Source organism: Pseudochaenichthys georgianus, chromosome 16, assembly GCF_902827115.2.
Source record: "Pseudochaenichthys georgianus chromosome 16, fPseGeo1.2, whole genome shotgun sequence".
Taxonomy (NCBI): domain Eukaryota; kingdom Metazoa; phylum Chordata; class Actinopteri; order Perciformes; family Channichthyidae; genus Pseudochaenichthys; species Pseudochaenichthys georgianus.
Window position 1 is genome coordinate 18,395,928 of NC_047518.2, and position 219,162 is coordinate 18,615,089.

Below are 219,162 nucleotides of genomic sequence, written 5' to 3' on the forward strand. Positions count from 1 at the left end.
CTGCCTGTCAGTCGACTGTCAGGCCCAAGGCCGCCCAGGACAAAGATGAAGTGGAGGTAGGAGACACTCTGGTGGGCAAATCGTGGCTCCAGCATGGGCTCTACCGTCCGCCACTGGTTGGTCTTGAGGGAAAGGGTGTAGACGGATGTACTGGCTTGACTGTACTTTGTTTCCGTGGTTAGACCACCGATAACATACAAGACACTGTGGAGGGCCACATAGGATGCTTTGTACAGACGAATGGGCAGCTTGGTGAGGAACTCCCATTTCTCGCTCTTCTCATCAAAGACGAGTGCCTCCCTCGAGGTTTGCTCACTGTTCTTCCTCCCTCCGACCACCACCATGATGTCATGGTAGGAATAGCGCCTCGGTGCCACCCAGAGAGGTTTGAAATCTGTGTCCCCAATGCATTTTGAACTGACAGAAAACATCAGGCGTCTCACAGATTCTATGAGCTCGGTGCAGAGGCTAGAGGACTGGATCAGGGGGTCGTTGGCTATGAATTGGAAGAGGTATGTGGGATGGATGTGGCGAAGGCGAACCTTCTTGAAAAGGTCACTGATGGCACCACGCCTGGATAAAGGATCATGATGGATCCAAGAAACAAGTGTCTCAAAGACCTGCTCTTCCTCTGCACAAAGGCCGTCATCCTCAAGGTATCCCATGAGCTCTGGTAAGGAGAGCTCACACAGATCCTCAGATACTGACACATCTGAGAAGCTTTTCATGGCCATCTCCTTTGCTTTGTCTCTCAAACTGTTACAATTCAAGATCTCAGACAGTCTTATCATGCTCAAACAGTTGTCAGGGCTCAGTTGCTCCTGAAGGAAGCTCGAGCAAGCCTCAAAAAGGCGGCCATATTGCAACATGGATGCCGCTTGCATCAGGGGCAGCACAATATCGATGCTGATACTAATGAGTCCTGTGTAAACATAGTCAACGATACTGCTCAGGATGGTTGATGTGACGCCCTTCAATTCAATCTTGGTCTGCTGTCTCTCTTTGAAGTTGTGGCAGAACATGGCCGTGAAGTAGGGGCTGCTGGAGGCCAGGACGTTACGATGACATGGGATCTCTACATGATCTGAACTCAGAGACACATCGGTCAGGATGTTGTCCTGCCTCAGTCTGTTGAGCTGCAGGAGCAGGTTGGACGACTGCTCCTTGTCTTTGTAGTGGAAGACCTTGACTGTTGGTCGGTCCATGCTGTGGAGAAAAAACATGTTGTTATTATCAAATCAGTTGATTTTCAGGCTTTTTATGTCACATTCGTTAACACAAATTCTAATTCTAGAATGTTAGTCAAATGTTTACTCGCTAAGAAGTAATTTGAGGGCTTGCTGTTGAAAGGATGAATATCAACCATCAGATAAATAAATTGGTGCGTGACTTTAATGTTGGGTAAAATGATAATCACTGGATTCGATTTTTATTTAGGATTACATTTTAATGCAGCAATACAAATATTTCCAGAAAAAGGTCACAACTTTGAAATACATTTTAGAATTGATTATTGCCTTCAATGATTGTAATCCCCCCTAAAAGACAGGTCGTTTAACAAACACATCACCACAGAGCAAGGCTAGTGGAATTGGATTGAATACAGTCCTGCGTCATAAACCAACGTTTAGCCTGCAAATATTCATGGGAAACTCTAAATACATAGTTATGTAATGCCTTTGGGTAGATGTGCAAAATGCAGTGCTGCTGCATTCAGAAAATAGTCTTTTTGCAAATAGGGCCTACAGGTCGCCAGTCTGATTCTATTGGAGACTAATTGTCAAAGTAGATTATGGCCGTAGCCCCCCCCCCCCCAAACTATTTCTGTTGCAGGAGTGTCATTAAACATCATGTGATGCTTCTAGGAAGCCTGGAAAATGATTTTTAAATGTTTTTATTTTGGCTTTGAAACTGGATGAATGTGAATCCAGGTGTTCCCTTTGTCACACGCGTTATAAATACAATGAATGCAAAATGTAAAAATGTGCATAAATGTAGGAGTAACCATTTATAAGCAACATAATCCAAAATATCATTTTGAACAGATGATTCTACACACATAAAATGGTACCTTCAACTGTGAATTAAGTTTAAATAAACCTTTTTTTGATGTACATAACATCTATTCAGAGAAATGCCAAAATCACATAACAAAGAAAACACATTCAAGCTCCTGGCAGGTAATGAAGCCTTACATCTCTTACCTGTTCTTCTTCTCTCTTTATTGTTTTCTGAGTGTCCCACTGTGCAAGATCTCAGCAGAATATCTGATGCCTTGACATTTTCCTGTATACTTCTTCCCCTTGCTCCCGTGTTGTTGCTGTGTGTCTGTGTGATCCAAAGGGGGCTGTCTCTTTGTAGGAGCGTACTGCGTAACGGTTGTTTGTTATGATCCTTTCCACGAGGCCACTGTGTACATTCCTCCCCTACAAATAGATCCGTTCTTTGGAAACACGGTTGCAGACTCACATGTTTTCTCAGTATATGTCTGACTCCCGCACTAATACTTCTGTCTATTTATCTCAGTTTCTTTCCCCCTATCTCTATTATCATATATCTCTAAAACATGTTTAACAGGATTAACTTACTGCAGAAGAAACATAAACACAGAGGTAGCTACCACATGACTTACTGCCCATGACCATTGGCATCACAACAAAGTCCCCATGAGCGCAGTGAATATGTCTAAGAAAACATTGTTGTTGTTGATCCGTTGAGCATAAAGAAATGTACTTTAAGCAGCAGCAACAACAACAACAACAACAACAACAACAACAACAACAACAACAACAGCAGCTGCTGGTGTGTCCTTTCTTTGTACTTTTCTGGGGGGTTTTTCATACGTCCTGCAACTGCATATTTATTTTTACTTAAACACATTTTCAAGTGCAAACCATTGCCAGTTCGTTTAAGCTGGAGAATACTCAAATACTCTGGATCGTTTCATAAAGGCACATTAAAATGATACACAAACACAGTGCATTTTCAATCATCACAAAGTGTGACATGTTTTTCTTGTACTCAGACTTGTTTACAGAGTTTCAAATCAGACATAAATAGCTCCCTTATATTCAACGATCACGAGACTTTAATGTCGATTGCACAACACAAAATCAGCAGCTTAGACCATAATGACTTGTGCTTCTATGTGGACAGCTCATCATGTTGTTGTTTGAGGGCTACACTGCAGCACACACATGCAATACAACCCAGAAATTACCAAATGGCATGCATGAGGATTACATTTAAGATAACTTTGTAAGTGCACCACAATAACTCCACATGTGACACGGTAACCAGAAGTCACAAGCAGTCAAAAACAAATAGCACCATCTAGTGTCTGTTCAGTCCACAAAAGGTCAGTTTGGCAAAATCTGGTTCCTTTTCTTTTGTACTCCCTGCCAGTTTAGTGTGTGGTCAGTGGTTTGTTTAAAGCAGGGATGTCAAACTCAAGCCCAGCGGGCCAAATCCGGCCCGGGACCTCATTTTTGTGGCCCAGAAAAGCTTGCAAAGAATATAATATGAGATACAATTGGTGTAATTGTTGAATATTTGCTATGAATTATTTGCCCTAGACTTCTGCTTTCAGACTTAGTTTTTTATGAAGTTATTACCAGAACTGATAATAATCCAATACAGAGCCAATCATTTTATATAATACATTATTTAAAGGTGGGGTAGGTAAGTTTGAGAAACCGGCTCGAGATACACGTTTGGTTATATTCCATGGAATGCTCTTAACATCCCGGCGATAGCAATGAATATCTTAAAGAGCCTGTGACACGGTTTTCCACCATCATCCAAACCCTTGCCATAAAGCTGTTGACTGTCTTATTATAGGCTACATCCATTGGTTGCTGTGCCAACTTGGGCAGCACACAGGCAAACCTGAGCGCACACAGGGTGGAGAGGTGGAGTAAGGTTGAGGGATGGAGAGAGAGAGAGATTGAGCGAGGCAGAGAGCATGTGCAGCGGTCTGCTTGCGCACAGAGCAGGAGTTTGTGAGAGAGCCGGCTTGGGTCAATTTCTACGGTGGCCCTGAAGTGCAAGACACCACAGCATTTCACAAAACACTACAGCATTTCACAAAACACCACAGCATTTCACATTGGACGGAAAGGGTATTCCTTTAGGGAGAACACTTCTTGTTTGTGATTGGACAGAGCCAGCCAGAGAAGCACTGCTGTGATTGGTTGTTTTTGCTGCCAGTCAAGAAATGACGCTTCGTGATTGGTCAACACCCGACAGCGAAATATGTCCCAACCATGGTCCCACAACGTATGAGCGTAATTACGCTCCCCTTGACAATGAAACGCCACGTATGAGGTTTAGATTATTTCCCTGTCTCAATCCAAATTGAACTGTATGAAATAAAAAGGCACATTTGTCTTGTAGTAAATAAAAAGGGCGACCTGGAGCCAATCCTGCAATTTCTCCACAGGTGAAATAGTTGACATGCTGAAAACCCAACCCCTGCTGTATCGATGTATATAGAGATGTGCTACAGCAAAAGTATTCTCCGTCGGGACTTCCTGCAACAACACCACATCGTTATCGTGATTCTGATTGGCCAGAAGACATTATCGAAGATGTTCTATTGAGAAGATGATCACTACGTGACAAAAGTTTTCAAACCGTTTCTAGTCTTCGGTATTTACTGCTGTCTGTGCAATTTACTCCGCGCGAGTTGGCGGACTTTATTTTGCTTACTTTAAAATCATTTTTCATGGTGGGGCTAAGCCATTTCTTGGTATGGCTGTACCCCAGTATACCCTGGCGCCGCCACTGAACATAATAATAAAACAATTAAAATGTTGTATTCAGCCCTGATTAAAACAGCGGGCCCAAATCCTGGATGGGCGGGCCCAAATCCTGGATGGGCGGGCCCGGCCCCATGGGGCCCGCCCATGACGCCGGGTCTGACCTGCCTGTCAGCCTTCCATCTGTGCACAAACTTATCTCGTGCCCTCGTTGGTCATGTGCGCGTTCGTGTGTGTTGGAAGAGGGGCTCTGTAAGGAAGTGGCAGATTTTCTCCGGTCGTGTATTTTCAAATTCTAGCGCACTCGAGCTGGTTTCTCCAAAATTACATACCCCACCTTTAATATATATTATATATTTATATATGTATATTTATATAGTCTTAAAGTTACAACCGGTCCTTTGAGTGCAATCATAATGCTAATGTGGCCCGCGATGAAATTGAGTTTGACAGTTTAAAGGTTAGATACACACTAAACAGGCTAAATTGTAAGGTAGTAAGTTGTTCTGTTTACTTAAAATGAGGACCTCCTGTTGTATAAACCCTTCATGTGTGATATTGACATTCAAACTATCTCATCGATCTGCATATTGGAGGGCAAACAGTTAACTTGTTTGCCCAGAGGACAGCAGTGTCATTTATTTTATAGCACACACTCTCATATTCAAAGCCTTGATTGCATCCTTTAAAGTTAAGCACATTGACTGCTATCTCTGTTCCCTCACCTTGGCAGGAAAGACTCATTAATGTCTGCCTTCAGGCAACAACTTATATTAAAAGTTAAGGCACTGGCACACAGTGTGCAGCAGAGCATTTATGCAGCAGCGTTACTGTCGCTACCCGCCTGTATCTTCATATCACCAAATGATTATCTTCTCAGAAGCACATGGTCTAATAGAGCCGATACCCAGGGGATTTAGATCCCACTGATTAGTATTGTGTGTGTGTGTGTGTGTGTGTGTGTGTGTGTGTGTGTGTGTGTGTGTGTGTGTGTGTGTGTGTGTGTGTGTGTGTGTGTGTGTGTGTGTGTGTCTGTGTGTGTGTGTGTGTGTGTGTGTGTGTGTGTGTGTGTGTGTGTGTGTGTGTGTGTGTGTGTGTGTGTGTGTGTGTGTGTGTGTGTGTGTGTGTGTGTGTGTGTGTGTGTGTGTGTGTGTGTAAGGACAGACTGCTCTCCATGGTCAAATCAAAGACAATTTGAAAGCAACATGGACAGTGAGTTCACATTGAGTTTACTTCCTGTTCTGTGCTTAACTTCATTTGAATTGTTCTCTTTTATATACTCAGACTTATTTTGTCTTGGATATGGAGCTCTTTATTTATTTTTACAATTTGTCGGTATTCATTTCACTGTTCTGTGATAGGCTAAAGACAACCTAGGGAAAAGGGGAGCACCCATCCCTATATTGGTAATGATTTCCTTTCATCTCTGTTTGTTCAATTAAGGCCTTTTGTATTGCCTCATTGTGGAAGTGAATGAAGCCCTTTGCATCATTGCTACTTGCTTTTCCACCAGGGAAGAGTTAAAAGCCAGCACAATAACCTGGCTTTTCTGTTTAAATGAGGATGGTACCTGTTTCTATTACTCAATTGTAAGTTTCCTCCTGACTGCCTTTCTTCTTGGTTTGGTCTGAACTTTAGTAGTTTGTCACTTTGTCTTGTCGGTTGAGATAACTCGCCTTGGCCCCCGGGGGCACCCACTGGACTAAGTTTGCTGAGACTTTCAGTCAAAACATGCCTCGCTTCCACAGCAGAGTCAAAAAGGACTATAGCCAGCACTTGGATCTGTGAAAAATAAATAAATAATGATTCTTACAGTGCCAATAGGAATAGTTGGTTATCTGAGCTATACAAGGTCATTATTAAGCTTTATAAAGCATTGAGCCATTAATGACCCCATCGGGTCTTGTATAGCCCTTAAAGTTTTGATCCTGAAGATTCTTGTTCTTGTATTTGGCTTTTAAGGGGACCCCTGTAGTATAGTAGTGTGGTTTGATAAGAACCTTAAAGATTATAACTTGATGGCATTTCCTTATACAGCTCATCTGTTTATGAATGTTGATTTTCTTTGACAATCATTTGTACGTTGTGTGATTTGACTTTTTTGAAAAAAGGGGGGATCAGAGGGTGTGTGCCAATTACAGAGGCATCACACTACTCAGCCTCCCCGGGAAAGTTTACTCCAAGGTACTCGAAAGGAGGGTCAGGCCGATTGTCGAACCTCAGATTGAGGAGGAACAATGCGGATTTCGTCCTGGTCGTGGAACGACGGATCAGCTTTTTACTCTCGCAAGGATCCTGGAGGGGGCCTGGGAGTACGCTTATCCGGTCTACATGTGTTTTGTAGACTTGGAGAAGGCGTATGACCGGGTTCCCAGGGAGTTACTGTGGGAGGTGCTGCGGGAGTATGGGGTGAGGGGGTCTCTACTCAGGGCCATCCAATCTCTGTACTCCCAAAGCGAGAGCTGTGTCCGGGTCCTCGGCAGTAAGTCGGACCCATTTCCGGTGAGGGTTGGCCTCCGCCAGGGCTGCGCTTTGTCACCAATCCTGTTTGTAATATACATGGATCGGATTTCGAGGCGTAGTCGTGGGGGGGGGGGTCTGCAGTTCGGTGGACTAAGGATTGCACCACTGCTTTTTGCAGATGATGTGGTTCTGATGGCTTCATCGGTCTGCGACCTTCAGCACTCACTGGATCGGTTCGCAACCGAGTGTGAAGCGGCTGGGATGAGGATCAGCACCTCCAAATCTGAGGCCATGGTTCTCAGCAGGAAACCGATGGACTGTCCACTCCAAGTAGGGAATGAGTCCTTACCCCAAGTGAAGGAGTTCAAGTATCTCGGGGTCTTGTTCTCGAGTGAGGGAACAATGGAGCGTGAGATGGGCCGGAGAATCGGAGCAGCGGGAGCGGTATTGCAGTCGCTTTACCGCACCGTTGTGACGAATAGGGAGCTGAGCCAGAAGGCAAAGCTCTCTGTCTACCGGGCCATTTTCGTTCCTACCCTCACCTATGGTCATGAAGGATGGGTCATGACCGAAAGAACGAGATCGCGGATACAAGCGGCCGAGATGGGTTTCCTCCTCCGGGTGGCTGGTGTCTCCCTTAGAGATAAGGTGAGAAGTTCGGTCATCAGGGAGGGACTCGGAGTTGAGCCGCTCCTCCTTCGCGTCGAAAGAAGCCAGTTGAGGTGGTTCGGGCACCTAGTTAGGATGCCACCTGGGCGCCTCCCTAGGGAGGTGTTCCAGGCACGTCCAGCTGGGAAGAGACCAAGGGGTAGACCTAGGACCAGGTGGAGGGATTATATCTCTTCGCTGGCCTGGGAGCGCCTTGGGATCCCCCAGTCAGAGCTGGTTGATGTCGCCAGGGAAAAGAAAGTTTGGGGCTCTCTGCTGGAACTGCTACCCCCGCGACCCGACCACGGATAAGCGGGAGAAGATGGATGGATGGATGGATGGATGGTGATTTGACTTCTTACTAATGAATAGAAATAGTGCACAGACACAACATTCTGGTATCATATGGCAGCTGAAACATGTGAGGTATTGTTGATTTTGAGAAATAAAAGATGGTTAATAGAGACCCAATCTAATTGTTCTGTTTTGCTGATTCCCCTTTCAGAACAACATTATTGTATCCACTAGGTGTCAGGCCAACGTTATGCAAATTTCAAGCATTAAATTGCTTTTGACTTTTTTCCCTGTGACTTCTAAGAAGCTCTCAAGGCTAAACTCGCAGTCAGTCTGTAAACAACAGACACGTACTCTGCTAAGATGAGAATTGGTTTCCTATTTTTTAAGCTATTTTTAGGTGAGCCCAAAAATGCTATTTTCTAAAAATACACAGAAAGAAAACAAAGCTATTTATCTGCTCATCTAAACATTGCACCTCTGATGTGAAATCTGAAATGGCTATTTACTCTGACACAGTATCAATTTAAACAGTGAGAATAATGTGATAACCTCTTGAATCAGTCTGCCGTTGGGTAATACTCCCAAGTGCAAGAGATCCATGCCAGGCAACGCTGAGATACATCTGGCTTTGATGGAGAGACGTCCACACGTAAATCAACAAAGAGCGGGGGGGGAGATGGAGGTTTGAGGAGAAGCCTATACAGAGACAAAGAGATAGTGAAACGTGTAGGGTGGTTTGTGTGTGTGTGTGTGTGTGTGTGTGTGTGTGTGTGTGTGTGTGTGTGTGTGTGTGTGTGTGTGTGTGTGTGTGTGTGTGTGTGTGTGTGTGTGTGTGTGTGTGTGTGTGTGTGTGTGTGTGTGTGTGTGTGTGTGTGTGTGTGTGTGTGTGTGTGTGTGTGCGCGCGCACGTGCGTGTGTACATTCACACAGGCCCAAGCATGGATGAGGTCTTAAAGGGCTTACAGTTAGCTGCTTAAAATTCTTCTGATGTAACCAACACACGCAGGACATGTTTTTTTGAGAAAGAAAAAAGGTGCTTTGTAGAAACAAAAAGTGTAGAGGTGGAAAGGGAAAAACATTGTACCCTCCACTGTAGCTCTCCCAATGTTCCTCTCTTGATGTTATGGTGGTCATTCAGCCTGCTGTGCCACACGGAAAATACAGCCTGCCATTATGTCTACTCTAATAGAGTCACCTACACTGTGGGGGTTAGTGCTGTGGGGATGGAGATATGTGTTTGCCCTTTGAGTTTGCTATATGTTGGTACATGTGAGGGGGTGAGCATGTGTGTGTGCAGCATATATTGATATTCCACTAGCAGCAGAAGCTAAAGCCAATGTCTTTAGAGAGTCAGCCTCTCCGCAGCCAGCCAGGTGTGCCAGAGGTTCAGAAGAGAGAGACAGAGCGATGACATGTAGTAAAGGGAGCAAAGGAGCAAGACATAAATATAGTGGAAAAGAGACAGATAGCAAAAATATACAAATGCAGAGAAGATGTAGAGACAAACACAGAGAGAGGAAAGCGCTGCAAACGGTACAGAGGGAAAGGGAATATATATTGAGAGGGGATGAGGAGAAGAACACTTTTGGGAATTGAAATTGCTCAGATGTCTTTGAAGGCCTCTATGATGGTCTTTGCCCTCTGTTTTCTGGCCGTGAGGCAGACGGACAGAGAAACAAATGGACACAGAGGGAGTGGTGGATGCAGGGACAGGCAGAGGTTTCAAAACAGAGCAAATTAGGGGTATTAAGGTTCACCCAGGGTCAGTGAGTCCATGATAACACAAAAGAATAATTCATGAAAAGGCATGGTGTGCCGCTAAACCGACCCCCAATCAAAACTGCTGCAACACTTCTATAGGGGCTTGCCTCCGACTTTATATGGAAAATATCATATATCTTACCTTATGGAATGTTCTATTTAATATTGTGCTGGCCTTGTGTTTCAAACCACAGATAAAATACTATTTTAAGCCAGTCTTTCTCAAGTATACTATTTGGAAAGCTAAATAAAATGTTTTTGTAGAGCAGCACGAACAAATGGCACCCCTCACTAAAAAGAAAGTAATACGTTTCTGATGGAAAAGAAGAATCCCCTTCCTTATCATCACTGAAGCTGCTCCATTCAATGTTTAAATGTAACAGTTGATCGAATAACAATATGTAATGCGAAACATTTTAGTATCATTGTTATCATTTCCAGGCTGCTCCAGATAATGTAATGTCAACAAAAAATGTAAAACCCAATGTGGACTACTTACCTTTTGTCAAATTATTATATTATATTATATGAAAACTTACCTTTTGTCAAATTATATTATTATATGAACATAGGGAAGCACTACAGAGTTATTTCCTTAGTAGCTGGTGGAGACCAACAACAGAGCAAAATTAAGATTTCGTATTGGACTTATATTTGCCAAGAGGCCAGAGATTTACATAGATTAACCAACGTAACTTTAATCAAGTCAGAATGTTGACTTTGATTTCACAAAGGACACAAATGTGTGTTTCTGATTGAAAATCCTGAGTTTGTTTGACCCATTGGTGAACCCCAACCTCTACCATTAACTCTTACCACTTCCTTCTTTGCCGACGTCATAATTACTCTGGCCACTAGAGGTTGCTACTTAAAATGTTCAACCTCCCTGTGACACAGCTTCCCAAAAGATGGTAATGGCATCCTGAGCAGGGTCATACCACCTAAAAAATATGCTCCCTAAGATGATAACTGATTTGAAGCTTGTTGGGAAGCTGCCAGCTGAGTAGTGTGGAGATTGAGGGGCCTTGCTCAGTGCCTTGCTCAAGGGCCCCTCAGTAAGGAGAAGCATTTATTTGAATTCGAACAACATTTTCGTTCAAACATAACCCTTAAAAGTTTTCAGCTCAAGCCTACCTGTTTTGATCTGACTGTTCTTCACTCATTATGCTGAACTCTACCTCACCCCCTCTTCATGTCATCCATCTTTTCCTCTAAGTTCTTCTTGGCTTCACCAAGTTACCATTTGTGTTGCATTCACAGCTCCCTCCTCTTCTTCTCTGCCTCCCCATGTCCTCCTGGAAACCTGTTACACTGCTCTCCCCTCACTCCTCCCGCACTCCCCACTCTTTCCTCATTCACCTCCCACACATCTCTAAACAGCATCCACATTAATGGAATGCACTTTAGTAGCAGATAATGCAGCTTTCTGATAACGACGGTTCTGACCTTGTCTAAGATGGCAGTGTTTTGTCAAACCAGACCCATTCGGTGCCTGTGTATGGATTTACGTAAAAGGACCATCAAGAGCTAATCATCCAAACACTGATACAGGACTATTTGGATTCAGCATTCCAATGAATGATGCCTCCTTCTTGTGAAAGCACTCTCGAGCCCTACATTTGTTTTGGACGCATGTATCTCTTTCCTGGAATGGCTGCATGTTGTTAAAGCTAATGTGCTGGCTCGATTTCAGCATCCAAATACCATTCTTTACATCTGATAACAGCAGAACTTGTGTTTATAAGCATAGACATTTTTTCAAAGAAAGACCCTCTTAACACTGTTAGGGATTTCGTATGCTCAGTGTGAGCATCCTTGACCTCAGGAGCTGCCTCTCAAGTTACTTTTCTGTTTATTGCCCACTGTATCATTGAACCTACATTTACAGTCTTTTTCCTCCTGACCTTAACTGTGAGTTAAGACTTGAACTAAGGGAAACATAACAGGTACAGGTTTGCACAAAATGTTGAGTGGCATTTTTTGCGCTCAGCTAAATGCTCATTTTCAATAACACTCACACATTGCTTTTATTTTCACATCAACATGTTCAGTTAGCCTCGACCTTGGGACCGTGGGATAGAGGCAGGGTTCTTACACCTTTTCCAAAGTCAAATTCAAGCACTTTTCAAGCATTTTCAAGGTGCATTTTCCAGCTTTTCAAGCATCTTACAGCTGTTGTAAATTACATATTTATATAAACATACTCAAATGATTATTTCCCTACCTCACATTAAATCAGATGTTCTTTATGCTATAAACAACCAAATGTGTGTTTCATGATAGCCTTCTACACGAGGATGAAAAATTAAAGAAAAGAAAACTAAGTTTAATATTTCAAAATTAGTGATCTGTATGTAGACTGGGCCTCCCATATAACCTGGCTGAGCCGATATACAACAATCAGCCAAATAACTTTTCAATACATTATTGATTAATTGTTGAGGTACTTTTAGGTTGGTAGTGAACGCAAGTCAGAGGTACATGGTGTACTTCTACTCCACTGCAGTTCAGAGGTACATGGTGTACTTCTACTCCACTACAGTTCAGAGGTACATGGTGTACTTCTACTTCTCTACAGTTCAGAGGTACATGGTGTACTTCTACTCCTCTACAGTTCAGAGGTACATGGTGTACTTCTACTCACTACAGTTCAGAGGTACATGGTGTACTTCTATTCCACTACAGTTCAGAGGTACATGGTGTACTTCTACTCCTCTACAGTTCAGAGGTACATGGTGTACTTCTACTGCACAACAGTTCAGAGGTACATGGTGTACTTCTATTCCACTACAGTTCAGAGGTACATGGTGTACTTCTACTGCACTACAGTTCAGAGGTACATGGTGTACTTCTATTCCACTACAGTTCAGAGGTACATGGTGTACTTCTACTGCACTACATGTATTTAACACCTTTAGTTACTCTACAGATGTGGATGAATGATGTGAAATATAATCAAGTGTTAAATCAGACTTTAGTTCCACCTGGAGTAAATCCACCAGCTACCCTGCAGTCTACAAAGTACTTCAGACTAGCTGCACCTTCACCAGCTTTGAGAACACTTTCATGATCAATCATTATAAAACATATCATATATATTATTCTGAAATGGACCAATCTGCACAACGACTACTTTTACTGTCGCTACTTTCACTATATTTAGATGAGAATACTTTTCTATTTTCACTTGAGGAACAAGTGTGCAGGACTTGTACTGTAACAGAGTATTCCTACACTCTGGTACTTCTACTTTTACTAAGTACAAGATCTGAGTACTTCTACTTTTACTCAAGAACAAGATCTGAGTACTTCTACTTTTACACAAGTACAAGATCTGAGTACTTCTACTTTTAATCAAGTACAAGATCTGAGTACTTCTACTTTTACTCAAGTACAAGACCTGAGTACTTCTACTTTTACTAAGTACAAGATCTGAGTACTTATAATTTCACTACAAGATCTGAGTACTTCTACTTGTACTCAAGTACAAGACCTGAGTACTTCTACTTTTACTCAAGTACAAGATCTGAGTACTTCTACTTTTACTAAGTACAAGATCTGAGTACTTTATTTCACTACAAGATCTGAGTACTTCTACTTTTACTCAAGTACAAGATCTGAGTACTTCTACTTTTACTCAAGTACAACATCTGAGTACTTATCCACTTCTGGTAGTGTATTAGCCTGAATTGTAGCTACAAAATCACGCAGAGCTGCATAGAAATCGACTCACAATGGTAACAAGTGGAAAATAATATTTACAAATGTGTACAATGATTTTAGGTAATTTTTTATTAATTTTTTATTAATTTTAGTAATTTTAGTAATTTTAATTTTAGGTGACTACTCAAGACACCTGACTTATATATCTTCAAAGGAAGACTGTGTTCATTCTACAATTACATGGGATTAAAACAAAATGTAGTTTTACTTGTATAATACTTCAATATTATATAAAAGACAGTTTGTTTTCATCTGTTTTCAAATAAACAAAGTATTGGCTTTCACAATATTAAACTTGTTTCGGCAAATTCAGATGATAAATACAACTTTGAAGCTTCGGCATAATTACAAGCAGAGAACGGACTAATGTAACGTCACAGCAGGCATAGCAACAGCCGGTGTTTCTTGTGAGTGTTTCCCCGGTAGCCTACACAAACGCAAAAATACACAAACACACTCGCGAGCTTCCCCGAGACCAGTAATACAAACGAAAATGTGTCTTCGGGTCAATGTGACTGATTTCGATAGAGCAAGTCACATTTGGTTTAGGCACGAAACATACTACCAGTAGAAATACATTGCTTTCAAAATCGCTCTATGTCGAATCAATAGATTATATTTCATGACTATAACACGAAATGCCGTGAGTGCTTCATCCTCTGAACACCACACGATGGCGACTGTAATGCACATACCATAGGTACGCTCCTCTGAAATGATTGTCCCCTGCAATTATTATTATCCCTCAATCGAGTTCGCTATTCAGCTCGCTAACGTTAGCTTAAACAAAAGTAACATGCAACGTTAGCCTAACCTAAAATGCTCTTCTACGGCGTACCTTTCATGTGGCTCGTCAGCGCCGACTCTCGCATCGTTATTTGTTTGCAAACTTTGCAGGAGGCTACTCGTGGGCTTGACCCTCGTCTTAGCCATGGCTTGTATTGGTCTTCTGCTAGCCAACGCTCGTTGAAACGGCAACCTCCTGGCACACAGTCATCTATCACTCTCATCAGAATGCCCAGGTCACACACGTAACACAAACACTTGCAGGTCGCGCGCATAGCGCGCAAAGGCCGCAGCGGAGCTGTTTTATGTAGAAGTGAAGCAATTCTTTTCTTTTAATTTAAAAAGCGAACTATTCAGTCAGACAGCAATTTTTTGTAAAAGTAAAGCATTTACATTTTCAAGCACTTTATCTCAATTTCAAGCACCATTCCCAAAATTCAAGCACTTTCCCAACCTTGAAAACACCACGTCAAATTTCAAGCATTTTCAAGGATTTCAAGCACCCGTACGAACCCTGTAGAGGCCTCTTCTTGATGGAGATCTGGTTACATAACTAACATTTTAGCAATGCTGTTCAATTCCTTTTAGTCGCTAAAGCTGAACCAGACTTTCCTAATGCACTTCTAACAGAAGAAACATTGTTCAAATGTGTTGTTCAGCATCACAGATAAGAGGTTTATGGGTTGAGACTCTTATACAATGTCACAGTTCTTTGCCTATGTGTTACTTGAGGCCACATAGAGAAAATACTTGTAGTCTTTTTTTCTTTTCTTCTAAAGAACAGCCTTTTCAAGACGTATCCAAAATAACAACCCTGGGTCCTATTAATTCATAGCAAATAAACTCATATTACTATTTTATATGTATATATCTGTTGACACCATTTTGAAATGAACACAGATTGGCAGAAACAAATCAAATAAATGTATCTTAAGGCACATTTTACAAGAAAAAACATATTGTCCAAATGGCTAAGATTATATTTTTTGGAGGAAGATCTTGGTGAGATGTGTTTAAAAGTGTAGCCTTCTTTTCTGGGATTGTGCCATGCACTGCATAGGAGGTCATTTAAATTAAAAAATATGTTCCAAAAAACACTCGAGCGTAATGGAGCTAAACGTTGACTGATGTGAGCAGAGCCTTTTCCTTAGGAGTCTGGCAGCAGAGTTATGACCAAGCATAAGGTGATTTATAGTTCACTGACGCACTGCATTTAAATGAATAATGCATTATAATAATATCACCAGTGAATTTTGTTGTCATCTCTTGACACAATGGATCCATTTTTAACAGTTGTTATGTCATTAAGGAATCACCACTGGGTCAATTGTGTGGTGATTGTGAGTTTGTTGTCTTGATCTCAACCCCTGAGACATCCTGAATAAAAAAATAAAACGGATAATTACAATAAAATGTATACTGAAAACAGATTTATTTTGCAAATAAAAATGTAGATACAGTTAACCTAGGCACATTTTTCAACCATAGCAGAGACTATGACTGTAATCTATTTGTTGTCATCATTCATCAAGTGAAAATGTTAGGCCTTCCAACCACTACAAGCTACAAACTCAGCTGAAATCAAACATATTTTTAGTGTAGCATTTAAAATTAACACTACCTGTTTTAAATGTTTTGAATGCATTGTTTTATTATAAGAAAGTAATATTTGTAAAGAGGAAATTGATGTGTCATTGTTGTGAAGCTGTTGGTCCATGTTTGGATTCTTTGCACAACCAGAGGACATATAGAGCTCAATAATCATATGCAGGATAAGGTCAATGCTTCCCTGAATAATGAGTTGGCACAACATCCAAGGGGCTAGAGGAGATTTTCATGTGGTTATCAATGTCAATATGACGTGGGAGACAGGCGGACGAGAGTAAGGTGTATTAATGTTTGAGTCAACAGTAGTTCATCTCTTTTTGTTTAATCCCTAGATCGTAAAAAGTCAAACTTCTTCACATTTCTTTGAGGAGGCAGACAGATCAGATTTCTATGCAAATATGTTAAATACTTTAAAAGCAGTAATGCACGTTTTGAGACATCCAGGGAGTTAAAACCATCAGAGGGCTCTTGACTCAGCAAAAAGTTTGTACCTTATCATCAAAGTTTAAGGTGCTTTGGCCCCATACTCTAGCCTCCAGACGAGTTAGTCTAAGCACAAATATTCAGCAAGCCTAAAGGCGTCAGTATGATTTGTCAAATGCTTGTCAAAAGGTCCAAATGCGTCTTAAACCCCCTTACCCCCAATCAAAACATCAGAAGTGATGGAGCCACCTCCAAAAATTATAAGACTTCAAGAAACAGTTAAGTTTACTAATATCTCTGTATTGTCCCTCTTCGTGCAACAACTTCTGTCATTTCTTCTTGTTTCCAAATGAGTGCAACACTATTAAAACCATAGAGGACAAACTGTTGTGTATTTGCAAGAATCTGGCGATAAGTATCATGATGCTGGGGTTACAATGCAATATGATGCCATACTGTAAGCAGAGCGATATATTGATGAAAAATGTCATAGTATAAAGAACACAGCCCAGGATGCATGCTTGCGTAGAGCCAACCGTTTTCTCTGCTCAAATATTAAACCTAGACATACCTGAGCAATGTAGGGTAATACATTTTCTAGAGACAGATTTTACTCAGGCATTCAGTACGTATTGTGCACTAACAATGCTGCACTCTGGTATGGTGGGGTTCTTGAGAGGTCATTTAGCCAGTGAAAGAGGAAGGCCTCCCCTTGTTGCCACAAATAATGACCAATGTCCTTCTTTCAGGTTAATAGAAAAACACAGCAACCCTGGTCCTCTCTAACATCTCCCCAGTTAAATATGAACCAATGTGAGCACAGGGGTGAGCATTATTAAAAACGATCAGTCAATCAGATTGCAGCTCACACTCTTACCGCCAGCCTAAAGCTCTACGTGTCTCTGTGGAGCCCCTGATATTGAATAAAGACTTGCCACATGCACTCAGAGAAAATAGCTATGCTTTAATATGCAGCAGCAGTAGAAACTTTTCTTTCCCATGAAGGCATTAGATTTGAGTGTGCCATATCCCGTTGTTCAATGGCCTGCAGTACATAGAAACAGAGTCCAACAGAGAGGAGAAGAGGCTTCTCACTGGATTTGAGAGGTTATGCAGAGGGAACCAGACAAGTATACTTTCACTCATTCTGCTGTCTTAATACATCAGTTTCCAGTGACAGCAACCAAACGATGTGTTTTCACTTAAAGGCAAACATTAAGTCATAGAGAAACAGAGGAGAATGTTGCCAAACACGAAATAGCCAGAGCCGTGAACCAGACTATTCGTCGTAAAGTAAATGTAGCCCAACTAGGAAGGAGCCTCTTGTTTCGTTTTTTCAGCTGATAATGATTGCAAGTAAAAACAATAAAGCTTTGGATCCTAGAATGCACTTCAAGTCTCATGTAATAAGCTATTCGTTATATCTGTTCACTTATATGAACAGATGTAAGCTATTCCAAGCCAATCCGCACAGAGCCATGACCACATAATATCTTAAATAGGAAAAAGGTTTAAATCTACTGATAATAATCAGAAATGACATTTGGTTTTGACAGTCATTGCTAGCTGAACTCATTGCTCTGTCAATCTCATTCATACAACTCAGAGGAGAGGAGAGGTAAGGAATACAGTCAAATGCTCATGTGGAGAGACCATCCAAACAGTAGCCCGATGTTTAACTGCAGTTAAATATTAAGAAGCTTGTCTCTGAGGAAAAACAGCCTAATCTGAAAAGAGGAACTACAGTGAACTCTTGATGCAATATGGTGTTTAGTAATATGTGTGTAAGACTGTATGACACCAACTGAAGCCACATGCCGCCATGTAAGAAATACTCTGATCTTTAACTACTACATTGTTAAAATGATCTGTTACGAGTCAAATTCCACCATTTAAAAATCAATATTGGCATAAAAAAATACCCAAAATATCAAAAGTAAAAGTACTGTATATGCATATTTTAGAATAATATATTTTTAAATGACCATATTATGACTATTGGGACATTAATGTTTTCATCACAGCTGGTATGTAAAGTAACTAAAACTGACAAATAAATGAAGTCTAGTAAGAAATGCAATATTGGCTTCCAAATGTAGTGGAGTAGAAGTATAAAGCAGCATGAAACTGAAATAATGCAAAAATGGTGTGCTTAAGATCAATACTTGAGTAAATGTACTTTGTAACAATCCACCACTGTACATGTGTTTAGTAAGAAAACATCCTAAATAAAAGCCTATACAAACCTATGGTTCCCATTTCCAGTGCTCCACAGAGCATTTGTTTCCTACCAGCCAGTTAATTACATTGTTGTGTCAAGGGCCTAAAGCAGTCCTTCATTTGCCGGCCAAAATGAGAAACCAGCGGGCCAGCATTGAAGACCAGTGATACAAACAAACTCCCTCTCTCCCTTCTCCAAGCTGTAATCCTGTGATCAGTTGTCCAGGCAACAGCGCAGGCTACCGTTCCGCCACGTGCACAGTGCTGCCGGGTCAAGATGAAAGTGCCTGGAGGGGGGGGGGGGGATGCTAATCACCCATCCCTCCCCACTGGAGATCTCCATTGAAATCCTGGGCAGAAGCCTGCCCCGAGGTTTTTCTCCCGGTGATGGTGCAACACCTCTGTGCGTTATTAAGGCTCTGGTGTGAAAGGTCTCTGTCTCTCACATAGATCGATGAAAGTCATTCCAGAGATGATATTTGTTGCTACACTTAAACCCAGATATTAGTGGCACTGTGTATTATGGATTTTTTTGGCTTATTTGCTGCTTTGTCAAATGTATATTTAATACAATAGACTATTTTACTCCAGGGCTCTATTTACATATCTGCAATTTACAAGACACATTGTAACTGCTCAAAGTAAACATATTCATTACTTTTTAGACTTGCAAAATGTTGCTATGTATCTGCTGAAGTGATATAGCTGTAGGAATGTGGAAAGTTGAGTCTGTGAAGACCAAATCCGTGTAAACGTATGTGGTACACCACTGTCATGTGCTGTGTACACAAATACAAACACAACTAGACTGCTCTCTTACGTGGCATCAATAACACTTATGGGGCTCACTGTTGTTGAGGAATTAGCTCATAACCTTGTGCACTGCAGCTTTCTGATTCCTCCGTAATCTCTGCGGCAAACTTGGTGTGAACTCTGCTCGTATAATACCATCATTCAGGAGTCAACAATGGCATGTGGAACAACAGAACAAAGCGGAGTTTCAGAAATGTTTTTGTAGCAAAATAAAGAAAGTAAAAGGGATGTTGTTGGTGGTAGGGGGAGTAGGCTCTTTGGGCGTGGACCTTCTTAAGAAAGGCATGTGTTACAAACGTAAATATAAATGGACAGCATCTACAAAAATGAAAGTAAAACATTGTCAATTTTAAAAATGTCCATACACATTGTTAACAGTGACAATACGTGTTATTGTTGTACTGACACATGTCTAGCCCTTTATAAATGTAGGTTCAAATTGGAATCTGTTCACTTTAGCAGACGCACCACATTGTTTATTGGACATTTGATGGGAAATGAAAGTGTTCTTTTCTTACAGGGACTCTACTTTCCTGTGTCAGTTATTGTCAATCCCCCGGTCATTTTCATTCCCATTGTCAGTCTATCTGCCTCCCCTCAGCCGTCTGTCTGTCTGCATCCTCCCTGACTGTGATCATAAGGACTGCTGCTTTTGGTTGTCAAACAAAAACAGATGCACGGCACCTGATAGAAATTACAAACTCTTGTCAACAAACAATGAGTGCGTTCCATTTTCCACTCGGGGGCGGTTAGAGTATATTTCCCTCCGACAAAGTGACAAGAAAGAAAACAAAGAAATCTGTCATAGAGTGGTGGCTGAAATTACAGTCTCGTGGTTTAATGAGAAGTAGAGGCATAATTTGGCAATTTACTCTTCAATGAGCTGGTTTCACAGACGCGGACCATGAGTGGTTTTATCTCTTTATGCACAGGAATACATTGTGGTGTGTATATAAGCAAAGCGTACATACAAATAAACAAAGGCTCTTCTCTATATGTGTGTCATTTAAATAGCTTGAACATTACCCGATTGTAAATGTACTTAATTACTCTGAAAGTAAGCTGATGAGTCCTTCTTTGTCTCCTATAGTTCTGGTCTTTTCAGCGTAATAGGATCAGACACCTGTGCCAGGGTTTCACTCTTTGCAAACTCCCCTCGAGCTTTTTTGATTTGTGTCGCTTTTTTTCTCCCCACTCCTTTGTCACTGCGTACCAGACCTGTAAATACTCGTCCTGACCTCGAATAGCTAGACAGCCCTCAGAGATAATCCCGCAGCCTCACTGAAGAGTGGAGAAACTGTGGAGAAAAATCCCCGGGGAGAGAGTGACTGTTGGAAAATTCTCCCTGACTTCTTTTTTCTTATTTCTCTTTGTGACACTGGGTCCAGAGACAGGGATGAGAGTTTTGGCTCGGCATGTTAGTGGGAGGCAGTGATCATGAGTGGCAGGAGAGAGACAACAGTTAAGGAAAGGGACGCCAGGGCCAGGGACAAGAGCTTGCGTTGGTAATGCATGTCACATCGATGAGTCCATGCCAAGAGGAGATGGTATAAGGAACAGCTCCACATCCCTGCTCCAAGTAGAATCTCTACTTGGAGCTCCAATTTCCCCTGCTATCATTTCTTTGATCTTTCTCTGTCTCTGTATTTCTTTTCCTCTGTTTCACTGTGAATGTTCTTCCTTCTACTCTGCCCTTTCTACAGCAACCCCTATTCATTTGTCACCCTGTCTTTGTCTTTCTGCTCTTTCAGTCTCTCCAAACGTCCCTTCAATTCACTACAATGTTCTGGACTCTAAACTTGTTCTCATATTTATTAAAAGCAAAGCCCCTAGAGGCCTGCTTGTGCGACACAAATAATTGGGATGTCACTTTTTATTCAAAATAAATATTAGATTTTCAATAACACGTTGTGTTAAAGCACAACAGCCTCTGACCTGTAGTCTATTTTACATTTTCTGTGTGCCTTACCCATTGCATGCCCCATTGTCCAACTAAGCTGTAGTTTTTCTCTTTGCTTTTGTAGAACGGACAAGACTAGCTTCTACACTTAACAGACACACGTTTTTTGAGAGGAAGCTTATGTGAAAAAGCATTTTGACTCCAAAACCAAAGATGGAAAAGATCTGAACAAAGGTATTGCTGTTTGCTGACTTTAAAAAATATCATACCCTCATTGAGAGATTCTTTCATTCAGTGTGTGAATTTTATATTCCTTTAGCAAAGTGGCACATTGCTCCGTATGAATGGGGTGTGAATGGGTGAATGATGGCTTGTGTTGGATAAAGCGCAATACGAATACAGTTCATTTACCATTTAACAGCGACCTTGTAACTATTGACAGCAGAGGCAATGCAAACAAAGGATGAGCAACAGTTCATGGTTCTCATGTTTAATGCTACAGCCCGAGTATGCTACACTAAATAAAAAAAGAGTACAATTGTGGTATTGCTACTTCATGTAACTTTATTCTTATACTCCACTACATTTCCAAATCAAATCAGTAGTAGTAGAACTATGAGTTGATTAACATTAATAATAAGCTTTATTTATATAACGCTTCTCTTTACATTCCACAAAGAGACTTTAAGAGTGTCACTGCTAAGTTCACCAGGCAGAGAGATCCATAGTGTGGGGCCTCTAATAGCAAGAGTGCGATAACCCTTTGTCACAAAGCATGACCTGGGAGTAACCATCAAGGCTCCATCCGTGGTTCTTTATTGTCAGGAAGACATATACCATGTCAATAATTCAGAGATGTGCTTAGGAGCAAGGCCATCTAATGCCTTAAAAGCGAGCAATACAATTTCAAAATCAATTGGACATTTTAACAGGGAGCCAGTGTAGGGAGAAAAACATAAGGGTGATGTGATCATGCCTCTTTGTCCCGGTAATGATTCGAGCAGCAGCTTTTTGTACCAACTGGACACGGTGGAAGGAGTCCTGGCTGTTACCTGAGAAAGATAATCAATCCAGGATAAAAGCATGTGCAACTATTACTTTGTGAGTCTGTGTGTGGACAGAATTGTGTGATATAGCCTGATTTGGTTACTCGTAATTTAGCCGGTGTGTCGTTGAGAACAAAATGAATAAATGTGGAATAGGAGTAGTCCGAGGGCGCTTGAGACAGGGGGGTAAAACGTTCCGGCGTCCCGGCTGGTTTAATTCCATCGCAAAATGACAAAATCTAAAGGTGTATCTTAAAGTTTGAAAAAAAACCTGACTGAACAATATTTTATATGAGGTAAAGAACATATGAACCCTAGAGTCCTAGCAGCCAGCCTAATATTACTTGACAGACCAACAATTTCAGTTTGGGGGACCTTACAGACTGACCTTAGACTCATTATAATTAAAAAGAATGTGTTGTCTTTTCTGCATTATGTTACTAAAACACTTTCCACACCACTGGTGATAATCTACATTTGCGTTGTTCCTCTGCATTTGCACTCTGTCATTCCCACAGAGTGCCAGGCGGGTGGCATTAGGCTGGGTGGGCGACAACAAGGAGTCCAAAATCTCTCTGCAGCCCAATTGAGCTGCACAGAGGAGCTTAGGAAGGAAGAAAACAGTGCTAATCATTACCCACACCCTCACCCTTCCTTTTCCTCTCTGCTCCTTCCCACCTCCTTCCTCTCATTAAAATAAGTCAGAGAGAGCAAGCCTGCATACTGATGCTTTGTTAAGCGCTCTTAATTGAACTTGAGGATTCGTAATGTGCCATCATTCAAACGCTTCGTCTGTGTGCTCTTGGCTGCTTAGTCCGAATTGCCCTCTGTGATGCATTTATTTCCACGTCCTCCGCTGCACGTCCATTCAGCTTTGGGTGGAAGGGAGGAAGGGCTCTGTGGCAGATTTGTAATGTGCGGGCATGGAGGGAAAGGACATTGACTTACAACAGAGGGAACAAGAGTGTTTGCTCGGTGCCAGCTGGGAGTTTCATCATCAGCTGGGAGAGAGAGAGGGCAGGGTGAGAAAGTAAAGTAGAAAGGAAGGAGTGGGAAAGAGAGTGGAAAAAAAGTTATTGGGTGCAGGTTGACATCAATAGCATCCCAAGCAGGGGCACAAATGAGCCGGGGCGAGAGGCAGCGCAGCATGGGAGCTGACAGCTGGGGCCCCGCGCCCAATGCCACCGGGGGATTAGCGGGGTTTCAGGATCTGACACAGAGGGGATGAGCGTCATGGGTAGAATAAAGAGCAACGCGGGGATTAGAGGGCTTCCCGACACTCCACCAACACTCATGAAGGGCTTAGAGGGCTATAGATATCATTAATGAATGGACATTGAGAGACAGAGGGGTTGTGGGGGGGGGCTTTTTCCTTTTATTCAGCCCCGACCCCCCTGCGATGCCACTGTGATTTCTAATGATCATACATTCCACGTACATACATTAAAAGTCAATGAGAGGCGGGCAACAGAGTAAAACTGCCCGTGTGTTGATCTTCCAACACCAGACAGACATGGCCGCCGTTGACTGCGGTACGTTTGGTTCACGCCACCCTCTGAATTATTCATCTGGAAGTCGTGTTGAAAATGCCAAACATGTTTTTGAATATTTGTACACCTTTTTGTGTGAGTCTACTGGAAAAAACAGATAGTACTCATTGTGCTATGCATGGGTGTGCTACCGGGATGCGTGTACTCAATTCTGCATTCAGATGCCGGGTGCGGGGTGATTTGAGCGGCCACACGGCTGTGTCTTGTTTTATAAAAAGGAAATTGCTGAATTTTCTCTCATAGGCAAAAGCGTGTCTTGGATAGGCTCAGCCCCACCGGCCTGTCTGCACAACATCTGCAGGGATTTGACACCAAGATAACCTCTGTATTTGCCAACACGCCAAATGATTTTGGGAAAATGTGTGACCACGGTAGGGCCTTGGCTTGCTCGCTTAGCGGTATCTATACTGTCAGTATACAGGATGGCTGTTTTGAGATAGAAGGTGCTGTAAGAAATTAAACGCAAGGCAGAGCTCTTTTTTTCGGCACATACTGTATGTGTCGATGCATCAGAAATAAAAGTACATGATAGTGGATTTGTCACGTCTGAGGATCAAACAGAGAGACCCAACATATTCTTATTTTTTCCTTACATATTGGACTCAGTAAACCCAAATTACGCACATCCAAATTGTTTTGGAAATTAAACCTTTGGCACACTGTCCTCCTGGCGTCGCGCTGCGTGCAAACACATAACCTATTCAAGTCCTGCTGTGCCAGAGAGCCACACCGTGTCCCTGTACAGTATCCCACCATTGTCCTTAGAGATCCCCTGAGATTATGAGGAAGGGTATGTGTTTGTGCAGTGTGTGTGTGTGTGTTCCTTCTATGCATTCTGAACAAACATAGTGTATAACCTGGTGTATTATGCCTGAGGAACAAATAATATAAAAGCTGTGTATGTGAAGTTGTTTTAATGTACTACACTTGTTGTATTCTGATTGATGTTACACAGAAGAGCCTTGTTGCAATTATCTTTGCTTCTGTTCTCTTGACAATAGAGGTGCATGGAAGAAAAAAAGAGACCCTGCTAGAACTTAATTTCCAAGAAGAAACTCTCATAAGTGAAACATTGCAAAACCAATAATATAGTTTTGTATAATTGCAATGATGATGATGATGGTGTGGGCGATTTTCTATAAAACTTTTGTATGGAAGCAAAAAAAAAGGCGTGGAAATTGAACAAAGCTTAATTGCTTCTTTGTTATCAACGCACTTTGTTAAAAACGGATTGTAGAGCTTTGTTGACAATAAATCTCAAACTCAGACCTTAAAGTGAAGCATTAGCTTTGCGGCAAACACTCTGCTCGGGAAGGCAGCGCTGCTGATCTCATTACCGCCTCCCGATTTCACATTGAGATTTTAATCATCGGCTACAGTATTTCTGATTGATGTGTGCGTTTGAATTTGCGTGTGCGCGAATTGTGTGTGCACACATATATCCGTGCACACACGGGGGGTTGTAATACATCTTCGTAATTAGTCTCATAATTATAAGGCAATAAACTGCAGTACACATGGGAGACTGATCCATCTCTGGGATACTGCAATTACCCTGCGAAGATGCGGTGCTGTGACAAATCTCCAGAAGAGGAGCCTTACTCTATTCTGCTTAAAACAACATGCAGAACACAGGCTTAGTTCAGTTTTGTGTTTACAAATGTGTGTGGAGTATGAATTTGTCGAAACAAAGGTGTTTATTTGAGTGGACATAGTTTTGGAACCGAATAATCCCCTTTAAAACATCAGTGTAACTCTGATTTCATTTGAAATTCCAGTCATGTTGATTGTGATTGATTGACTGTTGCCACTTCTTTCCCATCACATTATTTTTTTTCCAAAGGGCTGTCTAGACTGCAATCCCAAGTCTTTAAATGCTGATGCACAACAGCTCGTCTTCGAGTTCTCGTCAATCTGTTCGATGTAGTGATATCACACAGCCTCTGACTGAGTCTAAATTGGCTTTGCTTCCATTAGCTCCAACAGTGCCTCATTATCAGCAGCCAACATCTAGCCTGCAGGGCCAGACCTCTGCTACTCCGCCACCCACCATTTCAACATCTCTCTCTCACTCACACACACACAGAACACACACACACAGAACACACACACACACGCAGGTATGAACGAGCACACACAGACAGGGATCTTATTGCTGTCTCTCACACTCTAATACTTCAATTTTCATGTCGTTGATTAAGCCAGCAGGATGTTCACTGTTGCTGCTGCGCACACCTGCTTACATTGCAGACACCCACAAAGGATGATGGGAGGATCATCGACTGGGGACGGAACAGGAAATCAGAGTGATGTTTTGTGAAGAAATTAATTAAATATAACTTAACATTAACACACAACAACCCGCCCCCCCCAGATACAAACATAGAGTGTATAAAGACTACATCTTCGTGTGCACAGAACAAAGGTTTGCTTACATTTCATGGACACACAGAAAATGTCCCTTGGTGTAACCCATGGGTCGGCAAGAGGCGGCCCGCGGGCCATTGTTGGCCCGCCAGCAATAATATTTGGCCCGTAATCTTGAGAATCAAAAATAAAATATTATTTTGAGATTTTTTTTTTTACAACATAGGACCGAGAGTCGCACATCAGGGTTTCTGTTAGCCGGTAATTACCGGTTTTTATCTGGTAAAATTCATTAAAAACTGGTAAATTCAAAACCTGTTGGTCAAAATGTCTAATTAGGGATGCTCCGATCGGCCGCCGGTCATTATCGGCCGATATTCACTCTTAATAGTTTGATCGGTGCTCTCTATAAAGGCCGATCAGGAGAGCTGGATCTGATCGATATGGACATAAACGCGAGTGAAGTATAACCGGACCCGAGAGAGATCAGATCAGCTGCTGCATAATCACCTGAAGCCCCGCCGACTGTTGGGCGCGCTGCATGAGAAACTGACGGGCTGTCAGAGAGAGAGAGAGAGAGAGAGAGAGAGAGAGAGAGAGAATCCGTTTCTCCCGTGTTATTATTAATGTAAACTTTTGAATAATGTACTTCATCTACTACAAGTAGTTTGTTTGAATTTAATAATTATGTTGTTTGTGGAATCATTTATTGGAAAATGAATCTGAACTTTTCGATCTGTAACGATTATAAACTGAAGCAATATAAAAATTACTCCCATTAACTGAGTTTTAAACATCAGCATATCCTGTCATAGTCCGGTGATTACCTGCTAACGGAAACTTTGCTACACCATTCTTATTATTATTATTGAAACATGACCGGTAAGTTTCAATTTGTCCGGTAAAATAAATTCTGTCCCGACATATCCGCTTACATTCATAATGTCAGCGGAGGGAGGGGAAGCGGCGCTGTGGAAGAGCAGAGCGCGAGGGAGAGCTGTCATCTTCCCTTTACAAGCTTCAAACATGTATTTATCGTGTGATTTTGGAAATAAAAGTTCCATATTCTGAAAGCCAAGACTTTGTTTAAAAAAAAACTAGTTTTTTAGGCAAATCCACGTTTATTTTGAAATGAGCCGTTGCGTTACTGATTTCGATAGAGCGGGGTCACATGACAAATGTGTGGTTGTGGGGAACCAGGTCAATTAAAGTACTTATTTAACTATTAAATACATTGAGTTTGAGTAAAATACTTGGTTACTGATTAATTTAGGTTATAATATATTAAATTGCAAAGCAAAACATGCTGTAATTGATTTATTTTGTCCTTTAATATTTTTTAAAGGTTTTCAACCTGAAAGAATCCTAATGTGTCCTTGAAAAGTTGAAATAAAGAAAAGGAAAAAGGATTCCAGTTGTCCATGCGTCCTCTGTTGCCCCTCAAGCCTCTCAAATGTGGGAAAACACTCAAATAAATGCCCAAAACCCAGAGAACTTGACAATACTTATCAGAATAAAAGTGTTAAATAACACTGAGTTAATAACTCTACTTTACTCAGTGGAGGCTCGTCCATTGAGGAAAGGGAGGACCATCCACCCTACAATTTCAGAGAACAATTTACTTTGAAGAGAACAATAAATACACCTCAATTTAAAAGATAAGTCTGTTAAAATACAGATAATAGCCCTGGCTTTGGGACTGAAATGGGGCTAGAGAGGACGAGCCTCCCTTTGGGCGGGTCTAGCCAGAGGCTCTGGATTGGGCGCCTATATCATCAGTGAACCAATCAGCGGATCTGACTGCGCATCAGAGTGTTGATGGGGAGGGTTATCAGCGATATCAGAGTTTTTTCTGAACCGGGGAACAGGGGCGCTGCGCCCTCTTACCAAAATCAATTCCTTGAATTAGGCTTTGATTATGTTCTGGCCCGCCATCTTGTGGCTCAGCAAAAAATTGGCCCACGGCCAAACTTACTTGCCTACCCCTGGTGTAACCTTTTCCAAACAACGTGCAGACCTTTTTTCCATTCAGCATTAGCGATCACATTAGGAACAATATGGACATCATGACGGCAAGTCTTACTCCCACAAACTAATGGATCAGTGGTTGCTAACCTTTACTTTAAGATCAAAAGCACACGTTAGGATGAAAGACATTATATACAACCATGTTCAAGTATAACTTGTGTATTCCTCACCCTAAGTGACTAATGGGGACAACAATATTTGAAATTGGTCCAATATTGAGCGGCAGTGCAGCATCTGGCTCAGTTTTCCTACTGGGCCATTCTGCATCATCATTGTACAGCAACCTAAAGTGTTTATTCTGTCACTTACATGCTACATATTTATTAGAAAAGCGTGAAAACAATATAAAAAGGTGGTTACAGAGAAATGAGATGTTTATGTTTACTTTAGCTTGAAAAGGTTTGTTAATTGTATCACGTGACTAGTTGCAGGAAGTTGTATAAATGATGGAAATGAGAGTTAGTGAGAGGCGTGGCAGTGTCCGAGTTGACAGAGGGAAGCTTTGTGTTATCTGAAGGACTTTAAATATTTTGCTGATTCTGACAATGTGGATGCAGTAGACATTGGATTTCAGAAACAGACTTCTAGTGCAAAAATGGTTAACACAATAACAAACAGACTGGATCAAGTAAAAGGTCAAGGAAAAATTATTCGTAAGTTACCTTTAAATGTCTTGGTATCTGTAAGGGAAGCTTCTGTGTAGCAATGCAGTGGGAGTCACCGACTCAGGAAAGAGACACGGGAAGAGCAGGAGCTTTGATGTCAAACACTGATGGTTTATTTGGAGATTCAGCCGGAGAATTCACATCACAAGTCCAAGAGCCAGAGGTTCTGACTTCACAGGAGAGTTGACACGTCAATTCTGGAGCGCCTCTCTCTCGTTAGCCCATTGAACTGGTTTCGCAGAGAGTAATCAACATATTTGAGAAGATAGCCTAAACAGTTGGGAACACTGAGTTACTTGCGTCTGACACTTATGGCCTCGAAGATTTCACACCTTGGAGTCCACAAACACAGAGAAGGAAGTGTCCCTGTGTACCCACAACAATAAACCATCTGTGACCTAGGGTTGCCCGGTCATAGAATGGGAACAACAACATTATGGCTGAAGCAGCCTATCTCCTTAAAGGAGATAACAGACGTCAGGGTTGGTCATGCACATCATATCTAGGAGTCTAGGACAATTATTTCCCTAACAGTATCTGTCTTCTGGCTGTCTATTTACTGTACAGCTTTGACTGTCTTCTCATCACCATGTTTTCCAAAATATCAAACTATAACTTTAAGGCTTCTGGAAAAACCTATTAGACTCCTCCAGACACTTGATAATGATCCCTGACTCTGTAGTCGGTCAAGTGTTTTGTATCTCAAGCATTTACTGCTTATTTTTCTGTGTGTTGTGCAGGAGGGATAGCACTACTCCTAACCACCCGCAGTCATCTATAATCTGAAAATCATTAGAAAGCATGAGGCACAGTTACCATGAAAGCAGATGTGAGAAACTCTGAGTCATGGACGTGATTGTGAGTCGACTGAAACTCAAAATATGAAGAGCAAAATATAAGCAAGAAGCTAACAAGGAAAGAGAGCCATGAGGAAGAAAGGTATAAAATAATGAGTTGCCTGATTTCTTTATACAGAAAAAGGCCTGAAAAAACCCAGTCCTGTCCCCAACAATTCAACTGACACAAGGGCAGCAACATGGAATTTAAATAATAAAAAAAAAGAGTGCCGGGAGGAAGTTGTTAAAAGACAGCCGTGAGGGTATGGCTCTAATTGCCCAAAGAAAAGAGACTGAGACAGGGGATTAGTACTCTAGCTTCCAGATGAAGCCCACTCACAGAACACTGAGCAATGTGGAGCTAATGTGAAGCATTAGCCATTTGGGAATTATAAAAACGTATATGTTGGGATACAAGCATTGGTGAGAAGCAAAGTACATTTACTGAAGTTCTGTACTCAAGAATTTATACTTTTACTCAAAAACATATTATAGGAAAATATTGAAATTCTTACTCCACTACGAAACTTGTACTACTCTTGTGGGGCCCGTCTACACAGCGGCGTGCGTTGACGCTTCACCATTCGCAAAACTGAGGAAGAAAAATTAAGACTTGTATATATTTTAAAGAACTAAAACGGAATAATTGTCATATTTGTACTATAGCTTAAATTGCGAGACATGATTCTCAGCGATGTCCCAGGATAAGATGAATGCAGATCACTTTTGAATCAGCCTGCTATAAATAATTTAAGGGACAAACAGGTCGTAGTGCTTGAAGGCAACAATTCTCAGGCACGTCTCTGGTCAAGTATGAGTATGGTTTAACAACCACTCTGGAGCCTCCCATCCCTCTCTTCTTTTACTTTTAATGGCCCATTCATCCATCACCATCCACAGGAACAGGGTCAGTTTATGAAGCTCTCCTCGGGCCCTTCCTTGTTGTCTGGCTCTGCTTATGTAAACCAGACAGCCTTGGCTGAGCGGATACGACAGCTCAAACTAGAATAGAGCCTGATCCCATTCTGACGAGCCCCTCATCAGCTCCCGTTGTCTAAGAACTCACACTTTTTCCTCTATTCTGATCAAATCAAAGATACTCTTCTTACATCCTCTTACAAAGCTATCCTTACACGAGATGCCTTAGTTTTTCCTTATTCGTGTTTCCTTGTTATTTCCTTTGAACCGTCATGATGTCTTTAAAGTGATCTTTTCTAAACTCAGCAATTCCCCCGCTGTTTACAGAGGCTATACTTTCACAGCCTATTGCTCAGTCCTACGGAACCACATTTGTCAAGGATAGTGAAAGAAAGCACAAATGAAGGAAGGGAACATTGGTCACCCGCCTGTATTTGTGGTATAGCATGCAACCTAAACTTAATTGTTGTGCAGTTGAAAAAGTAGCAGGTGCAGCACAAACTGTGAAACTAGCTTATGGGAATGTTGCTTTAAAGAAGGAGAGAAACCCCAGCGCTCCATGGCACTGGGAGGGAATGAACTTTGTTATTGTGCGGCTGAAAAAACAAACGGTCATCCCACGCCGGGGCATGAAAGAATCACAGTGTGAATCTAACAGTGCATACAGGTCAGTCCAAGCCAAAGCAGTTGGAGTCCATTTCAATGATTAACCCAATGTTGGGGATGGTGCATGAAGTAAAGTTTACAGTGAAAAGGGGGGGGGGGGGGAGTTTTGTGAGATGCAGCTCTCTGGATCAATAACTGTTAATGAATGCAGTGTAGTTAATTTTGGAGATTCATTAGGCTATTCTCTCACTAATTCACAGGAAATGGAAGGGTCTCTCCAAAGACGAGCATGAACATGATTCAGGTGAGTGGGCAGTGAAAGTGGCCTTACAAACAAAAAGCCTGCAGCTCTCTGTTCATGCGATGATGTATGTAGGTGTATTTTGAGGAAACAATTGAATATTTTTAAAGGTGAACTGTTAAAGGGACAGTTCAGAACCAAATGAAAAATACATATCTTTCCTTCTTACTGTTATCCTTTATCATAAAGATTGTTATGGTCTGAGTTCCTAAGGGTTGGAGATATCTTCTGTAGAGATGTCTGCTTCCTAGGGGTGTAACGGTATCCGTATTCGTCCCGTACCGTCACGGTTCGGACGTCACGGTTCGGCACATGCAGTCACACGACGAATGCTCCTTTTTTTTACGAGAGGGAAAAAAAGTCTGTCATTCAGGGCAGTATCCATTACACTATTTATAATCCAGGGGGCGGTATTGCGCCTAAAAGCTGTTTGCCAGCCGCCCTTAAACAACAAATGAAGAACAAGAAGAAACACAACAACAACACGAACAAAATACAAGAAGAAGAAAAGTTAGTATGGCGATTTCAGATAACACACAGGAGCTAGAACCCACCTGCTTCTTTTAAATCAGCTGTGTGGGAACATTTCGGGTTCCCTGTGGATTACAATAATGATGGAGTGCGCGAGTGGTAGATCGGACGAGGACGGTGTGTCGGCGTTGTTCGATAGTGGTGCGGTATGCTAGTGGTAACCAGTGTTGGGACTAACGCGTTACTGTAACGCCGTTATTTTTGGCAGTAACTAGTACTCTAACGTAGGGGTGGGCGATATGACGATATATATCATCGTGACGATATTAGGTCTCCACGATATGCTTTTTCAGAGATATCGTCCTATCGTGATAAAAAAAAAAAAAAAAAAATAGCGGGAGGGGAAGAAGCTCTCCGTGCGCGGCGCAGGGGGCTATGACAGCGGACGGAGAGCCTCTTCCCCTCCCGCTCCCCCAGCCTCACCTACTGATTTTAATGTCACCATATATCAAGCCCGATCGATTTCACAATGTCAGCGCACCTCTGCTTTCGTTCAGTCCGAGTTGTTTGACACGCTCCCAAAGTCCCCGCCCCCTTTCTTTGCAGCGAGCAACCATAGGGCAGGCATTTCATAAAGGGGCTCCTTATGAAAAGACTAGCAAACGGTGGAAAGACATAACTGACGCGGTGGCGTTTTATATTTTTCCCTTCAGTTATGCTAAAGTCTTTTATTACACTTCAAGTCTACTCTAAAGTTTACATTTTAATTGTTTGGCACTGACTTTTCCTCATTGATGTTTTATGTTTTACTTAGTTATGTTTTACCCTCCTTTTCATGTTTATTGATGTTCACTGCTCACTTGTTCATTCAGGGATTCATTTCTGAAATAAAACCAGCTTGAAATGCTATTTTGGTCTGTTACTCCTTTTTGTTTTAGTTTCTGTTACCTTGTAGGTGCTTGTACTGTTAAGTAACTTGAAAAATAACCATAATAACCGACATGAAAAAATATCGTGATATATATCGTCTATCGTGATACTGCCTGACAATATCGTGATAACATATTTTTCAATATCGCCCACCCCTACTCTAACGCATTACTTTTTAAATTCAGTAACTCAGTTACCGTTACTACATGGTGCGTTACTCCGTTAGTTTTTTTATATAGTCAACAGCCAGGTGAACAGAGATGAGAACTGTACTTAAGTACAGTACTTGAGTAAATGTACACATGCGGAGACGGGCTGTGGGCGTGTTTGTGTTGTTTACTAACAAGACTATCATGGCGGCGGCGGAGCTCAAGTCTAGTTTCTCCACCTGGAGATATTCTCACTATTTCACTTTTGTCGAGCACAAAGAAAATAACGTTTTAGTTAAATGTAAGTTGTGTCCTGGCGGGTCAAAGAGCATATCTACTGCCCAACAGTGTTGGGCAAGTTACTTCCAAAATGTAATATATTACATATTACTTATTACTCTCTTTTGAAAGTAATAAATTACATTACAAAATTACTGTCTCTGAAATGTAATGAGTTATGAGTTACTTTTCTAGTTACTTTCACCAAAATAACCGCAAAAGAATGGCTAGGTATTTTAAATGCTAAAATGTAGTTTAGTGCAGCTCATTATACATCCAATGAAGGGCAATGTGGTATAGCATAACAACTGTGTAGGCCCTTAAGGCTACTAACAACTTGTATTACACGGGTTAGTTGAATACTCGATTCTGATTGTAAATTCTTAACATGTGACACGTTGTTAATACAGTACAGCCCACTGTCAAGGACTATAATGAAGGTTGCTAAGGAGGATCAAGAAAGAGAAAGGAAAAGAGGTTAAAAGACGGAGCGCTGGACGTCAGATAAATCACCAGAAGAAGGCAGAGAGGAAGTGAATAATAACAGGACACGGAATGGGCTCTGTAGTTTGTTTAGTATATGGCTGTGTGCAGGCCCGGTTCCAGAACAAAATGACTCAGGGTGAATCTGAGATTACAGGGGGCGCAGCAGTAGTAGGTTTACATGAGCAATAGTGGCCGGCAACAGCAATGAAAAATAGCATTGATGGTCCCGAACAGATGATGGCATTTGTTATGTTTTGAAACCAAGCAAGTGAGAACATTTCAAGTGAGTTAAAAGTGCAATCCTGAAATATTTCATATAGTCCAAAGTGGACTATGGCAAAGAAAAGCACGAAAGCTTCAAAACTGTACTGATAAAACAAATGAGAACATATTGTAAATCAAGGCAAATATTATTTGAACCAGCTCATGGTTTGAAATGGCAAACATTGAAAAGCAAAAGTATTATTAAAACCATGTAGCCTACTAAATCATCACTTTGGTCCCATCATATACTCTGGGAAGAGAATGTTTACTGTCCTTGAAAACTGGTATCACATCATCATGTGAGGTTGACTTTGTGACCTGGAGATCATTTCAGCTGCAACATTAGCTTGTTGATAAGCTTGGGATATGAGATCTTTTTGTAGCCATTCGTGGTGAAGGCATTTGTGCTATTGTATGCATTATTTTTGACCCAACAAGTCTACAGGCATGGCAGAATATGGCACTATTTTCACATATTCTAGCCCTCTATTTGTATACCACGAGCTGCAAAATGACCACCTAACCCCACTGTACAGGCGGGTACTTGTTTAGATATACTCTGTTTTGCTGTGGTATCCTGGCTGGCACCTGCGGGCCGCAGAGGGGCGGCGTAGTTTCGGGCAACGAAGAGTGCTGCTCTGGGGTTGAGGGCGGCGAGTCAGGCGGTAAGCTAGTGTCCACAGCGGAGGGTCACGTGATGTCCCCATCTGACCTGTTGCTACTGTCTGCAGTAGACGCAGTGTTGCTGGCGTTTAGTGATGGTTGCTTTAACCATTTTCATATAAATGATTATCCACAGATGTGTGTCACTGCTGTGGAAGCACTTTGGAAATGATGCACGCGCAGCGGAGCAGGTCACGCGCACCTGACACAATTTGTTGTTAGTATTTTTCGCTCCGTTCTCTTTTTTGAATAGAGGGTGCACTGCATACCATTCAACTGCCCGAAGATCCCGGCGCGAAGCCTGAAGAGTAAACACCAGGTTTACTAATCTACCCGCACAATTTGTCTGGTGTCGGAATGTCTCGCTATGTTAGTACATTGTTAAAAAACAAAACACCATTTAATTTCGGGTTAAAATGTGTTGTAACTGCGTTACTGAGCATTGTAACGGGTAATATATTACCCACATTTCATTAGTAATGCGTTACATTACTTCGTTACAGCAAAAAGTAATATATTACTGTAACTCCGTTACTTTTGTAACGCGTTACACCCAACACTGCTGCCCAAACCAGTCATTCAAATCTCTTAAAACATCTGCAAAAACAACATGCTGGGACGAAGCTAGTAGCTAAGACCACAGAGACTCAGCCGACGCCACTCCACCTCCACCTGCACTAAGCAACCGCGGCTGGATTTTAACCAAGGGACTGCTAGCCAGGGAAAAGTCGATAAAGCCATTACACGGTATGTTGTAGAACACATGCAGGCTATTGCTACAGTGGAGTCACCCGCTTTCAGGGAGCTAGTTAGCATGATAGCATGTCCGGGCGGCACACGGCATATGAAACGGAACACTTTTTCCAACTACCTGGAGAAAGAATATACAAAAATGTAAAGCCAGCTAATATCGATGCTATCCAGATTGCATATAATGCATGTCAAGTTGATCAACAGATTGTATTATTCTCCAATGCAATAACAGTACTGAAATGAAGGCTATAAGGGCATTAATATAATGGGAGCCCTTTTTTTAAGTAACTAAAACGTTACTTTTCACAGTAACGCATTACTTTTTGGTGTAAGTAATCAGTAAAGTAACTGAGTTACTTTTGAAATGAAGTAACTAGTAATGGTAACTAGTTACTGGTTTTCACAACCTGATCTCACCAGAATGCGTGACTCCACCACGACTCCTTAACACCACAATGCGTGGTGGAGTCACGAACTTTGTTACATTTGCGTGTCGGCACCACGCAAACAACCCCAATGTAAAGTGAATGAGGCTCCTTTGTCGTGGTGCACACACGCATTTCTACAACGTCCCGCAGTGAGCTTTTATTCTATACAACGTTTTTAAAATCTACTATATAGCTTGTAGTAACTCACGGGAGGCTTCTTTTATTTTATTTGTATTCATAATAATTTTTATTTTTCGTCAGAATGTAAAATTACATTAGTTACGAATTTGTGTTCTCAAAAAACAGTGCATTGTGTGTAATGCAACTGTGATTTTTATTAAATTAGTTAGTTTTTAAGGAAGGCCAGAGCTTCAGCTGTGTCAAATAGATTGTTCCCTTCAGTTAACGTTATTTAAAAGATAATGATCATGTCCTCTGTATTACGAGCGTCCATTCCCATTGGATAACGGAGAATTTTACACCCGGAAGTAAGTAGCCTATTCTCCTTACTGTCGATTGATTTTACAGTGATATCTGCACTACTCATCGACTAAAAAACACCAAATTGTCCTTGTTAATTACACAACATTGATTGGTTTGAATTGTGTGCAATGCTTTTGTATTTTCCCCCTTCGATTCGGAGAAACAAATATTTTTTCGGCGTTTTAGGATAGCCGAAGACACTACACTACCCAGAATCCTCAGCTATCGTTTGGAACTACACCATGTGCTTAGCTTGACAAACCCCGTGATCAGTCCTCAACCTCTGTGATTGGATGCGCGACGTTTACACACAGAGCGTCCAAAAGGACTTTGAAATGGAATGAAACCCATCGACGGCACACTATTCAAAACAGGAATCGAACGTGTCCTACCCCCCTCCCCCCCTTAGGTCACAGGCTCCTCCAACAGTGCTACGCAATAAAACAGATACACAGAAAAAAATAGTGAAATAGTGCAATAAGAGTCTATATACAAGTGATTGGAATATCTATGATATATTAGATAAATAATTTCTAAGTAGCAGCCAGATGAATGTTATTTCTAAATGCAGTTGTTTAATAGTCTTCTGGCCTGTGGGATGAAGCTGTCTCTGTGTCTGGTGGTTTTAGTCCGAATGCTGTGGTACCGCCTGCCAGACTGCAGCAGACAGAACCGTTTGTGGCTGGGGTGATGGTGGTCTTTTATAATCCTGAGGGCTTTCTTTAAGGTTAACCTGGTATTTTTACTCCACTACATTTATTTTAGTTACTTTACAGATTTGGATTAATGATGTGAAATATAAACAAGCCTTAAATCAGACTTTAGTTACACCTGAATGAAATTCAGTGAAGGTGATTGTCAAGTGCCAACAATCAGGCGAGATATTTGATAGTTGGTGCTTGAGAAGACTAAATATTTATCTGCAGATCCATTTAAAGCATATTCATTACTCGTTATTCTCTAATAGTTCATTAAAGACTGTATATAATTGCTATTTTGCACATCCCTTTCAAGATTTCAAGATTTTCTAAGGTTTATTGACATATCATATACACAATAGCGTAGTTATGCAATGAATGACAAACTTAGGTCACAGGTTCATCAACAGTGCATTACAAGACATCTATCAATGTGTGTACCTCCACCATTACACTGTCGTATTCTGCACATTTCTTTAAATAAAGCCTTATTAGTTAGCACATCCTCCTATCAGGCACTAAACTGTTTTACTCTAGATATCATTTGAGTATCTTCTTGATATTTTCTATTCTATATTTATATAATTGACCTTCTACTTTCCCACTATGTACTCTTAATATTTGAATGTTTTCATAAAATATAACACATTCAAAAGTGCGTTACAAAAATGAAAGACATTAAGAAAAAGGCATTTTAAACAGTCATTAAAAAGCAACACAATCTTCCTGCATTGAAATTACTCTAAACGTGTAATAACGTGCTTTAACCAGTAGGTGGTTTGGGTTAAAAGCATAGGTTAAATGGCTGTCAAGTTTACAGTGTTAACAAAATAAAATATACTGCTGTTTCCGGTTTAGTTTACGACGAATATTATTTTGTTATTGTTTTGATATTTGTAACACAAAAGCGATGGAAAAAATCCATAGAAACCAAAAAAAGATGGTCTTAACATGACCCAGTCGTCTAGTAGTTAATAAAAAACAATAATATCAAAACAAAATATTACTACTAACTTTATTGTGAAATTAAAACAGAACGGTAAAAGAATAGTTTCCGGTCTATGCTGATGCCCGATCTCTGTAGATAAATAAAGAACTAAGACAGATGTGTAATATTTAATGCAGCCAAACCATTTATTACAATGCATTCATGTGATGACTATCAAAGAGTAAAGCAAGCACTGCTGAATAAAGTATGATTTTCTCTTTTACGAAACGTTTTTTTTCATATGGAATGCAGTTGGAGGTCAACCAATCAAAGAGCTTGAGGGCTGATCACGGGGTTCATGGTGTAGTCCCAAACGATAGCTGAGGATTCTGGGTAGTGTAGTGTCTTCTGCCGTCCAAAAACTTCGAAAAAATATTTGTTTCTCCGAATCGAAGGGGGAAAATACAAAAGCATTGTACACAATTCAAACCCATCAGACAATTTGGTGTTTTTTAGTCGATGAGTAGTGCAGATATCACTGTAAAATCAATCGACAGTAAGGAGAATAGGCTACTTACTTCCGGGTGAAGGTTCCCAGCTGGAACCTCTCCACCTCCGCGTGCACCCGGCAAACACGGTTGTTTCTCGAGCCTTCCACTGTTGTCTAGCGGATGTAACTAAAATACAAGATGTCGTATTTGTATATATAAATAAATATATATCTATATAGATAATAAGTGTCAGTACGATTTTATTTTGTATTTGCGTGCATTTCCTGTTCGGAAAGTGGCGCTGCGGCTGTACTGATAGTAACAACAATACAAGGTGTCCGTATATATATATATATAATAAGTGTCACGATCCGTCAAGATCTGATTTTATTTTGTATTTGCGTGCATTTCCTGTTTGGAAAGGGGCACTGTACTGATAGTGGTGATTTTATTTTGGAATTCTTAGCGTGCACTTCCTGTCCTGAGAGTGGAGGTCATGCCCCCAGGAAGTGCGCCGGAGTCTGATGAGAATATTCGTGCTGGTCAAACGGCGGTACTACACTTCCTTTAGGTTGCTGGGCTCGGAAACACTTTTTCCCATTGACTTACATGGGGAAAGAGTGGTCTGTAACTCGTTGGATAATTTTTTTTAAACTAAATAAACTACCCAGTATGAACGTTTGTATAGCCTTTATTAAAAACATTCGTTCCTCAAGTTGTAAAAATTTGCTAATAACGTTATTCTGAGAGTTATTTCCCTCGGCATTATGAACGCGCATCTAACCCACGGAACCGCGCCGCCCGGCACGTTCATGTTACGTGTTCAGTACTACATGAGTTTCTCTTTACCCATGGATGCACAATAACAACGGACCATATCGCCTTACTGCCAGCCCACGGAGCTGTAATAATGAATATATATATTGCACATGTTTGCTGTAATTCATGCTGTCATGAACGCGCGGTGCTGTTCAGAGGCGGATTTAGGATTGTAGGAGATCCGGGGCTTAGCCCAGGAGTTGTTGGGGGGGGGGGGGGTGCAGGGGTAAAGTGCTATTTTTTTTACAAGTGGGGGGTGGACCAAACATCCTTTAGGGGGGTCGTCGCCTCCTCTAGGGGGGTCCGGGGGGAGCATATTGAAGTTAAAAGCATCAATCTGGTGCACTTTGAGAGCAACATTAACCCTACCTTAATAATACCTTAAAGGGGACATATCATGCTATATTTGAACAATATATTGTAGGGCCATACCTATATAAAGTATATAAATAGTTTTTCTTTCAAAATACCAAACAGATCCTGCATTTTGCCTTCTGATGTGATTTAGCATGTTTGGCGTGTGTTCCCATTAGCATACCGCACCGCTATCGAACAAAGCCGACACACCGTCCTCTTCCGATCCACTGCACATTGCTTATCGTTTTATAGATCTATTCTCATCCACCATCTTTGTTTGTGACGTAAAGAGTGTAAGAGTCACGTTTCTGAATCGGGCACTCTGAGTGGATGCAGTCACAGCCAATCGGATTCAGAGTGTTGCCTGTCAGTTCCGTTGCCTGTCAGTTCCGTTGCCTGTCAGTTCCGTTGCTATGGTTCCGTTGTTATGTGTACTGAAACGAGAGCCGGTATAATTCCACGCGGGAAAACAAAATAAAAATTGGAATACGTTATTTTAGTGTCTTAAAAGTAGACTGAGGTATGAAGGGTTAACGTTACATCTTAGAATAATTTGTAGTCATGTTCTGTATACATACTAACATATAATGGTATTGACTTAGTGTGGTTTATCTTTCTGTCGCTGCTTTTAATTTAAACTGAGCTGTTGTGTTCATCAGTAAAGTGGAACTTCTGTGTGAACTATTCGTATCTTAAACTGCACTGTAAATTTGTATTCATGTATTTTTTCTTTTAATGTTTCTTTTATTATCTTTTACTGTTTTTAAATGCCTTTGTCTGAATGTCTTTCATTTTTGTAAAGCACCTTGAATTGCCTTGTGTTGAAAGGTGCTATATAAATAAACTTGCCTTGCCTTGGTTACTCCATGTTTACTAGCTATAAGATTAACGTTACAGTACATCACTCTTTTTCACTTCTTACTCAGTCAGCCAGAGTGCAGATATCACCATTAGATTCACACACCTGAAACATCATCCATTTCTTCACTGCTGGTGATGACATTGTTGTCAGTTGCTGATACTGCTGCTGCTGCTGCTGCTGCTGCAGCTTGTGGCGCCTGCTTCGATGAAAATAACTTTCTAATATCCATAACTTAGGCTATTAGCTTAAAACTCGTCAGGCACTAGGAAGGATCACTTCTTCTTCAGGGCAGGGAAGGCTACGCAGTACGCAGGCTAATGTCCCGTAGCGGCTGCCTCTCTGGTGGACTCCGGTACTGCACATTACTCCCGAGACATTTAAAAAAAAAAAAAAAAAATCTAATTTTTTTTTTTTTTTAAGTGAAACATCCGGGGCTTTTCAGAAAACATCCGGGGCTTGAGCCCAAGTAGCCACCCCCTAGCGCCGCCTCTGGTGCTGTTACGTGTACGCAAATGCATGTGCTTAATGTGAACGAGCCTTTTGGGCGGCGTGGTTAAAGTTGCGCATGCTCTATGAGTACACATACGGGTACTTCTCAGGCATGCCGGGTAATCTGTGACGTTTCGCTCTCTCAAAAGTTGGGCCATTTTGTCATCATGCGCCATTGAGCAACAGGAATGAATGAGGCCCCGCCTCCCACGCTGTATTCAGTTCTTATTATACATCCATGGTGGAGGTGTCCTGAGAGTGGAGGTCTGCACCGGAAATGTCCTGAGAGTGGAGGTCTGCAGGCAGACCCCTCTCACTCACCGGAGCCCGGCAAAAGACAACAGCAGTTCAACAGCTAACGGCCCGTCCACACTACAGCTTCAAAAAAAGCTTGGAGATGGGCGTGTCTGAAGCTCGACCAACAACCAATCACATGAATCTCCCGCCCCTGACACACAAGCAGCGGTTTGATTGGCTAGAGCTTCCACCGAAAGCTTCAGAAGCTTCAAAAGTTGAACATTGCTCAACTTTTGCAGCCTAACGGTACGTCCACACAGCAGCTTTTCAAAAATCTTGAAAATCTTGGAGCTGGGCGTTTCTGAAAGCTTGGGGATTTTTTGCGAGCAACGCGACCAACAACCAATCACATGAATCTCCCGCCCCCGACATACAAAGCAAAAAACCCCGGGGATTTTATGCGAGCAATATATATATATATATATAAACTCCCCAAACAGGCGAAAACCTACCAGTTTCACCCACTGTCTCTGCCACCTCCCTCCATGCCTGGTTCCTCCGGTTTGTATCCCGTTAATAGTTCTGGTCGTAAAGAACCAGGTGATTTGCTACCGTAATTTCTCGTTTGGAATATGAGGAAATGAACTGCGGTCTGATTCTCCCTGCTTACACGCGGTTTGATTGGCTAGCGCTTCTACTGTCAGATTTGCATAAACGTGATTTGATTGGCTGACGCTTCCAGCTCGGCTTCCAAAGTTGAACATTGCTCAACTTTTGAATCCTGGAAATCCTGGCTTCGCTCCCCCACAATGCAGTTCGGCGAAAAGCGAGGCAAAGTGACGTCATCCCCATTCAAAGTCAATGGGCAGAGAAGCGTTGGAAGCAGTGGAATATTCGTCTAAAGCTGCTGTGTGGACGTACCGTGACGGCCCCTACACATGGCGGCGTGCGTTTCCGCTTGGCGGGGGGTGTCTTGAGCTTGGGGAGTCAACGCGAGCAACGCGACCAACAACCAATCACATGAATGTCCCGCCCCGGACATACAAAGCAAAGCATTCATTCTACATCCATGCTGGCTAGATATACTGTCTATGCTTGCTAGCTGTCCATTCAAACGAAGTACACTGGATATAAACTCCCCAAACAAGCGAAAACCTACCAGTTTCACCCACTGTCTCTGCCACCTCCCCCCATGCCTGGCTCCTCCGGTTTGTATCCCTGTATGTAAAGAGGGACTGGTCATAGAGTACCGGGTGATTCCCTACCGCCACGATAATTTTATGTATGTATGTATGCATGGGCGGCGCCAGGATTTTTTTGCTGCAGTAGCTTAGCAGTTGCTATATGACAGCACGGCGTTGCTAGTTAATTTTCAAAATAAACAAACAATAGGCCTACCAGTGGGCCAAGCACGAGCCTGTTCATATTGTAGCGTTCACCGCTATTCAAGATCACTCAAGCCTTCAATGTCGAAAACGTTCTCTTTATTTACAGAACCAATCAATAGTGTAACACTCATGACTTTCACGTAACAAACACCGGAAAACGCACACACCTACACACCTGGAAGGGACGGTCTCTCCCTAACTCCCACCAACAACATTGCCTAATAACGGACTTTTCCTCCTCTCTGGCCTCATTCTGTGACTCTCCTCCTCCTCCTCCTCCTCCTCCTCCTCCTCCTCCGTTCTCTTCTCCTCATTCACAATTCCCCGTGTTAGATCTCACTGTCAGCACGCCTCGAACAATGTGCCATGTCGGAAAATACAACACATTCTTGATTCATTTAAAATGACCATTTGTAACTGAGAGGAGTGACTGCTCATTTCTGCCGAGATGCTCAAAGGGTGAGACGCTGTGTCTGAGAATCACTGACTAGCAGAATTTGTATATTCTGGAGTGGAGCTCTGCAGAGAGCAGGGTGGAGGAAATGAGGGCAGTGGATCTTCACGTGCGGAGAGGAGCAGCGCTCGTTCCACTGCAGCTCGTGGTAGCAGCTAGCTGGTCCTGCTGCTGCGGGTGCAGCGGGTCAGTTGGCGGGGGCACCTGTTCTTCGTGGTCCCAATCCTCCCGGTTTTCATAGTGAACATCGGGATCCTTGTGGATAGCAGGGTTGTCCGGCTGGACCGGCTCCGTTGGAGAACGCGGTCGTTTACGCTGACTTGTGACTGTGAGAAATGTTTCCATTTTCGATCTACTGAGAATTAGCCAAGTAACAGTTCACGCAGTAAATTACAACGACCCGCCCCTGATAGATCCCGCGAAAATGTATCATTTATACACATTCTCGCGGGCTGCGAGAATGTGTATAAATATGATACATTTTCGCGGGATCTATCATATTTATACACATTCTCGCGGGCTGCGAGAATGTGTATAAATATGATACATTTTCATATAAAAACAATGGGGTTGCTAAGCCGTTGCTAGGCCAATTGTTGGAGTTGCTATAGCAACTCCTAGATACCCCCTGGCGCCGCCCCTGTATGTATGTATATTGCGTATGCAAATCTGACAGTACAAGCACTAGCCAATCAAACCGCGTGTATACCGCCAGATTTGCATACGCGGGATTTGATTGGCTGACGCCTCTGTCGAGGCGGCAAAAGTAGAACATTGCTCTACTTTTGCAGCGAGCACCGCGAGAGAAGCTAAGCTTTGCTCCCACAATACAGTTCGGCGAATCGTGACGTCACCCAATGGGCAACGCACGCCGCCGTGTGTAGGGGCCGTGAAACGCCAGGAAAGCTCCGCTCTGCTTCCCACAATGCAGTTCGGCGAAAAGTGACGTCACCCCATTCAAAGTGAATGGGCAGACGCGTTGGAAACCGTTTTTGAAGCTGTCGAAGCTGTAGTGTGGACGGGCCGTTATCCCCGCCGTGAGACCAAAATAAATAACGGAAGCTTTTGGCATATGTTTTTCAACGGCGATGCGCTCTTGAAACACTCTTATTTATGATGTAATATTTTCAAGACATTCTTTTTAGTTTTACAGCTTGATGAAACCTTTTTGTTTGACGTCAGCCATTATAGATAATATGGCCATCTGAGTGTGTGTGGTACTGTTTGTGGTTTGTTTTTAACTGTTTAATACAGTTAATTATTCAAAATGTCAGAGTTCCTTATTTTTAAACTGAAACTTGCACTACTGTTCAAAAATAAATAACAAACCTGGAATTATGCATTTGGGACTTTTTTTTGCTTTTTCTTGTTGTACCGAACCCGTACCGAACCGTGACCCCCAAACCGAGGTACGAACCCATGCAGAGCCCTAGAGAGATATCTTATTTTAGAGAGATAATTATCTCTCTAGGGCTCTGTACGAACCGAACCGTGACTTCTGTGAACCGTTACACCCCTACTGCTTCCCCTTCAATATAATTAAGATTATATGCTCAAAGCGCCATGGAAATACATCTGAAAAACTAAAAAGAGAGAAAATACTTACAAGAAACGGCTCACAACAAGGTCTGGATTATCTTGAGTAACCGGGTAGAGATTTCTCGCTGTGGAGAACCTCTCTATGGCCGGTATCTAGATTGATATAGTTCAGACTACTGGGAAGTGGCCTGGTTATCAGAGTATCATACTGTTAACATCATTGCTGGACAAATTTAGATTGAAACCTTCAACATGGCGCTGCTTATGAAGGGCTGATGTCATTTTAATAATCTGTTTTATTATCTTATAAACACACTCTCTCTCTCCCAGCAGGCATTCATAAATCCTGCTCTGTGCTGCTCAAAGAGGATATTGGCAAACAATTTAGCTGTTTGAGCAGCCAAAGTGGCAACACGAAACTTGAAATTGTCAAATGTCCTAAGACTATCTACTTTGAGCTCCTCTGTGTTTGTCCCACATGGATAACAATCGAGCAGTGGCTCGAGGCCACGTCTAAAATACACTCCCACTTCCTGTAGGCCTGTCAGATAGAATCTCCTCATGAGCACACTCCTCATAAATTCAGACATGTTTGTGTGTGGAAAGAAGTTTTTGTAGATAATGACATTATGTAAACATGGGGTGGGTTTGATTTGAGCACTGGCACGTCCCCAGCTTCTGTAATGATGCCAGTTTTGCCTGAAGGCTGTGGGCTTTCCTCCAATCCTCTGAAGGAAACATGACAGACTCACCGGCCAAAAGGCTGACGTGAATGAGCCAATATGTCAAAAACCCAAAGCTTCCCCTGGTTACACTCGTTTTGTGTCATAGTAAAGAGGGCTGCCTCACACTCTCACAAGTCCCATCTTATCTAGTTTGGTTACAGATCACACTGGTGGCCTTTTTTCCTGGAGTCATTACATGTTTAATCTGGGATGCACTGGCTCAGCTTTCTCTGGCAATAGGACTGAATGTGAGATTGTCAGTGTAAGCTAAATTAAACACACCCTGCAGAGATTTTACATCTAGGAATGTGATGTTGGTCTCTGTTTTGTTTGGTCAGTTCACACAATTCTGTTCATCCATAGTTAAGAAGATTAGAATTGCTACAATTAGATATTGTATGATACTCAAGCTGAAAGAAATACTTTGTGTTGGTGTGTATTACAACAACAAAACTCTTTCCAGATTTCGTAGGAAAAGAAACGGCACAATAAAGCCATATTTAGATTGATATTAACTCAGCTGACAGCTTGATGGCTTTTTCTTAGCTGAGTGTTCATTATGTACCAGCTTTTCATAGCTCAGAGAAAATCAAACCTAATATATGACGGAAGTATAATTCCATTTCAGCTTTGTCACACAAAATGAAAAATGAGAGTTAGTAATATTAAGCCACTCTACTGGCAGCTGCTTTAACATTGTGTGCTTAGCCCAACACTGCAGAGATTGTATTGGTGCTAAAAAGATATGACTGATTATCATAAATATGCATCAAACACACACACACACACACTTTAGATTCCATCACTGTGGCAAACCACAGAGGAATTGGTGAAATGCTAATCTTATGCAGCTTTCTTATTTGGTACCTGATGACGATCCTGCTTTAGGTCCAGTGACTCTACCTGCAGCAAAATAAGTACGGTATTATCTCCATGCAAATATCACCAGAGGAGAGCAAACCGGCAGAGAGAGTGATCGACAGGCTGGCTGAGGGAATCATCAGCTTCCTCTGAAACGCAGGGGGAAAAACAAGATGTCTCACAGTTCAAAACAACCTCAGAGCCAACTGTAATTTCCAGCGCAGCCTCTAAGTGTGAGCAGGCAGTTAGGTGTTTCACAGGCTTTTATTATTTGACATTACTTCAACTATATTTAACATAATAGATATCTCAATTGTGCATCTACTTCCGGTTGTTGATATACAATATATTTTCATGGACCATTTATTATTACAATCTTAAACTCATCAACTCACATTTTTATCCTACATGCGGTCTGTATCTTCATAAAAAAATAGATTTGGAAACATGAATATTGAGCCAATTTGTGGGTGTAACGATTTAAAACTGCACTTTTGACCTATAGTTAATTTATGGCTGTAATTCCAGCAGGAGGAGGGAAAGCCAAACATGGGTGAGCAACACTCTTAAGACTTCTCGTCAGTCAGCAGAGGTGTAAACAAAGCTAAATGTGCAGCAATGTTGGAACACAACCAAACAATGCTGGCATTTAAGAATCACGCTACTTTCCCGAGAAGCATGAAATGATTGATTTGCATTGTGCCAGCATTGCCATAAATCTTTTTTTTCCTCAAAAAAAAAGGTAAAATTTGCAATCCTTCACTAAAAAGAGAAAAATACTGTTCAAATATATATATATATATATTTATTTCCATATACCTTCATACAAACATATTCTTTTCAAAAAAATAAACTGTTGAAAGGGGTGAATCAAGTGCACAGTCATAGTGTCCACAGAGTATTCAAAGAGTGGGTAAAGCTGTGTCATGATTGGATAAAAAGCAACAGAAGGGATCCTCAAGGTTCACACAATAACAAAAATACATAGCTGTCTCTCATCTATTGATCTCCATCACCTGAGTTTCAAGTGCTTTCAGCCCTCACAGAGATTCCTTAGATTAGAAAGATAATTATGGGCAATTAAATTATTCAACCCCAAATGATTAGCCTGCAGGTGCAGCTCTGATAATATATCCATCACATTTTAAAGAGGGTTTATGAGTGTTTTCACTTGTTTTCGATGTGAATCAAATGTTGTTTTCACGCTTTGTATCTGCTTTGCTAATGCACTTAAGCATGAAACAAGGATCAACCCTGATTTAAGGGCTTTAAATTCTCATTTTAGGGGGAAATTATTAATTGTAACACCCTCTGAGGATGTGCTTGAGTGGCACATGCGCCCAAGCCCCCAGACATAGCTCTTATTGGACTGACTGCTTTGTTTTCCAGCGTGAAAAGTTTGCATTTTCCACTGTCAGTTGGCAAAATGGTCCTCTTTGATGTCATGTGTTGTGTTCAAGTGGTTGGCCAGCTCTTGCATCACAGCATCTTTGCCAATCTGATCGTTCCTCCTCTTTTCCATGATCACGTCCTCCAGGCTCTGAAACTCCAGGACGTGATTCTTCTTCTCCGAAAAGAGTAACTTTAACCTGTACGGCTGCTTTCCTATCCTTATCTCCCCTCCGATTTTAAACTCCCGTTTGCCAAAGCGGCACCAGGCGGCAAAGCACTCAGAGTTCCTCCAGTACAGCTCTCTGTCTCTGGACCCAACATGGTCCAGGGCGTTACGCACGATCACCTCCGGCGGGAGCGCACAGTACCTGTAGAGGCCGTTCACTATCCTGCCTTTTTTGCCTTGGCTCACATCGGTGAGAAAGTTGTTCTTGATCTCCGCCCGGTGCAGATGAACCACCTGGAAGTCCCCGACGTACACAGCCCATTGGGGATACTGTCCGGTGTTCACAAACTCCAGCAGGTCTCCGGGTCTGCACTTGTTCAGGAGACTTTCCGCGGAGTGGGTCTCGGCTCCGGTGTTTGTCTCGTACACGCACTCCTCCCGGTAGAAGATCGAGCACTCCAGCTGGTCTCCGGGGTCGAAGGGCTTCTCCTCGTGGTTCACCATGTTTTTCTCCGATGAAAAGCGGTCCAGATTCTCGTCCTGGTCGTCGTCATCGTTGGAGAAAATGTAAGAGACGCCGATCCGCGGTCCGTTGTCGTCCGGTTCGAACACATTTGGGTCCGATGTTGGCACCTCTGCATAATTTAAATGCGTTAGTTTCTCCACCTGGTTCCCCATGAAAGGTGACCGGTGGATGAGAGGAGGTAGAGCTGAACACAGAAACAGGATCCACCTGTTTTCACCGGGGAGGAGACACGGAGAGAAGCGCAGGGTTGTGCCGCGCGTGTTAACTAAATCCAATGTATCCAGTAATCCATATCCGGCTGTATATATCCTCCGAATGAACACCTACTGCGCCACCCTGTATAAATAAACAAGAGAGTAGCTCAAACAAGGAGTTCAAAGCACATCAAACCAACCTGCAAGTCAAACTATTATACAGATCTCTCCCAACAGGTGCGACCTGACACACCTGTTGCCTCGCCATTTTTACAGCTGGATACTTTTTACACAGTGCGATATCACTTGCACCACTTGTTGTCATGTTTAAGCTGTTGTACACTACATTTAGTCCGGTTGTTTTTCAGTAAACTCTCTAGAGTAGGCTCACCTGCAGTTCAGCTCCCTCCTGTTGTCACATCGGTAAAATGAACCGGATTGTATGTGCTGGCGGAGCTGCTTCCTGTGTGTGGCTGTGGTCTGTGCTGTCTGAAGTATGAACCACAGCGAGTGTTGCAGCGAAACTCACCCGGGGACTGCTGGGAGGTGTTGGCTTTTAAAGCGACAGTACGCCTTTTTACCTCATTTACATATCAGGTGGTACTTTCTCAAAATAAATTATACATTATCAGAAACAAAGGTGCGAATAATTCAAATATTTTTAATTGGAAACGTGGCTCTACTACAGTGTTGAAATACTCTGTTAAAAGAAGAAGTCATGTATCCATGTAAGTAGAAGTACAAAAGCATCAAAAATAAAAAGTAAATAGAGCGGCCCATTTCAGAATAATTTATGTATAATTGTTGTAGCCTATATGATATTTATTGATGCATTAATGTGTTTATCACTTCAATGTTGCACTTGGTAAAAGCATAGACTGTATATAAAAGGTGTCATTGTTTTGAATTACTTTATATACTGCTTGGTAGCTTCACCTGTACTCATGATGATTTATTAGTTGATTTATATTTTTGAAATGTTAATCTAATGTGCAAAATAGCGAACTAAAGCTGTGAATAAATGTAGTGGAGTACAATATTAATTACTGGCAAATTGTAGCGGATTAGAAGTTTAAATGAGCATTTCATGGAAGTTCTCAAGTACAAGTACCTGAAAATCATACTAGAATGCGGCCCACCACTGATAAAAACAATACAAAAACCTAACAACTAGCTGACTTTATAATATTATGTTAAGGCGTTTACTAAAGTAAAATAATGTAATTGGTTCAATATAGTTAGCACATTTTTTTATTGGATGAAAGTAATATAATAAAATGTGAATACATTTCGTTGGAGCCTATAATACTTTTAAAATAAAAAGTGTATTATTAGGATAAAAACAGTACCACACAAACGATCTGGAGTTTATAAATTGATGTGACCGATGCATTGCTTTTTCTTTAGGTGAAGGATAATCCTTAAACTCAAAAACATATAGCATTAAGCATGCAGTGTGTTTGGTTTATACTCTCACATCTTTAAATAAAAAGAGCAGTTTACATTGAATTCTAACAAAAAGTTGCAGCCCATGAAGAAAACTTAATTTGGGAGATTAAAAAAAACAAAAAATGTGAACTTTCATGAATAAAGAAGCATGTACATCCTGTATCAAGGAGAGAAAGACAATGAATGATTTAGTGCAGGGAAAAGTAATTAAGAACACTTTCTCATGACATTCTCCCCGTTGTTATCAACACCATAGACTGGGTAATACGTTTCAGCCAAACATTGTTCCAGTTAATTATTCTATTATTTCCATACTCTGGAAGCTGTCTGCTATGATGAAATGAGCTTTAAAATGAGAAATCTGCTTAACAAGTACAAGCTTTTTACATTGTAGAAGGATTTGTGATGTAATTGGAGGATTAGTATCTCAAAGAAAAAGAATGCTACTGATTGAAACTAAATTCTGTTCAAACCTAGACTTTTTTATTTGATTAATTGAATTACATTATTCCACGAGATTTGAGGTTAAGTCCTTTTAATAATATTCAAACTGACTTTAAAATTATAGTTTTATTCCATATCTGAACCTGATGCCAGCGGATAAATGTTAAGTATCTCGGAAATGCACTCTGACTATATCAAACTTTTCAGCAGACTTGTCATATAAAAGGCACAGGTGTTATTAATAACCAGAACTATTCTATTTAAGTGTCTCAGGAAGTGATGAGGCACACTAGCAGGACCCTGCGACCAAAGCAGCCACCTCAGCCATCATTCAGTCCATTTGACACCTGTGCTTTTATACTGTGACAAGTCAAAATCTGTGAAAAGGCATAATCCAAGTTCTAATCAAGACTTACATAACACTATTACATTACATGTTACTTGTTAGACGCTTTTATCCAAAGCGACTTACATAATCAATACTGTGGACAATCCACACAGGAGCAATTTGGGGTGAAGTGTCTTGCCCAGGGACACAACGACATGCTGACTGCAGTGGGTTTTGAACCTGTGCTCCCCTGCTCCGAACACCAACGCTCTATCCACTGCGCCACACACCTCTATTAGCAGTACTTTCTTTAAAGGTCTGGTATTAGGTGCAATTAACTGAAGTCTATAGGAGCTGGTTTTAATCCCTTTAAAAGAGGCAGGTCATTTTACCCATAACATAATAACCCAGACTTCTTCTTTTGATGGGTGTCATACTATTTGGATTCAGCCCATACAAAGCAGTGTGAGAAAAGCACATGAATCAAACAAGATTGTTTGGAGTACCAGCTTCATCTGAGACCCTGCTGTTCCCCCCTCCTCTCCATCCAGGACTCATGTGCCAACAAGTGAAGCTATGTTCTCTTCCTGCCAGAAGGTACAGTCTTCCTTGGACATGCCAGATCTGGAGGCTTGCAGTGTCTCAGGCAGCCATTGCACCTTCTTCTCTGAGCAGATGAATGTGAATTCCTGATCAAACATACAGAAGAAAGCAAGCCTCTATGGGGAATCGATTGGGAGGCTTTTCTTCTCCTCGGCATGGAATGTCTGTACAATGTTGAGATTGAATTTCTGAGGATATTTACAGCCCTGCCTCCCTCCAAAGAAACAGCTTAATGGCTCAGCCTGTGATGCGCTGAATGCAATGCTGATGCGTGCTTGCGTGCCCTTCCCATAAATTGAACCCTTGTTGTTAAATTACCTATGACTTCACATGTTGTTCATTAAACAAGATTAGCTTTGCAGAATGCCAAAGAGAAATCAAGTAGAGTGTGGAAATGAATGAGTCAACATTGTAGACAATTTGTTGCCAGTTAATATGTTCATTGGCGAAATGCTCCGAGTGCTGCGTGACGCACACTCCGGAGTGGAAGCGCAATTAAATACTTTTTATAATGCCTGATGCAAGGTTATTACAAGATTAGCTTCACCTAGTTCCATCTTAACACAGCCTTTGTTTGTTTTTATTTGGAACAAAGACCCTTCACAGGAATAGCATGCAGGAAAGGGAGGGATTTAATCTCATAAATACAAAGTGCAGTCCCACAAAGGCCGTAGAATGGTTTGTTTATGGCGCATTCACGAAACTGATTTGGAGGAAATTGATTTAGTAGATCTAGTATCCTACTTCAGTTATGTGTGAAAATAAACCGTTATTTATTAAATAGTGATAACTAGTCGAATTTAAACATGAATTAAATGTTCGTTCATAATTTAAATTCAATGTACATAGGCTCACTAACTTGAGGCTAAAATGAACCATGCCTGGATTTATAGTTAGTGGATACAAGTCTCCAAATATCCTTTCAGCATACCTGAAGCTGAGAATTAAAGAACCCCAGATAAGTGTCTTTCCAACAATAACCATGTGTCCTCATGCAGACACTGCTCTCTTGTGGTTCTGCCGACTTACTGCATCAGGTAAAGGTACCATCCTCCCAATTATAAATGCAAGTTCGGTATTAAATGTGTATGAAAAGATCTTCAACTTTATTTAAATTCAGAACACTGGAGTACAAAAAGATTCTTCCCTTGAAATAAAAACAAGTCCTCAGTTCTTAGATTCTAAACTAGTGGCAGAGTTGCTGACAGGTATAACATCTAAATGTACATTTTCCACAAGCATCAGCAGATCAGAACTGAGTAAAAGATTCAACAACATATTCCTTTCTTATAAATCTAATAATACAATGGCACAGGTATAATGATGAATGCCAAATCAAAAGAAAAGTACTACGTCCGGTTGCCGTTTGTCTTCTTGCTCTGGATCTTCCTCCTCAGGATCTGGTCAGGAATCAGATCTGACTGTTTCACATCTGTATTCCCACAGCCCACCACAGGACAACTATAGAACGGGAAAATATTATTCAAAGAGTATCTAAACACACAAATAGAATATGCAAATTAACACAAAGCGCAAAAATATCCGCATCGATACTGACAGACACTTCAGGGACAACAACACGTGACCAAGTACTGCAGCATTTCATCAGTTCTAAACTTAATCGCAATAATTGTGGATAAAGTGTGACCGCAGAGGGGACTCCAGAGAATAGGCAGGTGTCTAAGAAAACAACATAGACAGGCACAGGGAATTCATCAGCGTTTCTTTACGAGCCGCTACATTTAATTTATTTCTGACATCAAAGCAGTATCATAAAGAAAATATGAGTTAAGGCAGATTGCTTGTCCCTCGCCAGCACGCAGAGATGTATAGAACCTGACTCAACTTTCTAACAGTCCTCTAAGGGAGAGCGTCTTACCGGCACTTCTTTTTCTGGCTGTGTCTTGCTTTGATCATTGCCAGTATGGCCCCTTCATCGTAGTGGTGATTACACTCCTTGTTCTTCATCGGGTTCACCATATCCACCTTGAAAACACATTCACAGTGGATTGTTATATGATACATATACAAAGAAACACAACTTTAGCCACTAAAACGTCAAATCAATGTGGTCTGCTATGGCTGAAGATACTGAAACAAGTGTGTTATTGTAGGGAATTAGGAAGAGTTGTAATAATACAATTTTAAATGAGTAAAAATAAGACATTAGGAGGCTGGAAAAGTCTACCAGTGTGAGTGGGCAGGTGAAGATCACTTGGGTCTGTGTGACAGCGATGTCTTCATCCAGCTCCTCCATGTTCTCTGCAGTCTCTTCGTTGCCTGAAATATATTATCAATACAGTCAGTTTCCACATTTCTAGATAGATTATGACCTGGATCAATGACAATATGTCCCACATAGATAGTAATACATTCAGAGCTAATTTTGCATGCTATTTTAATGCCAAAACAAATATAATTTAGCTTCAAAAATATACCAGTGTCCACATGAAGGAGTTAATGTTTGCCCCATTTCACCATCTTTCATCAAATCTTCCTTTAAAGTAACACACATAGCCTTGAGACATTATACTAATAGATGCTGTTACACACACACACACACACACACACACACACACACACACACACACACACACGCACACCCTTTTTTAGCCCACGCAAAGATCACAATATCTACTGCTGTTGTCCCAGTGAAGCTACAACTATCCAAAAGGCTATTCTTTGCTTAGGGTATTAAAAAACATGATGCATCCTTAAATTCTTCCACGCAGTGATGCAATGGTCCAGCCAATAAGGGAACACTTCAGTCTTTAGGAGAGCAAAATGTAAGCTTTATTCATGTATTCCTCAATATGAACATGAAGTGATTTAGCAATCATTTAATTACCAATTATGATGATTGATGGATTAGAGCTTCACAGAATACAAAATAATATGTTGACTGAAAATGACATTATCTCATATAACCATTTCTGTTCACACCCTAAAATATGTTTGCCTTCCACAATGCATCTTTTGGGAATGGATCAGACTGGGAGATTAACATAGGTGAAGCAGCAACTTCCCTTATAGCGTCTACAGAAAACAATATGGCCGTGTCTAAGCGTGGCCATGTCTTTAATAAGGGGTCACATAGGGACACTTAAAGAGCAGAAAATAACTGCTACAGGGTGACAGGCAAACATAATTATTCAGCAGTAAACAAAGGGAGTTAAAATTAGGCTAATTATTATTAAATAAGAACCCAATATTTCTGTCTGTCCTTGGCTCAGATTCCCTCCTGCAAGCACAGCGATCATCAAAGTATTTTATAATTCCTAACTTTATTTCATTGAGAAGATCAATTCTGATTATTTCTCCTTTATTTCCAGGTCGTACCTTGGTTCAGAATGTTCTTGATGCCGTCCTTGAAGGCCACGACTTTCTGGTGTTTCTGCAGCTCAGCGTCAGAGAGTAGGGCTGTTCTCTCTGTGAAGCGCTCCTTCACTGTGGCAGACAGGCTGAACATGGCCTCTGGCTGCTGTGAGGTCACCTACAGAAATAAAGGTAGGTTAGTATGCTGAGCCAACTTCAGAGTTTCTCCCTGATATCCAGAAAGCCCCCATCACCTTGATATTTGGACTTGCCACTCCAAAAAATCTGGTTGTGCACAGCGTAGCACAAGCTAGCATGAGTAAGCTTCCAAAGAACTAATCATCTTTATGCACTTTCCTTACATCTAAGCCCTTATCCCAGTAATGCATATTGAGGATCACCGGATCATTTAGTATAAAGGGCTAAGGGTGTTTTCCTCTTATGTGATTAGACCAGGCCAGATTGCTCTCACCTCTCCTGTGACTTGTTGCACTATATCAACAAAGCAGTTAATCTCCCTGTCCAGTTTGGCACACTCCAGAATCATGGCTTCCATCTCTTTGATGCCAGGGTCCGTCTCTTCACCTGTAGTTTAGCAGCACACAACATGAGGGACAACATTTTCAGATGATCCACTTGAGTAAAAGTAACAACAACAACAACAACAACACACTAACCTGTTTACGGGTAACCTATAAGGTAACCAACTAGGTTACCCGTAACAGTCTTGCATATAAAATTGTGTTGACATTTTACAAACAAACACATGTATTAAAAGTACAAGCAGTAGGTTGTACACAGTATGCCTAATGCAGGCATAATATTATATTTGACTATGATCACCAATGCATTACATGTAAGTGGTATTAACTGTTCAACGTGGAGCTAATTTGAACTATTACGACTAATGCTAATTCAAAACAAGAAATCGCGGGTAAGGCCCAAATAGAGCTATTGAAGAAGGAGCAGCAAAGCTAGTGACAGCACAACACTACTGAGTGTACTTGTATTTGTTACCAAGAGACTCCGCCAGGTCTATAGCCACATCTGTCACTATGACCATCGTGTTCTCGATCTCCTCCCGACAGGACTGCAGACTCGACAGTGTTCCGCGTACGGTGCTCAGAGACATTACGAAGGATGACTGATATTCCCAACAACACAAAGTTTAGCTACGTTATCCTGGCTTGCTAACCGTACCTGCTTGCATACCCAATACGTTTAGGTTAAAAACACGGCTCTGGCTAAAACTAATCACCCGCGAAAACTACAACAGTAGTTATGGCTAAGCTAAGGTCCGACTTCCGGGTTTGTTTTTCAAATTAAAACCCTTGACGAAAAGATGAGAATCAACTGAAAAGAAAAACACTATATTTACAACAATCGTATTTATTACAGAATTTATTTTGGAAATGGCACAAAGTGAAAACACATAAAGTTGGCAATAGACTATGTAAACGTGTATCTATGTACATTCAATTATTAGTGCATTAAGACATTATCGGTCAATTACATCATGTACAATTTAAGTAAACAAGTCATCAGTTGTTTTTATAGTAGACATAAGTGTAAATAACAAAAATAATTAAGACTAAGTATGGCTTACTGGAACACTTAATTGAACAAAGCGATTGTTAATGTTATTAGTAACACACTTCTGTTTTTAACTAATATGTCAAGTCCAAATGTCAACAGTTTATGGCAACAAAAGCAGAATGGGATGATGAAAATGCTTCATCCGGATCTTCACAGTATTGTTCTGAACTCATCAAAAATGAAACTTGGCACATGGGCTTCTGCGACCTAAAGGACATAGGGAAAAAAAGAAGAGAAATATACATTTAATGTATTTTATCACATTTGACAATATTACTAGCAGCATTACTAGGGTCAAGGTTGTCCTACCTTGCGTGACAGTTTTGTGTACTTCACGTAGTCTTCAAGGAACATCAGAGCTCCCACCACATCAGAAGGCATGTCGGGGATCTTCTGACTGTTATAGGGGCAAATGGATAACATTCACCTGTTTGTAACTTACAAATGATGTATCACTTGTATATAGACTCTTATGGCACTACTTCGTTTCTATTTTATTCTATTTACTTGCACTATTTTATCTGTTTTATTGTGTTGCACTGTTGGAGGAGCCTGGGACCTAAGATCTTCATCGACATAACTACACTGCAGCTAATGTACGAATGACGATAAAAGCCTTGAATCTTGAATAAAGCCATTAGAGGATACATTTCAAAACAGTATTCAGAACAAGCTAAATAAAACATAATTTAACCTTGAACTTCACAAAAATAAGTGTTAAAATGTTTACTTTGTATTCCAAAGTACTCAAGTCTGGGTCTTCTTGTTACCTTGTGCACTGCTCCATGATAGAGCGGATGAACTGACCAATGAGAGCCAAGAACTGCTGTGTGTATCTGGAGTGAAACTGCTTGAGCAGGGTGAGCATGCCGAGCACCAGAGGAACCCAGTCCACTGGATCTGCAGCTTTCCTGCAGGTCATTCCTGGAAGAAAAAAAAAAAGACATGAGACATATGGCCATTAACATGTGGAAGCAGCACCAACTCTGGCATACTGACGGAATAATCCCCCATATCATTTTTCACTATTAGTCAAAACATATGGTGTGCACTCAATCCTTAAACTTACCGGTAGTGACTGCCTACATTTCCTAGAATAATTATGTGTGCAGTAAGTAAGTAGCATACCCATTTAATAACTACATTTAAACTATAAAATAATAATAATGGTTGCAACACAACACTGGTTGTATGAGTTGCACTCACATGTATACAACTTAATAATCATCAACCACAGTACATTAAAAGCTATAAATGCTTTTTAAAGTAACTGTAAAACAATTTGCCTTGGTTTTTGTTGTACTGCAGTTTAGGCAGCTGAGCGATAACAAACAGGAAGTTGATGATGTGAAAGTACGGTAAACGCTTTGTGGTGATGTAGATCTGAAAGAAACACAAACAGAAGAAAGACCGTCAGTGTCCTGCATAACCACAGAAAAGAGACAGAACATGGCGTGGGGGAGAAATGTGCTTCAGTTTGGGTGGTTTTTGAAAAATGCATTAATATTTGTCAAATTGATTATTTATCACATGGTGTGAAAAGAAACAGCAATAATCTGCAGACCTTGTTGAGTGGGTTGTGAATGCCGGCGGCCTCTAGGTGAGCAGCGATGTCGTACAGCAGAGTGTTGTCCTCTTTAGGATAGGGCAGGGATGGATCCTGGTAGTGAGCTTCAATATCTGCCAGCAGAGACCTGGCAATGGAAAAATAAAGTTTGACATATGGTAGATTAATAAAGGAGTAAGATTCTTAAATAACTCATAATTTATCAACTAGTACTTAAATGGTATTAATAAACATTAAATGCCTAGATATGACCATTACTGTGAAGCAATAACCCTCTTGATGGTCTGGGAACCAGGGTGGGATTTTCACGGCGGCCATGACGGCCATGGCCGTCGTAGCCGTATAACCGTATACGGTTGGCTACGACCATATAACCGTAGCCATATGGTCGTAGCCCCTCGGTCTGGCCGTTATGCCCCACAAAAAAGTGTACGTCCTACAGCCACCATGGCCTTTGGGCCCCTCACACTGTTAAAAGTTGCTTTAAAAGCGTCAGAACAGTGGTTTCTGAACTGCATTATGCTGCGTTCACAACGGACGCTATGCGAATATTCTCATCGCTCTAACCGCTGGAGTTTCACCGCCGCTGTCAGCTGTGTTTACTCCTGTCATTCAAACAGGACCCGCTGGAGAGGGGGCGGGGCTTATATCCATGTAAATACTGTGGTGGAAACCAACTACGACCAAATTAACCTATGTTACCGTGATTTAATTGTAATACACGTTTCAAAATGATGCCGAAGTAACTAAATACTGATAACGGTTAGTAAAAAAACATGCTTTAATGCTTTGACAAGTGTGCAGACAAGACGGCATGCAAAACCTTTTAAAATGCGCGTTTTGTGAATGGAGATTGGATCGATCAGGCTAAACTAACGTTGTAGCTGCTCCGTCCACACTCACAACAACGTCCTAAAGACAGAATTAAAGCAGCGACTGTATTCATCATGACAGAGACAGTCTGTGGTTTGTACTGGTTTAACTTTTGTCTAGTTTCTGAACAGATATGAGGAGCTGTGAGGAGCTGATTAAAGAGACACACACACACACACACACACACACACACACACACACACACACACACACACACACACACACACACACACACACACACACACTTTTGCATTTCAAAGTATGGCTTGTTCATACAGTTGAATGTTGGAGCTTCACTGTGCACTGCTGAATGATCATGTATGTGCAGAGTTTGACCCTTGAAGGCAGGGGCGGCGGGTGCTGTAGGCTAGGGAAGGCTAAGCCTTCCCAAATATTTGTGTCACTGCATCCTGGTAAAATACAAATATAATGTATAATGTCTGTGTCTTTGACATTAGCGCTGCTAGCCACCTGTGCCCTGTACTACGAAGCCAGTTCAACATACCCTGGATATGTTTGAGTAGCAAACAAACTAACAACAACAAACTAACAAACGAGATCTCGCTAAGCGGTCCTACGACGCTGGTTATCAACTCGGTAAATCAAGCCAGGGTTTCTCTCACCAGCTGAGAGCACGTTCACGTGAAAGGGGCGGGGTTAGCTACATTTGACCAATCACAAACAGGGACAAGTTTACTGACAGCGCAGCGTCATACTTCATTAATGAAAAGTGAACTAATATTAGACAAATATGAGCTTTAAACATCCATGACTTAAACATATAATCCAGGATACAAGCCACAGAGCTGCACCTGCAAGGTGAATACGGAACAACTGGTTAAAAAATAACTAGGCCTACCGAGTGTTTGAAAGAGTATAGTTTTATGATATCACTGCCCCGTCTAAGACACGAGTGGATCTGACTTTAATTACATTTGACTCGAGTGTTTCGTCAACATAATGTGTTGCTTAAAATAATACTTCTGCATACAGTATGTGACACTGTGAGTGTTGCACGGCCAGATGAGGCTGGAGAAGCTGACTCAGATAAGGAGATATATGATATATTATGATATTATATGATCGATGATCTGATTGATGATGTAATATGAATGATAAGTCTGACACGTCAGCGTCTTCTCTGCATACGGCAGTTTAAACTGTATTTCCTTTATCCTGTAATATGACTTGAGAGATTTAAACTCCGCACACTGAGTTGATCTCTTTTCTATAGACGCAGGAGGCGGGCAGCGTCAGGTAAAAAAAGTTATTTAGCCTTCCCAAACCTGAGCCTCACGCGCCGCCTATGCTTGAAGGCTGTTTATTCTGCTCTGAAATGGAATATATTTGTTACATATTAATAGAATTTTTGATTTTTAGATTTCATTTCGGATTTGTGAATGGGAGTAGTAGTAGAAGATGGAAAACATACCAAACAATAATTATTCAAAGTAAAGTATTTCATTTTATATACAGTAATACTAAGGAGGCATAGGCCTATATGATGATACGATTATTGATATTAAAAAAGTGATTTGTTTTTTGTCATTAGAAAGTGGAGTTATTTATTTGTAAGCTCCAAATCCTAATCTTTTCCTCAATGGCCATGTGTGACACCAAAGGCCAAATGGCCTTGCCCCTAAAATGACGAAAATCCAAGCCTGCTGGGAACAAAGCAATACTTTCCCTTCACCACTAATGATAATAATGATATAATAACACAATAACAGAGACATTAGAGAGGTGGTGCTTTAGGATTTGACTGACTTGTTGAGGTTTTCCAGGGCAGCAGCCAGGTGTTTGGAGTCAAACTTGCAGGAGAAGTTCAGCTCATTAGCAATCTGCTGCCGGAGAATCTGCATCTGACCAACCTACAACAAACACATTTATTTCACTTTATTGTAACAACATCATAGCTTTATTGGCAGTTGAAGTGGCATGACATGATGGAGGGGGTGATAGAAATGCATTTAAGAGCAAATTGAGCTTATGTTTCATCATCAAAGAAGGCACATTTTGTGATCATTAATTATCAATAATTATTTTCAATTATAACATTATTACATTTCTTGAACCAGTACCTTCATGATGGCCTCCAGGTATGCACCCCAGATCTTTTGGGTTTTGGCCACAGCACTAGCGTACACTTTACTGGCATTACCTGTTGCACAAAAAAACAAAACACACAAATTGATATTCTTCTCGAGGATTAGGAAATCATGGCAGTTAGTAGGATTTCCTGAATGAATACCTACCCACAATACCCTGGACTGGGTTGACAGCATACAGGATGGCTTTAAAGACATCTACCACAGCTTTGTCCTTCAGGATGGTCCTCTGAATCATCGTCAGGAAGTTCTGATGTGGAAACAGTGCAAATATATTCAGTTATGCATCCATTTGTGCATTAGAGTCGCACAGCCCGAGACGGTAGGCTAATTACCTGAAGTTCCTTGACAATCATGAAGCAGAGCAAGCGGTCTAGTCCATTGAGGCCGAATGTACCCAGAGTGTTCTGGATCTCAGAGAACAGCCGGTTGTTGGTCACCTCGTGGTGGCTCCTCAGGTCGTACCAGGTGTTCATCTGGTCAATGTAGCACGTTACCCTGTAGGAAAGTGTATTAGGTGGCTGCAATATTCAGCATCTACATAAATAACCAAAGCAGTGTCATTGTGATGTTTGAGGAGGCATACTTGGGATCAGTGATGCGGAGGATCTCTCTGCAGAGACGACCGATGAAGGTGGCAGACTCGTCCACAGAGGGAAACTTTGGGATGGGGATGTGGGTGGACTGGTGCACACTCTGCCAGTCCTGGATCTGATTGGAGGAAAGTAAAGGACCAATCACTCCGACAGATAGACAGAAAACAACCCAAGCATTTCTCATTCCTCACAAAGGGGTGACGCGATGTCGGTCCGGGGACATAATCAGAAACCGTAAAAAGCTACTACTGTGATGAGTCTCACCTTGGCTCTGAGGAAGCTGTTGCATTCCTGTTCCACATTGTAGTTGATGATGCGGGACACTTCTTCCTGCCAGATTTTAAGGCCGTAAATGCTGACGTAGTCCTGGATGTACTCAAACGACCTGTAGAACCCATCCATGGTGGCCGCCATGTCCTTCAACTTGGGCATCAGCTCACTAGACTGGGAGATTGAAAGTCTCTTAATTGAACTGTTATCCTTGATTCTCACTGGGCAAAAGGACATTGCCAATACATTACAATTCTCTGCAAAACTTGTATTTGCAAATTGTTTTGTCCTGGGGAATCTCCTCCAGTTTTATTACTACTTTGTATTGTTGTATTGTTTATGTCCAAGATATGACACAACCTTGATCATGCACTTTAAATCACAAAAGCATAGATATAATCATCGAACAACACATTGCAAATAGTATGTCTTACCTTAGCCTTGGGGTTAAAGATCAATCCTTTGTGCAGAGCATATGCTACCCTCTTCACCAGCTCCTTCCTGATGCCATCCTCCAGAAGCTGCTTAGGGTCCACCTTAAGCACAACAGTATGTTTGTAAAGTCACATCATGTAATCTTAGACTGCACTGTGGTCCTACCAAAAGTTCAAGAAGTGCATACAACTTTATCACATCATCTACCTTTATGATCCCAACTAGAGTTGTCTTCATCATCAGGATCCCCTCAGTGAAAATGGAGATGTCATGGGTGAGTTTAGCCACCTTTAATCACATGAAGACAAAATATGATTAGCCACTCAAATTAGGGATTAAATTAAATTAAATCAATACAATGTAAAAGTACTAGGATAAGCTATTTATATAAGCTGTTATATTATCCCTTTACCTGCATATTTAGAAATGTGCCTGCAGATGAGTTTTAAGGTCCTTACACACCAAGTCGATTTTCGGCGTCAATAGATGTCGGGACGTTGATGAGCGTCGTGTCGTGTGTCTTGGTGTGTACTGCACCGCCGTGCCGACACCATCCGCCGCCGATTCGACATGTTGAATCGGGAGGCTGTCGGCTAAAGGCATGGATCTATAAAAACCGTCGGCCAAAGAAATCACTCTGATTGGCTGTTCAGCTTAGCGAATCAGTGCATGAGAAGCGTAACGGAAGTGAGGGACCCAAACAAACTATAAAGAAAGCAAATCTGAGATTTCATTTAACTCCAGCTCTCGACACAGGTTCGGGAAAGCTCCATGTGCTTCTCGCTGTAGAGTGAAAATGGAACGCACATGCTATTTGTTGTTTGTTTATATCACGCAGTCTGTTCTTCTTCTCTCTGTTATCACGCAATCTGTCTTCCGGTTGTTGCCTCTTTGAAGGACGAATACACACTACCGCCGCCTGCTGGTAAGGAGAGTTATTGCCACTCACGCATGCGCAGTTCGTACGTGCTACTTGGCCGTCGGCTGAAGTCTTTGCGGTGTGTTCCAGTGCGAAACATGGCCAAAACGCAGGAGACGTGAGGCGACGTTCCGTCGGGACGTGTTCTTTGATGTCAGTTTGGTGTGTAAGGACCTTTAAAGTCACTTGGCACATTTCAATTCTAAATATCAGCCTTTCTTATCCAATTTATAATTTATGCATTTTCAAGTAAGTGCCAGAGCCTTCTTTTCTAATCAGATAAAATCAATTGTCAGCTAGAATGATTGCCTCAGACTCATATACAGTAGATGAGTAGACTTTGAGGCAGGATCGGGCCTTTTTTTCTATCTGTAATCTAAGGATATTGAACATGTTTTTTACTTCATAGCGAGCCCCGAGCTGGGAATAGTCCTTCAGCTTGTCCTTATCGAGCCGCGTGGGCACCTCCATGATGTCGTGGATCTGAAGCTTGATGATCTTGGCCAGAGACGTGAACATGCTTTCTGGGATGATCTGCAGCACCTGGAAACAAGGACAAAAAACCACAAACTGAGTAAGCACTAACATTGGTCTTACGTTATGCCTTTGAGGTTTTTTTGGTTAAGACAGAAGAGTATAGATTAGCCTTCAAAAGCAGATGGTGCTAGATGAAAAATCTTGTGTACAGCTAGTAGGAGCAAATCTTCTGGCATAGAGTAACATGGCATGTGGCTGATGAAACCAGAAGGCAATAAGGTACACATCCACTAGTTTTTGGGGTAAATTTGCCAAACAGATGGTTGTAGAGAAATCAATCGTGACTGCAGGTGTTGCTGCAGCTTCTGGAAAATGATTCAGAGCATGCAGAGCTCATTTGTCAAAGTGGTGAACCATGTTCATTTGTGAGTGCCAAACAAAATGTTAAAGACTGTGAAAGAAAAATGTTTATTTTTGTGAAAACGTGACTTCATGAGTTCACATTGTCTGACCTTTCTGACGTAAGCCACCAGCTCTCCAGAGTAGAACTGTGAGACACTCAGCAGGTCGGAGCTGTTGGCCTGGTTGATCCTCAGCAGAGGAAGGTCCAATGCAGACGCCAGCTGGCCACACAAACAAAAACAACTCTTTAAACACCACGGGTCGCAATGCTCTAGGGCAAAGTTAGGGGACAAATGTATTCATTGTTATTAATATTCCTGGTCCTTACCTTCAGAAATGTAGCTCTCAGTTTGGTGACCATGGACGGGCTGACTCTGATGCTCTCCTGCATTATTGATGTGAAGCTGCAGAATAAAACATAAGACAGAGAAAATGAATTATGCTGTACAGACAAAAAACTAAAAGGAACTCAAAATAACTGCAGCACAGTGGTCATTTTTATGGCTAAACAGAAAGGTAAGCAGACTGTCTTAACATCTTTTGACAATGAGAAAGACACCAAATAATGTATATTACAGTGATAAAACTAAATATAACAGAAAATAAGTGGCTAACATAGCTTTAGCAACTAAAGGATTCCTTCTCTTTTTATTCATGTTTTCCCTACCATTTTCTTCATAACCAGTCAGTCTTTTTTATGTTTCAAGTACCTGTCAATGATCTGCCATGCGTAGGACAGATCTCCAACTATCTGCATCGTAATGAGGACCTCTTCTTTGATGTTGATGGTACGGATCATTTGGTGCAGAAACCTCCTGGTGTCAGACAGGAACTGACACACCTGAAGGTTAGACTCCAGCTGGTGGAACTCCTGGACCTGAAGACCAAACCAAAAACAGCACACTCAAAAATCTGCATCCACTCGTTTTATTTTCTCAATGTTTGAAAGACATTATCCTTTATTGGCTTTCGTTCCATTTCTGAGGATCATTTGGTGCTGGCTCAGAAGACTGTACCCATTGACTCGCTTATTGTGTAAACAGTCTGCGGCAGAGCAGACAGGAGAAAATGAGGGTGTTAAAATCCACCGAGCCCACAAGACATTTCTATTATGTATTCTGATGTGCCTCTATTTATATATACATTTCATAGCAGTTCAATTTGTCATTTTGTTCTGCTATCATTGTTATTGCATTCACCTATTAGCTATATTCACAAGGCAGAGGCAATCAAAGGACCTCTGTGAGCTGTGAAATAGTGCACAATTATTCAAATAGGGGTATCAGTTTAATGTAAAAATGTAAAGCCAGGATAAAAACAATGTCCTTATCTTTCTCTCACCTCAACGAGAGCCTGTATGAGCTGAACTGTCTTCCTCCCAGCAGCTGTGGAGTCCTCATAGTTCAAAGACTCGATCTGCTTTGAGATTTCTCTGAACCAGGCCTGTAAATTCTCTGCGAGGAGTGAAAAATGGGTTTGGTACAATCGGAGAAAGAATGTTATTGAAGTATTTTTCACAAGTGTTGGTTAAGAAGAATGGGTCTCTCTGCGAGAGCTAGAGTCGCAGCTACAGAAATAAGTATGACTGATGTTATTTAATCCGCCTCTCTGTGCTTGTCCTTGATGCATTTATTTCTCCACTATGTTTCCCTGCCTCAACATTTTTCTCTGAGTTCCAACTTAAACTCATTATGTGAAAAATAATCCATGACATTGTAAGTGTGAAGCGCTGCACAGCTGAGGTTCCTTTAGTCAGCCACACGTCTTAGCCGTGTGTGTAATCCTTTCATCCTTACAAACAGTGTAACTCACCGTTTTTCTCCACCCTGGTAAGAGGTTTGACGCCAGAGAAGACTTCGGCCAGCTCCGTCATTCTCTCCGATCCCTCCTTCTTAAAGCTCTCCCATTTGATCTGCTTCTCCAACAGCATCTGCTTGAACATCTGGAAGAGGGACAGCACAGACACAGTGGCATGGTGGAGGGATTAGTCGGATGAGATGCGTAATGAGAACATTAGGTTTGCGTCCTCTCCTAATGATAGACTGGCTAGCCATATGCTGTGTATGCTAATAGGAGACGGAGCGGACGCACCTAACGAGAAACACAGTTGGCTGGATCACGTTGAATTATTCAGGCATATCACACTGTCATGAGAGGAGCTCAGAGCGTTTGACAGCAGGTTAACAAGCCCAGAGTCCCTCCTCCTTTGTTTAACATCTATAATAGTACTCAATTTGATCTTAATTCCTTGTATTTCCATGTTTGTATTCATACTATCTAGTGTTGAAGAGACGTACCTCTTTGAGTGTGAACTCATACTGAGCAGTGTCCAGCAGCAGCTGGAACAGGATCCTTGGGTTGTACTTGGAGTCGTTGAGTACTTGTTCTTTGATCTGACGCATTCGCTTGTTGTTCAAATCATAGGCTAGAATAAAATAACGTATTTCAATCAACTGTCAATGAAAAACAATGTATATTCGCACACTTTAGAGGTAGAATAACTCATTTGGAAGTCTGGAGCGAATGCGATACAAATATTACAGCTCATAAAAGTGAAATTCAGCCTGCGTAAATAAGAAGAAGTATACATTTCTCACCATTCCTTGAACTTTAAAGTTATTCTGAGCTTAATTAAAACATCACAACAGACTTATGTAATTTTCTGCATGCTACATTGTGGTCCTAAGTGAAAAATCTGCCTAATATTCCCACCTGACTCAGCGGAGTGCAGCATCAGCCAGCGGATGGCGACGTTGCAGTCCCTCAGGCAGTTGAGTAGTTTGGGAATGTTGTCCAGGATGATCTCCTGCCTGAGGAAACCCTCCTTCAGCAGCTGCTGCACCTGAGGCTTCAAGCTCTCCATGCTAGCTGCATACCGAGTGGCCTAAACACAAAGTGATGTGTGAGTGTTGGGTACGAGATATGGTTAAAAGTATGGACAATATATAACTAATTCACTTCTAAAAGTGGCCTTTAGGAAGCATGGTAATGTCTGCAGTTGACACTCTAAACAGGGGAAAACGTGGTTGGCTCCTCCTGCTTTGGCTGCAGAGTTCTTCATGACTATGACACTGCACATTTTTGTTAGTACCTGTACGTCACCATCGTTTACCAAAACTTTTCAAGACAAGTTTAAAAATGTCTTTCGAAGGTCACAGATTTTATGAATACCCTTGCGTTTCAATTGAAATGCTGCACAGTCGTATTGACTTGCAAATTCTGTAGACGGCAGCTATCAGGACCTGCATACTAACTGAAGGACTGTAAATTGGGGATGCTGAAGTCTGTGTGACATTGAAGCTAACCAGTAAAATGTTAATACCTGCTCTTTAATGTTAGCAGTCTCTAGAGTGTAATTGAGAGCAGTCTTGGCAGCTTTGTATGGTTCCCAGGCCTCCACCAGATTCACCGTGATCCCCATGTAGATGCTGATAACCTGCAGGTAGACGACATTAACCATTCAGCACAACATTCACAATACAAAAAATTGTTGTTTACATTCAGCTCTAATCTACTGGCATGATTATTGGTGCATATTGAGCTTGCAGGACGTCCAGTGAACAATCCTAGCGAACAACAAGTGTCTCACCCAGTTGTCAGGGAAGTACTTGTCCACTATCTCCCTCATCTTTGCCTGCTGGGTTTGCAGTATAGAGGGGCTGAAGTACAGGCACACATAGAGCATGGCTGCCTGGTTAGCCAGTGCTGTGCTACGATGCTCTGGCAGAGGGTACGCAGACACCTGGTGGACAGGAAGTGAAATGTGAACATTTGACATTTCTGTGAATCAAATGTTCAAAATGTATGTTCGAGCAAATGTCTCTCACTTGGTTGTATATGTCGTCCGAGCGCAGCCGCCCAATGACCATGCTGATTAAAGTGGAGCTGATGGGAACTCTTTGGAAGTAGCTCTCGGGGTAGTTGGCAGGACGTTTGGCTCCAGGCTGACTGGAGAAGCCTGTGCTACGCAGCAGCTTACAGATGTCATCCAGGTTGGAGTCGCCTGAGGAACGGGCGGCACTGAAATAGAGACAATTTAAAATCTGAGGTAACTGAGGACAAAAGCTCCTTTTTCTTCTGATGATTACTGGTAACACATCAATTGATTATTAAATAATGTTGCTGTAATGGTTTCAAATGTTCAATTTAGTTCAGTCCAGCATGATTCTGTAAATGTTATTGACGAAATGAGATATTTTCTGTCAATTACACATTAACATATTGGTATTATATTCATATAAGAACTAATCTTTTCTTGTAAACTTATGAGCGTTGAAAGTAAGACAAATTAAATGCATCGTAATCACATCACATTTCATTACATAAAGAGTTGATGCATCTGAGAGGCAGAAGGAGAGAGATAAAAAGAGATCAGGTACACCAGCTTTATTGTTCACTTTGTATAAAATGTCAAATGAATGCTCGTATGAGTCAGGTAAAATGACTCATCTTTGCTGTGAGCGAGCTCACTGGCTAACGAGTGGTTGAGGACATTGATGCAGTGAGTCAGCGAGCCAATGTTGTGTGTGTGTGTGTGTGTGTGTGTGTGTGTGTGTGTGTGTGTGTGTGTGTGTGTGTGTGTGTGTGTGTGTGTGTGTGTGTGTGTGTGTGTGTGTGTGTGTGTGTGTGTGTGTGTGTGTGTGTGTGTGTGTGTGTGTGTGTGTGTGTGTGTGTGCATGCGTGCGTGCGTGTGCGTGTGTGTGTGTTGGTGTGAGTCACAAGCACACCTGTATCTATAGTAGGATACAAGCATCCTCTCTCTGAGCTCCCCTTCTATCTTTTGGTCAATGACCAGCAGCATGACTCCATAAAGGTAGAGAGCCTCACACTGGAGGGAAAAGAAAACATACACAATCAACTCAGTAAACCTGGATCTAATGCGTAATGAATGTACATTAATCACACAATAAGTGACACAGAAAAGTCATTCTGACTCTTCGCAAACAGATATTTATTTTGTAATCTTGTTCCTGTAACAAAAAAAAATTGATTTGCATGTGTGTTACTTACTAAAAGCTGTTTCCCATCCTCATTTAGAAGCACCGTCTCCAGGGTCTGCTGAATATAAACACCCTCATGTAGGTCATCCAAATATCTGAAGAGAGGAGAACATAAAACAACAACAAATGGTTATATAGTCAACACTTTTAGTGGTTTAAAACATAGGGGGTGGGAGTGCAAATCAAGGTTGGGACACATGTTGTGTATTCTGAACTTTTACTGAACTGAATCTGAATTAAAAAACAAACCCTATATAGCTAGGTCCTTTCTCACCTGTTAAGATCCACTATGTATTTGTGGACACTCTCAAAAGCCAGATAGAACCTGGACAGAATCTCAATGTTGTTCTCTCGAAACTCCTCATCCAGGTCTTGAAGCTCAGGTTTGGCTTCCAGCTTTCCCTCGTAATACTCCGGACCCTGCGCAAGAATAAAACATTGAAACAAGTGCAATCAATAAAAGATACAGAAAGATCCTTCAAAGAGAGCACATTTGAAAGACTGGTTCAATAATAAAGCTTTCTTTTCCTTCATGAATCGTGCACAGAGCATGATCTTCCATGTTCTGAACTCTAGGGGAAACCTACAACCCCACAAACCCAATATTGAAATCGATAATTTTAACAGAAAAAAAAAATGACCTACCACAAAAAAAGATATTGGATTTAATATTTACTTCATCACAATAAGCTTGGATCATGTGCCCAGCATTCAAAGTCTAAAAAGTATATATGTAATGAAGTTGTCACTTTAGCTGTTGTATGTAAAGGTTAGGTTAAAGGGTGAGAATAACTAATTGTTTGAGGCCAACATGCCTTAGAAATCCAGCCCCCATCAAGTCCATACCTTAAAGTAGCTGAAGTCACATATAATATCTCCATATTTCTGTTGGTCGCTCTTGTCTTTGAGCCTGAAAACAGCAGGGATGAAGTCAGAGAGACGCAGGAGCTCGGCAATGATGGCATTTCCTCTGGAAACTACCCTGAGGATGGCCTGGCCGCACAGGTTGTTCTCCGCTAGGAAGTCCAGCATCGTGGCAGGAGGAAGAGGAAGACGGTGATGCACACAACAGCTACTCCTTCAGCCTGTGTTTCAGCATGAACTGGCTGCTTAAAATACTCCAGCTGAAAAAAAAAGAAAAACACGATATTTGAAAACAACTGGTGGGTCATTTCAAGACAGAGGCTAAGAGGCCATTCTCCCAAGGTAATAGCTTATAACATAAGTATTAACCTTATTTGGCACATGTATAATACTATCAGAGTGCTTTGCATTGTAATGGACGTTGATATACAGTTTGATAAGCATTAAGGACTTGACATGGCACAATATACTTATTCCTATTGTGTCTCTGTTTGTAACATTTTAACATCTCTAGGTTTTACAATTCCCAGGTCTCTTGAAGGCACTTGAATATAAATTCAAAATACTTGTTTAGCTTTTAATGGCCTTTTTGTTTGGTTGAAATATACTCATTTTGGTAGTAAAGAAATACACGTTATGTTCATGCTAACGTTAGCATGTAGCCTGCAAGCCACTTTGCCATACTGCTGCAGACGACAACACAAGAAAAGATGATAACATATCCTGGTAAACTGACTTTTTACGTCTTGGTGAATTCATAAAAAGAACTAATCATAAATCAAAGGGAAAAAGACTTGCCTCTGTGGATCTTCTCTCTCTTCCCTGTTTACTTCCTCATGACCAACCACATGACTCTGTCAGTGGGTGCGTTTGATTTGTTTCACGCTGCACGCCGGAGGAGAGCGGGCACAAGTACATCCATGGGTTCACTGACTTTAACAATTGGAATTACGTCGACATATTTGTTCTTTCTTTTTTTAAAGGATGTTATGGGTATAAAAGGTAGAATGGTGAGTAATTGTCGAACATTTACGAAACTCACAGTTAAGGGTAGATTCTGCACTCAGTTTGGTATTAGGCGCTATAGATCGTTTGTAATTGTAAAACTACTTGCTAATGTACATTTATTTTTATCAGCCTGAATTATATAATACACTCCATTAAACAAAGACACAAATCAGTCAGCTGAGTTAAGTGGGTTTATCTTTTCTTAAGTCCCAAACTCCAGCTTGGTGTACTTGTTTCACTAGATGGCGACAGAGATCCACTGAATCCTTTGTTTCTCTTTTTCTGCTTCTCCACAACACTGAGGTTCAGTGAGTGGAAATTCAGATTTCTGGCTCCAATAGGATGCAGTGATTTGCAGTGGATCGAGTAGGGGCAACAAGCCTGCACTGCAATTAAACCAAGCCACTGTGGAAAACTACATAAATACAAAATATACAGCTAAGAAATGTAACATCTTATACCCTTTAGTTGAAAATAAATCCTACTAAAATATACTTGTAGGCTTCTGAAGGGGACATTCTGTCTTTTGCCTGGAGAAATAGTGAACCTTGATGGTAGTTACTGGGGTCTATCACACACTATGTCACTGTGTTGACAAAAACTGACAGCCAAAATGTGTTCAACATGGGTGAATAAGCACAAGCCCTCATGTTTCCTTCAAATTCTGATTGAATTGGACTTTTATTGCCAATACGTCTAACACGCTGGCAGGCACTTCCTTTAAGCAGTGTGAGCCAGAGGCTAATAACAGTCATATGGAGGGAGCTGTTTGTTTAACCTGTCTGTGGCCAGATTTCATTTCAGTCCTGAAACAGTTGATGTGTGTGCCTCTTCATTCCGTGTTGAAACTATAGTGATACAACACTGCTGCAACGTTTTAATTGCATTTCATCTTTGGTATGCAAATTATGCTTAGCTTCAGGGCATTTCTACAGATGATCTTCCCTTTAACTTTATTCATTAGAAGGGAGCTGTGATTGACAGAAAAATAGGAGACAGAGGGTATGACATATGGCAAGGTGAGCTGCGATTAACGTCCCCAATAACGTGCTTCTTATCTCACCGAGCCACTGAAGCACCATTATTTCAATGCGTTTTTAGAGTAGGGTCAGGGGAGGAAGACAGACAGGTGCAATTTGGATTCATAGCTGGCCTCCTCATTGACCTGGCTGTCCACAAACTACACGCGGTGTCCCTGCGGCCGCCAGATTTATTACCCGTTTACCATCACACCAAGGTCACATTCTCAGTGGCACCTGGGTCAGCTATATGAGCTTCCTGGGAAGCATCATGAAAGGTTTTCACTAATGAGGTCTCCTACTACACTGCTTCTTTATTAACCTTCTGGTGCCTTAAGGGTTTTCACTTATTGTTATCCTTATTGGTCTTTGAAGACTCTCGTTTGAGAATTGCTTTAATTGTAAAATACTATTGTTGCACATGTGCAAGCACCATATATACACAGCAGCAGTGCAATGTTAACCTACTAAGTGATGCTCTAAACATTGAGTATTCGTTTAGACATCAACTCAAGAGTGCAAATTACCCTCACGTCTCTACCCATTAAGAGCATTGACGGATCTCAGTTCTTACTCCCTTAGTAGCCTGGCGGCCATTCACTGTTGGGTCAGGTAATTATCATTAGTCAGTGAAACCCTTGAATTGGCTGACGAATGATGATTGCCTCTTACCTCCGGGCTTCTTTATGTGCTAACAAACCCCCCCCATTTAAAGACTTCAGATAACGTTTTCAAGAAAGAGTGACTCTGAGCGTTATAAACTAAAAGTTCTCATCAGTATTCAGCAACCATATTAAAGTCCTGTGTGTGCATATAGTCTACAAATGGTGTGAATACACAAATACAAGGGCATCCATGTATATGAGTGTCTGCCTAGGTGCATTAGTAAACACACACACCTGCGTACACGCGTCCTCTCAGACCCTGTGTGCCCTTTATTAGCAGCATGTTGACTCTATTCAGCTCGGCTAGTGATTAAGCATTTTCATGGCAGGAACTTTCACACCGCTGTGAACTGTGTGAGGTGATTAAAGGCTGCTCAATTTGTAGTCCAGTCCCTCTGCTACTCTTCCTCATTGATCTTTTGCAGGCCCTTGAAGTGAGAGCCGCACACAGCAGGCTTCTCTCATCGGAATATCCGGATGCACACTCTACTCTTTCTGTCTCGCCGCTCTCATGTCGGAAAGTATTTCACTGACATGTTTCAAATCTAATTACACCACAAATTACCTGCCATGTATGGCATGTATTTCATTATGTTTATGTGATTAACTTTGTTGTGTTTCTTTTGATATGTAATTAAGCTCATTTATCTTGAACAGGATGCAGTTTGCTCTTTGCATATCAATCAAAATTATATTTATTAATCTAATCTTTAAGAACACTTTTTTTTTTAATGTTGATTTGAGTTACTACTGAATTTATAGTCTGTGAGGATACATTAAATGAAAATAAAATAAAACCCAGGAAGAGAGGCTGAGGAAAATGTAATACATTTTGAAGACATTTGTTTCATAACAGCAAATTTCAACTTCATGGAAAAGTAACCAAAGTAATTTGGACCGATCCACTATACACGTGATTGGAATTCATTCCATTGCTATTGGGATATACAGTATTTGTCTAGAATAAAGAGATGGACCAACCAACAAATTAACAGCCCGCTTTTAGTCGCCGGAAATCTTTTAATTCATCTGGAGTCTAAGATCTTGTTTCACTGCTACTTCTGTTTCCTCTGCTGCTCTTCTTGAAGTTCCTCCCTTTTGATTATCAACACTGATAGTTTGAGGATAAAGGGTGTTGTTCGGTATATTGTTCAGATTTGATAAAACCCTACATTTGTAATTATGCTGCATATAACTTAGACTGACTTGACTTGTCACCATTGAATAATGTGCCCACTTTCAACCTAGCCCGAGAGTACACAGCTAAAACACAACAACAACACTTTCACTGACTGAAAGACAAGAAAAGGCCACATGAGGGTTATTACATCAGCAGTGCTGATGTAATAACCCTTCCCACAAGATCCTCAAACCTAACACGTGGTTTCAGGACAAATAGCAAAGACTGATTGTGGTAATGTTCTTATATCAGATTTGATCAAAAAGCAGATGTATTTTTATTGCAAGTCATTGCTGCTGTCACACCTATTAGCATACAAATGGTTTTTAGGCCTTTGGAGACCTCAACGTTATTGCAAGCGTAATTGAATCTGATCTCTGTTCTGTGATTGAGAGGTTCCAACACACACGCGTTGTAGCACTCAGTGGGTGGTGAGCAATTTGTGCGAATGCAATCGCGCACCTACACACTTACGCACAAGGGGTTTTTCTCTGTTCTGCTCATTGTCTCATTCTCAAGTACAAAGCAAGAGGAAAAGACGTAAAAAAGGAAAGAGAATATAGGGAATATGATAATGTCCCCGATCAACACAACACATCAATCTCCTGTACACTGCTTCTAACACAGTTTGGATTCAAATTAAAACATAAACTATGAAAATGTACTTGCTATTAAGTGGTATATCGCTTTTTTATCTAATCCTAAAAAACATATTACACAGCGGAATCAGACGGAAAACATTTAAATAGTCAACATTTTAACCAAACTGCTGGATGCAAATAAAAAGGGAAATGAACAAAAAATATGAGGTACTGCTCACTGTTGCATTTGTATTCTGTTCATTACCAATAATGATATAACAGGGTCATAATAAGGTGGCAGCTTTATAGTTCTACCATTCAATTTTAAGTGACACGTCCTCATGACTTTAGTACATCAAATTAGAATTATCGCTGGAAATAGACTGACTTTCCAAATCCACATGGGGTTGCTATTTGGTAGAATCACATCTTTCTCTGCAGATATGTCACAATGAGTCTCCAAACTCAGATCTCTGACATGCTTTGGCTGTTGGTTCACCACTTACAGTCCAGTCTGTAGGTCAAGATACATTCTTCAGCAGTTGTGGATCCCCTTCTTGTATGTCAAATATGCTATTTCTAATACTTGTTTGTGACCATGTATCGTCAGACAAAGGGCATTAACATTGAACTCAGACAAACTTTTTGTTTAGTGCTAATAAGCAAATGTTTGCATGCTCATTTGCACCACTCTCATGTTGTCTGTTAAATGTAAAGCCATAGCCAGAAGCTGGTTAGCTTGGCACAACAGGTCGAAGGAAAGGAAGAAAACATGCATCCTGGTCTCAAACGTAACACAAATTAACACTACTTCTAGCTCTTTGAATCTGGGGGACTACATCTGAGTGTTGTAAAAATAAATGAGGGTCGTTACGTGCAGAACTAAACTATTCACTTAAGGTAAGTTCACAGAAGTTCATTTTTATTTTTTTATACAACCTAAATTGAGATGTTTCCCTTTTCCCCCCAAAAGGAAAATGTATAAGTACAAGAGATAGGTACCAACAGGATAATGCATGCAATGTATTATTCTCTTACACAAAGAAGCTGTGCTCTCAGCCTTTTTTATAGTATACCCAGACTTTGAGGGGGCTTATAGAGCAACACAGGCCCAGCGAACTCCTGATCCGAAAGAGGTGACCACCCCCAACAGCCCAAACAGAGACCTCACAGGGATGATCCCATGTCTCACAGATGCCCCCAGTCCCGGAAACAGCCGCATCCTCAAACAACCTGACGCTGCAGCTTCATGGTAAATGCACAAACATTGAGAAAAATGCATCGTCATCTCGCTTTCAGCGAGAAGAGGATAAGCACATTTTCCCAAATGTCATCTAATGAAATCATTTTTTGGGGCTACTGAACTGTCACTTGAGAAAATAGCTATCTACGTAGCTTTTCCGCTTTCGAGAAAAATGAAACAAGATATAAAGTAGAGTATATCAGGTAGACCTCCTCTTAAATCCTTGAGGGGGATCTTACCGGCCCTTTGCACATAAGGACACTTCAATATGTCACCCTAACCAGTTCACTGTTAGTCCTCATGCACTCAAATGTAAATTGTGCATTTCAGCATCAACACAGATGGATGAGGCTCCTCACCAAGGCTGTCAGTTTCAGTCAGGAGGGGGCATTCTATCACTACATCCAAGGCGGCACTCTACATGAAAGAGCCAGACACATACACAGCATTCCCACATCACTGCAGTCATGCATCTGTCTGCAAGGCTCTTGCAAGTTTCACACATTCCTATGTGAGTAAGTGAGTAAAGCAAGCAGCAAACAATAATCTATGCAGCATTAGAGTTATTAACAAAAATTAACGACCTCAAAATGTATTCAGAAGTATAGTAAATCTTCATTTGGACGCTTAGTAGCTAGGCCGTCGCTGGCTGGCTGGGGAAACTATGCTGACCTGGGTGCATCCAAATTAGATATTGGCATGGTTGCATGTATTACACAGTGGGAAGGCTGCTCTGGCTCAGTCACCCCGCTGCTAAATCTGGCCCGTGCTCAGCTAAGCAAACACAATGCAACAGCAGGGAAACAGCATCTCCACGGTCTCAATAAGCTGCAAATAATAGCAAGAAAAAATAAAAACCCACAGCTGTTTTTTTAAATGTTTTTTTCACTTGAATCCAAATGTTGTTTGTATCCTCACACTGTCATCGCATTGGTTTTGAAGTGAGTCACCCAAAAACTCTACTGAAAGTGCAAAAATAAATGTCTGACTGTAAAGTGGGGGACTGTCACACTTACACATGGATGGACCACTTTAAAGAGCTTGAATTAAAATCCAGTGACATAATAAACAAAGTGCATCTGAGCCTTTTTGTGGAAAAGCTGAGGAACAGCCATCTATTTACATCAGTCACCAGCGGCAACCCCTTGTAAATGAGGGATGAAAGGGAGAAGAGATGGAAAGAATGCCAGAGAGCAGCAGAGGGGGAGGGGGGGGGTAGAGAGTAAGGAGAGGTAGACGGGTGGATTGGGGTGGGTGAGACAGAAAGAGGAGAGACAAAGAGAGAGGGAGGAGGTGGCCATGATATCCCTGCCTGTCTTTGATCAGTGGTCCATGGGGAACGGAGACTGTGCAGATAGCTGGTCCACAACTCCTGAGGAACGCAGCTTCACATTCCTCCTTGCGCTTTCCGTGCTTTTGCAAAATCACTCCTAGTCTTTCAGACCACAGCACCTGTGAAAACACATCATGGCTTACTACATGCCAGAGGAGACCTGGCTAATGCACTGTAGTGCTATTGTCCAGCTGGTCCTCTTTCACTGGTGCTATTCATCTCAGGGCAAACTATAGTCTTACCTAGTGTTTTTTCTTATATTCTACTTATATTTAGACTACATATTTATATTAAGGTCAGAGGTCCTTCAGCAGAGCAGTACTGGTATGACTCAGTGATCCAGTTATTTGTGCATGCTGAAGAAGAACCAAGATTATCAAAAGACCGTATCAGAAGGCATCATAATTCAACAACCAATTATTGCATTAACACTGGTTTATGCATCAAAATATTTTTTTACTACATTTATCTGAAACCTAAATCTCTTCACAGCACAGTCTCAGTCCAACAGCCCTTTGCGTGGATAGTTTATTTACTGACAGTGCATCAAAGGACAGTGCTGAAACTGGTTAATGAGATGAACAACAAACAATAAAGAACATTGGAATACAGTAATGTGATTCGCTTATCAAAGGGGTTTCGTCCTGCATCATACAGCACTTTTGTCAGTGTCATGGCTGTTTTGATTGAGTTTATAGACATAGACCCTGATTTTCTTTTGTCTTTCTTTTTACTTTATACACCTGACTAATATCTGAAACTGTATAATTTCCTTAGAGCGGCAAGTCCTTCAAAAAACCTGACTTCTAACATTTTCACAACAACTGTCTTCTTCTTCTTCTTCTTCTTCTTCTTCTTCTTCTTCTTCTTCTTCTTCTTCTTCTTCGAGCGAAGAATGACTAACAAAGCACTTATATACTAATAAAGGACTGGCTTATCTAAAGCCAGTTGAATAGCACTTGAAATGTTTTTGCTCTATGAAACCTGATGTACTTATATGATTCTGTTTTCTTCAAGTTTGTATTTTGTTGGTCGAACGCACTTATTGTAAGTCGCTTTGGATAAAAGCGTCAGCTAAATGCAATGTAATGTAATGCAATGAGATCGTAAAAACCCTACTAAACAGCAATTCAATGGGATTTAAGGTTATATTATTGCTGCCTATGTGTTTTACTGTACTGTAGTAGTTTTTTATACTTTAAAAACGTAAAAAGCCTATGGATTGCCAAATAAATCTGCAATCCAGAATACTGAAGAATACGCCCTGATATAGTTAAATAGGCAAATCGCAGACCTCAGTATATCTCCCTAAAGTCAATGAGTGCAGGGACTGTTCCTCCTCGCTTCCCTCTGGATATGAATGGGTACACTGGATGCCCCTCCCTTCTCGGATGTGACGCTAGCCAATAGCAACGCACCCTGCGCGGTGAAGGAAGGAACGTCACATCATCAGCAGCAGTCGTTCGGCTGGGACTGCTGGGCTTGCAGTCTCCACAGCACTGCTTGTTTTTGTGTGTGTGAGCCACCACTTAAATACTACACACGACTGGAGAACGAATAGGTAAAGGAGCCCGTTGGCTTTGTAGGAAGAGCGAAGTTGTGGACGAATGAAGAGACATTGTTTTTGGACAAAGAAAACAGACTGCCTGGCTGCCTGTACTTCCAACCAGCGATAAAGCTACTTTGATGCAGCCGCTTAGCTAACAAGCTAACTGGGAATGTTTTCAGAGACTAGCCAGTCGGCTAGCCCGCTAGCTAGCTAATTCGGATGGAGAAAGTCGCTGTATAGTGTATACATTAAGCCAATAGTAACAATGATAATTTTATCTTTCGGTACATTTAGTGAAAGAACTGTGGCAACGTCTCATACTGAGTATGTTGAATATGTAGGGCTCCAGTGCTTTGTTGCCAATATCTAGTAGGGACAATAGTTTACTGACCCGGCAACAAGTCTGGCACACACTACTGCTTTAACGTTACTCTACTTTGTACCCATTTGGTGCAATGGTGTTATTAGTTACCTTGTTGTTATTAGTTAGCAAAGCATCATACGTATAGTGGGAATAAGCGTTTTGAGCAAAGTATAGGTAAAGATATACAAAGGAAAGTGGGGTGCTACTTTAACATTAGATCCCCATGTTTAGGGGGATCTGGTCACTGATAACTATTGGCGAGGAGGCGAGTTGGATGAACATTTTAAATCGCCCACATGCTTTGGATCAGTTCCTGGACTTGTGAAAGGCATCTGAAGCAGGAGGTGGGAGACTGGAGCACAAGAAGATGGCGGAGCGTTCCTGCAGAAGGTGGTGAAACCAACACTTGGGGGCTTCTTGGATTTATTGCCAGACATCTTATCCCAGATCGTAGGACACATGCAGGCCAAAAAACGGTACTTAACTCTGTTCTCCGCCGGTGCGTGTCTCATCCTGTTGTTTTGTTTTGGAGGGATACAACTCCCCCTCTCCAGACGGGGTCCCAGCCGGCGTGATGACCGCAGCCTCACCGGTTATCACCCCGGGGAGCGGTGGCGTCGCTTCCCGGGGTCCCTGCAGCCTTTCAGCCCCTGGGAGGAGGACCGGGGCGATAGTCACAATGAACACATATCTCCTAGGCAGAAGAGAGACGCTAACTCAGGCGTTGACTCTGGAAAACGCTGCAGAATGGAGTCCTGCTTTGATTTCTCTCTATGTGAGAGGAATGGATTTAAAGTGTACGTCTACCCCCAGCAGAAAGGGGAGAAGATGTCAGAGAGCTATCAGAACATTTTATCCTCTATTGAAGGATCTATGTACTATACACCTGACCCAGGACAGGCATGTCTGTTTGTCCTGAGTTTAGACACTCTGGACCGGGACCAGCTTTCACCCCAGTATGTGCACAACTTGAAAGTAAAAATCCAAAGCCTTCATCTGTGGAATGGAGGCAAAAACCACATCATCTTCAATTTATATTCTGGCACCTGGCCAGACTACACAGAAGACCTTGGCTTTGACATCGGCCTCGCCATGTTGGCTAAGGCCAGCATCAGCACCGAGAACTTTAGACCCAACTTTGACGTTTCTATCCCTCTTTTCTCCAAAGACCACCCTAGGACAGGAGGGGAAAGGGGCTACCTGAAACATAACACCATTCCCCCTTATAGGAAGTACATGCTTGTTTTTAAGGGGAAGAGGTACCTAACAGGAATAGGTTCAGACACTAGAAACGCTTTATATCATGTTCATAACTCTGAGGATGTGGTCCTCCTCACCACCTGTAAGCACGGGAAGGACTGGCAGAAGCATAAAGATGCACGCTGTGATAAAGACAATGCAGATTATGACAAGTAAGTACTTTCTTTTTAACTAACTTTAAGTGTATAATTACTTTTCTATTCACAACATTCGGGTTTTGTATGGGTTTGGTTTTTTACTTGCACTCTGCCTTTTATTGTGTTCAAGTGGTTTCTCTGTATTTTACATTATGTTTTACTGCTCTGGTTCACACTCTCCATCTCAGATAAGGTAAGTGTTGGTGTCATGAAAGTTTTGACAGAACATCATTTTCCTTGGTTTGAAGCTTAATTGACCACAGTGGGCTCTTTGACCATTTGATACTACAGATAACCCTCAGAGTAGTAGTATATTTAAATGGCTTTAGGTCTTTGTTCCCACAACATCACATTTATCAAAATGATTTATATTTTGTTATTGTTTCCATGGTGTTGATTTTTTACATTTTTCCTCTATTTGATAACTCAATGTAGATGTCTGAGTGGTCATTTACTACACTTAGATACACTTTTTGTTATATGCCATGGAATGCTCTCAACATCCCGATAGTCATGTTCGTGTGTGTTGGAGGAGGGGCTCTGTAAGGAAGTGGCAGAATTTTTCAGCTGTGTATTTTCAAATTCTAGCGCACTCGAGCTGGTTTCTCCAAAATGACCTACCCCACCTTTAATGTGTCATAATACTTTCATGGGATGAAGGCATTTAATTGTGATATTTCTAAATCCATCTTGGTCTAAATACTGTATTAAGTCCCAGTTTTCCCTGATTTAATTTAATAATGAATGAACTGATTCACTCAGTTAGTTATCACAATGCAGCAATCAAGAGGTTCTAGTGGACAATGGTGATTTGTCACTTCAAGTAGATTTCACATTGTCTTTATTTACCAAATATCACATCACGAGTTACAGAAAAGTAGATTTGCCTAAATGTCAGCCACAAGAGACAGTGTATTAATGTAATTCAATTGATATTGCCATCTGTTTAAACAGCCTGGTATTCAGCATTGGTTGAATCTGCTTCTCTGCATTTCCCCCTTTCTGCCTCTCAGTGTGTTATGAGTCCTGATCTTCTCTGACAGAAATGGTCAATGCAAAAAACGTACACACTCAGCTGTCAGTTATCGCGGTGCCTTATTACAAGCACATCGTTGTTTTAATAAGCAAGTAAATAAGTTAATTTGCTTAAACTCTATTGATCTCGAACGTTATATTTCTCAGTAATAATGTCCCAGAACTTCCTGCAGAAGGCAATATTGCACAGCTCCATGGCCCGAAAAAGTTGCTCAGTGATCATCACCACCCAGTCCTTCCACTAAGCCATGCTGTTCTCTGTGCCCAAATCCGATGAGCAAACTGGTGTCGGTCTCCCTGCTCTGGCCAGTGGGATTCATTTCGTGTCCCCCCAGACCGTGCTGTGTTGTTACTGGTGACTGTATGGCGCTGTGTATTTGACTGTGGCTCTTTGGAGTGGATTAGTTGGGACAAAGCACTGGTGCCAGTTAGGGGAAGCCACTCTGGCCCCTGTTTGCTCAGTCATTTCCCAGACTAACCCAACTGCATCAGCCAGGAATGCCCCGGCCCCAACCTGTGTCCTCCTGCGTGACCCCCACCCCGCCCCCATGTGGTTTGGGTCTGTTGTGACTAACCCAACTTAGTAGGTCAATTCTGCTTTGTGTGTTGACATGAAAAGTGAACGCACAGTGTGTGTCTCTGTTTATCTTTTTTCCTTTGAAATGCATAATCCAAGCGTGTATTAATTATTAATAAATGCTCTGTGGCGCTCAGTCAGTTATTGTCTTAGTTCTCAGTCCAAATTTCTAAATCTGTGTGAAAAACATGTTTAACAACATTCAAGCCGATATTTCTTGCCTCATTTTTGGCCACACATCAAAGGCGCTCAACTGTAGGCACAAAACAAAATGTTTTATTGGATTAGAATTGCAGACTTCACCTATTTTTTTAAATAAGCCTATGTGTTAATATTAAACATTTAAATGTTATTGACAGTTAATAACATATATACTTTTACAACCCTGTCTGTCAAAATGACAGACAACAAGATGGTGCACAACCACTGTTATGGTTTTGTTAGTTTTGGCAACTGACCATTCCAATGTGTGTTCAGGGGTCTGCTAAGAAACCTGGCTGCAGCATGGATTACAGTGGGAAGGAGGTGCTTTCTTTTTAATATTGTGATGTGATAAAGATGTGTTTGCTTAGCATTGATCCTCAGAGGATTCTCATCTCTGTGTCTGCCTATGCAGCTAGGTATCAGCTTAGAAGGTTCCTCTTTTGGCTCAGCAGAATAACATTCTCAATATCACTCTCAAGACATGAGCTAGCTGCTCTCTCTACTGCCAGGAGCTGCCAGGGAGTGATTTCACACAGTGAGATGGGTGGCATTGAAGCCATAACCCTGAGGAATAATGTATCCAGCTGTCATTAAGTAGCATTGGGAGAGAATTTGGCTCTTGAGTATCTCTGTAGGCCTTGCCGGCTTAACTTCATTGCATGTCTACAGTATGTTTAGTGGTTCTCAGTCAGTACATCCTGGGTAAGTCACACCACTATCAGTCAACAGGCTTTGGCTTCATCCCCAGTCCAGTGCTGAATTCCTGTTAAATTAATGTAATTTGTTGATCCTTACATTACCTGCTATGTGTACTGGTAGAGACCCCATATTCGACAAAGTCTCTTTATACAGGTAACGTGTTTAGTTGTGCTTTTCTGTGTGTGGGTCAGACAGTATAGTGTGTGGTCTAACTGGGGGGAAGTAATAGTTTCTGTGCCTGGCTGTGGCCCTTTGTGCAACAAATCCCTCTTATCCTCTCCCACTGACAACAAGGAAGTTTTGACAGACTGAATGCAGCCCCTCACTGTAATTACCATGTCATGGCCGTGTACTCTTTGTGTTATGGTTCAGACTATCCTCCAGATGTTCACGTGGAATGTATATGGGTTTTGGATGTGCTACGTAATGTTTGGCCTGTTGGAAGGAAAAAATCATTACATTTGGACACTGTATTTAATGCTGCGATGCACTGTGTGATTGTATTGATTTGGTTACCATTTCAGCTGGTGTATAATACAAATCTTCAATTTTGAGATTTGTGGTGGTATTTTAAGCACTTCAATTTTAGCTTGTTACTTATGTGTGCTTGTGGTTCATTTAGTTTCTCTTAGTGGTGCTTTAAATGTGCTTATTACCATTAGGTCTCTACAGTAAAGAAAACATGTTTAAGGATCGCTGTGCTCCTTCACGGCTGTGATATTACATACATGTCACAGACTCCCACACATAGCTGTACATATGAAGAGAAGAGAAAATGTGTATTGTTGTATCATGGTTTATAAAAAGATCACACGTTGGTAAAAGGTTGTATGAAGCATCAATGTCTACAAGCTACCTCCTTGTTCATAGCATATCGTACTGGAAATTGATTATAGAGGCATGTTGTTAGAGGGTTAAAAATGTCAGGTATAAAATTCACATATTTGGGTTTCAAGTAAACTCCAGCAGTCTCCCTTTTACCTGTCGTGTACCTGCTGCTTCCAGGCCGTGGCTACTAGTCAACCTTTGTCTTCCCTCTTCACTACGCGCTGTCCTTCAGACATCTGCACTCAGCCACTGTGTACAAGCCTGTAATACAGCCAAAGGAGAGAAGAAAATATGCAGCAGGAGGCAGGTCAGATGCAATTTTGAACTCGAACTGAAAGCCCTCGCACAGCTTGTTTCCAATTAAGAGACCCTGCCAAGCGAGAGAGTACGAGATGGATAGAATGGGAGATTGGGAGACAAACTGAGAGAGTGAGTTGGAGGGAAACATGGGAACACAAAGGGAGAGCAGTGAGAGTCTGAGAAAGTAAAAGCAAGAGAGGCTGAAAAAAAGGAAACCGCATGCCAGCCACCCAGCAGAGAGAGGTGAGTGCAATAGCTGGCTGGGAGCTAACATCGGGCTGGTAGGTGTATTTATAGACTTGCAGGGTTTTAATCCTCAGTATTGGCCAAAGCCCCTGGCAGAGGGCTGCTAGCCAACTTGATGCAGGCTTTTACAGAGCTTGGGGAAAAAGATAATCATGCAGGGAGAATCTAAGAGTTCCTGCACATGATCGCTCAATGCTTTTATTTTAGTTTATATTGTGTTTTTATATTCTCTTTTTTGTTCAGATTGCTTATTCCTAGACAAAAGTTGCACACACCACAAAGTTCTTCGCATGTTTGATAGAAAGTGGGATGAGTGATGTATTTCAGAAAATGTTTCGGAAATGAAAGCATCACAATAGCCCAGCATTTTGTAGCCGCCGCAAGTCTGTCTAAGTAGTTGCGTTGGAGTTTTTAGCCCATTGTCATTAACATAGTACAGAAGCCAGGAAAGTGAGGCCAAACTCAATCAAATGTCACAAATGGTGAAATTAAAATGTACTTGCTCGACACAACCTACTGCTTACAGTACATATTTCCTGAACTTGATGCAATGTTTGGCCACAGTCACATAACGTCAGCCCCTTTGGTGCCCAGCTGCCACAGGCAACCGTTAGCTTGCTGTGTCACTGCTTTATAGCTGCCAAACGGCAAGATCTGAAGTCTTATGGGAGATATACGTGAATGCCTAAGTTGTGGTATTTAAATAATTGCTTAGGTTTATTGTTTATATATTCAGTTTTCCTGATTATTTCCATCTGTTTGGTTTACAATACATTATCTATATTTGTCTGCGAGTAAACCAGAGCGGAGCATTTGTGTCATGAAGGTAGGCCAGAGATGCAGTATTCCCATGGTGATAGTGTGTTTTCTTGGGACTGAAATGGAAATGTAATTTGGAAAAACTGGGACATCATTAGTCTTATGCTGTTGCCATCTGTTATAACATTGTTTACAGTTTGTTTTGCACTGCAGTCTGTGTTTCTATCGTGCAATGGGTTTGGTTGACTTCAGTTTATGAAAAATCCCCTCCTCGGGAAGGCTCCTCCAGTTGCTTTCCTTTCTAACTCCGCTCTGCCGGTAAACCATCGGCTGTTGGCCCTGCCGGAGAGAGCAGAATGATACAGCAGGCTGGTAAACCACAAAACCACTCCGCACAGATGATATGTTTGCTCTCTATCAACGCAGTCCCAGACATTACACTTACATGACCACCCAATCATTTGAGTGGTCAGTGTTGAACGTACTGTTTTAGATGTGTTGTGTAGGACCAGTTCTGTAAGAAGTGAAAGCAATGCAGCAAGTTGGATGTCAACTCAGTGTTTTGCTTTTACATACTTGATGATGGTTGGATGTTTCAAAGATTCTGTCATTATAGTAAACTACATAAATTGTCGACAATAAAATGATATGCACAGTGCAGCTTCTGACTGATTTGTTTATGCTGTTGCTCTTATGGTCCATAGCTTTGTGTTGAAAGGCTGAACTAGATGGATGATGCAGTGTTCTACAAAGCCTGGAGATTACAAACTGCTTGTATTTAGAGGGCGCATGGAAAATGAAAGGTACAGAAACAAGGCAGATAACTGAGTTAGAGCAGTCAGGCTATCACATTGTTGTTCTTCATAGCGTCATGTCATGGGAAAATGACAAATTCTGAGTAAAGACAGGCACCGTGGGCCGACCTGATGATTTAGATCTAATTCTGTTAACATTAGTTTAAATCAAGCTGATCACATTTGCAGGCCATTTCTTTCTGTTACTGTACTTCTACAAATGAGGAAATGCTATGGATAAATATAGTTGTCATCTGAACTGCAAATATTTTTCTTTGGCACGCTGTATAAATATGCTAATGTACACATTGGCTTTATTTGTTTGATCATTTACAATGAAATATTCTTAATTGTCTTTTAAAACAGTGTATTTACATGTTGGTGTACATGCATATTTAAGTGTCTGCTTGATTCCTGGAACTCCCAAAAGTGGACTGTTTCCCAGAAGCATGATGTGTACTCGCCTCTCAATTTGATTGCCTTCTCATTTTTCACTGCCAGGATTTATAGAGAGGGAGGTTAAGGGGGAACAGAAGGTAATACCATCAATGTCCACATCTTGTCACTCATTAATTACGACCAGGGCCTGTGAAGGAGCTGGCTCGACATTTTCTTGACTTAGCCGAATTGAGTCGAATTCTGGCAATTTATCATTTCTGATAGTCATTTTTTTTGTTTAAATAACGGTTAAATCTTTCACTTTCTGGTTTTATCAGTAAAAAACTAAAATGTTTTTTTCTTGAGAGAAATGTAGTTTAAAACAAAGAGAAGCATGCAAATTAACTTTGAAGATACATTGATTTAAAAAAGGTTTGAAGTGACTTCTCTGTTGATTGGCTAGTCTGTGAAATTGATACAGGCCTTGTCCGTGGCCATACTTTCTTTCACAATTTTCTGATTCAAATTCTTCATTTGCTTGAATGGGTTTTTGCTGCACTCTCACTTTCTTTGGAGGCTACTTGCTTGTGACAGAGGGCAGCTGGATTTGTTTGCTATGTTCCCTCTCTAGCTCATGTCCTGACAGGATGATATATGTCTCGTCCTTGGCAGACATGTGCAGGTGATGTATTCCCGTTGGAATGCCGGAAGAGTGGAATAAGGGAAAGGATGTCCGCGTCAGAGTGTGGTCCATTCTAGGAAACACTTTTCCTGTCACCATGTGGAGGAACACATCAGCATTTCTTTGCTCCTTGACAAATGTTATATAGTTGGTCTCTGGAAAGACAGAAAGAAAGGGTTGCTGCCAAACTAACCTGCATCAAAGAGAGTTAGGGTGTGGAGACAAACAAACAAATGTTAATGAAACACAAGCAGCAGTTTATGGTGATGGGAATGACCAAGGTGATCTTTGAAGGGTAGTTACAGAGAAGTGATTCAAAATCAATGTTTATGGTGTCTTCACACTTTGCTCGGATTGGAAATTGCTTTGCCTGACTCCACATATTTTTTTTGGGTATGTTTGCCTAAGAGTTTGAGTGCTCTTTTATCCACCTCAAAGCATTGGACTATCGCCTGTTGTCTTAAAGCTCTAGCGCTGATATGAATAATGTGATAGTTGTTTAAAAAGGGACCACATCCGGGCGTTACATTATATATATATATATATATATATATATATATATATAAATAACTTAAGTACATTTAATATTGGATTGGTTTCTCTACCAAAGCCATCTTAAGTGCCCCTGATTGAGCATCGAGGGACAAAGATGTAACTTTAAGGAAGTGACTCATCATTCAGCAAGCCAGGGTTTGCGTGACGCATGAGGCCCATTTACAGCCCTTTTTTAAACTACCAGTTAAGTTGCTTGCTGCGCTTGATGGGGATTTTCCCAATTATCCCTCATCTACAATTAAATGTGTTGTGAGAGCTACATGCAGAATTAAGCGGCACCCTTAAATCGAGGCCATCCAAATCCTATGGGTTCTTCTTAATCCTTCTGTCAATGCGGAGAAAACACTTGCCAAGCCTACACACATTTAACCTCTCAATGTCTGTGACTCTTGACTCGGGCAAAACTATATATATCTTTTTAATTTATGTATAATTTTTGGAATGGAGGAGGGTATTAAGGTACAATAATACATTCTACCTTAACCTTAGTATTTTTGATTTGAAGACGGGAATGATTTTTGAGACTTGAGGTTGATTGTATCTTCTCAAAGGCAATGCATCATCATCTAGGTTGACACCATGGTGCACTGAGTTATTGGTAACCACACTTTGCAACATAGAGACATTACCAGCCACCATGTTGCTTGGCTTGGTAGTGGCTTGGATCATCAGATAAAACACACGCACACACAGAGAGAGAGAGAGAGAGAGAGAGATAAGCTATCTCGCTGTCCTCTTTGGACTCCACTTTGTCAGATAAGGGCGTCAACCTGCAGTGTGAGAGGAAGGGAAGCTCTAGTGCACTTGATGATAACCCTCAGTATGTGATAGTCTTTACTCTTCCGTGAAATGGTGGACTTATTCAACCTGTTTGTTGTTGCAGTCTTTAACAGATAAATTAGCCATTAAGTCTCAATCCTTACCATTTAGGCTCACATTAAGTCACCTAATTATGCCAAGAAGAAAAAGAAACGGAGTAGCTAGATAAGGTAAAATGTGTTAAATGTTTCTTTATTCCACTTTTTGTGTTTATCAAATCACCAAATTGCTGTGATTAAATCTGAGTTTGGCTTTGATTTTTCTTCTGTTGGCTAAGCTTCATACCGTTTCCTTCCTTCTCTCACCCGGTTAAATCTGTGACTTCCCCTTTGTGAGGTCACAACCACAGGGCAAGACAGGAAGTATTGTCTTTGATCTTTCCCGCTGTTCAAGCTAATTACCTGCCCGCAGCAGCAAGCACTGCTGGCCGTGGAATTCATTAACAGATGCTCAAGCTTTGTTCTGGGCAAGGATGCAAGAATCCAGCTGCCTCGGAGGGTACTGTGGGGCACATTCCTCTCTGAGATCAGGTTAACTTGTCCTTGGTTTGAACATTGGGAGGTTTGTGATGGTGTGCACCAGCATTTTCCCATCCAAGACTAATAATTGTATTGCTCCCAGTAGCTACGTTTTTCAGATTGTTTAAAAACGCCTTCAAATGTTGTTTGCCGCTTGGTAAAAATGGCCCAGGTGGAAAGAATAGACTGGTATGTTAAGGAGTGGAGAATATAAATAATGAAATAGTTTACTATGACGGATGTTTGCTGCCTCCTTTAAACATTTATGGCATGATAAGGAACTTAACATTGTTTGCATGGTGCTAATATGTGATGACTGTAACAGGATATGACCTTAAGTGACTTAGTCATTAAAACCTGTCAACACTTCTTATCCTCCCGCTGCCCTCTCTTTGACTTCAAATGTATTTTAGACGCAGTGTCACCCGTTTGACTTCCTGTGTTGGACTACAGTTTTGATAACGATAACTAATTGCAATTATTCTGACTCATATTGCATTACAATATGATTCATGATAATGCAGTGTGCGAAAAAGTACACGTCCCACCGTCCGGGACGTGTTATTTACAATATCGGACAAGTAGATCTTTCAATTGACTTGTCCGGCGGACAAGTGACGTTTTTCGCCCCGATGTATTGACAAATTATTGATACATTCAGTTTACAAAAGGCAGAACTCATTCGCAAATTGTCCGTGTCCGCCATTGTTCGTTTAGAAATGTTAGTTTCGGTTCTGCATGTCGATTCCTAAGGAAATGCATCTCGCCGCTTTCTGTACAGTTAGACGGGGGCTGGGCGGGGCGGAGCGGGAAGTGTAGCACAGTGGCCGGGTTGGGAAGCAACACTCGGTTCCGAGTAGGAACAAATAACAATTGTCCGGTCCCGGGATTAATAAGAGTTGTGAGGAGGGGAGGCGAGGCCGAGCCCCGCGGACCGCAGCTCTCTCTATGCTCCGTATCAGCTGATCGCTGCACGGTGCAGCTCAGCGCCTCTCTCTCTTTCTACACACAGCGGATCCGCTGCCTGTTTAACAGCCTCAACTTTGTCAAACTTTCTATGTTCTTTCTCTAACACGTAATGAAGGTTATTAAGCGTTTTAGCTCCTATGCTGTTAATATTGACCGCCATTTCCTTTATGAAGTGAAGCAGCCTCCCTGTCTGTCCTCGCGCTGTCCTCACATCCCCGGACCCCCAGACTCGGAGGAGCAGGATGTCAGTATTGTTTATGAAGCAGGGTATAGAAAGTACATTATTGAAATGCTATTTATACTATTTATTAACTTTTACAAACAGTGAGGGACTGGGCAGCTACAGCAGGTGTATTGCAGGACATGTGTAAGCGTGCAAGCGTCTTTGAGTTGTAGAAAAGCGCTAGGCCTATAGGCTATAAATATAATAATAATAATAATAACTTTATTTGTATAGCACCTTTCATACAGGGGATTGCAGTTCAAAGTGCTTTACATCAGTACAAAATAAGACATAACATCAGTGTAAAACAAGCAGCAAGAGCATAAAGTGGGATAAAATAATTAAAAATAAAAACATGGGGAATAAAACATAGAGAAATAGTGCAATGTCAATCACAGAGAATAGTGTAGTATAATAGTGTAAGATCAGTAAAATGCTTTGGTAAAGAGATTAAGCCTTCCCTAATATTGTTGGGTAACGTGTTCCACAGTTTGGGGCGTAGTTTACAAAGGCTGCATCACCGATCTTCTTAGGACTCTTTCTGGTGACCTCTAGTAGATCTGCAGCTGATGATCGCAGAGTTCTGGCGGGTGTGTAGTTCATTAGAGAGTCAGCCATGTAGCTGGGTCCTTGTCCATTCAGAGCTTTGTATGTGAGGAGAAGCACCTTCAAATCAATTCTGAAGGTTACAGGAAGCCAGTGGAGAGTAGCCCTCCTTCCTTTTGGTATTCGTTAGTAGTCTAGCTGCAGAGTTTTGAATGAGCTGGAGTCTTTGTACATTCTCAAACTGCACCACTTAGAACTAACTAAACAATGCAGAGATTATTTTTATATAATTGTATTCAATAACCGTAAGAAATTAAACAGTATGAAGTGATTTGTAAATAGGAATACAGATTTGACTTAATGTTTTCAGAAATATATTTTTCTCCCAGTTTGTCATGGGACTTATTTTCACCCTCTCAAAGAACCGGAACCGAAAATAACCGGAATCGAAAAGCAGAACCGGAATCGTTAAAATCCAAACGATACCCATCCCTTTGTGTGATGCAGTAAAATGTTACCGCTCACTTACGTTAGCGGTGTCGTAAAAACCGTGGGAAAATGTAAAAAAATACGATGACGAAGAAGAAGATTCCAGTGGCCCCAATTTTTGTCAATTCTGGACAAGTGAAAAATGTATTCGGACAAGTACATTGCCAAACTCACTTGTCCATGGACAAGTACTCTCTAAAAACTTTTTCTCACACTGTAATGAAATAATAACTTTTTCTTAAAGAGGATCTGTACCCACATTTTATGGTGTATTTATTTGTGATTCTTTTTCAAATTGATGAATGTCTGGAAATGGCTTCTCGCCTAACTTTAATTCCCTTTAACTTTCCGTAATTGGTGTATAAAAAGATCTTAAGATTTTAGCTTCTGCTCAAATGTGTTGTCCGAATAGCCAGTATATAGATGTGTAGTTGTGTGTGGTGTATCATGGTACCAGCATAGGATTAGCCCAACCCCCCCCCCCCCATGGTCATCACATTAAGTGAGTGGGAATGTATTAGATGGGTTAAAACCCAAGGGGCGGTAGGCTGTGGCAAAGCCGGCTCTCAATTCAATGTAAGCCGATGGTACCGATGCATCAGTCAGGTTGTAATATGCCACATCATTAATGTGACACACAAATCAAAAGTGTTTATATTTACCCAATTTGAGTGGTTACCATGTTTGTTGCTTAATCAACGTGTTCATAATTAAATTATTTGACAGGCCTACTAGAAATGTCCTGCATTTTAAGAAAATAAAGAGCTGCCATGTGTAACGTAATGCTGCTTTACTGAAATGGAAAGATGTTGAGTGCCAGGCTCTGCATGTTAATAAGTTAGTGCTTTGAGAAAATTGTTTAATTTAGCAGCAGGCACCAAATGAGGCATTCCCTCTTCATCTTTCACTTTGAAGTGCATTGCCAATGCTTTAGCCAAGTGCCACAGACTTCTGCTAGTTGCTGCAATTTTGTGTATCCTCTGGGATGAACTGCTGTATTTTTTCCCTTCCCCATCATCATTAGAACTGCCGCCACCATGTAATCTCTCTTTCCGTCACCGAGGCAATGGGGCTTCTCTCTCCTCTGTGGTCTCGTAATTGTGAGGTAATCATCTTTTTCCTCTTGAGAGCTAAAAGACTGTGTTTACACCTTGTTTTCGGCGGTTTGACTTGGCGAGACACTCATTTACTCTCTCAGTAGCAGAATCAAACTGCTCCTTTCATTACTTCACACTTTTGCACTTTCAGCCCTTCACAGTACATTTGAGGCTCTTTGTCATCACAAGGTTCTATCAACTCTGTTTTTTCTTTTTTTCATGTGGCACTTTTATCCAAGTTATAAAATGGTTTTCTTACTTGCCCCTTGTGGCATCTATTCACTCAAAATGGTTACATTTGAGAATTATCTGTCTGAGATTCCTGCCTCCTTTGCAATGTAGTACAGGTCAATTACAATTTACTTTTAAAATATTTGGCAGCAATATTTCTTTCTGGAAGTGATGTCTAGGTTTCTTTGAGGTAACTGCTTTTTCTTTCTGAAGAAAGGCTGCTCTTTTAGATGGTTTCAGTCGGTTCATCAGCAGCTCTCTTTTTCTTTTTTGCAGGATTTTATGACATTTAGTGGGGACAGTTTATATAATTCATGCTGGATTTGCAGTGATAATATCTCCACTGACCTCAGTTGATCGCTTTTAAGATATTCAGCTTTTGCATTAAACTGATGTCCATTGTCACATGGACACACTCTAATGTCCCTGAACTGCAAAGACCTGGTGAAATGCAAACCTCCAAAACATATATAAACTTGCTCCTTTTTGCCTTTTCCCAATAACACACTCTCTATCTGAAATACTTGCATAAGGCTTCCCCGGGTGTGTCCTAAAAACAACCCATATGTCTGTACACATTAACACATGCATCATGTACATGGTCCTCCAGTTTGGCTGACGCACTTCCCCTCCGATATTGTCCCAAATCACACCCACACACAAGCAAACATGAAATGGTTAAAAACTCTCAGTGCAAGCAGATGCTACCCGCAGCCACCAGGCTTTATCTAAATCCCCCTCTCTGCGTGATGGATTGGATCAGATCAGACACGGCCCACAAGTCCATTTTATGTCGCATTGATAGCACATTCACTTGATAACATCCCATATTCTGAGACATTACAAAGCCTCCTTCTCCCTGTCATTGCTATCTTCACGCTTGCTTTGCCACTGAAACGAGGAAGCTGTCTGAGCTGACACCCTGCTAAAAAACTAATTGTTTTTCAGAAAAGCTCTCCCCATGCTGATACATTTACAGAACTCACACAGGTAAATAGATACTTGCACAGATGGATATCACCACTCAGTTTATTTCATTGTTTTGTTCCTCATTTTGCTGATTACATTTCCCTCTGCATTCTCTCTTTTGCTCCAACTTCTTTGCCTCCAGTTTCCCTTCCTCCGACCCTGCTTTCCCTTTCACCCCCCTCATTTCTCTTCACTCCTTTCCTGTTTCACTTCATCCTCCACCTTTGTCATTTAATCCCACTCTCCCGTTCATCACTATCTGCCTTCGCACACCCTTCTCAGAGGTCGTGTAAACAGAGTATTTTTCGACGGATGTTTTTTAACAATGACGGGAAAATCTGAAAGCAGTCCGTCATTTTGACAGATTAGAACAAACTCAGAACGGCGCCAAAGTATCCCCGCAGCAAGGCTCTGGTGTTATGCCATGTTATGCATGCCTGTCAAAAAGGAAATGATACCGTTTCCAAACCTAACTTTGCCGTACAAATCATTGAAATGACTGAGTTTTGGCTTTACACTGGGCGCTCTCCCGCGAGGTGCAGTTCACGAGCGTGCTCTTCCCCCCCCGGTTGACAGTTCACTCTCTCCCCCCCTCGTCAGAGTTGGGTAAAGGCCGACAGGTAATACTGGATTTTGATGGAAATGTTACGATCCTGTCCGTCAAAATGATGGGCAGCGAAAAAGTCTAGCGCAACCTCTGATCCTTCTATCTCTTCCTCCATCCATCCGTCCTTGCTTGGCTCTGGATCAGAGACATTCCTCACCTGGGCTTCTCTCTCGAGCCGAACAGCATCAGCAGTTCGCCACCATCTCCAACATAAGTCGGTTACATTCCTTCAAGCTCGGGGAGCTCTCAGATCAATCTGCACCACTTCCATCTTGGCTGTAAAAAAATACACTTGGAATTTGTGTAATGTCCTTATTCATAAGTTATTTACCAGAGCCTCGTTGTTGGTAGTTGATGGCTCGACCAAGAGATCGGTAAGTGTAACCACCCGGAAAGTGAGTTTGTCGCCTTTGATCCAGAATGATACACCAGGTGAGGTATCATTGAGTAAAAGTGGTTGAGACAATTGTTCTTTTTTTCTCCATAAGGGCAGGCTATAAAAGCATTAAGTAATCCACCAAATAACTTGGGCCTTAAGTGCTAGTAAATATATAATCCTTCACAGCAATTTCCAAAAGAGGGCAACTCTTTTCGCGCTCACTACAGTAAAGTAAATTGACCCGAACTGTCTGGTCTGACATCTTTATGTTTGCTGTATTTACCAGTCATTATCCTTGACATTCCAGCACTAATGGCTGTTCCATTAACAACAGTCATTTCATTATCTCCGACACTCCCTTGTTCTGGGTTTCGGTATCCAGAGAGCTCTTCAAAGCATCCCTCTCATCAAGCTGATGTATGGCTGATTAGAGATGTGGGCAGCTTCCTCCAAACTCCTTAAGGAATCGGTGGAATTAAGCAGCTCTTTAATGGCACACACATTTTCTGGAGGGATGTTGATGAATTGGTTTTGGTCAGTATTTGTGGTGCTACTGGAACTAACCTAAAGACATGTAAAGACTCCATTTTGAGAATGGTTGTAGAAATGAAAGGGTATTTTTGTTCTACTGGTAAGAAAAGGCTTTTGAAAAAAGCAGGATTAAAGATTCAAAGCATAATAAGTAGGTTAATTATCCTGGGGTCGTGTACAACTGTGGAGGTACTAGAGACCCCCCTCTGTGAGACTGTAAATGTTTTATAAAACTGTCTTTGAACTCATTAACCAACGGAAGATGAGAGAACCAAAGGTGCCTTGAGGAAATAAGTAAAGGCTTTGTTTTTCATAAAGTCATTCTGGTATTACTATCATCTCTGCTCCATTGACTCCGGGTGGAGCAGGTACATAGTACTCCCTAAGCCCCATTAGGCAACAATGCTTGTTTTTACACCATGAGAAAAATGCCCCCTTTTCCTATAAAGGGTAACTCAACCATTCACTTCCATCTGTTTATACGTACAAAGACAGAGTCAGTGGTTAAAATGCAACTTTTCCCCTTTTTTTGAAGAGAAATCAAACAATTATCCCTATGTTCTCCTGCCTCTAATTTGTCTTTGCCTTGTGTTTGTTGAAACAACTTATTCCATCTTCTCAACATTTATTACTCATCAATAACCATTATATAGCCTATTGAGCCTCAATCTTTACCATGAAGCAAAGAAATAACTTACTAGCACTTTTCAGATGACCTCAGAAATAAAGACTGGATGTCTTTGGAACTGGATATTCTACCCCAGAGACCATTTTCTTACCATTTGAAGGTAAAAGAGGAAGCAGAGTGATAATTATACACATTCACCCTTAAGGTAGCATTCCACAGCCAAACTCGGTGTACATTTTCTTTTTTTTCAATTACATTTTCATTTCCCCCAAAGCTCTGCTGCCATCCACTTTTTTATTCCAGTGTTATGTCCCTATTCCTGCTGGAGGGGCAACGTTAGCCAGCTCCATCGCTTAAAAGATTCGGCTCATCTATCTATCTAGGCTGCAGGTAAAACAGCCTAGATTAACTACACCATTAAGTACAAGATAGTGCGGTGAAGCTCATTCATTATAGCGTTGGTCGTCGATCTCTATTGCTCTCTTCCTGAGGCTAGTGGAGTATTTTGAGCTCCATAACTTCAGGCATGTTGGTGTCACACTGTTCATAGTCATTTAGCCACTGAAATGTACGTTCTTAGGTAGTTAATACCTATTTTTTCAGGGATTCTCTTTCTACAAAGGACTGTACACTCTTTCTATACCAGAGGTGTGCCTTTTCATTTTCATCTCAATGTCTAATTAACACCACGGAAGATGATTATGAGGGGTGCTTATTAACCCCAACAAAATGAGCAGCCGTTTGATCCCCTCGTGAAGATCAAAACCATTATCTAATTATTCCTCTCATGCCTGAAAACAGTGGATTTGTGTGGATTTTTGTAATGCAAGTCTTTCCGAGAGAAAGTACTTGTTTTATTTGAATTCAGTGTTTTGTGCACTATATTAGTTTCCCTCCCTTTGCATGTCACTATTTATTTATTGTACATGTCTACCTCTTGGTGCACAGTCTTTTCAGGGGAAAGAAAGCAGTTGGGTCTAAAGCGGGTCTGGCAGTTTCAATCAATCAATCAATCAATCAATGTGTATTTATATAGCCCAATATCACAAATGTTACATTTGTCTCAGTGGTCTTCAGTGTGTACAGAATATCAGTATGACAATACGACACCCTCTGTCCTTAGACCCTCACATCACTTCTGGAGAAAACCCACAGTTTAACGGGGAAAATGGGAGAAACCTCAGGGAGAGCAACAGAGGAGGGATCCCTCTCCCAGGACGGACAGACGTGCAATAGATGCTGTGTGTAAATCGAAAAGTTAATACATTTAAAACATAGGTAGTCCAAATGTTTGGAAATGCATGTGTCTATAATAAGAAGATGAATCCACGAGGACGTCAGCAATCTTGTGGGAGCCATCAGTGAAGTAGTATGGTGAGAGTCAGGCAGGACCGCAGAGACAGGTTCAGCCACGACTCGAAGTCCAGGACTCAGATCCAGTGCTCAGGATAGAGGATCCAGGACACACGACCACAGCAACATGATTAGCCTCGACTCAGGATCCCGGCGTATATATGGACACAAAAAAGAGATTTGGGGGAAACTGGGTTAATCGGAACATGAGAGTACACAGGTACAAACAGCCAGAAAGACGGAGTAAGGTGCCCCCGTCAACAGTCCAAGCCTATAGCAGCTAAACTAACGCGTCTACATACATGCACTCCCTTAGGATAGGTTGGGGGAAAAGGGTAGCAAGTAAGAAGTAGGAAGCAGAGGTGGAGAGGCACACAGGGAAAAAGGTCCCCATTGGAACCTGAATTTGTCAAAGGTAGGAGTGGGTCAGTGACTACGTTCCACACTCCCCGGCCGGGCTAGGCGTTCCCTGCAACCTGTTGCCCTCTAATAAACCTCAAGAGGTCAGAGAGGGGAAAGGTTTTGGATAATGTTTTAAATATAAGATCTAAGTTTTTAGGATTTAAGTGGAAGAGTAAGAACTTAAATGTATAGGTGAAGAGGCACAACGTATCTACGTCAATGCACTCTTATTAGATTATTTTATTTTATCACTATAAGCTTTATCAAAAAGGAAGGTCTTAAGCGCACTCTTAAAAACGGATAGGGTGTCTGCCCCCCGAACACAAACTGGAAGCTGATTCCACAAATGTGGAGCTTGATAAGAAAAGGCTCTGGCTCCCATTGTACTTTTAGAGATTCTAGGAACAACCAACAACCCTGCATTCTTGGAATGCAATGCCCTAATAGGACAGTAGGGTATAATGAGTTCTTTAAAGGTGACATGTCATGCTGTTCCGGTTATTACCCGTCCCCTTGTGTGTTATGAAGGTTTTTATGCATGTAAACGGTCTGCAGAGTCAAAACCCTCAAAGTACACCATGTAGGGAGTAAAACTCTAAAACAGAAAATACCTCCCCAAAACGCCTCGTTGGAGATACGTCACTGTCCATTTGATTCTTCCGGGTACATCATGATGTCATGTCGTCCCCGGAACGAAATGGACCAATCCGCGGAGACGTTACGTTAAGCCCCCGCTGATTGGTCCAAATTGACCAATTCACGGACTTCCCCACACACACACGCATCTCTGCTGATCTCTCCTCCCTGGCTGCAGGCTGATAACAGACAGTTGGGATCGCGGCGAAATTCTCTCTGCAGACCCATTCTCACAGCGTTTATCAACCTTTTTCTTACTCAATATCAAGCCACACTTATTGTTTTTACTTCGGCTGTGACTTTGTGTGTGCTCAGGGTGAGTTTGGCTGTGTATCGCTAAACAAGGAAATCACACCTCCACGGAGCTTAGCGCGATTCACAACGTCCCGACTGGTCCCGACCAATCGGAGCACACTGGGCTCACAGGGAGGGGGGGGGGCAAGAGCTGCAACGAGCCGTTTAGTGGAGAGAGTGAATACACGTACTTTACAGAGATGCTGTATGCGAAACCAATGTGAGTTTGGAAAATTGCACAGTATAAATCTATTCTAGTAGACCTCAACAATGGAATTATGATCAGTGGAAATGGACATGACATGTGACCTTTAAGGTAAGATGGCGCCTGCCCATTAAGGGCTTTGTAGGCGAGAAGAAGAATTTTAAATTCTACCCTGTGTTCTATAGGGAGCCAGTGTAAGGCAGCCAGATCAGGAGTAATGTGGTCCCTTTTCCTAACTCTAGTTAGTACACGTGCTGCAGCATTTTGAATCGGCTGAAGCGACTTGACTGACTTCTTGGTACACCCTGATAATAAAGAGTTGCAATAATCCAGCCTAGAAGTAACAAATGCATGGACTAGTTTCTCTGCATCGTTTTGAGGCAAGATATGCCTAATTTTGGCAATGTTGCGTAGATGGAAGTAGGCGGTCCTTGAGATTGATTTTATGTTGGCGTTAAAGGATAAATCCTGATCAAATATAACACCAAGATTCCTTACAGTCTCATTGGAGGCCAAATTAATGCCATCCATAACTAGTATATCTTTAGATAGTTTGTTTCGTAGATTCTTTGGGCCGAGTACAATAACTTGGTTTTGGTCGTGTTTAACATCAAAAAATGTAAGGTCATCCACGTTTTTAAATCCTTGAGGCAGTCTTGAATTTTATTTAGGTGATTGGTTTCATCAGGCTTGATGGATAAATATAGTTGAGTATCATCCGCATAACAGTGGACATTTACAGAATGATTCCTTATAATATTGTCTAGCGGAAGCATATATAGTGTGAACAAAAGTTTCTTGATCTTTCAAAGTCGATCTGATGTGTGTCAAGATCAAAACTAGGCTTTGTGTGTTTTCCTTATGTGTGACATTCTTGCCATGGGTGGCTCTGGCTGTGTGGGGCTTGGATTCAGAATGCGGTTGTCAACTGCTGTTTTTTCATCCTTCCCTTTCTCATCCGATGACAGTCACTTTCACTCGGTGCCTTTCAGGCTGAAATTCCTCTGGCTTGAACTCATAGTCTTGGCAACAGACAACTGCCCATCAACTCGGATCAACAGAGAAGAGGAAGCAGAAAATGAGATATGAAGTCCGTATGGGATGAGAGAAGTGTAAGAGAGTGAGATAGTGCTGGAGCTGCCATCACTTTCCCCTCTGAAGTTTATCTCTGAGAATTCCCCGTTATTGAGTATTCGCCCTAGGACCAAGATGAGTGACGGCTACACAATGAACTGGAGGCAGAATATTTTAAAGAGTCCAGGTGACAATCAGGGCCGTTTCTTCCTATAGGCGGACTATGCGGACTATTTTTTTTTTTTTTAAACAAAAAACGTTTAATTCATACACACAAAGATGAACAAAATTAGTAGAAGCGGGAGGGCTGAAGCATAGCTTGTGTAAAGTAGCCCTCCCGTGCACCATCCTAACTAGATATAGGGTCATTTTCAGCACATGTCAATAGCAGTTTCAACTATCTTTTTTTGGAAATTAAAATACTAGATATACATATATACATAGGTACACATGTACTTGGCAAATGAATAATAATAATAAAATATGCATAATTGCATATAAACATTGTGAACACTTATTTTCAAGTGACTTTTTTTACATTCATATGTTCACGCTGTGGTTTGGAACTGCTTTTGAATGTTATTAGGCATTTTGTTATGGAAAATGTTGTGCATAATCAGTACTGTTTTAAGCTGTACTATCTCAACACATTTTAATAGATTGAGTTTTTTTAAATATGGGAGTTGTGTGTTCATATTTACCAACACCACAGACTATTCGTAATACTTTTTTTTGGGATGTTATTATTTTTTGTAGATTTGTTGAGTACGTGTTTCCCCATATTTCGGAGCAGTAGTAAGGGAGAAATGGACTGTTATAAAGAGTATCTTTTCTTCAAGAATGTTCTTAGTACGATACAAAATACCTGTTGTTTTTGACAGTTTAGTACATAATTTATATGGTGCTTCCTATTTAGTTTTTCGTCAACAAGCAGTCCTAAAAATGTACATGCACCAACTTTTTCTATCTCTGTATTGCAAATCCGTATAATGCAGTCATTTCTACTCTCAGACTTTGTATTGAATAATGTAATTTGTTTTGGCCACATTAAGGGATAATTTATTAACTGCAAACCAGTTACATAGTATTTCTAATTCTGCATTCACAATTTTAACAAGATAACTGATGGGAGCAGAGAATTCAAAGTTCAGGTTCAGCCTCAATATATTTGGGGAGAATTAAAATGAGCAGCCAAGCCCCCTCCTGTGTTCGCAGTGGCGTTTTTATATGTACAAAAGTGGTGGGGCACAAAAAACGTATTTCTATAAGCTTCTGCAGTGAGGTTCATGGCTGGTGAGGCACTGGCACTGACTGAATATTATATTTGGACCTAAATCAAAATATAATATTATTTTCAAAAGCTTTTTTGTCTGATGCTTCGATTAATTTTAAACAGACAGTTCAACAAAAGGATATCCAAACATTTTTATTTTATCATTTAAATATTGAATTGTTCTCTCTTAGTAAGATCCCATTTTCAATAAAATTGTGGTCTTACCTTGACTTGAAGATGAAGTCCATTTGCCTATCCTTCTGGACAAACATCTCTATTACTTTTTTGTATTATCTTCTTGTAGTTTCAAAAGTCTATCATAAATCGAATCGATAGATTTATGATTAGAAAATTATAAAAGTAGGGTAGACATGTGGATATTATCCGGCTGAACAAAACGTGCATTTATCTAACAGGTACGTTTCCCACAGATCTTATTTTGAGCTATTTTCTAAAATCCTATGGAGAAATCTCATTGCTTTTTTGTGGAGGGAAGCCATGCGCAGCTTACTTCCTGGTTTTAGGACGCGTCTCTCTCCTCCTCTTCACACACCACACTTTTCGCGGCACACGTACTTACAGCCAATCAGCTCTGAATTATGTGAGATGACGTATGGTGGGGATGGCAGCTCATGCCCCTATGGTCATTATTCTTTTGCCACACACATTAAATAGGACAATACTCTGAGCATGCGCAGTGTAGTTTTTACAGTCACCGTTCACTTAGACAGTGAGAGGGAGGGGCATGATCGGGTTTTGTCCCACATGGCTCTAAACAGCTCAATAGGCACACACTGTAGACACTAATTAGAAGAACACAGACTAAAACAGCAATGTACAGACGAATCAGATGATTAACCATGATCTTAAAATATATTTTATTTATTTTTTGCATTTTTTTGTAGTCATTATTTGTAATACTTTCTGGGGCTGTGCCACTAATGACCAGTCACCGCTGTGTGTTCGGTGAAGCATTATATGCAAATCCAATGTAGGATATAAACACGACTAAACTGCAATGATAGCAAAGCTGTGGCTTGGGTTTTTGTGGTAATAAAGTCCAAATCATGGGCTGACAGCCCAACGATCAGCCCAACGATCACAATCACTCATTGGCTGACAGCAAAAAAAAACTGTCAAAACTAGGGCCCCCAAACAGCATCTTGCATAGGGCCCCCAAAAAGCTAGAAACGGCCCTGGTGACAATTTAACTAATTTAAACTACTTGGACCCTTCTGTGGCCTTTTTGCCCTGTACAGATGAATTATGCCTCAGCTGAGCTTTCCAAGAGGTTAATCTTTTGACCATAATCGAGGGCAAGTTGTCCGTTTACTTCTTTTTCTAGATGTCCAATTCATTTATCCAACTTCTTATGATGTGAGTTTTGTTGAATTGCAAGAACTTCCAAGCTAATATTTCAAAATAGTTTTCTTAATTTATTTTGCATGTCATTTTGCAGCATCATATTGGGTCGCCTGACATGATGTTGCAAAATTATGACAAAAAGCAGATGAAAGGACAAGGATTGCAAAATTAGGAGCAAAGAAACCATGTTGCTCTAAACAACTGTATTGCTTAAGCAGCAAAAATACCAACATATTTTATTCCGAGCACTTAACTGGGCTTGTCAATTGAGAAAATGCTATGGAACAGCTATGAAATGCACCTCAAGAATTCATGAAAATGAAATGTGCGATATAGAATGAAGTGGTGGAAAAAGTAATAGTTGGATGAATTAAGAGAGGATAGATGAGCATGTTGTCCATCACAGAACACAGTTTGGGGGAGTCTACATGAGCACTGTGACTTGTCATGTAACAGATTAAGCAGAGCCTCCTTGAATTCTGTCCTTTCTATGAGTTGTTGTGTTGTAAATGTGTGTGGTCTGCATGGATTATGAGAGACAAACGCGTTGGCTGTTCTTCTGAATCTCCTTGGGCACTTGACAGAGTGAGCCATGCATTTCTTTTTTATACCATCCATTTCTTGTTGCTAGGAGACTGGTTGATCTTTTTTACTTTTTGACCCGTCTAGCTTCCTGTTATCCTTTTCTCTTTCTGTGACTCATGCTGTGTTTCTTTCCTGCAGTATTAATACATGACCTTACATTAAAACAGAAGATCTCCCAGAGCAATACACCAAAAGGTGATGGGTCACTGTGTTGCTGTCTTGTCCTTTCTCGTTCTCCCAACTAAAAGATTGAGGCATGTACCAGAAAATACTTTTTCATTATTGATCTATCTCTATACCTCCATGTCTATATTGACCATCTCTTAAAATATGAAAGTTAGCGAAGCCATTGTATCGATATGCCAAAAAATAACTGGAGTTCTCTGAGCGCCTAGCCCTCTGATGGACTGTGCTAATAGACATCAAATGTACATAATGTGTCTCCTCATTTAATATGTTACCACTGATAGTGCTATGAAACTCTATGTAGTCCCCTGATTGGTAGAGAGTAAATCAGAGAGTTTCCCCTGCTTCTATAGAGATGTTCAGGACTAGTCTGTGAGCAGTAGCATGATCTAATCTCTGGAATGCATCTTGTGTCATGTCTTTCCTTTATTAAACCTATTAAGGGTTTCTAATCAACAAGAGAAGGAATCTTAAAACCCCTAGAAATTCACTTACAAGCTGCTTCCCCCCTAAAGAACACCATAGACTCTAAAGGTATTTTTTGCTGCTATACACATCTTTCAGTGTTCACATAACGTGGTCATATAAAATAACTGGCATTTCTAAAAGATGGTGGTTTTCTGACCAAAAGCAACTGCACGGTCAGGAAATGTCAACAGTACAGTGTGGTCAGTCTGATGGAACAGTTGGTCGAGGTTAAATCCTCAGTGGGTCTGTCAGTCTCTCAGGCTGAAGCTCTACAGTAGAATACATTGTTTTTGTAGTTTGGTTTGTCTATTCTCATGATATCAGTGTCTTATCTGAAAGGTAACACTTATTTAAACAAATCCTCTGGTATTAGTTTATTATATGTCAGTAAAACCAATAATATGGGACTAGGCAGGATTTACGTCATATCATGTAGAGTTAATTGCTGCAAGATGCAAGGTATGACTCACTGACATGACATCTATCCTGACTTTTTTTCTCCAATCAAATCAATCTGTTGAACGCATATAGTGCTTAAAATCGGACAGAAAAGGGTTTATGTAGAAGATATTTTTTGAACACTCATCCTTAACATCTCCGCTGACATGCGGTGGCATACTGTGAGACTGCTCCTCCCCACAGGCAGCCATCTGGAAGAGTAGGGAAGAATGAAGGTATGCAGGGAGAGGAACATCTGGTCTTTTGCACTGATTGCACTGACAGGATATGGATGGATAGGAGATTTACACGCAGCCAGGCCCTGCTATGGACCTATACTTTTGTTTTTATAGGCCTGAAAAAAAGGTCAGTTAATATGTGCCTCTGGCTGGATTATTTGTATGTCATGCTTAATGATGGCCTGTCATATCGGCGATGGAGTCAGACTTTTGAATCAGATTGTTGTCCTAATGGATGAACAGCCTGCAGTGTTCTCTGCTTTGCCAACATGTGCTTTATGCATAATGGATTTCTGCGTACATTACAGTGTATTACTATACATCAAGCATCAAGCTTAACTGTAGCTTTTATGTTTTTTATGGCTATTAATCTTCTCTAAACTCACTGTAGTGGCTGTTAATTGTAAATGGTGTGTACTCTAAAGGGGGATTATCCAGATAGATATTGCATAATCAGCAGAGACGATTCAACATTGCAGTTGATATTTTCCCTTGCACTTATTTGTGACCCCAGTGTACTGTAGAACAACAAGAGATTTGTGCGTAACGGGTATTGTAGTGGCTGACAGAATTGCATCTTATGCACTTTATGCCATGCTTGTACACCAGGGGGTCCTTCAAATGTCACACAACCATGACCTCCACAAGTAAACAGTTTGTGTAGCCTCTCAAAGGTCAGCCGAGTCTTTTGAACTCAGTTTTCCCTCAAAAACATCAGTCAGGAAATAGTCCATTAAGCTGGAAGCCAGAACAATCTGCATACTGGGAGGATAAGGGCCCAGTGTTTTATTTGGCCCACAATGGCTTCTGATTGGTTTAAACCACATCCTTCTGCTTACATTGTACATATTTTGATGCTTACACCTCTAAGTCAACGAAATGCAAGTGAAAGAAATGCAGTGTGTCAATGTTTGATTTAGAAAATGTTGCCTGGCTCTTATTTTCAAAACAATGACACCAAATAAATGTGGTAACAATTTTAAGGAACTCTCTCCATTCAAATCAAACATAAGGTTTTAAGGGGGGGTTCAGCTATATCTCTGTGTAGCGCCAGACTAGCAACAGTGCACTTGGAGACACAGCCAAAGGCATTATAAATCAATACAATATAGAAAAGTAGCCCCATTCTTCACTCACATTTACATCCGTATTTGCTTTCCTATGCAGTGTGGTCGCATGTTGTTTTAAATGCAAATACACATTTGCATGCATGCTTGTTAATCTGTAATACCCTGAGGAATCAAATGTGCACACTTTGAGTCCCATAAAAATGAAACGACGTTCAGTCAACACATAAAACGCACGTGCAGAGGTATAATATTGACACTGAAGGAATTCCATGCAGCTCCTTAATCCCAGCAAGTGCTGACTGAGGCTTAGATTGGATGGGGGAGAGATGTTGAGATGTGCATGTGAGAGGGCAGGGGAATTAAGGATGGGTGTGGAGAAGGTAAGAGAGAGGAGTCAAGATCAAAGTTTTGAATTTTTCCTGGAAGAACTTGTGCTTTCTAGGCATTTCATTGAGCTGCCTTCTCTGTTCTTTCCCCATCTGCTGCATTGAGACTGTTTCAGGAAGCTTGGCCTTGGTATTGGCTGTGATCCTACATTCAGACTTCTATGTTTTGATATCAGTTTAGCTGTTAGCTTTAGAGTTAAAAAACATAAACTAATGCACTGTATAATGTTCAGTTCTGGGACTTACTTTGTGATCTTCTCTTGTATACTTTACATATGAATACACATTCTTAGTTGCTTATGTTTTTCCCTTTGTATCGCCCTACAGGTATGACTACAGAGAGATGCTGTACAACTCCACGTTCTGTCTGGTTCCTCGAGGAAGACGGCTGGGTTCTTTTCGCTTCTTAGAGGCTTTGCAGGTCAGTGACACATGCAGATGTTGCTCATTATAGCTAGGCTTTAGCTGTAAATAAACCACCATCACTTATGGTAGATGCATCACTGTGATTCAGAACACATGCACACATACTGCAGCAGTAAATATCACAAAGAACAGATGTTTCTTTGAACACTGAAAGTGCTACTAAATTGTAATTAGAATTGTTTAAGTTTGACCAGATTAAAAACCAAATCAAAGGCGGACCCCACTTAGATCCTTGTGTTCTTAGGAGTTCATATCAATAAGGTACATTTTGAAAATTGCGTTGGCCGCTGAACATAATGACCAAACACAAGTCTAACAGGTTTATAGAAATCTTCTATGGCGTCAGTCCTGAATCTGCGGTGACGAAACAATGGAGCCATTAACCAGGGAGAATGGAAAAAGTGATGCTTTCGCTCTCTAACCCACATTTAGACATGTTGCTAATGTGCTGCCAGTGTTGATACAGCTGCCTCTGACTCAGTGTCTTCACTGCTAACCCTGACATATTTCACTTTCCATTTATTTGAGCGTCTTCACCCAACTCTTTAAGTCATCCTACTCTTTCTCTAACTTTGCACTTATATTCCTCTTCTTATTTTGGTACAGACTTCCCCAAGTGTCTTGAATTCCCTATGGCAATTCCCACTTACTGCCTCATTCTCACACTCTGCCTACTCACTTAAGAGATGTCCAAGCTTCTTTTGGGACTCAGCTATACTTAGAGAGGGCTCATTCAGTACAAAAGTTTCATTTGTATTCAGTTGTTCTTTGCTATAGTTCCTTCTTGTGAGAATAGTGCTTATTGAATTACCATTTGCTTTGTTTTTGGTAAATACATAGCGTAGCAGGGAAGTCAATGTGTTCAATTAGATTCAACATTTGAGCTGTTTTTGCTTCTCCAGTAACATGTAACATGACACAGTGGTAAATAAGTCAATATTATTCTCATAATTAATGAAAAGCAACCACATTCTTGGTGATATTTTCCTGCTTGTGGGTTATTTTTTTGTCAGCTAATGTAAGCACGACTCCTGGGAAAAACAGTTGTGGAATAGTTAGGTAAGCAAGGGTTGTTTTTTGAGAAAGTAGAATAGAATGATGACTTCTGAGCTCACTATAGAATTTGGGCAGCAACTCTTTATTGACTGGAAAGGGCGGATAATTGCACCACTCGGAAACCAGGAGTTAGGCGATGTCAGAGAGCAGACTGAAGACCAGGTGGACAGAAAGTGGAAGTCCAACAGCAGTAGAGCTGCCTCATGGCCTGGAGGTAGGGCTGCTCAATTAATCGTATTTTAATCGCGATTACAATTTTGGCCCTTTTTAAGTCAATTACGAAAACAACTTAATCGAAATAAAACGAGAATTTTTTTATTATTATTATAAAATTACTTCTTCTTTTTTTATAATTTTTTTATTTTTTTTAGTTGAATTATACTTAAAGTTCAGGGTAATCAACTGTTAAAAACATACTCTTAAAAAAAAACCTCAAATAAATGGATGTTTTCAAAGTCAATGAATTATCGCATTTAATAATCGCAATTACAATTATTGACCCAAATAATCGAGATTATGATTTTTGCCATAATCGAGCAGCCCTACCTGGAGGTATCGGTTTATTCACAGCCTTATGCAGGAGCTAAGGAAAACAGGCAGACGCTGCTGTATTAGTTACCTTGGCTCATCTGAGTATTCAAACAGGCCAGAAGAGAGGAACTGATTTGGCAGATAATGAAGAGTGCAATCTGGCAGGAGGAGGTTGTGCAATGCAGGTGCCATGAGAGGCACAGAGTCACATTGATGAACTCTGTTATGCACGTGTTTGCAACATGTAGGAAGTTCATGGCAGTGAGTTTTATTAATGAATGTTTGTGTGTAATGTGATGAGTTGGGGAGAGGATTGAGCCGCAGGAGTCTAGTTCATTAGTGAGAGCAGATAGGTAGGGAAAGCATGGCACATTTGAGCAGATTGCTGCCTTTGCTAATGACACCGAGGAGATTAGACGAGCACTGCCGCAGCACGCTGATGCAAGAGCGTTTGAGCTTGGACGTGCGTGAGCATGTGTAGTGACCGAGGCCAATCAGGGAATGGTACCCCTCTTAACAGATTACAGGGCCGGTCACTGCCGTCTGGATGCTGTACTTTTCAACTCAACAATCACAGACTTTAACTTCCAGCACAAACACGCACATGCGTTTGCACACACGCACGGAAAATGGTTGATTCATTTCACAAACATGGATATACACAATGCAGTTTCATAAATCTCTCATACACTAGGGTAGGGATTATTAATAATAATAATACATTTGATTTATATAGCGCTTTTCCTGCTGCTCAAAGCGCTTAATCTCTAGTATATTTTGTTCTTCCTTTCCACTGAACATAATGATTGTTTTTATGAAGCTGCACTGCCTATTCACTTTGAGAGTTAGTCATCAAGGTATACTCATCAATGTGTTGGAAGATATGTTTCCTCTATTTGTTCAATTGCCGGTTTTATTGCTTGGGAAATAGACCCTGCACACTGATGACATGGGTTTGTGCAGCATAAGCCAATTGCTAATATTTAGTTCAGTTTGATCCTCTCTATCCAGTCTGTCTTTGTAATATTGCCTTTAGAAATACAAACTATACCACAAGCATTGTCAGGTTGTTCCGTTGAATATAAATATTTGAAGAGTAACGTCACATGGGACAAGAGCTGTTTTCTAGCATCATTCACCTCCATGGTATCAATCGTCCTGTCATTCATCAGCACCTCAAAGCGTGCATTGATCTCGGATAAGTTAAATGCAGAGTTTCATTGTGTGTGCTCTGCAGAGTGCATTACTTGCAACAACAGGCCAATCAAATGACTCAATTTGACGTGCCAACAAATGGCTCGATATCACTGGCCAATCAAGTTACTCAATTAGCCTTGTCACTCAAATGACTTGACTTAAAGGGCCAATCAAATGACAAAGGGAAAATCATCAATCAAATAACTAAATAGACCTCACATTGAAATTACTGGATACAACCTGCCAATTAAATGAATCGATACAGTGGGATATAAAATGACTGGGTACAATTGGGCAATCAAAATGCATAAATGAATGGCAACCTGGTTAGAGCCATCTAAAGCCCCCATCTCAACCTTTGGTTTGGGGAGTCCTTTTAGTCTTCTGTGGCTCCTGAGACTGGTGTCTTCCCCAGCAGGAGAACCAATCAAAGCCTCCGATGGGACCAACAATGGTGACATTACATATTAGAGTACCCTACTTACATTATGCAATGTCTCTACACCCTTGATTTAATACATTTATTTATTCATTAATCATTTCTTGTTGATGTACGTTTGCATGTTTACCATGTGACAATGAATAAACAGTCTATTGTTTGCGTGTTGTTACTCTTGCAGGCAGCATGCGTGCCAGTTATGTTAAGTAACGGCTGGGAGCTGCCGTTCTCAGAAATTATCGACTGGAATACGGCAGCTGTGATTGGGGATGAAAGGCTGCTATTACAGGTAGGTTCAGCTGCTACTACAGTTGAAACTTTGAGGATTTAGTCCACACTGCTAGAACTAAGCAACAGAAAGAAGAATATGTGTGCTGCTCTACTGAATCATTCACAACGCATCCTTTTTTTCTTGAGGATAACAATGTTCGTGAATACAAAAGCTTATTCATACAGACAGCTGCCTCCTTAAACTACTGCAAGCTGTGAGACAGATGTATTGTACCTGACGGCGGAGGCAGTCATTGAGGCAGATCTGGTACTTGTTCTGCAGTCAATGCATTTTGTGGGGGAAATGACAAGAATCATTGTAATTCAACAAGGCTAGACTTCTTCTCTGATTTAGATATGCTAACATTGATTTCTTATATTCCCAGATCCCCTCTACAGTGCGCTCCATCCACCAGGATAAGATCTTGTCCCTTAGACACCAGACCCAGTTCTTATGGGAGGCGTATTTCAACTCTGTGGAGAAAATAGTACTGACCACACTGGAGGTACCGACCCATGTTTATTTATATATATATATATATATATATATATATCTAATTTAAATTGAATATGAATTGCTGTACATTATTTTCTTATTATAAACCGACTGAAAAGAGGCTAATACCCACAACGTGCCTGCTTGTTTATAATGATACTCATTTGTGTGTCAGTATTTTGCACTTTTTTTTTACCTGTTGTTTTTGAATCCAGACATTACAAATGTAATAACTGTAATTCTGCTTTTTTTCAGCTTGAATTGCAATGTTTTCAACGCTGTTTATCCCGCTGACTGACTTTGTACTGACATCTTACAATCACAGACTGTGTAGTTGCAGACAAACAGTAATACCCAAACTGATTGAAAACCAAGAGGGATGATGTATATAGTTAAATACTGCGGTCATGTTTTCATGCAGCCTTTGCTATCAATCATGTCAGTAGTTTTGTTCCTGTCAGACTCCATTTATCTTTATTCTTTCTAGTGAGTAGCAGGCTATCTTACAGCTCTTGGGCTAGAATTACAAACAAGCAAAGATGAGAGCACGGAGGGGAGAAAAAGGATAAGGGAGCAAAGCAGAGAAACCGATTGTGTAAGGCAGGATTTCTCACTGTAGTCATACTTCAAATTCACCATTGCCACTATCAGCAGTTGACTTCTCAATTATAACTGGTAGTCGAACAGAATGAAGAAAATATGCATGTTTCAGGATTTGCCTTGTATCTTAAGATTATTTTATTGAAAGTATTTTTGAATCACTATTTGAACAAAAAGGAAAAGCACTGCTGCCTGCCTGCAGTTGACACCAGTAGCTGCTGTCCTCAGCTAGTGTTACAGGGCCTCGTCCCAGGAGGAAGAAGTCAGGCCACTCCAAGGCAGGGCTGGATATTTCTCTGTCAGCAGGGTACAGTTTCACCCCCAAGAAGCTGATCTTCGATCTGTTTACACTCAGTATCTTAACCTCGTTCCAACACATGCCATAGTACGAGGCTGGTAACATGGCAGTGTTTTGGCTTCAGGTTTAACCAATTAGTGGGGATTTCTAGATATTTGACTGTAAACAAGGTGAACATTAATACTCTGTTTATTTCACACTATCCTACAGGGTGCACTTTCCTCTGTATCTTACCAATAGCTCCTCAGAATGCTTAATATTTTATTAAGGTGTCTTCTCTCTCTTTGTAAGTGGAGTGGGAAAATGCTGTGGGCCTGTAAAGCCTGCAGACACATTGCATGTGATACGGGCCAAACAAACACATGAACTTGCAAATTCTGTTATAAGATTATGGAACAGCTTATGCCAAACTCCTTTTAAATACTGAATTGATGTTACTGTGTAATTATATTCTTTAATTTATATTTTGTCTTTTAAAAGACATGACGGCATAATGAAAACAAGTCATTTTCAGTTTGCGGGATTTTGGTTGATTTGAACTGACTTGTTTTTGTTGTTAGTTTACCACAGGATATGTGTCAGACCTCAGATTCTAAACAACATAAGACTGACATTATTAAGGTTTGATTTAAAACGAATACACATGGGAGACCTTTAAACATAGTTAATTTAATGTTGATGTCTTACTTCTGTTACAGTTGTTGTACAAATGACTGTGATATCCAATTTCTCACACAACAAGAATAATTTTGATTTGATTGATATTTACCAATAGCAATCCTTCTTAATGTACACAAAACTTAAATTTGGATCCATTTCACTCTTCCTTTCAATCCAGATCATCCAGGACCGGGTAATGCTGCACACATCAAGGAGTAACCTCATGTGGAACAGTCTGCCTGGAGGACTTTTCACCCTTCCTCAGTACTCCACGTACCTGGGAGACTTCCCCTTCTACTACGCCAAGCTGGGTCAGTTAATTAGCCGTCTATGCAGAAAACAACCATCACTCAGGTTCCCTGAGGTTTGATAGATTGATTTTAATTTACGGCAAAACACAGGAACAGCTGCTGCATGGCAGCTGTTGGGTACTCGTAAAAAATAACATGCGAATCAGTGACATTGTCACAAGTGAAGCAGTATATCTTTATTTATTCACGATTTGTCAGAGAGGCTCACCAATTAGACCTGCCATGTTGTATTTGTGCTTAGTTAATTGGCCAGATATGGTGCTCGGTGCTGATGTTGGGATTTGGATAACTGGCACCTTTTCCTTTACAAGCCTAATTAGACCTCTTCAGCTGCACTGTGTGCCAATTAAACACAGATTGAAGTAAACATGCATAAACTTGAGACCCTCAAAGCTGTCAAAGAGATAACACAAAACTTGTTTGTGCACTTAGGGTTTAGAAGTGTTGATATTATAAAGCTACAGCAGCTTACTCATAGAAAATAAAACCATAGCTAAAGGGGACCTATCATGCAAAATGCACTTTTTGATGTCTTTTATACATATATATGTGGCCCCGGTGTCAGAAAATAAAACCCTCTCTCTTTCCCTCCGTACCAAATCTCTAAAAACGGAGCTGATCCAGATGTGCGTCCGATATGACGTAATATCGGAAATGTAGGCTGGCTTTACACCCACGGCCCTATCAGAAACGTTGCTATCAGAAACAATGCCCGACTGTTTTGGACGTAATATGGTCGGTGTTTACATTAGCATCGCTAACACTCAGAGCTAGCCTGTACTGCACAGAGCATGTGTGAAGAAGCAGGAAATAAAAAAGAACTCACCTTGTGGTATAACCGGCAAGAGAGAAAGCCTTTGAGCTCCATACTGTTTCAGAAATAATCCTTGATAATCCATGATATGGCGTTTCATCACCGCAGTATTTAGCTTAGACAGCTCTGCCGGGTCCCGCATGAACTCAGCCCCCTCCTTTTTTATTTTGTATCAATTTTTTTTTTTTAAAGCTTTATACCCAAAATTAGCACTTTTGAATCAGGAAGTTAAATAGAGGGATATGAGGCATGGATGGAACCGGTGATCTGTTTGGTATTTTGAGCAAAACACTTCATAGACATGTTTTTATATATATTTTTATATATCTGAGACATATGCTATTGCCTAAAAATTGCATGATAGGGGCACTTTAAGCTTAGTGCAGTTCCGAGTGATACTACTAAGCAATTTACACAATTATTCTGATGCCAGTAAGAATGATTTATTTTCTTGCTTTTGGTGTTTCCTGGCTGTTTTCAGGTGTTAAACCATACACCAAGTTTACAGCGATCGTTCACGTGGTGAGTCCACTGGTCTCCCAGTCCCAGCCAGTGATGAAGCTGCTCCTGTCTGTGTCCAAATCCCAGTACTGTGCTCAGGTAAGCTAAACCCAACACAAAACAATACATTACTCATCCCCCCCAGTTGGGATTACATTGGCCAAATCTATAGGATTTGAGTAGGGCTCCACAGTTTGGGAAAAATAACTGGAATCTGGATTATTTTGAGTAAAATTGAATTTGTTATATGACTCAATGTCAGAGGGAATTATGATTTTTTTTAAACCTTGGTCACATTATCAATCCAAAAATATATTGAAAAGATCATGGTTTAATTTTGTTAAGAGAATCTCTACCAAACAATGCCTTTTTTGTACGTAGAAGACCATTTGTAGGCCAGGACTTGACTGTAGCCCCACAATACTTAAAACATGATATTTTACATATTTTGCCTCTTTTTCTAAATATTGTGCTTACGGTGATTTGGATATTGCACCAGTCCATGTTAATATGTAACATGATAAATCGTGCAGCATTAGATGTGAGAAGAGACTATAATTGAGCCAAAAAAGCTTTCAAAAACCATGATTATGCACAGCTGTCAAACATCAAATCTATATAGAACACAACTTTAAACGATCAGTGAATTTACACACATGGTTGTAATCATTTGAACTGCTAGGTCTCTTTAATGTTATGGAGCAATGGCTTTCATGTGTACAGTATATTCTGTACGTAACTGGCATTTTCTAAACTCATCAAAAATATGGATTCAGGTTTTTTTTGTATTGAAAACTGCAAAGCTAGCATAAAAGTGTCACATTTTTACATCTACAGTAATACAGTTTGTCACTGCCTTATAACTGTAGCTAGTGTGACAGTTCTGAAAATAGATCTGCAGTAGAATAAACAAACGCTGGTCTTCCACATAAAAAGGGAGTTAATAGAAATAGAGCTTTTTAATACACACATTGTTCTGTACATAAAGCCAGACATGTATTATCAAACATTTATAGTCTGCTCTTTGAACATATTTCTAATTAGGTGTTCTTACATGGGTGTGCAGACGTTGTGTTCTGGGTGATGGCTAACTTGTATTTCCCCTTGGTGCAGGTGATCGTTTTGTGGAACTGTGACAAGCCTCTTCCTGCCAAGCACCGCTGGCCTGTCACCTCAATCCCTGTCATCGTTATAGAAGGCGAAAGCAAGGTAAAAAAACCTAGGCAGCCATTTCACATTCAGCACTAGAAGCTTTCAGTTTCGTTTTAATTCAAGATAACTGCAGGCTCCTAAAAGTTTTACCAAGTGTTACAATGTGAAACTGTGTGATGTACCCTGCTGCTTAAATTCTGAAAAAAACAGGACTTTTCCTTTTTAGAATTGGAATAAGGGCATCAATCTGTCATGTCCAACCAATTTCTGTTGGAGTACAATATAGCTTTTTAATTACTATTCATACCAATTTGATTTTTCTTGGCTTGCATTTAGAAATAGTTGATGTGATTTCTTTATTTAAACCCACACCCTTCATGCCTTAATACGGAGAAAGGTGGCAAACAAATGTGTCCGTTAGCTAATACTACTTTAGATTGACTGACTTGCATATTAAAGGACCATTTGCCAATGAGGTCTCAAACATAATAAGCTAGACAATGTAGAACTGAAAAACAATAGACAAAAATATGTGCATTTTCAGCAGTTCTAAAATCAACATTCTCATACAGTGCATGATATTTTAAAACAGGATATTTCATATGTATGGACTGTGACTGACAGGCTGTGTATAGAGGCTTGACAGGGATTGCAAACCTGATTTGCTTACATTGAAGCTAACAAGATTTCTCATCAAGTCTTTCTCATTTCACCTAAAGGTTGAATAGTGATATGGCTAACAAGGATGTTGCTGTCAGGGATAAAAACCTTTCAATATATTTTGAAACATATCATCAATGTGCACATATTTCATTAATCGGAAAGAACTTTGTAAGCAGTTGTTACAGAGTTATTCCTCTCTAGACACATGTCAGAAAGCAGGAGCTGCTGGACGAGATTTGTGTCTGAAAATGCTGTATTTCTGCGGTCATTGGTCTTTTGTCAGCATGTATTTTTGAATCTGCTGTTCACGCAGCAAGATGAAACAGCTCTGTAGCACAACCAGACATTAAGAGACTGGTAGAGCTCCATGTCAGGCCCTGTTTATAACATGACTGTTGTTGTTGAGCTGCACGGTAAAGCTCTTTATTATCTTTAGGCAACCACTTACATTGTTTTTCTGTGTTTTTACGTATCATACCAGGTGATTAGCAGCCGTTTTCTGCCCTATGACACCATACCCACTGATGCTGTGCTCAGTCTGGATGAGGACACGGTGCTCTCCACCACAGAGGTCAGATCACCAGGACATTTACATTTTCAATCATTTCAAATCAAAATCACATGCTGCAGACGTCATTTTTACCAATGAAGTGGTGCGGGGATCATGTGTTTTTGTAGGCTGCTCCCCAATTTGGCATCTCAAGGGCTCCCTCCACAAAAAGCAATGGAGTTTGTCCTTATTGAAGGAAATAAGATCTGATGCAAACAAGTATATGATCCTTACATGTTTTGTTCAGCAGGATAATCTCCACATATTAACATCACTTTTTAATTAAGGGAAGCGCAAATACAATTTACAAAAGTTAAGAGCTAATGTTAGGCTATAAACAAACGTCCTCACAGTCACAAGACTTCATGTCAACACAGCTAAGATAAAGGCAGGCTGTGTTTTTCTTGATGACGTTTAGTCTTCTCATTAAGCCACTTGTTCACTAGTGGGGTATTTGCTGACATAGAATATGTTGTAGAACAAAACGTGAGAATATTTCAGGCCTCTAACAGAAACTCAATCAAAAAAACGTTTACTTGAAGGACGAGGAACCCAGAAATGGTAAAATGCCAACTCATTCCTGTGTTTAGCACTCATTCCTGCACCACTCTATAGTATACTATAGTACTATGGATGTAGTTTCCTGGCCTCATGTCTTCCCTCCCTCTTCTGTCTGGCTCCAGGTGGACTTTGCCTTCACGGTGTGGCAGAGTTTCCCGGACCGCATCGTCGGCTACCCGGCCCGCAGCCACTTCTGGGACGGCAACAAGGAGCGGTGGGGCTACACCTCCAAATGGACCAACGACTACTCCATGGTGCTGACCGGGGCTGCCATCTATCACAAGTACTGACACACCTCCTCTGCTTCTGTATTGTATTATAGTCTGTATCAGTTACATTTAGTTCAGTACTAACTCAATGCCACTCTCTTATGTTCTCCCTTAGATACTACCACTATCTGTACACCACCTACCTTCCAGCCAGTCTGAGGAACATGGTTGACCAGATGTCAAACTGCGAGGACATTCTGATGAATTTTTTGGTGTCCTCTGTGTCTAAGCTACCACCCATCAAGGTCACCCAGAAGAAACAATACAAGGAGACCATGATGGGACAGGTGAGGCAGAATATTTATCTTGGAAAAATGTAACACTTTCATAGTAAGACTGAAGGTAGAACAGGCACTTGGGGGGAAATGACTGGAAGTACACTGTTGAATTGATCTGGAAACTGCTAACAGATAGAAAATACATTGGTAATATAACACCTATACTTGGAAAAAATGCAGGAATTATATTCTCTTAGGAGAAAACTCTTTTAGCAATATCCAGAAACGTTTTTCTCAGAGACCCTTGCTTTTCCTCAGTACTTCAAAGGCTAATGGCTTTTGACATTGCACCACTTAAACCCTAAAGTGTTAATTGTTAGACAGATCATTGATCATTTGCACATTTGTATTCAAATGAGTTTATTTTGCAATATGGCCTTAAAGAAACATTTGGGAATAATTACAATAGGTTCCGGAAGGTCAGAATAATTTGTGATGCATTATTCATTTTCCTCTCATTTCCCCCCCCCCCCCCCAGAGCTCCCGGGCGTCTCGCTGGGCCGACCCGGACCATTTCGCCCAGCGTCAGACCTGCATGAACAAGTTTGCCAGCTGGTTTGGCAGCATGCCCCTGGTCCACTCCCAGATGAGGCTGGACCCGGTCCTGTTCAAAGATCAGGTGTCCATACTGCGGAAGAAGTACAGGGACATCGAGAGGCTATAACCCTCCAAAGCCCCGCCCCCCGGACACTAAAAAGGCGGGGGCGAGGGGGGCGGACACGTCGAGAAGCCTTTCCATGATCGCATGGCTGCATCAATGGAGACGCAAATGGGACTGAGAGGAGGAAATTGGAACTGGAAGACATAATGGTCTCCTCGGTGGTGTCCTTTTCTACCCTTCCTCGTGTGTATTGGGGGATAGCTGAGCACACATGTCCCACTGAAGGACACCTGAGGACTTTTTAAAAAGGCTCGACTTGGCCAAAGTCACGGGGTTGGAAATCATAGGTTGCTGCTTCCTTGTTGAAGCAGTGGCAAACCCCTCTGTACACTCTGCACAGGTCGCCGAACGTTTCTTCCGAGAGAATATGATTGATAATTATAACTATGAAGATGATTACTCTATTTTGGATTGTGTTTAGCTATTTTTTTTATACAGTGAATGAATGGCCAGCAATACTCTCTGTATTGTCTTAATTGAAACCGATAGCAGGGTGGGTGAAGAGAGGATAGACAGCCCACTCACACAGACCTGAGTTATGATCTGATATTCACAGTGCCTAAAGTTTATCTAACGGCGTTGGGATCTGGAAGAAAAAGACACGGCGCAGAATGAGCACCTTGGTCTTGCTGCTTTCCATTTAGTTTTTCGTGATTTGCTTTTAAATTGATGGAATAATGGATCTCGCAGTCAAGTACAGCATTCATATTTCTGAAGTAAAAAGACATTTAATTTGTATTTAGTTGACGTACAAAATCATGTGCCATTCTGAACATTTATAATCAGCATCACACAACTAGCTATACTCACTGAATATGCTATGTGGGAATTGATATCCACATGACGGAAATAAAAATGCAGAAATTGAATTGAGTTCTGTATATTAATTTTTAGCAAGAATTCTTCCTCATGTCTCTTCTTCAATTTTGAAAGGCTTATATGAAAAGCTTGAATTAGTACATGAGTATGTGCTGGCCTGGAGAATAATAGAAGATCACAAGAGTTGTCTTGGTTAAAAGAGGATGAGCTTGCTAAATTCAGCCAACCAATCGTCTGTTTTAAATAAAAAAACAATAACAACAAGGCAATGAATCTATGGGCTTAGATAGCGAGGGATATTTATACACAGTGATTGTTTATATGCCATAAACCCAATTTCATTTAGTCCAGTGGCCCAGGCTGACAAGTGACGTGAGCTAACTCTGCTTTCATCTAGAAGCATCAAACAATGCTTCAGTCAGAGCTGGCATCAGAACAAAGACGACTCAATTTGAACAATATGACCAGACTGACAAGAAATCTGAACAAGCATTTGTGGAACATTTAAAAAAGCATAGGAAATGTTAGGAAATGTTATGAGTTATGCATACCATTTTTTTATTTGTGGTATTTCTTTAACATAAATACATGAAATAAGAAGCCTTCCAATCTACACAGTATTAGCAGAATGCAGAATTGTGTCCTTGATAATCACAAATGTAAACACCAATTCATCTCAGTTGGGTTCTGATTGGTATTGTGCTTTAACACATTCAAGAGGCAAAGTGTGAAACCAGGATGTTCCAAGTATATTTAATAATTCTGTCGTTGTCATATATCTTGATTTGAGACTAATTAACTGCAAATTGGTCAATTGAATAGCAGTGGAACTTCACAGGGCTAATTCATTCAATTAACTTAAAAACAAATTGTTCTTCATTTTGATTCCGCCTTGATACGTCATATCAGCTTATCCAAACTAGTTACACAATTTGATGGATTTAAAATGTGCCCATGTATTTTTAAATCACAGATCTGTCCATGAAGTATCGCTCTAAAGCCAGCAACATTTCTCTAGAACAATCTAACCACACCTGCCCCGACGCCTCCTGTGGTAGCTTTCATTTTGTGAGGTAAACTTCACCATAATATGTGCCAATAGATCATAAATAAATAAATGTTAACACATTTTCATCTTACAAGGATATTCATACTAGAGATGCCATGCATTCCCATTTTTGTTTGGTTCATTAAAAGTATTCCTTGTCTACATTAGAAAGTAAAATGTGTGAGACAGAGGGGAAAGGAAGGGTGTAGGTGTGAGAGATTTGTGCTGCATGGTATATTTACACGTCTTGGAATGTGACATCAGCTTCACAGCAGATAAACAATCCCGGCATTACTAATCACAGTGCTATCAAGACAACTGAATATGGTCGTAAAGAGAATCACATTTCAGAAATGAACTTGGTGCAATATTTAAGATGATATTTACTCTATCTTTCGCTCCTTCCTAACGTTCTGTTTCAGAGGGCAGGGGGTTATATATTGATGTGCCTTCAGAAGAAAAAAATGTCTCATCTGGCTTGTGCGAAAAACAGGTCCTAGTTTTCATTTCATTGTCTTTTTTTCTTTATCAATATCCAGTAACACATAAAGGCTCCCTAAATGATATTGTTTAACACTGGAATGCTACCAAGACTTCTCACTACATCTGATGCTGACATTCCTGCCTTTTCTGTTGTAGGAACTTGTACATGTACCACATGCATAATTCTCTCTTACACAGTATTTGTGAGGCAGGATGTCATCCCCACTGAATCTCTGCCTGCTTCCTTCCCTCTCTTCCGTAACTGCAGACCTAATTTTATAGAGATTAAACTGGAAAGATAGGGGAAAATTCACCATTTTGTAAAATAATTTTATAAAATAAAAACTCAAATAAAATGTTTGATTAAGAAATGAATTTGTGTCTGTTTTTGTCTGACGAGTGACCATGTGTGTTCGTCTTTGAATATAATTTAAGATATTACATTACACTTGAAATTCGACACTGACCTAGTTGTCATCCCTCTCTGACCTGCTAGTAACACAGTTTCAGGGATCCTAAAACACATTTCCCATGTTGGGTTTATGCACTGCGCCCTCTGAGGGAGAGCCAAACGAAATAATACCTTTAGCCTCCTTGTGCGTGTGTGAACCTCTTCCTATGCCAAGAAACTGCTGTGTTTACATAAATCTGTGTCAGGATGATCGGTTTAGACACGCTGCATAAATAACAGCATCTATCCAGGATGATCCCATGGTGCATGAGCGCTGCCAACTCAGCTGTAGCAACGGCTACACGAGAGATTGCTACCCCCAAACCACACACACACACATGGACAGAAAAAATGGGCATAACTCTTGGAGGAAAAAGCTGTGCAGTATATAAAACTGGGCAGGAAAACATTTGGACAATTCTGAATGGTCTGTGGAAGAAAATCAGGAATACATCTCAGAGATCCAGATGTGCAGATGCTTTGTTGCACAGAGTGGAAGGAAATAAGTGATTTTTGGTAAACCATGAAGTGAAAATGCTGTGCTGGGGAGGTAAATCCACTACCAAAGGTCTGCTTGTGTGAGTTAACAGAATGCTAATCAGTTTAAAGTCTCACGATCCTACTGAGGAGATGTGTATCTGCAGAGGAGATCGAGCTCCGCATGCATGCAGTCAGTTCCCCAATGGAAGATGTAATACTGTGACTCCAGACAAGTTTGAGAAATGTCCTTCCTTTTCTAACAGCTTTACATCACACATTAATGGAGCACGTTTCAAATACACTCAGGGAAAAAAAATAGAAGGAAACCCATCCCTTAATGTATCTAATCAAACATACCACTATATTATATATTTAATGAGCTAGAAGGTGAAAACAAATTAAGATTGTTGCTGTGACAGTACTACAGCATGTCATACAGCGCCTAATCAAAAAGCAGTTACAGATAAATAGAAGGGGATCCCTGTGGAGATATAATTAAATAAATTAAGATTAGGCAAATTATGGCACCATTAGCCAGAAACAATTCATTTTGAATAAAGCAATCTAAATCTCAACTCATCAGTTGCCTAGATACAAATCAGTCGTTCTTTTCAGCCCACATCTCTCCTGAGTACAGTTTGTGCATACATACAAGACTACTTCGGCAAATACAAAGCACAGCATTTCATACAGCTGTGCACATAATAATATACTTCTGTTCTGGTATGTAGAGATAATCAGATGTTCAGCCTTTGTGACTCACACATTGTACGTCAACACAGTAGCTCGTCTAAAAGCAGGAAATAGAAGTGGTTGCTTTCTCTGAGGCTGTTTAGACGTCTCCGCCACATGACAACAACAACAACCAGCATTCAGCTATCTGGATAAAATGATCCTGTCTAGCAGATGGCAGACCAAAAGTGTGTCACCGTCCAGACATGTGCATCTTTGTGTTAAAACGTGTCCTACATTAATTTATTTGCATGATTCAAAAGACACTATAGATTTTGATTTAAAATGATCATATTGCTAATACATTAAAAGCTCCCTCCATCAGGTTTTATATTATACCTTTTTTCAATTCATTTTTCTCTCTCCTGCATCTGTCTGCTTTCAATTTGGGAATGGTGTAGTAGTTTGGCCTAGATCAATATTAAATTAATCTCCCAATGAGCCTGTGAGTTTGTGCAGCGGTGTTTCTGATTGATTCTGAGCATATTTGCACACATTGCATTACTTCCTCTAAAAGTAATGAATGCTTACCGCCAATGTTATTGTCCTGGGATAATGATGCATTATGTGACTTTACCTTGTTTTCAATTTGTGATGTCACTGCAGATATCCAGCTACACATTGGTTTGCAGGGCATGTGACTTGAACTGATTCGCTAAATCAATTCTCAATCTATGCTGATAATAACAACCTAATGTAACTTTAATCTAATGATGTGGAGCCCTGCTGCTTGTAAATCATAAACATGCTCAACTGGCAGACGTTCTACAGCAGCAGATGCTGTAGCCTATGAGACAAATCCGCTTTACTGCATACCAATTTTGCAATTTGATTGTAGATGAGTTGGCCTCTCTGCCAGGCATGCTCCTCATCTCTCCATCTAATATTGGACATTGTTTTTTGTAATCTGCATGGATAGCTAGTTCCCTAGTTGGTATTCAACTCAAAGGACTGCATATGTTAAGCAGGCATTGTTCATTTCAGTCTTTCATCCTTATGTACACAATGTGTCACCTTATTAAAGTTCTCGTGATGAATTTGCCCAAATAACCTTAATTACATTACATGTCACTTGGTAGATGCTTTTATCCAAAGCGACTTACATACTCAATACTGTGGACAATCCCCACAGGAGCAATTTGGGGTGAAGTGTCTTGCCCAGGGACACAACGACATGCTGACTGCAGTGGGGTTTGAACTACGCCACACGCCTCCCTAATTAATTGAATTAATCATTAGGCTACTTACTTTCTTTTTTTTTATAGCAGGATATTTGGTTCATGTGTATCAAGATAACGTTGATTATGGCTCTGCTTGCCTACCAGAGTGTACAGAAACAGAGCCCTGCAACTGAGACTCCTGAATTTAACAATCAGGCCTACTGGGAAAAATGTGCATTACCTAAAAGATGCCGGTTTGGTTGGGGCCACTCTGTTGATAGTGAGTCGTAATGGGCCTGGGTAGAACCATAATCTGTATAAAAGTAGGTTAAGTGTCTATCTGCCTTCAGCAGCCATGATTAGATTCATACAGAGGTAATACTTATTATGACCACTACACTTTATTGGACAATGGGTAACAGTGAGAAGTGAACCCCTTAACAAAGTTAGGAATATTATGAAACAACAACAATTTAGTACTAATCTGATAATAGGATATGCATGGAATGAGTCTACTATGTAAAACACGATGCACTGTATTTCGATAACCATATTTTGTCAATGGATTGGCCAGCAGGCTCTCTGGTAAGCATTGTGACACAGCGCCCCCTGTCTCCGCTTTCTGCTCACTGTGCGCCGTCTGTCAGCGTCGGCCTCAGCAACAGACTCCTCCTCCGCCATTTTTGACTGTAAACATCCTGCCGATTTTAAAAGGACAGCGGTGAGCGGGAGGAAGGCGACTGGCGCCATCTTGGCTGTTTTAATGAGTACAACAGGGGAGAATTCGCTGGGAGAAATAACATAATCATTGGGATTTCATCGTAAAGGGGGTGCTCCCGGTAAGTGTGCTTGCAGCTGAAATATTTTCGGGTTGTTTTGTGTGTTTTACGAGGTGAAATAAGCATGCACGTTTGTGTGGATTTATTGCGGCCTTCACTATACAGGGAGCCGTTAGCCACCAGCTAACGATACAGTTGTGCTACTAGAGGGGGGGAAAGTACGATTAGGTTGTGATAGACGCCTCTTTCCGGTTTCTTTACTGTTGTTTCATTGGCAAATTGTGGTTTGTCCACCGTTTTTAAATCTATAACTCTATTTCAATTAACCTTAATCTGTAGGAATCGGCTTCAGTGCTCATTTTGTAGTTAGCTGGCGGCTAATTTAGTTCATCCCACTTGATGGCGCCGACTATTTACTGGCGCTGACCAACCCCTTGGCGCCCTAAACTCATCGCATCGCATTTATTGCACACAAACCACGCAGAGTTCTTTTAATCAACTGGAAACAGTAAAAGTGTCGGTTACCGTAGGCAGACATGTGCATTTCTAATGTTTGATTCTCTGGTAGGGAAATAGGCGGAACTTGAGTGAAGTCGGCGCTTGTTTTGTTTAAAATCTCATTTTCAGAATCTCATTCCGTGCTTTATATTTTTTTACATTCAATGAGTAATGTGACAAACTGTTTAAGTTAACATTTCGTCAAATTAAGCAGCAAGAGACACAACGAGTGCATTTTATCGATGTTAGTGCTCGTTATCCCATGAGGCGAGATAAGATTAGCAAATGTTGTAATGAAATACATTCATTTGGAATATAGTAGGCCCAAATTCTTTTTAAATGAGTTGCCGGTTATAATGAATTAAGAACCATCTATGTCTAACATTACGTTTGCCAAAATCATTCAACGTTGAAGGGGGGTTTGGGCTTAACGTTTCTCCTCTTTGCTGAAGAGGGAAAATATCCCCGTGTTTCAATTCATATTGCTCAATCTCTAAATGTGTTTTGGCGGTCTTTATTTATTTGGATTTCTTTCTTATGCCAATATAAACAACACTTTTCTTTAAAGATTAGTTCGATGTTTGATAGCCTGCTTATTCTGATAAGTGCAGTTCCAGCTGTTTTCTTCTTCAGGTTTGCTTTTAACTTCCCCCAACATTATTGAGCACGATTTTCTGAAAAGCTTGATGTCAGTGAAATATTCAAACTGTTCATAATAACAAGCATATATTCTATTAAGAAATCATGTTCTCTAATCATGAACTGTGATAATTAGCTAAAGTTATGTTAAAACGAGATGGTTTCGCAAATGCGTCTAAGGAATAATATTGTTTTTTAAGTTTGGCCTTTCTAGAATCACTTTTCTCTGTGCATAAACTAATCAATATTCTCTTCCAGGTGAATCATACCTCTGTGTGAGCCAGGGGAACCAGGGCGATGTTTTACGCCCACTTTGTGCTCAGCAAACGTGGGCCGCTGGCCAAGATCTGGCTAGCGGCCCATTGGGACAAAAAGCTGACCAAGGCTCATGTCTTCGAATGCAACCTCGAGAGCAGTGTGGAGAGCATCATCTGTCCAAAGGTAAAAAGACAAAAGTGCTCTCTCTGCATCCTGATGTTCCTGCTTCAGTGCTTCAGCTCACAGTGCACGCTTCAGTGTTGCTTTAGCCCAGGGTTGTTGAATGGCTTTTATTCTACTGTTGATGATAAAGAGCTAAATAACACATTTTTCTACCAAATAAGGATAAATGAAAACACATATGAGCGAAATGTTTTTTGCCGATCCTTTTTAAAAGATTTCAATTAATCCAATGATCTAAAAATAAGGCTTATTTGTTATTTAAAAGTATTTAATCCATCTTTCAAAAGTCCTAAGATGTGAACACCTTGAAGTTTATGAATAATTTATTTCTGGTGTTGCTCGGTTTTTAAATGTCTCAAATCTAACTTGCCTTAAGCTTAGCCTCTGCAAATCAGCAAATTGTTGAGCCTTTGTAAAATGTTTTATTTTCACTGTTTTTTTTTTTTAAATCACCTCATTTCTGTTCAATGTTGTACTCTCATGACACAGTACAGTCTTGTTTTTAGATGAAGGTACCCTACTAACGCGACATATCATTGTTCCATTCCACACCTTTTTTACTCTTCTTAGGTCAAGATGGCGTTGCGTACGTCAGGCCACCTGCTGCTCGGGGTGGTGAGAATCTACCACAGGAAGGCCAAGTACCTGCTTGCCGACTGTAATGAAGCCTTCATCAAGATCAAAATGGCTTTTAGACCAGGTAAGCAAAAATGACAAGTCAAAATAGTCCTTGAGCACAGTGCTTTCTGTAATGTTCTTTTTAAATGAGTCACATGGCTGATATACAAAAATATGCAGATTCGTCTTTGACTTTGTGAAGCAAAGGGTCATGGGAGAACAGTTGCATGGTATAACAACATTACTTGCATGTACCTTAAGGTGTGGTGGATCTACCTGAGGAAAATAGAGAGGCAGCCTACAATGCCATCACCCTCCCAGAAGAGTTCCATGACTTTGACCAGCCATTACCTGATCTGGAGTAAGTTGACAACATTTACTGATCTGTTTTCCACCCATCATCATTTGTAAATTGATGTTTTATGCGCACCGGCTGCTTCCTCATCCTCAATGCTTTTTCCAACAGTGACATAGATGTGGCCCAGCAGTTCACCCTGAACCAGAGCCGAGTGGAAGAGATCACAATGAGGGAAGATGTTGGCAACCTCAGCCTCCTGCAGGACAATGACTTTGGTACAACACTATACATCCATTGTATATATTTGATGTCAACTCCTACCATACACTGCATATGTATGTGTAGATGGTAGTATATTTCAACATGATAAAAAGGAAAACATTTTTAACACAGCATTTACTGATCAACATTTTAAATCTGTGACTCATCTCTAAAAAATAACTTTCTCTACACTTCAGCTGACTTTGGTATGGATGACCGTGAGATGATGCGTGATCCCAGCACGTTTGAGGAGGATATCATGCACGGTGCCTCAGCCTCCAACCTTTTGCTGGAGGCTGAGCCAGGCCCAGCTGCTCTCCCTGAAAAGTCCAACCACATGGAGTACGACGACTTCGGGGACGCCTCCTTGGGCAACACTGATGGGGGAATGCTTGGTGAGATTTTCTATGGTTCATTTATATACTTAAAAAAAAAAATCTGAACATTGGCTATATTAAACTACAATTGAAGTTGTTTATTACAGGCATGAGAATCACTCACCTTTCGGCCAAATTCGGCGTTTTGAATCCAAAATAGGTCGTTTGTGTGATTCATGTAGATCTGCAATAAAAATATTTTTGGGGTATGGCGGGGGGCCTGGGACCCGGAGTAATCTGCGGCCGCGAGCTGTTATGTGCCATCATGACACGCATGGTGTTCTTTTTTTATATATTATAATGCAGCGCGAGCTGTGTGCTCGAGTCTTCCTGCCTGTCGGCTCTGCTGCTCCGCGATGATGGTCTAGCTTCAGCAGCCACATTAGCTACGGGTGCGTTCGTTAATATTAACTGTGCGGTCCGGAGTCACTGTGGTACAGACTGGACCGCTGGTGAACAGCTGTTAGAACGGGCCGGGCAGGTGTTCAGAGCAGAGCTCCCTGTCGGAGCGCAGAGCGTGATGTGCACTGAAAAGTGTTTCTGTCACAATATTATCGTTTAGCTAGCTAGCATACATTGTCACTATCTGCTAACGTTAGCTTTAGCCTTCGTTTTCTAATAGTTTTTTTTTCATAGGCGATAAACGGAGGTGGTATAAGTATAGATCTTGTACTTGAGTAAAAGTAGAAGCACTCAGATATTGTACTAGAGTAAAAGCAGAAATACTCAGATCTTGTACTTGAGTAAAAGTAGAAGTACTCAGATCTTGTACTTGATTAAAAGCAGAAATACTCAGATCTTGTACTTGAGTAAAAGTAGAAGTACTCAGATCTTGTACTTGAGTAAAAGTAGAAGTACTCAGGTCTTGTACTTGAGTAAAAGTAGAAGTACCAGAGTGTAGGAATAGGAATACTGTGTTAGTAAAAGTACTGCATTCAAAATGTTCCTCAAGTAAAAGTAGAAAAGTATTCTCATCAAAATATAGTGAAAGTAGCGACAGTAAAAGTAGTCGTTGTGCAGATTGGTCCATTTCAGAATAATATATATGATATGTTTTATAATGATTGATCATGAAAGTGTTCTCAAAGCTGGTAAAGGTGCAGCTAGTTTGAATGACTTTGTATACTGCAGGTGGAACTAAAGTCTGATTCAACACTTGATTAGATTTCACATCATTCATCCAGATCTGTGAAGTAACTAAAGGTATTAAATACATGTAGTGGAGTAAAAGTACACTATTTACCTATGAACTCTAGAGGAGAAGAAGAACAAAGTAGCAAAACATTGAAATACTTAAATAAAGTACAAGTGTCTCAAAATTGTACCCAAGTATAGTACTTGAGTTTATGAATTTAGTTACTTTACACCAGATGCCATAAAGATCGAAAGACTCAGCCTTGCACAGAGGCATGACAATAGATTTTCAAAATGCTCAACAGTGCTGCCAAAATTATAAACTGACTGCTACACAAATAAAATAAATGCTTTTATATATTTCTATTAGATGTGACTCTTTACCATTTCTGTTATTATTATCACTGCTGCTTTAGTTGTTCTGACTGCTAAAATCCTCTGTTATTCCTCATTTTAAAGCCGATATGTCGGGGGGCTCGGGTCCTTGTCACCTTTTCCATACCTGATGAGTTTGCATCCCTGATAATACTTAGTAAGGAGGTCATAATATTTTTGACTCATGGCTGAAGTTAAGTTTCTCCAGCTCTCTCCAGGTTGGCAAAATGCATCAGATTGATGCTTTAAAATATGGAATATTCAAAATGTTCTTCCGGGGGAGCATGCCCCCGGACCCCCCTAGAGGGATAATATCCTTCTCACCTTTTTCACCCCTGACCTGTTTTCATGCCCGTTATTAAGACTTTTACGATTTAAGTAATAGAGTTAATCCTGATATATATTTTTTTTCTTTCTTTCTTTTTCTCCAGTTGATAAGCTACTGAGCTCTGAAGATGGGGGAGGTATCTTTGATGACCCTCCAGTCCTCACAGAAAGCGTCATGATACCTCCAGATCACGGAGACGACGAGGACGACTTCGACAACCTACAGTCACGTAAGTAAAGTTGACTTTGTCTTATTGCACAGCGTATGAAAAAGTTAATGCTGCACTTTCTTCTCAATCGTATTGCTGTAGTTGGTGCACACTATAAAACTGCACATCGTATAATTCAGCTGAAAACCATGCTTAGTTGTGTGTTATTAGTTATATGCACACTGTGGCATAACTTGCATGTTGATGGAGAACTTCCATTTTGTTTGTGTGTGCAGCGGGTCCAGAGAGCCCAGACTCCGGCCCAGCAGAGCCCCTGCCAGCCATGGCTGACCAGACAGAGCAGACCACTCTGGTTCACAATGAGGAGGAGGCCTTTGCCCTGGAGCCCATTGACATCACTGGTAAGACCCTCCCATAACCTTCCTATAGAGATGTCTGCATCTAAACTTCTTATTTTTTCTATTTTTGTATACAATTCAGAGTTAATTCTTCTTCTCAAAAGCAATTCTGCAGAAAGTCTCATCTTCAAGGTTCCCATTTTTTTCAATCTTCCACAATTTCAACAATATAGCAAACGCAGGAAGATAAAATAAAAGTGCATGAAGATTATCAATATACCTTAGTTAACCATCAGAGATGTTGCTGTACCTTTTCTAACCTATTAAACACTACTGGTTGTATTGTGCAGTTGCAGGCAACGTTGCAAATATGCACAGGACTGTTTTTTAAAAAAACGTGCAGCATTGACATTCAATTGAAAATGAATCCTTTATGTTGTGGTAGTGCTTTATTTACAACAGTTTCCGAAATGATATATTTTTAATGATGGAGTAACAAAAGCAAAGCAGTCATATAGTATTCATTTGTTCCTTCACTCCACAGTGAAAGAGACCAAGGCAAAGCGTAAGAGGAAGCTTATTGTAGACAGTGTAAAGGAGCTGGACAGTAAGACCATCAGGGCCCAGCTGTCGGACTACTCGGACATTGTCACCACTCTGGACCTCGCCCCTCCCACCAAGAAGCTAATGATGTGGAAGGAGACCGGAGGGGTGGAGAAGCTTTTCTCTCTGCCTGCTCAGCCCCTGTGGAACCCCAGGCTGCTCAAGGTAACAATCGCTTGGCATAAATATGCATTTGTGGATACAAAAGTACACGTAACTATTTGAATCGTACCAGATCTGTAAATCACTGACAAGCAGTATTACCACTCTGGGAACAGTAATGAGCAAGCCACACAGCGGAGGTCTGATTCTCCCAAGTAGGTCAGACTCATGCACTGTTTAATAGAGGAGGAGAAGGAAGATTTATTATTTTATTGTATCATTCATTGACATTCAGTTCAGGCTGTGCGATTTTAAAAGGAGAACATTGAAGGAGGTGGAGAAAGGGATTGGTTTCTGTCTTTTTTCCCCTATCCTCCCACACCCACAAGTTACCCTTCCAGAATACTGAATAAGAAACGTGTTGATGCATAATTGAGCAGAGTAGACTTTTCTTTTTGTCTAGCATCCGTCCTCCCTAACACTCCCTAAACTTTATTATACAACCGACTTTGCATAAAGTGTTCTGTTTTAAAATAAAACTCTTGTAGAAGTTTAACTTTTAAAGTGTTTGGTGTCAGATGTTCACCCGCTGCTTGACGCCTCTGGTGCCGGACGAGCTGAGGAAGAGGAGAAAGGGCGGCGAAGCAGACAGTCTGGATGAGTTCCTCAAAGAGCTGGAGAACCCAGAGGTGCCCAGAGAAGAGGTCCTGAATCCGCACAGAGATGTTATCGGTAAGACACGCTCGAAGAGACGAGGGGAGGTCATATCCCAGTGCAGACATGTCATGAGTTCTGTGAGGGGGGAAAGGGACCAGTGGCAGAAGACGCCATCAGTTATTAAGGCTGTGTTCACATCCACATTTGACTTTTCATTAACAATCTCCCTTATTCTTCCCTCAGACCAAACTATCATGGAGGATCCCAGCATGATGTCAGCCTCTGTGATGGAGGGCAGCAGGACCACCCTGGACGAGACCGTCATGCCTCCTCCCTCCACCCCTCGCGGGGTCAAACGCAAGACCATGGACAAAGAGGTCTCTCTACCTGTGAGTACTTGTCACCTTCATTCTTCTGTCTCAAAACACTGCAATTGAGTTTGCAAAATGTTTCCATAGCACTTCCATAGAGAAAAAAAAAGATGTTTAACAGCCTCTAATGGTTTGATTATTCCACTTAAATCAGGCCACATTGATCTAATCTATTAATGAACGGAGCTATTACGCCATATGGTGGCTTTCTTTTTTTCTTAAATGATGTTTTACTTATTTGAATTCTGACGCAGCACACTCGGAAATGCTCACAAATCAAGTAAAGACTGCTTTCCTCTCTTTCAGATGGCTCCCTTGGAGCCGCAGCAGGTGGCCGACCGCTCGGTGCTCACTCAGGGGTTAGACGCAGTGGACCTCCCCCCAGAGGAGAGCAGCCTCAGCCTCACACAGCTCGTCCCAGAGCTCGACCTTCTGGAAGAAAAGGATAAAGACAAGAAGGATGATAGCGACGAAGAGGAGGTGAGGGGCAAAACTTTCTCTGGTTAACTGTATTCTGAATGAATGATTTGATAGTGATCAGGGTTCCCGCAGGGTCTTAAAAAGTCTTAATGTCTTACATTTGATAATCTGATTTTAAGGCTTTAAAAAGGTCTTAAATATGACCAAAACAAATAAGAAAGGTCTTAAATATGATTTAGTAGGTCTTAAGAATGATCGTATTTGAAAGGTACTTCTGTGTTGCGATCGCGTCTAAATGTGTTTTGGGGGAAATGTCCGCGCTGCAAAGTAACCAGTACGGTAAGAGCCTTTCAGTTCCCCCCAACAATTTGTATTGAATTAAATCAACATGGAACCAGTAATCACTAACTTTTGTTTCCCCCGGCCCCTTATTGGAGAACACCCAGCTAGTAACCAAGCAACCAAACCTCAGCTAGCGGCAGTCAGAAACTCATGTATCTTCAAATCTACTTACAAATAAATATGGGGAGGTGTAAGTTCAACCGTATTTGGTTGGAAAACATCAAATGTAGTGCTTGATTGAAACCAGTGGAGGGAACGTGTTTGAAGCCCGCTGCACCTTTTGCAAAATAAATTAGCGTTTGTTTTGCTAATGTAGCGTTAGCTAGTGCAGCGTTGGCTAGTGTAGCAGCTCCCGCAACAACACCGGGGGACCGCCGGACGACGTTTGGCTCTACGTCAACCAGTGTTTCCGCCAGACTAGGGCTGAGAGGGCGTCCACCCCGAGAGCGGGGTGAAATTAGTTAATATTAATATTATATTAATATAAAATATTAATATTTTTGTATGCCCTCGGCTTGCGTTCAGGGCAAATATGATTAATTGCACAGCCCTAACACACACACACACACACACTTTTTGTCTAACACGCTAACACAGGTCTGTGCTGTTATGTTCAGTCATTGTTATGTTGAACATGAATACATTTACTTTGCAAGTAATTATGGGACGTATTTCTTCTTTCATAGCAATTTTCCTTCATACTTTCTTGCTGTGAAATAGGTCTTAAATTCTATTCAAAGTGGTCTTTAAAAGGTCTTAAATTTGAGTTGGCGAAACCTGCAGGAACCCTGAGTGATGCATTCTGGTAGTTAGTTTTTTAAGAAAATGTGCTAGAAGAGAGCAAGTAAAACAAAACGAGTAATTATTGCAATTGTTATAGTAGAGACTACACAAAGGCAAGAGTGTTGGGTTCTGAGTATGGGCCATTTGATGCTAATGATGGTGTGTTTGATCCACAGGAAGAGGAAGGTCAGGCTGGAGATCAGGATCAGGAGGAGAAGAGGTGGAACAAGCGAACCCAGCAAATGCTGCACGGACTCCAGGTACAGAAACAGTTATTTACGACATTTATCTGCATTTTTATAAAGTAGACTGAAACTGTTGTCATAGACTTTCTTTGTAAAACCCTGTGATTGCATTTTGGTTTCAGAGATTTAACCAGGATTTAACTTTTTATCTGCCATGTGCAAAAGAGTTTCTCTTTATATATTTGAATAAAATAACACAATTTGGAAAGCTTTATTCCTGGTTTTATGGAAACATTTTGTGCTTTTTACCCCATAGCGCGTCATGGCCAAGACTGGTGCAGACTCAGTCAGCCTGATCGAGTTGTGCCGGAACAACAACAAGAAGCAGGCTGCTGCTAAGTTTTACAGTTTCCTCGTTCTCAAGAAGCAGCAAGCCATCGAGATCACCCAGACTGAGCCCTACAGCGACATCGTTGCCGCCGCTGGACCAAGATTCAACCTTATTTAGACATTGGAAGAACAGACGCACTCTGCTTGCAACAGACATACTTTTTTAATTACTCAACTATTTGCCTGTCAGCCCATTTTTTTCTGGCGGAGGGTGTAGTGGGAAACGGGTTTGAAGCTTTTCAAATAAAGGATTTTACTGTACTACAGGTGGAATCATGCAGTATTCATTTGGTTCAAACAAAGTGAGAAGAATGTTTAACAAGTATATTTATAAAGCATCTTTTTTCAGTCACCAATTTGTAAGCTTCTGTTTTGTAAGTAAAACTTCCATTGTCTTCTTATTTCACAAGTTTCATACCCCTCGCACCTGAATCATTGCAGATTTTAGATAAAGAGCCCTGTATTTTCACATGGAATCCTGTATTGACTCTGTACATGTTATGGAAAGGTACTGTTTTGTTGCTCAGAGGTGTAACCTGTCCCATCTTCTCCTTGTTGCACTTGTTCTTTCATGATAAACAAAACAATTAATCTGTCAAAAATAATTGTGAATCTTAGCTGGCATTAAATATCATGTTTCAGATGTTGATAATTCAGGCAGTTTATCACTTAAGTTTTATGTAATATTTGTTTTGTACCTTTTTACGTTTATGCTTATTCACCTTTTTTGCATTATGTAACTAGGTAATGTTCTTGTTACAGTTGAGTTCAGTATCCCACCTTTTTAGTCTTTGGGTAACCTAGTTGTGATACATCTGTAAAGATTTGAAATAAAGTGTTTTAAGTACTTGGTTAATGGTCATTATTCACTTTTAGGGTCATTTTCTAATAATGGGCTTCATAAAGCTAGACATGAAGAAAGAATCAACACATATCAATATAGAAACCATGTTTATTTTTAAGTGTATATGTGTGGTCTGATTGCTCACAGTAGAAAAGACAATGGCGTCTAATTTCCCATTCTATAGTCGTACACCGAATTGCAGTGGTACTAAACCTACCGGAAACAGGATGGATAAATACTTAATTTATCCCAAGTTGTGATATCGTTTTGTCACAGTAGCATTTTTGACAGTTGTACAAGAACGACAATTTTCTTAAAAATAAAATACAGCAATTAATAAAATACAATATATACATATTTACAGTAGAAAATACATATATTCAGCAGAGTATCTAAGAATACACACTATAACATACAGAATACTCTCCAAAAGACCAAGCTACCCAGGGGTGCCCAACCTTTTTTGAACAGAGAGCTACTTTTAAAGTTGCCAGTCTGCCGAGATCTACCAGTCCAAATAGAGAGACGTAGCCATTACTGACAGCCTACTACCAGGTAAATACACACTTCTACTTGTATAAAACTGACCTTTGTACGATTAATACCTCATAAAATACTGCAGATCCTTTATCTTACCTCGGCTCTTTCTAATCTACACACATACAAGTATTTAACTGAAGTTACACAACAGTGTTGTTGATACAGAGTTGGAGTTTATTCACACGTCACATACTACAGTGGGTAATGTTTTCAAGAAATATTGAACAGTGCTGCCACATGACACAGGGAAAAAAGAAAAGACACTGAACCCTTTCTTTGCCATTATATACAAATAGTGTTGCTTCAAAAGTATAAATTAGGCTTACTAATAAAACTCAGATCTGAAGCTACACAGGAATCTGCTGCAACAGTGCAATAAAAAAGACAAAATGAATAGAATCAAACCCTTTTTTGTTGCATTTTAGTAGAGTATAAAAATAAATGCCTTTAATAGGATGCAAGCAACACTAGTTTCTTAACCTGAATTGATGATAGACTATAATCAATTTAAGTTTGCATTCTTATACCATTTTGTACAATAATTATAATGACTAAGTTCAAACAAACTAAAACTCACAGCTGATTAATAACGGTATCTAACTTGAGTTTTTATTATATCAAAAACCTGTTGAAATGCTACTGTTGTTGTTTACTGTCCCCAAAAGCGCGTCGGCAGCCTCCAGGAATGCTTCTTTCACAACTTCGCCATCTTTGAAAGACTTCATATGTTTCGCAAGAACGTGACTGACACGATAAGATGCTATGGACTGCTGTGCATTTAGCTGTCCTTTCAGGTCCCTCCCCTTTTGGGAGCGTAGGTCAGAATTAGGAGGGAATTTCGTCTCGTAGCGTTTGTGCACTGTTTTGAAATGCCGCTCCTAAATTACCCTTCTTCGATAAAGCCACGCTCGCATTGCAGATGAGACAGATGTACTTTGAATTGGAATAGATACAAATAATCATCCTCCCATTCGGAGTGAAAATTATATATTTTGGGCTCTTTTGCTTCTGCCATAATTACGGTCTTGTGTGTGTGTGCGGACTGTCACTCCTGTTGACACGGACAACGTCAGCGAAATAGTGCCCACTGCCCACCAGCCACGCCCCGACACATGGGGTCACGCCGGCCAATCACAAAGCTTTGATGCGTTCAAGTGCATTATTCTGGCACAGGAAGATTATGTTATAGGACATTAACGATAAAACAGAATATTGTTGTTCTATTTTTAGACACATCTCGACTGGTTGGGCACCCCTGGGACAGACGCATATAAACCATAGACTGATATAAACATGTGTCTCATATATATTTAAAAGTGTGCACCGCACAGTAGCTATTAAAATGTATCCTGTTACAACACGAGCCCGTCTGACTTCCAGTCGAATAGATCAGATCAACCGTTGATTAATGTTATTAATGTTTTGATAAGTTTCCATTTGTATGATTAAAAAACGGTCTTAATTCGCTGCTACATCAGAAATAATTGATTTATCCCCCAGGGTAAAGTATATATGGTGTTATTGCATTGTTCGAGATGTATCATATCTCTCATCTATTGGCCAATTAAAGGTGGGGTAGGTAAGTTTGAGAAACCGGCTCGAGATCGCTAGAATTTGAAAATACACAACCGGAGAAAATCTGCCACTTCCTTACAGAGCCACAACACACACGAACGCGCACATGACCAATGAGGGCACGAGATAAGTTTGTGCCCCGATGGAAGGCTGACAGGCAGGTAGGCCATGTAGGTTGTACTTTTTACAGTATTACGGCTTCTATAGATGACATTTTTTATGGATTTTTTGCCAAAGCACTTAAGATATTCATTGCTATCGGGATGTTAAGAGCATTCCATGGAATATAACAAAAAGTGTATCTCGAGCCGGTTTCTGAAACGTACCTACCCCACCTTTAATATACTAAAATACATAATTTCCCTATCCACGTACAAGCTATGTAATTCTTGCGCGCTACTATTTTCAACCAAAGGGGAATCTGCAGAGCCCCTTTGTTTCTATACGGACAGGAACACAAGCGCATCTTTACCGGAAACGTCCGTCCCCGAACAATTTCCTCCCTTTTTCCGCGTGTTGCTGCTTCAATATGGCTTCACGTAAAGAATCTGCTACAGCTTCTACCGCCGTTATGGCTATTCCAGCCGGCACGTTGGACTCTCCTGTCAACCAGATCCAGATTGAGGGTTTGGTAAGTGTTAACTATGGTGCTGTGTAACTGCGTATTGAGTTTTGGTTAAGGACGGCAGATAAACCGCTTCCCAAGTGTTGCCAGTGATGGCCGGATGCTAGCTAAAGTGTGAGCATCGTCATGGCGGACAGATAACGTGTACAGTGCTCTCTTGAGCTGTTTCATACTTAATGCGTACTGCGTTATTCAAACCATTACATTACTGACTTACGTAAATAATAATTCCTCTTACAGCCTCCCAACCGGCTAAAAGGTAATAATAAGCTAACAGTATTGTATGTGAACGTTAGCTTTTGGGGAGCTAAGGAGGCGTTTGATTTTCAAACCAGGACCTCCCTGAATGTGTTCCCTCCCTCAAAAGTGTTGTTTAGATTAAGAAGCATTCCTTTTCTAGACTTAATGAGACACATACAGTGACTTAATTGTTGTAACCATACTTAATAATTATTTTAGTATACCAATGCCATAGGGTTTTTCTACCTTATTTGATGCACGAGTTTGATTTACCATGGCCTTTTTAAATCGTTCTTGATTTGTAAAAACATGTACGGTTCCTTTATTGGTCCCACGTATGAAACAACCCCTCTATTAGCACCTACAACATATGAATAAAACAACTGTGTACATTGATTTAAACAAATCTCCCCCCAATAACAAGCTGACATGTCTGTGCCCCCTCTGATCTGTCCCTACAGCACAAAGAAACTCATCCATGTTTGTTCATGGTCTCTAGTATGTGGTGCTTTCAGCAGAAAGGTTATTGAATACTTTGTTTCTACTTCTGTCTGATGTTCCCCATCTTCCAGTTGTTGGTCAGCTGTTTGATAATTGAATATGATATGGAAACATATTTGGACAAAATGATATATCACGATACACAATTACATCGTCTAAATTGACCTCAACAAGCACAATCTGATCAAACTATTGTCTTGATAACTCTGTAAACATAGTCGATTCATAGCTGAATAATGTATTTATTCTTCATAATATCACGTGGAACTATTATGTTCAATTTACACAGGATTATACAATAATACATTTAGTATTTTTTAGATATATTGTAATTCAATGTTAATTGATTATCAGGATAGAAGATTGTGGCCTTATTACTACACACATTGTGATTTGATGGTAATTTTCTGCACCTATTTTCTTGTTTTTTTTTAGCTGACATGTTTTACTTTGAAATTATTTATTGCTTCTTTGTTTTTATTAATCTCTTAATGGATGTTTAACAATTTTGTGACCCATTTTAAAATGTAACTTCCCACAAACTATACATTGCAGTATTTTTATTCTGTAGTACCTCTGTGTAAACGGTAGAGGACAAACTTGCTTCACAGCCATGCACTGATGTTCTCCCTCTTCCTGGCGTACACCGTACTGGACACAAAGCAGCTCATTTACCGTGTGTTCCCTGAGCACAGTATCAGGGCCTAAAGTTACCAGCTGCTGCTTCCTTCCTTTTATCTTGCACATTAAAGCTGCCCTAGAGTCAAAGGCCCTAATTTCAAATCTAAATAGTCACCTCAATGTGTATTATTTAGACCACTAATGAGATTTTCCTAATTTATTTCCCCAGACTTATCAACCATTTTTTATCGCGACACTTGAACTAACCACAGTGGCTATCCGTTTTCATTTGTGGCCTCATTTGGATTCAGACGGTTTAAGAAAAGGTCTCTATTTCAGGCAGAGTTATGAAATGCGGTTCACCTAAATGCATTGATATGCAGGCAGTTGCCGCTGTGTTGCGTCATGACCTGTCTGTCAGAGGTTTAGTTGGAGGGTTGCCCACAGACAGCATCATCACTGTGTGTTAGAATTTGTTTCCTTGCTTTGAAGAGGATTCAGTGGTTGCTTTTGCCACAGGAGTAGAGTGCTGCACGGTAGAGGGTTCCAATTAAACACCTACTGAGATCACACATGTGCCTGTATGTTTAAAAAAAGTCTTTAATAATTTATTCTGACGTATGATGGACGTCAGAATAAAGTTTTTTTTCATCACTGCCAGAACAGTCCCTTTTCCCTGTTGAGGCCTTACTATTGCTCTGACCCTGGTCATCAGGGAGGTGTTCACATACTACATAATATGACACAGATTGGCTGTAAAACACGGACAAAAGAGATAGGTTACTACCCAGAGTACATATGTCCCCATCTGTTCAGTAGAGTTACTCACTGCCGTGTTTGTCTACCATCACTGCTTTGGTAGACAGAATCTAAAGTTTATGTTTTCTAGGTACTTCTTTTTTAGACCTAAGCCTACTGAAGTAAGTTATGACACTTTATTAGACACACTGACTCTAAGTAGCTACTTTGTCACAACATACAACAGAAGAGCAACTGAAGGTCTCCAGCCAAACACATTTTGTTTTATAAAAAAGTCAGTCGGATTTCATTGCAGCTGCAACAGGGTTTCATGCTAGGCATTACTCCGCACTATAAGGTAAAGTTGACGATCTTGCGTTTCCTTCTTGTTCAATTACTCCCTTGAAGACATTACAAAATGTTGTCCTCACGAGAAAAATACTGAAAATGTATGCTTTCATGTTTCCTGTGGCCACTTCACAGTCAAGCAGAAGCCAACGGAAAAAGCCATTAACAGATTAAGTTTAAGGCTGCGGCCCCACCAGGACGAAAACGGCTAAACGCATAGGATTAACGCAATCGCAAACGGCTTCCGTCCACATGCAATAATTATCTGGATAGTGTCTGCCCACACGAGACCGCTCCGTTTAGCTCCAACCGCTGGAGAAGCTGCAGTACATATGCCGAGCCTGTACGTGGCGCTGTAACTTCCTCCACAAAAGCAGCGAAGAAGCATGGTTGTCATGGTTGCCCTTCTGTTTATTCTCCGCGGTGGGGGCCGAGGGAACCGGGCAGAGTTTTTCGCCAGTCAGCGTGTATTAAAGTTGAAATCTTCCGGACACAATTATAGTGCCGGTCAAAGGTCAAAGGTCTTCTTTGTTATTTATTGAGCTTTAAAACAAATGAATAACGACTCTATATAATATAATGATAAAATACACGGAGCCTCTCTTTTTCCTCCCTCTCTTCAGACAGCGTCAGTGTCTGTCTCATGCAGCAGCTCATCCAGTAATCAGTGACCCGGCCGACAGTAAAAATAAACATATTTATAACTAGTTTAGGGAGTTTGAGAGGTAATTAAAATAGCTAAGGGTGATGATCTGACTTGAAGTGTGTGTTTTGCTGCAGCGGGAGGAGCTGCAGGGGAGCAGAGCTGCGTGTCTCCGTCCTGTCAGATTAGACTTCACTCGCGAGAGAAAGATAAATAATCTGAATTCAGGGTCCAGTTTACTTTGACGCGGGGGTGAGCAGCAGAGGTGGGGAGAGGCGGGGCTATTGCCTCATCATTATTGCTGTAGATGTTGCACAAACAACTGTAGCATGGTCAATAGCGTCCGGAGCACGATAGCAACTCTGCGATCCGCCATTGTTGTTGTTGTTGGTGGCAAAACACTTCAGCACTGGCGCGGGGTAAGCGGAGGTGAGCAGAAGAGGTGGGGAGAGGCGGGGCTATTGCGCAATCACTATCAGTGATCTGAAAATGTCCGTATAGGGCGCACACACGGAGCCGTTTGACCCCCCAGAGAGCTGCGTATGCCTTTCTATCCACCTTGGGACCCGTTGTCGTTTCCTCAGTCGTTTAGTGCCGTATTCGGTCATCCTCGTGGGGCCGAACGGTCTATATGACACTAAACAGTAACGCAAACGACCGAATTCGTCCTCGTGGGGCCGCAGCCTAAGTCTAGCAGCAAACCCTGCCTCTGCAGAATTAGCCTAATGCAGTGCCAACAACTGCAGTTCCTTCAATGGCCACTTAAGGTTGTTCAACAAAGTGGTGCTAAAACAACTTGAATTTACAAAAAACATTTTGTCCTGTATTAGCTATATTCCAGAGTCAAGGCAACTGGGGGTAATTTTTATATTTTAAAACTCACAGATTGCATTATAGCAAGGATTATAATTATGCATAAATATTGGATTTAGATTTGTTTAAAAGTATATTTTTAATATAGTCTAATTTCACCAACGATATTGCATTCTGATATTGTCAGTCAGTGTTTAAAACAGTCAATACCAGCTCACCATCTTCTGTAATAGACTTAGTAACACTTTATTTGAAAGGGTTTTGATAAGACTGATATATCGCTTGTTACATGAACTAATCCTTAGGATTCCTTACTGTTGTCAATAAATGTCGTTCAGTCAAGCTACTCCAACACAATAACACAAATGCAATAGTTGATGTCATGTTCATGGCAGTGACATATGGGTCTTATGCAAATCCCTAATAAAGTAGAACTGCAGAAACGGGTACACGCGGTACGTCGTTGGAAGATGGAACAATAACCTGGTACACTGTTATCAGTGAGATGAAGTTAAAAACTATTCCACTGATTACAGATAACATGCAGAATTGTTTTCTTTGAATCCCTCAAGATCTTAAAGCAATTTCCTGCCATCGTGCAAATGGTAGACCCTTCAACCAACAGTATAAACTACAGGGTTTCCCACACATAGGCTTTACTGGGGCGGGCCGGGCCATTTAGGTTTAATTGTTCTTTTCCGTCTGCGAGCACGACGCGATCTGCGATCGATTAACTAGTGTACCACGATCCCTCGCTCTACCCCTGGCTCTGCTATCGCGTGAAGGGTCTGCTTTATGCGCTCTGCAGTAACCCCGCTGCGAGGCTCCGACGAACAGTTCGCGAGCGAGCTCCACTACACTACACTTATCGATACTTTTCAATAATTTGGTGAGACATGATTACAAGATGTGAAGATTAAACAACAGTAATTTTATTGAAATGTATTTTTATTTAATATTTAATGTAACTTTTTCAATGTCATACCAAGCGTGTATGAGTGTGTTTGACAGTGTGGGTGTTTCTCAATCGCGAGGATGCTGGCTTGGTAGTCGCGTACTTCCAAGTCACTTCCTTCAGAAACGAAGCAAGTATGCTTCCAAGCCACGGCTTCGGAAAACGAAGAAGAATGGTACAGGCTAACAAGTGTGCCACTCTAACGATTTCAACATAAACTGTACCGAAAATAAATACCTTACGATGTCTATCTAATTATGAACTTGCTTTACTTTCACGGAACACATTTTTAGTGATAACAAACAAATGTAACAAAGTAACATATTTACCAACACATGTTCTACGCCGCTACATACTTACATTTCAATGTGTGCTGCGTCGGTTCAGCAATTCTCCGTAAGGGTTTTTGAAATTGGTCCTAGCGCAAAGCATTGTGGGGATTTTAAGGACACGAAGTCTACCAATGTCCAGCCTCGAAATTTCCCCCAAACCAAGGACGCGGCCTCGGTGGAATTCCAAGTATGCTGGAGATTGGAACAGTCCTTCGGCGGCACTCGATGACGTAGCATCCTTGAAATATTGGCTTGGAAGCCAGAATCCTCGAGATTGAGAAACGGCCCCTGTCTCTGGAAGGGGGGAGGTAATTTGGGAAGTTCATACATCCATGTAAACACGACCATTGGTCAGTTAAAAACGAGATGCTGCGTGCGCACCTCTCCGGTCGGCTAACCATTATAATTAGTGGTGCACGATAATTATCGGTCCGATATTAGGAATTATGAGGTCAACCCGATAACAGTATTAATAGCCCCGATAATATACAATATATTTTTTGGGTAAAAAAAAAGAAAAAAATACTGCGGTGTGGGTGGATTGGGATGAGGGGCGCTTGCTAATGCGCTGCTAAACTAGCGGCGAATCCAAAGCCAGCTGCAAAGGCACCGGGGCTTTTACCTATCGACGAGGCTTTTGAAAAAGGCAATAACTTTATTTGGGAAAATAAATATGGTCACTTTGAACAGTCAAAACTGTTCTTGGCTTTGTTTTGTTCGTAGTAGTAATGCTCATGTCATTTGCTCACTACTAGTCTTTTTATTACCACCAGGTGTGCAAAAACTACAGGTACATTTAATATATATATATATATATATATATATTGTTATCGGTCTTGAGAAGCAGGAAGTTATCGGCATCGGTTTCAAAAAACCAATATCGTGCATCCCTAATTATCAGTAATCATTTTAAAGTTACACAGAGACATTGGATTAACCGTTTTTATGCCCTTGAACCAGGGCTCTCGAATAACTTTTTTCACCATCCTCCTGGAACAGTCCCGAAATACATGTGGACCTTCCCGAATTTAAAATATTAGTAATTAATTTAAAAAAAACCACACAAACGAGAAAGTTACTCTAATATTGAATCCAATCAAGTCCCATCCAATTAACAAAAAATCCAACACACTGTCCTGAAGATATAATGTTTATGTAGCAGTAATACATAAGACGTATATTTTTTAAATGTCTCCAGTTCCATAACGTCGGAGCATAGCGGTACCACGGTCTTTAATAATTTCGGCCCGGGGCCCGTTTAATACCGGGGCTCGGTGCCCATCCCTACATGGGGAGAGGCGCAGCATATTGCTAAGGACTGAATGCGATGGAGAGTTCTCATTATTCGCGGGCCAGGAATTTGCGTCGGTATACGTACTGTGTGTGTATTTCGTGGGTTGCTAAATGTTTTGTGTGTGCGTTTATGTTGACAAGGACGTTTTAATAACTGTGCTACACAAAACGTGCAGTCAGTTTCATTTTCATCGCCGTTCGTAGAGAGTTAGCAGGGTATTTTTATTTTAACTCTCGTCCCAAATTCGTCCCAACTTTTTTTGTATCCTCCTCGGCCCCGGGACAACGGGACGCCCTTAAGCTCGAGCCCTGCCTTGAACACAACTTTTGATCACAAAACAGCAAAGGTAAGTCATAATTATCATCATGGCTACGTAAAGTAAAGTTGTTTGCTTGCTCTTTCCTGGCTGATAGTTCAGTGAGTATTGGTTGTACAGTGATGAGACTTATACCAATGGAATCTGTGGAATCTCAGCTTTTATGTGATATGTCGTTTGTTTCGCTAAGTGTTGATTTAGAGTCTTGGTGTTGGACTTCTGTTCCGTGTAGGTAAAATGGTTAATATAGTCTGTTAGCTGAGTTTCTTCCCGTTAAGTGGGTATGCATCATTAATAGGTTGTTAAATGTTAAGAAGCCTTGAGACCGTGTTTCTTGCAAGATGTTGCGTCTTCCCCGGGAGTCTCACAATAATAAGAGCGCTGTTAGGAGAGATGACGAGTGGCATTCACAGTGGCCAATCAGAGTGGTACTCAAACCGGATACGTCACACGGGATGAGGGTTCCCAACCAACCAGAAGTGTTTAAACTAAGGAAGTAGTATAATTCATATACCGATAGCAGCACCGTTTGTCCAGCGGCTTAACGGTATACCGATACCGTCCAATCGGGTACCGGTACTGACATAGTACCGGTTCTCGATACCCATCCCTAACCACAGGTATATTTCAGTTCTGTGGGAAACACTGAACTAATATAAAGTAATATAAACGGAGGTAATCAAAAATAAGAATACTGAATGCTTAATGCAGACCATGAATAATCAAAAAATAGTTTATTTCATTAATATCCTATGAATTATAATGACATCCTCACTAGAATAACATTCATGTTATAAACTGGTTAACACTCAATTTGGAATTGCATACTTATGTGAAATGATCCAACCTAGGTGTCATTTTGTAATGGTACATTTGAGAATTATTGCTACAAATGAAATTGAGTTAGCAGCTAATGAAGAGCGGAGCAGAGTTGTACATCTTACCAATATAATATGAATCTATGAGCAGGTGCTAGATTATATACTTATTTTCATTGCAATAACACCTCCCATTGGTTATTGCCAGGGTCACTGTGTAGTCTTGAAAAACGTGGCTCGACACGTCCAAATTGGCTTATCAAACAGGCAGGTCTCTGCAGTGTGAGCAATTAGTTTGCGAATATTAGAAATTATTTTGGCGCACTAATATGAGCTAGTGCTAGTGTTCTCTCAGTCGGGTATATCACAGCCAACATTGAGTAGAGTTTGTCTGCACATCTGTGGCGCTAAAAAAAAACTCATTACCGGATCATCCTTCTTGCTGTACTTTCTCATAACTTGAGCCCGGTTGCGGTGGGGATATGAGCCCTTTTGTGTGAGTGAGAGAGAAGATTTATGATAAGAATTAAAGGAAGCCAATGGGGGATTTGGACTGCATTTGATTTTGCACAATTCAATTTTAAGCTTGTTGATTTATAACACGCTGTCCACATATCAATCCTGGGCCCTCTCCACTCGTTCTCGCTGGGCTAGCTGCTGGTGAGCTAGATCAATAAAAATGTATGCAAGTCGTGTGTGAGAGGGTATCATGAAAGGCGGTGCAGGAGATAATTAGTCTATATGTTTGTGGGCTTGCATAAATCAAAAGCTCCTCGAGGATTTGCTTACAATACCTGATGGCATTTACTGGGCACCAGGAAGCTAACGCAACACATCCAGTGAACCCCCCCCCCCCCTTTCTTACTTCCCTTTCTTCTAGGGCAGGTGCCTCTTCACGTCCCCTCCTTTCTGTAGATTTGGGAGTTTTCTTCAAGCTTGCTCACATTTACTTTTATTTATTTGACCTTCCTGGAGTTGTTTTTTGCCAATTGTCCATCTCTCGCCCCCTCCTTTTCCAGACGGACACTATTTAAGTGTGTGATGAACAGATTGCCAAGAGTTAGATAGCTCAAGCTTTGTGTATCTGTGCTATCCACTCTCTCGCTGATGGAGGAAGACTAGAAAAGCTATTTGCTGGCAGAATAAGGAGCCAATGCTCAAAGGGGTGGAGGTTTGAGGGGTCGTATGAGGCTTTCTAAAAGCAGCCAGTGCTGCCGATTCTAAGGTATTTTCGTTGTGACGGTATGGATTCTTCTTACTGTTGTAAAAAAAGCAACGTCATCCCACAGTTTGGTGGTTTCCCCGCCCACTGTAGCAAGGTGGTCTCGATCAATCAATATCCATATGCTAATAATTCAACCACATACACAGAATAAATAAAATGCACTAAATGCCGATTCTAAAGTTATTTTTTCTTCTCCATTCATTTGACTGAGCCATGACAGAGCAGATGGTAGGCGGGGCTAAAAGACAATGCAAGTGCACACACTCTATGGTCCCAATAGATGTGGAGATTTTCCCCTAGATCCAGCGAAGATCAGATATTTTTTTGTTCTTAAGAGTTGGGCCTTTTTGGCTTAATGTGCCACTTAGCAACTTTCATAGGAATGAACATGGCCCCCGCCTCCAATGCTATATCCAGTTCTCCTTATACATCCATGACCTGGCCCGTCCTGCTCTTTTTGGTCTTTATTTCCCTGTCCTGCTGGTTTCTCTGTCACATTTCCATGGCTGCATTTCCTCCCTACTTTCGCCCACCACTTTCCCCAACAAGATCTCACTCTTACATTTTCTCCCTCTCCCTCTCCCCCATCCATCCCCCCAGCGCCTATTGTTCAGACCTTTTTTCCCTCTCAGTCAGAAAAGCCAAGCAGGCAGGCAGAGAATGAGATTTGTTTTCCTACCCACTCCACCCTGTATCACCTCTCCCTCCCCTAGCTCTTTTACTTGTTCCATGACAGGTCCAGCACTCGATTGAAATAAATCATCTCCCAAGACAGATTCATATGTGTGTGCGATAGCTAGTGAGACGGGTAAGGGCTCCCTCATGGTGATGATGTGTGTTTTGTTGTGAGCATGGCCCAAGAACTACCACCCTGCTCCTGCCTGCATGCGTGTGTGTTATTAATGCCTCTGGTTGTGACCTGCCCACACTGTTATCAGCGTGATTTATGCTCTCCCCCTCCACACTTCACTTTCATGTCCTCTTCCTGTTCATTTAGACGCTTTGCCTTATTCTCCACTCTTTGCCGTGGCTCTTTTTTGCTGGTTGATGTTTCTCATGATTGGTAGGCGTATGTGTGTGTTTTTCTGTGCGAGTGTGTAGAACTAAGCCATAGGCTTTCCCTGCTGTCCTTGGTATAGGTGATGCAGCATTAGTGCTTAAACCAACTCTTCAATCATGTGGATGCTTGTCCTATTGGCCCTTATTTATCTGGCATTAAATATTAAAAGCGTACGATGATGCATGACACCCTGTCCGGATGCGGCAGGGCCATGTGGGTTTATCAGACTAAAAGTCCAAATATACCCTCCCACTGTACGAGGGTAGCATTCTTTTCAAGATTCCATCAGATGCAGGTTCTTATTTTTCGTGTGCCACCTCTTCTCTCTCCAGTGTAAATTGCTTGGCTGAGTTGAATACTAACTGGCCTTTTGTATGCAATCAGAGATGAACAGGTGTTGAGGACTGCAGGTGGTGGAAACAACTCAACCTGCAACCAAATCCAGCCAGTGATAGATACCTGTCCCAGAATGTCCACTTAACAAGGGCTTTTGGGTGGTTTCCTGGTTTTATACAAGAGCTTAGTAACCAGAGAAGCCTAAGATTTATCATGCAATTAAAACAAATTTAGGGAGTGTAGATCATGATTTAAATATACAACCATTGTGCGTAATTTCCCACTTTTCAAGGAGATAAAAGCTTTTTTGACATATTAGTGGACACAGTCTCTAGGCTTCAGGCCTCAGTGGGCGGTTGACTGACATCTGGGGCCGGTGTTGCTAGGAGACACTGTCAATCCTGACGGGCTACTGACAGGAGCACATCATATCTCAGTAGCCTGTGACCGTATTTAACAAAATGCATTGGAACTATAGTGATTTAGGAGGTCTGTCCTATACAGCATACTACAGATGTAGCACTCCAGATCAGACTCACATGGGTGTGTCCCAGTCAAAAGCCCAGCGGATGCCAGTGGCTGGGGGTGTTGCCAAATTGCTAGAGGGCGTTGCCCAATTTCCCCATTTGTTCAATTACAGGATTTAACCATGAGATGGCGCTTCATTCACAAAAAGACAACTGGGTGTTGTAGAATAGGGCTGCAACAAACGATTAATTTCATAATCGATTAATCTATCGATTAATGAAACGATTAATCGACTATTCGGACTATTATGCCTTGCACAATTTCTCAAACTCTCTTATTTAGCCATCAACTTTTAGATTTAGCTTGAGGTTGTTTTAGGCATGTGGAATCTAACAACGAAGACAATAAAGATGAATACTTGATTCAAAAATACATATATTATGACATTAACTAAACACATTTTGAACAAAATTAACATTGCTTTTTATTTAAATTAATTTCACATCAAAAGAAACAACAATGTTTTAACAAATCGTATTAAATAATGTGATGACAGAACTGTAAACATAATAGCTGAAACGTTAACAAAATAAATAACTCAGTTACCTCTAATCACTAACCCATGTTTGTATAATTGAGTTAACTCCGTGTGTTGCTGCTAGTGCTAGCATACATAATACCTGACGTGGAAACGTTACTCGTGGAGGGGCTACAGAGCTACTAGAAAGGCAGTGGAACCCGGTGCATTCCTCCGTCTGAATGTGGAGCACTTTTGCAAGATGTTTAGACAAATTGCTCGTGTTACCGCCCTTACATGCTAAACTCTTATTGCACTTTTGGCAACGAGCATTGTCCACCTGGAGACGGGTAAAGTTTAACCACACCTCGGAGAGAAAACAGAATCATATAAGTACATCAGGCTTCATAGAGGAAAAACATTTCAAGTGCTACTCAACTGGCTTTAGATAAGCCAGCCCTTTATTAGTATATAAGTGCTTTGTTAATAGTTCTATCGCTCGAAGTGGAGTCGAAAGAGATGAGTTTTCAGTCTGCGCCGGAAGGTGTGTAAGCTATCTGCTGTCCTGATGTCAATGGGGAGCTCATTCCACCATTTTGGAGCCAGGATAGCAAATCCACGTGTTTTTGCTGATGGGAACTTGGGTCCCCTTCGCAGCGAGGGTGCAGCGAGCCGTTTGGTTGATGCGGAGTGCACGTGCTGGGGTGTACGGTTTAACCATGTCCTGGATGTAGGAAGGGCCAGATCCATTCGCAGCATGGTACGCAAGTACCATTGTCTTGTAGCATTTAATCACTTATTTGTTACTGTATGGTTTTCACAAGCTACTATAATGAAAAAACATCAATATGGGGGGGGGGAAGAGCTGTGGAATGTGACCCTTCCTCCACACATTCCGATGGCCAATTCGTTTTAAACAAAGTGTTCGCAACACAGGACAGCATAGGCAACATGGGGGGTGGGGGCTGGTGAACGGTCTGGTCAATGTTTGTAAACACAAATCCCCAGGATGTGTTCTAATCAAACCAAAAGAGAAAATACAGATATCATTCTCTCTCGACTCGCTGGTATCTCCAGCTGAGCGCTCATTGGTGTTCATACTGCTCACAGGCTGGGCTGCTGTGTCTATCTAGTGTATTTATACTGTACCCCTCCTCACTGTTTATTCATCATTCAACCATTTACACCTTCCTTTTTTCCCGTCAAGAGGTTGATTAGATTAAGACCTATGTTTCCAATTGGTTCCCAAATCTGAACATTGACCAGTGGCATAAGATCAGGTGCCGGGTAAATGAGAGACTGAGGAGCCCCCGAAAAACAGATCCCGAAATAGCTCGTCCTGGTTTCCGCAGCAGATAGGCCTACAGTATGGTGTCTGTTATGTCAGTTATTTTAAATAAAACGTTGAAAACTGAACTTGAAAATTGTTTCCTCCTTTTTATTTTATTTATCATTTTCGGGACGGGGAGACGTGGGGAGACGTGTGATTAAAAATTAATTTGCAGAAATGTAAAGTGATCTAACTAAGTTCTATTCATATTCTTGACGGGAAGAGCCGTGTAAATGGGTGGCCATATATGCATTTGAAAAGCAATATAAATCACAGTTATTATACAATAGGCTATAAAAGCACCATCGATAACCATTACCTTTATCCAATTCAAACTTTGGAAGGGAAAAAAGGAAGGTGTACATGGTTGGGCTGTACTGTAGGCCTACTGTATACATACAAAGGACATTCAAGCTAGAGTTCTTCTGGAAATGTTCACATCAGGCCAGAGTCCTGCATCGGTTGACCCGCAAAAAAGGTGATTCGCGGGTGGTATTTTTTCAAACGCTTTTTTCCGGGTTCGGTTCTGGGTAAAACCAAGATGATGCGGGTCGGGACGCGGCTATTGCATAATAAATATATTATAATAATAATTTAGTTTAATGTTTAAATCCTCAGACTTCTCCCCCGCGGGACCGCGCATAATCATAACCTCTGCAGCGCATCAATCTGCTGCTGTGCGCGCCACATTCGAAATGGCTGAGGTGAAGCTCTCTAGTGTAGAAAAGCCATGTTAGGGAAACTAAAGCCATGTTAGGGAAACTTCCATCTTATATCTGCTCCCTGATCTCACGGAGAATTGTAAGTGGCTACTGCCTGAGATCGAATGCTGTGGTTTTATTAAATGTGCCAACTGCTAGGACTGTCTTAGGGAAGACAGCTTTTAGATGCGCAGCTCCTCTGTCTTGGAAGAGTCTGCAAATTAAATGGAAACTGAACAATCTGGTGCCACTAAATGTTTTTAAAGCTCGGTTGGATGCTACTCAATCGGAAGCTATTGGTACCTGTTTATGTGGATAATTTTGTAAATGATGCTGTATGATTTATGTTTCATGTGGAACTACTTGAGCAGGTCTCCCTTGGAAAAGAGATCAATGATCTCAATGGGATTTTATCTGTATAAATAAAGGTTTGAAATGAAGAATACAGCATTTTCAATAACACTTCCTCAAGAGCGAAATCCAACGTCTGGGAGGCTTTTGGTGTCATCCTAGAATAACCAACATCCCACGCTTTTTGAGACAAATACAAAGCCCTACATAACCTGGCCCCCCCCCCCCTATCTGGCTGACCTTCTTCAGGAGTACACCCCCTCTCGCTCCCTCCGCTCCTCCTCTGTAGGGCTGTGGCGATACACTAATCTCACGATACGATACGATACGATACACGATATTCAGCCAACGATACGATATATATCACGATATTCAGCCAACGATACGATTCGATACGATTCGATATAATTCGATACACTTATATCATTTTCTGAAAGATTTTAAAGGGACAGTGTGATTTTGGTGACATCTTGTGAGTGTTCCAGTGACTTGGATTGAATTAATTCAACTGAAAACTGAAAGCATCAATTATACAATATATGGCTCTGACAGAGAGTCTCCAGCTTGCAAATGCTAGACAAAATGAATCAAAAGATGTGGTGAGAAAATTAGTTTCATTTATTGAAACAGTGCAAACTGTAGCTGTAAAGTGCATCATCACAATGGAGAATTAAAAGGTGCAGTAGGTGGCGGAACACGGGGGATTTGAATGGGACTTGTTAGAAATTAAAATGTTTTGATGGCATAAAGTACCATAAACATACCGTCAGTTTAAATGTTGTTTTATACTGAAAAACCAGAAGTTGTTGTGCACAACTAGTTGTTGAGCTTTTATTCTGAAAATCCTTCATCTCCGGTTAGCATTTAGCATGTGGCTAATATACAATTTCCTATAGAGGTGAATTTAGTAGCGATATGACACGGAGTGTTGCACACCGAAACCTACTGATTTCAACACTACAACTATAGACGTCGAGATATTATTATTGCTGAATATTAAATGAAGGTACAGTTTATTTGAATACGTTTGTTTACAGACGTGGGTAGCATGAGACAACATTCGGAACTACCGGAAATGATACCAGCCGTGAGGTATTTTTGGAGTATTGATTACAGCGTTTAAAATGTATTAAATGAAAAGTCATGAAAGAGATAAGGAGGAGAAAAGGCGTGTTTAGTTATATATTTAATGTGCAATGTCTGAATCCTCTGTAATGCGCATCAACGAACATTGGAGACGTGCAGGGCCGATCCCCAGCAGCGCCAACCGGCCCACAGGGAGGATTCAGCAGAGGATATTTAACAGCTGGAAAGTTGGAGCTCGCTCTCTTCCCTTCGCTCACGAGAGCCAGAACACAGCTGTTTTTCTGACTGAACCATCTTCTGCTTGTAACATTACCGCGCTTTTTATTAATTAAAGTATACATTTGAACATTCTCAGAGACTCAATTAGTCTCCTTTTTAAAGCTTCTCTCCTGGACGCGAGTATAACGAACACAGTTATCAGACTTAATGTATCGATACCCGCGGCTGAAATATCGATACTTTCTCGGAAAAATAAATATCGATATATATCGCAAGATCGATTAAATTGCACAGCCCTACTCCTCTGCTGGTCTGCTGACCGTCCCCACCCCACGCCTCGTCACCATGGGTGCTCGGGCTTTTAGCTGCACTGCTCCCAGACTCTGGAACTCCCTCCCCCCGCACATCCGACAGTCAGACACAATCACCTTATTCAAATCCCAATTAAAAACCCACCTGTTCAAATCTGCTTACACACTGTAGTGCTCCCCATTATATGTTTCATTTGTGTCCTCTTGACTGTCTCCTCCATGATTTCCTGTTTGTGTTTTTATCTTGTTCTGTTGCCTCTTAGCTTTTATTTTATTTATTTATTTATTTATTATTTTTTTTAGATTGTACGGTGTCCTTGGGTGGCAGATCTTGTGCCGACGGGTCGGGTTGCGGAACTAATTGGCAATATGTGCGGGTAGCGGGGCGGGTTCGGTATTGCACTTCGCGGGGCGGGAGCGGGTCTTGAAAATCAGACCCGTGCAGGACTCTGCATCGGGCACCTTCAAGTTAAACAATACTACAGTAAACAATTAACACAGTAGGCCTAAATTATGTGGATTAAACCACATTTATTTCGTTAAAAATAAACGAAATATGATTTTGTTTGAATGATTAAATGTCATCAGGCACCTTCAAGTTAAACAATCGGGTGCACACTTTAATGTGCCGCCACCTCCGGACTCGGCTTGACTCGGTTTAAAGAATGCACAAATGTGTTTAATCGTTTATCTCAGATATGTACTAAGTAGCCTAAATACATTTGTTCCTGCTCAAGATTAGATTCAACTTTATTGTTATTGCACATATTGCAGGTACTGAGACAACAAAATGCAGTTTAGCTTCTAACCAGGTGCAACAAGCAGCGAAAAGTAATGTGCACAATACTACAGTAAACAATTAACACAGTAAATGATGTGGATTAAACCACATTTATTTCGTTAAAAAGAAACGAAATATGATTTTGTTTGAATGATTAAATGTAGGGTGAATTGCCCTAATGTGGGAAATTTTTGCATTTCAGACTTCGGGAATATATTGCGATATGAAGCCGATACAATAAATTAAAATCCAGTACTCCTTTTCAGCAGTGGCCGATCACGGACCCGCACGGGTAGGCGTCTGAAATGAAGCGCTACATCTGTACATAAGGAGGCCCTGTTGTTGTATGAAAGTTGGACTCTACTCCAATTTGGAAGTTAGCAAGCTGGGCTAAGTAGCTTCTCAAGATATACCCATAAATTGACCAGGACGATACATTGGTTAATAGAATAGTATACTTGAATTTGTGCACATGTGGGCCAATACGTTACAAGGAATTGTATCAAACCGGATTTCAGGTTGGTTAAAAACGTGGTCAACCTCAAGTATATTTTTGTTTGTTAGAGAATACAACTATGTATTGTTATTTGATTCTTTAAACTTCCAAAAAGCAACAGTATTGGCCTTAAGAAACCAGTATTACGGCTAAAGAAGCTTCTGCTCTTCCCGTCCCAGCAGAAAATCGTTACATACATTTTAAACACAAGTCAGAACAGTTTTAAAGACCATTCAAGAATGCTGAATTTAATAAATGAAATCTTTTTCTATCTGGATTTGTTTTCTCTCTTTCTCTGACAAGCAGCTGCAATTCTATTGAACACTATGCTGGCAATGTTTTTTTAATTGTTTTTAATTTCAAAGATGTGGAGTAGGAGTTGCTTTATTATAGGTTTCCAGAGTGGAGGTGGTGATGGGTGTGCTGAACCATGAAAGCATTAGCACAGATAAAGGCTGCACACAGGCTAAACACAAGCACTCTAACAATAGAAAAATCGAATTGTTTCCAATGGAGCAGTATTAATGTATCCCCTTGCATATCTAGTTCCTCTTTTAAAACCCTCACTTTTTCTTTGTGCCAAATATTTGCCTAGATCAAACTCTTTACATGTTTGTGATACCATAAAGAATGCATCGTCTGTACTGTAATAAACATGGCGTCTCCCAATGCACATATTAGAGTAGTGAAATGACTAGTAATATTGTGAACTGTTCATATTTTATTATCTTGGACTTCACTATGTTGTGATAGTATTTACAATGACCTGAAGACACTGTTAGTAATGTGTTGATTAAAGTCATTAAATGCATAGGTGTGATAACAAAATAATTAACTATATATTTTGAACCATGTTCTTAATCAATATAATTATTTTACAATACATTTCTGTACAGGAAAATAGTGGTAATGTGTACTGGGAAGTAAAGGCAATTTGTTTCTTTTTTCCCATTGGTATTAATTAAATACTTGAATGTACTGTGATCAAATATAATGTGGAAAAGAACAGAGAAAGGAACAAGAAAGTCTGCAGCAAGGCGTATGAAAAAAATATCTCATACAAACTAACCAAAACAGAAACTAATGAGCACAAATCAACATGACGAGCTCAGGCGCAATTGAAATAGATGACATAAATCAAAAGAAGATAAGACACAATATCAAGCCAAGCTCTGCACAATAAATACATTTGCCCCGGTTTATGATATGACATTTTTTTTCTGAAACTGTTTCACCTTTCCTCTTCTCTTCATTATGTTACGGTAGTTTGATACTTCAGTGACATTGCTCTTTCTGTTGTCGCAGGTGGTGCTGAAGATTATCAAGCACTACCAGGAAGAGGGCCAGGGCAGCGAGGTGGTGCAGGGCGTCCTGCTGGGCCTGGTGGTGGAGGACCGGCTGGAGATCACCAACTGCTTCCCCTTCCCCCAGCACACCGAGGATGATGCCGACTTTGATGAAGGTAAACAAGAGCAGTGTACCCTCTTTGTTTATTCTATTGATCCTCTCTTGCAGCTGGAAAAATGCACACGCACGCGCGCACACACACGCACGCATACATCCGACCTCTGCAGCTCATTCAGAATGCAGCGGCTCGTCTGGTCTTCAACCTTCCTACATTTTCCCACACCACGCCGCTCCTCCGCTCCCTTCATTGGCTTCCGGTAACTGCTAGAATTCACTTCAAGACACTGGTACTTGCGTACCATGCTGCGAATGGATCTGGCCCTTCCTACATCCAGGACATGGTTAAACTGTGCACCCCAGCGCGTGCTCTACGCTCTGCATCAGCCAAACGACTCGCTGCACCCTCGCTGTGAGGGGGACCCAAGTTCCCATCAGCAAAAACACATGGGTTTGCTATCCTGGCTCCAAAATGGTGGAATGAGCTCCCCATTCACATCAGGACAGCAGATAGCTTACACACCTTCCAGACTGAAAACTCATCTCTTTCAACTCCACCTCGAGCGATAGAATTACTAACAAAGAACTGCTAACAGAGCACTTATATACTAATAAAGGACTGGCTTATCTATAGCCAGTTGAGTAGCACTTGAAATACTTGGCTCTATGAAACCTGATCCTGGTGGAATGTACTTATTGTAAATCGCTTTGGATAAAAGCGTCAGCTAAATGCAATGCAATGTAATGTAAATACACACACAAACAAACATCACAACCTAGTTTCAAAGGAAAAAGTGCCGGCAGACAGTAAAACATGTCCTTAGAAGATGAAGCGATGGGATCCAGTGTTGGAATGGCTGGTACATTTTTAGGAGATGATATCAGAATGCTTCAGTGACATAAAGGCTTTAGTCTTAGTTTGTTCACAAATAATAAAACCACAAAAGATTGAGACATTTTTATTTTGGTTGAGGAAACTCTTTTGTTGGTTTTATTATTCCTTGATGGGTGAGCTGAAAAGTACATTTTGTGTCAAACCCCTGGGGTTTACCATTCTGAGCCAATTGAATTAACGGAAAGCTTAAAGTAATAACTTTCTATTGACGTCAGGATCATATTAACAACTCCCTGAATGTTGGTGTGCTTAAGGAGTCCCTCTGCACGACGTTAAGGACGATGCTGACTTTTAACTAGGCGCTGGGTGTCCTACACTGTCAGGTCCAGGGTTGATGTGTGAGGGCAGTGGTGCGGGGATGGAAGGGCTGCATTGTTTTGCTTACAGGTGGGTGGTATTAACGTGCACAGGATTTGATTTAGTCTTTATCCACACACAAACGCTATTCTCCCCCCCACCCGCCTCCCGTCAGCTTTCATAGCAAAGGATGCCCTGTCCTCTGACCTCAGCCTTTCTCATATCAAGCCTTGTTGTTGCTCGCGCCTTGTTAGCGCAACAAAATCTGCTACAAGCCTGAAAGATGGGAAGGTGAGAAGATGCGAAAGACAGAAGAAAGGGGGAAAATCCTGCTCCATCAGGCCTCTGCTGCTAACAAGCAAACGTCAAGAATTCTGCAAAATATGCTATTAGTGTCTTAAGGTCATTAGTGTCAGTAACGGCTCACACTGTGTGTCTGTGCTGGTGAGTGTCATGGTGTGTTTGGTTGTTAACTTTTGACGCGCTATATTTTGTATCTGTCACTCTCTAACAAGTGCATCAGTGAACAGCGCCAACATTCACAGAACAATAACAGAATTCCTCTGAACCGGCTTTTGATCCAGTTTGAAAAAGGCGACAGACTTCATGTATATCTGTCACTAGGGAACCAAGTTCAAGATGGAAACGTGCACGGAGTCATTCATGTTGTGCCTGCTGTTTGTCGTTAGAATGATTTAGATAAACGGTACAGCACAGAGAAGACATGTAGACTACTCTGTAAGCCGTCTCCGCTCAGTGTGTTTGCAGAAAAAAGGGTTAATGCTACACATGATTTTATCTACTGAATAACAGCCATGGAAGAAGATTTACTTTGAGAAATAAATGTACCTCACAGAATCCAACCCACGCACACAGCTGACCAGCCAGATCTCACTCGCTTTCTTTCTTCCTGTCTTCTCTATCCCACTCCCTCTCTTGCCATCTCTTTCCTTCCCTTCTCTCGCTCTTCCTCTCTAATTGCCAGTGTTTCTGCTGTTCCGATGTTGGGACAGCAGACGGAACAGTGTTCACGTCGGTGAACTTACTCATTTTTTTTACAGTTCCAAATCCGTTCTCTTATGAATGATGGTGTGTAACCATCCTATGTCAATATGTTGACTCTCATATGCAGATACATTTTTCTATCGGAATAAGGGCCAGTTTCATTGGCCTTAATGCAGTATTTTCGACACCAAATGCGTTTGTTTTTTAGCAAGTAAAATGGCTTTCAATTATTTTGTCAAACAAGAGGCGGGTTCACACCGCAGTACTTTTCCCACAAAGGTTAATCAGAACTTTTTGGTTCTCATGAACTAAGTACAGATCACGTTCACACCGGAATAAAGGCCCGTCCACACAGCAGCGTTAAAAAATCTTCCAATGCTTCTGCCCATTCACTTTGAATAGGGTCACGTTGCCTCACTTTTCGCCGAACTACATTGTGGGAAGCAAAGCGAAGATTTCCAGGATTTTCAGGATTCAAAAGTTGAGCAATTTTCAACTTTTGGAGCTGAGGTGGAAGCGTCAGCCAATCAAATCCTGTTTGTGCAAATCTGACAGTACAAGTGCTAGCCAATCAAACCTCGTGCAAGCTGGGAGTTCATTTTCTATATTCCTAAAAATGGAGGAGAAATTAGTTATTGCGGTAGCAAATCACCCGGTTCTTTACGACCAGTTCCTATTTACTTACCGGGATACAAACCGGAGGAACCAGGCATGGAGGGAGGTGGCAGAGACAGTGGGTGAAACTGGTAGGTTTTCGCCTGTTTGGGGAGTTTATATCCAGTTTACTTCGTTTTAACATTGCTATTGCTTTGTATGTCGGGGGCGGGAGATTCATGTGATTGGTTGTTGGTCGCGTTGCTCGCAAAAAATCCCCAAGCTTCAGATACGCCCACCTCCAAGATTTTTTTCCGCTGCTGTGTGGACGTACCTTAACAGCCCGTCTACACTACAGGCATCGAAAAATGCTTTCAACGCTTCGCCCATTCATTTGAATGGGGTGACGTAGAAGATTTTTAAACTTCGCCGAACTGCATTGTGGGGAGCATGGCATGCATCTATCGGCATCAAAAGGTGTGTGTGTGTGTGTGTGTGTGTGTGTGTGTGTTCTGACTCATTGCCTGGCCCCTTAGATCAGAATGACTCCTACTATATATATTTTAAAGGAAACATGGTTTTGCGCTTTTTTGTTCAAGTGTATTTGAGAGCTAGCACGTGACTGTGTGTGTGCGCTATGCCGCCTTTTCATCAACAGGTGACAGTGTGGAGCTATTCCTGCAGGACAGTCAGTGGCAGCAAATGTGACCAATCTGAGTGAGAAAAAGATAGAGAAAGAGAGTAATGGACTGCGCACAGTGGAATCTGCCTCAGATAAAACCTTGGCTGAACCCCAGTCCCCCTATTTCCCATGTCCTTGCATACTTTGTCCTTGTATCATTTACAAAATGTATAGAGAGATGAGAAGAAGTGCAGACATTATTCTCTAGGCTTTTTGTGCTCAAGGGGCACGCAAGTAGCATGTTAATAATGTCCTTTGGCCATTATTCTTTTGTTGTGATATAGGCGATAATGTGAAGCAGAGGTTAGGGACAACGGCATTTACATCAGACACTCTAAGGTAGTTATATTAACCCTCCATGCTCTTGACACACACTAAACACACAGTTGGGGAGATGTGTTTTGTTTATTAGCTGCAAATAGGAGTTGTTACATAAGGGAATACATTCTGTGAACATAAAATGTCAACCATTTTATGATGCATATAGCTACGTTAAGCAGTAAACATTTCATCTTACTACATTGCTAGTAGTGCCATTGAAAATCAGCACCAAGTTACCATCTCAGTTTTTCAATGAACCAGTCTATTAGATAGTGGTCTTGCCAACCTCTACAGTCTGTCAACACATGGTGTACGTCTATTGAAAATGTCACTGCACTTAAAGTTTTGACATGTGGGGGCGTTTATTTTTTCCCAAATTCATTCTTGCATGGTCTGCGGTGGACTTGTCCATTCTTATACAGGTTTACAAATATCTCTGTTGAATTTTTCAACACTCTTACCAACTGTACTCACAAAACTGCAGGCTGCTGCTTCCATAGCTCGTGCAAACGGACTGCACAAAGTTCAATGTCGAGTTTGCAATAGCAAAAGAATGATGCAATTGAAGTCTTTCTTTCATTGGAGGGGGCAGCGTTTCCGCCAGGGGGACGCCCTCTCAGCCCTGGTCTGGCGGAAACACTGGGAGTGGGATAAGGTATTTTCAAGGAAAGTAGTACATTGAAACAACAAGAGGATACATCATGAAACTTAAAACAGCTTTTACCTTTACTTCAAAACCTTCTGATCCTAATGAATAGCAACTCTTTTATCTTTTAGAATAGTTGAACATTAAAGAAAAACAAATTGTTAATATCAGTTGCTTAAACAACTGATGAAGTGTGGCTTGTGGCAATTTGCAGGCTTGAAAGCATGGTTGGGTGGCCTGTTAAACTTGTAAGGAGGGATTATATCAAACTAATCGTTGCGCTGCACCAATTTTGTTAATCTGATTGATATTCAACCCATGTCAGCATGTATTCAGACGGCAGCAGGTGGTATCCTGAAGGTAGAACAAAATTGCTCCTTTTCTTCCTTCACCCTCCACTACTTCCCTTCACTCTCCTTCCTTTTTTTGTAACTTACTGCAGGTTAGAAAGCTGCGTCCTCCCATCTCCCTGACCATTTCCCTTCTCCCTTCCCTTCAATCACCGCTTCCCTCCTTCCTTTTATTTTCCTTTTCCTTCAATCCGCACCACATTGTCACACCCAACAACTCTACTTCTGTCCATTTCTGTCACAACTATAGAAAGATTAATAAAGGAACATACTGTTAGAGAGGGAAACGATGTCAGCACCCAACCGATTTCCTGTTGGGTTTATTATGTCCTGAAATTGAAGTTTTAATTTTGGCCCAACAAAATTAAAAAAGTAATCTTGCATGCATGCATGCATGCTTTATAGTATAACATTGACATATTATAAATCTACTTATTTCACATCATCTTTATGTCAATATACAAATATTTTTTTAGGGGATATTTTTTTTCTTATTATAGATGGTAGAACAGCTCAGAACTTCCTTCTGGCCATCCCGCTTCCCCATGCCAAGCTGCTTGCTCTGCCCAGCGCAGGTGGTCGGGATTGCCAGACCCCTTTCTGGGCTCGCACCATGCTTCACATTGGCTCAGATGAGGGGAACAGTTGTCACACTGGTGAAACAAACAAGTTTAAGGGAGTTTGTTTTGCGATGTGTCCTGATTTGAGCAATTAATGTGTTTTTGCCCCTCAAACAACACATTACGGTCTTTTTTTGGCCAAAATGTGTTTTCATTTGGATATTTTACATGACAACATATAACAAGGCTGATTCTTATTCTCTCCTAATAAGACGGTTAACAAAGAAACTGTTGGTTTCTAAACAACCTGCAAGGTTACCAAGGTTGATTAAGCTGATTGGCACCATCCTTTCAGTTTGTTATTTGTTGTTTATGTCACTCCTCCTGCCACTGTTTGAATTAATCGGCAAACCAATTTTCCACAGAAATGTAGTTTGAAGTGAGTATGATTCTGCTCTGAGATAGAAAAAATCTGCCTGCTGAGACTGAGCAGTACGGAAAGCTGAAAGACAAGTGCACGTCCATCAGAGGTTTTTAATTTTGCCTGATTTAGATCACTTCTTAGGACTGTGTGGGTGTGTTTCATCAGCTTGGTTGACATCTCGCATAATCTCTGGGTAGTTTTCCGGCAACCTTTATCGCCACACTGATGTGAATGCCCAACAAAACCTTTTCAAAGACCTTTCAGAAGTCTAACCTGCCAAGGGATAACACATAAGGAATCTCAGCATTGTTAATTTGTAAGGATATACATGCTTGGAAACTTTGATTCTTTTGAATATGTGGCCCTTCAGCTGAAATGCTCCTCTCGAGCTCTGTTCCTAAATATCTATAGACCACCCAAATACTGTGCAAGCTTTTTTGATGACTTTACAGAACTGCTGTCTATAGTGTGTATTGACTTTGACCGTCTAGTCATTGTTGGTGATTTTAACATCCATGTTGACAACCCCCAGGACAGAGGGGCTAAAGAACTGTTTTGTGTTCTTGATAGCTATGGACTGACTCAGCATGTGACGGAGCCCACGCACAATAAGGGGCACATTCTGGACTTAATTATCTCAAAGGGTCTGAATATCTCTAAGGTTGTGGTGACTGATGTTGCACTGTCTGACCATTCCTGTGTTTTCTTTGAGAGCTCTATTTCTGTTCACAAAAATGTTCAAAAAGAGGTAACCACAAAGCGATATTTAACTGAAAATACTAGGGAAATGTTTACTCAGAATTTTTCTACCACACTTGCCCCTGCTAACACCTCAGTAAATGAGCTAGTAGATCATTTTAATTCAAAAATTTAAAATGTTATAGATGCCATTGCTCCAATTAAGGTAAAGGAAGTGTCTGGCAAGAAAATATCTCCATGGAGAAAGGCCATGACCGTGAAAACAGAAAAAAGAGAATGTCGAAAAGCTGAACGCAGGTGGCGAAAAACAAATCTCCAGGTTCACTTTGACATTTATAAACAGAGACTTGGCCTTATAATTTGGAATTGAAAAACGCACGCCAATCGTTCTTCTCTGACATCATTACCAAAAACAAAAACAACGCATGTGCCTTGTTTGCTACCGTCGACAGACTAACTAACCCCCCAGTGTCAGTAGCCTCTGAATTTCTATCCACCAGGGCGTGCAATGATTTTGCCTCCTTTTTCACTGACAAAATTCAGAAAATCAGACAAGCAGTCAGTGCCTCTGCATCAGGAACAGGAAATGTGTTGTCTCTGTGTCCACTTAACATCAATTCAGACACCATGACACAATTCCATCAGATTAATGATAAAAACCTAGAGGACATTATACAACTTCTGAAATCCTCCTCCTGCTGCCTTGATATTATTCCAACAGGATTTTTCAAAGATGTTTTGCCTTGCATGGCCTCAGATCTACTTCATATAGTAAACAAATCTCTTCACTCAGGTATTTTTCCACAGGCCCTGAAAACTGCAGTCATTAAACCGCTCTTAAAAAATAATAATCTAGATGCTTCAGTAATGAACAATTACAGGCCCATATCAAACCTCCCATTTCTAGGTAAAATCATTGAAAAAGTTGTTTTTCAACAGTTGAGTAATTTCTTGCATTTAAATAACTTTCGATGTGTTCCAGTCAGGCTTTCGTCCAAACCACAGCACTGAGACTGCTCTTGTAAAGGTCTTTAATGACATCCACTTAAACACAGACAGTGGCAGAACTTCAGTGTTAGTATTATTACATCTCAGTGCTGCGTTTGACACTGTTGACCATAGCATATTACTAGACCGACTGGAAAACTGGGTGGGACTTTCGGAAACGGTTCTAAATTGGTTTGCATCCTACTTAAAGGACAAACAACTTTGTTTCTATAGGTAAATACACATCTGAGTTGACAAATATGACATGTGGGGTTCCTCAAGGCTCCATCTTGGGACCTCTTCTCTTTAACATCTACATGCTACCACTGGCTCAGATAATGAAAAACAACAAAATAAGTTACCATAGCTATGCAGATGACACACACATTTACGTAACAATTTCACCAGGAGACTATGCTCCAATTCAAACAGAGTAAGTGCATTGAACAAATCAATGACTGGATGTGTCAGAACTTTCTCCAATTAAACAAAGATAAAACTGAGGTAATGGTTTTTGGAGCCAAGTCAGAACGTATAAAAGTTAGCGCTGAGCTTCAGTGTGCAATGTTCAAACCAACAGATAAAGCCAGAAATCTAGGTGTAGTCATGGACTCTGATCTGAGTTTCAACAGTCACATTAAAACAGTTACTAAATCAGCCTACTATCACCTAAAGAATATATCTAGGATTAAAAGACTAATGTCACAGCAGGATTTGGAAAAACTTGTCCATGCCTTTATCTTCAGTAGACTCGACTACTGCAATGGTGTCTTCACAGGTCTCACTAAAAAATCTATTAGAAAGCTGCAGCTGATTCAGAACGCCGCTGCTCGAGTCCTCACTAACACTAAGAAAGTGGATCACATCACTCCTGTTCTGAAGTCTTTTCACTGGCTTCCTGTGTGTCAAAGAATAGATTTCAAAAATATTGCTGCTGGTTTATAAAGCACTGAATGGTTTAGGCCCAAAATACATTACTGACCTCCTGCTAAATTATGAACCATCCAGATCTCTCAGGTCTTCAGGGACTGGTCAGCTTTCTGTCCCCAGAGTCAGAACTAAACATGGTAAAGCAGCGTTCAGTTATTATGCTCCAAATATCTGGAACAAACTCCCAGAAACCTGCAGGTCCGCTGCAACTCTTACTACTTTTAAATCCAGGCTGAAGACTTTTCTTTTTGTCGCTGCTTTTAATTGAACTATTCATATCTTAAACTGCACTGTAACTTTTATCCATGTATTTTTTCTTTTAATGTTTATTTTATTAGCTTTTCTTTTTTAATGCTTAATGTCTTTCGTTTTTTGTAAAGCACTTTGAATTGCCTTGTGTTGAAAAGTGCTATATAAATAAACTTGCCTTGCCTTGGAGTCTCATCGCAAAGACTGCTCAAACTGCGATAAATTATAGCCTTTTCCATGTGCCATGCATTCACGCCCTTCATGCTAATATATCTGACCAATCAGATGTCCCGTCCCCCACATATAGAAGTCCCGCTATTGGCCGAGGTGGTGATGCCAATGTTAGCAGAACATATTGAGGGCTGAAGGGAAAGAGACTAGTGAGAAAAATATCAGTTTTATGTAAAAAAGACAGCACTTCTCTTATTTGGAAGTATGTTTGTTTCAAGAAAGATTGCGTTTTCTAATTAATTTATATATTGATTCATATTTGGTCCGACTTGAATAAGTTGAACGGTCTTTTACACCGGGCACAGCCTTAGTGCCGTGGTTGTGATTTGAACGATCGGCGTATGTACATTGATAACAGTGGACTTGAGCACATAGAAAACCCTGTGTGTACTGTACGTTAGGGCTGCTCAAATAATCGTATTTTAAACGCAATTACGATTATGGAGTGCAACGATTACGAAAACAACGTAATCGAAATAAAACGATTATTTTTTTTATTGGTTTTTCAGTTGAATTATACTTAAAGTTCAGTATAATCAACTGTTAAGAACATACTGCTCAAAAAAAAAAATGGATGTATTGATAATCGTTTATAATAATCGTGATATCAATTATTGACCCAAATAATCGAGATTATGATTTTTGCCATAATCGAGCAGCCCTATTGTACGTAGAAAAAAAAGTCCCGGAGTGTGGTTCTGGTGTGCTCTGGCACACACATTGAAACTAAAGCAGCAGCGGTGTTACCATGCCTTAATCTGAACCCTCAGTTTCATGGAACATATCGAGGGGTGAGAACCAGAGGGGCGTAAGTGACATTTTGGTCAAAAATGAGTTATATATATCAAATGAAAGCTCTCAATGAGCTCTTTCTACTGCCAAAAGGGTGCATGTGAATTCTAAACCAATCCAGAGTTATTCATCAAAAACCAAAAGACCTAACACAGAACACACTGAACTATTTGGGGCCAAAAGGACGTAAGTGCACTTACGCCCTTTTGGCCCTGAGAAATGTATTATGGGTAAAGCCTTTGGATTGCACTTGAGTCAAAATGGCTGACACCATATGTAAGCAAGCTAGGTCAACCATGAGAAGAAAGCTTTTCACTGCTGAAGAAGTGTTACTAAGCTTATTTCAAGATGCAGAAGAGCTTGATGAAGAGAATGAAATAATCCAGGAATCAAAGTCAATGCTGAGTGACAAAGGAAACTTAGTTTCTACAGATACATCTTCAACAGAGAATTCAACTCATCAGAGATCAGCACATGCATGTTCCAGTATCTGTCAACTCTTTCAGGTACTGAGCATGTGGTGCTGTACTCTGACACATGTGGTGGGCAGAACAGGAATGCTGGTTTTAGTGCCATGTGTCTCCATGAAGTTAAAACCTTGCCCATCTCCATTATTGACCATACATTCATGGAGTCTGGACACAGCAAGATGGAATGTGACAGTGTTCATGCAGCCATTGAGATCGACAGAAAAAAGGCCCTTTGTATAGTTCGGAGGGGTACACTCTTGTGAGGATGGCAAGGAAGAACAGGCCATAGAAGGTGATTCCAAGTCCTTCTCACAACACATAGGGACGGGTGGCGCAGTGGTCTGTGCATCTGATCATCAGATCAATGGGGGTGCTGGGGAACTCCAGTTTGAAACCCGCTCCTGCCGCCACTGTGTCAGGCCGTTGTGTCCTTGGGCAAGACACTTCACCCGGATTTGCTCCTGTGGGTATTGTCCACAGTACATGTATGATATCAATGTGTACTTGTAAAAGCGCCTCGATGACTTCGAGGCGTGAAGATGGATGGTGTGGCGCAGTGCGCTGTGCAATGATCATCAGATCATCATCAGGTGAAACCTGCCGCTGCTGCGTCTGTAAAGCCGTTGTGTCCTTGGGCAAGACACTTCACCTGAACTTGCTCCTGTGGGTATTGTCCACAGTGACCATTGCATGTATAACAAATATGTGTAAAGCGCTTTGAGCTATAATAAATGCAAGGAATTATTATTATTATTAACACACTAGGGATGCTCAATTATGGCAAAAATCATAATCACGATTATTTTGGTCAATATTGATATCACGATTATTAAATATGATTATTCATTGACTTTGAAAACATCCATTTATTGAACTTAAAAAATAATAATAATAATTTGAACAGTATCTTTTTAACAGTTGATTACCCTGAACTTTAAGTATAACTCAACTGCAAAGTATTCAGCTAAAGCCACATCTTTTTTAACTTCCCCACGACATTTGTCATATAGGGCAGGCAGTGCAGATCTGGTGAAATGATGCCGAGATGGCATCGCTTAACGCTTGTCCATAGTGTTAGCCAGTTGCTTAAACCCCTGGTTGCTAACCGTGCTAACTGGGCACATGTCTTTAGCTATGTAGAATGTGATGGCATGTGTTATATCTTTGTGTCCTTGCGAGCTGCTTGAGTAGGCCGTTGCACTGTAAAGCGCGTCCTTAATTGATGACTGTGATGTGGTGAATGAAGTCGAGGGGGCACGCTCGTGAACTGTCAACAGGGGGGCGGGGGGGGGGCCTCGCTGCGGGGAAACTGTGGACCTCGTTGCAAGCCAAAATCGTAATCGAGATTAAAATACGATTAATTGCACAGCCCTACAACACACGGTCCGAAACAGAACCAAAGACACAGAGGGACAAACAGTTTGGCAGAAAAGGAAATGGCTGCGCCTGTGCTACACAAAAGAGGATCCGAAAAGGACTCAGTTCAAATATGAGCTGTCCGACCAAGCTGCAAGTTGGAAAGCAGGAGACCAGAGGTGCTCATGCAATTAATATGATCACAATGGACTCTGTAGCCTATTTTCAATCGGTTATTTGGGGAAATGGCTAAATAATTAACTATTTGGCAAAATGGTTATTAATGTTTTTTTTTTTTAAATAATTACATTCAATGAACTAATATGATATAAGGATATTTTCATATAATATTGTTATTATAACAATTGATTACTGTTACTTTTGACCTCATTAATGTAAAGCCTTTTTCCTATTTTTATCAGATACGCCCTTTTTCTTAGTTCATATGAGATAAAATCTTAGTTCCAAAAAGGCGCATGTGACTTTATTCCGAATAAAAAAAAAATAGAAGAATATTTTTTTCAATGAAAGTCAAAATATTGTTCATTAAGTATATTGTCATCCACATGTTTATGAAGTTTTCATATTAAAGATTGAATTTAATAAACAAAGTCAGGACAAAGTATTGTCATTTTTTGTTTTGGCTCTCCTGTAAAGTTGGTCAAATGTCACTTACGCCCCTCTGGTTCTCACCCCTCGATATCTTTACTTGGCGAGTAAATACATGTTTTATTAGCACTGCTGCCCTCTCTCCCCTGTAAGTGTGCAACTTAAATGACGATGTTTAAAGGAAAGAAAATATAAATATAAATTCATGTGTTCTGTGATAGAACAGATGGCCAGAAAATGTTGTAAAGGGTAGAATTGGGACGTTTTTAAATAATATATATAACAAAAAATAAACTATATTGTTGGATTGGAACTCATTTTTAATTTGTTCAGGTCTGCATATTCTACTGTCTGGGGTTATGTTTGCAGTTATTTGAAATCGCAATTTATATAGTTATGGCAATATCTAATGTGTTATCACATATCACAAGTTTTCCTGATATCGTGCAGCCCTAATGCGTTGTATTCCCTAAGTTTGATGCCATTTGGCTGACCTTGTAGATTTGCGTGAACATGCATACACTGAAAGTACGAATTAGGGATGGGAACGATTATTCGAATATTAGAAATTATTCAGGTATTCGAATAATTATTCATGTATTTGAATATGAGTTATGAATATTTTTATAAACATTTATTTTTTTGGGAGTGATGCCTAAGTTGATTACATATTATCAAATTGAATAATTCAACGACAGTGCCATAGCTAAATGTGTTATTTGACATCTAAAGGTGTGTTTTGCTCCGCTCACCGGTCCATCACAGCGGGCAGAGCTGCAGGTGCTGATCTCTCTCTCTCGCGTCCGGTTATACTTCACTCGTGTTTATGTCCAAATCCATCAGATCTAGCTAGTTCTAGCCAATGATATGGCTGCTGCCCCTCCCTACACGCAGATCACGCAGACTCAAACCTCATCTTAGGCCCAAATGTGGCGCAAATGCGCTCCACAGCGAGGTTCAGGTGCTAACAGTTCATGAGCGTGCTCCCCCGCCCCCTGTCAACACTCGCGACACATGAATGGCCAGCCTAAACAACAATAAGCGCTGCTTGGCAACCGTGTGTGGCGGCAAAGTACATAGACATTTTGACTGGAGAGATTTAGTTTTGCCGGTATTCAACATATTTTACCAGTCATAGTCCGGTCATTATTTACACTCTAAGAAGAGTCCTACACAACAGACATGGCGTCAAAAAGGAGTAATGTGTGGAAATATTTCGACCAGGTTAGTGAGTGCGGTGTAGAGGTCAAACTATGCCAAATGAAACTTATATATACATGCTATACCTTGCTATACCCGCAACCTCCGTTCCAGCTGAGAGGGTCTTCTCTACAGCTGGCCTGATTGTGAATCGCCTCCGCACATGAAAGCTGTAGGCCTATAGCTGTCAAACTGTGATCACCAGTTCAATACATTTGACAAATTCGACTTGGTTTCTACACTTATTTGAACATGTATTTATTTCCAAAAATTATTGAAAAAAAATTGGGCCAAAAATTCAAAATTCTGAAATATTTGTTGACACATTCTTTTTTTTATAGGATATGTACATTTCCGTTAACCGTTTTTTGGGGGGTCGAATATTCGAATATACATTTACTTTCAAATTCCCATCCCCAGCAAAGCTTCCCTTTAAAGTTGTTTTATAAACGGTTTTAATAAATGCAGTCGTCACAAATTAAGAGTTCTATGCCTTGTCATAGACTTGACAGGTTACATGCCGAAAGTGTGCGAGGCTCAATTGGATGCCAATGTGCATATTGCGGGGCCGTAGCGTTACTGTTTTCGCAGCTGTGCTTAAATCCCTCAAGCTGCAAATATATAAATATGACACTGATCCAGTCGCTGGACATGGCAGATCAGATGACATCATACTGGTTTTGATTAATGTCATTTGATTGGTGTATCTTTCGTTGTATGTGGTCCTGATGTAATCATCACGGTCCATTATTCCCCCTCTGAATAAACGACTCAATGCAGTCATTCTGACTTGTCAAAGAGAGGTCACTAATTACGTCACTCATGGCAAAGCTGTCTTAACTGGTAAGTTGTACTGAAACCTAAATGGGACGGTGCAATATTCAATGTCATTAGTTACACCTGTGATTGTAATGCTGTTACAAGCCAAAATGTCTGCTGTGAGAAAAGTCTATACATTATGTCTCCGACTGCCACATGACTCCAAAGCATAATACATCCACTGCGATAACGGTTTGCAATGCTTCTCTCCTTTTTGTCAGCCATACATTTTGTGATTGCCGCCAAAGAGCAATTTTTGTTCCATCGGTCTGCAGCACTTTGTTCCTAAATGCCTTTGCTCCATCCAAGTCTTGTGATGCATACTGAAAGGAAGGGTGCTGTCTGATGCTACAATGAGATCATGTTAGTGCAAGCAACAGTGACTGTGCAATCTGAACATGTCTGCATTTACATACCATACAATAACCAATCATTATTTGATATTAACATGGAGGTAGTGCAGAGTTTTAGGCTAATAGCACTACTCAAAGAACAGTTATCTTAAAAAAAAAAAGAAGATTTCCTTTGATCCAATAAACACTTGTATTTACACCTCAAGTAAGCTGTTTATGGATTTCTAAAGCTAGTACTTGGCTGTTCTATTTAATAAAGTACTTCGCATTAACACTGAAAATGGCATTGATGCATCACAAAAGCAAATGACCAAAGTCCTCGATGAAGTGCAATGTAAAGAGGCACGCCTGAATTAATGTTGCATCTCCCTTGTCATCCATTGACCTGCCTTGACCTTTCTATGTTAGGAAACAATTTTGTAGAAGTGTCACTCTATTACTGTGGAATCAATGCACATAAAACATTTCTGTTATTATTTTTTAAATAAAGGACTATTACATCAGCATTTCCCTCCAAAAGGGTCTGCAAGGTTAGTCCTTAGTTTTAGGAACTTTAATTGTAGTCTGGCGCAGACATTTTCACATTGGGTTAATTGAAGTCAGGGGGATTTATAAAGCCTCAGCCATGATCTGTCCGCTCCTGGCTGTAAATACACTTTTCAGTATGCAGTGAGGCGTTTGGTGTGTGTGTGTATTTTGTGAAAAGTTGTCCCTCTCCCGCTCTGATAAGGTCTTCCGCGGGGTTAGCTCTTCAATAGATCACTTTACCTGCCCCAAATGGGAAATTGATTTCCTCCGTTTTTCCTTGCTCTCCCTCAATGAGGCTAATTAGAAATCACTTGGCAGGCCACCTTTAGGGGAAATATATAAACATTGAAGATATCATGTGCATGTGTTTATATTAGGATTTTGAGGGGCACTTTGCCTTCCCCCAAGCTCTGAAAGATTCTCATTGTCTTTTGCTCCTTGCCCCCAGTCTCTCACCTTTCTCCTCTATCTCTCTATCCTCCCTCTCTCACTGTAGTGTAGATCTGAGACTGGCTGTTAGCAGCGAGCCGGGGCTGCATGTGCTTTTGAATGCTCACCCGGCATAATAAATCAAGTGTGTGTTCCCGTGGGTGCCGTCACCATCGCCATCAGTTCCACTGTTTTATTCATCCGCTCCTTTGTCTCATCATGATTCTGCCCCACATTACATTTTGTGTGTCTCTGTGTGGAGGGGGGTCAGAATGCATTACTGCAGGCTGCTGCTAATCCAGGTGGGCTGCAGGGAGAAGGGGGGATGGTTAAAGGTAAGGAGTGAAGCATGTGACAAGGATAAGAGAATTGAAGAAAAAGCATGACAAGAGAGAGGGGAGAGAAGGTTTTGTAAGGTGTTGGGATGGGGTGATGGTAAAGAGAGAGACATGTGAGGGAAACATTGGGGCAACAAAGCAAAAGATTGAGAGTTAGGTGAGGAGGAACAGGAAAAGATGGATGGCAAAAGTAAACAACTGTGAGATGGATACCGGGGTAAAAAAAGATAAATGGCAATGATGAGTAAATGTGAGAGCAGCAGCCCAACAAAGACAAAAGACTGAAAGCCACCTTTTATGATTTGTGGTGATCAAAATAAATGAATGAACAAATAGTCAGCCACTGTGGGAGAAGTCTAAACAACAGCAGGAGAACAGTACCTTAGTACCTGAACCTTTATGGTGGCAACAAGCTCTTTGACTTTTAATCAACGAACCAGATACTTTACAAACCAGTCGCTCATATTTTATAATAATGACTCGGCTGTTTTATGTCCTTACAATCCTTGGATGCGCTCCAACTGACAGTCAGTTAACAATGCCTATTCAGAATGTAGGCCTTTTTATATAGAATAAATATGATCGCTTTAACTGTTTAGAAGGGACAACATAATTAGTTACCGTCCATACTTTATGCATACTCTGCATTCTATAGCTCTTGCTAACATGTGTGAATTTAAACGAGTACTGACAGGGAGATCAAGATAAATCATTGTTTACCTTTTCTCCAACAGTATTTGATAATGTGAGCAAACATTATCACCATTTCCCCCTCTGCATCGTCAACCTATTCCCACTGTAAAAACAAAGCCCTGTGACAAGCGACGCTGTCAAATGTGCATATGGTGAACTCGTCAGTGTGTTATGCACACAAAGCATCTGCTACACTATGCTCTCAGTCTCTTGTGCATCTCAGTGAGTGTTTGTATTTCTGTTTGTGTGCTAGCGCGCAAGGAAGGCAACTCTCCACAGGGCTTGCTTAACTAAGATTAATTGCACCTAATCCACTGTGCCAGGTGGAACATGGACTGCTGTGGGTGCACACACACACACACACACACACACACACACACACACACACACACACACACACACACACACACACACACACACACACACACACACACACACACACACACACACACACACACACACACACACACACACACACACACACACACACACACACACACACACACACACACACACACACACAGTCACACACACAGTCACACACACACAGTCACAAACAGACACACATCCCATTATAGCCTTGCTGCTGGAAATTAGCCTCGTACCTCTCCTGACACCCCGGACCAAACCACAACTCGATGGCACCATTTACTTCCCTACAACTCGCACATTTATCACTGCTCCCTCCTTCTGACAGATACACGTGTGGACAGAAAAAATGCAATGACAGAAGGACAAGCAATTTGCTCTATCTGATCACAAGCAGCTGACCTTCACAATATGTAGAAAGTGTTCTTCACAATCGTTGCTAAGACCTGAGGTTATACCTGTCCTGGTGATCAGTGCCATTCAAATCTGCTAAACACTCGGTCTGCAGAAAATGATGTACTGCAAATAAGAAATGATTTACAAATGACATGGGTGTCCAATTTTCAGAATAATCTTTGGCTAAACTTGTGCTTCACTGATATTATTATATTTATCACTGATTATTCATGTGAAAAAACTCTTCTGGTCAGATATTTGCTCACACTACAGGGACCTAGCATATAAGCGAGATCAGTCCTTTTTTAAATGAATGGTTATTTTACATCTTTATTTCTTTCTGGTTATTTTATTATCAGTTGCAGTACATGGTGCCTGCATGCCACTGTTGTGTTCTATACCTGCTTAAGGTACAACAAAGTATTTTCTTGATACTAACAGTACTTGTATGTGTGTACATGAAAACGTGTTCTTTTCTTGTGAGGGTGTGCCTGTCTTGCAGGTTGTTTAGTTGTTTTGGACTATAGTAGAGGAAGAGAGATTGAGAACCAATAAAGTAATCGATGCAAGACTTATGTAGGCAGCACTTCTTAGCTTGCTTGTCTGTTAACTCGAGGTTTAATTGCCGTGTTGTCCTGCTCCATTGGGACAAAAGACACACAGCCTAAGGAATGAGACTTGATGACGATGTCTTAAGTGGCTGTTCATTGAGACCCCGTTTACACGAGGACGATACGGGTTGTATCTGCATAGTTTCTCTTGCGTATAGCCCTTTCGTTTACACAAGGACGTAACAAAACGATAGAAATGGTCCCCGCAAACGATAACGGGTCCCAAGGTGGATAGATCTGCAAACGGAACGCTCTGGGGGCGAAAACGGAAGGGAAACCATGCTCCGGGGTCTTCTTCGCTGCTTTTGGTGTATTTTGTGGCGGCAGCGGCGCCACTTACAGGCCTGGCATATGTACTTCAGCGGTCTCGTGTGAACGGACACGTTAATTGAGCCGAATGCTTGTGAACGGAAGACTTTTTGGAAAACGCATACGGTGCGTAAACGCAAACGTTTCCGTGAAAATGGGGTCTGAGGGAACAACAGTTTAGCGACACCTATGTCAATGCATTTATCATGTCAAATCTCTGTTACACATTGGCAATGTGGGGTGTGGTGAAATGGGGCATTATTACGTCTTTTCAGGTTCATGGCTTGGCACTTGAAAAAGTATAATGGGGACCCTTTAAGTGTCCTTGGGAACAATGTCATGTCTTTTTTCCCATTCTGTTGATTATGGAGATATTATTTTGATTACTAGCTTTTTATTACAACATGGACTAAGTCTTTCTCAAAAAAATAATGATGTTGACTCAAATGTACTGAGCATCAATAGAACACTTGTGTATACAGGAATTGAGGATGTTACAGTTCACCAGTGATTGGTAATGTGATGAATGTACTCAAGAGGAGGCAAAAAGTGCAATAACATCATCAGGTATCCTCTGCTTCTGTTTTGGGACTCCAAAGGAGTAGCAAGGTGAAATAAGGCAGGGTAAACAGGAAGGCAGCGGTGGAATGACAGCTACTCTCAAAGCCTTCAAACATACAGATTGACTTTGTTGTTAGCAGCAAACAATAGCAGTTGTTGTGTATTGTTCAGACGTATAAGGGGAAAAGTCGCGCAAGGTGTTTTTATAGACTGCTTGGGATGTCAAAGAGGCTTTTAAAGAAAACGAAGGATCAAAATAAATGTGTAAACACAGAGATGGTAAGAACTTATTGCGGTTTTAACCTTAAAAACAGCTTGGAGTTTGTGTCGAGAAGTAAATAAATGTCAGAATAAGGAGCGGAGTAAAAGTAGGTTGTCAGGCGTGTTGAATGAATGGGTCAAGAGTGTGGACTCATTAAGTTAGGACTGGTGTGCTAAGTCTTATGGGTAAAATGAAAAGAGAAAGTAGAGGAGATGCCCACACCCTTCTCCACAAAGCACAATGCTGGTCGATTAAATCGTGCTGTTTAAATTGTAATGCACCCGTAACACCTTTTTTTTTTTTGCTTTTCTCTTGGCTGTGGAGTATTTATGAAATGCCAAGATGAGCATGCTTTGCTGTCAGCACTGAGCACCACTGGCAAAATATGAGGAATTAGTCATTTAGAGCAGCCAGCAAAGCTAGCAGTCCTATCAATCACCCCAAATGGCCGTGGTTTTGTGTTTTTCAGTGTCGACTTTGAGAGGATATTGATGGGTCGGTCAACAACACAAAGTAAAAACTCTGTCACGGTGGGAATTACATATGGAATAGAAGTATTCACATTACTTAAATAGAGCAATATGTCATCTGCAAATGAACTAAGCTTTCGACAATGTTATCAGGTTTTATTTTTTTTTAAAGCGATCTGATTGTACCCTCTAGTCTCAATTTAAGTGATACAAAAAGGGGAAGTGAATAGTAAAGGTAAGTTGGCCAAGGTTAGACCTTTGACATTGTTTTATTGTATTTGTTATATATTGTTTATCTGCTTTACTTAACATTAGTGGAACAAAACGTACGGCTACAGTGTTTGTTTTGTGTTTATTAAGTGAAACCGCAGCAGGTAAGGCCCAGTCATCCAGTGATTCCAATGTGTTGCGACAAACGTGTACGTGCGTCCTCACACACACTGACACACATCTTCCAGCCTGGCTCAGATGTTGTGGCCTGCAGCAGCATGCAAGGTCTGATGCAGTTCACCTCTCGTGTCATTGGCTATTAGAGTATGGACTATCTGTCGGCTTCATTGCAGAGACGCACGCACACACACACACACACAGACACAGACACTGGTAGTGCCTGGTTTTGAACATTACAGCCCTAGGTTAGGAGTTTAGCTCCGAGCTGATAAAGGCTTCCACTCCACTATACATACATTCAACACAAACTCACTTTATATGTACAGCTTGCAGTACATGTCTTCCTTAGGCTTCACACATCTCAAACCTTTCTTTTATGTTGCTCTTTTTCAGACATCCTCACATTTCTGCTTTCCCACAGTTTGCGCTCAGAATAACTTCCTGTTCTCTTCTCCCTTTCTCTTATCTCTTGGTTTCACACATACTCTTTTAAATACACATTCGCTCTGTCTCTGTCTTACACCTCCTTTCCCCTCTCTCTGACACACACACACACACACACACACACACACACACACACACACACACACACACACACACACACACACACACACACACACACACACACACACACACACACACACCCCCCAAAAAAAATAATATCAAGCAGCGCTAAGGGAATGGACAGACTCATTCCCTGTCTGGCCTCGGGACCCAGATTGATTGATAGGAGAGGCGGCGGGGCAGCTGAAATGAGTGAGGAATAGCAAACCGTGGCACATGCCTCCACCCCCGCACCTTGATGATATTGTGAAATTGGCTATTCTCTGGCTTATGCCGTCGTTAATGTCCACAGAATGTTACCGGCTGCCTCGGTATTGCAACAATGGGGAGCAGGAAGTCCAGTTTTGTTTATTTCAAGCTGAGAATGTAGATGGCTCCTGAACCAGCCTGTCATGAAAGGAGCTACATGTTTTAGGATGGTTGAGTCTCATCCTGGATAGGGCATAGACGGTAGCTAGATATGAAAGGTATTGTTATTTGAGCAGACTCCTTACAGGTTTGTCATCTATGATGGCTCCTATTATGATTAGAAAAAGAGAGAGAAGCATTCACATCAAGCTGATTTGCTTGTAGTTAGGGATGTCCCGATCACCTTTTTTTGCTCCCGATCCGATTCCGATCATTTGATTTTGACAATCTGCCGATACCGATTTTTCCCGATCCGATCTTTATGCAATGCATTAAGAGAAAAAAAGGTAACAGATAACGGCTGGTCATCCAACGCGATGAATTAAGCTATCTTGGCTGTTATTGTGTTGGCCTTTTCACTGTTCTGGGGCAGTTTCTCTTTCCTTTTAAAAGTGTCTGTTGTTTCAGTGCCGTTACCTGAGTGGCCGCTGTGTACTCACCGTGTTGTTGTTGGTGTTTGTTTCTCAGGTAGCGTATTAGATTGGTCGTGTTGAACGTAGCTCTGTTCTTTCTACCACGCGGAACCTCTGCCTTCCAAACATTGCATCTACACTGCCTTCGCTTTCAATTTTATAATACTTCCAAACTCCTGACATTAGCCTCTCGTTAGCTTACTGCTACTATTAGACACTGCGCCCACTCTGTGGCCAGATTTTTTTCTCCCGATCCCCGATATTTGGAAAATCACGTGATCGGCTCCGATCCCCGATCACGTGATCGGATGAGGACATCTCTACTTGTAGTGCAGATCAAGTTGTTTGAACTAAAACACTTGGCTACTACTTGTTTTCTTCTTTTGTGCAAGGTCATCAATCTGGGGAATTGTTTCGGTCTCTTTTGTCCACACAGTGTTTCCCACAGAATTTGATTCTATTTGTGGGGGCACCGCACCGCAACCCCCCGGCAAGAAAAGCCAAAGGCCCCTTAACCTATTCGGGTGGCCCACGCATCCACCCCCCCCTCAAATAACAAAAATGCATGCGAGTTCATGGCTATTGTAGACAACGTTCTTGTTGCTCTGTGTTGCATTGTTAATGAGTGAAACACAACGGAGTTGAGGATCTGTGGGGTTTATTCTCCCAGAAATATCATTTACAATTCAGACATTTACAGTGTGAGAAAAAGTTTTTAGAGAGTACTTGTCCATGGACAAGTGAGTTTGGCAATTTACTTGTCCGAATACATTTTTCACTTGTCCAGAATGGACAAAAATTGGGGCCACTGGAATCTTCTTCTTCGTCATCGTATTTTACATTTTCCCACAGTTTTTACGACACCGCTAACGTAAGTGAGCGGTAAGATTTTACTGCATCACACATAGTGTTGGATATCGTTTGGATTTGAACGATTCTGGTTCTGCTTTTCGATTCCGGTTATTTTTGGTTCTCGATTCCGGTTCTTTGAGAGGGTCAAAATAAGTTCCATGACAAACTGGGAGAAAAATATATTTATGAAAACATTAAGTCAAATCTGTATTCCTATTTACAAATCACTTCATACTGTTGCATTTCTTACGGTAATTGAATACAATTATATAAAAATAATCTCTGCATTTAGTTAGTTCTAAGTGGTGCAGTTTGAGAATGTACAATTGGCCCAGTCTCCTCTGATGTTACACTGCAACCTGCCTGTGAGACACAGTCCAACCACACATGTCCAACACATAGGCCTAATAATAATAATACATTATATGTATAGCCTATAGGCCTAGCGCTTTTCTATAACTCAAAGACGCTTGCACACTTACACATGTCCTGCAATACACATGCTGCAGCTGCTCACTGTTTGTAAAAGTAAATAAATAGTATTTTCATTTCAATAATGTACTTTCTATACCCTGCTTCATAAACAATAATGACATCCCTGTGCTCCTCCGAGTCTGGGGGTCCGGGGATGTGAGGACAGCGCGAGGACAAAGACAGGGAGGCTGCTTCACTTCATAAAGGAAATGGTGGTCAATATTAACAACATAGGAGTTAAAATGCTTAATAACCTTCATTATGTGTAAGAGAAAGAACATAAGAAAGTTTGACAAAGATGAGGCTGTTAAACGGGCAGCGGATCTGCTGTGTGTAGAAAGAGAGAGAGAGACGCTGAGCTGCATCGTGCAGCGATCAGCTGATACGGAGCATAGAGAGAGAGAGAGAGCTGCAGTCTGCGGGGCTCGGCCTCGCCTCCTGTCCTCACAACTCTTATTAATCCCGGTTCCGGACAATTGTTATTTGTTCCTACTCGGAACCGAGTTTTGCTTCCCAACCCTGCCACTGTGCTACACCCATGTGCTACGCTTCCCACCCCGCTCCGCCCCGCCCCCGTCTAACTGTACAGAAAGCGGCGAGATGCAGAACCGAAACTAACACTTCTAAACGAACAAACGGAGGACATGTACAATTTGCGAATGAGTTCTGCCTTTTGTAAACTGAATGTATCAATAATTTGTCAATAAATCTGAAAAACGTCACAATTGAAAGATCTACTTGTAAATAACACGTCCCGGACGGTGGAACGTGTACTTTTTCGCACACTGATTTAGCAGACACCTTTTTCCAAAGCGACTTACAACTACCAATTACAGGGACATTCTCCCTGGAGTAACAGAGCTAAGTGCCTTACTCAAGGACACACCAGTAGTGGTGTTCCAGGCGGGATTTGATCACTTTTTTGATTAACTGATCAACAAAGGTCCTTCTGAAAAATAGAAAACATTTGATGGTTACAGCTTCAGAAGTTCAAAGATTTAGTTTCTTTTTGCAATTATCTTTTCTGATCATTTTTTTTTTATTATTTCAGAAATGTAGCTATTGATAAAAAATAATTCAGAGATTTTACTGCTGAAAACATTTTTCTCTATCAAACCTACCCTGTTTTATTCACACCACAAGTTTTTCTGAGTCTTTCGTACTTCATTTAGTGCGCGCACGCACACCCACGCACGCGCACGCGTATGTCTGATAGTCACTGAGTTTGTTATCCTTTTTGGCAGCTGTAGTTCTTGGTTTACAAGGCTCTGCGCTCTGTATAGATCTGTGCTGGATGAGCTGGTTGGCATGTAGTCTCTCTCCGCTCTCTGAATGAATCTCAGTTAAGGTATCAGGCTGCATGCCAGTCCGTAGTCTGCATGTATATTCCGTCAATTCCCTTCGGACCTTGGTACATCGCGTCGCATTGTTTGTAAGTCTGCTTTTCAGCATGAATCTCGAGTGGAAGCTGCGTGTCATCCAGGTGGGATAGCATACAAGTCACTCTCCTTACTTCCTTCAAAAACATTCAATCTCCTTCTATTGTTTTCATATTGTTTGTGTTGCTGTATACATTATTGCAAATTAGTAACGGAACATGTTTTAACCAATTTTCAGTGCTCTGTATAAGATGGCAATCCATCACATCTTAATAAAAAATGTCAGGAGCATAGATGTGCACGACACGTGTTTCGTTTTATTCCCCTCACATTTAAAATAAATAAATAATAATTATCGAAATGTATTGCAAAATCTATTAAAACAATATGGATGTGCAGCTACTAAATATGTTGCTTCATCTAAAGGGTGAGGGTCATTGTTTAAGTAGAGAAGACTACTCATTCACCCAAAAAGATCCAGTTATCCTAAAACTGTTCTTTTTTAATTCAGAGAAACTTCAAGCACCAGTCATTTGGAATCATTTGGTTCCATTATCTGCTACTGTGAAAATGATTTGTAAGGAGCTCCATGTTTCTGTCCCTGCTGAATGATATCTAATATGGGCCAACAATTTCCATCTCTACTGTGGGCTCTCGGTCACTTGGTAGCTTGCGGTTTCTCAATTGAACTACCATCTCAGGGAGAACACTGTAGTCCCATGATTTTTTGGAACATACTCTGCGCTTTTAAAATTCTCGGCAGTCGAGATTTTATTTAACCTTGTTCAGGCTTGTGCCTTTTCACAGTTCAGTCTTTGAATACCACACCAACTGTTGGACTATTCCAATACACGGCTTCTAATTTTAGAATCTGCACTCAATAAAAATAATTCTGATACAATTGTTGATTCGCAGTTTAATAAAATGGCAAGCAAAGAGATGGCAAGTTGTACATATTGTTACTTACAAAAGACATGACTGTGAGAACAAATGCTCAGTTGGCAGGGGAAAATCTCACTTGTTTAGTTATTGTCTTAATCTTAGTGACACATGCTCCAATGATGCATTCATTTTTATTTATTTTTTAAAGATATTGTTTTTGTCTTTAAAACATAGAGAGGACAGATAGACTGGAAATGGAAAGACATTTTAGAGGTTCCAAATAGCATATTGGAGTGTAAGCTATCAGACCTTTAAATAAATACAAAAAGATGACTTAAATATGTACAATATTATTTAGTAGAATAACATTGTTGCCGTGTAAATTGGTTGTAAACAGTGACATGGCAATGTATCTACTAGATTGCACAGATGCGTTTCTTTGCAGGCTAACATCCCCAACACATCTTATCTATTTTAATAGAAAAAATGAGTAGTTTAAATGTGAAATCGCAACTATATAAAACAAACTAATTTTGCCCTTTTAAAGATAGTGTTCACACATTAAGGTTATAAATCAGTAGGAAGGAAGCTAGCGATTGGTTAAGACATGAGAGATGGCTGATTGGTTATCCTGCTCCAGTTGTCAATTCTTCAGCCATCAGCTTCCACTTCAAAGACAGATCACTTTGTGCACAATCTCCCTGCTAATGATAGGGTGTAGAGGCAGGTATACGCATCAGTGCCGCTTGATAGGTAAGTACCCATACTGATGACCATGGAAGTGCAGTGAGCGATACAGTACTTAGGTGGCAGGCTAGCTTCCCTCTCCAGTGAGCTCCGTGTTTGCCCCTGGGCAGAGCCACTCTCCAACAGACCAACTCTGCGTGTCACAAACACTCTCTCTTTTGCTTCTTCTCTTGCGTGTTTCGTTATCCACACCATATTTTAATTCTGACTAGCTTTTCATTTCTCTCTGTAGAATCAAAGGGAGTTTGATTATTCTCTTACTTGCTCCAATAAAATGTTTATGCGTCCGTGCAGCCAGCTTTGGCTTGAAGCCTTATGTTTTTCTGTAGGTAAGATTGTACATCTCAACCTCGTGAAAGCTATATCCATCGTACACCCCAAGGGCTTAAAATCTTGCTTCTAATTACACTTGAACTTCAGAATGAGTAGACTTTAGTGGTATAGGGTCAAGGTCACAAGACACGGGTTGGCCATATCTCAAGAATAAATATGCTAGCAATGACAATTTCAAATAATGTGTAATGTGTTCAAATGGAGGTTATGACATTGTGGATGGACATGGCCTAAAGTGCAACTTGACTCATGGGCCGAGGTATAAAAGCAGTGTTTCCAGTTTTCTAGGAAATATACTATTCACACTTCCCCGGTGGGTTTGCTACTACACTCAAGAATCACAGCTTTGGCACACACACACACACACACACACACACACGCACACGCACACGCACACGCACACACACAGTGCCATGCAGACACAACCTGACACCTCATCCCTCGTGGTTTGTCACAAAGTTGCAACAAAGTCTGCAATCTCCCCCTCATATACCCCTAATTCCTCATTCCTTTCCATTTCCTCCCTACTGTATTATCCTGTCCATCTTCTCACTGACCATGTCAATCACTATATAAAAAGGATAGATTAAAAGGCTAGATTGGTGCATCCAGTCCATCCCCTCAGGACGTGCTGTGAATAGGGACTCTCTGCCGGGCTGTCCCCATTCAATGTTCCAATCCGAATGTTCCGTGTTTCATTGTTTGGAGGAAGAGCCACCTCAGTGCAGCCCTTCCCCTCATGCTGCACTCCTGCAGGAATTGAATGTGTAATTGTTGGACTACCTGTGCCTTTTGTTTCCCATGTGGAGTACAGCAGAGGCAGTAAAACAAATGACAGCGAGCGAGAAGTGCAGCTGTGTTTGTGGGAGGTTAGTTAATGACTGGATAAGTGAATGCAATTAAAGCAGAACGCATTGTGTGCACGACTACTCCCTTTGTGAGCACTTCATGAACTCTCAGAGGCCAAATCCATTGAAGTGACAAACGGACATTTATTTTGCAAATATATTCTGGACTGAACTAATTTCTTGATTTACATACAGGGGTTGAATTCAGGCCAACTCTTTTCTCTGTTGAACACACATATCCCCTTCTATTCTCCCCTCTTTGTCACCCTCAATCTTCACCTTTCCGTCTTCTATGCTGTTTTTCTTTTCGTCCACTTTCCGCCATCCTTTTTCTCACCTCTCCAGTTTGTTCTTGCCAACAGCCCCAGCAGGAGAAGGATGTGCTCTACAGGCTGGGGTCTAGGGGCCACAGCTGCCCAATAACACCCTGATTTATCAACCTCCTCCAGCAAGCCTGCATGGAGATGCTGTTTTGCTCACTTGCTTTGGTTGTTACTTACAGCCGACGAGGCAGGTTGTTTGTATTTCTGGCTGCGCGTCCTTAGGATGTGTCTGGTGTAATGAAATGGCTCTCCTTGTAATGTATCTAGCCTTCTCGCCAGTAACTGAAGCCTGTCTGTGTACCTATCGCTCCTGTTTTTTTTCCGCCACCAGGATATATTTACTGACATAATGAATGAAAGGGTGACTGGTCCTGGTTCATGTTTGTTTTAGAAATCTCCACCTCCACCACCATTTGATAACAGACGATGAAGTCTTGTTTTTCTGCTTCATATCCTTGTTGCTCTTTTTTGTGTTGCTCACTGTACTTCTTATTTTTCTCACATCCTCTCCCTCCTTCTGTTCATACTCCATGTCTAGTTACAGATGGAGACAAGATATTCACAGATTCCAAAAAACTTCATTCTGAATTAAATGTTTTCCTTTTTTTTCTCTTTCCAATCTTTTTCACTTTCTCTCTCTCTCCATCTATTTCTACCCCTCTCTCTGCCTTTAGTTCAGTACCAGATGGAGATGATGCGCTCCCTGCGTCACGTCAACATTGACCATCTGCATGTGGGCTGGTACCAGTCCACCTACTATGGCTCCTTTGTCAGCAGAGCGCTGCTCGACTCCCAGTTCAGCTACCAGCACGCCATTGAAGAGTCCGTTGTACTGATCTATGGTAAGTAAACGCACAGTGAAAACACTCACAATTGTGCATGATATCATACTCTTATCAAATAGAAACGTTCTATGCAATGGAGGGAGTCAATAGCACTACTATGTCCATAAGTTGGGCATGTCACATTAAAACCTACATAGAACTTAACGTCATGTTCACATACTTTACAAATAATTTTAGACCAAAACTAATGCTTGAATTGTATTGTAATGGTTCACCCAGCGACGCTATAAAGGTAACATTTTTTGAGGAATTTGGTTTTAATTGCCAAGATGATGTATTATTACTGTTGTTCTGTTGCTCTGTCAAGACACTCATTTAGTATGTTTGATTAACCTAGATGGCTTTGAACATCGGCCAGGGCATGTATATTCTGATGGTTTAATTCTTATTAAATCTATTACCATCATTACCAGGAAATGTTATAATGACTGAGTTGTGAAAGCGCATGAATGCAAAGAGCAGAGTCACTGCTATATTGTTTACCTGTCACACAACCATTCAGACAGCCGCTAATGACGGAGGTTCAAGCTGACGGAAAGTGGTTCCAGGAGAGTAGGGCAGCACCAGTTAAGATTGACACAATAGCTCCACAAAATAATGCTGCTGTGTCATAATACAATGGGGAAAACATTCTGAAATTGCAACACCTTGCTGAGATTTGAATAACCCACATCAGTATTAGATTGCACTTCCCAGACAGTAAAATGGCACTTCTACTAGCGACTGTGTGGTTCATATTCAATTTAGATTCAGCCATGATTAAACAATCACAAGTCAAATGTGGTTTCTCAAATCAATATATATCCGAGAACAGGATGACCTGGAAAGTCTTTATATTCTACTGTGGTTGACATTCAGAGAATCATAACAGTAATTCGATTTGACAGATGTAGGAAAAGATTAGTTGAGGTTAGCACAAATATTTAAAAAAAACATTGTTGCGTTTCAAGATAAATCTTGCAAGTGTCTCTGTTGACATCAAATACATTTAAAAATAGAAGCGAGAGTTTGAAAAAGATTTATAAATATATTCTCTTTCTGCAGTTTCAATTTATAAAATGCAAACTGCCATCAAATATTAAGGTAGCGTGGTGCATGAGTAGTGCAGAGGCTTATGATCTCGGAGTAAATCATCAATGGCAGGAAAAGAAAGGGCTCGGAGGTAACCCATGTCTGTCTGCAGCCCTTGAAAGGCCAACAGCAGAGGAGGCAGTGACAAGCAGAAAGCAGGGCAACACACAGGATTAACAAGGTAGCTGGTAACCACTTACATGAATGCACGGACATCATGTGCCTGTACCTGCTTCACAGTAAAGACCTTTTAAGAGCTGCCCTTAATTACTGCACCACAAATGCCATCCCAGATGGTGTAAGCTTTCTTTCAAATTACAGCAATATTAAAACCTACATGACAGAAAATTAAAACCTGTCACTGCAAAACAGTGTGCAGTTAAATCATCAGTGAATGATGATTCATGGTTCATTACTACATAACCACTTCAAGTGTTTATTGATTCCGGAAGCAGAATATTAGGTCATTACATGGATATGTGCACATTGAAGTACTTAATACAAGTATTTAATCTGTCGCTGGTTTCTATGAGGGCACAACTCATCTCTAGCTATATTCATAGTGCTGAAACAACTTTGGCATTACAGAATGTTTTTAAGCTGAAGACATATTGGAATGTAGACATTGGACAACTGGCAGATCAGTCATGATAGTATTGAAAGGGGGGCGGGGTGGTAACTTCTTGCAACAAAGGTTCCAAAGCTAAAATAAAATGCCATGCCACACACAATTTGGCTACCACGGTGCTCCAAGATAGTAATTTCTGCCCGTATTGCACACTTCATAATGTGCTGAGCTTACCTCTTTAAGGTTTATGAGCCGAAAAATAAGTGTGAAGTACATCCAGGGTGACACAAAGCGTCTTACAAGCTCACTGACCTGAGATCAGTCTTTCATTAAAACAGCTCAGTGTTTATCCACTCACTCAAAGTCAAGAGTGAGGCAGCAACTGGAATTGCCATTTAAAAAAAATTATGAAAACAGCTTTGAATTTCATCAATGTTTCAGTGCCGGTGAGTGTCAAGGAAGTCCCCCCGGCCCTGTTCTTTTTCTCCAAAATCTCTTCAGGGTTGTCATGTTCAGATTGTACAGATCCATGACAGGCAAAGATTAATTTTAACCAGCTGACACTTGAACCCCTCTGATCAAGTCCTGCCAGGCAGCTGGTCAGGCAGACATTCAGACAACCCTTTCCTATTCTAAATGAGGGTTCCTGGTAATGTCAGTCAATAATGCAACGCTTAATGGATCAAAGCGCCTCAAAGGAATTGACATTCTCTCTGTGTAAAGTCAAAGGGAAAGACAATTGATTTCTTTTTTCTTGTCTTCGTCATTAGCTTACAAGTCATTTCATGCCGATGGATGAATCAATCAGGTGGCCAACTGGCGAGTTATTAGCTTCCTCCCAATGACAGCCTCAAATTGGAGTGGGTTGCTACAACAATTGGTTAACATGTTTTCCACAACAATCATTTTTCCTGCAAGAAGTGTACAGTAGAATTGGTTTAAATGGACAAGCATAGAGAACATCTACAATAAAGCTTAGCACTTTAAGAGTTTTGAAGATATGTATTTGTTTATGTATGAATTGAATTTTGGAAACCAGCAAGTACAGCCTAAATAGATCCTTGGCAATTCAAAATGTGCTCAGTTCAGCTGAAGTTTCATGTGCGGTTTTATTGACTTTCTTGGTTTGGAATTTACAAAATGAAGACAAAACTTAAACAAACCCTGTTCATACTCTCCATGCAGTTTACTTCATATTGATCAAGCGAAAGCATCCGTGCAAAGACACACATGGTAGAGTTAGGCATTTCCTGAGTTAAATTCTACATATTCAAGTGGATCCAAGGAGCTGTGTTTTGATTTATTTACCAAGCTTCCTATGGAAATGAAAGAGTTGTCTTATTCAAATGTGGCCGCAACTAGTCTCAGTAAAAATTGGCCTGCATGAAGATTTGCTGTATCTCTTTTGGGAGTGGCTCTGCCAAAGGCAAATCACTTGTCACAGTTGGCTGTTGAGAGGGAATAAGTCACACAAACATTTCTGATGGACTGTAGGTTGGCGGCGTTGTGCCTGGCCTGTATGAGCCAAAATAACCACTTTCCCTCTTTCTCTTTAGCAAGTGTAATAGAATTGGACAACTTAGCCATTCCTCAGGGCCTATCTAGATATATGTTCTGTTTTTTTAAAATGTTACTTTAGCTAGGCTTTCCAGTTTGTTGAATTGATTTAATATAACAGAAAGCCTGCTGTACAAATGCAATTTTGCAAAAGACTTACTACTAGTTCTCCACTCGCCTCCTTACTACTCAAAATGGTAAGCTTGTACAGACATACATGAGTGTTTTTCATTCCTATTAAGGATTGAATGGAGATAGAGATAGAGATGGTTCAGTCTTTTTAAGTGGGGTTGTTTGAGGTACTTATCCATAGCCAGCGAATTACCTACAGTGGATGGCAGTCGGCACGTCCCTACATTTTAGAAACAGGCAGGAGTCCCAGCAGGGAGCAAAGCAATGCATCTTCCCTGATTTGTTTTTTAATGGTAGCTCCCCTGCTGCCTTCATCTTGTTGTTTCCACTCACGACAATAGTGATGCTCAGATTGATCAGACTTCTTTCTTCGTTTGTAAATAGTAACTTGACACATGAGATGTGTAAAATAAAAATGCTTTCATGTTTTAGGTGACAAAAATAAACTAGATTTGCATTTTTGATTTGTTCAATTTTAAATCAGTCCTCTGATTATATCACTTTGTTTTATAAACGTGTTGAGCAAATGGATACATCTTGTGAAATGTGGTTCTTATGGCGCATTTCCACTACAGCGCGGTTTAAGCGTATCGTGCCCGGCCCGTTTTTGGTTGCGTTTCCACTTGGTGTAGTACCGGCTAGCGGCTGAGGTGTGTCCGCCAATTTGATGACTTTGGACTCGACTTGACAAAATCACAAAACACTTGCGACTCGACTTGGACTTGAACACCAATGACTTGTCTTGGACTTGAGCCTTCTGACTTGAGGTGACTTGATAATTTAATTCAGAGTCTCCAACACGCCGCTCGCGAGATGCCGCTAGAAGAGCAGACTCCAGTCGGGGAGAGCAGAATCTTCAGCCGCTTCTACTCTGGCTGAGAATCCTTCCGGGCCAACAACCAGGCTGAGTCGAGCTGAGTATGCTAAACTAGAGAGAGAATCGCTGGCAAGGGGGCTACAACTACAACAATATGAACATATTTGACCGTGATTTAATTGTAATACACGTTTCAAAAATGATGCCGAAGTAACAACATACTGATACCGGTTAGTAAAAACCATGAATTAATGCTTTGACAAGTCTGCAGACAGACGGCAGACGAAAAACTTTTTTTAAAATGCGTGTTTTCTGAATGGAGATCGGCTAAGCTAACGCAGTATATGCTCTGACCGTCCACACTCACAACAACGTCCTAAACAGACATAAATAAACCAGCGACTGTATTGGCCATGACACAGACAGTCTGTGGTTTGTACTTGTTTAACTTTTGTCTAGTTTCTGAACAGATATGAGGAGCTGTGAGTTTGAGTGCTAACAGCTAACGGCTGATGTTGTTTTTCTGTAGTTCGCATTGAAGATGACGTCACGGCTCCGCCTACACTGCGTTACTATAGTTACTGCCCCAGCTACTAAACTGTAATGGAAACTCAGCATAAAGTGAGCCAGTCCCAACAAGTCCTAACAAGGCCTAACTATACCGTACTGAGCCGAGCGAGGCCCTGCAATGGAAATGCGCCATTAGTGAACTATATCACTGGAAAATACATTGATAAAGATTAGGGCTGTCAAGTTAACGCGTTAATAACGCGTTTACGCAAAAAATGTTTAACGCCACTAATTATTTTAACGCGATTAACGCATGTGTATTTTTTTTTTCTCGGCCCCCCCGTAGTTTCAGAGCGCATCGAGTTTAAAATACCATCTACAAGCTGATGCTGACAGCCCCGCTCCTGCCGACCGCTTGTGGCAGACCACACTTCCACGCTCACCGGCAGGCACCGACTGGCTATTGGGAGGACCGGGAGGGTGTGTGTATGTGTGGCCCGAGGGAGAGAGAGACCTTACGTGCATTGTTGTTGTTAGCATCTGGTGCTAGCTAGCTGCGCTAACGGATATAAGGAGCTGTTTAAATGAAAACAGAGGAGCGACATTTCGCCACAACTGCGCCGAGCACTTGACTTTATGCAGGCAGTCAGACAGCGGGACATTGTACGAAAAGTCAGCACAATCAGCACGGATAGTGCGCAACATGATTGCAGCGTCCAGGCAGCTCCCGTTCGAGCATATGCCTTGAGTTGCACGTAGCTCCAACGATCCATCACACACACACACACACACACACACACACACACACACACACACACACACACACACACACACACACACACACACACACACACACACACACACACACACACACACACACACACACACACACACACACACACACACACACACACACACACACACACACACACACACACACACACACACACACCATTTGTATTGTATGAGAGAGGTTCCAGATTGAATTGAGGCGAATATTTGTAATGTTCAGAGGTTGTTGTGTTTAATATTCATGAGAATATTTGTCATTGTTCAAATGATAATAAATATTATTATAGATATAGCCATACTTCAGGAATCTTAAATGAGAAACTGGATAAACATTAATTCTATACTTTGAAACGTGTATACAAATATTGAATAAATGAAGTGTTTTAGCTGATGTCAAAATAAGATTTAAGCTAATAAAAGCATGGGTTTGAAATGACAACCTAGGAAACCACTTTTGTTTTATTTGATTCGTTAACCTAAGGAGGAAATCAGATTTGTTGAACAGTTTAACCATTTGTATTACCGTACTTTTCGGACTATAAAGCGCACCTGCATATAAGCCGTAGCAGCTAAATTGTCCGTCTGTCTTGCTCTCATTCTGTGTCTCGGTTCCACTTTTACTACCTGTCTCACTCTTTTCCGGCCTCCCGCTTTTCCTGCTGGAGCCCGCCGCTTAAAGGTGGAGGGCGCGGACCGGTCATAGAGCCCATAGTGTTAAAGGTGGTTAATTTTACCTGTAAAATCCATAGATTTAGGACCGTGTTTCTCAAACTTTTTCATACCAAGGACTACTTAACCAATAAAAAAACACTCGCGGACCACCTAACTCCACACATATAGATGAAGGTGTTTATCTGGGCTATATCATGCAATCGAAAGTGAAACTTAAGCTCGCTCCATTGCGGAGATATTCCCGCGAGAGTGCGGAAAACTTAAATTGATTAATTAATTTCAAATGTGAAATGTTAGCAATATACTCACGGACCACTAGGCGGCGCTCACGGACCACCAGTGGTCCGCGGACCACACTTTGAGAAGCACTGATTTAGGAGGTTCCCTAGTGGCCGTTAGCTGTACAAGAAAAATGGGGGGAAAAGTCGCGGCTTATAGTCCGAAAAGTACGGTAATCACTCTCTCTTTTCATTTTAGACCCCATTAAGACGGCACAAGGCTCCCTGTCCCTCAAGGCCTACAGGCTGACCCCCAAACTCATGGAGATCTGCAAAGAGAAGGATTTCACACCCGAGGCGTGAGTAACTTTTGGAGAAACACACAGATACCATGGATGAAATGCACAATCACATGCACAAAGAACATTACATCTTCACAATAAATCTGTTTTTATTTGTGCTTGTAACCAAAATGGTCTCTGTATGTCTGTCCAGATAAAGAAAGGGAAATGTTCTATTGTAGCAAAATCATACAATGAAGTATTAGCAATGCCACTTTTTCCCCCTCAAAGTAGTAATGCTTTGACTTAATTGAGGCCATAAAATGTTTGTGTTAGCTTTTGCCCCTCCAAATTACCATATAGCATTGAAAGGGGACGCAACTGGTAGGTGTTCTGCTTTAGACTTAACAAAGCGAGATGTACATTTGTTTTTATGAGCAGTTCTTAAGAAAGCTCAAGAAGACAGGCGCATGTTGAATGGCACTAGTTCATTTAAACACTTGGCTTCACATTGCTTACAGAATATAAAATTAAAATGTTTTGCCTTTTTCGCTCTTTTGATTCTGCTTATCAATTAATCCAAATATAGGCTTGTGCATCCACAGGGGAGGCACTTAGTAGCAGTTGTAGATTGACGCTGATGATGATGATGATTTATCAGTTCGCCCTTGCACGTCAAACAAATGTACCGTGTTTACCCATTTTTTTTTTTACCCCGAGGCTTATCGTAATTGCTTTTAAATTGCAGCTAAAAATGAATGTAATGAGCGGACCATTTTCCACGGCGGTTCACGATACTCCAAATGCACAAACTCGCGCATGCATATACACGCACTGGCAAATGCAAGTAAAACTCCATTTAAAAAAAATAATAATCGAGATATACATTTTACAATTCACTAAAAGCGAGTAGATTTGCAGTGAAAAAGGGACAATTTAACCGCAGCATTTCATTTCTCAATCCTATTTATTCTATTTCCCCACCTGTGTGTCTCTATTACCTGCAACTCTTTCTCTATTGACCCAGTGTGTTTGGCCCAGAGTCGGGAACCTACTCATTTTTGCGGCTTTTCTTTAGTTCATATGATTTATTACAACTCCAATCTGTAGCTATCAGAGTTCCCAATAAGCCCACTGTTGAGAGGGGGCAGAGCAGGGCAGGAAAGGACAATATCGCTCATAGCAACAATTTTGTCTCGATCCTATTATTTTCTGAACAGACTCGAAATCTGAATATCAATAATGTTTCCATGTTTTTTTCACTCCGAGATGCAAAACTTCAAAAGCGTTTCATTTCCTCCACCACTACAGTGTATGTAAAAAGAAGTCTCTTTCATGTTGGTGTATTTGATGTTACATAAGCTTGCATATATTGTGCTCCTTTTTGAAATGAAAGGCAGGCATGGATGAGTGCTGAATAGAACCATCCCTTTGAACTGCCCTCCAAGTCTGCTGGGCTATGGAGGCATTGGTCAACAGCCCTCCACTTCAGCACACAATATGAAGCATCAAATTAGTCCGACAGTGTAGTCAACCTTTGGCTTTGTCCAGTGGGGCCCAACTTGGAAAGAGCGTGGCATTAAGTGCGCCAAAGTCCAGTAGGTTTGACCAATTTGTCCTGCCTGGAATGGCCTGAATTTCCTCATTGGCACTTTTTTGTATCGCTCTGCAGGCATTTGCAAAGGTCATAATTTACAGGAAATATTCTAAAGCCCTGCAGATGGATAATTGTGCCGATATGTATAACAAACAGTATTTATAACATTATGGATTTACCTTATAGATTGCTGCTATCCATACTAATTTTTGTTCTACGCTCTCCAGGCCTGAGGGCAGAATATTCCACTTTTGCTGCCGCAGTCTCCTTTTAACAATGTTTGCCGGAGCTGATACTCTACTTGGAAAACGAAACACTTTTTTTTTTAAAATGACCATATCGGAATCAGATGATCCTCCACACCGCTCTTTACCACACAGACAATCACAACAATATACACACTCCTGTTTCTGGTAGATTAATGCAGTGATTTTATTGATCCCAAAACAAGCAAGACGTCCCTAATAAGCCAATATTAGACGTATACAGACATTAGTTTGTTGTTCATGCACTAGTGACAGGCAGGCATTCAATGCAATCGGATTTATGTGAGACATTAAGCAAAGTTTGAAGGTCCATTTTGTGTTAACAGGCCCATGTCAGAGAAAGAAAGAGATGCAGCTTTTAGCTACCGAGGAACAAGAAGAGGTGGTTACAAATCTGTCGTTGCTTTGCACACTTATCAACGGTGCCCATAAAAAACTCATTTAGGCTACTTAGTCGAACATTGCTTGGGGTGTGCAATGTGAACATCCCATCGCATCACACCATTTGTCGAAATCAAAATGCAGCATGCATAACATTACTATTCATTTTGCTTTTATTTGGCTGAGGTGCAATTTATTGAGATGTAAAAGACAAGTGGTATAGGTACAATACTCAATTTGCAACCTTTCTTGTCAGCGCGTGTAGAAAAACAAATGAAAATAGAGAGCCATGTCAAAGCAGACCCGAGGAAATCTCTTCCCTCAACCAAGCAGATGTTTAAAGCATGGAGTTGCATTAAAACCAGACATAAAACAACCCTGAACCCCATCCACTCTGTTTTCCTAAAACATTTTCAAAATGGCTCAGGTGTCGAAAGGTTTTGTTCCTGATGGAGCTCTGGCAGGAGGCTGCGCTCCATCAGGACCAATCCCTCTCCGCACCTGAACACTTTATTCCTCTCTGCTACCGACCTCATTAATAAGGCCGGGACTGACACTTGCCTTCAGCCACCATACAGACTGTATGCATTACACTAATGCACACTATGCAAACAATATCTTGTTTTTAGCTATTTCATTTAAGTATTGCCTGTTCTCCACAACCCTCCAAATATTCACTCCTCCTCCACTTCCATAACAATACTGCACATATTTGATTTGATTGTATTATTCCAAGTACTTTGCAACACTATACTGGACATCTCTTTTTGGTATATCCACATTTCATGTAACTAATTTTGAATTTAATGTAAGTAATGATGAAAAACTATCTGGTAGTGGCACATTGTAACATAAGCTCTCTTCTTCTGCCTCTGTCTGTCCTGTCCTTCACTCTCCAGCTTAAAGAAGGCTAACATTGGCTTCGAGCACATGTTCGAGGAGGTGCCCATTATCATCAAAAACTCCCACCTCATCAACGTGCTTATGTGGGATCTGGAGGACAAGTCCACGGTTGCAGACAAGCACGAACTGCTCAACCTCTCAAGCAGGTAAGATATGAGCTCACTAATGCCTTTCAACCTGTTTTTCACAAAACTGTGTCTCAGGGCTTCTTAACATTTAATAAACTATGAATGTGTCATACTCATTTAACGGGAAGAAACCATTACGAACCATTTTTACCGAAACTAAACACAAGTCTCACAAGAAGCTTCTAAATGAGCCCTGAGCGAAAAAATGCTACCACACTTAGCACAGAACTCTAGGTATAAATTAGTGCTGTCAAAATTATCGCGTTAACGGCGGTAATTAATTTTTGGAATTAATTGCGTTAGAATGGCCCGCCCCATACGTGCCACCAGTGGCAGCGCCAGGGTATGGCTGGGGTAGGCTACACCCATACCAAGAAATGGCTTAGCCCCACCATGAAAAATGATGTTAAAGTAAGCAAAATAAAGTCTGCCAACTCGCGTGGAGTAAATTGCACAGACAGCAGTTAGTAAGATTGATTTCAGTAGCCACGGTTTTGAAAACTCGGTTTTGAAAACTCTTCTCAATAGAACATCTTTGATAACGGCGTGGTGTTGTTGCAGGAAGTCCCTACGCAGAATACTTTTGCTGTAGTACAGGGCAGAGCCATATAATAGTAATAATCTCTCAAAGTGCACCAGATTGATGCATTTAACTTGCCCCCAGACCCCCTTATATAAGGTCCACACACCACCTATAAAAATAGCACTTGACCCCTGCTTACACCTATATGCCGTGAGCTGATTATCGAGCCTTCATTGTAACAGTTGCGGGAACACTGTGTATATGCGTGTGGGGAGTGTTGCAGTAGAAAATTCCTCTGTAGCGCCCGGGACATTAATGGGAAACCCTAAATGTTTGAGCACCCTCTATGAAACGTCAAGCTATCCCACAGCACCCCCAAAAGAAATCTCTGGTGCCGCCACTGAGCCTGACTTGTGTTGGGGGGGCCCGACTTTTTTTTTCTCCCATGGGGGGGGGGGCCTGACAGAAAAAGTTTGAGAACCACTGGGTTAATCCAATGTGTCTGTCACTTTGAAAAAATTACTGATAATCCATAATTCAATTTTTATGTCAAAAACTGAGTTTTCATATTAGCTGCTATTGATAGCTACCAAAGTGTATGACAGCTTCCTGTTTTGGGTATTCTGGATAAGCATCACTCTCACTCCTTATTTGGTAACCTGTTTGTGTATGTGGAACTTCCCCTCGATTCTATTGGCTCTAGCGCAGGGGTACTCAAACTTTTTTGTTAAAGATCCACTTGTGAATTTTATACAAGGTCAATGGTCCGGATCAATGCCAGTAAAGTCCCCCCCCCCCCCACCCCCGGAGTGGAGCAACGAAACTGAAATTAAGAAGCAGTTTCGGCGCACTATGCATGGGGCCCCCTTGAGGGGGTTTCCCGACATGTCGTTGCAGTAAATTAAAGGGTGTTTCATGTTGTCGTTGCTGTGGACCTTCTTAATCTTGATGTTTTTTTAAAAATAAATAAATTTGAAATTGTTACGTTTATTCTGGTTTGTTTTGTGTTTGTATCGTTCATTTTAAATGTATTCATATATTTTATGTTTTGTGAGCTGAGCTGTGTGATTTTATATTTTATGTATCTCTCTGTACACAGTGATGCAAATTAGTCGCTTTTCGGCGCCTCCCGCTTTTTTAACGCTGATTTGGTGACTTGTGTAATTCGTGGAGAACCGAAGAGTTTTCGTTTAGGGGGGGGGGTCCATCCGTCAGTCAGTCAGTCAGTCGGACGGACGGACAACTTCTCACTTAAAAAAAGAAGAACAATCGAGGACAGGTTCCTTGAACACAACACAACACGAGCGTAGCGTGTCTTCACGTAATTATGTCTCGTCTGAAAGGAGTGCTGACGGAGAGCAACGGAACGCCGCTCCAGCCCTTCAAATATTGCAGTACCCATAAGGAGCCGTACACATGCCGCAGTGTTTGCGTGGCTGTGTCTTTAGTTGTAAGCACAGTGGCGATCTGTTGTTATTAGCATCTGGTTAGCTAGCTATGCTAACGAATTTAAAGAGCTTTTCTACAACCAGGTGGAAGAGAGCTCTCTCCTGAGAGGCTCAAATAACCTCAGCTCAGTGAGGAGGTTAAGGCACACCTTGATATGATCATTATAGTTATTAATGAGACATTAGAGACTAAATGAAAAACAGATATAAAATACTATGACAGTAAGAAAAAAGTTGTTAAAAATAACAAGAATAGAGTTTAACCTGTTAAGCCCCAAGTTCCCCAAGTTTTTTTTTCACGACACGTTTCAGGGGATCTTAATATTTAACAACCTATTAATGTGTTATACCAGATTAACGGGAATAATCTCAGCTAACTAACGATACAAACCATTTTTACCAAAACAAAACACAAGTCTCATAAGAAGCATCTAAATGACCCCTGAGCGAAAAATGCTAACGCACTTTGGCACAGAACTCAAGATAAAAGATACCCTTATTACTTATCGTAGCTGCACATACAAGATATCCGATTAAAGCTGAGGTTCCACAGATTATTTAGGTATATATATCATCACGGAGTGATCCGAACTCTTGACAGGGGAAGCAAACACAGACATCACAACACGTACCTTTACGAAGCTTTTACGGGAGATCGTCTCAACGTAGCGGTCAATCTGATCAAAAGACTTGTTCAATGGCATTAAAACAAAAAACAACGCGGCTGAATCTTTTAATCCATAGGTTGATAATGTTTCTGGGTAATAATTTTATTTATTTATAATCCATAATTCCATTTTTATGTAAAAATCGGAGAGTAAAAGTTAGCTGCTAATGGTAGCCACCAGAGTTATCGCAGCTTCCGGTCTTGGCTATGCGGCAGTCTCACACACACACACATTACCAAATAAGGAGTATGTGGGAGTTCCCCTCGATTCCATTGGCTCTGACGGTTAGAAAGAGATGTCAATTAGAAAAATCGACCAAAGGGGGCCAGAGATATGGAAAATCCACCCAAATGACCCCAGAAGTGGGGTTTTTTATGCTAAATCTCTCTAAAAAGGTCAAATTTCACTTGTTTTGCATCAATCTTGATACAGGGTACTTATGATATGTTCTAGGATTCCTAAAGCTTTTAGTCTACCATCCCATCATTCAAGGGTGGTTTTGACAAAGTAATTTTTTTTTTCTGGACGGACACAATAATTAAAAAAATTGTTTACCGTGTTCAATCTGAATTTACTTTAAAATAAAAACATCTATATTGATTCTGACACTTCTACATCCAACTCACAGGTGTAACCTTGCTTTGAGAAAAAATATTATTAATTTAACCCTTTTTAGAAGGGAAGATATGGTCATTTGTTCTGGGAATGACCTTTTTTCGAGCCTGAGACCTGAAAAACAGGCTCGGTGCTTAACAGGTTAAAGAGGCTTTAGGACAGGGGTACTCGAATACAAATCTTAAAGGTCCAAAATAAATGTTTCAATAAGACAAAGGTCCGTTTATTACGGTCATTCAAACTTTTAAACAATTGCAACAAGATTCTTATTATTGTTATTGTGTCTGTGCTTGACCCCACAGAGTCGCAGTGTAAGAGCTGCAGTTATGAATAAAGGCAGCTGCACTATTTTTCATTCAGCATTCCCATTATTGCTCTATAAATGTCTTGCCCCCTTGTGTGTCCACTGAGGTTCGTCAGGCCCAACACATCTTCAACAAACTCCCCCTTTGCCTCATCATAACAACTCACAAACACCAGCAACTGAACATTGTCAGTGGTGTCAGTGGACTCATCCACAGCTAAGAAAATGCACTGTGCATTTTTTATTCCATCACAAAGCTGATTAATCAAATCACCAGCCAGTATTTATGTTCTTCTGGTTGCTGTGGAATCTGATAGAGGGATTTGCTTGATTTGACCTGTTATTTCCTCTTTTTGTTTGCCTTCAACATGGTCTCCATCACTTCAGTCATGCATTCTTTTATACTTCAGTTATTATCCAGTGGAATGTCCTTAACTACTGGCCTAGTTAAATAAAAGTGGTTACTTTTTTTTGGCTGGGCAGTGTAGTTTTACACACCGTCTTATTTGACTTTCTCAGGAAAGATATATTTACACACGTAAGGTCATCATCTTAACAGTTTTGTATGCTCATCCGTGAGCAGAGCATCAAGTTAACATGTCTATTACAGCTGAATGCGGCGATTACCATTTTGTTCAGCAAAACGCCTCACAAACGTATTAAGATCAACAGCTTTAGTGCGTTTTGATTCAATGCTGAGTACAGCCAAACTGACAGTCTCTTCTCTGTCAGTGTAGACCGCAAATACCTCATTCCTTCAGTGCTTGGGTCCGAATGCTTCTCGTTTTGCGCCGTCCCGTTCAAATGAAATCGCCGCCAATCATATGTCCACGCTCGCGCCAGGACCGGGGGAGGGGTTACAAGATGTGCATCTTGTGCTGCATTCACTTGCACTCGGACATTAGAGACTTTCTCTCATAAATGTCCGATGAGCCACAACTTTTCTTTCAAAACAAAGCTGCCAACTGGGGTGGCAGCTGGGGTGGCAAGGCCTATTTTTAGGGTGTCAGTTGCCACCCCGGTAGGTGAAACTAGGCTACTAGCTACAGTACAGATGGAACTAGATGAGCTGTTAACTCTCGCTCTGACTCAGACAGGTTGAAAGAGACGAAACACACATTTTTCCCACCCGCATTCCGCGAAGACCCGCCCTACTGTGCCTCTGATTCACAGATTGTTTGGGGGGGAAAAACGCTGACGGGATGCTGAATGTGATTGGACCAATGCGTTGACAGACACACATAGACAGTGGAACAGGACATGCAGAGCGCTGTTTGCAGTCTATGGACATAGCGGATCATTTTTACTCGTTGCGTTATGGCGATGTCTCTCAGATAACACAGATAATACAGATAATACATATGAAAAGTATAATTTGCTCAGAGTCCAGAGACAGTTGTGGTTCGGTCCGGATCTGGACCGGAGTCCGGACTTTGAGTATGCCTGCTTTAGGAGATAATGCAAGTACTTTTGCTCTTTAGGTCAACTATTTCCATCTGTTTTATCTCCTGTCTCACATTTACAACATGTTTTTGCATGGTCTCGTCCAGCACTGACTGGGTTCATCAACATCTGTCCTCCTTTAAAAAAAAACGTTCATCTCCCTGCACATTTTCGAATCAAGCAGTGAACATGTAGGTTATCCGACAGATGTAACTGCTTTGGATACTCATTATTGTTTCTCATGCAAATTCATATTCTTATACTGCACTTGAAGTCACCATTTAAAGATCAGAATGGCAGGAATCTTTTCAATCTCTGGACTTATTTGCTCACTTTGTGATTCTTGTTTCATTCCACTCTTACATTACAGCATTGTCTATTTTTATGAGACTGCCTGCATAATGGAGGAAATACTCTCATAAACTTCGTTAACAGACCTCTGCCAAATCACTATACCATAAAGTCCAGGAAAACAGGATATTGATAGCAATAACATCACCCAATATCACTCAACCTTAAGCGAAGTGTCACCTCAATTTGATTCATTTGCACACAGGAACTATTGTACTGTACACGCATATCTACTAAAGAATAATGACTTCCTTAAAGTGTCTTACAAGCTTTAAGACAATGTCATGGAATCTCTTTAAACCTGCAGGGCGCTTTCACAGACATGAGTTAAAGCTAGTTCTAAATTAAAATTGATTTGACATTAGGGCTCTCATGGGCATTTGTCTTGTGCACTGTTCTTAAGTGTGCCAGATTGATGGAAGGAATAAGAGATCTATCGATGTGTCTTGGCTTATGTTTATCCTCCATACATGCTTTTAGTGCCATTTTCAAGCACTGCTTAGGAGGGCTGGTTTGAGTTTTATCTTTATATTATTATCTCAAGACTCCCACCCAAAAAGTAAATCCCATAACGTAAATTACTGAACAGGAATAGTATTGTATCCAAAGCTCAAGCTTCTGTGTAATTATCTTAAAAAACCTATTAAACACCATAACCGAGTCATATTATTGCATCGGGAGAAAAATTCCTCCATTATAATAAACATGGTCTCTTTAGTTTATTCGGAAACGTCACTAGCAGTTTACATGTTTTATTTCTTTATGATGCTGGCCGCTACAAAACTATAGACCGCATTTTTGACCGATGGGAAACAAATGCTCACGCTGTTCACCTCGCTTTGTTAGCTTGCTTTACCATTTATCATTAGTTGCAGAAAAGACCGTTTGTGTACTATGTGAGGGTCAGATTCGGATCATTTCCACAATGTTGAATATGCAGCCGACAACACTAATGAAGTTGGCGTCAGATCGGGTGGATCTGCGATGTCATAAACTGGAGTACTCTGGAGAAAATACAACAAGCGGAACAGCATAAACTATACTGGCCATGTTTTCTGTAATGAAGGAATATGTCACTCTGTGCAACTTTATGGTGTGATTGAAATCGTTTTTAGAGGATAATGTAAATCTATGGTGTACGATTTATGAGCCGCAGACGATAGTTGTTGGTATATAGAATTAATTATTTGCTGGGTTTGTTTTTTTGTGGATGACAATGAAAACATTACAGATAACACCAGCTTTATCCTTTAAAGCTAATTGTTGAGGGACACACCATCAGGACATCTTCAAATGTTTAACCTGCCAGTCATTGAAATGTTAACTGAGAACTGTAGCTTGTGTTGTGCATCTTAGGGCTATAAAACAAACTCCAGTAGTTGTTGCATGGATCTAATCCATAAACAACAAAAAGCCAGTCCATAGAAATATTCTGGTTCTGAACTAATGGGTGTACCCTTGAGGTAGTATCGGATGTTTGATTGGGATATCCAGCCCAAAACTTGGTACAGTAAATGCCACATCTAAATGTCAAGATATATTTATTCAGAAATGTCTCCAATAACAATACTTGCCATCTAACTTTTGTCTTCCATCACTAATGAGCACAATATGAACAAATACCAACCCCAATGTATCAACTCGCAGCCTGGCACTTAAAGTCTCGCATTATGATCTCGGAGGCTTTCAGTCTCAGGAGAATTTATCAGCAATCATTTATGGAGATGAACCGCTTCAATTGGAGCAACAGCTGTGAAGCTTCCCAGGGGCAGGTGTGAGACATTAGCACAATAACGACTCGAAGTGCTGATTTACACACTGTTGGCGTGCAAAAACACATGCTGACTTATGCACTGCAGTTTAGCACCTCAGGAGTTGTTGTGATTTTTTCTCATGTGTCCTGTAACGCAAGTAAGACATGATCTTAATGAACACAGCGCCTATGAACACATGTGCCTCACCCCAGGCAGTCATTTATTAGAATGTGTCAACCAGACTGAAGGAGAATATTTCACTTTTCTTGCATATTATTCTATTTTCCAAATGACTACTCTGAAGTTGAAACACAGCTTTTGCTATGACCCTGAATGGGGCAGAAGCAGTGAGGCCCTCCCCATAGGTTTCCCTGCATGACTGCCAATGGGATGTCTGGTAAAATGAAATTGTTTCCTGAAGTTGTCAGATTGCTGCGCAGCTCGGTCCACACTTTGGATTGTAGCGTCCGTTTCTCGTCTCTCCCCATCGTCTGCTGACAGCCCCGCCCTTTTCTTCTCATTTCCACCCATTCAAAAAAGACAACGATAATGGGTTTTATTTAATGTTTTTCCTTTTTGTCTCATTTTCCAATCTGCAGCCCCATTTGTCATTGTCATCCACGTCTAAGGCTGAGTGAATGTAGTTTCACTCCAGAAAACAGGGTTGTTCTTACCACAGATGATGATGTTGATGGTGGTGATGGATTGTATGAAAGTACATTCATTTATGGAGCTATTTTCCCATAAACAGCCTGTAAATGCCTTAATATTTACGATGTTAGAAAGCAACCTGTATTTATGTCAGGTCACAGAGCTATCTTATATGCATTAGAAAGCGCCCACTGCGTAGTCCCTAGGGCTGTGCAATTTAATCGATCTTGCGATATATATCGATATTTAGTTTTCCGAGAAAGTATCGATATCTCAGCCGCGGGTATCGAAACATTAAGTCTGATAACTGTGTTCGTTATACTCGCGTCCAGGAGAGAAGCTTTAAAAAGGAGACTAATTGAGTCTCTGAGAATGTTCAAATGTATACTTTAATTAATAAAAAGCGCGGTAATGTTACAAGCAGAAGATGATTTAGTCAGAAAAACAGCTGTGTTCTGGCTCTCGTGAGCGAAGGGAAGAGAGCGAGCTCCACCTTTCCAGCTGTTAAATATCCTCTGCTGAGCCGGTTGGCGGTTGGCGCTGCTGGGGATCGGCCCTCCACGTCTCCAATGTTCGTTGTTGCGCATTACAGAGGATTCAGACATTGCACATTAAATATATAACTAAACACGCCTTTTCTCCTCCTTATCTCTTTCATGACTTTTCATTTAATACATTTTAAACGCTGTAATCAATACTCCAAAAATACCTCACGGCTGGTATCATTTCCGGTAGTTCCGAATGTTGTCTTTGCTACCCACGTCTGTAAACAAACGTATTCAAATAAACTGTACCTTCATTTAATATTCAGCAATAATAATATCTCGACGTCTATAGTTGTAGTGTTGAAATCAGTAGGTTTCGGTGTGCAACACTCCGTGTCATATCGCTACTAAATTCACCTCTATAGGAAATTGTATATTAGCCACATGCTAAATGCTAACCGGAGATGAAGGATTTTCAGAATAAAAGCTCAACAACTGGTTGTGCACAACAACTTCTGGTTTTTCAGTATAAAGCAGCATTTAAACTGACGGTATGTTTATGGTACTTTATGCCATCAAAACATTGATTTTAATTTCTAACAAGTCCCATTCAAATCCCCCGTGTTCCGCCACCTGCTGCACCTTTTAATTCTCCATTGTGATGATGCACTTTACAGCTACAGTTTCCACTGTTTCAATAAATGAAACTAATTTTCTCACCACATATTTTGATTCATTTTGTCCAGCATTTGCAAGCTGGAGACTCTCTGTCAGAGCCATATATTGTATAATTGATGCTTTCAGTTTTCAGTTGAATTAATTCAATCCAAGTCAATGGAACACTCACAAGATGTCACCAAAATCCCACTGTCCCTTTAAAATCTTTCAGAAAATGATATAAGTGTATCGAATTATATCGAATCGTATCGTTGGCTGAATATCGTGATATATATCGTATCGTTGGCTGAATATCGTGTATCGTATCGTATCGTATCGTGTAGGGGTGTACCGGTACACGTACCCGTACCGAAATTATTCGGTACGGGCCCTTCGGTTCGGTACACGTGTGTTGTACCGAAGTGTACCGAACGAATATAATGTTAAACGTAAAAAATTGAGAACGTGAACAACTTCTTGGAAGTAATCTCAGGTGCTGCGTCGCAGCATTCAGAGTAATTTGCTCCCATTGTGTTCAACGCGTCATAGAGCAAACAAGTCATTTCATTGGACGAGCTGGTCAGAGGGATGCGTTCAAATGTAGTCAGTGATTTGAGGAACTGTCGAAATGGCGAACGCAGATAAAGTTGAGCTCGAAAATCCTCCAGCATCATTGAAGTCTCCGGTTTGGGAACATTTTGGTTTCGCAGTTACGTACAAGGATGACGGACAAAGACAGGTGGACCGAACCAAAGCTGTTTGTCGGCATTGTTCAACTAAAATTAGTTACGCGGCTGGCAATACATCAAACTTGGACACTCTTGAAAAGGCATCACCTGAACGTGAATATCACCGGTACCAAAAGACTGAAGTGCAAACCCAACTCCCGCTAGCATTTAAGCCTCCACCACTCGCAAAAACATCAGACCGAGCCAAAGCTATTACAAACGGCAAATATCCTTATGTTGCCATGTTAGCAAAGCGCTACCTGGCTGTGTCTGCTACCTCTGTCCCTAGCGAGAGGGTGTTCTCCACAGCAGGAGACATTGCTAGTGCCAGCAGATCTGCCCTTTCGGCAAGCAATGTGGACAAGTTCATCTTTCTTTAAAAAAACATGAAAATACAATGACAAGCAAGTCCTAATGTCAAGCTGGCTGCTTAGGTACTAGTACAGTACAGTTCAAATACAGATGATTTCAGTTCATCGAAAAGCTGCACCTTAATGTTTATTTTATTATATTTTGTATTTATTTGAGTGAATACATTATTCACAGTTTAATAATAATTTTAAAAAAATATGTTATGTTTTGTGATAATTTTCTGCTGTACCGAAAACGTACCGAACCGAACCGTGACCTAAAAACCGAGGTACGTACCGAACCGAAATGTTTGTGAACCGTTACACCCCTAGTATCGTGAGATTAGTGTATCGCCACAGCCCTAGTAGTCCCTGACATTGATCTTTATGAATCATCCTTTAAACCTCTACTTTTTGTTCTGTATGAATGAGCAACTAGTCAGTCCATTACCTCCAGTCGGCTTAGTTGAATTGGCCATCAGCATAGAAATGTTGGACAGTGGAAGGATATGTAAACATAAGATTCTTTCTACCCTTATGATATGTATTCAGTCAGGAAAATGTTAGTGCAGGGCGAAAATACAAGAACTGTGAGGCGTTGATAGAGCTGTAGAAGGAAAATGACGATGGTGAAGTAGCTTAAATTAAGATCGAGCGGATAAAAGTCCTTGAGTGACAAACTGTCTCCTATGAGATGTTTATAAGAAATATTTCTTTATACTCTTACAGTTTCTTGTCTTTTTCTGCAATGAAATAATGATTATGGCCAGGGAGAGAGATACTATGGACTTTAACACAAAATGAATAGCCTTTTCACTCACGTAAGGATTATGAATTTGCCCAACCCACGACAAATCTTTCTGAAAATATTAATTGAACGTTTTATCTTATACTTTCACAGAGCTAATGCTATAAACTACATTGGGGCAATGTTAGATGTAGGCTATTTCATGTCCTCTTCAAAACCTATTATTCTGCTGCAGAAGCAAGCCAGAGATCCATATTGTGCCCCAGTGCATCAGTTAAAAAGGCTCCATCAGAGTATTACACTCATTATAAGAATGGAAGTCACTTCCTTTGGCAGCTTTGTTAAAGAACGGCTCTCTGAACTTTCAATTTACTGAATGTCAGATCACTTTCGCCCGCACATCAATACAGTTCTAGAATTTGTCCTCCATTGTCCTGTGTGAATATGAGCATGTAGGCCCGGGCATACATTCAGCACACTGTATGTTCTTCCTCGAACCCACACCGTGAAACAGAATCCGTGATGATAGGAAGTCCCCCCTTGGACTTTGATTTCTTATTCAGGATTGATCCGAAGGCTCACTGACCCATCTGAATAATTCATCTCTTAGGAGTGTTTGACCAGACACTGTGTAGTGTAGAATGCTTTATTTGGTGGGTACATTATTCCAAGCATGTATTATTGGCAAAAATGGTGCACAGAATTCTTTTAGCAGAAATATGTTTAGCATATTCTGGCTTTTATAAAAGTACTGTAACAACAGGACATGCTCAAAAACATGAACAAACACAGTAAAGTAAACTTGATGCGTGTGAAAGCATCCCTTCATTACCAAGTATGTTTCAAGCTCAGAAAGACTCACAGTATGAAATATAAACTAAATAAAAATCCAGTGCAGTCACTCGTAAACACGCACTTCAGTCCAGCTTTAAACTCTTGACAAATACATAAACGACAGATGTGCGACTGATTTTGCTCTGACTAAATGTTTTCCTTTGCATATATTATAAACACGCACCAAACAAATTAGCTACCATATTGCTCGATGGAATAGTTTTAAATGGGCCTTCGTCAGCGAGAATCAATTTTGACACAGTCGGAGGGACTCGGCAGGGAAGTGCTGTGGCGAGATTTGGTCCTGGGCCATCGGTTTCCATGTTTACAGCTCTGACACTGCAGTGGAGGGCTGACAGACTGATCGCACAACAGTCCTCACAGGAAAACACCATCGGGGCTGAAAGTGTCGCAGCAGCCTTAACTATGGGGAAGCCAATGTGAGCCCCTGAAAATAATACACTATTCACACCTTAATCTGAATTTTGAAAAGTGAAAAAAATAAGGGAAATCTGACAGAAAACCCATTTTGTCCACATAACTTGTGCGCCTGACATTTGGCAACGCAAGGGCAGCCGACAGACCTTGAGGCTGAATATTTGATCACTTACATTAACACACACCTCATGCAGGTGTCAGGCAGAGATATGGGAAGTGTTACAGATTGTCAAGCATCCGAGAATAACATTATAAATCATCACCAGCAGTGTTCATACAATTATCTGCATGCATGTGGTGATATTAGTTTTCTCTCTATGTGCAAGCAAGCTTGATATACATGTGTATTTCTGTTTGCATGTAAATGTGTTTAAGGTGCTCGGTCGTATGCTAAATGGAAATTATCACGATGAGTGGCTTCATTGTGTGCATATGTTTTTAATTATAAAAACACGCATGTAATCTATTCTGGTGTTTGTTTTGGCCATAGTCTGTTGCGTTGCAGTTTGTGAATTACATAACCCTAACCTTATTCACTTTTTAATCTAGTTCAATCACCTTCTTCGCAACAAGAATACTACATTTGAAGCTGTGAAAATGAATGTTAGAACTGTCATGTACATACCTTAGTTTTTAATATTGTGAAACCCCCTTAGGCCATTGTAAAACTATACGTGCTTTGTTCCAACAGTTGTTGTAGATGAAGCTTGCAGCAGCATAGTGACAAAGTGAAACAGCTCTCAAACAATTGCTATGCTTCTTATGCGAATACATGTTTCACTGAACTACATTGATACACCATAAAAAAAGTTTTTACACTTAAGATATTGGCTCGAATTGGCAAGGCAAATGAGTTTTGCTCAGGTCAATTTTGTACCAGCAAGTGTTTTAAAATGTAAGACTTTGCACAGTCTCGGAAATTGAGTCTCTGTACTTTATCTTGACAAGATGATTTCTCGTAGCTTGCAACAGAAGACAGAGCATAAAAGAGCCAGGGCACGGGGAGCAATATTAATTTATAAATGTGCTAATTGACAAATCTCGCGGCAGGGAGGAAAGCAACTAAAATCACTCAAAACACTCTGCACTCTTCCTCCTCATAATCACACAAACAAAGAAACACACCAACAAAGCAGTTGCATCAGAGCGAGAGCAAACGCAGCCAAAACGTACACGGTTGCTGGCGGTCCTTGCGGGTACGATTTCCATTTAAACAGATATTTGGAATCTGTTTTCCCACAGTACACGCTGCATTATGTAGCACCCAAACAGTCATGAATGAAACGGTATAAATCCACAGAGGAAAGTTTAAGGGGTCGATGTTTTGAAGGGGACCACTGCTGCTCTGTCAAGGTTGAACTTGAAGCAGTAGTGAGACATCTTGTCAAAAATGGACCTCACGGGAGGAGAGGAATGCCGATGGAGTTGTGTCAAGTGTTGTCAGGGTGATGGTGTTGGGAGAAGATGAAGGATGTGATACCGAAGCAGTGAGATGTAGCACGGGGCAAGAATAAGAGTCCTCAGGTCTGAGTACACTCAAACCCCCCTCGAGTGGTTTCATGGCAGATGTCTTTCAGGATACACAAGAGCAACAAATCTGCAGGGAAGTGACCTTTAAGATGAGGTCAGACTGGATGGCTAACATTGACTGTTGGAAAGTGCATATGTAGCATTTTCTACAGCAACCGAAGGTCTCTGAAGGGACATTTAAAGCTGGAATAGGGTCTACCACTAGCTAATGTTTTCTGTGTGTAGTGGTTGCTACTTGATATAAGGATCTCTCTAAGGCCTATGGACTCTTTTAAGATTACTTCACACACAGGTGGTTATAACGAGATGCTAGTATTGCTCGAGATGGTTTGGTTGAAGATTTGCATCCGAAGGTGGTCAAACTGCACTGATGCTTTTTAAGATCTGTAGGATCAACTATCTGTTAATTATTTTTTAATGCACGACATTATTGCCCAAAAATTATATTCTCAGCCTATACTTAAGCAATAGCTCACGACAGGCCGTGGTATATGCTCATTATATCACAGCTAAGGGGCGTGGTTCGGCCCGACACGAAGCGAAACGGAGGGTCGACAACCCCCTTAGCTATAAAACGGTTACCAAGTGTGGCAATATGAAAGAAAAATACACACTCTAATTTAAATAGTTTTTATTAGTAAATAATGATGTTCAAAATAAAATAGTCCCTCCGTTGCCTTCTGCACGAAACATAGTGCGAGGTGGTTGCTATGCAACAACACTAACAGCTAGCGAACATATTAGACAGTGCGTTGATCCATTTGTATGTTGCCGTTTATTGTGCACCCACTGAAAAACTGTCCAGCATCAGTAGCATGGCTTACTTGGTTACTTGTATAGGTTGAGGTTGTTCTAGGCTGTTGCTTGGCGTGGTGAGAATATTGCTCCACTTTCTCCGGTCCCCGAGATTTGGCTTCCAGTAGCTCTGGAGAGAGCTTTCGCACCTGTGGCCACTAACGGTCATAATTTCTCTGCTTTGTTGCAAGACCCGCATCATAAAGCTTTTGAATGGTGGTACTTTTCCAGTTGGTCTACCTGCTCTTCACGTAGCTCTGCATGTCGTCGGTTAGGTGCTTTTTCTTTCTGGAGATAGGCACTGCTCAATCCACTCCTCCATAGTGACCCCCCCGGAGGTCGAAGTTAATCTTAAATGTTTCCATCTTATGCTTTGTAAGTTTGTTTCGTAACGGAAGAAATGTAAATATATTTATAAAACTGACGAGTCAAATCAAGCAATCTGATTGGTCGATAGTGTTTTTGCGGACCTCTTTGATTACAGATTCGAAAACATCGTTGCTTGCTTTAAAAGTAGCACAATTCATTATGTCAAACCTTGGAAAGTATCTAGATATCCCTGCCCTAATGCCAAAGGAACTGCACACTGAATATGTTTTGCCGTTTGATGTCTGTCTGGACCGCTGCGTAAAAAGGAGGGTTTCTGCCCCGTTACTTTTTCAGCCCAACGGTATACTGTTTTTCTCAGATGCGGAGGGATACTGACTTGTTGTGAAAAGTAACTTACAATTCTACCCGTGGTATACGCTCAGATTGCTTGATTTGACTTGTCCGTTTTATAATGTATTTTATATCATATAATACTGAATATCTTCGGTAACTTGACCGGCAAACAACATTTGTCGACATCACCTTGGACTTTGAGAAACTGGGATGGACATTTTCACAATTTTGAGGAGACGAACTAGAAGATATACAGCACACTTATAGATAATACAAATACTAGCCGTTGTTTGAACATGGCAAGAAATGTATCACAATACAAGTCAGACCTGCAGCAGATATGATCAGCTGAAAATAATTTGCATTACAGCACACACAACTAGTGCTGCGTACCTGGACTCACATTCAGGTTCAGGTCAAGTCCAGAGGTTCAGGTCCGGACTTATAAGTCCGGACCTGAACCCATGGCTTGTGTCAAGTTGTGTGAGTAACTAAAGTGAACTTATTGTGAGCTAATTATCAATTGAAAATAAACTCATAATCAACTCAAATTCAAACTCATCAGGTTTATTGTGCTCCCTTCCAACTTGTGTCTACATTTCTCTACAAAGTACAAATGTAAAAAAAACACTTTTTGCCACTTATGGCGCATTTCCACTGCAACGGGGTAGCCCCGTTTAAGCGTCCCTAAGCGTCCTTGCTCAGGCCTCGGGCTGCCTCGCTGGCTGTCCGAGGCCGTGGCGCATTTCCATTACAGTTTAGGACCTGGGGTAGCAACGCAGTGTAGGCGGGGCGATCAGCTTTTTGGTCGGAGCGACGCTGGGTAAAACTGCAGTGGCGTCATCTTCAATGCGACACAACTCACAAAACACACACAACAATGGAGGATGTGGAAGCGATCGTTTACTTGTTTCTTGGTGTGTGGCTTGTTATCACAGCAAGAAGGAAAGTGATCACAGCAAGCATTGTATTGTATTCATTGTATTGAACATAAATAAATCCTTTTTTTTTCATATACATGTGTTTGTCAAATGTTTTAAACAAATATTATCTGAATTGAATATTTGAAATTCAAGCACCAGTAAGTACTGCCCCATAATAACATTTGAGGAAATATCAGATCATGAAAAGAAAATATTTCTAATCAATTAAGCAAATATCAAAGCTAACTATAAACATAAATACTAAAGTGTAAAACACGGCAACACTATATTCATAAATGCAAGTGTAAAATAGTGTGGACAATTGTAAACATGGATGGAGACTAAAGTATCCACAACATAAAATAATATTAAATATAACCTCAATCTTTCTTCTAGACATGTTAAAAGCTTGCTTGAATGGGTTATAGGTTTATTTTGTTCTCTCGTCTTTGAAATATATAAGGAATGTGTTGTTTGAGTCTAGTAGAACGAGGGTATTACAATTGAGCAATTTCTACATGTATTATGTATTTATCATGTATTCTTAATACTATTACAAAATAAACATGTAATAATGTTTTAGAGGAGGACCTCAAGCTAGCAAACTCAATTTCTTGCTTTAAATCTCTTAAAAGTAAGGGGCTTTTTCCTAACTGATGGTGTTTGTTATTGCTTTATAAATTCATGTATGTTTATGATTTTTTTATGTTGGGTGCCATTCATTATCAACAAGAGATAAGATAAGTCAAAGAAGTACTTTATTGATGGCAGTATACAAATACAAATGTTGTATCAAAAAGGCATGCCATTAAACAATACAAATAAAAAATGTAAAACTGTATTGCAGCCAGCATAAATATACATGGAATTGTAAATATAAAATGAACATTTTAAAGAAAATAAATAAACAAGGAAGTACAAATGTTGCATTTAAAAATTAACTAGATAACAAATATATAATATGTACAATAACTATTAAGGTTTTTTGAAGTATCAGGGAGGAGACGGGCCACGTCGGCTGCCCAGTCATGGTGCCGTTCCTGCTGGGCCCGATCCTCTCCTCCTCGTTTCCTCTTGCCTGGGTGACAATAAGATAATAATTAGCAATAAGGAAAACACACAGGACAGGTACAGGTCACACAAGGATATAAGAATAACATGTATAAACAGAACAACAGTAAGGTGAACTAAAGAAAGTTCTGGCCCTAGATGTTTACAATGATTGTGAAAGTGAATTACATTATGTCCAGCCTGTTGATAATGAATATAAATATATGTATATGATTGGATGTCACACACAACTGTACTAGCTGCTTACTAGCTAAGACTTTACTTGTAACAGAGCATTTCCACACAGTGATATAGCTTATTTTAATTACTGACGATGGATGATCCACGGTTTAAAAAAACAAAAACACAATTCCAGTCGTTTTGCCATTTCTATTTCTTACCTAGAACCACACGCTGCGGTGTCGTGATGGCACTCGGTGTTGGTGGTTGAGTCGGTGTCGATTCTTCGGCTGGGGTCCGTTCTGGATTCGATGACGATGTGGACGGAACACTGCCATCACCCGTTGTTCGGGAATGTTCCTCCTCACGAGTCCCCATGTAATCATCTAGAACAGCAAAATGACTTGTTAATTCCACAAACTACTGCAGCACAATACTAAATAGGAACAACAACTATAGAAAAGAAAAACTGAACGTAAACAATGTCACATATGGTGTTAGCAAACAATAGCTCTAGCTAAGGCTATCTGCCTAGGCTATCTGCCTTAGCTAGCTATGTAGCTCTTTGGGGCTCCATAAAAGCACGGGTTGTCGAACATTAATGTAAGGATAAAATAGACTTCTTTGTTAGAAGTGAGCGTACCTTGCAGTCCTCGAAAATCCGCGCTCGGACATCTGTGCAGAGACATCCTGGAACACTTTCACATTTCTCGTTGTTCCGTCGAGCTCCCGCTGGATTTTATCATCCCCAATGAGATGTAGGAACGTCGTCACCTCCTCGGTCGACCACGGTGTGATTTTCTTCGACGTTGCCATTTTTGTAGCTCCTCCGTTTACAAAATGCTGCAAGCTTGCTTCTTGATATATATGTGACGCGAGGGATGATCTCGCGCGCGATCTTGTGACGATTCTCTCTGACCAATCAGCAGTCGAGTGTTGACGTCACAGCCCTGGCCTGGTCTGATAGAACCACGATTTTATGGGGCCGGAAAAAGAGAGAAAAAGTACCCGCTAGCCGGTACTAGGCTATATGGAAATGCCACCAAAAACTGGCCTGGCCGCTTGAGGACGGTCCAGGACGCTTAAACGGGGCTACCCGCTGCAGTGGAAATGCGCCATTAGTCTACAAATGACTTATGACAGCAACTGCAGTGAACTACTACAAAGTTCAAACATTTATTTCATTTACCAAACTAAAGTAACCAAACAGTCGCTGAGCTGACTGAGCCTAAATCCCTAAAACGTTGCTGAAAGGTAGAGTGTAGAGTAGACTATACACATTACACTGTTACACACCTACTATACAGTATAGGCTACACTGTAGTGACTGACTGTACAGTCAGTGTAATCTACTGTCTATACACCATGTCTTTTCTACAACTCTACATGTGCAGTGTGAGAAAAAGTTTTTAGAGAGTACTTGTCCATGGACAAGTGAGTTTGGCAATGTACTTGTCCGAATACATTTTTCACTTGTCCAGAATTGACAAAAATTGGGGCCACTGGAATCTTCTTCTTCGTCATCGTATTTTTTTACATTTTCCCACGGTTTTTACGACACCGCTAACGTAAGTGAGCGGTAACATTTTACTGCATCACACAAAGGGATGGGTATCGTTTGGATTTTAACGATTCCGGTTCTGCTTTTCGATTCCGGTTATTTTCGGTTCCGGTTCTTTGAGAGGGTGAAAATAAGTCCCATGACAAACTGGGAGAAAAATATATTTCTGAAAACATTAAGTCAAATCTGTATTCCTATTTACAAATCACTTCATACTGTTTAATTTCTTACGGTTATTGAATACAATTATATAAAAAATAATCTCTGCATTGTTTAGTTAGTTCTAAGTGGTGCAGTTTGAGAATGTACAAAGACTCCAGCTCATTCAAAACTCTGCAGCTAGACTACTAACGAATACCAAAAGGAAGGAGGGCTACTCTCCACTGGCTTCCTGTAACCTTCAGAATTGATTTGAAGGTGCTTCTCCTCACATACAAAGCTCTGAATGGACAAGGACCCAGCTACATGGCTGACTCTCTAATGAACTACACACCCGCCAGAACTCTGCGATCATCAGCTGCAGGTCTACTAGAGGTCACCAGAAAGAGTCCTAAGAAGATCGGTGATGCAGCCTTTGTAAACTACGCCCCAAACTGTGGAACACGTTACCCAACAATATTAGGGAAGGCTTAATCTCTTTACCAAAGCATTTTACTGATCTTACACTATTATACTACACTATTCTCTGTGATTGACATTGCACTATTTCTCTATGTTTTATTCCCCATGTTTTTATTTTTAATTATTTTATCCCACTTTATGCTCTTGCTGCTTGTTTTACACTGATGTTATGTCTTATTTTGTACTGATGTAAAGCACTTTGAACTGCAATCCCCTGTATGAAAGGTGCTATACAAATAAAGTTATTATTATTATATTTATAGCCTATAGGCCTAGCGCTTTTCTACAACTCAAAGACGCTTGCACGCTTACACATGTCCTGCAATACACCTGCTGCAGCTGCCCAGTCCCTCACTGTTTGTAAAAGTTAATAAATAGTATAAATAGCATTTCAATAATGTACTTTCTATACCCTGCTTCATAAACAATACTGACATCCTGCTCCTCCGAGTCTGGGGGTCCGGGGATGTGAGGACAGCGCGAGGACAGACAGGGAGGCTGCTTCACTTCATAAAGGAAATGGCGGTCAATATTAACAGCATAGGAGCTAAAACGCTTAATAACCTTCATTACGTGTTAGAGAAAGAACATAGAAAGTTTGACAAAGTTGAGGCTGTTAAACAGGCAGCGGATCCGCTGTGTGTAGAAAGAGAGAGAGGCGCTGAGCTGCACCGTGCAGCGATCAGCTGATACGGAGCATAGAGAGAGCTGCGGTCCGCGGGGCTCGGCCTCGCCTCCCCTCCTCACAACTCTTATTAATCCCGGGACCGGACAATTGTTATGTGTTCCTACTCGGAACCGAGTGTTGCTTCCCAACCCGGCCACTGTGCTACACTTCCCGCTCCGCCCCGCCCCGCCCAGCCCCCGTCTAACGGAGCGTCCACACTACAGCTCCAAAAATAGCTTGGAGCTGGGCGTGTCTGGAGCTTGGGGATTTTATTCAAGCAACACGGCCAACAACCAATCACATGAATCTCCCGCCCCCGACATACAAAGCAAAAAACCCCGGGGATTTTATGCGAGCAATATATATATAAACTCCCCAAACAGGCGAAAACCTACCAGTTTCCCCCACTGTCTCTGCCACCTCCCTCCATGCCTGGTTCCTCCGGTTTGTATCCCGGGAGGTGAAGAGGGTCTGGTCATACAAAACCGGGTGATTCGCTACGGTGATAGTTAGTTTCTCCTCCGACTTTTTTTGAAATATAGAAATGAACGGCGGGATATCTCTCCCAGCTTAGACGCGGTTTGATTGGCTGGTGCTTCAGCTGTCAGATTTTGGGAAACGGGATTTGATTGGCTGGCGCTGGCTACTCCGGCGTCCAGGCGACCAGAAGTTGAACAATGTTCAACTTCTGGTCGCCTGGGTCGCCTGAGACGCCTCGCTCGGCTACCCACAATTCAGTTCGGCGAAAAAGCGCGGCTACGTGACGTCACCCCATTGAAAATGAATGGGCAGCTTGGAGCTGCTTGGAGCTTTCGACGCTGTAGTGTAGACGGGCCGTAACTGTACAGAAAGCGGCGAGATGCATTTCCTTAGGAATCGACATGCAGAACCGAAACTAACATTTCTAAACGAACAATGGCGGACACGGACAATTTGCGAATGAGTTCTGCCTTTTGTAAACTGAATGTATCAATAATTTGTCAATACATCGGGGCGAAAAACGTCACTTGTCCGCCGGACAAGTCAATTGAAAGATCTACTTGTCCGATATTGTAAATAACACGTCCCGGACGGTGGGACGTGTACTTTTTCGCACACTGATGTGTACATTATACAGTACATACTACATACATAGTGATGTACATACATACTGTTAGAAATTAAAATCAATGTTGATATGGCGTAATTTGAATTAAATACACTATTTAATTGAAATCAGTTTTATTCTGAAAAAAACAGAAGTCCACACTAACTTAATACTTTTATTCTGAAAATTCTAAACTTCCGGTTAGCATTAGCATGTGGCGAAATGCTACGTTTTCAAACCGTGAATCGAAGGTGAAATGACATGGGATGTTGTACACTGAGCACACTGGGATTAGCACTCATTTATTGACGCTGAATAACGTTTATCAGGGAATGTTTAAATAACCACAGACACCAGAATGATGTAATTTAGCAACAGAAAAAGGCAGGAATTGCATTGGACCCGCCCCCCGACGACGTCGGCCAATAGAGCAAGCCAAGAATTGATCTCTTCTACCCCCTGACCTGGGCTGACGGGAGATGAGGAGAGCGCCTCCTTTTGCAATTTCATTTGTACACCACCGCATCTTTTGTGTAATTAAATGCTGTTAACTTTTATAAGCTTCCCTTGACTCTTTTCAGTCTCTCCTCCCTTCAGGGAGGTTTTAGATGGTTTAGAACAAAAATGAGAATATATGTAATTGCTAGTTTTTTTGCGAGTCCAAGTACCGGTTCCCGACGTTCCGGTTTTAACCGGACTTGAAACCGAAACTTTTTACAAGTCCAGTACCGGTTCGGCGTACCGGTACGCAGCACTACACACAAGTACTAATGGCTGCACAAAACCATGTGAATGACACGCTGTCGTTTTCTTTCCAGCAACCATTTGGAGAAGAGCCTTCAGCTTCTGATGGACAGGGTGGACGACATGAGCCAGGACATTGTCAAGTATAACACCTACAGCCGCAACGTGAGCAAGCAGCAGCAGCAGAAGCACCAGGTAACACCCGAGCGCGCACACACGGACACGCCACACTACCACAGACACAATGAACAAGCAGCAGACAACATCACCCTACCAGCGTGATTATAAGGGAAAGAGTGACACACACACACACACACACACACACACACACACACACACACTTGCAGCCACAAACTCAGCAGGAAAACAGCAGGTATATTTCTCTCATTCTTGGATGCAACCAATTGCAGCTATAATCACAGCAGGGAACCTGTTTGACACACACACACACACACACACACACACACACACACACACACCTCAGGCTCACACTTTAATGGACATGCACCCACTGAGGACTACCTGAAGTAACCACAGTAAACGGCAAAGGTTAGAGTTATATAAACATTCAGTGATATCTGTAACTATACTCACATTTGTACACATGGATATTCCATACTACTCAGTAATGCTGTGTTCACAAAATAGAAGGCCTTCTCTGGCTCTCATTAAATTGTAGTTCTGCTGGTACGCAGTTCTAAAAGAAGGCAACAGCCTCTATATACGCAGCCCTTTTTTGTTTCAACACAGGACTACTTTTTGTCTGAATCAGCCCTTAAAATACGAGGAAGGATCAGACTGGTGCGTCAGAACAATACCTGCATCACGTGATCAAGAACAATTGCCAAGTGCTCGGAAAAAGACATGCATGTTTTTACTACTTTATGCATATCGTTATCTAATTTCCCACTGGTCTGATTTGGATCACTAACTTAATTAATATACCATTTAAAAAGACTGCTTTGCTTAACAATTGCATTAACCTACTGATGAGTGGATGACAAGCTAATCACCAAGACCATCAGCAGTAATGTCTCAATCAAAGACACAGACACAGGTTTAGTGTATTGTTTTATTCTGAGCACACACTAATGAGATAAAACTAACCCTTTTACATATGTCATAGTGTTCAACCCTCACCTCAGTGCTGACATGCACTCACTGAAGAATAACATCACTTAATTTCAGGCACGCTTCCCCTTCATCTCCTGCATTATTTTCCCCCTCAATGAAATGGTCATTTTATTCACTACATTTATTTACATTTATGTGCAGTAGAGTAGGTTCACAAGGTTAGAAACCAGGCTCTCAGGATCTTTAAATACCACCCAGGGGGAGATGATGCATATGGAAGCAGAGCTGGTATTAATGAACAGACCCTTTCTTTATTTTAATGAGAAAGTGAAAGTCTTCTGTTTTTATTCCTATTCCCTACCAGTGAGACACAGACTTAATTTAAAAGCAGTAGCACTTTGTAAAACACTCACACACGTACTGCAAAGACTCAGGACACACACTCCACCTAAAGTACAAACTCACCAGAAGCATCAAAAAGGATCAGAACAAAATGTACTCACACAAATGGAATACGCCACGGAGCATCTGCAACTATAACCTCAGCCAGATGCATCATAAACACAAACACAAAAGGTCACACACACACACACGCACAACTTAGGAAAATGGAAGCATAGGCGTTCAAGGTTACTCACTGATGCCTCTAAACATACACCTACATTCAAACAATTCCATTATTCTCAGCAAGTAGAAATGTCTGAAGCATTCACGATAGTCGGTGCTGAGTCATCATCGCCTCGGATGACAGCCAAGTTCACACACATTACACAGACTTACAAAAAAACAAAACGCATCTGTGACCACAGGTAGTCCACCGCATGCGCATGAGGAATTCACCGCCCGGGCCAGGGAGAAACACACACCTGCGTAGTGCGTACACACATCCCCGGGCCAATCTCACACACAACAGCCATTACGATCCATCATCCTCCTCCCCTTCTAACCTTCTCATCATCGCAGCCCGCAAGCCCGTACCCCTCCCTCCCTCACACACACACACACACACACACACACACACACACACACACACACACACACACACACACACACACACACACACACACACACACACACACACACACACACACACACACACACACACACACACACACACACACACACAGGGTCATGTCATACACAATATCGTACAGACAACCCCTGTGATGGTGTCCTGTTCCATGCGATTCTCTACAATGAACAAACAGCGCGCACAGAGCCTCTATTACGCCTTTCACACATCTACAGTACTTGCTCCATGTAATCTTGTGCTATTGACTCAGCTGCTTCCCGGACAAATGGAACCTTATTAATCATCATAGAAAGTTGCGAAAAGGCGCTGTGCTCGGAGGGCTCCATTTTTCATTTGCAGCTCTCCTAAATTTGGTAAATAGCACGTTCCCCGGCCCAATCTGTGGCCGAGTTAGTCTTTGTACCGGGAAAATGTATGTCTCACTCCCCCTGATTTATTCATTTTCAATTTTCTTTTTCTTCTCTTTTCCCATCGATGGAAGCAGGCAACACTTTGCAGAAGATTAGTTATGGAGCAATGTGTTAATCTTATGAGCTGAGGAGTCATGATTCATAGTTAATGATACAATTCAGCAACCATTAGATGATTCAGCAATATTTTCCAAGTCATTATTTCTGAGTCGTGTAATTATTTTGATGTACAAACAGTAAATATACATAAAAGGCAAGCCAAGTCGTAGCTAGGAGTCTATTTTGATGTAGTAGGTGCTAAATGGATACAAATCCATTTCTCCAAGTTTTTCTCAACTTAGAAAATTATTATCAGTTCAAACTGAAACAAAGAAAATCAAGGGTGAACGATCTGATGTAGAGTCCATGTTGGATCTGTGAAAAAGAAACCCAAACTTAACATTCATTTTTTTTTTTTTTATACAAAAGACCTTATCTGAGGGAATAACAGATAACACCTACACAACAGAATCATGACCCATCAATTAGCTAGCAGTTTTAGTAGAGCAATGAATATATATATATATACGTTTTAGAAACTCATCAAAATATTAAAGTTAGTATGTTTCGGATTATTTAAATGGAACTCAAAAACATATGTAATTTTAAAGAATTTGTTTTCACAAATGGAATTGATGTCCTATATTATGAGTTCCACTAGTTATTTTTGATGTACCTTGTGATCTGATCTCATATGAGTACGCTCTGATGCATTCTGACCACCTGGGTTTGAAACGCTGGCTTGTATCACTGAATGCAATTTGCTCCAAACTTTCTCACATCGGGCCTCTAGTCCAGTTACCAACTTTGAAAGTTTTTTTAACCATAGCACATTGCCAAAAACACACCATCTCCAGCATGAGTCAGTGTTTTCAGCGGCATACTGTGCGAGGTCTTCTCTGCAGTAGCCCCTGGAAAGCTGGGTAAAATAAATTCTGAGAAGTCCTGCAGTTGTCAGTACAAGACCTGTGACGTGACAGTTTTATTTTCCACCCAGACAATGACCTCCAACACAAAGCCAACACTACACGGGAGTCCAGATCTCAAGCCAAATCAGACTTTGTAGCAGGACTTGACAACGGCTGCCCCCCCCCCCCCCAAGTCCCCATGCAACCTGACAGCCCAAGCACTTTGTAAAGAAAAATTGGCTGTAAAAAAACCTTCTAAAATGTCTTCCAGCAAATGCTCACTTGAACGAGGTTGTTTTTGTTCGATTTTTTTGTTTTAATTTGAATATTTCTTTTGATTGAGGGAGATCAATACTTTTAAGGTTTTTTATGTCTATATTTATATATGGAAGGTGGAAGAGCAAAACTATTTCAGTTTGGTTGTTTAGAACATTTGCATATATTAGCATTCTGATTATGCAAAGGCTTGCTGTGACGCATTGGCAGGCAAAAAGAAAGAACACTGGAGGAGTGGATGGTTAAATATTTGACTCGACGCTTATGTTGAGTCAGCTTCAGTCCCCCGTACAGGTGCGTTGAGAGATGTGTGGTTGAAAGCACTCAAGTTGCTCCCAAACCATTTTTTTCTCATCTGCCGCAACCTCTCCTTTTGCCGGTCTGTGTCAGGCTCTCCTCCATCTTGCCAAATTAACAAGGCTTTTAGGATCTCCAGAGACCCGGCACCTCGCTGATTTACCGACTGTCAGCCCTCTACAAATCACTCCATTTCTGTCAGCCCTTATAACTCCTCTCTGTCTGTCTCTTCTTTCATCGCCATGTATCTTTACAGCTCACTTTCTGCCTGTTGCTTTTTTATTATTATTATTATTATTATTATTCTATGCAACATTGTACTTTCTACATCTCTCTCCACTTTATTGCCCTGTTCCTGACTTACTTTCTTCATACCTTTTCTCTCACTTTATTCACCCGCTTTCTCAAGTTAATGTTTCACCCTTTCTCTTCGCCTCACATTCTCACTGTGTCGATTCTGCCCTTGTTTTTCTTTCTTTCATTTCTTCTTGTGCCCCTGCTTCTCTAACCCCGCCCCTTGTTTTCTCTGTGTCCCCCCCCCCTCCAGTACGTCCAGAGGCGGACGCAGGAGAACACCCAGCGACAGAGCCGAGGGGAGCCCGCTCTGCCCGAGGAGGACATGAGCAAAATGTTCAAGCCTCCTCAGGCGCCACCACGCATGGACACGCTGCTCATTGCAGGTACGCACATACATTCACTATGGCACAAACACACAGCCTTCACGCACGGACTGAGCTCATTTAGGAGACCCCCCCTCTCCAAACTCCAACAGCCGCCTCTGCTCCCCTCACAGGAGCTCAGGTTCTGCTTTGTAATTATCTCCACCATTATCTTGAAATTACATTAATTTAAAATTTATTGACTCAATCTCCAACTCGCCCGCCCCTTTCTGTGCCGTTTCACGCTGTTCAGCTCTCCCCCGCCTTCTGACAACATTCTGATGCTTCCGTTTACTTTGTTCCACACTAATTTGATGTTTTCTGTTCCTCCTCCCCTCTCTCCCACAAATGTATGTATATTTATGTGGGTGTGTTTTTGTTGTGTGGGGGCGCGTGGATGCATGTTGCTACCTTCCAACAGGGCAAATTAACAACTACTGCCAGAACGTGAAGGAATTCACCTCTCAGAACCTCGGGAAGCTGTTCATGGCGGAGGCTCTCCAGGGACACAACTAGAGGAGGGAAACTGGGTGAAAGAATCTGCGATGGAGGGGAAGAGAAGGACGAGAGGCCGGATAAAGAAAGGAAACGGAGATCCAAAACCACCTAGATTGGAAGAACACACCATCTTTATTAGTTTTCTAAGGATTTACTCATTGTTGTTATGCCTGGTTCCATCTTGGATACAGAATGATCTTTGAAAATCACTTGATTTAAATAAAAGTATTGCATCTCTACATTTGTCTCTGACTCTGTATATCTTCATAGTGAATTACTATTCAGCTTTTAATTGCTGCATATTTTATTTAGTTTGTTTTCTGTTTTGCTGTACAAAAATGATATTCTTGTACACAACGTTAGCATGCCTAAATGGGACTCGTGCTCATAATTATACATTGTACTCGTACATGATTTCATTGCGACATGCATTTCGACTTGCAGTTTGAACATCCAACAGGTGGAACCAATCACTAGTGGATTTGCCGG

The 219,162-nt window shown here is 41.0% G+C and overlaps 7 protein-coding genes across 7 annotated transcripts in view; 3 read left to right on the plus strand and 4 right to left on the minus strand.

The window, feature by feature from the left end:
- The window catches only part of LOC117460339 (kelch-like protein 38), a 4,722-nt gene extending 2,332 nt beyond the window's left edge, over positions 1-2,390 (minus strand). The window contains exons 1-2 of the mRNA XM_034101697.2: positions 2,205-2,390; positions 1-1,206 (exon numbers count right to left, since the gene is read on the minus strand). The exon at positions 1-1,206 is cut by the window's left edge and continues 9 nt beyond it. Coding sequence (XP_033957588.1) covers positions 1-1,205 — 1,205 coding nt within the window. The 5' untranslated portion in view covers position 1,206; positions 2,205-2,390. The remainder of the gene's footprint in view (positions 1,207-2,204) is intronic.
- A 44,860-nt stretch (positions 2,391-47,250) lies between these two features.
- LOC117460773 (protein LRATD2-like) lies at positions 47,251-49,269 on the minus strand. The gene is made up of 2 exons (XM_034102320.2): positions 49,143-49,269; positions 47,251-48,893 (listed from the first exon to the last, which is right to left on the minus strand). The coding sequence occupies exon 2, from the start codon at positions 48,707-48,709 to the stop codon at positions 47,888-47,890; it is 822 nt and encodes a 273-aa protein (XP_033958211.1). The 5' UTR covers positions 48,710-48,893; positions 49,143-49,269; the 3' UTR covers positions 47,251-47,887.
- Positions 49,270-52,653: 3,384 nt separating this feature from the next.
- On the minus strand, positions 52,654-56,184 carry nsmce2 (NSE2 (MMS21) homolog, SMC5-SMC6 complex SUMO ligase). Its single transcript, XM_034102608.1, has 6 exons — positions 55,908-56,184; positions 55,363-55,475; positions 54,915-55,068; positions 53,764-53,855; positions 53,455-53,561; positions 52,654-53,036 (listed from the first exon to the last, which is right to left on the minus strand). Exons 1-6 carry the CDS (start codon positions 56,020-56,022, stop codon positions 52,925-52,927), a joined length of 693 nt encoding a protein of 230 aa, XP_033958499.1. The 5' UTR covers positions 56,023-56,184; the 3' UTR covers positions 52,654-52,924.
- Positions 56,185-56,263: 79 nt separating this feature from the next.
- washc5 (WASH complex subunit 5) lies at positions 56,264-70,878 on the minus strand. Its single transcript, XM_034102989.2, has 29 exons — positions 70,796-70,878; positions 69,980-70,257; positions 69,408-69,553; positions 69,144-69,228; positions 68,861-68,961; positions 67,961-68,153; positions 67,723-67,875; positions 67,456-67,569; positions 66,846-67,017; positions 66,431-66,558; positions 65,946-66,075; positions 65,475-65,587; positions 64,844-65,010; positions 64,462-64,537; positions 64,244-64,354; positions 63,657-63,797; positions 62,543-62,623; positions 62,335-62,436; positions 61,895-62,074; positions 61,621-61,745; positions 61,370-61,532; positions 61,182-61,284; positions 61,008-61,087; positions 60,694-60,797; positions 58,051-58,180; positions 57,773-57,869; positions 57,257-57,410; positions 56,796-56,883; positions 56,264-56,693 (listed from the first exon to the last, which is right to left on the minus strand). Exons 2-29 carry the CDS (start codon positions 70,163-70,165, stop codon positions 56,637-56,639), a joined length of 3,480 nt encoding a protein of 1,159 aa, XP_033958880.1. The 5' UTR covers positions 70,166-70,257; positions 70,796-70,878; the 3' UTR covers positions 56,264-56,636.
- A 7,575-nt stretch (positions 70,879-78,453) lies between these two features.
- LOC117460478 (exostosin-1a-like) lies at positions 78,454-119,831 on the plus strand. The gene is made up of 11 exons (XM_034101906.2): positions 78,454-80,351; positions 105,701-105,794; positions 109,204-109,311; positions 109,679-109,798; positions 111,525-111,657; positions 112,953-113,071; positions 114,086-114,181; positions 115,269-115,358; positions 116,021-116,181; positions 116,283-116,454; positions 116,924-119,831. The coding sequence occupies exons 1-11, from the start codon at positions 79,399-79,401 to the stop codon at positions 117,107-117,109; spliced, it is 2,232 nt and encodes a 743-aa protein (XP_033957797.1). The 5' UTR covers positions 78,454-79,398; the 3' UTR covers positions 117,110-119,831.
- Positions 119,832-122,979: 3,148 nt separating this feature from the next.
- On the plus strand, positions 122,980-133,234 carry LOC117460941 (double-strand-break repair protein rad21 homolog A-like). The gene is made up of 14 exons (XM_034102578.2): positions 122,980-123,118; positions 124,454-124,636; positions 125,207-125,336; positions 125,516-125,615; positions 125,721-125,827; positions 126,011-126,208; positions 128,131-128,256; positions 128,472-128,597; positions 129,079-129,302; positions 129,818-129,971; positions 130,140-130,285; positions 130,574-130,747; positions 131,989-132,072; positions 132,314-133,234. Exons 2-14 carry the CDS (start codon positions 124,493-124,495, stop codon positions 132,503-132,505), a joined length of 1,905 nt encoding a protein of 634 aa, XP_033958469.1. The 5' UTR covers positions 122,980-123,118; positions 124,454-124,492; the 3' UTR covers positions 132,506-133,234.
- Positions 133,235-135,824: 2,590 nt separating this feature from the next.
- On the plus strand, positions 135,825-218,912 carry LOC117461277 (eukaryotic translation initiation factor 3 subunit H). The gene is made up of 8 exons (XM_034103096.2): positions 135,825-135,977; positions 153,777-153,933; positions 181,598-181,765; positions 188,365-188,464; positions 191,530-191,679; positions 213,554-213,674; positions 218,064-218,196; positions 218,597-218,912. The coding sequence occupies exons 1-8, from the start codon at positions 135,876-135,878 to the stop codon at positions 218,689-218,691; spliced, it is 1,026 nt and encodes a 341-aa protein (XP_033958987.1). The 5' UTR covers positions 135,825-135,875; the 3' UTR covers positions 218,692-218,912.
- The last annotated feature ends 250 nt before the right edge of the window (positions 218,913-219,162 follow it).

Excerpts from the sequence above, each read along its gene's own strand:
- LOC117460773 (XM_034102320.2), bottom strand. The coding sequence starts at position 48,709 with ATGGGGAACCAGGTGGAGAAACTAACGCATTTAAATTATGCAGAGGTG.
- nsmce2 (XM_034102608.1), bottom strand. The coding sequence starts at position 56,022 with ATGTCTCTGAGCACCGTACGCGGAACACTGTCGAGTCTGCAGTCCTGT. Across the intron at positions 53,856-54,914 it reads CAAGAACATTCTGAACCAAG|GCAACGAAGAGACTGCAGAG; the intron begins GTACGACCTGGA and ends AATATATTTCAG. Across the intron at positions 53,037-53,454 it reads AGCCAGAAAAAGAAGTGCCG|TTGTCCTGTGGTGGGCTGTG; the intron begins GTAAGACGCTCT and ends CCCGTTCTATAG.
- washc5 (XM_034102989.2), bottom strand. The coding sequence starts at position 70,165 with ATGCTGGACTTCCTAGCGGAGAACAACCTGTGCGGCCAGGCCATCCTC. Across the intron at positions 67,570-67,722 it reads AGTACTTCCCTGACAACTGG|GTTATCAGCATCTACATGGG; the intron begins GTGAGACACTTG and ends GTCTACCTGCAG. Across the intron at positions 61,285-61,369 it reads TGATTGTCAAGGAACTTCAG|AACTTCCTGACGATGATTCA; the intron begins GTAATTAGCCTA and ends TTTCCACATCAG.
- LOC117460478 (XM_034101906.2), top strand. The coding sequence starts at position 79,399 with ATGCAGGCCAAAAAACGGTACTTAACTCTGTTCTCCGCCGGTGCGTGT. Across the intron at positions 105,795-109,203 it reads GCTTCTTAGAGGCTTTGCAG|GCAGCATGCGTGCCAGTTAT; the intron begins GTCAGTGACACA and ends TTACTCTTGCAG. Across the intron at positions 116,182-116,282 it reads GGGGCTGCCATCTATCACAA|ATACTACCACTATCTGTACA; the intron begins GTACTGACACAC and ends GTTCTCCCTTAG.
- LOC117460941 (XM_034102578.2), top strand. The coding sequence starts at position 124,493 with ATGTTTTACGCCCACTTTGTGCTCAGCAAACGTGGGCCGCTGGCCAAG. Across the intron at positions 126,209-128,130 it reads CACTGATGGGGGAATGCTTG|TTGATAAGCTACTGAGCTCT; the intron begins GTGAGATTTTCT and ends CTTTTTCTCCAG. Across the intron at positions 130,286-130,573 it reads ACAAAGAGGTCTCTCTACCT|ATGGCTCCCTTGGAGCCGCA; the intron begins GTGAGTACTTGT and ends CCTCTCTTTCAG.
- LOC117461277 (XM_034103096.2), top strand. The coding sequence starts at position 135,876 with ATGGCTTCACGTAAAGAATCTGCTACAGCTTCTACCGCCGTTATGGCT. Across the intron at positions 153,934-181,597 it reads TGATGCCGACTTTGATGAAG|TTCAGTACCAGATGGAGATG; the intron begins GTAAACAAGAGC and ends CTCTGCCTTTAG. Across the intron at positions 213,675-218,063 it reads AGCAGCAGCAGAAGCACCAG|TACGTCCAGAGGCGGACGCA; the intron begins GTAACACCCGAG and ends CCCCCCCTCCAG.